The sequence below is a fragment of the Oncorhynchus clarkii genome, chromosome 18 (genome assembly GCF_045791955.1).
Source record: "Oncorhynchus clarkii lewisi isolate Uvic-CL-2024 chromosome 18, UVic_Ocla_1.0, whole genome shotgun sequence".
In the NCBI taxonomy this organism is placed as follows: domain Eukaryota; kingdom Metazoa; phylum Chordata; class Actinopteri; order Salmoniformes; family Salmonidae; genus Oncorhynchus; species Oncorhynchus clarkii.
The window spans coordinates 64,483,514-64,769,549 of NC_092164.1; the positions used below are offsets into that span (position 1 = coordinate 64,483,514).

The following is a 286,036-nucleotide window of genomic DNA, read 5'->3' on the forward strand; positions in this document are numbered from 1 at the left end:
GACCACAACCACACAACCACTGACCACAACCACACAACTACTGACCACAACCACACAATTACAGACCACAACTGCTGACCACAACTACTGACTACAACTACTAACCACTACAACTACAGACCATAATTACGTACCAAAACTAGTAACCACAACCACACAACTACTGAACACAGCTACTGACCACAACCACACAACTACTGAACACAGCTACTGACCACAACCACACAACTGCTGGTCAGAATTACTGAACCACACACCTAATTAGCAAAAATACTGACTACTACTTACAACAACTACTGACCACAACTACTGAACCCAAAACCACTGAACTACACAATGAAGGACCACAACCACAAACCTACTGACCACAACTACTGACCATTACAGACCACAACTACTGACCATTACAGACCAAAACTACTGACCATTACAGACCACAACTACTGACCACAACTACTAATCTACGATTTTGTGACTATGCTATATTATATCAAATTGTTAGAGCGTTGGACTAGTAACCGGAAGGTTGCAAGTTCAAATCCCCGAGCTGACAAGGTACAAATCTGTCTGAACAGGCAGTTAACCCACTGTTCCTAGGCCGTCATTGAAAATAAGAATTTGTTCTTAACTGACTTGCCTAGTTAAATAAAGGTTAAAATAAAAATTACAAAATATTACAACTGTGTAAAATAAAATGTCCGTTTGGGATATTAAATAACAATCGTATGTGTTGTTTAGCATCAGAGCATTCAGAAAGGTAGTTTCAGTTGGTGAAAGGCAAAGCATGTCCAACTGCAGGGGGTTGATTTCACCTGTCTGGAACGCAGCACTGCTCAGCTTCAACCTTTGGTCAAATCCCATTTATTTTGGGACGCCATCAGTGTTACTAAATGGTTTGTCAGAAATCTGTGCTGACTGTCAAGACAAGTATAATCTGTAGTCTCTGGTCTAAAAATAGCTCACAGAGAGAGGAAGGAAAGAGAGAAAGGAAGAACACAGAGACGAAAGAAACAGAGAGAGGAAGGAAACAGACTGAGGAAGGAAACAGATAGAGGAAGGAAACAGAGAGAGGGCGGAAACAGATATAGGAAGGAAACAGACTGGGGAAGGAAACATATAGAGGAAGGACACATATAGAGGAAGGAAACAGATTGAGGAAGGAAACAGATAGAGGAAGGAAACAGACTGAGGACGGAAACAGAAAGAGGACGGAAACAGAGGTGGGAAGGAAACAGAAAGGGGGCGGAAACAGATAGAGGACGGAAACAGATAGAGGAAGGAAACAGAAAGAGGACGGAAACAGATAGAGGAAGGAAACAGAAAGAGGACGGAAACAGATAGAGGAAGGAAACAGATAGGGGAAGGAAACAGACTGAGGACGGAAACAGACTGAGGACGGAAACAGAAAAAGGACGGAAACAGATAGGGGAAGGAAACAGACTGAGGACAGAAACAGAAATAGGACGGAAACAGACTGAGGAAGGAAACAGAAAAAGGAAGGAAACAGAAAGAGGGCGGAAACAGATAGAGGAAGGAACCAGATAGGGGAAGGAAACAGACTGAGGACGGAAACAGAAAGAGGACGGAAACAGACTGAGGAAGGAAACAGAAAAAGTAAGGAAACAGAAAGAGGAAGGAAACAGATAGAGGAAGGAAACAGATAGAGGAAGGACACAGATAGAGGAAGGAAACAGAGGTGGGACGGAAACAGAAAGAGGGCGGAAACAGATAGAGGACGGAAACAGGTAGAGGAAGGAAACAGATAGAGGAAGGATACGGAAAAACGAAGGAAACAGAAAGAGGAAGGGAACAGATAGAGGAAGGAAGGAAACAGACAGAGGAAGGATACAGAGAGAGGAATGAAACAGAGAGAGGAATGAAACTGAGAGAGGAAGGAAACAGAGGGAGGAAGGAAAAAGAGAGAGGAATGAAATAGAGGGTGGAAGGAAACAGAGAGGGGAGGGAAATAGAGGGAGGAAGGAAACAGAGAGAGGAAGGAAACAGAGGGAGTAAGGAAAAAGAGAGAGGAAGGAAATAGAGGGGAGTGGAATAGAGGGGAGGGAAATAGAGGGGAGGGAAACAGAGCGAGGAAGGAAACAGAGGGAGGAAGGAAGCAGAAGGAGGAAGGAAAAAGAGAGAGGAAGGAAGCAGAAGGAGGAAGGAAAAAGAGAGAGGAAGGAAGCAGAAGGAGGAAGGAAAAAGAGAGAGGAAGGAAATAGAGGGGAGGGAAACAGAGGCAGCAGCAGCCAGGACAGACCAGACGTCTCACAGTCTGCCAAGAGTTCCAAAAGGGTTCTTCAGCTGTCCCCAAAGGAGACCCTGATTGGTTCCAGGGAGAACCCTGTTTGGTTCCACATAGAACCCTTTTCAGTTCCATGTAGAACCCTCTGTGGAAAGGCTCCTACATGGAACCCAAAAGGGTTCTACCTGGAACCAAAAATGGTTCTTCAAATGGTTCTCCTATGGGAACCTTTTAGGTTCTAGATAGCACCTATTTTTTTCTAAAAGTGTGGGACAGACCAGACAAGAGAGCCTCTCAGTCTGCCAATAGTTAGGGATCTGGGACCTGGTCCACCCACGGTGGCTGGAGCAGAGAGTTGTTTTGAGTACTTAGTGCTGGTAGAGGTCACCGTGTCCCCATGGGTTTTAACTGATGCCACTCAGAGAAAATACAACTGGGAAGGAGAGAAGACAGGCTGATCTTGACTCGGGGGAGGGCTTCCATTGAGCTGATCAGATGCACCACTACAACAAGAGAAGCGAGAGTGGGAGGGGGATTCAGTCTTCTCTGAATGCGTTCACATATCCAGGCTGTGTCCCAAATGGCACCCTATTCCCTACATGGTACACTTATTATGACCAGAGCCCTATGGGGCCCTAGTGCACGCTATAAGGAATAGGGGGCCATTTGGGATGCATCCCAGACAGGAGAGGCCCTCGAAGGTCTTCCAGCTTCAACATTTGGCCCGTCTGGAAGGAATTAAGAGAGGAAAAAGGTGGATGAGGTGGTTGGACCAATTTTCCCAGTCAAGGAGACACCCAAAATACTGCACCATATTACCCAGAGTTCTCTCTCTTCTCTCCCTGCCGCAATCCCTTAGTGACACCGTTCCCTGTCGTCGTCCCCCCCCCCTCCTCTCTGCCTGTCCCCCTGAAACAACACGCCATCTCCCCTTCTCGTCCTCACGCAGAAGAAATGTAATTGCTATTGGAGATGTTGTACTGGACATGTTGTCCAATCCTCAAGAAGTAGCCCCAGATAATATCATCAGGTACTGTGAGTTGAATCAGTTGTGTTTGTCCGGTTCTGTGTGTCATTGTTGGAGGACCATAGGACTGGAGTTGGGAACCACTGCTCTAGCCTGTCCAGAACCTCTTTACTCAGAACTCCTTACTCTCCACAGTCCACAGAGACATCTTCTCATTCAGAATGCATGGGTCTGTTGCTTGGTCAGACTCAGAGGCTTGCATTACAAATGGCACCCTATTCCCTCCATGGTGTAGTGCACTACTTTTGACCAGAGCCCATAGGGACCTGACTCAAAAGTAGTGTACTACATAGGGAATAGCGTGCCCTTTGGGACATAGTGCTGAGACCAAGTGGCTGTGGCTGCCGCTCCATTACCGTAAATCTTGCTCAGTCTCTAGGGCTGGTAGAGTAAGAATATCACAGAGAGAGAGAGGGGGAGGCCAGCTGGACCCGGATCACAGAGAGAGAGAGAGAGAGAGGCCAGCTGGACCAGGATCAATCAGACACTGCCAGATAAGATCAACAACATTTTATGTATGCATTTCAGCAAGGACTTTTTCCCCTCTTTCTCCCTCTCTCTCTCTCTCTCTCTCTTTCTCCTGGTCTCTCTCTCACATACCCCTTTAACTCATTCTCTCTCTCCCTCTCTCTCTTCCTCTCTTTTTCCTCCACAATTAATCACCTCTTTTTTTTGCAGAGCTCTTGTGCTTCTTGGCAGGGACCGGGAGAAGTGGAGGCTTTGAAAAGGACTGCCGTGCCATCCTGTGGCGGTAATATCTGGGCGAGGCCACCACACCAGCTGTGAGTTGAGATGTTGAAGGGTTAGCGTTTTGGTTAATGACTACTTCCTGACATGAGTCCCGTTACCTGTTATACCCGTTACCGTACGATAAGTGAACACTGCCATTGTTTGAAAAGAGAAAGTGGTTTTTTTCAGTCCTATCGAGCTAAAGGCCCAGCGAGCCCACGTAAAGTCCAGTAGTCTGATACAAGGTAAGGGGGCAGAGGCACATGGCTTAGGGGAAATAAGGTGACAAGGCCTTAGAATTCACAGAGTGGAGGACTGACCTGTAATATGTACAGAGGCTACCTCCCCAAATGGCACCCTACTCCCTATGGGCCCTGGTCCAAAAGTGATGTACTATATAACGAATAGGGTGCAATAGAGAGGATTAATTTTACTGCTGACAACAGCATATTACTGCATTATAGATTCTGAGCACACTCAGGGAGAGATACTGTATACAGAGGAGAAGCACTGTAGTTAAAACTCTGCCAGAGAGCATGGCTGTGTCCCAAATAGCACTTTACTTTCTATGGGTCTTGGTCAATAGTGATGCTTTTTTAATATATATATATAGGGAATAGGGTGCTATTTGGCCTACAGCCCTTTTCGTTAGCATAGCATGTCAGTATTACAGCAGCTTCCGCCCACTGGAAATGTATCAGAAGAAGAATGGAGAACTGTAGTGTGTATTAATGTCTGTCACCATGAAATGTGTACATCATATTACTAGTATATATCACAAAGACTAGCTTTACAAAAAAGTCCTACAGGAATCCTGCAGGAATCCAACATTTTGTGTTAGGAATTGTGCAGGTGTCCTGCAGGAATTCAACCTTTTGTGAAGGATTGATGTAGGACTTTGTAAGGGTAGCTTTACCTCAAACATATTACAACAACTTAGTTTCCAAAAATAAGGAATGATAAATAACCCGAAGACAAGGACAGGTGACTGACAATGGAGGAAGGTTTGAGTGCAGTGAAAACAACTTCTACATCCTTCAAGATTAATAATATAAAGGAGTATTTAAGAAGAGGAATGAGGAGGGGCTAAACCTCTGAGAGTGATGCATCTGTCAGCACAGAGAAAAGCAGCCCGCTTAGCTGTCTATCTATTTCGACCGGGGGGGGGGGGCTGCTTTTGGGAATTCTTATTTTTTTGGGTCTGCCTTCTCCTGTGGAAAGTTTCTGCCTTCTTGAGATTCCTAGATACACAAGGGCTAAAAGAAAGCCCTTATTGCTAGAGGGAGACGAGAGGGAGACGAGACGGAGACCTTGGGGGTCACAGGAGGGAGGAAGAGACAGATAGGGAGACGAGAAGGAGACGAGAGGGAGACCTTGGGGGTCACAGGAGGGAGGAAGAAACAGATCGGAAGAATCTGAAACACGTCATCATGTAACAATGTACAAATGTGCATTGAGGATAACAGTATATATCGCGTTGTAGTGACAACAAGTACCACAACATACCAAGGCAGTAGTTTTCCTCACTCATAGTAACCTCGCTTTCTAAACTGCTCTCCTGAACGTGATGAATGATATACATGGAACTGGAGAACGGGTAGTTTCGCTCTGTTGTATGTAACATAGAGCTGTTTTCTAATATAAATGTGTTTTTTTTGTCTGGAGGAAAGTCTGTTTGTCCTGTTTTTTAGTCATATTTTAACATGACTGTTCCCTTTATTTTCCCTGTAGGCCAAGAGTGATGGATGAAGGCCAGTCCTGAGTTTACAATAGTGCGTCTGAGAGACATGGTGTGCGTCTGAGAGACATGGTGTGCGTCTGAGAGACACGGTGTGCGTCTGAGAGACACGGTGTGCGTCTGAGAGACACGATGTGCGTCTGAGAGACATGGTGTGCGTCTGAGAGACATGGTGTGCGTCTGAGAGACATGGTGTGCGTCTGAGAGACATGGTGTGCGTCTGAGAGACACGGTGTGCGTCTGAGAGACACGGTGTGCGTCTGAGAGACACAGTGTGCGTCTGAGAGACATGGTGTGCGTCTGAGAGACATGGTGTGCGTCTGAGAGACACGGTGTGCGTCGGAGAGACACGGTGTGCGTCTGAGAGACACGGTGTGCGTCTGAGAGACACGGTGTGCGTCTGAGAGACATGGTGTGCGTCTGAGAGACACGGTGTGCGTCTGAGAGACACGGTGTGCGTCTGAGAGACATGGTGTGCGTCTGAGAGACACGGTGTGCGTCTGAGAGACACGGTGTGCGTCTGAGAGACATGGTGTGCGTCTGAGACACTATAAACACTATAAACACTATAAACACTATAAACCCTGTAAACCTGGTAAACACTATAAACCCTATAAACACTATAAACCCTGTAAACACTGTAAACACTATAAACACTATAAACACTATAAACACTATGCACCCTAAACACTATAAACACTATAAACACTGTAAACACTATAAACACTATAAACCCTGTAAACACTGTAAACACTATAAACCCTGTAAACACTGTAAACCCTAATAAACCCTATAAACCCTACAAACACTATAAACACTATGCACCCTAAACACTATGCACCCTAAACACTATGCACCCTAAGAAAAAGCTTTTCCAACATGAATAGTGTGGATGATATAGACTCACAGAGTCTGTGCTGGGCCCACGAAGAACCACAGAGAAGTTATTATTACGTGTGTTCCAGCCGGCTGCACAAAAACAACAACTCTCACTCCATCTCGTTCGGCTTGGGTGACACAAATGATTTAGCAGGTCGAGAAAACACACTGGTGTTACGGGATGCCCTCGTGTGCGTGTTTTCCCAGAAAACAAGTACAGTATAACAACAGAAGGGACAGTTAAAGACACGTGGGTGGGAGACGGGTCAGAGGTCACACAAAGATGTTGTAAGAGATTACATAACGCCGCCGGGTTTCATTCATATAGTGGGGAGGAGGTGGAGGAGGAGGAGGAGGAGGAGGGGGAGGGGGAGGGGGAGGTGGAGGAGGAGGAGGAGGAGGAGGAGGGGGAGGGGGAGGGGGAGGAGGTGGAGGAGGTGGAGAGGGAGGAGGAGGAGGTGGAGGAGGAGGAGGAGGGGGAGGGGGGTGGAGGAGGAGGAGGAGGGGGAGGAGGTGGAGGTGGAGGTGGAGGAGGAGGAGGAGGGGGAGGGGGAGGAGGGGGAGGGGGAGGAGGTGGAGGAGGTGGAGAGGGAGGAGGAGGAGGAGGAGGGGGAGGGGGAGGAGGTGGAGGGGGAGGAGGAGGAGAGGGATGAGGAGGGGAGGAGGTGGAGGAGGAGGAGGAGGAGGGGGAGGGGGAGGGGGAGGAGGTGGAGGAGGTGGAGAGGGAGGAGGAGGAGGTGGAGGAGGAGGAGGAGGGGGAGGGGGGTGGAGGAGGAGGAGGAGGGGGAGGAGGTGGAGGTGGAGGTGGAGGAGGAGGAGGAGGGGGAGGGGGAGGAGGGGGAGGGGGAGGAGGTGGAGGAGGTGGAGAGGGAGGAGGAGGAGGAGGAGGGGGAGGGGGAGGAGGTGGAGGGGGAGGAGGAGGAGAGGGATGAGGAGGGGAGGAGGTGGAGGGGGAGGAGGTGGAGGAGGTGGAGAGGGAGGAGGAGGAGGAGGTTGAGGAGGAGGAGGAGGGGGAGGAGGAGGTGGAGGAGGAGGGGGAGGAGGTGGAGGTGGAGGAGGGGGAGGGGGAGGAGGTGGAGAGGGAGGAGGAGGAGGAGGTGGAGGAGGTGGACGAGGAGGGGGAGTAGGAAGAGGGGGAGGAGGTGGAGGGGGAGGGGGAGGAGGTGGAGGAGGGGGAGGGGGAGGAGGTGGAGGAGGAGGAGGAGGAGGGAGAGGAGGTGGAGGGGGAGGAGGTGGAGGAGGTGGAGGAGGAGGTGGAGAGGGAGGAGGAGGAGGAGGTGGAGGAGGAGGAGGGGGAGGAGGTGGAGGGGGAGGAGGGGGAGGAGGTGGAGGAGGTGGAGGAGGAGAGGGAGGAGGAGGAGGAGGGAGAGGAGGTGGAGGGGGAGGAGGGGGAGGGGGAGGAGGAGGAGGTGGAGGGGGAGGGGGAGGAGGGGGAGGAGGTGGAGGGGGAGGGGGAGGTGGAGGAGGAGAGGGATGAGGAGGAGGAGGGAGAGGAGGTGGAGGGGGAGGAGGTGGAGGAGGTGGAGGAGGAGGTGGAGAGGGAGGAGGAGGAGGAGGTGGAGGAGGAGGAGGGGGAGGAGGTGGAGGAGGGGGAGGTGGAGTAGGAGGAGGGGGAGGAGGTGGAGGGGGAGGGGGAGGAGGTGGAGGAGGGGGAGGGGGAGGAGGTGGAGGAGGTGGAGGAGGAGAGGGAGGAGGAGGAGGAGGGAGAGGAGGTGGAGGGGGAGGAGGTGGAGGAGGTGGAGGAGGAGGTGGAGAGGGAGGAGGAGGAGGAGGTGGAGGAGGTGGAGGGGGAGGAGGGGGAGGAGGAGGTGGAGGGGGAGGAGGAGGAGGGGGAGGAGGTGGAGGGGGAGGAGGAGGAGAGGGAGGAGGAGGGGAGGAGGTGGAGGGGGAGGAGGTGGAGGAGGTGGAGCGGGAGGAGGAGGAGGGGGAGGAGGTGGAGGTGGGGGGGAGGAGGGGGAGGTGGAGGTGAGGAGGAGTTGGAGGTGGAAGAGGTGGAGGAGAGGAGGAGATGGAGGAGGTGGAGGTGGAGAAGGAGGGGGAGGAGGAGAAGGTGGTGGAGGTGGAGGAGGTGGAGAAGGAGGGGGAGGAGGAGGTGGGGGGGGAGAGGAGGAGGTGGGGTAGGAGGTGGGGAGGGGGAGGAGGTGGAGGGGGAGGAGGTGGAGGAGGAGGAGGAGGGGAGGAGGGGGAGGAGGTGGAGGAGGAGGAGGAGGAGGAGAGGGAGGAGGAGGAGGGGGAGGAGGTGGAGAGGGAGGAGGTGGAGGAGGTGGAGGGGGAGGAGGAGGAGGGGGAGGAGGTGGGGGGGAGGAGGTGGAGGTGGAGGTGAGGAGGAGTTGGAGGTGGAAGAGGTGGAGGAGAGGAGGAGATGGACGAGGTGGAGGTGGAGAAGGAGGGGGAGGAGGAGGAGAAGGAGGTGGAGGAGGAGGTGAGGGGGAGGAGGTGGAGGAGAGGAGGAGATGGAGGAGGTGGAGGTGGAGAAGCAGGGGGAGGAGGAGAAGGTGGTGGAGGTGGAGGAGGTGGAGAAGGAGGGGGAGGATGAGGTGGGGGGAGAGGAGGAGGTGGGGTAGGAGGTGGGGAGGAGAGGAGGAGGTGGAGGAGGTGGGGTAGGAGGTGGGGAGGAGAGGAGGAGGTGGAGTAGGTGGTGGAGGTGGAGGAGGAGGAGGTGGAGAAGGAGGAGGTGGAGAAGGAGGAGGTGGTGGAGGTGGAGAAGGAGGTGGAGGAGGTGGAGAAGGAGGAGGTGGAGAAGGAGGTGGAGGAGGAGGAGGTGGGGGGAGGAGGTGGGGAGAGGAGGTGGAGAAGGTGGAGAAGAGGGGGAGGAGAAGGTGGAGAAGATGACTGGAGGTACCTGATTGGTACAGGTACCTCCACCACACTCACCCCCCTCTCTGTTCACCGTCTGCCCTGGCCTGTCTCCCCTTGTCTGGTACAGGTACCTCCACCACACCCACCCCTCTCCCCCTGGCCTGTCTCCCCCTGTCTGGTACAGGTACCTCCACGACACTCACCCCTCTCTGTTCACCGTCTGCCCTGGCCTGTCTCCCCCTGTCTGGTACAGGTACCACCACCACACTCCCCCCTCTCTCCCTGTCCTGTCTCTCCCTGTCTGGTACAGGTACCCCCACCACACTCACCCTCTCTGTTCACCATCTGCCCTGGCCTGTCTCTCCCTGTCTGGTACAGGTACCCCCACCACACTCACCCCTCACTCCCGAGCTTTCGCTCCCCTCTGGCACGCACTCACTGTTGGGGCGAGTGACTCTGAACTTACAATGGCTAGCCCCTAGTCGTTATATATATATATATACATTATTTTTTTTATTGTGCATTTTGCTATTTGTCTCATGACTCCTGCATACTTGATTGACTACAAACTTTCTTTACCCAACCGTGGGACAGACTATGTGTCACACCCTGACCTGTGTCACGCCCTGACCTGTGTCACGCCTTGACCTATTTTCAGTTTGGTCAGGGTGTGATTTGGTTGGGCATTCCTTGTTCTATTTTCTATGTTTTTGTATTGCTTTGTTTTGGCCGGGTATGGTTCTCAATCAGGGACAGCTGTCTATCGTTGTCTCTGATTGGGAACCATACTTAGGTAGCCCTTTTCCCTCCTTTCTTTGTGGGAAGTTAACTTTGTTTGTGGCACATAGCCCTTAAGCTTCACGGTTGTTTTGTATTGTTTATTGTTTTGTTGGCGTAATTTTAAATAAAGGAAAAATGTACGCTCACCACGCTGCGCTTTGGTCCAGTTCTTTCGACGGCCGTGACGCTATGTTTGTTCCCACACTCAGGACTCTGACTCTCTATTGGTTACACAGACTTTTGGCCTCCCATCCTATTCTAACCACCTCTCACCAGCTTGGTATTCATGTTACTTAAAGCCTGGGTTTTCTGCATGTTAACAATTAGAAGCTTATTACCTAAAATGGATCAATTGAATGTGTGGGTTCACAGCTCCAATCCAGATGTGTTGGTCTTTTACTGAGACGTGGTTAAGGAAGAGTGTTTTGAATACTGATGTTAACCTTTCTGGTTATGACCTTTTTAGGCAAGACAGATCTTCCAAAGGTGGTGGAGTGGCAATCTTTACCAAGGATCACCTTCAGTGCTCGGTTGTCTCCACCAAGTCTGTCCCCAAACAATTTGATTTGCTGGTTTTAAGCATTAAACTTTTAAATAGGTCTTTGTTGACTGTTGCTGGGTGCTATCGTCCTCAATCAGCACCGGCCTGTACTCTACCTGCCCTAAGCTCTCTCCTGGCCCCTTACGCTAAGTCTGAATTTGTCCTGTTAGGTGACGTAAACCGGGACATGCTTATACCACCTGACCAAGTCCTAAAGCAATGAGACTCGCTAAATATTTCTCAGATTATTACCAATCCCACAAGGTATGACTCCAAACACCTAGAAAAGGCTACTCTCCTCGATGTTATCCTCACAAATAATCCTGATAGGTATCAGCCGGTGTTTTCTGTAATGACCTTAGTGATCACTGTTTTACAGCCTGTGTTTGTAATGGCTGCTCAGTGAAACGACCCGTCCTGATTTGTCATAGATGCTTGCTGAACATTAATGAGCAAGCCTTCCTTCATGACCTGGCCTCTGTAAAATGGTATAGAATCAGCTTGATCCTCTCTGTCAAAGACTTTCTTTTTTTCTATTTTCAGTGGTATTGTTAACAAACACGCCCCCATAAAGAAAATGAGAATTAAAAACAGGTTCAGCCGTGATCTGGCAGAGTTACTCCACCTCAGGAATTGCATTTGGCAAAAGGCTCGGCAAACGTACACTCAGGCTGACTGGCTCTCGTTCAGGCAAATGAGAAATAAGTGCACTCAGGCTATCTGGAAGGCTAAAGTTAGTTACTTTAAGGAGCAGTTCTCTCTCTGTGGGTCTAACCCCAAGAAGTTCTGGAAAACGGTTAAAGACCTGGAGAATAAACCCTCCTCCTCACAGCTGCCCATGTCCCTTAATGTTGATGATGTGGTTGTTACTGACAAGAAGGACATGGCTGAGCTTCTTAATCACCACCTCATTAAGTCAGGATTCCTATTTGACTCAGCCATGCCTCCTTGCCCGTCCAACATTTCCTCATCTCCCACCCCTTCTAATGCGACTATCCCTGATGGTTCTCCCTGCAGGCGGTCACTGAGTCCGAGGTGCTAGAGAAGCTCCTTAAACATGACCCCAAAAAAACATATGGGTCAGATGGTTTAGACTCTTTCTTCTTTAAGGTTGCTGCCCCCATCATCGCAAAGCCTATCTCCAACCTTTTTAACCTGTCTCTCCTCTCTGGGGAGGTTCCCAGTGCTTGGAAGGCAGCCACAGTTCGTCCTTTATTTAAAGGGGGAGATCAAGCTGATCCTAACTGTTATAGGCCTTTTTCTACTTTGCCCTGTTTATCAAACGTGTTGGAAAATCTTGTCAATAATCAACTGACTGGCTTTTTTGATGTCTATAGTACTCTCTCTGGTATGCAATCTGGTTTCTGCTCAGGTTATGGACTTATCACTGCAACCTCAATGACGTCACCATTGCCTTTGACTCTAAGCAATGTTGTGCTGCTATTTTTATTGACTTGGCCAAAGTTTTTGATACGGCAGACCATTCCATTCTCATGGGCCGGCTAAGGAGTATTGGTGTCTCTGAGGGGTCTTGTCACACCCTGGTCAAAGTATTTTGTGTTTATCTTTATTTATTTGGTCAGGCCAGGGTGTGGCATGGGTTTTTGTATGTGGTGTGTATGTATGGGGATTGTAGCTAGTGGGGTGTTCTAGTTAAGTCTATGGCTGTCTGAAGTGGTTCTCAATCAGAGGCAGGTGTTTATCGTTGTCTCTGATTGGGAACCATATTTAGGCAGCCATATTCTTTGAGTTTGTCGTGGGTGATTGTTCCTGTCTATGTGCTTTTCACCAGATAGGCTGTTTTAGGTTTTCGTTACGGTCATCACGTTCTTTATTTTGTAGTGTTTGCATTGATTCGTGTTTTACGTTTGTTCATTAAAACATGGATCGCAATCTACACGCTGCATTTTGGTCCGACTCTCCTTCACATCAAGAAAACCGTTACAGAATCACCCACCACAAAGGGACCAAGCAGCGTGTCAACAGGCAAGAACAGCCCAAAGTGGAGTACAGTATGGACTATACTTCTTGGGAGGAGATAGACAGGTGGGCGGTCGACCCAGGGAGAGTGCCGGAGCCCGCCTGGGATTCGATGGAGCAGTGCGCGGAAGGATATAGGAGAATGGAGTTTGCGAAGCAAGCAAGGCGGCGCGGACGGAGGCCCCATAGTCAGCCCCAAAAATTTCTTGGGGGGGGGCTCAGGGAGAGTGTGGCAGAGTCAGGAGCCAGACCTGAGCCAACTCTCCCTGTTTATCGTGAGGAGCCAAGGAGGAGACCAGAGCCGGTGTTGGAGGTGAGCGAAACAGAGACTGTGAAGGAGTTAATGGGGAAATTGGAGGTGAGCGAAACAGAGACTGTGAAGGAGTTAATGGGGAAATTGGAGGAGAGAGAAATGAGGGAGTTGCTGTGTTGGTGTTTTAAACATGGAATTCGCCCGACGGAGCGTGTCGGGGATTTGATGGCACCTGGGTCAGCGCTCCATACTCGTCCTGAGGTGCGTGTTAGTCGGCTGGTGAAGATGGTGCCAGTCTCACGTACCAGGCCTCCTGTGCACCTCCCTAGCCTTGCACGTCCTGTGCCAGCACCGCTCTCAAGATCTCCAGTACGCCTTCACGGTCTAACCCATCCTGTGCCACCTCCACACCCCAGCCCTCCGGTAGCAGCTCCCCGCACCAGGCTTCCTGTGCGTGTCCTCGGCCCAGTACCACCAGTGCCAGCACCACGCATCAGGCCTACAGTGCGCCTCGCCTGTCCAGCGCTGTCGGAGCCCTCCTCCTCTCCAGCGCTGTCGGAGGCCAGAGCAGCCAGTCAGCATGGAGCAGCCAGAGCTGCCAGTCAGCATGGAGCAGCCAGTCAGCATGGAGCAGCCAGAGCTGCCAGTCAGCATGGAGCATCCAGTCAGCATGGAGCAGCCAGAGCTGCCAGTCAGCATGGAGCTGCCAGAGCTGTCAGTCAGCATGGAGCAGCCAGTCAGCATGGAGCAGCCAGAGCTGCCAGTCGACCAGACTCTTCCAGATCTGCCAGTCGACCAGACTCTTCCAGATCTGCCAGTCGACCAGACTCTTCCAGATCTGCCAGTCGACCAGACTCTTCCAGATCTGCCAGTCGACCAGACTCTTCCAGATCTGCCAGTCGACCAGACTCTTCCAGATCTGCCAGTCGACCAGACTGATCTGCCAGTCGACCAGGATCTTCCAGATCTGCCAGTCGACCAGGATCTTCCAGATCTGCCAGTCGACCAGGATCTGCCAGTCAGCCAGGATCTGCCGAAACCACCAGCCAGCCAGGATCTGGTAGATTCATCAACCTGCCTGAGCTTCCTCTCACTCCTGAGCTTCCTCTCACTCCTGAGCTTCCTCTCACTCCTGAGCTTCCCCTCAGTCCCGAGCTGCCTCAGTCCCGAGCTCCAGTGGGGTTCTGGGTGAGGACTACTAGGCCAACTATCCAGGGACGCGAGGAGAAGGGGCTAAGACATTGATTGAGTGGGGTCCACGTCCCGCGCCGGAGCCGCCACCATGGACAGACGCCCACCCGGACCCTCCCTATTGTTTTGAGGTGCGTTCGGGAGTCCGCACCTTAGGGGGGGGGTTCTGTCACACCCTGGTCAAAGTATTTTGTGTTTATCTTTATTTATTTGGTCAGGCCAGGGTGTGGCATGGGTTTTTGTATGTGGTGTGTATGTATGGGGATTGTAGCTAGTGGGGTGTTCTAGTTAAGTCTATGGCTGTCTGAAGTGGTTCTCAATCAGAGGCAGGTGTTTATCGTTGTCTCTGATTGGGAACCATATTTAGGCAGCCATATTCTTTGAGTTTGTCGTGGGTGATTGTTCCTGTCTATGTGCTTTTCACCAGATAGGCTGTTTTAGGTTTTCGTTACGGTCATCACGTTCTTTATTTTGTAGTGTTTGCATTGATTCGTGTTTTACGTTTGTTCATTAAAACATGGATCGCAATCTACACGCTGCATTTTGGTCCGACTCTCCTTCACATCAAGAAAACCGTTACAGGTCTTTGGCCTGGTTTGCTAACTACCTCTCTCAAAGAGTGCAGTGTATAAAGTCATAAAATCTGCTGTCTCAGCCACTGCCTGTCACTAAGGGAATACCCCAAGGCTCAATCCTAGACCCCACACTCTTCTTAATTTACATCAACAACATAGCTCAGGAAGTAGGACGCTCTCTCAACCATTAATATGCAGATAATACAGTCTTATACTCAGCTGGCCCTTCCCCGGATTTTGTGTTGTAATGTTGTTGTCTTAGGTCTCTCTTTATGTAGTCTCTCTTGTTGTGATGTGTGTTTTGTCCTGTATTTATATTGTATTTATTTTTTTAATCCCAGGCCCCCATCCCCGCAGGAGGCCTTTTCCCTTTTGGGCAGGGTAGCCTAGTGGTTAGAGCGTTGGACTAGTAACCGGCAGGTTGCAAGTTCAAACCCCCGAGCTGACAAGGTACAAATCTGTCGTTCTGCCCCTGAACAAGGCAGTTAACCCACTGTTCCTAGACCGTCATTGTAAATAATAATTAGTTCTTAACTGACTTGCCTAGTTAAATAAAGGTAAAATAAAAAAAATATTTAAAAAAATAACCAATAAGACATGAGGCTGTAATCGCTGCCAAAGGTGCTTCAACAAAGTACTGAGTATAGAGTCTGAATACTTATGTAAATGTGATATTTGTCATTATGAGGTATTGTGTGTAGATTGATGAATAGATGTTTTTTAAATCTATTTTAAAATAAGGCTGTAACGTAAGAAAATGTGGAAAAAGTCAAAGGGTCTGAATACTTTCCAAATGTATTGTCAATTTATTAGATTTCGGTATGGGAATATCAACTTGTGATAAGTTATTTCACCACGTTTACAGTTTAAACGTCCTACTTCATAGTTGGAGGAGTTAAGTATTGATGTTGTAATTGTATGAGATTTACAGATCTGCTGATATGATGAAAAGCCAAAAAGCTGCATTGAGAAGTGACAAAGTGCTAGCTATTACAACAGTAAGGGAGTTGAGGGAAACGAAGGGGACAAGTCTAACCCACTCTGGGTACGTCCCCAATGACACACTATAACCTTATAGGCCCTGGACAAAAACAGTCCACTAAACAGGGAATAGGGAGTCATTTGGAACACGGATGATATTTATCCAGCTGTGTCAAATTTCTCCTGAGACCCTGGGTGGAGCTGATGACAGAATTTCTAGCTGAACGTAAAATGAAAAATGTATCCCTTATTCCCACACAACTAAAAAATAAATCCATACTTGTTGTCATGTGGAACGTAGCCAGAGAGACTGGAGACGTATACAGCACCACCTAGGGATGGTGTTGACTGGATTATATCAGCAGTGAAGTAAAGAAAAGGAGGAGGATGTTGAGTTTAGAGTTGAGTTTTTTTTTTAAAGGCTTGATCTGTGTCCCAAATGGCACCCTATTCCCTGTGTAGTGCATTACTTTTATAATACAGAGCCTTATGCGCTCTGGTCAGAAGTAGTGCGCTATATATGGAATAGGGTGCAATTTAGGACACACACTTGATCTGAGATTCCAGGCGTGAACAAGAGATAGCAGAGCCAGAGTGCAGTTAACTAATGGAGCCAGCCAGGGCGTTGTCCCATTCACAGGTCTGTGTCCTCAATGGCACCCTATTCTCTATGTAGTGCACAACCCACCCTATTCCCTATGTAGTGTACAACTCTGTTAAGGGGTTTGAAGACAAGCCTGTACTGAGACTCTTAGCCCTGACATGGGGCACCCAGACTGAGCCAGGTTCTTAGCCCTGACATGGGACACCCAGATTGGGCCAGGCTATTAGCCCTGACATGGGGCACCCAGACTGAGCCAGGCTGTTAGCCCTGACACGGGGCACCCAGACTGAGCCAGGCTCTTAGCCCTGACATGGGGCACCCAGACTGAGCCAGGCTCTTAGCCCTGACACGGGGCACCCAGACTGAGCCAGGCTCTTAGCCCTGACATGGGGCACCCAGACTGAGCCAGGCTCTTAGCCCTGACATGGGGCACCCAGACTGAGCCAGGTTCTTAGCCCTGACATGGGGCACCCAGACTGAGCCAGGCTCTTAGCGCGGACATGGGGCACCCAGACTGAGCCAGGCTCTTAGCCCTGACATGGGGCACCCAGACTGAGCCAGGCTCTTAGCCCTGACATAGGGCACCCAGACTGAGCCAGGCTCTTAGCCCTGACACGGGGCACCCAGACTGAACCAGGCTCTTAGCCCTGACATGGGGCACCCAGACTGAGCCAGGCTCTTAGCCCTGACATAGGGCACCCAGACTGAGCCAGGCTCTTTGCCCTGACATGGGGCACCCAGACTGAGCCAGGCTCTTAGCCCTGACATGGGGCACCCAGACTGAGCCAGGCTCTTAGCCCTAACATGGGACACCCAGAGGCCCTAGCCAGTCTGTATGTGCCAATGCTCCTCTCCGCTCGATCATCACCAACCGTGACCGACATCTGCAACCCATTACACCCCTTTATTATCCGCAGGTGAACCTCATGGAAAATGTGACACAAGTCATTGGAATATAAATACATAACACAATGGAACGCCCATTGGTGTTCATTATTTTATATATATGCCGTAGAGGCATTAGAAGCTGTTCTGGCTCATGTTGGCCCAATGACATATTAAGACACTTTATGTTGATGTTTCCTTTATTTTGGCAGTTACCTCTAGGTCTTTTATGTTGGTGTTTCCTTTATTTTGGCAGTTACCTGTAGGTCTTTTCAGTTGGCATGTCTCCCTGTTATTAGACATGCTTTAGGTTGACATTTTAGTCATGTAGTAAACGCTGTAATCCCAGAGAGACTTACAGTAACTGCGTCCATCTTAACACATCTAGGTGGGACAACCACATGTCACTGTCATAGTAAATACATTTTTCCTCAATAAAGTTGCGATCAGCAAGGTCAGAGATAGGGGTGCGTGGGGGGGGTTTCATACTTTTTTTTCATACTGGTCCCCCATGTGAATCAACGCGGTATTGCAAGTGCCATGCTCTACCAACTGAGCCACACGGGACTACAGGTGTCGCCACCTGGGTGTCATCCACATAGCAATGATAGGAGACCATGAGAGGATATCACGGGCCGAGTGACTTGGTGTATAGAGAGAAGAGGAGAGGGCCTAGAACCGAGCCCTGGGGGACACCAGTAGTGCGAGTACGTGGTGCAGACACAGATCCTCTCCACGTCACCTGGAGCGACCTGCCAGATAGGAAGCGATCCCAAGAGTGTGCAGAGCCTGAGACGCCCAGCCCTGAGAGGGTGGAGAGAAGGAGCTAATGGTTCACAGTGTTCGAAGGCAGCAGATAGATCTAGGAGGATGAGAACAGAGGAGAGAGAGTCAGCTTTGGCAGGAAGAGCAGTCTCGGTTGAGTGACCCGTCTTGAAGCCTGAGTGGTTAGGGTCAAGAAGATCGTTCTGAGAGAGATAGCGAGAGAGTCGGTCAGAGACAGCACACTCAATTGTTTTGGAAAGAAAAGAAAGAAGGGATACCAGTCTGTAGTTTTTCACGTCAAAGGAGTGGACTGTTGGTTTCTTGAGGAGTGGACTGTTGGTTTCTTGAGGAGTGGACTGTTGGTTTCTTGAGGAGTGGACTGTTGGTTTCTTGAGGAGTGGACTGTTGGTTTCTTGAGGAGGGGACTGTTGGTTTCTTGAGGAGGGGACTGTTGGTTTCTTGAGGAGGGGACTGTTGGTTTCTTGAGGAGTGGACTGTTGGTTTCTTGAGGAGTGGACTGTTGGTTTCTTGAGGAGTGGACTGTTGGTTTCTTGAGTGGACTGTTGGTTTCTTGAGGAGTGGACTGTTGGTTTCTTGATGAGTGGACTGTTGGTTTCTTGAGGAGGGGAGCGACTCGGGACATCTTGAAGTCAGAGGGGTTGAGATTCGGTTTCTTGAGGAGTGGACTGTTGGTTTCTTGAGGAGGGGAGCGACTCGCAACATCTTGAAGTCAGAAGGGTTGAGATTCGGTTTCTTGAGGAGTGGACTGTTGGTTTCTTGAAGAGGGGAGCGACTCGGGACATCTTGAAGTCAGAGGGGTTGAGATTCGGTTTCTTGAGGAGTGGACTGTTGGTTTCTTGAGGAGGGGAGCGACTCGGGACATCTTGAAGTCAGAGGGGTTGACATTCGGTTTCTTGAGGAGTGGACTGTTGATTTCTTGAGGAGGGGAGCGACTCGGGACATCTTGAAGTCAGAGGGGTTGAGATTCGGTTTCTTGAGGAGTGGACTGTTGGTTTCTTGAGGAGTGGACTGTTGGTTTCTTGAGGAGTGGACTGTTGGTTTCTTGAGGAGGGGAGCGACTAAGGACATCTTGAAGTCAGAGGGGTTGAGATTCGGTTTCTTGAGGAGTGGACTGTTGGTTTCTTGAGGAGTGGAGTGACTGGTCATTTTGAAGTCAGCTTGATTTTGCAAGCGCCACATTTCGGTGTGTGTGTGTAGGTGGTTCCCCTCGTGAAGCTTGCAGTGTCTGGCGCTGCCTTGTCATGCAAAACAGACATATGGCCTGTGTGTGGTACACCGACTGCAAAACAATAAGGCAACCACAAAAGCAAACACGTGCATGTGCACACATGGGTACAATAGCAAATTCCACCAAACCTGCAGTACAGCTGTACTGGTCTGTGTTCCAAATGGCACCCTATTCTCTGCTCAGAAGCAAAGCACTTGGTCTAAAGTAGTGCACTAAATAGGGAATAGGATGCATTTGGAAGTATCCCTGGTTATGTTGGAAATGTGTCTTCCCCATTGCAAAAAAGCTACTGATTTCCAAACCACTGCCAGAATCTTCCTGGCATCCAAAAACAAGCCATTCCACTGCCAGAATCTTCCTGGCATCCAAAAACAAGCCATTCCACTGCCATAATCTTCCTGGCATGCAAAAACAAGCCATTCCACTGCCAGAATCTTTCTGGCATCCAAAAACAAGCCATTCTAGAGGAATGTGCACAACACAACAATTCCAAATGCTGAAGCAATTATGGTGAGTCATCAGAGCCTGCCTGTATACCCAGGCCAGTGATAAAACCTGCTCATGCGTTCAGACAGACAGGGAGGAGAGTGTACAGTACAGTACAGTGGTGGGCCTCTGTTACACATACCAGGCACACCAAACACAACATGTGCAAAGAGTCTGGTTAAAGACTGAAGTACAGGAGGTGAACAAGTCCTAGTAAGGGCTTCCCATGATTATGGTGTAGATCTAATGTGTAAGAGCAGAAGGCCAACCAGGGAGGGGTCTAATGTGTAAGAGCAGAAGGCCAACCAGGTAGGGGTCTAATGTGTAAGAGCAGAAGGCCAACCAGGTACTGTAGGTACTGGCACATTTATATACACTACCAGTCAAAGGTTTTAGAAGTTTGAACACGCCTACTCATTCAAGGGTTTTTCTTTATTTTTACTATATTCTACATTGTAGAATAATAATGAAGACATCAAAACTATGAAATAACACGTGATAACCAAAAAAGTGTTGAACAAATCAAAATTATTTTAGATTTGAGATTCCATATGTATTATTTCATAGTTTTGACGTCTTCACTATTATTCTACAATGTGGAAAATAGTGAAAATAAATAAAAACCCTTGAATGACTAGGTGTGTCCAAACTTTTAACTGATACTGTATATGTGCTCTGTTTTCACTGTCAACAGTAGACTATATCCATGGGCTCTGTTGTCATTGGCCCAGGTGATGTACTAGGCCGTATGCAGTACCTCTGTAGTGCCTTGCGGTCGGAGGCCGAGCAGTTGCCATACCAGGCAGTGATGCAACCCGTCAGGTTGCTCTCAATTTTCACAACTGTCTTGGTGTGCTTGGACAATGTTAGTTTGTTGTTGATGTGGACACCAAGGAACTTGAAGCTCTCAACCTGTCCACTATAGTCCCGTCGATGAGAATGATGAGAATGGGGACGTGCTCGGTCCTCCTTTTCCTGTAGTCCACAATCATCTCCTTAGTCTTGATCACGTTGAGGGAGAGGTTGTTGTCCTTGCACCACACTGTCTTGTCTCTGACCTCCTCCCCCTATAGGCTGTCTCATCGTTGAGGGGATCAGGCCTGTTGTGTCATCAGCAAACTTAATGATGGTGTTGGAGTCGTGCTTGGCCGTGCAGTCATGAGTGAACAGGGAGTAAAAGAGGGGACTGAGCACGCACCCCTGAGGGGCCCCCGTGTTGAAGATCAGCGTGGCGGATATGTTGTTACCTAACCTTACCACCTGGGGCGGCCCATCAGGAAGTCCAGGGTCCAGTTGCAGAGGGAGGTGTTTAGTCCCAGTGTCCTTAGTGTTTAACGCTGAGCTGTAGTCAATGAATAGCATTCTCACATAGATGTTACTTTTGTCCAGGTGTGAAAGGGCAGTGTGGAGTGCAATAGAGATTGCATCTCCTATGGATCTGTTGGTGCGGTATGCAAATTGGAGTGGGTCTAGGGTTTCTGGGATAATGGTGTTGATGTGAGCCATGACCAGCTTTTCAAAGCATTTCATGGCTACAGATGTGAGTGCTACGGGTCGGTAATTTAGGCAGGTTACCTTAGTGTTCTTGGGCACAAGGACTATGGTGGTCTGCTTGAAACGTGTTGGCATTACAGACTCAGAGGTTGAAAATGTCAGTGAAGGCACTTGCCAGTTGGTCAGCGCATGCTCGGAGTACACCTCCTGGTAGTCCGTCTGGCCCTGCGGCCTTGTGAATGTTGAAGTGTTTAAAGATCAGCGTGCCAGAGGTGATGTTGCGTACCCTCACCACTTGGGTTCGGCCCATCAGGAAGTCAAGGATCTAGTCCTAAACTTGGTGACCAGCTTGGAGGAGACTATGGTGTTGAACGCTGATCTGTAGTCAATTAACAGCATTCTCACACAGGTATTCTTCTTATCTAGGTGGGTGTGGAATGCAAATCAAATTGCATCATCTATGGATGTGTTGGAGCGGTATGCAAATTGGAATGGCTCTAGACACAGCAAGAACGGTAGAGATACTCTGAATGATCGGCTATGAAAAGCCAACTGACATTTACTTCTGAGGTGCTGACCTGTTGCACCCTCGACAACCACTGTGATTATTATTTGACCCTGCTGGTCATTCATGAACATTTGTACATCTTGGCCATGTTCTGTTATAATCTCTACCCGGCACAGCCAGAAGAGGACTGGCCACCCCACATAGCCTGGTTCCTCTCTAGGTTTCTTCCTAGGTTCTGGCCTTTCTCGGGTGTTTTTCCTAGCCACCTTGCTTCTACACCTGCATTGCTTGCTGTTTGGGGTTTTAGTCTGGGTTTCTGTACAGCACTTTGAGATATCAGCTGATGTAAAAAGGCCTTTATAAATACATTTGATTGATTGGATGATGGAGTTAATGTGTTTCATTGCCAGCCTTTCAAAGCACTTTACATTTTTTTTTTAACCTTTTATTTAACTTGGCAAGTCAGTTAAGAAGAAATTCTTATTTACAACGACGGCCTACCCAGATGACGCCGCACTGCTTTATGGGACTCCCAATTACAGCCGACTGTGATGCAGCCTAGATTTGAACCAGGGACTGCAGTGACACCTCTTGCACTGAGATGCAGTGCCTTAGACCGCTGCACCACTCGGGAGCCCTTCATGATTACAGATGTGAGTGATACAAGGCAGTAGTCATTGTGGCATGAAGCCTTAAGAGTTCATAGGAACAGGAATGATGGTGGCAAATGAAAAGACATGAGGATTATAGACTGGGACAAGGAGAGGTTGAAAATGACAGTGCTCTGCGCCTGCTCTGAGAACGCGCCCTGGAATTTAGTCCGCCTTGCGAGTGTTTACCTGATTAAAGATCATACTCACATCGGCCTCGCATAGCGAGATCACCCAGACCTCTGGTTCGATGGGGGCCCTCACGCACGGCACGGTGTTGTTATTGTCGAAGCGTATATAAAATGCATTGAGTTCGACTGGAAGAGAGGCATAGCTGGGCACGGTTGGGTCTTCCTTTGTAATCCGTAATGGACTATAGCTCCTTGTCACCATTAAGGGAAATGGCTTCTATAACCGATTCAAGTATCTTTTTGTGCCAGATCCTAATTGGGATGTCAAATGTTATGTTCCTTTTGATGGCACAGAAGGCCCTTCTTGCCTTGTCTCTCAGATCGTTCACAGCTTCGTGGAAGTTACCTGTGGCGCTTAAGTCACCCTCAGAGTTTAGTTTAGGAACCCGTGACAATGGAGGGCCCTCTGAGTGAGTTGGTAGAGGCGAAGGGGTGGTTTGGAATTCACTGCCTGTCTGCTGTTCTGTCTGGAGTGTTGTATGCAAAGGGTCTGTATGTATGGCAGTGACTCAGCTGGAGGTTTCAGAGCCAGTAGAAGCCGATGTGAGAATCAATTACTTGGGCCATGTTCATCGTCTGTTTTAATGAAACACGCAAAAGCCAGGGAATCGTCCCACTCTGAAAGGACGGGATCTAACAGAACATACTTGTGACACTGTATAGACAGACTGTGAAGACTGCTTCTGCTGATACAAATGGGTGTCTTTACCTACTTATGAACTAAATGTGCATGTGTATCCACGCGTAAGCTATAAACCACGGCATACATTTAAACTTGTTTCATTGGTAATGAAATAATTAAACTCTACTCTACATTCTTATTGCCGTTCAGTGTGAATCTACGTAGATGCAGTGCATCTGAACCAGATGGTTGAAATCAGCAGTTTGCAGCTCTTCCATGAACATGACATCTTCACCCTCAGCCAATATTCAGAGCTGCACTGACACCTGCTGGCCACCATATTCTACCATATCCCCACCTCCGACAGGACAGTGTGTTTTGGATTTTACAAAGGTGACACACACACACACACACACACACTGACATGTTTGTGTTAATCTTTCATCCCCAGTAAAAATGTAAAAAAAGGAACTTCTGTGCAAACCACTACATTTTTTTGTGGACATTCAAAAGTACACAAATATAAACACTTTAGAATTAAGAATTTATTTATACATACCGATAGAAGTAAAATAAATCCATTTAAAAAAAACAGCTAGCTTTAAAACTGTGGTTGCATTTAAGATTTTTATTTTTTTTTGTACCTGGAAAAAAATTCAGAATGATTTATAGTCCAAGATTTTGTAATATATATATATATACACACAGTTGAAATCGGAAGTTTACATACACTTAGGTTGGAGTCATTAAAACTTGTTTTTCAACCACTCCACACATTTCTTGTTAACAAACTATAGTTTTGGCAAGTCGGTTAGGATATCTACTTTGTGCATGACAAAAGTCATTTGTCCAACAAATGTTTACAGATTATTTCACATATAATTCACTGTATCACAATTCCAGTGGGTCAGAAGTTTACATATACTAAGTTGACCATGCCCTTGCTCTGCGTGGAGCGATGGGTAACGATGCTTCGTGGGTGACTGTTGTTGATGTGTGCAGAGGGTCCCTGGTTCGGGCGAGGGGACGGTCTAAAGTTATACTGTTACACCTTTAAACAGCTTGGAAAACAGCTTCCAGAAAATGTCATGGCTTTAGAAGCTTCTGGTGGGCTAATTGACATCAGTTGAGTCAATTGGAGGTGTACTTGTGGTTGTATTTCAAGGTCTACCTTTAAACTCAGCGCCTCCTTGCTTGACATCATGGGAAAATCAAAAGAAATCAGAAAATAATTGTAGGCCTCCAAAAGTCTGGTTCATCTTTGGGAGCAATTTTCAAACGTCTGAAGGTACCACGTTCATCTGTACAAACAATAGTACTCAAGTATAAACACCATGGGACCACGCAGCCGTCATACCCCTCAGGAAGGAGACGCGTTCTGTCTCCTAGAGATGAACGTACTTTGGTGTGAAAAGTGCAAATCAATCCCTGAACAACAGCAAAGGCCCTTGTGAAGATGCTGGAGGAAACAGGTACAAAAGTATCTATATCCACAAAAGTATCTATATCCACAGTAAAACGAGTCCTATAATCGACAGAACCTGAAAGGCCGCTCAGCAATGAAGAAGACACTGCTCCAAAACTGCGGTTTGCAACTGCACATGGGGACAAAGATCGTACTTTTTGGAGAAATGTCTGATGAAACAAAAATAGAACTGTTTGGCCATAATGACCATCGTTATGTTTGAAGGAAAACGGGGGAGGCTTGCAAGCCGAAGAACACCATCCCAACCATGAAGCACGGGGGTGGCAGCATCATGTTGTGGGGTTGCTTTGCTGCAGGAGGGACTGGTGCACTTCACAAAATAGATGGCATCACGAGGAAAGAAAATTATGTGGATATATTGAAGCAACATCTCAAGACATCAGTCAGAAAGTTAAAGCTTGGTCGCAAATGGGTCTTCCAAATGGACAATGACCCCAAGCATACTTCCAAAGTTATGGATTAAGGACAACAAAGTCAAGGTATTGGAGTGGCCATCACAAAGCCCTGACCTCAATCCTATAGAAAATTTGTGGGCAGAACTGAAAAAGCTTGTGCGAGCAAGGAGGCCTACAAACCTGACTCAGTTACACCAGCTCTGCCAGGAGGAATGGGCCAAAATTCACCCAACTTATTGAGGGAAGCTTGTGGAAGGCTACCTGAAACACTTCACCCAAGTTAAACAATTTAAAGGCAATGCTACCAAATACTAATTGAGTGTATGTAAACTTCTCACCCACTGGGAATGTGATGAAAGGAATAAAAGCTGAAACATTTCACACTCTTAAAATAAAGTGATGATCCTAACTGGCCTAAGACAGGGAATTTTCACTGGGATTAAATGTCAGGAATTGTGAAAAAGTGAGTTTAAATGTATTTGGCTGAAGGTGTATGTAAAATTAAGACTTCAACTGTACACACACACACAGAGTTGCATCATAATGAGAATATCAGTAATAAAAACAGTTTAACAGCACATATACAACTATGATCGTATCCTGTTCGTCCCCCCTATAAAGTCCCCGTTCGTCACCCCTAATAAAGTCCCCGTTCGTCACCCCTAATAAAAGTCCCCGTTCCTCACCCTTAATAAAGTCCCCGTTCCTCACCCCTAATAAAGTCCCCGTTCCTCACCCCTAATAAAGTCCCCGTTCCTCACCCCTTAATAAAGTCCCCGTTCCTCACCCCTAATAAAGTCCCCGTTCCTCACCCCTAATAAAGTCCCCGTTCCTCACCCCTAATAAAGTCCCCGTTCCTCACCCCTAATAAAGTCCCCGTTCCTCACCCCTAATAAAGTCCCCGTTCCTCACCCCTTAATAAAGTCCCCGTTCCTCACCCCTTAATAAAGTCCCCGTTCCTCACCCCTAATAAAGTCCCCGTTCCTCACCCCTAATAAAGTCCCCGTTCCTCACCCCTAATAAAGTCCCCGTTCCTCACCCCTTAATAAAGTCCCCGTTCCTCACCCCTTAATAAAGTCCCCGTTCCTCACCCCTTAATAAAGTCCCCGTTCCTGACCCCTTAATAAAGTCCCCGTTCCTCACCCCTTAATAAAGTCCCCGTTCCTCACCCCTAATAAAGTCCCCGTTCCTCACCCCTAATAAAGTCCCCGTTCCTCACCCCTAATAAAGTCCCCGTTCCTCACCCCTTAATAAAGTCCCCGTTCCTCACCCCTTAATAAAGTCCCCGTTCCTCACCCCTTAATAAAGTCCCCGTTCCTCACCCCTTAATAAAGTCCCCGTTCCTCACCCCTTAATAAAGTCCCCGTTCCTCACCCCTAATAAAGTCCCCGTTCCTCACCCCTAATAAAGTCCCTGTTCCTCTAACATGCTCTTAAAGCAGGGAGGAACCATAAAGAATATAAAGTTACATTACAGAATACTACTGCAAGGGCTTGTTTCCCTGACAACGATTATACCTAGTCCTACACAACAACAAAAAAATAAACATTCCGGCAACTGGTTGGCTCATGCAACGTTGTTATTACATGTATTTATTACAACCATAGTTTGTTATTATCATGTATAAAGTTCGATAAAACAAAGTTGCTATCAGAACTTCATCTCACCTAAGCAATATAAAGACTACGAGGTGGTTTCCTCAACACAGATTAAGGCTAGTCCTGGACGACAACAAAACAAGCTCAATGGAGAATCTCCATCGAAAAATGTATTAGTCGAGGTTTAATGTGTGTTGGGGGAAACCTCTCCTATAACTTGAACGGAGTGGGACACTAAACTGCTTACACACAAAAAAGGTGTCAGAAATGTACAGGTTACAAAAATCATTGACACCCTTACAATAATAACAATTATTCTGCTTTTGTAAATACAATGAATGTTTGTGTTAGTGCAGTAATATCACAAACAGATAAGAGTCTCTTTTTATTAATCCACGCTCTCCAATACTCTCCTTCATTTGAATAGAAATACTACCGCCTTGTCTCAGAGAGGAGGTTAGCAGGAGGCCTTGAGCTCAGGAGGGGCGGGGGTCAGGTAACAGGTAAGGTTACATCTCAGACCCATCCCTTTGCCCCTAATGCCACTCCCCTGACCCCAGAGAGGAGGTTAGCTGGAGGCCTTGAGCTCAGGAGAGGGAGAGGGGGTCAGGTAACAGGTAAGGTTACACCTCAGACCCATCCCTTTGCCCCTAATGCCACTCCCCTGACCTCTGACCCCTGCCAGCAGTGAGCTAGCCGGGAATCCCTTTCTCAAACCGCTCCAGGGGCTAGTGTTTCAGGTTGGGGGTCAAAACGAATAAAGAAGAAGGTTGGGTGTAGTCTCTTCTCATTGGGTGGCTTGCCAGATGATGATGCCTAGTATGGTCAGTACTATGGACAGGACCACGGCCAAGATGCACATCTTCTTACGGGACTTTTGCTGAGGGGAGAGACAGAGGGATGGGTGGGTTGGTGGTTTGGTGACAGTTGAGATGCAGAAACAGAACCGTTGCTACCAGACTCTTATTATACTGCTTATTATACACTTTCAACACCTAGCAGAGTCCATGCCCTGATGAACTCAGGCTGTTCGGAGAGCAAAAGGATCAACAGCCAATCCAGTAGTGCAAAAGCTACAGTGAGCCTAAATTGATCAATCGTTCCATGATTTCACTGAGAATATGCAGAATATACAACTTAAATGTTCCCCTCGCTCTCCCCTGGCTCAGTTCCCCTCGCTCTCCCCTGGCTCAGTTCCCCTCGCTCTCCCCTGGCTCAGTTCCCCTCGCTCTCCCCTGGCTCAGTTCCCCTCGCTCTCCCCTGGATCAGTTCCCCTCGCTCTCCCCTGGATCAGTTCCCCTCGCTCTCCCCTGGCTCAGTTCCCCTCGCTCTCCCCTGGCTCAGTTCCCCTCGCTCTCCCCTGGCTCAGTTCCCCTCGCTCTCCCCTGGCTCAGTTCCCCTCGCTCTCCCCTGGCTCAGTTCCCCTCGCTCTCCCCTGGCTCAGTTCCCCTCGCTCTCCCCTGGCTCAGTTCCCCTCGCTCTCCCTTGGCTCAGTTCCCCTCGCTCTCCCTTGGCTCAGTTCCCCTCGCTCTCCCTTGGCTCAGTTCCCCTCGCTCTCCCTTGGCTCAGTTCCCCTCGCTCTCCCTTGGCTCAGTTCCCCTCGCTCTCCCTTGGCTCAGTTCCCCTCGCTCTCCCTTGGCTCAGTTCCCCTCGCTCTCCCTTGGCTCAGTTCCCCTCGCTCTCCCTTGGCTCAGTTCCCCTCGCTCTCCCTTGGCTCAGTTCCCCTCGCTCTCCCTTGGCTCAGTTCCCCTCGCTCTCCCTTGGCTCAGTTCCCCTCGCTCTCCCTTGGCTCAGTTCCCCTCGCTCTCCCTTGGCTCAGTTCCCCTCGCTCTCCCTTGGCTCAGTTCCCCTCGCTCTCCCTTGGCTCAGTTCCCCTCGCTCTCCCTTGGCTCAGTTCCCCTCGCTCTCCCTTGGCTCAGTTCCCCTCGCTCTCCCTTGGCTCAGTTCCCCTCGCTCTCCCTTGGCTCAGTTCCCCTCGGTCTCCCTTGGCTCAGTTCGGCACGAGACAATCCTCCTGAAAATGAATGGGATCCCTCATTTTAAAATTGGCAGCCATCGCTAGCATGCATGTTTATTTAACATGTATTTAAACTAGGCAAGTCAGTTATGAACAAATTCTTATTTACAATGACGGCCTACACCGGGCCAAACCAAGCCGCCACTGGGACAATTGTGCGCCGCCCTATGGGACTCCCAATCACGGCCGGTGGCGATACAGCCTGGAATCGAACTAGGGTCTGTAGTGACACCTCTAGCACTGAGATGCAGTGCCTTAGACCGCTGCACCACTCGGGAGTAGAGTCTTACTCTGCAACAGTGATAAATCCTCTTACCTGGAAGTAGGCGCCTCTCTGAAGCTGTTCTGTCCCTCGGTCTACGTGGACCTCGGCACTCTCCACGTTGGCCTCTATGCTGTCTGTCATGTAAACACACACACACACAGAGAGAAGGGTGACACACCCTGGCTCAGCTTTGCCTTATGGCGGGTCAGCTTTTCTTTAAAAACACATACACTACCGGTCAAAAGTATTAGAACACCTACTCATTCACATATAGCATTTCAAACAAAGACCATCAGCAGAGTTGTTCCAATAACACACGTGTTGGTGGGTCAGCTGTTCTACCTGGAAGCATGTGCATCGAGGGAAATGCAATCATAACGAGACTTCAAATCACGTTTTAGAGTGGTGGGTGTTTATGAAGGAAGTGACAGATTGGGGTTCTGTAATGCAGTACGCCAACAGCGACGGGACTCACCAATCATCTCTCCCTGATCATGGATCATCACTGCCAGGTCCTTGAAGATCTGGTTCACATCCAAGATGTCCGACTGAAATAACAAAATAACTCAATGAGAAAGGTAATGCTGAACATAACTCGATGAGAAAGGTAATGCTGAATTAACATCATAACTCAATGAGAAAGGTAATGCGGAAATAACAACATAACTCAATGAGAAAGGTAATGCGGAACATAACTCAATGAGAAAGGTAATGCTGAATTAACATCATAACTCAATGAGAAAGGTAATGCGGAAATAACAACATAACTCAATGAGAAAGGTAATGCGGAACATAACTCAATGAGAAAGGTAATGCGGAAATAACAACATAACTCAATGAGAAAGGTAATGCTGAAATAACTCAACTCAAGTGAGAAAGATAATTATCCTGTTTATGCCAGGTGATGAACATAAGGCATTGGTCTGGTCCCCAGGCGCTGCCTGAATCCTAAAATAAGGATTTCTTTCTGGGTCAAAATGGAGCTTAGGTGGTGGATGTGGCAGGGGCGTGGCCAATGGTGTGGCCCCTTGCTGAACATTGTAGAGGCCCGCCCGTTGACCGCAGGGACACAGAACGATACACTGAATGTACAAAATATTAGGAACACCTGCTATTTCCATGACAGACTGACCAGGTGAAAGCTATGATCCCTTATTGATGTTACTTGTTAAAGCCACATCAAAATCAGTGTAGATTAAGGGGAGGTGACGGGTTAAAGAAGGATTTTTAAGCCTTGAGACATGGATTGTGTGTGTGTGCCATTCAGAGGGTCAATGGGAAAGACAAAAGATTGAAGTGCCTTTAAACGCGGTATGGTAGTAGGTGCCAGGTGCACCGGTTTGTCTCAAGAACTACAACACTGCTGGGTTTTTCCACACTCAACAGTTTCCCCGTGTGTATCAAGAATGGTCCACCACCCAAAAGACATCCAGCCAACTTGACACAACTGTGGGAAGCATTGGAGTCAACAAGGGCCAGCATCCCTGTAGAACGCTTTCAACACCTTGTAGAGTCCATGACCTGATGAATTGAGGCTGTTCTGAGGGCAAAAGGGGAGGTGCAACTCCATATGAGGAAGGTGTTCCTAATGTATTGAAATACAGAGATGGAGGGAGCGTGTGAGAGAGTTTTACCTCTAGCTGTCTGATGTTAGTCTCTCTCTCCTTGATAAGCGCCAAGTCCTCTTCTGTTATGGCCTCCTCTGTCTGTGTGATTGTCGGAGCCCAATCATCTTGGCTGTAGAAAAGGACAGTGAGAAAACACATTTTGGAGAGAAGGAGTGTTATGAGATTGATGAATAATGACTAAATGAGGTATACATTATATAGCTTAAAACTACAACTAAACAGAATACTACTATGTTACTGTATGGATGTATGAATCTTATTATAATCATGTTACTGAATATAATGTGTGTAATTATAATCAATAATTAGTACAAGGACTGTCTGTTCCTTATTAGAAACTAATGGAGCTATCGTCAGACTGGCTGGAATGCTGTGTTCCTTACAGGACATCCTGTCTCTACACAGGGAGAGGAGAGACCTTGGGCTAGTAGTAGATTATTTAACAGGTGGTGGACAATGTGGGAAGGCTTGTGAACTATACTGACATTGTATCGGAGTGGAGGAGGGACAGTTTAAAACCTATGATGTCATTTTTAGTATATAACCCGTTGTAAATTGTACCATGGTCAGTACTCTCGAGAATAAACGCTATTGATTGATTTTGAGACTGGTCTCTGTCCATTTGATGCAAATAAGTATCTTACAAATTCTTAGAAAATGGGCAGAGTGTTTTAATTGAATTGGTTGATAAAGGAATTGTATTCCTATATGTTTAACAAGGAGATATTTAAGAGACCAGGAACCATATCCTGAAGTAGAGGAGTATTAAAACATCAGAGAGAGAGACAGAGACAGAGAGAGAGAGAGACAGAGAGACAGAGAGACAGAGAGACAGAGAGACAGAGAGACAGAGAGACAGAGAGACAGAGAGACAGAGAGACAGAGAGAGAGAGAGAGAGAGAGAGAGAAGAAGCTTGAACGTACTTATCAAAAGACACAAGCTGTTCCTCAGAGACACCATCTTCAGCCTGACAAGAGAGGAGCCAGGCATTACAAACAAAATATCCACTTGAAAGTTTGAAAATAGAAAACCTAGCCAACGGTATGACATTGGCCTTACTGAGAGACGGGAACCAGCTCGGGCTCTGGCCACAGACTCCTTCTCCTTCTGTGCTGCCTGGCGCTGTACGGCCTGGAAGTTGTTGAGGGCAGCGGAGAAATCATTCATCAGTCGGTCCTTCTGGATCTTCTGTTGCCTCTGTGGGTTGAGAAGAAGAACAAAATGAGTCATTCAAAACATATGGTCATGGTCAGTGAGTTGTCACAGTCATTGTCAAGGAGTGGTGTAGGGTGAAGACGCCCCTAGACATTGATCTTGGGTCAGTTTTGCATTTCCCCCCAGTAATGGTTGAAGTTAGGATTGCGGGGGAGGGGAATCTGATGCTAGATCAGTACCTATGGGAAACGTCAACCTGGAGTCATTCAAAACACGAAGGTTACCAGTTGTCGTTGTTGAGGAGTCAGTCACAGACACAATCTCATTGGAACAGACACTGACCTGCTCTGAAGGTGCTGAAGATGGTGAGACGAAGCCCAGGTCTTTCAGGTGCTTGTTGGTCTCCTTGGCCAGCTGGTTTGTAAAGTGCTGTATCTGCTGCCTGAATGAACAGATGTCCAAAGGACAGTAAGGGAGATAGCAGACTCTCAGGGAGTAACAGAACACACACATTTATGGTCTGTTCTGTGTTCGGCGCATTAATACGTTTGTCAGTGTATGTACAAGCAAAACAACAAGGATTTACTTACAGACCGTCCCTCAGTTCGCTGGTGTCTTGTTCCGTCCCCAGCTGATTCACCATGCTCTTTATCTTGGCAGCTGGGAAGTGCGAAAACATACATCCTCTAAACTGTAGGCTTTAGGATACATCTAGCATAGACTATTACAAAGTCTTGACTTGCATGAATGACTCTTAAAATTACTTTAAAAAAAACTTATACCCCTTGGTTTGCCCACTCTCTGCAGCAATACGTACTGTTCTGTGTGATCTTCTGGATGTTGGCGCTGCAAGTCTGGGTGAGGGTATTGGAGTCTCGTGGCTGGGTGAGATAGCGGTCTGCTTTACCTGAAGACATTGCGGCCTGTCCGGTGTGCTCTTTTTCCTGGGTGAAGACTGCTGGGGGCTGGGTGGCAGGTATATTGGGAACGTATGTATACTACCGTTCAAAAGGTTTGGGGGGGGGGGTCACTTAAAAATGTTCTAATTTTCCATGAAAACATACATGAAATGAGTTGCAAAATGAATAGGAAATATAGTCAAGACTAGGGTTGCAAAGGGTCAGGAACTTTTCGGTCAATTTCCATGGGAAGTTTAGCCCTGGAATTTTGCTTAAATTCATTTAAAAATTAAAAATAAAGTTAGCTTATAACAGTGAACCTTTTTTGTGGGATACATACACACACATATACATATATATCCAAGGCAGTTCTTGTGGCATATTTTGGTTCAACTATCCCTAGTTCAATGGAATTGCAACACTGCATGCACAGTGCATTCTTCCAGCACATGTACAGCTGATTCTCAAGATCTTGCACACACTAATGAGATGCTATTGAGCCCACACTACTACATTGTCTGAACCAAGGACAACATGCTTTCTGGTAAGTTTAGATTACAATACCAGGTGGGGTGAATATATTTTATATGACAGACATGATTTTTTGTTAACTAGTAAATAGTTGCCTACAGCAAAGTGTGTATCAATTATATCTAACTTGTTAACAATTTCTGCTAGCTAGTTTTAGCTTGCTTGAGCCTGCTAACTGAGGAGTGTTAATACACCTGTTTCCATACATGTTTCATTTTAAAACATTTATCTTACAAAGGAGTTGTTTAATCTAACTGCTTAACTATTTATCTGTACATGGAATTGTATTTGGTGCTTGTTTTTTTTTCGCTCGTTTTTTTCTCATCTTTACAGGAAAATGCCACGGGCACTATCCGGTGTGGAGACATTTCACTGCAGCTAATGTAGAAGGAAAAGCTGTGTACATTTGTAAATACTGCAAATACTGTGCTAAATCATATGTTAAGAATGCAACAAAGATGCAGAATAATCTGGCCAAGTGCATAAAGTTCCCTCAGCGCTCACAACAAGCAACCTCTGACAAAAGTCCCTCTGTCCCTCTACTTCTATTGGAAGTGAAAATGATGAATTAGACACCTTATCGATAGCAACAGCTCATGGTCCTTCTGGAATCAGAAGTTTGTTTGACTCAATGGAGGAACATAGACGCCGATGAATGTCTTGCTCAAGCTGTGTATGCAACTGGTTCACCTCTGATGCTCACAGGCAATGTGTATTGGAAGAGATGTCTGAATGTTCTTCGCCCAGCATACACCCCTCCAATCAAACATGCTTTATTTACTCATTTGTTGGTTGCAGAGTTCAACAGAGTTCAAGGGAAGGTCAAGCAAATCATAGAGACCGTATTGCAATCATCTCTGATAGGTTGTTGAATATTCGTGGGCAAGGAATAATTACCTACATCTCTACCCCTCAACCAGTATTCTACAAGAGCACAGACACGAGGGACAACAGACACACCGGTCTCTACATTGCAGATGAGCTGAAGGCAAACATCAATGACCTTGGACCACAGAAGGTATTTGCACTGGGGACAGACAATGCTGCAAACACGAAGGCTGCTTGGTCTAAAGTGGAGAAATCCTACCCTCACTTCACACCCAGCTAAGCAAATGGTTAGGTATGTGAAGGGTCATCAAGTTATAGCAGGAATCTACCTCACCAAGCAAAGGGAGAAGAATAAGAGCACCACATTGAAGCTGCCCAGCAACACCCGTTGGGGTGGTGTTGCCATCATGTTTGACAGTCTCCTGGAGGGGAAGGAGTCTCTCCAAGAAATGACCATATCACAGTCTTCCGATATGGACAGCCCCATCAAGAGGATCCTCCTGGATGATGTATTATGGGAGAGAGTGGTAAGCAGCCCGAAACTCCTGAATGCCATCCTGTCTGATGTTCAGACTCTGCTTGCAGATGTAAGAGAAGAAATCCGTACTGCCCTGCCCACTTCACTGTTGCTCCAAGCAGAGGAAACTGCAGTTCTGAAATACATCAAACAGCGTGTAGACTTCTGCCTGAAGCCCATACACGCCGCAGCATACATGTGGGACCCCAAGTACGCTGGCAAGAACATCCTGTCTGGTGCAGATATCAACAAGGCCTATGGTGTCATCACTACTGTCTCATCACCTTCGCATGTATGAGGGCAAGGATCTTGGCAGTCTGGCAAAGTACACTTCCAAGCAAGGGCTTTGGGATGGAGATGCAATATGGCAGTCGTGCCAACATATCTCATCAGCCACCTGGTGGAAGGTACTTTGTGGATCTGAGGCTCTTTCCCCTGTTGCCTCCATCATCCTCCAAATCCAACCAACATCAGCCACCTCAGATCGCAACTGGTCCTTGTTTGGGAACACACACACACACACCAAATCACGCAACAGACTGACCAATACATGGGTTGAAAAATTGGTGGCCATCTTGGCAAATTTGAGGCTTTTTGAGCCTGACAACGAGCCATCCTCAACAAGGTTGGAAAGTGACAGTGAAGATGAGGCCTCAGAGTCTGATGTCCAAGAGGTGGACATTGAGGAGGTCCAGGGAGAAGACGTGGAAGCCTGAGAGGAAGACAACCAAAGCTTTAGTTTCTAGACTGTCATCTTACAAATGTGTTGAAAACATTTTTGGGAGATGTGATGGATCATTCCAATATTACCTTTGTTGTTGTTAAGCGAAAACATGCCATGTGAAGAGTCAACTCATTTAATGAATGCTCAATTCGTAACAAATTATTATATACAAATATTTTTTTCTCTATTGGAAGGATTTAATAAATGTGTAATTATGTCTACTTATGATAAAAGGTTTATGTTTATCTCCATATGATATAATAAATATCCAATACAAATAACATCTACATTTAAACAGTATTAATATTAATTTGCATATATTTCCATTAATTCCCACGTAAAGTTTCCATCTCTGAATATTCCCCAAACTGTGCAATCCTAGTGAAGACGTTGACAAGGTTATGAATAATGATTTTTAAATTAAATAAGTGTGTCCTTCAAACTTTGCTTTCGTCAAAGAATCCTCCATTTGCAGCAATTACAGCCATGCAGACCTTTGGCATTCTAGTTGTCAATTTGTTGAGGTAATCTGAAGAGATTTCACCCCATGCTTCCTGAAGCACCTCCCACAAGTTGGATTGGCTTGATGGGCACTTCTTACGTACCATACGGTCAAGCTGCTCCCACAACAGCTCCATAGGATTGAAATCCGATGAATGTTCTGGCCACTCCATTATAGACAGAATACCAGCTGACTGATTCTTTCCTAAATAGTCCTTGCATAGTTTGGAGCTATGCTTTGGGTCATTGTCTTGTTGTAGGAGGAAATTAGCTCCAATTAAACTCTGTCCACAGGGTATGGCATGGTGTTGCAAAATGGATTGATAGCCTTCCTTCTTCATGATCCCTTTTACCCTGTACAAATCTCCCACTTTACCACCACCAAAGCACCCCCAGACCATCACATTGCCTCCACCATGCTTGACAGATGGCGTCAAGCACTCCTCCAGCATCTTTTCATTTTTTCTGCGTCTCACGAATGTTGTTTGTGATCCGAACACCTCAAATTTAGATTTGTCTGTCCATAACACTTTTTTCCAATCTTCCTCTGTCCAGTGTCTGTGCTCTTTTGCCCATCTTAATCTTTTCTTTTTATTGGCCAGTCTGAGACATGTATTTTTCTTTACAACTCTGCCTAGAAGGCCAGCATCCCGGAGTCGCCTCTTCACTGTTGATGTTGAGACTGGTGTTTTAAGGGTACTATTTAATGAAGCTGCCAGTTGAGGACCTGTGAGCCGTCTGTTTCTCAAACTAGACACTCTAATGTACTTGTCCTCTTGCTCAGTTGTGCACCGGGGCCTCCCACTCCTGTTTCTGTTCTGGTTTGAGCCAGTTTGCGCTGTTCTGTGAACGGAGTAGTACACAGCGTTGTACGAGATCTTCAGTTTCTTGGCAATTTCTCGCATGGAATAGCCTTCATTTCTCAGAACAAGAATAGACTGACGAGTTTCAGAAGAAAGTTCTTTGTTTCTGGCCATTTTGGGCCTGTAATCAAACCCACAAATGCTGATGCTCCAGATACTCAACTAGTCTAAAGAAGGCCAGTTTTATTGCTTCTTTAAAATCACCACAGTTTTCAGCTGTGCTAACATAATTTCTAAAGGTTTTTTTAAATGATAAATTAGCCTTTTAAAATGATAAACTTGGATTAGCTAGCACAACGTGCCATTGGAACACAGGAGTGATGGTTGCTGATAATGGGCCTCTGTACGCCCATGTAGATATTCCATTAAAAATCAGTCGTGTCCAGCTACAATAGTCATTCACAACATTAACAATGTCTACACTGATCAATTTTATGTTATTTTAATGGACAAAAAATAAATAAAGTGCTTTTCTTAAAAAAACATTTCTAAGTGACCCCAAACGTTTGAACGGTAGTGTAGGTAGGTGGGTGAAAACTCTGGGGGAGGAGAAAGTAGAAACTCGTTTTTTTGTTTTGCTATCAATACTGTGAGAACAGAGATAATGTTATCAAACAAGTTTGTCCTAAGATGGGACACATTTATTAGGCCTAAGTTACATAACAGCTAAATGCCTAGTCCTAACTGGAGAAAAGTGCTGTCATAGATTCATAATGAAGTGTGATTTGACTTTTTTTATTTTACCTTTATTTACAATAGTATCTGTTAAAAGTAATGACTACACACTTTTGCAAACCGTCTGAGTCAGTTCAACAATAGCTTTTCTTAGTAAAGGGTATCTAGGATAACCATTAGCTAATCGACGTTATGTTCATCACATCCCATTAGGCAGGAGGGGTCCAAGAAACACAGACAGTGGCAGTGAAGAGCAGACATTCACTCCCAAAATATCATCAGACTGCCACATGCCTCCTCAATCTCTGGCTAGCATGCTCAAAGTGGGACACAAACAAGAGTTAGCCCTAGTTTTTGGGTAGTTCCTTCATAATGTAGCTAGTTAACGTTAAGTAAATCAAATTATTTACAGCTAGCCTTAACGTTAGATAGCTCACTAGATTGAACTAACGTAGCAAGCTACTTAACTCAAGTTATCCATAAAACTAGATAACTTATGTTTATTAGCACGTAACTTGACATCTAATGATGAGTGCTCTAACTTATATAAATGAAATGACTATTTTTGCCGACAGGTATCCGAGTCTGAAGCTGCTGTAAATATCCGTTAGCTAGCATCGTTAGTTAGCACAGAGACATCAGGTGAGGAAGATAAACCGCCCCAGATAACGAATTGGAGAACCGTGTCAACAAAATGTGCCTTTTTAATTCCACCATGAGCTTATACATTAACGTAGTTCCCTTGAAACGGAAAATAATACATTCTTACTTGTTTAGCTGGCTGTAGCAAACATCCGTTTTGCACCTTCGTCAAAAAGACACCGTCCCTACACCAACGATGTGTATAAACCCTGGAAAACAGACAGCAAGATGTTGGATCCACTGACAAGATAAATGACTCTCCGCCCCTAACAACGGCTGTCTAGCTCCCGCCTTTCCTTTCTTCTGATTGGTGGATACGTCTCACCCATTTTTTTATTTTTATATTTTGATCATTGTTGACGTCACCCGCCTGTATTCAATATATTTCTAGCCTCATGTCTCATGAATATGCATAGCCATCTTGAGACAACGCCCATGTGCTTTTTCAAAAAAATTGCCGGATGTGTCACGTATCATACTAAGTATGATGTACGCGTTACTAAATTTATAATCGAGCAAATAAACCTCACGTAGGAAATAAGCAAATATTTTGTTTACCAAATAGGTGAGACGGAAGAAAAAAAATAGCCACCTGCTAGAGGGAGACAGATTTCCTCCGAGTTGAATCCTCTCTCTTCTTCTCTGCTGACAGGGAACGCTTCGTTAAAGACACCGCGTAGCCATCTTTTTATTTATTTAACTAGGCAAGTCAGTTAAGAACAAACTCTTATTCACAATGACCCCGGCCATTCCCGGAGGACGCTGGGCCAATTGTGCACCGCCCTATAGGACTCCCAATCACGGCCGGTTGTGATACAGCCTGGAATCGAACCACAAATGCAGTGCCTTAGACCGCTGCGCCGCTAGGGAGACCCAAAATATGTTTGGTACTCCATTGTAAAACATTTTGTAAGCTATAGAAATGCCTTTGTCTACATTTGTTTTTGACATGTGTATTCTATTACAGACGCCATCATTTTATTTATTTAACTAGTCTTTTTTTTAATCCTTCAAATATTTTTGTTGTTGAGAATACTAAATGTTAATGTCCCCACTACAAAAAAAGTTCAAATACATTTAATTTTGTCCTTGAAACATTTAATTGAAATACAGTAGAATTCCATTAATGCCTATGGAGGACTTCTTCCACTGGGGAGTGCCAATATGGCCGACCTGTGTCGTCAACGCCTCTCAACTGCCAATACATAGCTTCAACAATCCAGTGTTTAATGCCGAATTCAAGTGCCGGTCAGTACTAGGAAATGTACGACTTGCTATCTGGTTGTAGTTCTACACATCCACCCAGTTACCAAGGTAGATATTTCCTAGTTTCCTAGTTCTGACTAGCACATGAACACTGCATTATATACATCATTGTCCAAAACTGTCATCTGTCATTGCATACAGGCCTTGGTTGTGAGTAAAGCGTATGGTAATGAAGTGGATAGTCAATCAAATCAGTTTATAAAAAGGGCTTTAAAAAGGTATCGCAATATGTACATAGATAAGTCAAATAAAAGGAGGAAGAAGTCTCACAACTGCAGAAGATGATTACAAAAAGGAATTCAAACTAAAAAAAAAAACAAACACACAAACTCAGAGTATACCTAGTCATGCAAAATAATCTAAAATCCTGTCCACCATGGGATTCATTCAATGGAGGTCCCTCTGGCTATGGCAGCCCGTGCCTCCCCCTTCAGTCACTGGGAAACCTTGCGACTGTCATGTGGTGTTCTGTTGATTGAACCGGCCATGCGGAGCCCTCTCATTAGAGGCCGGGGCACATTAAGCAGTGTACAATGTTTTTGGAACGTTGAGATAGAAACAAAATATAGAACAATCACCTCAGTCAGCTCTGTGACACGTAGAAGGAAATCACCTCAGTCAGCTCTGTGACACGTAGAAGGAAATCACCTCAGCTCTGTGACATGTAGAAGGAAATCACCTCAGCTCTGTGACATGTAGAAGGAAATCACCTCAGCTCTGTGACATGTAGAAGGAAATCACCTCAGCTCTGTGACATGTAGAAGGAAATCACCTCAGCTCTGTGACATGTAGAAGGAAATCACCTCAGCTCTGTGACATGTAGAAGGAAATCACCTCAGCTCTGTGACATGTCATTTCTATCTGCAGCCGTTCCACAACATTGTATTTTTGCTAAACTCTATGTGACTGGAAACAACTGTCATTTTGGTTGGGACAATTCTATAGGACATTTCTACCTGGCATCATGATACATATGTTTATTCTTACTTTACAAACACATATGGAAACAGACGGAAGGCAGTGTAACACTGCAGATTACTCAATCACTTACTCCTCAATTGAGAAGGGAAAAGACATTAATAAAACAAACAATTAAAACACTGAAATGGCCCTCTAATTCCCTATACAGTGCACTACTTTTGACCAGTGACCTTCGGGCCCTGGGAAAAAAAAGCTATGCTGCACTTAAGTGAACAGAGGGCCATTTAGGATACAGACATCATCGTTGCGGTTTAGCAAAGCATAAGACATGAAAATGGGAAGCTATTCTTCGGTACAGGATGAGCCACGTGTCCAGTTTATTTGTTGTAATAAAAAAAAAAGATGTCAATAGATGCACAAAATAAATCATTTTTTGTTGATTAACAAACAACGTTTGTAAGCAAATGGCAGTTATTGTCAAGGACTGGGGATGTCTTTAGCCTACAGAAAATAATATGAGAGGCCAAATAACATAGCAAGAGGATATTGCCTCAACAGTAGACAGGTTCTAGAAGGGTACTCGTGGTTCCAAAGGTTTGTTCCGAGGATTCCAAGGGTTGCCAGTGGCACTGGATAAGGGCATCATACAGTTCCTCACTGTGTTCCATAAACTTCCTGTTGGCTTCCACCACATCCAGCTCTGGGTTAGGATCTACAATAGAGGGAAAGGTTGCCAGTGATTATTTGATCCCTGCTGCTGTCACAGGTGGGATCTGAACCCCAGTCTCTCTAACGGGGAAACCAATGGCTTTAACCATTAGATCTAGGAGGAAATTCCCCCTTGGGCCGAGGGAGACAAATTATTCTGAAGTTGCAGGCAGGTCTACATCATCACAAAAGCACGAGTCCGCTAAATTACATTTACTGTTAAATCCTCTGAACATGCAGGATATCAATCCATCTTCATTATGAACCACCTAAAATTCCTCAAGAATCTTTTAGCTCATCGTCCACACTAGTCTGGTGAAAAACAAGTAGGGGAAAAAAACAACAACAAAAAACACCAACCTTCCAGACCATCATCTTCAAAAGCTTCATTTTCCTGAAATGTTAAATGACGGTGTATATTGAAAAGTCATAACTACATGAAGGAAACAACAAGGCATGAAGGTGTTGATGTTGCATTTCTAACAACAAAGTGACGTTGAGCTACGTAAACACATCACCAGTAAAGGGGATGCCAGGCAGCAAATCTTACCTGTGCAGGATTCTGTGTGTAATCATACTGGTTGTAGTTGTAGCCGCCATAGTCGCCCCCATTCTGGTCGTAGCCCCAAGAGCCCCATCCACTACCGTACGGCTGTTGATTGTGCTGATTGTATTGGTTCTGGTTGTGTCTGTAGCCTCCTCCGTGGGACCCCCACCCCCTGTTGTCTGATTGATTATGCCGAGTTCTAAAAAGGAGAGGGAGAGAGCGACACAGCAGCACGATTTGTGACCTGTTGCCACAAGAAAAGGGCAACCAGTGAAGAACAAACACCACTGTAAATACAACCCATATTTATGGTTATTTATTTTCCCTTTTGTACTTTAACTTTTTACACATGATGACATTTGTAATGTCTTTATACTTTTGTGAGTGTAAGGTTTACTGTTCATTTTTATTGTTTATTATCTACTTCACTTGCTTTGGCAATGTTAACATATGTTTCCCATGACAATAAAGCCCTTAAATTGAATTGCGAGAGCACATTATGGGTAACCCGAGGAATTGGACAATGATGAAACCCACATCTTTGAGTTAAAAAAAACAAGATATTCTACTCAGGTCTTCTTGAGAGCTTTGCAAAAGACTGACGAGGGGAATAGTCAAACAATACGTTGGATATAGAGACACAGCTTAGCGGCAGGGTCGCCTAGTGGTTAGAGCGTTGGACTAGTAACCGGAAGGTTGTAAGTTCAAACCCCCGAGCTGACAAGGTACAAATCTGTCGTTCTGCCCATGAACAGGCAGCCACTGTTCCTAGGCCGTAATTGAAAATAAGAATTTGTTCTTAACTGACTTGCCTAGTTAAATAAAGGTAAAATAAAAATACACAAGTATGTGGACACCCCTTCAAATGAGTGGATAAAGCTATTTCAGCCACACCCGTTGTTGACAGGTGTATAAAATCTCCATAGACGAACATTGGTAGTAAAATGACCTTACTGAAGAGCTCAGTGACTTTCAACGTGGCACCTTTCCAACAAGTCAGTTTGTTAGATTTCTGCCATGCTAGAGCTGCCCCAGTCAACTGTAAGTGCTGTTTTTGTGAAGTGGAAATGTCTAGGAGCAACAAAGGCTCAGCATCGAAGTGTTGCAAAACTCACTCCCAAGTTCCAAACTGCCTCTGGATCAACTTTAGCACAGTAACGGTTTGTTGGGAACTTCATGAAAATGGGTTTCCATGGCAGAGCAGCCACACACAAAACTAAGATCACCATGTGCAAATGCCAAGCGTTGGCTGGAGTTGTGTAAAGCTCGCCACCATTGGACTCTGGAGCAGTGGAAACGCCTTTTCTGGAGTGATGAATCACCCTTCACCACCTGGCAGTCCCAACAGACGAATCTGGGTTTGGCGGATGCCAGGAGAACACTACCTGCCCCGATGCATAGTGCCAAAAGTAAAGTTCTGTAGAGGAGGAATAATGGTCTGGGTCTGTTTATCAAGCTAGGACCCTTAGTTCCAGTGAAGGGACAATCTTAACGCTACAGCATACAATGACATTCTAGATGATTCTGTGCTTCCAACTTTGTGTTAACAGTTTGGGGAAGACCCTTTCCTGTTCCAACATGACAATGACCCAGTGCACAAAGCGAGGTCCATACAGAAATGGTTTGTCAAGATCAGTGTGGAAGAACTTGATTGGTCTGCACAGAGCCCTGACCTCAACCCCATCGAGCACCTTTTGAGATGTAATTGGAACGCCGACTGCGGGCCAGGCCTAATCGCCCCAACATCAGTGCCTGACCTCCACTAATGCTCTTGTGGCTGAAGGGAAGCAAGTCCCCGCAGCAATGTTCCAACATCTAGTGGAAAGCCTTTTCCATTAAGAGTTGAGGCTGTTATAGCAGCAAAGGGACCAACTCCATATTAATGCTCATGATTTTGGAATGAGATGTTTTGACGAGAAGGTGTCTTATGGTCATGTAAAGGTGGTTTGGAAAACGAATGGGTTATGCTACAACCCTGGTTTTACAAATGAAGAAGGCAAGTTCTTACTACGCTACGGAATATAAACCATGTCTGGAGACAACTTATAGGATTTTAACACAGTAAGAACTGAAGTATAACTCACTTGTTAGCAGCTAGGCTCAGTCGTAGGGGCTTGCTCCCGAGCCCCACCACTCCCTGACACTCCTCCAGCGCCAGCTTCTGAAGCCTCTGGTCTGGGAACTGGACAAACCCACAACCCCTGGAAACAAGAGAAACATTCAAACAAAGTAAGTAAATAACTAGAGAGCTTCAGCTGTGAATACTTTTTTTTTTTGTTGGTACATGTAGTGGAAGAAGTTTAGACATTTAAAAAATAAAATCACATAAATCCGGATGTATGGAAACCCAGCATAATGACTATAACATCCTGCTGGACTCACTTGGAGTTCCCCGTGCCATCCAGCACCACCTTCCCCCCACGACAGGAAGGGTAGCGGTTGTAAAAGAACTCGTAGAGCATCCCGTCATCCACTTCAGGTGTGAGATCCCCAACAAACAGGGAATAGAGTGGACTGTAGCAGAGAGAAAGGGGGAGGGGGGGGGGGGGGGAGAGTTCGGCCGTTAATTTACAATGCTTCTATAAGGCATCTCATGACATACAGTTTGACTTACAATCGAGCTTGTTGATATACCCGCTTTCTCCTTGCTTCCCAAAAGTGGCCCGGTTTAACTTGAATCTTCGAGGCTGTTAAGTACAAAAAAGGCTTCCTTTAAAAATGATAATTTACAATATGATGACAATATGTATTAACCTATACAAATGCCACAATGTGGCTAATGGCATAGAGATCTTCTGTTTGGCTCAAGTCACCAAAAGGGAGCATTTATAAACTGCTAAAATTTAGGTCTGCATCACATAGGGCTCTGGTCAAAAGTAGTGAACTATATAGGGGATAGGGTGCCATAGGGCTCTGGTTAAAAGTAGTGAACTATATAGGGGATAGGGTGCCATTCAGCATGCTTCCTAGAATCCATAACATCCAAGTAGTTATGGATATATGGTATATTGGTATATTTACCGGTGTGGCTCCTGGCAGTGCTTTTCCATTGACTTTACGAAGACACCGCTCAGCTGTGGCTTCATCCGTCAGCTCCACGAAGCAGTAGCCTGCTGCGCCCCTACTGAAGAACAACACAGAGAAGGCATAACGGTCCAATGTTGCATTCAAAAGGATGGCTTCTTTTAGCTGTGTATTGGGTGTAGCTATAGCCTGGGTACCAGTCGGGTTTGTGCCATCATGCCACTCCTTGTAGGGAGGTCAAACCTTCGGCCTGCTGCAGAGACCCGATGGACGCTCTAGTCTAGAGTGCCTGGTTAAATTATGGTTAGGAGCATTTTTTTTAAACTCTTAAAGTACGAAGAATTAGATGTAATTGTTGTAAAAATGTGTGAGTCTGTTAATTTAAATGACGTTATAGTACGCTAATTTCCCTACGGCGGACAGTAACTACATCACACAGACTAGCGTTTTCACTACACAAGAATTACAGGATATACAAATCCTTTTTACCTCAGATCGGTGATGTTAGCATAAAAGTTCATAGTGATCACAATCTCACAAAATTGATTGGTACTAAAGCAAAGATATTGATCTGTTTATTTTGATCAGTGTTTTTTTTGTTTTTTTCCATACTCAATCCAGTCCGTAGTGGAACTTAAGCCTTGTTCATATTACCCATAAACACTCAGTTACACACAAATGGCATTACCATCACAAAGTAAAACAGGAATGGTACTCACTTAAAAGGAATGAGTCATTGTTTACAAATTACTAGAAATCCCATAAACCCATTGTCAAAAACCACATCTTCTCATCTACTTCTGTAGTTTGGTAACTTCCTGTTCTTTGACAGACAGACCAGTCTGAAGAAGTATGCCACGGCAGTCTCGCAACGGAGCCTTCAAACGCAACGGGAGCCTCCAAACGCAACGGGAGCCTCCAAACGCAACGGGAGCCTCCAAACGCAACGGGAGCCTCCAAACGCAACGGGAGCCTCCAAACGCAACGGGAGCCTCCAAACGCAACGGGAGCCTCCAAACGCAACGGGAGCCTCCAAACGCAACGGGAGCCTCCAAACGCAACGGGAGCCTCCAAACGCAACGGGAGCCTCCAAACGCAACGGGAGCCTTCAATCGCAACGGAGCACTTATGGTAAGTGTAAGTGATGCTTTAGACATTTTTTAGGGGGGGCTGCTCCTATAAAAAAAGTCTCTGGTCTCACATGAATTAATGGGAGTTAAACTATCATTCAAAAGAAACCCAACCCCTGCCTCTATTTAGAGACCGATGTGAGGTGGTTATTCGTTTAAATTATCCAGTCAAAACAAATGTTGCGTTTCCTTCTCCGTATTGGCCATCTACCTAAAATAATCTTCCCAGATATAGAACTTGATAAATGGCTATTACAGGTTGTCATCTATAAACAGATAGATGTAGTATACCCAAGTACATTACATTTAGGTCATTTAGCAGAAGCTCCTATCCAGAACGTCTTACAGCCGACAATAAATCAGGGTTAAGTGCCTTGCTCAAGGGCACAGAAAGATTTTTAACCTAGTCGGCTCTGGGATTTGAACCAGAGACCTTTCCGGTTACTGGGCCAATGCTCTTAACTGCTAGAAGAGCACAAACAGTACATGATGCTGCTGTTATTGTCCCGGTTCCATTGACTGTAAGGTAATATCGTTGTGAGTGAATCATTTGCAGGCGCTATTGATCACAGTAGAACAAGCTAATCAATTCCGGTCTTGAGTGACCACTTCGTAAATACTGGTGGGTGTGCAGTTTAGAAGGTACTAGAGTTTAGCAAAATACAAGTAATCTGAACAAAAGTGTGACGTCTGTAGGGAGGAATTTATGTATTGGTCTTCAAAATATCACAATTTATTTCAGCATACTGATTATGAACTTGTACAGCTAAACCGGTGTTTTGACAGTCCGCCATAAATCAAAAAGCCATGACAACAGGAAGCATCTAAATTATAATTGTCAATCTATATTTAGCAATATAAACTGTACTTTAAACATTTTTCAACAGGAATCTACTTTATCAGGGAAAAAAATTACTGAATGAGCCCAAAACGTGCTATCGACTATATCAGTGAAAATGTTTAAATAGGTTAGTCCTGGCTAATTACGCCTTGTCATGTCAACAGATGTGTGGCTATTTATTGTAGCTAACGTTACTAGATCTACACTTTCAGGTTAAACGGCCTAACGTTACCGGATCTACACTTTCAGGTTAAACGGCCTAACATTACTAGATCTACACTTTCAGGTCAAACGCCCCAACGTTACTAGATCTACACTTTCAGGTCAAACGCCCCAACGTTACCGGATCTACACTTTCAGGTTAAACGACCTAACGTTACTAGATCTACACTTTCAGGTCAAACGCCCCAACGTTACCGGATCTACAGTTTCAGGTCAAACGCACAAACGTTACCGTATCTACACTTTCAGGTCAAACGCACTAACGTTAGGCTGAAAAACCACTCACCCAGTCATCTTGTTGCGTATAATCCGTACACTCACCACCAACTCCCCCATGGTGCCGAAGGCTCGGGTTATGAACTTCTCGTCCATGTAGGGCTCCAACTACCAAAACAAACACAGTAAGACGTTATCATAACATGTTAACGTAGATATAAGTTAACTACCACACGTCACCTGCAACTATTATAACGACTGCGTTTCGCTACTTAATTAGGTGTCAATGCAGTACCATCTGCAGCAAGGTAGCACTAATAAACCAAGTCAGTTAGCTAAAGTTCTGCATGTAGCCGCCTAACGTTCTGTATGTAGCCGCCTAACGTTCTGCACGTAGCCGCCTAACGTTCTGCACGTAGCCGCCTAACGTTCTGTACGTAGCCGCCTAACGTTCTGCATGTAGCCGCCTAACGTTCTGTATGTAGCCGCCTAACGTTCTGTATGTAGCCGCCTAACGTTCTGTATGTAGCCGCCTAACGTTCTGTATGTAGCCGCCTAACGTTCTGTATGTAGCCGCCTAACGTTCTGTATGTAGCCGCCTAACGTTATGTACGTAGCAGCCTAACGTTCTGCATGTAGCCGCCTAACGTTCTGCATGTAGCCGCCTAACGTTCTGCATGTAGCCGCCTAACGTTCTGCATGTAGCCGCCTAACGTTCTGCATGTAGCCGCTAACGTTAGCTAGCTAACCAACTAACGTCAGTATGCTGGCAAATACGCAGAAAGCATAAAAAATATATATCGACTGAAATGGTTCGATACTCACGTTTCCCATCCATAGGGTGCTCATGATTTGGACCTGAATTTGTAAAACAAAATAATAATAAATGTAGCCGCCTAACGTTCTGCATTTACATACAAAACTGTAAGCTGTGAACCCTTTAAATGACAACAAGCCTCTTTGTACGTGTCGGAAGTGTTTCTGCGCATGCGCAAAACTCCTCTCTAGCCTGGTCCCAGATCTGTTAAAGTTTATTTATAAAATCCTCCATAAACCTCTTACGTGGACTCAAATAAGTAGGGAATAATGTGTCAGTTGACAGTTTAATTTACAGCAAGGTCATTACCTAGTTCTAGGACATTGGGGGAAAAATGTGCCCTTAAATCGTGACTCAGTTCAATTACACATAAGGTTTATTGGGCAAAGGAGTTGTGTGTGTGTGTGTCTGTGGTGGGGTGGGTTGTTAAGAACCGCGACGCCCGGTCTGAACATTAACATGGATCGCATGCAATATGATTTTGGAAGCTTAAGGACCTTATCTTTCATATCAGCGAGAAATAACTGTCAAAAACTAAAGGTTGAATTGATACCTTTACACGATTAGGGTTCTTACTGGCCGTGTTACAGATGGAAGACAGAGTGGACTACCTGTGCTAATTAGCTATCTGCGTCTCCGAACACCTGTGTGTAAACGGAAGACAGACGCCAAAAACTTGTAACTGCAACTGTGTTACAACCGGTTAAAAACAGTCTATAGTACGTGTGTATTTCGCATTTGTTGAAATTATTTTGATGTGATATGAAAGTCAAGGGATTTGTTTCTAGAACCGTACCGCAATTGTGAATCGAATCAGGTTTAGAGGGAGTATTTGGCTGTTTTGGCACCATAGCCAATTCGCCCTTTAAACAGAACATGTAAGGTGCTTGAACTAAGCCTAAGGAGTAATGTTAAGCTCATGTAGTCCAGTATTGGGCTAGGGATAGGTAGGATGGCCTATTCGAGTATATGGCCATTCATGATGAAATAGCACAGTTAGATCTTACATCGTTCACTATAGTGTTGTTTGCTTTATTCCACCTGATGGGATATAAGTATAATCATTAGTCAAATTTGACCATCAAATTACTGTAGCAAGCTACTGATCCTGTCATACCCCTGAACCACTCTAACATGTCCTTGCCAGTGGCAGTACTTGGATATTTTTATTCAATAGTCGTCTATGATCTTTTAGCGCACCTACTGGGAACATGGCCTTTCTGGTAAACCAATCAAGATCGAGTTTCATAGTGAACAGCCCACCACTTACAAAATGTAAAAAAAAAAAAAAAGTATACAACTAACCTCAGTCAGTTGATATACTGGCCAGGGTTTTCGTGGCTATCCTGGGTTCCAGTCTCTTTGTGCTATCATGCCAACTCCATGTCATTCATTGATTTGGCATGATGGCACAAACACATCTGGGACCAGGTTACATCACAGCCCAGTTACATGTGTTAAGGTCATATGGGAACGTTCAGGGTTTTGAATACCAACAAAATAAATGGTGATGAGGGAAGAGAAAATCATCCACTATTAATGCATTCACAAACACAACCATATTCCAAAATGCATTAATATTCTGAGAACAGCAGAGGCTGCTGAGGGGGGGAGGTTAGGCTCATCATAATGGCTTGGAACACAGCAAATGGAACAGCATCAAGTACCATTACCCTCATTACAACAAGCCCGTCCTCCCGAATTAAAAAGGTGCTACCAACCTCCAGTGTCTGAGATAAATATTCAAAACATAAGCCCAAGATTCTTTCCAATCCCCGTGTAAGCAAAAATAGTCACCGTGCAAATCATACACATTTAAAAATGTGGTTGTTGACTCACAAAAGATCATTCAATTCTCATCCAGATAAAAAAAAAAAATACATCACTGCGTGATCTTTACATTTAGTATAGACTCTGCAAATAAGTGCTCAGCATTCAATCTCATTGTAAAATATACAGTATATATATATAATTACAAGGATATGTTCATGGAAACACAACAGTAGACAAGCTTGAGTTGGTCCTCCCTCCTTAGTAGTTCACTGCCTAGCTAGAAGAAATATTAGTTCTAGTATATTAACTAATACATTCTAATTTAGCTTTAAAATGTTGTAGTAAATCACTGGCAGATTGTATTAATGTATTCTAAAAGGAACAATGGAATTGTACTGATGTTGTAAAATATTTTACGCCCCGTGACCTCTACGTCTGTATTTAGAATAAGTGCTCAACACTGCATATGCAAGATGGAAATAATCGGAACAGGAAAGTAGACACACATAGGCATTGCAACAAACTGTCCACAAAACAAATCTATTGAAGAGAGGAAAATCCTGAAACCCATTAAAGAGGAGAAATCATATTCACGATAACAAGGAATGGTTATGTCCACTCCCTCAAATCATGGAGGGGGCCAAGCTTGTAAGGCAGGTCTAAAGTGTGGTTTTAAATTCAATTAAATGTAAATGTAAATTCTTTATCTGGAGTATAACAATCCCTAAATACTGTGAGAAGTAAACTAGAAAACAATGACAAGTCAAGGTTATGACAGAACTATGGTATAGTGACTACCCTAATTACCAACAATGAATGAACAACATCTCCCACCGCTCAGATCACATACCATGTGCAACTTATTTCATGTTTACCCAGAATGCAACAAAAATAAGATGGTAAGCTAAGCAAGAATCCTTTTACTTAAAAATAGAATTCATAAATATTTAGCATGATTCATGTTCATAGTAGGAATACATTCTCCCCCCCCCCCCCACATCATTCATCTCTAGGAGAACTAGCTAGTTTAGATATATATATATACACACGCGTTCTTTAAACTAGTAGTATAGCAAGGCGTATTACATTCAAGAGAACAACCAAAACATGTTATCTTTCCAAACAAAGTACCCCCAGTCATTATAGTGCATGTTATAGTGCCAACCGTTTCTCTGTAGTTTAAAAAATACATTGCATTTGAATTACAGTAAACAGAAAAGTTAAACCAAAGAAACCATTCATTAAATGTATAACAAGAATATTGAATATCGTCTTGTTATCGAAAGTTGCTTTCATGAAAAATGAAGAATTACGCTGCAATTCACTAAAGTGCCATCAAAACGTTTTCTGAGAGACCTCTGTAATAGCCATCACCGTGTGGGTGCCTTCAAAAGGGGTTAAACCGTCACCGAGGTTGACCAGCCTTGTCCAACAGAGAAATTAAACATCATAAAAAAAATAAAAAAAAGGTCAGTACACACCATGATCTAAGGAATGTGGGATAGGAAGGAAGTGAAGGAGGACAGACTGATGGGAGACTGTAGAGTTCAGAGCGGCTTCAGTAGGTATGCTGCCTGATAAACAGGAGTTCTGGGTCAGAGTAGAAACCCATATAGAAACCATAGGGCGATGGGCCAAATGGTACCCTATTCCAGTGCACTATATAGGGAATAGGGTGCCATTTGGGACGCATCCTAGGAGGATAGTGTGGCGAGCGGGTCAGTACAGTGTCCTAGCCTCAAGCAGCCAGGAAGAATAAGAGTTGGATGAAGATGAAGAGGTATTAGGAGTCCGCTGGGCCGAGCGGTTTTCCACACACACGCGTTCAGTCCATCTTCTCTTTCTGCACCAGTTTGGGGGCGTCCACAAAGTCACGGCCGTTGAAGACGATGACAGCAGCGGTGACGGCGGCAGCAGTGCCCCAGAACAACACATAGGCCAGGGTCTCAGTCCACGTGTCACCTGGGAAAGAGAGAGGGACACCACTCGTCAGAGACTATAAATAAATACATTTGTGTGACCGGAAATCACAGCAAATTGTTAAGGACACAAAACAGAACTAGTATGCCCCCTGTGTCCTGAGGTTAACAGAGCTAAAAGTTAAAAGGCTAGGATGTTCCTTTAGACAAGTAGTTGTCAGATGGGGTTCTCTTACCAGCCATGAGGAGGCAGATGATACACATGGAGAATGCTACCACCATGATGATGGGCAGCTGCAAGACAAAATACAACAAACATACATTACTCATAGTTTGGGGTGGAAAGCAGAACTCAATATTTAAAAAAAATGATACAAATAAATGGAGGAGAGAGGACCAGAGACGTTGTCATGTAAAGTGAATCACAAAACATGACGCTCAGTCTGGACATTCTGAGTGGTGCCAGGACATCCCAAAAAGGCCTCTCTCTCCTCACTTCTGACCATGACACATCCCCATTACTACTGTGAGTTGGAGAGAGGCAACTGACCGTGAGGAACTTCCAGTCCTTTTGGATGCGGAGTGGAGTTGGGCCGTCTGTTTCATACACAGCGTAGTTTCCAAGGAACAAATCAATGGAATCCTGGAGACACACAGTCCTTTTTAAGCAATAAAGGGGTGACAACAAAAACACAGCGAAATAACTCCACGTCTCGCTAAAACACATGGATGAACAATTATGTTTTTCTAAAATTATGATTTTGGAGGAAAACAATATTGGTCTTACGCAGGAAATTGGTCTAACTACACAGCAAATATCTGACAGTAATACATTATTCCTACCTTATGTAGGTCAAAATGTATAATTTTTCTAGGCCTTTTAAAATTGAAAAAACCCAGACGTACCTGTCTGAAGCCGTCAGAGAAGTTATTCTTGTAGTAACGGATGGCAGAGTTCACGCCGTCCATCACCAGACCCATCTGGGTCCTCTTCCCTGTCCTGACGAAGGACAAGAAATAACACACTGTCAACTCTCCCAACAAGGACAGGAACTAACAACCATCAATAACAGACACTGTCAAGTCACCAACAAGCAAGTAGTCAGGCGGCTGTCTACCATAATGTCCACGTAGCAATACTAATGACAGGTGAAGGAGAAATAACCACCATCCACATCTCATGGTCATACAGACATGATCTACCAACCAGATAGTACCTAGCCAGTTTGCATAGAAATGAAAGAAAAAGGTGACCTCAAATTGAAGCCACACAACCAACAGTTGACCTCCAAACTAAACAAGCATAGGCTCTGTAGACATCCAGGCCTGTGTATATACAGTGCCTTGCGAAAGTATTCGGCCCCCTTGAACTTTGCGACCTTTTGCCACATTTCAGGCTTCAAACATTAAGATATAAAACTGTATTGTTTTGTGAAGAATCAACAACAAGTGGGACACAATCATGAAGTGGAACGACATTTATTGGATATTTCAAACTTTTTTAACAAATCAAAAACTGAAAAATTGGGCGTGCAAAATTATTGTTAAGCACATTTTTACTCCTGAACTTATTTAGGCTTGCCATTACAAATACTTGACATTTCAAATGTTTTTTATTTTTATTAATTTGTAAAAATGTCAAAAAACGGCCTCCCGGGTGGCGCAGTGGTTAAGGGCGCTGTACTGCAGCGCCAGCTGTGCCATCAGAGTCCCTGGGTTCGCGCCCAGGCTCTGTCGTAACCGGCCGCGGCCGGGAGGTCCGTTGGGCGACGCACAATTGGCCTAGCGTCGTCCGGGTTAGGGAGGGCTTGGTCGGTAGGGGTGTCCTTGTCTCATCGCGCACCAGCGACTCCTGTGGCGGGCTGGGCGCAGTGTACGCTAACCAAGGTTGCCAGGTGCACAGTGTTTCCTCCGACACATTGGTGTGGCTGGCTTCCGGGTTGGATGCACGCTGTGTTAAAGAAGCAGTGCGGCTTGGTTGGGTTGTGTATCGGAGGACGCATGACTTTCAACCTTCGTCTCTCCCGAGCTCGTACGGGAGTTGTAGCGATGAGACAAGATAGTAGCTACTACAACAATTGGATACCATGAAATTGGGGAGAAAAAGGGGGTACAATTAAAAAAAATAATAATAATAAATGTCAAAAAACATAATTCCACCTAGACATTATGGGTTATTGTGTGTAGGCTAACATGAAATTCAGGCTGTAACACAACAACATGTTGAAAAAGTCCAAGGGGTTATAGAAAATATCTCAAGGCACTGTATAGTTCAAAGGTCAGCAGCACACCCACACGCATTTCTATACCTGGTGAAGTCAGTCTTCAAGGCTCCCGTACCAGCGTACTGTTTGGCGCATGCATTGGCATTGTCAGCCCAAGCTATCGCAGAAAACAGACAAGACATTGTTAGTGAGCAGAGCAGTGTGACAGACTAGACAGATCAACCTCATATGACACTTAAAAGCTGAGTTCACACACTGACAGCCTCCTTAGCCCTGGGCTGAGTTTAACCCAGGGTTAGCGGTAGCCCTGGGATAAAATGATGCAGTGTGATGGGTTGTAGAGGGGCGGGACCCACTTACCATTCTTGTAGATCTTCTCAAAATCGGCCTGTTCCTCAATCCGCTGGGCCACATGCAGGACACCCATCCTCTGTGGACAACCACCAAACAAACATACATAAAGCAATTTAGAAGGGGATAGGGTAGGGAACAAGGGTCAGGGCTCAGTCATTCATCTTTTTCTCTAAAAAGAAAAAAAAACTGTCAATAGTAAGTTATTCAACTGTGGGAAACAGTAGCTAGTTGTCTTTGTTCAACCCTTGGTTCAACTCTCTAACTTTCTTAAGTTGCTTCTCTTCTTCTCTTCTTCTTCTGTCAGAATGATAACTCCCACAGTGTGTGAAACAAAGGGGTTTGAGGTACTCTGCCTGGTCGCGGAGTATCGGTCAAGTGATGTGTTGTGAAAACTACTGCAGAGCGGTGGGCAGGTTTTTATTTTCTTCAAGTGATAATGAGTGCAACCCTCCTAGCTCCTACCTGTAGCTGGGACTGTACAAGTTACAGTCGGCAGTAAAGGATCCCTCTGAGTTTAAGTGTAACACCCACACACCAGTAGCTGGGACTGTATTGCGGCAGAATGGGGTACTCTGTCTGCGCCATCGGAGAGTACCGCCTAGCAAAAAGAAGCGCGTACCATCCACACACCTGTAGCCTGGACTGTATGGAGTGGCAGGCCAGCTCGGGAGGACTTCCTACCTGTAGCCTGGACTGTATGGAGTGGCGGGCCAGCTCGGGAGGACGTCCTACCTGTAGCTGGGACTGTATGGAGTGGCAGGCCAGCTCGGGAGGACGTCCTACCGGTAGCTGGGACTGTATGGAGTGGCGGGCCAGCTCGGGAGGACTTCCTACCTGTAGCTGGGACTGTATGGAACGGCGGGCCAGCATGCTCTGGATGACGTTGGTGCGGTCCAGACAGTCCATGCAGTTACTGCGGAACGTCCCCTTCTGCTGGGACAACACCTTCCCCTCCGTGTCGACCATGAAGTAGCTGCACAGACAGACAACAGAGGAGTCAGGAGAACACATATCCAGAGAGCCAGTAACAGCACTGTAATGTTGGGACACCAACTACCCCTCCGCTGCAGGGAGACAGAGGGTTTATAAATCACAAGACAAGGTTAGGGGTGAATCCCAAAATGTACTACACCGGCTCCGACGCTCGTCGAATGTGGCAGGGCTTGCAAACTATTACACACAGCCGCGAGCTGCCCAGTGACACGAGCTAAATTATTTCTATGCTCGCTTCGAGGCAAGTAACACTGAAACATGCAGGAGAGCACCAGCTGTTCCGGATGACTGTGTGATCACACTCCCCGTAGCCAATGTGAGTAAGACCTTTAAACAGGTCAACATTCACAGGGCCCGCGGGGCCAGATGGATTACCAGGATGTGCACCCCAGAGCATGCGCTGCCCAACTGGCAAGTGTCTTCACTGACATTTTCAACCTGTCCCTGACTGAGTCTGTAATACCAACATGTTTCAAGCAGACCACCATAGTCCCTGTGCCCAAGAACACTAAGGTAACCTGCCTAAATGACTACCGACCCATTGCACTCACTTCTGTAGCCATGAAATGCTTTGAAAGGTTGGTCATGGCTCACAACACCTAAACCCACTCCAATTTGCATACCGCCCCAACAGATCCACAGATGATGTGATCTCAATTGCCCTCCACACTGCCCTTTCCAACCTGAACAAAATGTGGGTAGTGGGTATTCTCACCTACGTGAGAATACCCACTACCCTCTGTACGTGAGAATTCTATGCATTGACTACAGCTCAGCGTTCCAACACCCTAGTGACCTCAAAGCTCATCACTGAGCTAAGGACCCTGGGAGTAAACAACTCCCTCTGCAACTGGATCCTGGACTTCCTGACAGCCGCCCCCAGGTGGTAAGGGTAGGTAACAACACATCCGCCACGCTGATCCTCAACACAGGGGCCCCTCAGGGGTGCGTGCTCAGTCCCCTCCTGTACTCCCTGTTCACTCATGACTGCACAGCCAGGCATGACTCCAACACCATCATTAAGTTTGATGATGACACAGTGGAGACCTGGCCGTGAGGTGCAAGGACAACAACCGCTTCCTCAACGTGATCTAGAAAAAGGAGATGATTGTGGACTACAGGAAGACTGAGCACACCCCCATTCTCATCGACGGGGCTGTAGTGGAGCAGGTTGAGAGCTTCAAGGTCCTTGGTGTCCGCATAAACAACAAACTAACATGGTCCAAGCACACCAAGACAGTCGTGAAGAGGGCACGACAAAACCTATTCCCCCTCAGGAGACTGAAAATATATGGCATGGGTCCTCAGATCCTCAAAAGGTTCAACATCTGCACCATCGTGACTGGTTGCATCACTGCCTGGTATGGCAACTGCTCGGCCTCCAACCACAAGGCACTACAGAGGGTAGCGTGTACGGCCTAGTACATCACTGGTGCCAAGCTTCCTGCCATCCAGAACCTCAGTACCAGGCGGTGTCAGAGGAAGGCCCTAAAAATGGTCAAAGACTCCAGCCACCCTTGTCATAGACGGTTCTCTCTGCTACTGCACGGAAAGCAGTACCAATGCGCAAAGTCTAGGTCCAAGAGGCTTCTAAACAGCTTCTACCCCCAAGCCATAAGACTCCTGAACATCTAATCAAATGGCTACCCAGACTATTTGCATTGCACCCCCCCCCCCCCCCTTTTACACTGCTGCTACTCTGTTATTATCTATGCATAGTCACTTTAATAACTCTACATGTACAGATTACCTCAATACCGGTGTACCGGTATCCCCTTGTATATAGCCATTTTACTACTGCTCTTTCATTATTTGTTACTTTTATTTTTTTAAACTGCATTGTTGGTTAAGGGCTTGTAAGTAAGCATTTCACTGTAAGGTGAACCTGTTGTATTCGGCGCAGGTGACAAATGCAATTTGATTTGAAATGACTTCCTATTCCCTATATAGTGCACTGTCGACTTGGGCCCCTGGTCAAAAGTAGTGCACTATGTAGGGAATAGTGTGCCATTTGGGATGCAAACGGGAACACATTTGCCCAGAGGTTAATCCAGAAGTCACTGACCGACTACTGTAATGTACTCACTGGTATTTTACCCTGAAGACCAGACCAGAGATAAATGGGTAGAAAGGAAGCCAACTAGCCTCTCGTATGTTCGTATGCCCATCCTCTCGCTAAGTGTTAGATTCTGCGTTAAACTTTGAACATTTGTTGTACTCAGAAGTATAGTATGTGGGGTGAAAGAGACTGTTTTTAAAAAAAAATTTTACATCAGAAGGTAATGGTTATCTGTAGGAGCCAGATGGCTTTGGAATGTGCTGGGTAGGTGGGAGGAAGTCACAGGGTTGATATAAGGGGAAACGGATGGACATCTGTGGATTAGGCGAATGAGGGGATTGAGGTCAGGTCAGATCCCCTGAAGGGAGAAATTATGGTTTATTACCCCATTACCCTCTTCCTGTCGAACCATAAGAGATGTAAGGATTGGAGAGAAGGAGGACCTTTTGGGAAGAATTAAACTTGGTTAAGCTTATCGGGGCGGCAGGGTAGCCTAGTGGTTAGAGCGTTGGACTAGTAACCGGAAGGTTGCAAGTTCAAATCCCCCGAGCTGACAAGGTACAAATCTGTCGTTCTGCCCCTGAACAGGCAGTTAACCCACTGTTCCTAGGCCGTCATTGAAAATAAGAATTTGTTCTTAACAGACTTAAATAAAAGGTAAAATTGAGTTATTTGGTCTGAGAATTAGAACCTAACATAAGGAACTTAACTTGAGCCTTGTATGGTTGTGGGAGCAGCTATTCATAAAGGAGTCTATACGGAGGGTAATACCTGTATTCATCTTGTGTCTCAGCCACATTGTCCACCAGGATATTCAGACGATCCCATCTCATCCTGCTGCACTCCTTGTGGAAGTCAAATGCTACGTACCTGAAGAAACAACATGGCTGTGTGAGTGGATGTGCTAGATCTAAAAACAGGCCTGGGTTTATTTAACCAGGTAGGCCAGTTGGGAACAAGTTCTCATTTACAACTGCGACACAAACACGGAGTTACACATGGAATAAATGTACAGTCAATAACACAATAGAAAAATCTATATACAATGTGTGCAAATGTAGTAAGATCGGGGAGGTAAGGCAATAAATAGTGGCGAAATAATTACAATTAAACACTGGAGTGATAGATGTGCAGAAGATGATGTGCAAGTAGAGATACTGGGGTACAAAAGAGCAAAAAATAACAATATGGGGTGTCACAATTTCCCATCATCCCGAGCAAACACAGCTGATTAATCACATTGCGTTCTAAACTGAATATCATGACTGGGTGATTATTAGAGTCAGGTGTGTTAGCTGAGGCTGGGGCAAAACTGTGACACCAATCAGGACCTTGAGGACTGAAGTTCCTCAGGCCTGATCTAAAAAAAATAATAAAAAAATAATAAAAAAAAAAAAAGGTATAAATCACTGAAATAAGCCAGATGGGTGTTCAGGAGAGGTGCGTTTAGTTCTCACTTGATCATGCCGTTCTCCATGCCAGACACCATCTTGGCAAAGGCTTGTTCCAGTGGCTTCTCTGAACCCTTCTGGTTGACCTAGAAGAAGAACACCATCTTATTATATCCATCTCTCGAATGCTTCTCTCTCACACAATGCTGTGACGTTTTAGCCATCGTGAGGCTTAAATAATGGAGGGTCCTACCAGGTTCAGAATGGTTTGCTTTCCATAGATGAGGACCTGGGAGTCAAAATGCCTCTGAATACCATCCATCTAGGAAGACAGTTGAGAGAAATGTTTTTAAATTTATTTTATTTAACTAGGCAATTGGTGATTTGGTAGACAAAAGATCCACAGAGTGGGTTTACCTGACCTTTGACTTGTTGTACTGACAATGGAATAGAAAGATGAAAACGGACACAAAGATTTAAAAGCCCCTTACGTGATTGGTGTTCTTGCTGATCAGTGGCTTGGGCTTGTATTTCAGGTTGGGCCTCTGAGACCAGAAGAAGGGCATGGAGCCTCGTGTCTGTGGAGGGAAACAGACATTTTCAGAAAATAAATTAAAATAAAAAAAGGCATGCGCCTAATCAATAACTACTTCTACCCTGTCCACCGTCTCCTACTTTTCAAACTCACCTGTACGAATGAAGCCCTCCCTCCATTGTACAGGACTATTTGCTCCGTCTCCACAAAGTTAGCAGCGTGGCCCTCAGAATCGATACCTGAGGAAAAACAAAATGATGATGAGAGAATGACTACGCATGTCCACCGGGCCATTAATGATTCAACATGCCATTAATGCTGCGCAGTACAGTACTAGGTCCGCATCCCAAATGGCACCCTATTCCCGATAGAGTGCACTACATAGGGAATAGGGTGCCTGTATATAGTTCCCCACATAGGGAATAGGGTTCGCCACATAGGGAATAGGGTTCGCCACATAGGGAATAGGGTTCGCCACATAGGGAATAGGGTTCGCCACATAGGGAATAGGGTTCGCCACATAGGGAATAGGGTTCGCCACATAGGGAATAGGGTTCGCCACATAGGGAATAGGGTTCACTACATAGGGAATAGGGTTCACTACATAGGGAATAGGGTTCACTACATAGGGAATAGGGTTCACTACATAGGGAATAGGGTTCACTACATAGGGAATAGGGTTCACTACATAGGGAATAGGGTGCCGTTTGGGACGCAGCCTGTGTCTCACCTCTGACGTAGTACCTGACCCCAGCCCTGAAGCAGCTCCTCCTGGAGATGAGGATCCATTCAAAGATCTTCCCGTTGATGCGGCACGGCTTCATCACGATGACTGGATCAGGGACGTCAAGGACCTCACAGAACACACTGCTACAGCACCGGGCCAAGTTGTACCTAACACAGTGTCCCAAATGGCACCCTAGTCCCTATTTAGAGCACTACTTTAGACTAGGACACATAGGGCTCTGGTCAAAAGTAGCGCACTATATGAAGGACAGGGTGCCATTTGAGACGTACTCTAAGTGGAGGATGTTGTTGTACTTGTACTCTAAGTAGAGGATGTTGCGATTTCTCTCCTGGTAATGACTTTTTAAAGTGTCCCCGAGGGAATGATTACAGTTGCATCGAGTTGAAATTGGTTCTTCAGAACACTCAGAGACACCATTCAAACTCTATGTAGTGATGTGGGCCCACTGATTATTGCTACACTCGGATCAGTGGGAGCAAAGCAAGACCGTGAAAAGGATACATCCATGGACGACAGGGATCGCAAACTTGTGGAGCTGAAAAGGAATACAATCATTACATTTAAAACGGGATACATTAGAACAACAAAGAAATAAATAACGGTGGTCATCTATAGCTACTGTTCAAACACAGTTCCTTTTTTGAGGGGTAAGGTTCATGGTATATTGTCCATATTCTAAATACGCTTACCTCTGGTATATTACAATAAGATACAAAGAAAAAAGACTGGACTAGTGTAATGTGTTGTAAGGCAAGGGGGCGGGGTTGTGATGTCATCTTCATATCACTCACCTCTGGCTGTGCAAGGAACTCTCTCAGGAGGCTTCCATTCCACACAAACCTCTGATCTGCCTAGAAACAGGAGAACCAACCAATAAAAATCAAACCCTCAATCTATAGTGCCTTCGGAAGGTATTCACAACCCTTCTGTTGTGTTACAAAGTGGGATTAAAATTTCATTTTGTCAACGATCTACAAAACAAACGAAGTAAAATTTTATTTTTATACAAAAAATAACATTGTGTAATTAATGGGGGGGGGGGGGGGGATTACTAATCTCTTGATTAGATAAGTATTCAACTGCATGAGTCAATACATGTTAGAATCACCTTTGGCAGCGATTACAGCTGTGAGTCATTCTGGGTAAGCCTCTAAGAGCTTTTACACACCTGGATTGTGCAATATTTGCCCATTATTCTTTATATATATATATATATATATATATATATATATATATATATATTCAAGCTCTGTCAAGTTGATTGTTGATCATTGCTAGACAGCCATTTCCAAGTTTTGCCATAGATTTTCAAGATGATTTATGTCAAAACTAACTAGGCCGCTCAGAAACATTCAATGTCGTCTTGGTAAGTAATTTGTATAGAACTGGCCTTGAGTTTTCGGTTATTGTCCTGCTGGAAGGTGAAATTGTCTCCCAGTGTCTGATGGAAAGCAGACAACCAGGGTATCCTCTACGATTTTGCCTGTGCTTAGTTATATTCCGTTCCTGTTATCCTAAAAAAATGTTTTGTCCTTGCCGATGACAAGCATACCCATAACATGATGCAGCCACCACCATGCTTGAAAATATGAAGACTGGTACTCAGTGATGTGCTGTGTTTACCCCAAACATAATGATTTGTATTCAGGAAATACAATTAATTTCTTTGCCACATTATCTGCTGTATTACTTTAGTGCCTTATTGCAAACAGGATGCATGTTTTGGAATATTTCTTAATTTGTGCAGGCTTCTTTCTTATATTGTAAATAAGAATTAGTTCTTAACTGACTTGCATAAATAAAAAATAAAAACTTTTTTTGTAAATCAGCCTGCAGTAAAGAATCTCCATCAGTTTGTGCAGTGGCACCTTGTTCCCTATACAAAACAATACTTTGGACCAGGGCCAATAGGGTGAGAGTATGGACAGAGCACTACTTTGGACCAGGGCCAATGAAATGACAGTATGGACAGACAGTAATGCCTGTTCCATTTCAAAACTATGTCACACATTCTTCTCACCATTAAAACCAGTCAGAAAAGGTTTCAGTATAGGAGACAGTGAAGATATACTGTACACCATGGTACTACACACATTCAGCACTACAGAGTAATGCCCCAGCTGAAACAGTGGGCGAAAAGGTCAATCTGTTTGTGTATGTTTACATGAGTAAATGCATGCGTGTTTACGAGGGCAAGGTGACTAGTGTGGTTTACATGAATGGCAGGAGCCCAAACACCACAGTGACACTCCTCCAATATAGATGAAGGATATCGTCATCATCATCTAAATGGGATGATACTCTCTGAGCCGAGTCTTTATGGTTGACTAGCTCGGTGCGCAATAGGAGAAAATTATGGCCTTGTCCAAAAACAACCGTTATGCTCCTAAAATACTCACTTCAAGAATCGGTTAGTTATAAGCAATATGGTGGTAGCTCCACCTTACCCTCTGATAGATAGTTTGCCATACGGCTCAGATCCAATCTTTCCAGGTCTACACAAGAGCCTAGAGGGTTAGGTAGAGTCTAGGATTGGTCTTTATTACAAAGAACAATAGTAATTTCTCACCCTCTCTCCCCTCCCCTATTACCACACCCCCTCTCCTCTCCACCTCCCCAACAACTCCCCCCCCCCCTCACCCTCTCCAGCAGGCTCATCTCCTGGAAGTCGTGGCTGACGTCGGCCAATCTCTGGAGGGTGTGGGTCAGGTCATAGTCAGTGCAGAAGTAGAATCCATCTGTAGTCAGCACGTTGTTAATCATGGACAGGAATGTCTTGTTGTCTTGCGTCTGGAGAGAGGAAGGGGAGAACATTGATTTTAGCTGGATGGGCACCAATCATGACAGTGCAGTTAGCAGTTTTGTAGTAGGAGCTGTGTGTGAAATGTGAGAAGAGAGGCTGTTAAAACCAGGGACTTTTCATATGAAATTCAACAGAAAATCTTACTAGGTGACCAATAAACACATTTTTACATTTTTTATTTAACCAGGTAAGTCGGTTAAGAACAAACTCTAATTTCTATGGGACTCTCAATCACGGCCGGTTGCGATACAGCCTGGAATCGAACCAGGGTCTATAGTGACGCCACCAGCACTGAGATGCAGTGCCTTAGACCGCTAGCCCAAAATAAAATACATCTGAATCAGATTGACAGCAACAGATGTTCTGAAGTAGTATTTCAGCCTCAAGTGACTCCAGTGGTTTAAAAAAAAAAAAATGGATGAAATCATCTCTTACATATCACAATAGCCCTCTGAGTCGATGTGTTTCATTCTAAACCTTGTCCACTGCACCTCCCTCCCAGAGTTCACTGCACATAGAGGTCGGGGTGCACAACTGCCAATGATCCCTGCATCTCAAACGGCAGCATCCCCTTATGATGCATTTTGAGAGAGTGAGACATGCAGGGCAGGGCAGAATTAGGCCAATATCCACTAATAATAAAAACTCAAAAAATAACAATTACGTTTTGGAAACATCTAAAATACAGTGACCTCTCATATTATTACCAAGCCCTGCAATGCCAAGAGCGGAGCAAAGAAATGAGTCCCCTCATCCAGCTGGTCCTGGGGCTGAGTTCACAAACCTGTTCTACTAACACACTGAAGCCTCAGGACCAGAACATCCAATCAATCAGAATAAACTAAATTACAACACAGTCAAAACAAAAACTACATTGCTTATTGGGAAACACAAACACAAAGCAGTGCTATCTGGCCCTAAATCGACAGTACATCGTGGCTAACTATTTGACCAGGGTTACTGATCAAAACCTTAGAAAAACCTTGACAAAGTACAGGCTCAGTGAGCACAGCCTTGCCATTGAGAAGGGTAGACACAGGAAAACCTGGCTCCCTGTAGAGGAAAGGCTGTGCAACCACTGCATAACAGCAGAACCTGAGACGGAGCTGCATTTTCTGACAAAATGTCAAATATATAATACAATTAGAGAGTGTCATTTCCCCAAATTTGAAACCCTTATTCAAGGTTTCAAAGACCTCTCTGATGAGAATAGGCTACCCGTCCTGTTGGGGGAGGACGCAGAGAGCTGTGGGTTGGCAGCACTACATTGCTCTCTGCCATAAGTTGAGGGACAGTGTCTGACAGACCAATCAACCTGCACATGTCCTCTACTGTATGCTTATTGTTATTGTTGAATGTATGGTTATTTTGACCCTTGGTTATTGTTACTGTTGTCCCGTTGACAATTTTCATTCTTATTATTTTCATATTGTAAATATCCAACGTAAGCTTTGGCAATATGTACATTGATGCGTCATGCCAATAAAGCAAATTGAATGAGCGCGAAAGAGCGAGAAACGCTGCATTTCAAACACTTACCCTCGCCTTACGCCCTTGGGGGAATCCCAGTCACCATCTTGGACGTAGGTCCAAACAAGGGAACTTTGAAACGCCCCTCAAGACCTCGTTTTTGATCGAGTTCGCTAGTGTACAATTATGTTCACTCCGAGGCCTGAAATTACCCATAATTCAATTCTAAGTCAGCCGAAACGTAAAATCTCAACATGGAGAAGTCAACATACAAGTGTAAATAAAAAGGAATGCAAATAAGTTAGAAATGTTACTATGTAAAAAAAAGTAAATATATGTTTTTGTTTGATTATCTTTTGGAAATTGTAGAAATAAAACATTGTCCTTCAGAAGTTCCAGCTAGGCAGGCTAACATTAGCTAGCTAATTCATTTTCTACCTATCATACAGTAGGCATATACAGTAGTAATAATTATATAGTTAACATAAGTAGACATGCAGAGTAGACTGAAGCGCATTTAAAGCCACCACAAGCTACCGGTGTCTGAAAACACAATCATCACGGGATGAACGCGTGACGAATTTCCTGCCAAGGGTGATCCACATAAAAATCATCCCTTCCTCCCTTGCCCTGAAAGTGTATACTCGTCAGACGTCATCAGAAGTGTCCACTTAATTTGAGGGCTGAGGGGATAGGGTGTGTCTTTTAAGTGTTTGGAATACAGCCAGAGAGACAAGACAGACATGAATGACTCTACGGCTATGTCCACAATCTCTCTTTTCTCCTGAAGTGCGCAATTCTCCATGTGTCCGTATTTTATCTAATGGATGGCATCCCTAAGTCTAAATATTCTTGTTACATTGCACAACATTCAATGTGTCATAATTATGTAAAATTCTGGCAAATTAGTTCGCAATGAGCCAGGCTGCCCAAACTGTTGCATATACCCTGACTCTGCGTGCAATGAACGCAAGAGAAGTGACACAATTTCACCTGGTTAATATTGCCTGCTAACCTGGATTTCTTTTAGCTAAATATGCAGGTTTAAAAATATATACTTCTGGGTATTGATTTTAAGAAAGGCATGGGTGTTTATGGTTAGGTACAGTCGTCCAATGATTGTGCTTTTTTCGCAAATACGCTTCGTTAAATCATCCCCCAGCGTTGCATCGATTATATGCAACGCAGGACACACTAGATAAACTAGTAATATCAACCATGTGTAGTTGATTGATTTTGTAAGATAAGTTTAAAATGCTAGCTAGCAACTTACCTTGGCTTCCACTGCATTCGCGTAACAGGCAGGCTCCTCATGGAGTGCAATGAGAGGCTGGTGGTTGGAGCGTTGGACTAGTTAACTGTAAGGTTGCAAGATTGGGTCCCCCGAGCTGACAAGGTGAAAATCTGTCGTTCTGCCCCTGAACGAGGCAGTTAACCCACCGTTTCTAGGCCGTCATTGAGAATAAGAATGTCTTCTGACTTGCCTAGTTAAATAAAGGTATAAAAATAAATCTGCACTCCAAAAATACAGATTTCCGATTGTTATGAAAACTTGAAATCGGCCCCAATTAAATCGGCCATTCCGATTAATTGGTCGACCTCTACTTCCTAGAGCTGGCCGCCCAGCTAAACTGAGCAATCGGGGGAGAAGGGCCTTGGTCAGAGAGATGACCAAGAACCTGATGGCCAATCAGCTGGGATGGGAAACCTTCCAGAAGGACAACCATCTCTGTAGCACTCCATCAATCAGGCCTTTATGGTCGAGTGGCCAGACAAAAGCCCCTCTGTAAAAGGCACATGACAACCCGCTTGGAGCTTGACAAAAGGTACCTAAAGGACTCTCAATGAGAAACAAGATAATCTGGTCTGATGAAACCAAGATTGAACTATTTGGCCTGAATGCCAAGCATCATATCTGGAGGAAACATGGCACTATCCCTACGGTGAAGCATGGTGGTGGCAGCATCATCATTCTGTGGGGATCTTTTTAAGCAGCAGGGACTGGGAGACTAGCCAGGATCGAGAGAAAGATGAACAGAACAAAGTACAGACAGATCCTTGATGAAAACCTGCTCCAGAGTGCTCAGGACCTCAGACTGGGGAGAAGGTTCACCTTCCAACAGGACAACGACCCTAAGCACACAGCCAAGACAATGCAGTGTCTGAATGTCCTTGAGTGGCACAGCCAGAGGTCGGACTTGAACCCAATTGAGCATCTCTGGAGAGACCAGAAAATAGCTGTGCAGCGACGCTCCCCATCCAACTTAACAGAGCTTGAGCGGATCTCCCAGAGAAGACTGGGAGAAACTCCCTAAATACAAGTGTGCCAAGCTTGTAGCGTCTTACCAAAGAAGACTCAAGGCTGTAATCACTGTCTCAACAAAGTAGAGGGTCTGAAAGTAAATGTCATTTAAAACAATTATAAATAAAAATGTTGCTTTGTCATTATCGGCCATTGTGTGTACATTGAGGAAAACAAGAGAAATCATTTTTAGAATAAGGCTGTAACGTAAAATGTAGAATAAGTCAAGGGGTCTGAATACTTTCCGAAAGCACTGCATCTACCTCCATCACGCCAGTATCCCTGTCCCCTTCCCCCTATACATATCTACCTCCATCACTCCAGTATCCCTGTCTCCTATACATATCTACCTCCATCACTCCAGTATCCCTGTCTCCTTCCCCCTATACATATCTACCTCCATCACTCCAGTATCCCTGTCTCCTTCCCCCTATACATATCTACCTCCATCACTCCAGTATCCCTGTCTCCTTCCCCCTATACATATCTACCTCCATCACTCCAGTATCCCTGTCCCCTTCCCCCTATACATATCTACCTCCATCACTCCAGTATCCCTGTCCCCTTCCCTCTATACATATCTACCTCCATCACTCCAGTATCCCTGTCCCCCTATACACATCTACCTCCATCACTCCAGTATCCCTGTCCCCCTATACATATCTACCTCAATACTCCAGTATCCCCGTCTCCTTCCCCCTACCTCCATCACTCCAGTTTCCCTGCATATGCAAATATGGTATTGGAACTGACTTTAAATATGTCCTATAATCAATCAATCAATCAATCAATATATATATAAGTATGCTTTCTTACTTTGTAGAGTTCATATTTCTTATTCCTCGTGTAATTTTTTTTCTAGTAATACATTGTTATTAATTATTGCATTATTGTGTTTTGAGTTTGCGATGAAGGCCTTTCACTGTACTCGCGACATTACACCTTGAAACTCATGTCTTCTCCAATATGTTCTGAAGACAAGGAGAGAGAGAGAGGATGCAAGGAATTAAAGGGGGGGGGGAACAAACGAGAACGACCCTTGACCTCCTCGCCCCCCCTCCCTACGAGGCGGCAGCTGCTTCCCTGCATTTTGTCAGCACTTTATTCCCATGTTTTTGCCAATGAAAGTTGTCTCTCCCTCTCTGGGTGACTGACGACCCAATACATTCAATTCAAGCCTCGTGTCCCAAACGGTTCCCTATTCCCTTTGCAGTGCACTACCTTTGTGCTGGTCACTGTAGAAAATAGGGAGCCATTTAAAATGATACACGGTTTCTAACACCAAGTGAATTTCCACTGAACAGTATTAAACACTTGAAGCATTTAGACCAACCCCAAAAAACATCACCGCTAATTCTAATAAAGAAAATGTCTTTATTTTTTTACGTATCAAATAAAGAGTGTGTCAACTTCGGTTTTCCACAATAAAAAGGCAATTCACTGTGACCTTTAGTCAGCCGGGCTGTAAGCCAGCGTTGTTCTGACTGTGGTGCATCTCTAAACTCCCTGGGGTCAGTTACAATGAGTTTGGTTTGAGTCCCAAATGGCACCCTAATCCCTTTATAGTGCACTACTTTTGCACATTTCCCAGTTACAGTAAAGCACTTAGTATCAAACATTGACTAGAGGATTTGTTTTTAAATAATTTTAACAATTGGTGTATTTCCAGTTTAGCCAGGCTGTCTGAAGACTGAACGCCTGAAGGAATTGAATTAAAATTGGAATCTTTGGGGATAATATCAAATTGGGAATTGAATTCTTGGAATTTACCTAACATTGGATTTGACACTACTGTAGCTAGGTCCCCTCTAGTTCAACACTACTGTCTATTAGCTGTACCATAGTTACTGTAGCTAGGAAGAGGTTGAACCAGAACCAGCAGACTGGGTTGAGTATTAGAATAGGGAGTGTAAAACTTCTAAGAATACCCCACCCAGTAGCTAACCCGTTGTCGAGTGGCAACGCTCCCGGCTGGTCACATTCCACGCCAGAGACTGGGTTCAAACCCCACATCCACTCTTCCTACTGTTCTCTCATCACATTCCCCACCAGAGACTGGGTGTAATCCCCACATCCACTCTTCCTACTGTTCTCTCATCACATTCCCCACCAGAGACTGGGTGTAATCCCCACATCCACTCTTCCTACTGTTCTCTCATCACATTCCCCACCAGAGACTGGGTTCAAACCCCACATCCACTCTTCCTACTGTTCTCTCATCACATTCCCCACATCCACTCTTCCTACTGTTCTCACAATTGCCTGTCTCCACCTCTGTTTCCAACTGTAGTCTTTAGTGTAAAACACATTTTTGTTTTTTATATATATATCCCAAAAGTGCATGAGTGTTTGTTACCTGGTCCTCAGTGAGGTGAAGCACAGTCTTTTTGTAGGAAATGACGTCAAAATCCACTGCCTTCCACACAGCGTGACCCAGCAAGCTGCCCACATTCCTCTTCTTGGTAATGACAATCAGGTACATCCCTGTGAAAAAGGGGAAACCACAGTCAGTCAGCACAACATACAAAAACAGTAACGTGTGTTAGTTACAGGGGTACATCCTGAAGGACAAGATAGGCGTATTGTCCAAATAATCTATCCTTTCTCCCCAAGTGTGACCTTGTTCAATTCCCTTCACGGATCTGAAAGTCACTCGGGCTCTAGTACTGTTGGTCTTTGATGCTCCCTGACTGTCTATCTTTCATGTCTTGTGATTATTAGCGAGAGAGATAATGAAGTCAATGTAGGTTTGTTATCATTTATACACCTTTTATCTTTTACTCAAACCTCCCACAGACTGTATGTTTGACACCCCTTCTCTAGCCCATGCATAAACCAATCCCAATGCTTTTAGATTTGCGGGAATCAGTGAACGATTCCACACTTCAGGAGAAAGGAGATATTGTTGGGACGCACCGAGTGGTAGGCCTACATCCTGTGACAAGGACCAGTCCAGTGTTGGGTCAGGCTGTGGACCTACCTGCCACCAAGCGGACGGTCCCCATGATGCCACAGATGGGTCTGGTGTTGGCTGACGGAGGAACATCTTTCTTCCCTAAAGAAACAAGATGGAGGACAAACACTCTATAAATCACAATGGTTAACACACAGCCAGCTGCTCCTGCACCGACCCACACACAGCCAGCTCCTGCACCGACCCACACACAGCCAGCGCCTGCACCGACCCACACACAGCCAGCGCCTGCACCGACCCACACACAGCCAGCGCCTGCACCGACCCACACACAGCCAGCGCCTGCACCGACCCACACACAGCCAGCTCATGTACCGACCCACACACAGCCAGCTCATGTACCGACCCACACACAGCCAGCTCATGTACCGACCCACACACAGCCAGCTCATGTACCGACCCACACACAGCCAGCTCATGTACCGACCCACACACAGTCAGTTGACCTAGACCTAGATATTTTTCCAGTGGTGGGCAGAAACTTTGCCAGCATTTTATGCAGATGTAGGTTTTAAAACCACATTAATTATTTACAACTTACTTCAGTTCCTCCATCAGGAAGCTATAAAGCCTCTCTGGGAACCTACCCGAATTCATCCAATAACAAATGCTTGTTTTTGTTTCCCCCGTTACAAAACATTTCGCAACGGTGTGCACAGAGTCTTACCAGTCAGGGTCATCTCATTGGACACCCTGTCAATGGCCAGGACTGCGTCGGCCCCATCATCACAGGCCTCAATGTAGAACTTCTCTGGGCTGGTGTGCCTGTGTGTGGGGGTGGGGGGGGAGAAACATAATGGAGAGGTTCAGGTATGTTGTGGAGTAGGGTGAAGTTTCCCTCAGATGCTGATCTTGTGTCACCCCGGAGCCATGTCACAGAGAACGTCCAGTGACATGAAAAGCAAGACAGGGAAAAGGCCATCTGAGATGCAGCACATCACAGCGATGAGACAATAATCCTGAGGTTTATTACAGGCAGACAATAAAAATGTAGATAATGACAACTGTGCCGTTGTGGACTTGAGCCATGCACTTAACCCACCCACAACGTAAGATCAACTGCACTGATAGGCTACGGTATAAAAACACATGTGTTCCGTCAGCACCTGGAGAGCTACTGGGCCTGCAGGCTTTTGATCCACAGTCAGTTTATCAAGGTCCTGTTGAGCAGCTGATTTCTTTTTTTTACAATGTGGTGTGTTAGAGCAGGGCTGGAGTAAAAGCCTGTACCTCTCCTGGACTCTCCAGGAGGAGGGTTGGCCACCCTTCAACACTGCAATTACCACCAAATACTTTTAATGTCTTTATAAGATAAATTCCCCCTACTCTATGAACCAGGGATTAAATGCGTAAAGTGGGCGAGTTCGATCCCTTAGATGGTGATCTATTTGTAAGGTTAAAATAGTCCGTGCTCAAGTCAGGGATATATTGACAGCATATTAGTTAGGCTACTTGTCAAATTAGGCTATTCTAATTAGGCTATTCTAATTAGGCTATTCTAATTAGGCTATTCTAATTAGGCTATTCTAATTAGGCTATTCTGTTGTTGTCAGAATTTCATGGCCAGTATAGAATAGAGGAGAGTCCTAGTCAATTAGGAGCGCTTGAGACGTTTTTTCCCCTGGAGTATTCATTATTCATTATCAACTGTGTGCCAGCCAATCAAATCACATTCTATTGGTTGCATACACATTAAAAAATCTGACGTTATTGAGGTCGTAGCGAAATGCGATTATGGCCTACACAAGAGGGGGCGGAAAAGTATTTTAGGACATGAGATTAATACATGCTAATAACTGAATACTGTAGTTAACTAGCGAGTTAGCCAATTCAATACATATTGTGTAGGTTGGATGGTTATTTAGTTAGTCTTGTAGACTATATCAGTACTTTACCTGTTGAGCAAAATGTCTCTTTCTCTTTCACTTCTCTCCCCTCTCAATTCAATTGACATATCAAGTTAAAATGACTTACATTGTCAAAGTATACATATAACGAACATGGTGGGACCAACAGCAAGTAATTATACTCCCAATGGGCTGTGAGATCTGTCAATGCAGGCCAACAATAATTATACTCCCAATGGGTTGTGAGATCTGTCAATGCTGGCCAACAATAATTATACTCCCAATGGGTTGTGAGATCTGTCAATGCTGGCCAACAATAATTCCACTCCCAATGGGCTGTGAGATCTGTCAAAGCTGGCCAACAATAATTCCATTCCCAATGGGCTGTGAGATCTGTCAAAGCTGGCCAACAATAAATATACCCCAATGGGCTGTGAGATCTGTCAAAGCAGGTCAACAATAAATATACCCCAATGGGCTGTGAGATCTGTCAAAGCAGGTCAACAATAAATATACCCCAATGGGCTGTGAGATCTGTCAAAGCAGGTCAACAATAAATATACCCCAATGGGCTGTGAGATCTGTCAAAGCAGGCCAACAATAATTATACTCCCAATGGGCTGTGAGATCTGTCAAAGCTGGCCAACAATAATTCCACTCCCAATGGGCTGTGAGATCTGTCAAAGCAGGCCAACAATAATTATACTCCCAATGGGTTGTGAGATCTGTCAATGCTGGCCAACAATAATTCCACTCCCAATGGGCTGTGAGATCTGTCAAAGCTGGCCAACAATAATTCCACTCCCAATGGGCTGTGAGATCTGTCAAAGCTGGCCAACAATAAATATACCCCAATGGGCTGTGAGATCTGTCAAAGCAGGTCAACAATAAATATACCCCAATGGGCTGTGAGATCTGTCAAAGCAGGTCAACAATAAATATACCCCAATGGGCTGTGAGATCTGTCAAAGCAGGTCAACAATAAATATACCCCAATGGGCTGTGAGATCTGTCAAAGCAGGCCAACAATAATTATACTCCCAATGGGCTCTGCAGAGACTGGGAGATAAGTGCATAACACATCACATCCTTAGAAAAACAGGTACAATTCTGATGGGAATAGCGTAATTCTTTGACAGTGTGATTTTTGGTATTGTTTTTGTCCATTGGGACAACTTAATCTATAATCTGCTTGTCTGGCAATACGTTTGATTTGCCCCGGGCAAGTGGACAAGCTTTACTACGGAGCCCGAGAGTGCCATTATACACTACTCTGGCCGAGCAGCTTCAGGTGAAGACAAAACGTCTGCCTGACTAAATCCTTATTGTGAGACGCCTATGGTCGTCACAACATGTCTAAAAAAATTATCATGCCACAGGAAAGTCAGGGGACAACAGGACATACTGCTGGCATAACAACAACAACGCCATATTGTGTGTTTTTCATTTGAATTAGACCTACCGACTCTGGGTTGTTGTTCACCAATGGGTGACCCAAGAGGAGGATACGCATGCAGAGGTGGGAGTGGGCTAGCTGTTTTATTGTTAAGGAGGATCCTTCTGAAGTAAGGATTGGGCTGTAATAGGTGGGGAGCTGAAACTTCACCCCAATACACACACATATATATTTTAACCTTTATTTAACTAGGCAAACCCGTTAGGAACAAATTCTTATTTACCATGACGTCCTACCCCGGCCGACACAGGGCCAATTGTGCTGTTAAATCATGTGGTTTAATCAGCTTCTTGATATGACACAGCTCAGGTGGATGGATTATCTTGGCAAAGGAGAAACGCTCACTAACAGGGGTGTAAACAAGTTTGTGACCAACATTTGAGAGGAAAAATAAGCTTTTTGTCTGCATAAAACATTACTATTTACTATTATTTCATCTCATTAAACATAGGACCAACACTTTACATGTTGCGTTTAGATTTTTGTTCAGTGTATAAACCCTCCAAACCCAGACGTGATCTAGAAGCCCTCCAAACCCAGACGTGATCTAGAAGCCCTCCAAACCCAGACGTGATCTAGAAGCCCTCCAAACCCAGACGTGATCTAGAAGCCCTCCAAACCCAGACGTGATCTAGAAGCCCTCCAAACCCAGACGTGATCTAGAAGCCCTCCAAACCCAGACGTGATCTAGAAGCCCTCCAAACCCAGACGTGATCTAGAAGCCCTCCAAACCCAGACGTGATCTAGAAGCCCTCCAAACCCAGACGTGATCTAGAAGCCCTCCAAACCCAGACGTGATCTAGAAGCCCTCCAAACCCAGACGTGATCTAGAAGCCCTCCAAACCCAGACGTGATCTAGAAGCCCTCCAAACCCAGACGTGATCTAGAAGCCCTCCAAACCCAGACGTGATCTAGAAGCCCTCCAAACCCAGACGTGATCTAGAAGCCCTCCAAACCCAGACGTGATCTAGAAGCCCTCCAAACCCAGACGTGATCTAGAAGCCCTCCAAACCCAGACGTGATCTAGAAGCCCTCCAAACCCAGACGTGATCTAGAAGCCCTCCAAACCCAGACGTGATCTAGATGATGCAGCCTATATCTCTTTTTAAAATGACTGCTTGTTTATTTTGCTTAACAAGCACTTTGAGATTCTGTCTAATGAAAAGTGTTATAAAAAAGTTTAATTATAATATATTGACTGCTTGCAGGACTCGATGTGAAGTTGTGACTAAAGTCAACAACCAAAAAAAAAAATAATAATTGGTTCATGGCTCATGGGGTATTGTATTGGCACATAGGCTTGCTTATTGTCAACGAGCTACCGGCGCCATCTCTGATTCATCAGCAGTACTTTATGAGCGCCATTGTTTTGTTAATACAGCAACTACGGACTTGCCCCTTCTACATGGTTTGAGAACATGACAACTCGGTCAGGTCGTCACAGTTGCCCAATAGTTTGTGCAAAGCATCACACTCAGCTACAGCGGAGACGGAGTATAAACATTGAGCTTACAGGAGAAAATGTCAAGAAAGAAAATGCAGAACTTGGGGCTGATAAAACCATAGACTACAGGGTAGGCATACAGACCTATGTACTGTACATCATGCAAGGATCTCTGATCAAATCGTTATAGTCTTCTGCTGATCCATAGGACTTAGTTGTCTGGTTGGCTTGTTTGCTGCTAAAGGTTTTTGCAACGAGACGAGCTAATTAGCTGCCTACTAAAAACTGAAATTGTCATGCGATTCAACATTAAAATCGTGATGTTTTATTTGTTTTATCCGTTATTTTACCAGGTAAGTTGACTGAGAACACGTTCTCATTTGCAACAACGACCTGGGGAATAGTTACAGGGGAGAGGAGGGGGATGAATGAGCCAATTGTAAAGGCAAAGTAATTTCAAGGGAGGGGTTCACTATGAAATAAACTTGGCAAAGGTCTTGGTAAGTGGAGCGTGCCAATATATTTTTGCATGAGGGTTCCTTGACTAGACTACTGATGCTACAGAAAATTCAAAAGGCTTTAAGGCACATTAGCAATGTTTTCTGCTTACCGTTTCATACAAAGAACAAAAACATTTGAGGATGATACATTTATAAATCATAGCTATAAATCAATCGTAAAAAAGAAATAGATGACAATGGTGGTCATCTCAACATGTGTTTTCCCCCAAACCGCTATGACTGATTAGTGGCGTTGTCCGCTAAAAACAGTTGCCTCAGTTTAATGGTTGCCAATTCTCATCCCACATCGGACAGCAGCCTGGTCTCATAGACTAGACGTAACTGCCACGCCTGGTTCACCAACTACTTCTCAGATAGAGTTCAGTGTGTCAAATCGGAGAGCCTGTTGTCTGGACCTCTGGCAGTCTCTATGGGAGTGCCACAGGGTTCAATTCTCGGGCCGACTCTTTTCTCTGTATACATCAATGATATCGCTCTTGCTGCTGGTGATTCTCTGATCCACCTCTAGGCAGACGACACCATTGTGTATACTTCTGGCCCTTCTTTGGACACTGTTAACTAACCTCCAGACGAGCTTCAATGCCATACATTGTAATAATGACAATTACAACAATACTGAACACTTATTTTAACTTAATATAATACATCAATAAAATCAATTTAGCCTCAAATAAATAATGAAACATGTTCATTTTGGTTTAAATAATGCAAAAACAAAGTGTCGGAGAAGTAAAAGTGCAATATGTGCCATGTAAAAAAAGCTAACGTTCGAGTTCCTTGCTCAGAACATGAGAACATATGAAAGTTGGTGGTTCCTTTTAACATGAGACTTAAACATTCCAAGGTAAGAGGTTTTAGGTTGTAGTTAATATAGTATTTATAGGACTATTTCTCTATATACCATTTGTATTTCATTAACCTTTGACTATTGGATGTTCTTATAGGCACTAGAGTATTGCCAGTGTAACAGTATAGCTTCCGTCCCTCTCCTCGCTCCTCCCTGGGCTCGACCCAGAAACACAACGACAACAACCACCATCGAAGCAGCATTACCCATGCAGAGCAAGGGGAACAACTACTAGAAGGCTCAGAGCGAGTGACATTTGAAACGCTATTAGCGCGCGCTAACTAGCTAGCCATTTCACTTCGGTTACACCAGCCTCATCTCGGGAGTTGATAGGCTTGAAGTTATAAACAGCGCAGGTGTCTCCCTCACTAACTTTAAGCATCAGCTGTCAGAGTAGCTAACTGATCATTGCACCTGTACACAGCCCATCTGTAAATAGTCCACCCAACTACCTCATCCAAATACTGTATTTATTTACCTTGCTCCTTTGCACCCCAGTGTCTCAACTTGCACATTCATCTTCTGCACACCAATCACTCCAGTGTTTAATTGCTAAATTGTAATTACTTTGCTACTATGGCCTATTTATTACCTTACCTCTTTACTCCATTTGCACACACTGTATTATACTTTTCTATTGTGTTATTGACTGTACATTTGTCTATCCCATGTGTAACCCTGTGTTGCACTACTTTGCTCTCTTGGCCAGGTCGCAGTTGTAAATGAGAACTTGTTCTCAACTGGTCTACCTGGTTAAATAAAGGTGAAAATAAATAAATAGGAAACGTAAATCCAGGCCACTCAAATTAGTATGATGTGTTACATTTGGTATAATAAGAAATGCTCTGAGAACAGGTTGGGGCAGATAAATAAAGGTTAAAAAAAAAAAAGTATAATATTCACTTCTAATTCTGAAAATTGAAAGCATACCTGGTGAGAAGGGTCACCCTGATAGTAGTTGTAGGTTTTTATACAGTACCCAAGAAGAATCTGACTTAATTTGACCATTGAAAAAAGTGCTATTGGGAAAATACTGCAATGCGGGTTGGATTGAGTCCCTAATCTTCATTTCCAAGGTGATGATTGCACTTTTCTCCCCAACAGAATTACGCAATAAATTGCGAGTCCACATTTCAAAGATTTGTTTTGCGCCCAAACTTACACCGCAAATGGCAATATATGTCAAGAACTTGGTGCCTTACCACTGGGAGCCATCTGTCCTGCGCATTAACGTTTACTTCTGGTAGTGTGTTTTTGTAAGAAAGTGTTGGGATCAGTAACCACCCCCAAACATTTATATTTATGAGTAACTCTCCCACAACTTCTCACTTGAATTGTTTTTAACATTTGGAGGGATTGGGAAAGGGCTGAAAATGGGTTTGAGAGTTACCCTTAAGCAAGCTAAGCGAGTTCTAGTTACTAGACTGCATTGCCCAACTAACGTTAGCTGTTGACTTAGCTAACATTCAGCCAGCTAGTTAGCTAATGACTACCCGACTTTTGACAATCATGACAAATGTCCATTGTACATCTCTGCAGCTGAAAACGTCGACTTGATATTGCTTATACTTGATTGGTGTCGTTTAAATACATTTAAAAGTAAAGAACAATACTTACAAATTGAACCTCTCGTAGGCTATCGTCATCTTCACTTCTTATAGCGATCTGAGCTGCTGCTGCTGCTGCTGCTGCTTCTTCTTCTTCTTCTTCTTCTGCTGCTTCATAATGGCGGTCCGGAAACAAACGTTTAAGAAGCATGCCGCCACCTATTGTGCTGGAGTGTGTGGTCAATCATGGTTTTTCAACATGAGCTCCACGTTTCTAAATCCTTCTTCTTCGGTGAGGTTTAACGGCGGTTGGCATCCAATAAATGTTGCATTACCGCCACCTACTAGACTGGGGTGTAACTCAAATCACAATTTTATTTGTCACATGCGCCGAATACAACACCTTACAGTGAAATTCTTACTTACAAGCCCTTAACCAACGATGTAGTTTTTAGGGGGGGGGGGGGGGGGGTAATAAAAGTATTTACCCCACTCCTCTCAGGATCACTCCCTCTGTTCTGGTACAGATCTACTACTCACTCCACTCCTCTCAGGATCCCTCCCTCTGTTCTGGTACAGATCTACTACTCACTCCACTCCTCTCAGGATCCCTCCCTCTGTTCTGGTACAGATCTACTACTCACTTCACTCCTCTCAGGATCCCTCCCTCTGTTCTGGTACAGATCTACTACTCACTCCACTCCTCTCAGGATCCCTCCCTCTGTTCTGGTACAGATCTACTACTCACTCCACTCCTCTCAGGATCCCTCCCTCTGTTCTGGTACAGATCTACTAGCCACACCCCTCCTCTCAGGATACCTCCCCCTTCACCCATCTTCCTCTACTTTCTTCACTGCCTCAGCATATGACAATTTCTGCACGACTCTAACCCTGGAAACCTCAACCTGCCTCTCTTGCACGGGACATTTCTGATTCCCAGCCCCATGGGGAAATAGTGGTATGTGTTAATTGTAGGGATACCCAATGCTACACATTCCTTTGTCTCATGACCTTCTGCACACATCTTACACGTAGGAACCTCCCTCCTACACACTGCTTCCACCTGCCCATAAGCTTGACACATGTAACAACAACGTATTCGTCACAAAAGCTCGTACAGGATAACTTATATATCCTAACATCACTTTGTCGGGCAAAGACTCAACATCAAAACTCAAAAGAACTGTTTCTCCACTCACGTCACCCTGTTTGCGTCCCACCAAAACGATGAGTATTACAAACACCGGGAATCTTCCCCTTCAGTTGGTCAGCTTTCCACATTTACAGTTACCCCAGTTATCACTCCGTTCAATGGCACCCTTTTCTTGAGAGCAAAACAATTCCCATCTCTTGCCCCCATTTGTTTAACACGGAGCGCCTGCTCCCTCTGACCAGCAGAAACGCAAACAGTTATGACAAGACCACTTACGGTAACCCTCACCTATTCCACAGCACCCAACTCTGTTTTCACCCACCCTGAAACCACAAATGGATCAGCCAAAAGGAAAGGGTTAACTTTTTCCAAAAACTTCACTCCTACTGTCACAGAAACATCTTTAATCCTGACCCTCGGTGCAAGCCTCGGGCTCTGAGAACTTCATCACTGATACTTCACCCTCATTCACTTCCATTTCTCTTCCTGTCTTCAGCTCACTCTGCTTACACTTTTTACCATTCTTCTTTAACAAACCATCTCCCCTTTTTCCGCCATTTTTAACCGACTCTAGCTCACCCTCTTCCTCTCTCTCTCTCTCTCTTAGACCTCCTCTGCCTCTCTTTTTCTCTCCATTCATCCTCTGTATTCCAAGTATACGTCTCCTTATTCAAATGCTGCACTTCTCCTGACATACATCTTGTCTTGTCAAGGGACGCCATTTTAACCCTGCTGTCACAATCTCAGTCCAATCAGCAGGAACGCCTGGGGATGTAGCTGTCAACAGGTCCATCCCACTTATAAAGCAGCCGCTTCGTCTGGATGTTCTTCTTTATCAATATCTACCGTGGTGCTTTTCCATTTCAAACAAGCGCCGCTCTCTTTGTCCTGGATTCCTCCTGGCACACCAGCTACCTAGCTAGCATGTCTCATTTCTAAATCCTCTTACCTAACTCAGTAGAACCCTACTAACTTCTAAAAGACCCTCCCCAAAAATCACTTCCAAACCTCACTAACCCCATCCAACCTCAATGGCCCTAAACTTCAATCGTTCCCTCTCTTACAACAATATCATTTCCGTACTTACAACAACATAACAACACATGCTTCACCGTTTCATCGATCATACATACACCCCAGACACAATCCATTCCCTCTGCTTGCAAAACCAGATGTAATGACGAGTTCCATGTACAATGTCCTAGGCACAATCGAACAATCTGATCTTTGAATGTTGGTCCACTGACCTTTCTTTGGAGGGCATATGACGGCCCTTGTGCCCTTCTGCTCAGAGTACCATCTCTTCTGCCCCACATATATCAAAATAGCTCTGATCTTACATTTGGCCTCACCTTTATCCAGTGGAACATGAATATCAATTATGTCTCGTTTTAAAGCACTTTCTGCTCTCTGGTCTACAATTGAATTCCCTCCCACACCCGAACGGGCAGGATCTAGGCCTGTGGCATTCATGACATTTTGTCAGCCGGTGATTGTCAAGCAAATAACTGTCGGTCTCACGGTAATTGACTGTTAATTAACATAAACACATTCAGCATCTCCTGATTTCCACACACAGCCTACAAGCCACTGATGCAGCCCTTTGGAACATCTACATTTTAAAAAAGTCTAATAAATCCACGTAGTATAGTCTGCACCGTCACAATGAATCCACGTAGTATAGTCTGCACCGTCACAATAAATCCATGTAGTATAGTCTGCACCGTCACAATAAATCCACGTAGTATAGTCTGCAGCGTCACAATAAATCCACGTAATATAGTCTGCACCGTCACAATAAATCCACGTAGTATAGTCTGCACCGTCACAATAAATCCACGTAGTATAGTCTGCACCGTCACAATAAATCCACGTAGTATAGTCTGCAGCGTCACAATAAATCCACGTAATATAGTCTGCACCGTCACAATAAATCCACGTAGTATAGTCTGCACCGTCACAATAAATCCACGTAGTATAGTCTGCACCGTCACAATAAATCCATTATTTATTTTAGACAGGTCTAAAGAAACATGATATGAAGAAAATGTTGTCTATTTCAGAAGAATAGAATAGCACACTCTGAGTTGTCCTTATGTTAGGTCCTTGATGTGGCTATGCCATGTGGCTGTGTGCTACACTAGTTCGTTTAGCAGACAAGATTTGAGTAGAATTCCGTGGCATTATTTCATAGTCTGAAGAATCCAGTTGAACAAAGCTGAATAAAATAGAAAGGATATTTTCTCCAAACGATTTGAGGGAGTGAACACATGCGGCTGGCTATTCGGTGTTGAGGGGTTAACAAATCAACTGGTTCTCCTATATGCTTCATTTAGAGCTTGTTTGTGTAACTTTAATTGTGAAACTAATGTTGCGGCTATTTGTTTTCATTTTTAATACATTCTAAGGCTGCATGATGCCAAAACCAAGCCATGAGGTCGAAGGAATTGTCCGTAGAGCTCTGAGAGAGGATTGTGTCGAGGCACAGATCTGGGGAAAGGTACCAAAAAATGTCTGCAGAATTGAAGGTCCCCAAGAACACGGTTGTCCTCCATCATTCTTAAATGGAAGAAGTTTGAAACCAGATAGACTCTTACTAGAGCCTGCCGCACAGCCAAACTGAGCAATCGGGGGAGAAGGGCCTTGGTCAGGGAGGTGACCACTCTGACAGAGCTCCAGAGTTCCTATGTTGAGATGGGAGAACCTTCCAGAAGGACAACCATCTCTGCAGCACTCCACCAATCAGACCTTTATGGTAGAGTGGCTAGACGCAAGCCACTCCTCAGTAAAAGGCACATGACAGCCGGCTTGGAGTTTGCCAAAAGGCACCTAAAGGACTCAGACCATGACAAACAAGATTCTCTGGTCTGATGAAACCAAGATGGCCTGAATGCCAAGCGTCACGTCTAGAGGAAACCTGACAACATCTGTACGGTGAGGCATGCTGGTGGCAGCATCATGCTGTGGGGGTGTTTTTCAGTGGCAGGGGCTGGGAGACTAGTCAGGATCGAGGGAAAGATGAACGGAGCAAAGTACAGAGAGATAGTTGATGAAAACCTGCTCCAGAGCACTCAGGACAACGACCCTAAGCACACAGCCAAGACAACGCAGGAGTGGCTTCGGAACAAGTCTTTGAATGTCCTTGAGAAATGTGATGGTTTAAGTCTACAATGGTTAAACCACATCAATATGATTGGGTGGGCCTGTCAGGGCCTGGCTCCCCAGTGGGTGGGCCTGTCAGGGCCTGGCTCCCCATTGGGTGGGCCTCTGTCCACCCAGGCCCATCCATGTCTACGTCCCTGATGCAAACTGAGCATGATGACAATTGCTGCATCACAAATAGCCTACTAATCAACACTTCGGACTAAACTTTTTCAATACCAAGTTTGCATTTACTGGTATATCATAAATTGAAAAGTCTTCCCTACCCTACAGGCTACCGATGTCTTTCTTCTGTGAGCTGCTCCGTGCCAAAACCAGTTGAACCACTGAAGAGTCTATAGGTTCACCACTGAAGAGTCTATAGGTTCACCACTGAAGAGTCTATAGGTTCACCATTGAAGAGTCTATAGGTTCACACACTGAAGACTTATAGGTTCACCATTGAAGACTTATAGGTTTGTCATTGAAGGCCTATAGGTTCACCACTGAAGCCCTACAGGTTTGTCACTGCGCAAACATGTCTACAATAGATATAAAGGCTGTTAAGATATTCATGTTTCCAGAAAGGAGTGTATATATATGTGGCCTGGCAAAGGGGTTTTATGCGTTGACTGACTGGAAGCTGATAATTAAGATCATTTATTTTACACTGCTGGTTTTGGGAATAAATTACTAGTCGTCACTGTCCAAGACCGAGTATTCGAAACTCTATACTGTGGTCTCGAGACCGAGTACTACAACACTGACTGATACACAATGTATTCTGCCGATTGGTTGACAATAGATCCTCCCACAATGCAGGGGATGATTGGATTGACAATAGAACCTCCCACAATGCAGGGGATGATTGGATTGACAATAGAACCTCCCACAATGCAGGGGATGATTGGTTGACAATAGAACCTCCCACAATGCAGGGGATGATTGGTTGACAATAGAACCTCCCACAATGCAGGGGATTGGCTGCAGTATTAAGGTTTTGAAGAGCAACTGTAGAAACTTTGTAGTTGACTCAAAACTTCATGACCTTTGATGACATTATTTTTGAAAAGTACATGTAAATCGACATGTAGGTACAAATTAGGACCATTTTTTTTTATCCCCCATAATGCAACACACTTTGAAAGGCGTGAATGATAGCTTGGGAAAAATCCAAACACTTATTAAAAGACACACCCTATCCCCTCAGCCCTCATTTTAAGTGGACACTTCTGATGACGTCTGACGAGTATACACTTACAGGGCAAGGGAGGAAGGAATGATTTTTACGTGGAAAATTCAGGAAATTCGTCACTCGTTCATCCCGTGATGATTGTGTTTTCAGACTCCGGTAGCTTTATATGCGCTACAGTCAATTATGAGTGCATGTCTACTTATATGAAATGTATAAATTATTAATATACGCTTACTGTATGATAGCTAGCAAATTAACGGTAGCCTGCCTAGCTGGAACTTCTGAAAGAAAATGTTATATTTCCTAAAGATAACCAAACAAAAGCATATTTCTTTTTTTCCAATAGATGTGTTTGTGTCGTCCTGTGCGTTAGTAGCACAATTTCTAACCTATTTGTATTCGTTTTCACTTGTCCATTAATGTTGTTTTTATGTTTTCGGCGATTTTTCTTAGTGGACGTAAAATCGCCGCTTATTGAATTATGGGGAGTTTCAGGCCTCGGAGTGAACATAATTGTACACTCGCAAAGCTGACTTAAAAACGAGGGCTGAAGGGCTTACGTTGCAAATTTCCCGAGTTAGGCTAATAATTTGGACCGCCCGCCAAGATGGCCCCAAGGGCATAAGGCGAGGGAGGGTAAGTGGATGAGGGTGTCTTTTTAAGTGTTTGGACCGAAAGTAAATATGTTTTTGTTTGATTATCTTTTGGAAATTGTAGAAATAAAACATTTTCCTTGTACAGAAGTTCCAGCTAGGCAGGCCAACATTAGTTAGCTAATTAATTTACTAGCTATCAAACAGTAGGCATGAATCATGTTATATATTTAATATAAGTAGACATGCAATCATAATTGACTGAAGCGCATTTAAAACCACCACAAGCTAACGGTGGCTGAAAACACAATCATCTCGGGATGAACGAGTGGCCAATTTCCGGCCCAGCGGCGGTCCACTTAAAAATCATTCCTTCCTTGCCCTTCAAGTTTATACTCGTCAGACATATGATACTTCATCAGAAGTGTCCACTTAATTTGAGGGCGGAGGGTATAGGGTGTGTCTTTGTAGTGTTTGGACTGTAAACTAGTGCCCATAATGAGTATTTGGTCGGAGGTTGAGAAATCTCAGAAAAATTGTCTATATTTTCCCGTTTCTTTCTGTCACGTTGTAAATATTTACCCCAAAACAAACCTGGAAATATAGACAATACAATATTGTGTATATAAACATCAGTATGGGATATGCATGAAAATATAAAAACAGGCATTATATATGCTAGCCATAAAGTTGTAAGGACCCAGCCTTATAAATTGAACGCACCCTCGTTCCTGAGGCCTTTCTCCCGTCAAGACGCTCGCGTGAGCAGGTGAAAAAGATGAGCGCAAAATGAAGAACGGCATTAAATGTTTTTTATGTCAGTAAAAGTACAACCAAGATAGGCTGGCAATACGTGTTGTAAAGTCAGCGAATGCGGTTGAGAGGTTGCCCAAGTCACAAGAAGTTTGCAAGGTAAGTTTAGCAACTACTTAGCTACCTAGCAGAAACGCCATGTGCGCATGCGGTGCCGACTTGTCAACATATATATATATATTAGCTTGCATAAATCATACCAGAGTAATGCAGTGTATAAGATGCACATTGCTGCATGTATGGTGCTGGTACACATTAAACTGATTTGGAATTACATTCATATAACCCCCCCCCCCCCCCCTCTCTCTTCCAGACTGCTCTCAGCCAACATTGAAATGCGTATCGCAAGCAGTCTAGGATCGGTATTCAAGGTGAGGTTGTTGGCTAGCACTGAAATAATGACGTGCTTGGAGAATGGAGACGGGAGTGTTGATGATGATTCACTAGACTAGAGTCTCTGATTTACAGTGATGTTCTTTCACAGTGCACTGACACACACTGCCCCCAATAATGTTTAATTAACGTTACCCATTCCTTTCATTTTTATAGAAAACGAAACTAATGTAACCCGTTGGGGGGCTCTCTTTTTCAGGAAAATGGAGGGCAGTTCCAAACAGGCTCTAGCACTTGGTGAGTTCTTGTGGCATCAAGAGGGAGACAAAAAATGGGGTCTTGGGAAGTTGGCTCCATTAGGTCAGTGGTTCCCAACCAGGGATACTAGACCCATCCACGGGCTGTACTTCAGGACTCATGAGACCATAGACTTAGTGGTAAAATGCACATGGGGGGGGGGGGGGGGGGGTTAGACTCTGGTTAGAGCAGAGTTCAGTTGGGACAGTGACTAGACGTTTGACCCTCTGCATTAGGTGGTCATCAGTATGACTAACAATCAACTGTTGTATTGGTTAAACATGATGATTCTGAGAATGGTTTCGCAAACTATGCTGACATTTGTGATGTCATGTTTCTCTTGGCTATCTGATTTAACCGCTGTTCACACTAGACACCATTTTAAGTTGGACTGTTACATTGTTATACAAAAGGTAATGTTAACTCTTTTATCCATCTCAAACACAGCATGCTCCAGAAGAGGCTTGCTTCCCACGTTCTGCCCTGTGTGAAGAAGAGATGGCAAACTCCTGTAAGTATTCAGATAATTGAGGGTAGAAGGGTAATACAAAGCCGTCATCATGGAAGTTAGTTCCATCAGTGTGCATTAATGATGATTTCCTAGACTAGAGTCTCTGAATACAACATGAAGTTAACTTCACAGTGCACTGAAAATGCATGCTGGGTATTCTACCATTTAGAAAGTTGGAAGTTCCTATTGATTCTAATGCTTTTCATTACTTTGCAGACTGAGAATGATGGATGGACGATGGGTGCATTCTGTTACAAGACTAACTCTTTGATGTCAAATGATACTTGGTAAGCTTAAGTAATTTTCAAAAATGTATGACTGAATGCATCAGCGTACCTATGGCTATGAAGCAGCAATGTGATTAGTATCTTCAGTGTCTATGATGATTGCGATTTCGGTTCCTGAATTAACCTGATGCTTTCTCGCAGCGCACTGAGACAATGACATGAGATGTGACGAGTTAGCGAGTCAAGTCAATTTTATGTTTTTATTCCAGTTCTCATATTGAGAACATCACTAATTTAAAAAGGGTGGGTTTTGGTCTCTTTCAGGGTAATGGACAAAATGGCGTCCAAGTGGTGTGTATCTAAAACGGCATCCGTTGATGGTGAGTTCTGACATCTCTGGATGGGAGAAGAGTTCCCAGCCATTTACTTCATTAGCCAGCTGGTTACTTGTGTTAAACTAGATTTGTACATTGCGGCATTATGTCAATATGGTGCTGAGCGATTAACTGTAATGTCAGTTGTTTTTTTAACCTAGTTGATTGATGTCTTGTTTAATTCCACTTGTTTTTTCTGTGCTCAATGCTTACATAACACTGCAGTTTCTCTAGAGATGCATCAGATCAATCCGTACTGTGCGATGTAGCTGGCCAATGTTCTACATAGTTTAGTGCAGAGAACATTTCTAATAACCACAATGATCATAATCCATTGCAGTTATTTGTCTGGTCTGTTACTTACATTTTTTTTTTTTTTACACCTAAAAAGAGACAGAAGAATGTGTGATCAGAGGGGGGGGGGACATAGTGAGAGATTGGTGTTCTGCAGTCAAGTATGCTTTTACTTTGAAACAACAACTATTAAAATAGGACGTACCCGACCGCATGGACAACCGCTCTGTAGAGATGAGATGACTTGGACTCTAAATAGTCCTCAAATAATAGACATGTAATATACAACAGCTGAAAAAATTGTTATTAAAGTGATGTGAATAACTGATGGTTAGTACATGATAGGCAGTCATTACCATCATTGGGCTTTGGTTTTTATTCTGGTTACACCATTCGGCCCAGATGACGTGTAGTTCGTTTAATGATTTGAAAAGGACATCCTGAAGAAGCACTTAACCGCTCGGCACTAGGGATGGATGGCGTTTCCATGTCTGGCTGACGCCCAGCTCGGTTGCATTCTAGGTGGTTGTCGGTATGACTTAATGATCAACTGTTGCATTGGTTGAACATGATGATTCTGAGAATGGTTTCGCAAACTACGCTGACATTTTGTGATGTCATGTTTCTCTTGGCTATCTGATTTAACCGCTGTTCACCCTAGACACATTTTAAGTTGGACTGTTACATTGTTATACAAAAGGTAATGTTAACTCTTTTATCCATCTCAAACACAGCATGCTCCAGAAGAGGCTTGCTTCCCACGTTCTGCCCTGTGTGAAGAAGAGATGGCAAACTCCTGTAAGTATTCAGATAATTGAGGGTAGAAGAGTACTACAAAGCCGTCATCATGGAAGTTAGTTCCATCAGTGTGCATTAATGATGATTTCCTAGACTAGAGTCTCTGAATACAACATGAAGTTAACTTCACAGTGCACTGAAAATGCATGCTGGATATTCTACCATTTAGGAAGTTGGAAGTTCCTATTGATTCTAATGCTTTTCATAACTTTTGCAGACTGAGAATGATGGATACATTCTGTCGCAGGACTCCAACCCATTGATGACCAAAGTTATACTTGGTAAGAATTACAGTGTTATTCATGACAATATGCGTCAGATTACAAGTGGCTGTGATGCGATAATGCCATTAGTATCGTCAGTGTCTATGATGATTGCGATTTCGGTTCCTGAATTAAACTGATGCTTTCTCGCAGCGCACTGAGACAATGACATGAGAAATGCGGAGAGTAAATTAATTGAGTAGTCTTGAAGATATATTCCTGTTCTCACATTCAAGATGTCAATTGGTTCGTCTTTCAGGATAATGGACAAGATGACGTCCCAATGGTGTGCATCTGAAACTGCATCCGCTGATGGTGAGTTCGGACATCTCTGGACGGGAGAATAGTTCCCAGGCACTTGCTTTATGGTTGCTAGCTGGTTATTTGTGTTTAGAAATTCAGTTTGTCAAACATAGCAATTTGTCAGGACGGTATTGGATGACATTTCCATGACTAGATGACTCCTAACTCAGTTGCATTCCAGGTGGTCATCAGTATGACTAACGATCAACAGAGTTATTGGTTAAACATGATGATTCTGAGAATGGTTTCGCAATCTACGCTGACATTTGTGATGTCATGTTTCTCTTGGCTATCTGATTTAACCGCTGTTCACCCTAGACATTCAAGTTAGCTTGTTACATTGTTATACATATTGTCATGTGTTAACTCTTTCCGTCTCTTAACACAGCGTGCTCAGTCTCCCAGAGAGACTTGCCTCCAGTGTCCTGCCCTGAGGGAAGAAGATATGGCTGGATCCCAATGAGATGGCAAACTCCTGTAAGTATTCAGATAATTGATGGGGGAAGACTAATACAAATCCATCATGGAAGTTAGTTCCATCAGTGTGCATTAATGATGATTTCCTAGACTAGAGTCTCTGAATACAACATGAAGTTAACTTCACAGTGCACTGAAAATGCATGCTGCGTTGTCCTAACATGCATGAATTCAAAGTTTCTATTGATTCTAATGATTTTCATTACTTTGTAGACCGAAAGTGGGATGGAAGATGGATACATTCTGTTGCAAGGCTCCAACACCCTTGATATTTGGTGAGTATTAAAGTAATCGCCTTTGAGGTTTAGTGGCTCCTTGCCTCGGGAGTACCATTAGCTGTGAAGCAATAATTCCCTAAGCTGTAGATAAATGCATTTATCAAAGTACTTAAAAAAAAAAAATGAAAATTAAAAAAATTGTTTGCTTGTCAGTGATGTTTACCACAGTAACGTATTTGAGTTTAACGACCATGAGAATACTTTACATGCACTACCATCTGAGACATAAAGCAACCTCCTTGAGTCATCTGAACCCCGGCTTGTGGCAGTTGTCTTGACTTGGATACGTTTCTTACCTTCCAGGTCCAGCTGCCTGATGGCAATCTACTTGGCGGTCTTGCTGCCGTTGTGGCAATGCAAGTTCGACTGGGTGAGTGAAGGCCTATTTATTTTTGAATCCATGAATACCAATCTTGACTGATCAAGGAGTACCTAATCACTTGAGGCCTTAGATTTTTAATAGGGCTGTTGAATGATTTTCTTAAAGGTTTTTTAAAAGTTTAAAAAAAAACTTAACTGGGCTAGTCAGTTAAGAACAAATTCTTATTTTCAATGGCGGCCTAGGAACAGTGGGTTAACTGCCTGTTCAGGGGCAGAACGACAGATTTGTACCTTGTCAGCTCGGGGATTTGAACTTGCAACCTTCCGGTTAGTCCAATGCTCTAACCACTAGGCTACCCTGCCGCCCCAACAATCAAAGTATAGTATGCCTTTATGGGACAAACGCAAAATAATCGATCAGAAACCAAATGCTACTCATGGTTTAAGCAGGCCTACTCTTATAAATGTTCTTAAATCTATTCTGATTTTTAGATAATGTTGCACAAACATGCTAATCTAGGCCAGGATTTGTACCAGGTTGGATTAGCTAGCTACGTTTGCTTTGACCAAACCAGCTAACCAGGGATTGGCATTAGCGGCTAACGATATTTATTTTAGCCACAACTTCCTAAGAGAAAACAAACTAGCTGTTTGCAAGCAGATATAAGCTAATAGTGTAATTGTAAGGGGGGGGGTACTGGGAATAAGTGTTGCTGAGAAGCACCCTAATTGTCTAATTTAGCCCATTGTAGGGCATGGGAATTGTTCTGATCAGCTATTGTGAAAGATTAAACCACTAACTAAATCTGAATACAAGATGACAGCCTAAACCTGCCCTGCTTTACACAACCCAAAATATTGCCCCCCCCCAACAGAATCCATTACACATTTGGTTTCATAATGTGTTTGATGCAGTTACCAAAAATCATGCCGAATGCTGCCTTAGTTTTCAATGCGTGAGACATAATCTGTGGTGTGAAATGCGAGTTGTGTCACTCGGTATCTTAAGACAGGCAGTGTTGCTGCGTGAGGTGGGCTAGCGATAACGCTAGATTCATATTTGTGCAAAACAAGATATGAAACAAAATGGCTGAAACACTGCTGCATTTAAACTATAAATCACAACTCTCATGGCCCACTTGACTTCTGACAATTTTTATGAAATGCTCTCACTATAGCGTGCAGTGAACACCTGCCAACGTGGCTGGTGAATTAGATATTCTTACCTGACAGTCTGCCTGTTTTTGGTGTTTTTTTTTTGTCCCTATCTGGATAGGTTAACTATTTAGCAGTCTTATGGCTTGGCGGTAGAAGCTGTTCAGAGCGTTGTCTATGGCTGCGATTTCGGTTCCTTAATTAATTACTAATTTTTGTGGTACTGACATGTTAATTAAGCTTATCCAGTAGTCTTACCTCAAAGATTACAGTTGTCATTGATAACCTCTTAATGATTTGCAGTGTTTCAGGCAACTGTTTCTTAAGGGAGATGTGGAATTATTCCATATGCACTTTGTAATGGTACTAATTGCTGCAATTTTACTTGCAGGTTTGCAATGTTGAGGTGCCGAGACAACAGATGACAACAGATGACACCAGGATTACTTGAGGACATTGACAGGTCAGTCAGTGCAAAAGATAGACGGTTCTGTCTTGTAGCTATGCTGTGGCTTTTATGTGATGAATATACTAGAGTCCCTGATTTCCTATGAATCTCTTTCACAGTGCACTGACACGGATTGTAATTTGTCATAAATTGTTTGTGTGCTACGTGATTGTAACGTTGTGATAATGTTTCTTAGGACTTGAGGATGATGCCGACGCTTGTTGAAGAGCTTCCGTCGTGAAAAGAGCTGCTCGCGAGGAGGCATTTCATTGTGTGGACTGTGTATCCATGGCTGTATTTTGTGCCAATGGCAAATTAACTTTGATTTGATCTCCTAAAGGCGCCAAGAGTCAAGTCATGTAGGTGGTATTCCTCTTGACGTTGTCCTTGGACTCCCTTCTACTACAGCCCCCCCCCCCCCCCCCCCCAAGTAAAGTACTTTGACAACTGCTGATGTAAAAACAAAATGTTTCTGATAATAAACTTTTAAATTGCCACCAATAAAAAGTAATTTGATTGCAGCATTGGAATAAAGAATGAATGGTCATCCTTGCACTATTTTGTGAGGGCATATATTTTACCGGGGGGGACAACGACATGTACAAAGGAATGCATACAGAGATTTCCACCCTCAGTTCCCATCTGCCTACATCCCGTTTCCTTCATATGTGGGAGCTGCAGTTAAGTGTCTGGGGTGAAGTTACTAAACTTGTTTTGGCGTGCATGGAATTACATGCTTTGCGTATCTTAGTGATCGTTGCTTGAATCTCATGATTAGTGCTGGCAGGCAGCAATGCTGTGATTCATTTTTGTTGTAGCAACCACCTACGTTTAAACGAGTCGATACAGTTCATATTAGACGTTATAACGGTCTTATCAACAGCGAGAATGGACGGTACTAGTCAAGTAACAAATGTGCCCGACTGGTGGTCTCGAAAGTGACCTTATCAATATGCAACCCGTTTTATATTTTAATTCAACGGTTGCTTTCTAAGTGGTTTTGAGGTCAACGTCTGTTTGAGCGTTTCACATAAAGACTGCAGCTATATGGAACATGTGTATTAGCTTCCTACCAGCTTTAAGGAATAGGCCTTACTATAGACTGGTTTTCACACAAGATATTTAAGGAATAGCCCTTACTATAGACTGGTTTTCACACAAGATATTTAAGGAATAGGCCTTACTATAGACTGGTTTTCACACAAGATATTTAAGGAATAGCCCTTACTATAGACTGGTTTTCACACAAGGTACAGTAGACACCATTATTTAAGCGGAGGATATAATGTGCTCGGACTAAACCATATTGAAACAGATGAGCAATCAACTTGGCCCGTGTCTTTTGTTCCTGTCATCTCGGAAGTACGTAAACTGTTTCCGGTTGCGACTTTTCCCCGTTTCGACGTTAAAGGTTTCCTAGACACTTAGCTAATCTCATATGAACACCTGTAAACTGTCCCAGTCGATTTGTTGGATGATTCCACGACGTTAAGATACACATTTGAATTGTCAAGCGAACGAAAAGCCTTTTATACGTGGTCTTTGCTAACTAGCCTAGCCTCAAACTGTCTAAAAGAGACCAAGGTGAGTGTCGCTTTTTCAATTCACGACTTGATTTAACAAGACTAGTTGTCAAACTTTTGCCATAATTTATTTTTGTGTGTGTGCAAACATAACTATACCAGGCTAATGTCAGAAAAAATAGCAAGTTATAGTAGTTAGTTGGTTAGCGGTGAATTTGTGAACTAATTTAGCTAACTAATTATCTTAGGAAGAGCTATAACTTATAATTTATCGACTCATATTGTAATGTTTCCCCTCCCCAGACCAAGAAGTGGAAAAGAGACTACACACAGTTAAATTTGAAGATGAAATATTTGTTCTGCTTTTCGTTAGGCTGAGGAACTCCAGAAAAACATTCGTTGTCAAGAGTTGGAAGATTTGCTTGTTGCATTCCTCGACTAAACAATAGTCTTTACCCTGCAATGTTAGCTGGCCATGTACTTTTAGAAAGAACCGTAACAAATTTTACATACTTGGCTAAGTATATTTCTGTAGACTAGGCCTACTAAACTAGCCACTAGCTAATGTCCGTAATTCGTCCGGATATTAGGGATTCTAAACTATTTCTATCACTTCAAAACCAAAGGTAATCTTTTGGTATGGTTTATTTGTTTGACGTTAGTGTTATAAGAGTAAAAGTAGGTGAAGAAAGGTGAAAGTCTTGGGGACGACATGTAGCTAGTGAGTACCCTCATTGGAATTTTCCCTTGGGCGTTGGTGGTTGGTTTCGATTTAACACTATTAGGTGTGTCATGTGACTCGTCCTGTGGTACACACTTTCACTCTTATCATTCCCAGTGATCTCACGGCAAGGAGAGTTAATTTGACTTATCTAATGTACTATAGCTAGGCTATAGTCTAACAAAACCTCCTACAAAATCTTAAAACGGAAATAAATAATATAAAGTTAAACCCATTATTGCGTTCTCAATAACACATTGCAGTCTCTTAAGTCCTTTAGTCCTTCTAAAATCCAGACAGAATTAAGGGCGCTAAACTAAGGGAACTGACATGACAGCTGTAGTAGGAAGAGTTTGGGGGTGGGTGCGTCCAGCTATCTCCTACCGGCCCTGGAGCAGCAAAGCAGGACCTGACAAAACCATGAGGGACAAGCCAGTGGCTGAAGAGCAGCAGACGAGAGGCAGCTGGGGCTTCTTGGGGGGGTTAACAACCTGGGTTTGGGGAGCCGGACAGAAAAGACAAACAAGTGAACAAACAACATTGATCGAAGAGTACTGGGAAGCAAGTGAGGAGAAAATCCAGTCCAGGGAAGTTGAAGAGCTGGGTACGGGAAAGCAGGAGGCTGAGGGGAAAGCAGAACATGGTGACTCCAGATGGTGGAATAAGGTTCTGCCACCCTCGCACTTATTCTGGCCGAGAAGAGCTGAACCTGGTGGGCTAAGTCAGAGGAAATGTGTCGGTGCAGGATGGGACTCTGACAAAGATGGGGAGTATTCTGACTACGGAACCCCTCCACCGTCTCCCACACCTAGCTCCTCATTAGCCTTCCGGTTCTTTGCACTCGCCTGGAATGGGGTGATAGTTCCGGAACACTATGAGATCTGCTTCAACCTCCTTCGCCACCTGTTTGACCTGCTCGTGGTGGGCTTCCTGTGGATTGTGTCCCCCCCTACCAAGTTGGTCCTGGAGGTTCTAGGGGTCCAAGGAGGACTGAAGTTGTGGCTCCATGGAATGGCCATGTTTTCTGTCTCCACTGTTGGAATGGCGGGACTGCTTTGGTTGGTCCAAGAGTATCTTCTACAGTTTGCTCTGTTGTATGGCATCGTGCAAGCACTGGTCATCTCTGTCAGCATCCAGCAGAGTGTGATCCTAGGAGAGGGGGACGAGGAGTATGAAAAGGAGGTGGAGGACGTGGAAGTGAGAGACGATGAGGAAGTTACAGAGATGTACTTGACTACAAAGGAAAGATGATCCTTGAATGAAAGTTTGTTTTGGTAAGTTCTGTCAGTCTCTTTCTCCCTCTTTCCCTCTGTTGGATTTTCTGGTCTCTCTCACTGTCCTGATGTACACGGTTTTCCTGACTGTACTACAGCCTAAATGTACCTAGCATGTACAAGGACTCCACTCCTAACCTCCATGATTGTATTTGTTTTTTGTTGTTCATCACTCATTATATACCTGTTTGTTGTAGTTCATATTAAGCAAGGGAGAAAAAAGCTCACGCTTATACACTGAACTAAAATATAAACACAACATGTAAAGTGTTGGTCCCATGTTTCATGAGCTGAAATAAAAGATCCCAGAAATGTTGCATATGCACAAAATGCTTATTTCTCATATTTTGTGTACAGATTTTTGTTTACATCCCTGTTAGTGAGCCTTTCTCTTTTGCCAAGATAATCCATCCACCTGACAGACAAGAAGCTGATTAAACAGCATGGTCATTACACAGGTCCACCTTGTGCTGGGGACAAGAAAAGGCCACTCTAAAATGTGCTGTTTTGTCGCACAGCATAATGCCACGGATGTCAAGTTTTCGGGGAGCATGCAATTGGCATACTGACTGGAGGAATGTCCATCAGAGCTGTTGCCACAGAATTTAATGTTAATTTCTCTACCATAAGCTGCCTCCAACGTCGTTTTAGAGAATTTGGTAGTATGTCCAACCAGCCTCACAACTGCAGACCAGGACCTCTACATCTGGCTTCTTCACCTGTAGGATTGGCAGGTGGATTTCTGTCTTTATTAAAGCCCTTTTGTGGGGAAAAACTCATTGTGATTGGCTGGCCACGCCCCTTCCCAGTCATGTGAAATCCATAGATTTGGGCTTCATACATTTATTTCAATTGACTGGTTTCCTTATATCAGCTGTAATTCAGCAAAATCTTTGAAATTGTTGCATTTATATTTTTGTTCAGTATAGAACAGTGATGTAGTTTCATGAGGTTATATTATTGTGGTTTCCATGGTTATTCAACTGTACAGACTATGCAGACTGTTCTTGTCTAGGTTGGCAATGTTCCCACTGCCACAAACACCTCTGCTTGGAGCTATTTTAATTCTCCAAGTGGTGTGAAACCAGCTTGAAATAATGAGAAATCAATTTTTTGGGGGGAATGCATATCATTACAGTTTACATAGAGAGAGCAGTATGAAGAAAGGATGGGATTTTATTTGCCTGAAGGGGTGCTGCAATAACAGCCACAAGCAGCAACAGCAGGCCAAAATAACAGTAGCAACAGCAGGCCAAAATAACATCAGCAACAGCAGGGACAAAATAACAGCAGCAACAGCAGGCCAAAATAACAGCAGCAACAGCAGGCCAAAATAACAGCAGCAACAGCAGGCCAAAATAAAAGCAGCAACAGCAGGCCAAAATAACAGCAGGCCAAAATAACAGCAGCAACAGCAGGGACAAAATAACAGCAGCAACAGCAGGCCAAAATAACAGCAGGCCAAAATAACAGCAGCAACAGCAGGGACAAAATAACAGCAGCAACAGCAGGCCAAAATAACAGCAGGCCAAAATAACAGCAGCAACAGCAGGCCAAAATAACAGCAGCAACAGCAGGCCAAAATAACAGCAACAACAGCAGGGACAAAATAACAGCAGCAACAGCAGGCCAAAATAACAGCAGCAACAGCAGGCCAAAATAACAGCAGCAGGCCAAAATAACAGCAGCAACAGGCCCACTGGTTTTTGTCCTGCTGTTGTCGTCCTGACTTTCCCGTGTGATTTTTGTCATGGTTAACTTGAGGCTATTTAAAGCATTTGAACCACAAACTGTTTACTGATTCGCTTTTGTTTTTCCACAGACAATCATCTGACATGGAGGGAAGAGGGATGTTTTGAAAGCCTTACATGCAGGGATTGAGGGAAGTTGTTTCGAGAGCCTATAAATGCAAAGACGAAGACGCATGAAAAGAGCTGAGCCCAGCTGACACTGCAATGAGGAACGGCAGAGGCTGGAGGACTTTAGGCTAACACTTCACTACTGTGATATTCAGTGGCGCTGAAGCAAAGCACATCCACTACAATCTTGGTCGTCTAGGGCCCAGTGATACCACTGTTGTCGTCTAGGGCCCAGTGATACCACTGTTGTCGTCTAGGGCCCAGTGATACCACTGTTGTCGTCTAGGGCCCAGTGATACCACTGTTGTCGTCTAGGGCCCAGTGATACCACTGTTGTCGTCTAGGGCCCAGTGATACCACCGTTGTCGTCTAGGGCCCAGTGATACCACCGTTGTCGTCTAGGGCCCAGTGATACCACTGTTGCCGTCTAGGGCCCAGTGATACCACTGTTGCCGTCTAGGGCCCAGTGATACCACTGTTGTCGTCTAGGGCCCAGTGATACCACTGTTGTCGTCTAGGGCCCAGTGATACCACCGTTGTCGTCTAGGGCCCAGTGATGCCACCGTTGTCGTCTAGGGCCCAGTGATACCACTGTTGTCGTCTAGGGCCCAGTGATACCACCGTTGTCGTCTAGGGCCCAGTGATACCACTTGTCGTCTTAGCACAGTTCTATTGTTACAGAATCCTGTTTCCCTCTAGTTAGACTTATTTTACATTCATTTTGTTTTGTTCAGACAAACCTTTGAATATCTACTTGACAGATACCAGCACCTTTTCAGGTTTCTTTCTAATCGTATTCCAAGCAGATTGTTGTTGTTGTTAGTTTTGGGACATAAGGTTTATTTGCCTTGTATTTCATTTCCTGTGCCTTTAATATTTAATAGTATGCCTTTATTATATTATCCTTGTCTTTCTCCATCATAACCAGTGTTAATTGCATTGTAAGTAAACTACACATTGAATATATATTTATCTATTTTGTCACATGTATGTTCCTGTTTGAAAGGTACGCTACAGTCTTAGAAACACAACCGTTTAAAAAATATATATTTATCTTACAATTGACCTTACAATTGTCCAGTAGTAAGTTTTGCACAATCACATAGAAACCAACAGTGATGCTCAGGAACACTAATTCTACCTGCAAGATTTTTGTCTCAGCATGTCACAATCTGTAGTAGGCGTGTGTAAGAAGAGGATTCTAACCAGTGGAGTCTGGTGGGAGGAGCTGTAAGAGGGCGGGCTCATTGAAACAGAAATAAATGGAACGTATAGAAACCACGTTTGACTCCATTCCACAATTCCATTTCAGCCATTACAATGAGCCCGTTCTCCTAGAGCTCCTCCCACCGGTTCTCACCCACAATGCCCCTGTATTCTAAAAAGCTTTGAAGAACATTTCTAGTTTCTACAATGGCCTTTCCCAGATATTTTTGTATTTGTAGCATTACATACAGCGATCACAACTTCACAGTGATGCAGAAAGTTATATGATATATATATATATATATATATATACTCATTGTGTGCTGATAATGGGACCTGTAAACAGTGATACCACATCGGTGATTCCTCTTTGCCTTTTATCTCTCGTGTTTAAATGTCATGTTTGGACTTGTTACTCCACATGTTGTTTACAAAGAAAGATGTCTTGTAATGAGAATGTGCAATGTCTCTCCCCCTCCCTCCAAAGACAAGTGCTGGATCACTGTGAAAATGACAAGGCAGCAACACTTCAACATGAAAACCCCACCAGGGCCACGTTCAGTTGATCAAACGTTGCAGATAGAAATGTGACGAATAGAGCCGCCAAGGACTCCTTGTTCTACGTTTTCAGAGAGGCGTGTTTGTTCTACATGTATTTCTATCGTAAGGTTCCACGACGGGTCATTCTGAACGCATCCCATGTCAACGTTGTGTTTTGTAAAGGGAACGGATGTGTAATGTAAACAACGTGTTGAGAAAATAAACTTTGGACCTGATACTGTCCTAGATGTCTATACCCATTACTGTACTGTATACTGACTCAGCCTGAAATATTTCCACTGGGTAAATAAATAAAGAAGTGGCATTTTTTTTTTAAAAGGTTGCATTGCTGAATCTCAGAATTTATTTCATTGGCTTTGCCATGTGTGTGCTAATTTAGCTTTTAATACGCATGGTACTCATTCCATAACACATTTGTAACTATAGGGATCTCCTATCTAATAACAAGGTGTACGTCCCAAAATACACCCTATTATCTATAGTTTATCCCAAATAGCACCATTTTCCCTATAGTCTATCCCAAATAGCACCGTTTTCCCTATAGTCTATCCCAAATTGCACCCTATTATCTATAGTGTATTCCAAATAGCACCATATGCCCTATAGTGTATCCCAAATAGCACCGTATTCCCTATTGTGCACTACTTTTGACCAGGTCTCTGGTACACTATATAGATAATAGGGTGCTATTTGGGATAAACTATAGATACAGTAATAGGGTGCTATTTGGGATAAACTATAGATAATAGGGTGCTATTTGGGATAAACTATAGGGTATACGGTGCTATTTGGGATGCATCCAAGGCCATGTGTCAGGTATTGGGAGCGCTGTGTCAATAGGATTCATACTTTTAGCAGCAGGACAGAAACACCAGAATAACCTCACTGATGCCACCAGAACAGGTCCCTAAATGTGACCTGATTACATTACTTATTTTTACTGCCCGTCTCCATGGCCACCAACCACTAATTCAGTCTTCCTCTGTGTTGACCTACTCTGTGAACTACAGTGAGATGAAGTAACTAAGGTACAGAACTGGAAAGCTGAACTATCTTGTAGGTGGGGTTGATGGGAGATTTATTCATTAGTGCTCACTGTAGCAAAACATTTTGCAATGAAAGTGAGCGTTTCTTACTGAACATGTTCTGGTAGTCTCTCCTTCTTTCGGCCTGTTTGCTCCCATTTGGTTCCTAATGAATATACCCCTGGCCTGAAATATCTCAGGTGGGGTTGTTGGGAGATGGTCCACAACTAATAGAATAATAAACCCATGTTGACATTTCCATGCAGTCTTGAAGAATCAATAACATGCACATACATCTCGTGTTCATCTCATGTAAGACACTTGGACAAAGTGATTTCAACACAGTTCAAACCTTTTTTTTAATTCACATTAAATCTGCTCTCATATGATTTATTTTATGTACAGAAAGGTGCTTCACCAATACAGTAACATTGTACGTGTGTATCTGTTATAGAAAATGGTGGCTGTGGTGGGATAGTGTGTAATGCTTTATACATAGAGGTTATGTTGTCACAGATCAAGCACAGTAGTAGTAGTATCGTGTTTGGAACAACGGAGGATGAAGCCCCTACACAGTGAAATGTCAGTGGAGACATGAACACAGCCCGAGTGAGCAATTCATCATGCACCTTCTCCCTATTCATTAACATACTATCATCTCTCCCATGCCTTACTGTCTGATCCGGACTACTGTATACACGGTTCTCCAATATGTTATCGTTTAAGGGCATGTTTTGTTCTTGATTGCAGGAAATGGCAGTTACAGGTGTTCAAAGAAAAGGTACTCAGCAACACCACCACTTTGTTAAAAATGATCCCGGGGAGAACTTTCACTGTATAACATGTTGTCCGACTTACTATATTCTCAGTGTAATACTGAATGTACGCAGCAACACCACTTTGTTAAAAATGATCCCGGGGAGAACTTTCACTGTATAACATGTGTTGTCCGACTTACTATATTCTCAGTGTAGTACTGAATGTACGCAGCAACACCACTTAGTTAAAAATGATCCCGGGAAGAACTTTCACTGTATACCATGTTGTCCGACTTACTATATTCTCAGTGTAGTACTGAATGTACGCAGCAACACCACTTTGTTAAAAATGATCCCGGGGAGAACTTTCACTGTATAACATGTGTTGTCCGACTTACTATATTCTCAGTGTAGTACTGAATGTACGCAGCAGCACCAAATAAATGTAATTTCTCAGTGTAGTACTGAATGTACAAAGCAGCACCGAATAAATTTAATTTCTCAGTGTAGTACGGAATGTACGCAGCAGCACCAAATAAATGTAATTTCTCTCATCTCGTTGAAAAAAATTATAATTTTCTTCTGCTGATCACAGCAGATAAAGGGCCAATAGGTATGATGCAAAAGCCTAGAATTTCCAAAGGCAACTTTCTTTCCATAAACCAATCAGCATGCAGCTTTAGTTAGTGCCAACGTTGCCCTAGTGCATTCCTTCTCAGAGGGGGATAATTCATTAAACGACTAAAAAAAGGATGTGTGATTTGTGAGCTTTTTTTTCTGATTCTTACAATCTCTCATCTCAAACCTCATAAATACAAAAAAAAATGTTTTATCCTTTCAATATCTTCTCTTGAAACATTATTAGAAAGAATGTTTGACATCTCAGAATTTAAAGGCAATTTGCCACCAATTCTGTTCTTATTTGAAGTGCTGAGACTGATGTACTCAACACTCCTGAGGATTGTCTGTAAAGGATGGACAGAGTAGACTGCATCAACACATTTTCACTGCACTCAACTAAAAGATGATACGTAATGACTACAGCAATTTTTCACGTGAAAATAAGAATAACAAGACCAGCTTCTCTCAAAACTTCTCCTTAAAAACAGCGTCCCACAAAAAACATGTACAAAAATTAAAACGAGTCCTAAATACTCCCCTAAACATCTTTAATGTTTACTGATAGTTTATGTAAAACAATGGGTCCATAAAACAAGAAGTGTTTGCTGTTTAAGTATTAATGGAGGTTTTTAAAACCATTACTTTGAAACAGAGATAAAAAAAAAGTTAAAAGCTTGTGAAAGTATTCATCCCCCTTGGGTTTTTCCTATTTTGTTGCCTTACAACCTGGAATTAAATGGATTTTGGGGGGGTTGTATCATTTGATTTACACAACATGTCTACCACTTTAAAGATGCAAAATATTTTTTGGGGTGAAACAAACAAGAAATAAGACCAAAAAAACCCTGAAAACTTGAGCGTGCATAACTATTCACCCCCTCAAAGTCAATACTTTGTAGAGACACCATTTGCAGCAACTACAGCTGCAAGTCTCTTGGGGTATGTCTCTATGAGCTTGGCACATCTAGCCACTGGGATTTTTTCCCATTCTTCCCAGGCAAAACTGCTCCAGCTCCTTCAAGTTGGTTGGGTTCCGCTGGTGTACAACAATCTTTAAGTCATACCACAGATTCTCAACTGGATTGAGGTCTGGGCTTTGACTAGGCCATTCAAAGACATTTAAATGTTTCCCCTTAAACCACTCGAGTGTTGCTTTAGCAGTACGCTTAGGGTCATTGTCCTCCTGGATGGTGAACCTCCGTCCCAGTCTCAAATCTCTGGAAGACTGAAACAGGTTTCCCTCAAGAATTTCCCTGTATTTAGCGCCATCCATCATTCCTTCAATTCTGGCCAGTTTCCCAGTCCCTGCTGATTTAAAAAAGATACCCACAGCATGATGCTGCCACCACGCTTCACTGTGGGGATGTTGTTCTCGGGGTGATGAGAGGTGTTGGGTTTGCGCAAGACATAGCGTTTTCTTTGATGGCCAAAAAGCTAAATTTTTGTCTCATCTAACCAGAGTACCTTCTTCCATATGTTTGGGGAGTCTCCCACATGACTTTTGGCGAACACCAAACGTGTTTGCTTATTTTTTCTTTGAGCAATGGCTTTTTTTCTGGCCACTCTTCCATAAAGCCAAACTCTGTGGAGTGTACGGTTTAAAGTGGTCCTATGGACAGATACTCCAATCTCCGCTGTGGAGCTTTGCAGCTCCTTCGGGGTTATCTTTGGTCTCTTTGTTGCCTCTCTGAATAATGCCCTCCTTGCCTGGTCTGAGTTTTGGTGCGCAGCCCTCTCTTGGCAGGTTTGCTGTAGTGCCATATTCTTTCCATTTTTTAAATGATTTTTAATGGTGCTTCGTGGGATGTTCAAAGTTTCTGATATTAAAAAAAAAAAAAAACTTTGTACTTCTCCACAACTTTGTCCCTGACCTGTTTGGATCGCTCCTTGGTCTTCATGGTGCCGCTTGTTTGGTGATGTTGCAGACCTTTTAGAACAGATGTATGATCTCAGTAGATATATGACAGATCATGTGACAGATCATGTGACAGATCATGTGACAGATCATGTGACACTTAGATTGCACACAGGTGGACTTTATTTAACTAATTATGTGACTTCTGAAGGTAATTGGTTGCACCAGATCTTATTTAGGGGCTTCATAGCAAAGGGGGTGAATACATATGCACCAATTTCACGTTTTTTGTTGTTAAAACAAGTACGTTTTTTTCATTTCACTTCATCAATTGGGACCATTTTGTGTCTGTCCATTACATGAAATCCAAATAAAAATACGTTTAAAATGTCAGGTTGTAATGGAACAACATAGGAAAAATGCCAAGAGGGGTGAATACTTCTGACCAGGGCCGTATATAGGGAACAGGGTGCCATAGGGCTCTGGTCTAAAGTATTGCACTATAATAGGGAATAGGGTTCTATAGGGCTCTGGTCTAAAGTAGTGCACTATATATAGGGAACAGGGTGCCATTTGGGACCCAGACCTAGTGGTAGCCTGGGTACTAGACTATTTATGCACTCTACAATGTTACATAATCATATTTCCAAATCCTTGTTTGACAAGAAGGAACACTGTCTGGCACTCAGGCTAAGATACTGACACATAATTAAGTAAAATCAAGTATTACGACAAATCAATAAATAAGGATAATTATTATTTATAAAAATAAGGAAAATGATTGTACCCCTTTTTCTTATCAAACAGGCAGAAATATAGGCTCTCTCCCTCCCTCAGTTTTATCTGTCTCGTCCTTTTCCTCTCAGTACTGCAGTGACTGAACTAAATGAGAGCGTGTGTGTAGCAGTATAATGTGTCATTGTCATCGACTGAAGAATCCCTATGCTCCATTCCTCCCTCAGCACCATTCCTAATCATTAGTGGGCATGTGATCCCCCAGAGCTTGGAGGAACCGTACTCCCCCCACCCCCTCCTCTGTGTCCATGCCTGCCGTCTTTCCCATGTCCCAGAATGCAGTGTGCACTTCCACAGCCCTCGTCGCCGTCATCTCCCTCACTTTCAGAGGAGGACTCCCCAAACTGTTTGGGCTTCTCGTAGACGCAGCAACCTGGGGGAGGGGGGGGGGGTCAAGAATACTCAGTCATCAGCCACCAATAATATCTAGAACTGCAGCATGCACAGGCCTGTGTAAATAACATCACCCCCAAGTATCTATCGCAGAGAGCCAGCTGGGACGATGACAGAACAGGTGACTGCATCTGAACAGTCAGGAAACAGGTGGGAAATGGACACTCACACTTGGAAGACCTCCTTCCCAGATGCTCGTTGTCCACTGTGTCGCTGGACCACTCCACCTTCTTGTCAGTCTTTCTCTTCCTCAGCTTGATGGTCAGGCTACGTCCCTCCTGAGAGACACACAGAGAGGAGCCTGTTTTTGAGATTCACCTTCATACACATAACAGGCATTGGGTGTTTCTCTTGTCAACAGCGCCATGTAGCCAGTCAACATCATATTTACGTGTACTACTGGCAATGTACTAAACTTGACAGCTAGGCTAGATCAAGTGAAGTAAGATCAAATCATTTCGTCATGATTATGAGCTAGCTAACGGTTATTATGGCTGTGGTGCTAATGGTAACTAGCTAACGTTAGCTCCAATCGTTGGTGCGGCCACATGATGCATATCTACCTAGTTATTATCCTTCTTCATCATATTATTCGCTAATTATAGCAGTTTCTATAGCTAGCTTACCTGCTGGGGCGGTGGCGGTGTGTCAACTTGAACGGTCTCCGTTATCGTCTCGCTAGAAGTACCTGGCGCCTCCGCCATCCTGATATTAACCTGTCGGTTTTGAGCTCGCACCAGCTGTCAACAAGCGAAATGTCAACTGACGTTATTTTATGAACAACAATCACTCTGTTTCTTCAATCCGACACGTTGAGTCGAATTAATCGTGATCAATCCTGTCGAGATACTCTGACTTCTCTTTGGACGTTCGACGAGAAGATTTTTTGGGGGAAGGAATTCCCAGACGGACCACTTCCGGTTGCTCCCCGCACAAACGAGTCCGGTGGGGAACATTGAGCTTGATGCACTTTTGCTATGGTTGGGACACGAAAGACATAGCTAGTCAATAAGAAACTGTAAAATCTGTTTAGGCTATTAGTTCTACATAATTCATAAAGTGTTTGATAAAGTGTCAAACAAATTACAATTAAGATATAGTGAACAAATGAGTATATTCTCCGTTAGGTCGTAGTTGAAAGGTCGCAGCTAGTTTAACATGTCTGCGCCCACGAGCACATCATCTTGAAGGTAGAGCACATATTATTTATCATTCATTGGAATAATGTAGTCAACAGCGCTCAATCAATATATATTATTATGAGTATGACTATAAAACAGCAACGTAGCAAAGTGACAGAAGTCTCTGAAGAGATGCATTTAAAATATTATTCTCTTGAGTCTGTTTTACCCCAATGTATCACCTAGCTTCAATTATCATTCATGCACTTATCCAGGCAGCGTAATTAGCAAACAGAAAGCAAATGCCTAGACCCATGGCATGTTTGAAATGGATGATTGGAATGGATTTGAAAATGTCTTTAAAATGTTTCCAATGAAGGGACTCCTAGACTCATGTAGTCTATGGGAAATCACTGCCTTATTTGCTTTGCTTTCAGTTTCTCTTGATTTGTTTTACAGGAGATGTTGAGGTCCGCCTGTGGCCTCTCTGTGAGGGCAGCAGAGAGGGCAATTCACAGACAATGTTCACGTAGGCTCTACTCTCACAATGCGGAAAAACCTCCTCCTCAATCTACTCCCCGGACCCAGGCGGAGAAAGAGAGGCGGAGGAGAGATAAGGAGGAGGCCATACTGAGCAGTCAACACAACGTAGGTGACCTCACTCCTAGTTAGTGGACTCTTACACTTAACAAACAAAGACATAGACTTGTTTTGTTTTACATGAAAGTTAAATCCATTTTCAGAATGTTGAAGATCAAGGAATGAAATGGAGTGAGAAAGAGAGGATAGCGTACAGTGTTTCAACACCTCCTGGGGAGAAGAAAGGTAATGAATGTCCCAAAGACTTTGGTGATGGAGGAAAAAATGGATACAGTTACATATCGGCATATTATTTTTGAAGATATATATTGTATCGTTTTGACAATATCGCAATAATATTTTTTACGCTAGTTGGCAATTACTCCAGTATTTTTCCTTCGTAGCTTGTTTTCCGTCTTCTTTTTAAAAAGGGAGCCCATGTGTTTTCAGCACTTTTATTTCCATGACTGATCAACACTCGTTATCATGTCTCTGTCTTGTCCCTCTGCAGCAGACATGTGGTGAGCGATGTGTTTTTAACATCAAATCTCAATAAAAATCACAGTATCCAATTGCAATACATATAGAATCAGGAGAATCGCAATACATATCGTTTCGGCACCAAAGTATCGTGATAATATCGTATCGTGAGGTCCCTAAAAGACTTACACCCACCCTTACGTCCTGACGCAGAGATCAGGCTGGTTTCACTGGGATAATACAACAAGTGGTCTATTGACGCACTCGCCTTGCTCCCGTGTGGCAACACTCTCTCGCTAAATGAATTCCTCTCTTGTTATTCACCATCCCTTGTTTAGACACCACCCTGCCCTTCCCTTCGTCCTACAGCCCGGAGTATGTGGAGACCAGTTGGTACCCGTGGTGGGAGAAGGAAGGCTTCTTCACCCCAGAGATCAATGTAAGAGAATAGAGCATTATAATAAGCCATATTTCAAACTGCCTGATGATGCTCCCATGTTAGGAACAATCTATTCACATAACACAGCTCTAATAACAATGTATGTGATAGTGCTCTAATAGTTGGATTTAATCTAATGCCCATGTTGTTGTTATTGTTATTTTTGTTGTTGTATCAACGTTTAGGATAGACTGCCACATGCTGTGAATCGCTCCTTCTCAATGTGTATCCCTCCGCCTAATGTGACTGGCACGCTGCACCTCGGCCATGCACTCACAGTGGCCATAGAGGATGCATTGGTCCGCTGGTAACTATTTCTCACGGACAATAATAGAATCAGTTGGTTAGAGATGTTTCCTTTTTTGGCTGAAATGAAATGGCACCACATCAAATTCCTATCCGTCTCAGAGCTGAAATGTGTTACTTTTTGAATGGCTAATGTATTTGACATGTTTTAGGAGATGTGATGAAGTGTATTGTTGTACTGATTGAATGTGTGGTTGTATCAGGAGGAGGATGCAGGGCTACAAAGTTGTCTGGGTACCAGGCTGTGACCATGCAGGCATCGCTACGCAGGTACGTCTCCCTGACCTGGCTATCCTTATTATCTTTCACATTTGCTTCTCTTTCAAGCTAAATGTAAAACCTGTGTCCAACCTTCTGGTCTTAATCTCAGACGGTGGTGGAGAGGAGGTTGTTTAGGGAACGAGGGAAGAGAAGACAGGACCTCAGCAGGGAGGAGTTTCTAAAGGAGGTGTGGACGTGGAAGAAAGAGTGAGTATGAGGTCCCTTTCTGTCCTTTTATTATGTCTCTGTCCCTTTTTCTCTCTCTCCTCTGCCTGCTGTTCTCTGACACTGCTTTCCACTGTCATTAGCAGACTCCTACGACTATCCATCTTCTTAATGAGATAAAGCAAGATGATTCTATTTTCATATTTGGTTCTGTCTCTCTGTGTGTTCCAGTAAGGATTCTGTCTGTCTGTGTGTTCTAGTAAGGGTTCTGTCTGTGTGTTCCAGTGCGGATTCTGTCTCTCTCTGTCTGTCTGTCTGTCTGTCTGTCTGTCTGTCTGTCTGTCTGTCTGTCTGTCTGTGTGTTCCAGTACAGGTTCTGTCTGTCTGTCTGTGTGTTCTAGTAAGGGTTCTGTCTGTGTGTGTGTTCCAGGAAGGGAGAGGAGATCTATCACCAGCTGAGGGAACTTGGTGCGTCTCTGGACTGGAGCAGAGCCTGCTTCACCATGGATCCAGTAAGACAGTACTATTACACTACATCATCACAGACTCACTGGCCTTGTGGTTAGAATGTCCGCCCTGAGATTGGATGGTTGGGAGTTCGATCTCCGGCCACGTCCTACCAGAGACTGTAAAAATGGGACCCTATGAGTCTCTGCTCAGCACTCAGCATTAAGGAAATAGATTGGAGATACGGCGCTGCGATACACTAGTGTCCTGTCCAGGGGGTGTTCATCAGAAACAGGAGATAGACTAGTGTCCTGTCCAGGGGTGTTCATCAGAAACAGGAGATAGACTAGTGTCCTGTCCAGGGGGTGTTCATCAGAAACAGGAGATAGACTAGTGTCCTGTCCAGGGGGTGTTTATCAGAAACAGGAGATAGACTAGTGTCCTGTCCAGGGGTGTTCATCAGAAACAGGAGATAGACTAGTGTCCTGTCCAGGGGGTGTTCATCAGTAACAGGAGATAGACTAGTGTCCTGTCCAGGGGGTGTTCATCAGTAACAGGAGATAGACTAGTGTCCTGTCCAGGGGGTGTTCATCAGTAACAGGAGATAGACTAGTGTCCTGTCCAGGACGTGTTCATCAGTAACAGGAGATAGACTAGTGTCCTGTCCAGGGGGTGTTCATCAGTAACAGGAGATAGACTAGTGTCCTGTCCAGGGGGTGTTGATCAGTAACAGGAGATAGACTAGTGTCCTGTCCAGGGGGTGTTGATCAGTAACAGGAGATAGACTAGTGTCCTGTCCAGGGGGTGTTCATCAGTAACAGGAGATAGACTAGTGTCCTGTCCAGGGGGTGTTCATCAGTAACAGGAGATATACTCGTGTCCTGTCCAGGGGGTGTTCATCAGTAACAGGAGATATACTCGTGTCCTGTCCAGGGGGTGTCCATCAGTAACTGAAACAGAAAGCAAGTCTTGTCTACTTATATACCACACTGTTATAGTATTGTTATTGTAGTATGTTATGTTATTGATGTCGTTATCACATACAGGTTATGTTATTGTCCGTTCTTCTGCTCAGCTTTTTCTTCCTGTGTGTGTACCTTTTGTGTGTGGGTGTTTTCAGGGCTTCAGCAGTGCTGTGACCGAGGCCTTTGTAAGGCTGTGTGACTCTGGTCTGATCTATCGCTCAGAGGGGCTGGTCAACTGGAGCTGTGCTTTGGAGTCGGCCATCTCTGATATAGAGGTTAGTCTATCATCTCTGATATAGTCTATCATCTCTGATATAGTCTATCATCTCTGATATAGTCTATCATCTCTGATATAGTCTATCATCTCTGATATAGTCTATCATCTCTGATATAGTCGGCCATCTCTGACGTAGAGGTTAGTCGGCCATCTCTGACGTAGAGGTTAGTCGGCCATCTCTGACGTAGAGGTTAGTCTTAACTATTAGACGAGACCCTCTACTCTCATAGTGTTAGCATGTCACTTTAGCAACAACATCATCTTTGCTATGTGCTACAGAACATGATGTACAGCTTCAGTTTGTACAATTTATTGTCTGCAGTTAAATAAGATTTTATTTTCAAATTGTAAACTTGAGATGATGAATCATCGTGGTGTTTTAAATGAGAGATGTGTTGACCCTTCCTGCAGGTTGACTCCAAGCAGCTGTCTGGCAGAACCCTGTTGTCTGTCCCTGGATACCAGAACAGGGTGGAGTTTGGGACCATGGTCACCTTTAGCTACCCTATAGACGGCCAGGGTGAGTGGTTGGTTGAGTCCCAAATGGCACCCTATTTAGGGCTCTGGACAAAAGTAGTGCACTGTGTAGGGAATAGGGTGCCATTTGAGATGTAATCTCAGTATCTGAGTTGTGATCTTCCTGTATGTCTGCTGTTCTCTGGGATTTTTCCCATCTTTCCTGTTTATACTCTCTCTCTCTCTCTCTTTATTAGATGGAGAGGTGGCAGTGTCGACCACTCGTCCTGAGACCATGTTGGGTGATGTGGCCATCGCTGTGCATCCTGAGGACCCTCGATATCAGGCTAGTATACTTCAGATTAAATCCTGAGGACCCTTGATATCAGGCTAGTATACTTCAGATTACATCAGGCTAGAATACTTCAGATTACATCAGGCTAGAATACTTCAGATTACATCAGGCTAGAATACTTCAGATTACATCAAGCTAGAATACTTCAGATTAAATCCTGAGGACCCTCGATATCAGGCTAGTATACTTCAGATTACATCAGGCTAGAATACTTCAGATTAAATCCTGAGGACCCTCGATATCAGGCTAGAATACTTCAGATTACATCAGGCTAGAATACTTCAGATTAAATCCTGAGGACCCTCGATATCAGGCTAGTATACTTCAGATTACATCAGGCTAGAATACTTCAGATTACATCAGGCTAGAATACTTCAGATTACATCAGGCTAGAATACTTCAGATTACATCCTGAGGACCCTCGACATCTTTATTGTACCACTGTGTATGATTACTAGTTGTCTTTTAGCTGAGACTTCTAAATGGTTCACTACTATTTGTCTTGCAGGCAGTTCATGGTAAACAGTGCAGACACCCATTCGCTGACCGACTCTTACCCATCATCACTGACACTATGGTGGACATGGAGCTGGGTACAGGTACAGGAACGGTCTTGATGATCTGATGGAATTTGAACAGCAATGCGTCAGGAACAAGAACAAGCTAGTTATGCTAAAGGCTGTTATGCTACACAACAACGATTATTCTGAAAACCATTCCTTATTTATTGTTCTGTCTGTCTTGTCTGTCCTGTCTGTCCTGTCTGTCCTGTCTGTCTGTCTGTCTGTCTGTCTGTCTGTCTGTCTGTCTGTCTGTCTGTCTGTCTGTCTGTCTGTCATTCTCTGTCTGTCCTGTCTGTCTGTCTCTCTCTCTGTCTGTGTCTCTGTCTCTCTCTCTGTCTTTCTCTGTCTGTCCTATCCGCCTGTCTGTCTCTCTGTCTGTCTCTGTCCTGTCTGTCTGTCTCTCTCGCTCTCTCTCTCTGTCGTTCTCTCACTGTCCTGTCCGTCTCTCTCTCTCTGTCTCTCTCTCTCTCTCTCTCTGTCTCTGTCTCTCTCTCTCTGTCCTGTCTATCTGTCTCTTTCGCTCTCTTTCTCTGTCGGTCTCTCTCTCTGTCCTGTCCATCTGTCTCTCTCTCTCTCTCTCTCTCTGTCTCTCTCTCTGTCCTGTCTATCTGTCTCTCTCGCTCTCTTTCTCTGTCCATCTGTGTCTGTCTCTGTCTGTCCCTGTCTGTCCGTCTGTTTCTGTCTGTGTTTCTCAGGTGCTGTAAAAGTTACTCCAGCTCACGACCACACTGACTTCCTGCTTTCCCAGCGGCACTCTCTTCCTCGCCTCACTGTGATTGGAGGAGACGGCACAATGACCCCTCTCTGTGGCCAATGGCTGGAGGTACACTATCTCATCCAGAGATTGTTGCTGTCGGTTACTGTGATCTGTCTGGCAGTTCCGTAACATCTGAGAGATATCTAATCTTTCCCTCCCATCACAGGGAGTGAAGCGTTTTGATGCCAGAGAACAAGTGATCGATGCACTGACAGAGAAGATGCTGTTCAGAGGGAAAAGGGATCATGCCATGTCTTTACCTGTCTGCAGGTAGAGGGAGACATTCACTGTCTGTTCCCTCTCTCTTGAGACGGAAAGGGTGTTCGAATCACATGTAGTGCCCTGATAATGTAGTGCCCTGATAATGTAGTGCCCTGATAATGTAGTGCCCTAATAATGTAGGGCCCTGATAATGTAGTGCCCTGATAATGTAGTGCCCTGATAATGTAGGGCCCTAATAATGTAGGGCCCTGATAATGTAGTGCCCTAATAATGTAGTGCCCTAATAATGTAGTACCCTAATAATGTAGTGCCCTGATAATGTAGGGCCCTGATAATGTAGGGCCCTGATAATGTAGTGCCCCGATAATGTAGTGCCCCGATAATGTAGTGCCCCGATAATGTAGTGCCCCGATAAATCAAACCCAGATTATGGGATAAATTAAAAACAGGATTACTTTTTGCAGTGAAAGACAGTATGTTTACAAGTGACATACAGGACAGGGGTTTTTTTCACAGAGGAAAGTGAATGAATCACCACATTCAGAATTGCTGGCTAAAATGAATAATTATGTCAGTTATCCCAGAAGCTGTTTTGATTTAGTCAGTAATCTAATATGTGTACAGAAGAGATATGGGTTAGATGTGGGTTAGATGTGGGTTAGATGTGGGTTAGATGTGGTTACCTGCTGTTCATCCAGAATGCCCATCTCCTGCAATTTCACATAGAAATCCAATCAGTTACCCAAAATGAACTGAATAACAGAACAGATAACACGTCAGGGTAACACGTCAGGGTAACACGTCAGGGTAACGCTTAACACTTCAGGGTAACAGGTCAGGATAACAGGTCAGGGTAGCACGTCAGGGTAACAGGTCAGGGTAACAGGTCAGGGTAACAGGTCAGAGTAACAGGTCAGGGTAACGCATCAGGGTAACACTTAACACGTCAGGGTAACGCGTCAGGGTAACACGTCAGGGTAACACTTAACACGTCAGGGTAACGCGTCAGGGTAACACGTCAGGGTAACGCTTAACACGTCAGGGTAACACGTCAGGGTAACAGGTCAGGGTAACAGGTCAGGGTAACGCGTCAGGGTAACACGTCAGGGTAACACTTAACACGTCAGGGTAACACTTAACACGTCAGGGTAACACGCCAGGGTAACACGTCAGGGTAACAGGTCAGGGTAACACGTAACACGTCAGGGTAACACGTCAGGGTAACACGTAACACGTCAGGGTAACACGTCAGGGTAACACGTCAGGGTAACACGTAACACGTCAGGGTAACACGTCAGGGTAACACGTCAGGGTAACATGTAACACGTCAGGGTAACACGTCAGGGTAACGCGTCAGGGTAACACGTCAGGGTAACACGTCAGGGTAACAGGTCAGGGTAACACGTAACACGTCAGGGTAACACGTCAGGGTAACACGTAACACGTCAGGGTAACACGTAACACGTCAGGGTAACACGTCAGGGTAACACGTCAGGGTAACACGTAACACGTCAGGGTAACATGTAACACGTCAGGGTAACACGTCAGGGTAACGCGTCAGGGTAACACGTCAGGGTAACGCGCCAGGGTAACACGTAACGCGCCAGGGTAACGCGTCAGGGTAACGCGTCAGGGTAACGCGTCAGGGTAACACGTCAGGGTAACGCGTCAGGATCGTCAGCATCTTGTTTACTATCCTACTGACCTCATCATAGAGTGAAGGCCACACCCAGTTGCTATGGTAAAGCTATTTTGTCTTATTCTGCTAATTATTTCTCTTGTCCTCTTTCCCCCTCCTGTGTGTCAGTCGTTCTGGGGATGTCATTGAACCTTTGTTGAAGAAGCAGTGGTTTGTGCGTTGTGGAGAGATGGCCCAGAGAGCCATACAGGTGATTGGACTGTCTTTGTGTTGTAGTATTTGCTGTTACCTCAGCCTGTCTGCTTCAGTGGCACCCTATTCCCTACACAGTGCACTGCTTTTAACCACTGCCCTGTGTTGGTGAGAAGGTCTGTGTTGGTGAGAAGGTCTGTGTTGGTGAGAAGGTCTGTGTTGGTGAGAAGGTCTGTGTAGTAATGTAATGTAATGGCACTGACTCTCTCCACCTCTTTCTCCCTCTCTCTCCACCCTCTTTCTCTCTCTCCCCCTCTTTCTCTGCTCTTCTCTTTCTCTCTCCTCTCTCCACCCTCTTTCTCTCCCCCTCTTTCTCTCCTCTTCTCTTTCTCTCTCTTTCTCTCTCTCTCCACCCTCTTTCTCTCTCCCCCTCTTTCTCTCTCTCCTCTCTCTCCCTCTCTCCCTCTGTCTCTCTCTCCCTCTCTCTGTCTCTGTGTGTCTCGCTCTCTCTCCTCTCTCTCCCTCTCTGTGTGTCTCGCTCTCTCTACTATCTCTCCCTCTCCCTCTCTGTGTGTCTCGCTCTCTCTCCTCTCTCTCCCTCTCTGTGTGTCTCGCTCTCTCTCCTCTCTCTCCCTCTCCCTCTCTGTGTGTCTCGCTCTCTCTCCTCTCTCTCCCTCTCCCTCTCTGTGTGTCTCTCTCTCTCCTCTTTCTCCCTCTGTGTCTCTCTCTCTCTCTCTCTCTGTGTGTCTCTCTCTCTCTCTCCTCTCTCTCCCTCTCTGTGTGTCTCTCTCTCTCTCTCCTCTCCCTCAGGCAGTAGATGAGGGACAGTTAGAGATCATTCCTCACTTTTACACCAAAACATGGAGTAGCTGGCTCTCCAACATCAGGTCAGTAGAGTGGAGAAAGTATTACTTTTCTAAATATCAAAAGGTCCCCCCCCCCCCTGGACCTAGCTGCAAGATTCTCAGAAGGAGAGAGAAATAAGCAGGACATCTGGAATCTTCCAACTAGGATGTCAGTCACATTTATATTCCGAACTGAACTGAACAATAATAGTGTGCCGTGTGAGAGAATCAACAACCAGTCTGTTTGTTTGTCTTCCTGCTGGACTAGCAACACCGGGCCCCGACATCTTCATTGTTTTATTGTTGCTCTTTGACCCCTTGGTTTTATTAAAATAGTCCTTGTTATGACTTATGTGGTTTTAACAATGTGATGCCTGTTTGTGTTTTCCACGTCAGTGATTGGTGCATATCCAGGCAGCTTTGGTGGGGTCATCAGATTCCAGCCTATCGAGTGACTCTCTCAGATTCCACTGACACTCAGGAGGTGCACTGCATGTTTCAAGCTGGATTTCACACTCTCACAGTCACACTTATCAACGAATTGCAGTCATATTTTTGTATTGTAAACAACGTTATTTATTGTGTGTGTTATTTCCCTCAGGAGCTCTGGGTCTGGGGCAGGAGTGAGGAGGAGGCCAGAGAGAGGGCTGCTGGAAAATATGGAGTGACTGCTGACGCCATTACACTGACTCAGGGTGACTGCTGACACCATTACACTGACTCAGGGTGACTGCTGACACCATTACACTGACTCAGGGTGACTGCTGACACCATTACACTGACTCAGGGTGACTGCTGACACCATTACATACATAAGGGAACATTTTGGCATTTCGTGTATGATCGGTGAAAAAGTCCATATCGCAAATGTACGGTCCCTTACTAGACGTCCGAAAACATTTGTAAAATTCGCGGTCGGCGTCGGGCCGTGCGGTAGGGCCAGACCTACCGGGAAGTCATCAAATGAACTTTGTCGGACATTCGGTTTCCGTTTTATAAAATAAACAAGTTTTGGACCATTTTTCCGCTATCCCGGAAATTCCCACAAGAGGGCATACGGAATCATATGGCAATTTGGCAAAACATCACGAATCACGACGGGGCCTTATCTCGAAAACGGAAAATATTTCGAAGCCGAAACTTGGTGAGCGTAGGTTTGGCATAATGGGCAGTTGGCCCCGAACAAGATGGCGTCTAGGCCTCGACGGTTTTTGAGTTATGGCCGTTTTTCTGGGATTAAAGGTCCAAAATGGAAATAGAGAAATTATTTTTCCACTTCAGGTCAAAGTCAAGGAGCCTCCGGTGTCAATAAAAAAAGAACCAGCCATTTATCTATCGTCATTTAAGAGAAACGGAACAATGACAACTTGGCGATGGTCACAAATAGGCGTTTTTTTTTTTCAACGTTTACAGATCCAGTTGCAGGGTGTTCATACGAATCTTTTTAAAGTGTGCTGCGGAGCTCTGCGAGATTTCTGTGATTTTCTATGATTTTCTGAAATAACACACACATACTAAACCCTCCGTAAATAACTCAGTTCTTAACGTAAAGACTTAAAACTCAGGATTATGTAAAAGCATACCCCAATGAGGATATGTGGCGACTTATAGCTTCCTGTGCCAACCGGAAGTGCCATAATTGGTGTCTCAGGGGCTGTTTCGAAGGGTTAAAAAAGTCTGATCTGTCCAAAACTTCATATATGTGATTAGGCAACCCCCATGAACTGTAAATCAGTCATTTTTCCCAACAGATGTCAAAGAAAACCTCCCTCACACACACACAGGAAGGATGGAGTGATAAAGTGCGGTGCTTAAAGACACAGAGAGCAGGAAATGGCATTACCATAATCCCTAAGCCGTGCCGAGTTCAACGAGATATCCCTCTTGACCGTAGCTCGCTCGGTCTAGGCGCAGCGACCATTAGAATAGTAGGCCCAAAATGTAGCCTGCCCCGCAATGTCATTTGATTTTGGGTGAGAGTGAGAGAACCGTTAGGGTGAGAAGACAAATTCCACCACAGGAATGTTCCTAAGGTCCTCCCGATCCGTGCAAGCCTAACCTTGACCGTGTGGCATTAACCCTTAACAGTAAAACAGTGTTTTTTGATCTCACAGATTACAGTGTCATCTCTCCCCATAGGAATACATTGCCTGCACCCCTAATTTCAACCTGAAGTCTATATGGGTTATGAATGCCGTATGAACATGTCTTTGGTACCAGTCCATCAGGCCACTATGAGGTCTACCTGTGTTGATTCTAAGCTTCCTGGACCAACCGGAAGTGGTTAAAATCACCCTAAAAGTGTTTACCCATACCCTGCCTGCAGTTTGATAGACATAGTGCATTCAACCCTGTGTAAATCAGTCAATTCTTAACGTAAGGACTTAAAACTCAGGATTCTGTAACAGCATACCCCAATGAGGATATGTGTTGATTTATAGCTTCCTGTGCCAACCGGAAGTGCCATAATTGGTGTCTCAGGGGCTGTTTCGAAGGGTTAAAAAAGTCAGATCTGTCCAAAACTTCATATATGTGATTAGGCAACCCCCATGAACTGTAAATCAGTCATTTTTCCCCAAAAAATTCAAAGGAAAAAAAAATCATACTAAAACACAACTTGGAAGGAGGGACGTATTGGGGTGCGTAGAGACAGACAGTGGCTGCAATAGTTAGCTTTGTTCGAGCTAAAAAAGAACCGTCAGACCTAGAGTTCCGAAACTTTAGAAACCTGTTCTAGACCTCCGGTCGATGGTGCGTGGTGAGTTACGTGGCTCTAGACGGTTCTCGGACCGAGAAACAGCCTCGTACATTTGCAATACCTTCAATTCATTTTGACCATCACGAAAATGACGACGTTTAGAAAAGTCTCAGAGACGCAAGGCTAGGTGCATTGAAACCGGCTCGGCCCATAGAGACGGACCCCAACGTTTCTGTCCGATAGCTCGTTCAAGGACCCCGTAGCAAGTCATGGAAAATAGTGGCTTTTCAGCACCAATTAGGGTTTTTCTCGGACACCAAATGACCTATCGAGCCGAAACTTGGGATTCGGGGTCGCCTCAGCTAGGCCAACACATAACATAAGAAATGGACCCGCAGCTAGAACGTAACTACGTGTTTTATGTTTTTTTATGGTTTGAACCGAAGGCGTTGTGAATTTTGGGCCAGCTCTGAAGTATGTAATAGTTGGCTACTAAACGAGTTGGAAAAAGTGGGTTTGGTGTCACTTTGTATCAGTTTGGTGTCAGAATGATATCTAATTGACTGATGGACTCTTGTCCACTTGACTCTTGTACATTTGCAATATGTTTAAACAGTGAGGTACCATCACCAAAAGCGACATTCTGAAATCTACCCTAACGAGTGATTGAGATGAACCAGAATCACTGCAAAGCCATCCCGAGTTCATCGGGCCAGTCAATTTCACATTCCTGCAGGATTTTTAAAGCATGACAAATTTGTGATGGTACCTGCCCATTGAAACATATTGCAAATGCACAGTGACTTTGAAAAAGTAAGGAAACATAAACAAAAAAAATCAAAACATTTTTTTTTTGGGTGACCAGTTGCACGTGCATTTGCAATATGATTCTATAGTGAAAAAACATCACCAAAAGCGACATTCTGAAATCAACCCAAACGAGCGATTGAGATGACCCAGAATCACTGCAAAGCCATCCCGAGTTCATCAGGCCAGTCAATTTCACATTCCTGCAGGATTTTTATAGCATGACCAATTCGTGATGGTACCTGCCCATTGAAACATATTGCAAATGCACAGTGACTTTGAAAAAGTAAGGAAACATAAACAAAAAAAATCAAAACATTTTTTTTTTGGGTGACCAGTTGCACGTGCATTTGCAATATGATTCTATAGTGAAAAAACATCACCAAAAGCGACATTCTGAAATCAACCCAAACGAGCGATTGAGATGACCCAGAATCACTGCAAAGCCATCCCGAGTTCATCAGGCCAGTCAATTTCACATTCCTGCAGGATTTTTATAGCATGACCAATTCGTGATGGTACCTGCCCATTGAAACATATTGCAAATGCACAGTGACTTTGAAAAAGTAAGGAAACATAAACAAAAAAAATCTAAACATTTTTTTTTGGGGTGACCAGTTGCACGTGCATTTGCAATATGATTCTATAGTGAAAAAACATCACCAAAAGCGACATTCTGAAATCAACCCAAACGAGCCATTGAGATGACCCAGAATCACTGCAAAGCCATCCCGAGTTCATCGGGGTAGTCAATTTCACATTCCTGCAGGATTTTTATAGCATGACCAATTCGTGATGGTACCTGCCCATTAAAACATATTGCAAATGCACAGTGACTTTGAAAAAGTAAGGAAACATAAACAAAAAATTTTTATTTTTGGGTGACCAGTTGCACGTGCATTTGCAATATGATTCTATAGTGAAAAAACATCACCAAAAGCGACATTCTGAAATCAACCCAAACGAGCGATTGAGATGACCCAGAATCACTGCAAAGCCATCCCGAGTTCATCAGGCCAGTCAATTTCACATTCCTGCAGGATTTTTATAGCATGACCAATTCGTGATGGTACCTGCCCATTGAAACATATTGCAAATGCACAGTGACTTTGAAAAAGTAAGGAAACATAAACAAAAAAAATCTAAACATTTTTTTTTGGGGTGACCAGTTGCACGTGCATTTGCAATATGATTCTATAGTGAAAAAACATCACCAAAAGCGACATTCTGAAATCAACCCAAACGAGCCATTGAGATGACCCAGAATCACTGCAAAGCCATCCCGAGTTCATCGGGGTAGTCAATTTCACATTCCTGCAGGATTTTTATAGCATGACCAATTCGTGATGGTACCTGCCCATTAAAACATATTGCAAATGCACAGTGACTTTGAAAAAGTAAGGAAACATAAACAAAAAAAAAATATTTTTGGGTGACCAGTTGCACGTGCATTTGCAATATGATTCTATAGTGAAAAAACATCACCAAAAGCGACATTCTGAAATCTACCCAAACGAGCCATTGAGATGACCCAGAATCACTGCAAAGCCATCCCGAGTTCATCGGGCCAGTCAATTTCACATTCCTGCAGGATTTTTATAGCATGACCAATTCGTGATGGTACCTGCCCATTGAAACATATTGCAAATGCACAGTGACTTTGAAAAAGTAGGGAAACATAAACAAAAAAAATCAAACATTTTTTTTTTTGGGTGACCAGTTGCACGTGCATTTGCAATATGATTCTATAGTAAAAAAACATCACCAAAAGCGACATTCTGAAATCAACCCAAACGAGCGATTGAGATGACCCAGAATCACTGCAAAGCCATCCCGAGTTCATCGGGCCAGTCAATTTCACATTCCTGCAGGATTTTTATAGCATGACAAATTCGTGATGGTACCTGCCCATTGAAACATATTGCAAATGCACAGTGACTTTGAAAAAGTAAGGAAACATAAACAAAACATTTTTTTTTTGGGGTTACCAGTTGCACATTTCAGATCACCAGTTGCACATTTCAGATCACCAGTTGCACGGAGGAAAATCGTTACTTTTGACTTTGACTTTTGACTTCCTATGACATCATATTGCAAATGGACAAAACATATGCCTTATGCACAAGTAAAACAAAAAAAAATTATGATAATACAAGTTGACAAAGGTATAGTTTGAGCAAAGTATAGTTTGAATTTTGAGCATGACAAATTCGTGATGGTAAAACATATTGCAAATGCACAGTGACTTTGAAAAAGTAAGGAAACATAAACAAATGGACATAATGAAATCATCATTTTTTTTTTCGGTTACCAGTTGCACGCGCATTTGCAATATGATTCTATAGTGAAAAAACATCACCAAATGGACATGATGAAATCAACACAACGAGTGATGGAAATGAACAACTATCACTGCCCGGCCGTCCCGAGTTCATCAGTTCAGTCAATTTTGGCCCCCAAAAAAATTGACTTTGGACTTTGACTGTTGACTTCCTATGAAATCATATTGCAAATGGACAAATCATATTCCTTATGCACAAGTAAAAAAAAAAAATTATGATAATAACATTTTACAAAAGTATATTCATACACTTCTTACACATGATTAATTGTCTTAAAATCGAAACAATTTCGAAAAACGGTCCAGAAAGCACTTTTTTTAGTTTTTAAAGTTTTTAAAGTTTTTAAAAAAAATCAAATTTTCGACTTTTGACATCCTATTAAATCATATTACAAATGGACAAAACATATGCCTTATGCACAAGTAAAAAAAAAAAAAAATTATGATAATAAAATACGAATAAAGTATGTTGATACAGTTCTTATACGTGTGTAATTGACACAAAATTCGAAAGAATTTTGAAAAACGGTCCAGAAAGCACTTTTTTAAGGGTGTGTGAAGTTTTTTATAAAATTGACATTTCTGACTTTTGACTTTTGACTTCCTATGAAATCATATTCCAAATGGAGAAAACATATGCCTTATGCACAAGTAAAAAAAAAAAAAAAAAATGATAATAAAGTATGACTAAAGTATGTTGATAAAGTTCTTATACATGTGTAATTGACACAAAAATTGAAAGAATTTTGAAAAACGGTCCAGAAAGCACTTTTTTAAGGATGTGTGAAGTTTTTTACCAAATTTTGACATTTTTGACTTCCTATGAAATCGTATTGCAAATGGACAAAACATATGCCTTATGCGCATGTAATTAAAAAAAAAAAAAAATTGATAAAAAAATTGGACAAAAGTATATTCATACAGCTCTTACACATTACACAATTGACAAAAAAATCGAAAGAATTTCAAAAAAGGCCCAGAAAGCACTTTTTTAAGGGGTGAAAAGTTTTTGAAAAAAATATCCTTTTTTCAAAATTTTTCTTTTGGATGTTGACTTGGGTTGCATTTCCAATATGAAAAACCCCGGTGGAGCGCACTCGCCCCCTGTTGGATTTTTGAGGTGTTACAATTGGCAATTGCCATATGGCATTTGCCATATACTTTGCACGAATCAACGCCGCTTTGGGTGGTATTGGACATCGTGTATATGGTTTGTCCAATGCCAATATCTTGCCATTCATTTTTGTCCAATTCAGGGGGGTATTCCCTTACACTGACTCAGGGTGACTGTTGACACCATTACACTGACTCAGGGTGACTGCTGACACCATTACACTGACTCAGGGTGACTGCTGACACCATTACACTGACTCAGGGTGGATGCTGACACCATTACACTGACTCGGGGTGACTGCTGACACCATTACACTGACTCGGGGTGACTGCTGACACCATTACACTGACTCAGGGTGACTGCTGACACCATTACACTGACTCAGGTTGACTGCTGACACCATTACACTGACTCAGGGTGACTGCTGACCCCATTACACTGACACCATTACACTGACTCAGGGTGACTGCTGACACCATTACACTGACTCAGGTTGACTGCTGACACCATTACACTGACTCAGGGTGACTGCTGACACCATTACACTGACTCAGGTTGACTGCTGACACCATTACACTGACTCAGGTTGACTGCTGACACCATTACATTGCCTCAGGGTGACTGCTGACACCATTACACTGACTCGGGGACTGCTGACACCATTACACTGACTCAGGGTGACTGCTGACACCATTACACTGACTCAGGGTGACTGCTGACGCCATTACACTGACTCGGGGTGACTGCTGACCCCATTACACTGACTCAGGGGGACTGCTGACCCCATTCCACTGACTCAGGGTGACTGCTGACGCCATTCCACTGACTCAGGGTGACTGCTGACCCCATTCCACTGACTCAGGGTGACTGCTGACACCATTACACTGACTCAGGGGGACTGCTGACACCATTACACTGACTCGGGGTGACTGCTGACACCATTACACTGACTCAGGGGGACTGCTGACACCATTACACTGACTCGGGGTGACTCACCTTAATAAGTCTGTCTGTCAGGAGATCTGCTTTACTGCCGTCACATGAACCCATTGAATTGTTTGTAGCACAACAATGACTCAGAGTTCCTGTGGTGCCACACTATCACAAGCCTGTTGTGTTGTTTGTTTGTTTTCGATTGACTCGTTTACACCCTCTCTCTCTCTTTCTCTCTCCATGTCAGACCCTGATGTATTGGACACCTGGTTCTCCTCAGGGCTCTTCCCATTTGCCATGTTGGGCTGGCCACAGCAGGTACTTCACTTGCATTTCCTCCCCATATGTTTCACTTTTCACAAAGAAAGAAATCTGTGACCCAAATGGCACCTTTTCCCCATAGGGCTATGGTCTAAAGTAGTGCACTATGTAGGGAATAGGGTGCCTTTTCAGGCATCCAATGTATTGACTAGGACTCATGACATCAATCACTAAAATATGCCCCATATAGTGCCCACACTTCCTCATGCTTACTTGACGTGTTGTGTCCCCTACAAATATGCCCCCACAGACAAGTGACCTGAGGCAATTCTACCCCAACACTATCCTGGAAACAGGAAGTGACCTTATCTTCTTCTGGGTGGCCAGGATGGTGATGCTTGGCACAGAACTGACTGGGCAGCTGCCCTTCAAACAGGTAGCGATACTAACGACAACGGGGTCTGACATTAACGACAACGGGGTCCGATACTAACGACAAAGGGGTCTGACATTAACGACAACGGTGTCTGACATTAACGACAACGGTGTCTGACATTAACGACAACGTGGTCTGACATTAACGACAACGGGGTCTGATATTAACGACAACGGGGTCTGACATTAACGACAACGGGGTCCGATACTAACGACAAAGGGGTCTGACATTAACGACAACGGTGTCTGACATTAACGACAACGGTGTCTGACATTAACGACAACGTGGTCTGACATTAACGACAACGGGGTCTGATATTAACGACAACGGGGTCTGACATTAACGACAACGTGGTCCGACATTAACGACAACGGGGTCTGACATTAACGACAACGGGGTCTGACATTAACGACAACCGGGTCTGACATTAACGACAACGGGGTCTGACAATAACGACAGCGGGGTCTGACATTAACGACAGCGGGGTCTGACATTAACAACAGCGGGGTCTGACATTAACAACAGCGGGGTCTGACATTAACGACAACGGGGTCTGACATTAACGACAACGGGGTTCGACATTAACGACAACAGGGATCGACATTAACGACAACGGGGTCTGACATTAACGAAAACGGGGTCTGACATTAACGACAACGGGGTCTGATACTAACGACAGCGGGGTCTGACATTAACGACAACGGGGTCCAACATTAACGACAACGGGGTCTGATACTAACGACAACGGGGCCTGATACTAACGACAACGGGGTCTGACATTAACGACAACGGGGTCCGACATTAACGACAACGGGGTCTGACATTAACGACAACGGGGTCTGATATTAACGACAACGGGGTCCGATATTAATAGTGTTTGATAACAACAACAGAGTCTGATAAAGTATAAATTAGAGCCCCTATTCTTTCTCTCTCTGTCTCCCTCCCCATCTCTCTATTTCTCTCACCCTCCCTCTTTCTCTCTCTCTCTCTCCCAGGTGCTCCTCCACTCTCTGGTGAGGGATAAGCATGGCAGGAAGATGAGTAAATCTCTGGGAAATGTCATCGACCCTTTAGATGTTATCTCTGGCATCTCTCTGGAGGTACACACACGGTCAGACCTGTCCAGCCTGGCCGGGATACAGAGGACTTGTTAGGAGTAACGACAGGGGACTTGTTAGGCGTAACGACAGAGGACTTGTTAGGAGTAACGACAGAGGACTTGTTAGGAGTAACGACAGAGGACTTGTTAGGAGTAACGACAGAGGACTTGTTAGGAGTAACGACAGAGGACTTGTTAGGAGTAACGACAGAGGACTTGTTAGGAGTAACGACAGAGGACTTGTTAGGAGTAACGACAGAGGACTTGTTAGGAGTAACGACAGAGGACTTGTTAGGAGTAACGACAGAGGACTTGTTAGGAGTAACGACAGAGGACTTGTTAGGAGTAACGACAGAGGACTTGTTAGGAGTAACGACACAGGACTTGTTAGGAGTAACGACACAGGACTTGTTAGGAGTAACGACACAGGACTTGTTAGGAGTAACGACACAGGACTTGTTAGGAGTAACGACAGATGACTTGTTAGGAGTAACGACAGAGGACTTGTTAGGAGTAACGACAGAGGACTTGTTAGGAGTAACGACAGAGGACTTGTTAGGAGTAACGACACAGGACTTGTTAGGAGTAACGACACAGGACTTGTTAGGAGTAACGACAGAGGACTTGTTAGGAGTAACGACACAGGACTTGTTAGGAGTAACGACAGAGGACTTGTTAGGAGTAACGACATCTATTAGAACACTAAATCATGGTGGTGGAAGGACATTACTGCCACAGAATTGATCATCTTGTTCTGGGCTGTAAAAACAACAGAGAGAGAGGAGGGTGAGGAGAGTGGAGGATGTCTTGCTGCAGTGGAAATATGCTCTTGGCAATCTGCCCTGTAGTGGAGCTCTCCCACTCTAATATTTTAGAGTGTAAAAAAAAGTAATGACGTATTACAAAAGCTCACTGTCTCTCCCACTATTTGTCTTCTCTCTCTCTCTCTCTCTCCCACTATTTGTCTTCTCTCTCTCTCTCTCTCTCTCCCACTATTTGTCTTCTCTCTCTCTCTCCCACTATTTGTCTTCTCTCTCTCTCTCTCTCCCACTATTTGTCTTCTCTCTCTCTCTCTCTCCCACTATTTGTCTTTCTCTCTCTCTCCCACTATTTGTCGTCTCTCTCTCTCTCCCACTATTTGTCTTCTCTCGCTCTCCCACTATTTGTCTTCTCTCTCTCTCTCTCTCTCACTATTTGTCTTCTCTCTCTCTCTCTCTCTCCCACTATTTGTCTTCTCTCTCTCTCTCTCTCCCACTATTTGTCTTCTCTCTCTCTCTCTCTCTCTCTCTCCCACTATTTGTCTTCTCTTGCTCTCTCTCCCACTATTTGTCTTCTCTCTCTCCCACTATGTGTCCTCTCTTGCTCTCTCTCTCTCCCACTATTTGTCTTCTCTCTCTCCCACTATGTGTCCTCTCTTGCTCTCTCTCTCTCCCACTATTTATGTCTTCTCTTGCTCTCTCTCTCTCCCACTATTTGTCTTCTCTTGCTCTCTCTCTCTCCCACTATTTATGTCTTCTCTCTCTCTCAAATTCATTCAAGGGGGTTTATTGGCATGGGAAACATGTTTACATTGCCAAAGCAAGTTGAGTAAATAATAAACAAAAGTGAAATAAACAAAACATGAACAGCAAACATTACACTTCAAAAGAATCAAGACATTTCAAATGTCATATTATGTATATATACAGTGTTGTAAGGATGTGCAAATAGTTATTAAAGTACAAAAGGGAAAATAAATAAGCATAAATATGTACAATGGTGTTTGTTCTTCACTGGTTGCCCTTTTCTTGTGGTAACAGGTCACATATCTTGCTGCTGTGATGGCACACTGTGGAATTTCACCCAGTAGATATGGGAGTTTATCAAAATTGGATTTGTTTTTAATTCTTTGTGGATCTGTGTAATCTGAGGGAAATATGTGTCTCTAATATGGTCATACATTTGGCAGGAGGTTAGGAAGTGCAGCTCAGTTTCCACCTCATTTTGTGGGCAGTGAGCACATAGCCTGTCTTCTCTTGAGAGCCATGTCTGCCTACGGCGGCCTTTCTCAATAGCAAGGCTATGCTCACTGAGTCTGTACATAGTCAAAGCTTTCCTTAATTTTGGGTCAGTCACATTGGTCAGGTATTCTGCCACTGTGTACTCTCTGTTTAGAGACAAATAGCATTCTAGTTTGCTCTGTTTTTTTGTTGATTCTTTCCAATGTGTCAAGTAATTATAATTTTGTTTTCTCATGATTTGATTGGGTCTAATTGTGCTGCTGTCCTGGGGCTCTGTGGGGTCTGTTTGTGTTTGTGAACAGAGTCCCAGGACCAGCTTGCTTAGGGGACTCTTCTCCAGGTTCATCTCTCTGTAGGTGATGGCTTTGTTATGGAAGGTTTGGGAATCGCTTCCTTTTAGGTGGTTGTAGAATTTAATGGCTCTGTTCTTGGTTTTTATAATTAGCGGGTATCGACCTAATTCTGCTCATTATTTGGTGTTTTACGTTGTACACTGAGGATATTTTGGCAGAATTTTGGTGTTTGTCCCATTTTGTGAATTCTTGGTTGGTGAGCGGACCCCAGACCTCACAGCCATAAAGGGCAATGGGTTCTATAACTGATTCAAGTATTTTTAGCCAGATCCTAATTGGTATGACGAATTATATGTTCATATTGAGGCCACAGAATGCCTTTCTTGCCTTGTCTCTCAGATCGTTCACAGCTTTGTGGAAGTTACCTGTGGTGCTGATGTTTAGGCTGAGGTATGTGTCGTTTTTTTGTGTGCTCTAGGGCAACGGTGTCTAGATGGAATTTGTGCAGAAGATCTAGGTGCTGCTGTAGGCCCTCCTTGGTTGGTGACAGAAGCACCAGATCGTCAGCAAACAGTAGATATTTGACTTCAGATTCTAGTAGGGTGAGGCCGGGTGCTGCAGACTGTTCTAGTGCCCTCGCCAATTCGTTGATATATATGTTGAAGAGGGTGGGGCTCAAGCTGCATCCCTGTTTCACCCCACGACCCTGTGTTTGTGTTTTCTTTTTTGCCAAGTTAAACCACACATTTGTTCTCCCCCCTCCTCAGAGGCTCCAAGAGAAAGTAGAGGAGGGCAACCTTGACCCCCGTGAGAGCATGGTCGCCATGGAAGCGCAGGTCAGTCAGTAGGCCCACCGCCGTCCCTCGTCTCCCTCCTCTCAGTCATTTGTTCCGTCTGAGTGGGGCATGTTCATTTACTTTCCTCTGTGCTCTCTCCCTGACTGTGTCCCGAATGGCACCCTATTCCACATGACCAAAGCCCTAAAGTAGTGTGCTGAATAGGGACTTAAGGGTGCCATGTTGGGATACAGCCCCCTGACTCCTGTCTCTCTGTCCCCTATGGCGTCCAGAGGAAAGACTTCCCCAAGGGGATCCCAGAGTGTGGTACTGATGCGCTCCGCTTCGCACTCTGCTCTTACAAGGCCCAGGGTGAGTGACTGCTCTTACAAGGCCCAGGGTGAGTGACTGCTCTTACAAGGCCCAGGGTGAGTGACTGCTCTTACAAGGCCCAGGGTGAGTGACTGCTCTTACAAGGCCCAGGGTGAGTGACTGCTCTTACAAGGCCCAGGGTGAGTGACTGCTCTTACAAGGCCCAGGGTGAGTGACTCTGCTCTTACAAGGCCCAGGGTGAATGACTCTGCTCTTACAAGGCCCAGGGTGAGTGACTCTGCTCTTACAAGGCCCAGGGTGAGTGACTCTGCTCTTACAAGGCCCAGGGTGAGTGACTCTGCTCTTACAAGGCCCAGGGTGAGTGACTCTGCTCTTACAAGGCCCAGGGTGAGTGACTCTGCTCTTACAAGGCCCAGGGTGAGTGACTCTGCTCTTACAAGGCCCAGGGTGAGTGACTCTGCTCTTACAAGGCCCAGGGTGAGTGACTCTGCTCTTACAAGGCCCAGGGTGAGTGACTCTGCTCTTACAAAGCCCAGGGTGAGTGACTCTGCTCTTACAAGGCCCAGGGTGAGTGACTCTGCTCTTACAAGGCCCGGGGTGAGTGACTCTGCTCTTACAAGGCCCAGGGTAAGTGACTCTGCTCTTACAAGGCCCAGGGTGAGTGACTCCCTGAGTCTCCCTCACGTCAGGTGTTTTATCTGATGAAAGAGGTCTATTTGTCAAACTCCAGGTCTCTTTGTAGTTTTTCTCTTGAGAATAGCCGAGGTCGTCTTCCAAAGTTCTGACAACAACAAAAAACAACAGTTTGTTTCCATAGCAACAATATCACTGTCTCTCTCTCTCTCTCTGTCCGTCCATCAGGTGAGGACATCAGTCTGTCCGTGTCCCAGGTGCTGAGCTGTAGACACTTCTGTAACAAGATGTGGCAGACAGTGAGATTCACGCTGGGTGTCCTGGAGGACCGAGGGGCTGAACTGGGAACAGTGGAACAGGTAACGGATTAGATTTATACCGTAGCGGAACACCAACAGACATGACAATATTATATCGCTGTTGTTATCACATTAATGTCACTGGGAGACTAAAGTGAAAATGTGACTGTGGAAGTTAAGATTCTCTCTTTAATAATCGCTGATTTTTCCAGTCATTTAAATTCCTTAATTCCTGTTTGTTATAAACTAGGTTTCCATCCTGAGGTTGAGGGGCACAAAGATGGCGGCCAACGTGCACTTTACACAAATTCCTCGTTCCGCTCGTTCATTTCTCTCCGTTACTCTTCTTTTTTTGGCGGGTCATTAACATGATCCCTATTTTTAGCTTCCAGATGCCAGGCAATTAGAAAAAAAAAAAAAAAATGTAGATTGTGCAGATTTTTTTGATTGGCACATTGAACCATGTCGCATGCCGTAGTTTAAACAGTCCATGGGTAGTGATTTTAAACAATTACGTCATATCTTTTAATTCTGACATTTGTATGCACTTCAGCCATTGGCCGACGGATTTTCATGCATATATATTCTAAAATCCGCATAAAAACAGTGCATATCTTCCCAGCAGAGATGTTTCCATTTTTTATTTTTTATTTTATTTTACCTTTATTTAACCAGGCAAGTCAGTTAAGAACAAATTCTTATTTACAATGACGGCCTAGGAACTGAGGGTTAACTGCCTGTTCAGGGGCAGAACGACAGATTTGTACCTTGTCAGCTCGGGGGATTTGAAATTGCAACCTTACGGTTACTAGTCCAACGCTCTAACCACTAGGCTACCCTGCCGCCTCTACGCTCTAACCACTAGGCTACCCTGCCGCCCCTACACTCTAACCACTAGGCTACCCTGCCGCCCCTCCAACCTAACCACTAGGCTACCCTGCCGCCCCTCCACTCTAACCACTAGGCTACTCTGCTGCCCCTACACTCTAACCACTAGGCTACCCTGCCGCCCCTACACTCTAACCACTAAGCTACCCTGCCGCCCCTACACTCCAACCACTAGGCTACCCTGCTGCCCCTACACTCTAACCACTAGGCTACCCTGCTGCCCCTACACTCCAACCACTAGGCTACCCTGCTGCCCCTACACTCCAACCACTAGGCTACCCTGCTGCCCCTACACTCTAACCACTAGGCTACCCTGCCGCCCCTACACTCCAACCACTAGGCTACCCTGCTGCCCCTACACTCTAACCACTAGGCCACCCTGCCGCCTCTACACTCCAACCACTAGGCTACCCTGCCGCCTCTACACTCTAACCACTAGGCTACCCTGCCGCCCCTACACTCTAACCACTAGGCTACCCTGCCGCCCCTACACTCTAACCACTAGGCTACCCTGCCGCCCCTACACTCTAACCACTAGGCAACCCTGCCGCCCCTCCACTCTAATCACTAGGCTACCCTGCCGCCCCTACACTCTAACCACTAGGCTACCCTGCCGCCCCTCCACTCTAACCACTAGGCTACCCTGCCACCCCTACACTCTAACCACTAGGCTACCCTGCCGCCCCTACACTCCAACCACTAGGCTACCCTGCCGCCCCTACACTCTAACCACTAGGCTACCCTGCTGCCCCTACACTCCAACCACTAGGCTACCCTGCTGCCCCTACACTCCAACCACTAGGCTACCCTGCTGCCCCTACACTCTAACCACTAGGCTACCCTGCCGCCCCTACACTCCAACCACTAGGCTACCCTGCTGCCCCTACACTCTAACCACTAGGCTACCCTGCCGCCTCTACACTCCAACCACTAGGCTACCCTGCCGCCTCTACACTCTAACCACTAGGCTACCCTGCCGCCCCTACACTCTAACCACTAGGCTACCCTGCCGCCCCTCCACTCTAACCACTAGGCTACCCTGCCGCCTCCACACTCTAACCACTAGGCTACCCTGCCGCCTCTACACTCTAACCACTAGGCTACCCTGCCGCCCCTCCACTCTAACCACTAGGCTACCCTGCCGCCCCTCCACTCTAACCACTAGGCTACCCTGCCGCCCCTACACTCTAACCACTAGGCTACCCTGCCGCCCCTCCACTCTAACCACTAGGCTACCCTGCCACCCCTACACTCTAACCACTAGGCTACCCTGCCGCCCCTACACTCCAACCACTAGGCTACCATGCTGCCCCTACACTCTAACCACTAGGCTACCCTGCTGCCCCTACACTCCAACCACTAGGCTACCCTGCTGCCCCTACACTCCAACCACTAGGCTACCCTGCTGCCCCTACACTCTAACCACTAGGCTACCCTGCCGCCCCTACACTCCAACCACTAGGCTACCCTGCTGCCCCTACACTCTAACCACTAGGCTACCCTGCCGCCTCTACACTCCAACCACTAGGCTACCCTGCCGCCTCTACACTCTAACCACTAGGCTACCCTGCCGCCCCTACACTCTAACCACTAGGCTACCCTGCAGCCCGTACACTCTAACAACTAGGCTACCCTGCCGCCCCTCCACTCTAACCACTAGGCTACCCTGCCGCCCCTACACTCTAACCACTAGGCTACCCTGCCGCCCCTACACTCTAACCACTAGGCTACCCTGCCGCCCCTACACTCCAACCACTAGGCTACCCTGCTGCCCCTACACTCTAACCACTAGGCTACCCTGCCGCCCCTACACTCCAACCACTAGGCTACCCTGCTGCCCCTACACTCTAACCACTAGGCTACCCTGCTGCCCCTACACTCCAACCACTAGGCTACCCTGCTGCCCCTACACTCTAACCACTAGGCTACCCTGCCGCCCCTACACTCCAACCACTAGGCTACCCTGCCACCCCTACACTCTAACCACTAGGCTACCCTGCTGCCCCTACACTCCAACCACTAGGCTACCCTGCTGCCCCTACACTCCAACCACTAGGCTACCCTGCTGCCCCTACACTCTAACCACTAGGCTACCCTGCCGCCCCTACACTCCAACCACTAGGCTACCCTGCTGCCCCTACACTCTAACCACTAGGCTACCCTGCCGCCTCTACACTCCAACCACTAGGCTACCCTGCCGCCTCTACACTCTAACCACTAGGCTACCCTGCCGCCCCTACACTCTAACCACTAGGCTACCCTGCCGCCCCTCCACTCTAACCACTAGGCTGCCCTGCCGCCTCCACACTCTAACCACTAGGCTACCCTGCCGCCTCTACACTCTAACCACTAGGCTACCCTGCCGCCCCTCCACTCTAACCACTAGGCTACCCTGCCGCCCCTCCACTCTAACCACTAGGCTACCCTGCCGCCCCTCCACTCTAACCACTAGGCTACCCTGCCGCCCCTACACTCTAACCACTAGGCTACCCTGCCGCCCCTACACTCTAACCACTAGGCTACCCTGCCGCCCCTCCACTCTAACCACTAGGCTACCCTGCCGCCCCTACACTCTAACCACTAGGCTACCCTGCCGCCCCTCCACTCTAACCACTAGGCTATCCTGCCACCCCTACACTCTAACCACTAGGCTACCCTGCCGCCCCTACACTCCAACCACTAGGCTACCATGCTGCCCCTACACTCTAACCACTAGGCTACCCTGCTGCCCCTACACTCCAACCACTAGGCTACCCTGCTGCCCCTACACTCCAACCACTAGGCTACCCTGCTGCCCCTACACTCTAACCACTAGGCTACCCTGCCGCCCCTACACTCCAACCACTAGGCTACCCTGCTGCCCCTACACTCTAACCACTAGGCTACCCTGCCGCCTCTACACTCCAACCACTAGGCTACCCTGCCGCCTCTACACTCTAACCACTAGGCTACCCTGCCGCCCCTACACTCTAACCACTAGGCTACCCTGCCGCCCCTCCACTCTAACCACTAGGCTACCCTGCCGCCCCTACACTCTAACCACTAGGCTACCCTGCCGCCCCTACACTCTAACCACTAGGCTACCCTGCCGCCCCTACACTCTAACCACTAGGCTACCCTGCCGCCCCTACACTCCAACCACTAGGCTACCCTGCTGCCCCTACACTCTAACCACTAGGCTACCCTGCTGCCCCTACACTCCAACCACTAGGCTACCCTGCTGCCCCTACACTCTAACCACTAGGCTACCCTGCCGCCCCTACACTCCAACCACTAGGCTACCCTGCCGCCCCTACACTCTAACCACTAGGCTACCCTGCTGCCCCTACACTCCAACCACTAGGCTACCCTGCTGCCCCTACACTCCAACCACTAGGCTACCCTGCTGCCCCTACACTCTAACCACTAGGCTACCCTGCCGCCCCTACACTCCAACCACTAGGCTACCCTGCTGCCCCTACACTCTAACCACTAGGCTACCCTGCCGCCTCTACACTCCAACCACTAGGCTACCCTGCCGCCTCTACACTCTAACCACTAGGCTACCCTGCCGCCCCTACACTCTAACCACTAGGCTACCCTGCCGCCCCTCCACTCTAACCACTAGGCTGCCCTGCCGCCTCCACACTCTAACCACTAGGCTACCCTGCCGCCTCTACACTCTAACCACTAGGCTACCCTGCCGCCCCTACACTCTAACCACTAGGCTACCCTGCCGCCCCTACACTCTAACCACTAGGCTACCCTGCCGCCCCTACACTCCAACCACTAGGCTACCCTGCTGCCCCTACACTCTAACCACTAGGCTACCATGCTGCCCCTACACTCTAACCACTAGGCTACCCTGCTGCCCCTACACTCCAACCACTAGGCTACCCTGCTGCCCCTACACTCCAACCACTAGGCTACCCTGCTGCCCCTACACTCTAACCACTAGGCTACCATGCTGCCCCTACACTCTAACCACTAGGCTACCCTGCTGCCCCTACACTCCAACCACTAGGCTACCCTGCTGCCCCTACACTCCAACCACTAGGCTACCCTGCTGCCCCTACACTCTAACCACTAGGCTACCCTGCCGCCCCTACACTCCAACCACTAGGCTACCCTGCTGCCCCTACACTCTAACCACTAGGCTACCCTGCCGCCTCTACACTCCAACCACTAGGCTACCCTGCCGCCTCTACACTCTAACCACTAGGCTACCCTGCCGCCCCTACACTCTAACCACTAGGCTACCCTGCCGCCCCTCCACTCTAACCACTAGGCTACCCTGCCGCCCCACACTCTAACCACTGGGCTACCCTGCCGCCTCTACACTCTAACCACTGGGCTACCCTGCCGCCCCTACACTCTAACCACTAGGCTACCCTGCCGCCCCTACACTCTAACCACTAGGCTACCCTGCCGCCCCTACACTCCAACCACTAGGCTACCCTGCTGCCCCTACACTCTAACCACTAGGCTACCATGCTGCCCCTACACTCTAACCACTAGGCTACCCTGCTGCCCCTACACTCCAACCACTAGGCTACCCTGCTGCCCCTACACTCCAACCACTAGGCTACCCTGCTGCCCCTACACTCTAACCACTAGGCTACCCTGCCGCCCCTACACTCCAACCACTAGGCTACCCTGCTGCCCCTACACTCTAACCACTAGGCTACCCTGCCGCCTCTACACTCCAACCACTAGGCTACCCTGCCGCCTCTACACTCTAACCACTAGGCTACCCTGCCGCCCCTACACTCTAACCACTAGGCTACCCTGCCGCCCCTCCACTCTAACCACTAGGCTACCCTGCCGCCCCACACTCTAACCACTGGGCTACCCTGCCGCCTCTACACTCTAACCACTGGGCTACCCTGCCGCCCCTACACTCTAACCACTTGGCTACCCTGCCGCCCCTCCACTCTAACCACTAGGCTACCCTGCCCCCCCTCCACTCTAACCACTAGGCTACCCTGCCGCCCCTCCACTCTAACCACTAGGCTACCCTGCCGCCCCTACACTCTAACCACTAGGCTACCCTGCCGCCCCTACACTCTAACCACTAGGCTACCCTGCCGCCCCTACACTCTAACCACTAGGCTACCCTGCCGCCCCTACACTCTAACCACTAGGCTACCCTGCCGCCTCTCCACTCTAACCACTAGGCTACCCTGCCGCCCCTCCACTCTAACCACTAGGCTACCCTGCCGCCCCTACACTCTAACCACTAGGCTACCCTGCCGCCCCTCCACTCTAACCACTAGGCTACCCTGCCGCCCCTCCACTCTAACCACTAGGCTACCCTGCCGCCCCTACACTCTAACCACTAGGCTACCCTGCCGCCCCTACACTCTAACCACTAGGCTACCCTGCCGCCCCTACACTCTAACCACTAGGCTACCCTGCCGCCCCTACACTCCAACAACTAGGCTACCCTGCTGCCCCTACACTCTAACCACTAGGCTACCCTGCCGCCTCTACACTCCAACCACTAGGCTACCCTGCCGCCTCTACACTCTAACCACTAGGCTACCCTGCCGCCCCTACACTCTAACCACTAGGCTACTCTGCCGCCCCTACACTCTAACCACTAGGCTACCCTGCCGCCCCTACACTCTAACCACTAGGCTACCCTGCCGCCTCCACACTCTAACCACTAGGCTACCCTGCCGCCTCCACACTCTAACCACTAGGCTACCCTGCCGCCTCTACACTCTAACCACTAGGCTACCCTGCCGCCCCTCCACTCTAACCACTAGGCTACCCTGCCGCCCCTCCACTCTAACCACTAGGCTACCCTGCCGCCCCTCCACTCTAACCACTAGGCTACCCTGCCGCCCCTACACTCTAACCACTAGGCTACCCTGCCGCCCCTACACTCCAACCACTAGGCTACCCTGCCGCCCCTACACTCTAACCACTAGGCTACCCTGCCGCCTCTACACTCCAACCACTAGGCTACCCTGCCGCCTCTACACTCTAACCACTAGGCTACCCTGCCGCCCCTACACTCTAACCACTAGGCTACCCTGCCGCCCCTACACTCTAACCACTAGGCTACCCTGCCGCCCCTACACTCTAACCACTAGGCTACCCTGCCGCCTCCACACTCTAACCACTAGGCTACCCTGCCGCCTCCACACTCTAACCACTAGGCTACCCTGCCGCCTCTACACTCTAACCACTAGGCTACCCTGCCGCCCCTCCACTCTAACCACTAGGCTACCCTGCCGCCCCTCCACTCTAACCACTAGGCTCCCCTGCCGCCCCTCCACTCTAACCACTAGGCTACCCTGCCGCCCCTCCACTCTAACCACTAGGCTACCCTGCCGCCCCTCCACTCTAACCACTAGGCTACCCTGCCGCCCCTCCACTCTAACCAATAGGCTACCCTGCCGCCCCTCCACTCTAACCACTAGGCTACCCTGCTGCCCCTACACTCCAACCACTAGGCTACCCTGCTGCCCCTACACTCTAACCACTAGGCTACCCTGCCGCCCCTACACTCCAACCACTAGGCTACCCTGCTGCCCCTACACTCTAACCACTAGGCTACCCTGCCGCCTCTACACTCCAACCACTAGGCTACCCTGCCGCCTCTACACTCTAACCACTAGGCTACCCTGCCGCCCCTACACTCTAACCACTAGGCTACCCTGCCGCCCCTCCACTCTAACCACTAGGCTACCCTGCCGCCCCACACTCTAACCACTGGGCTACCCTGCCGCCTCTACACTCTAACCACTGGGCTACCCTGCCGCCCCTACACTCTAACCACTTGGCTACCCTGCCGCCCCTCCACTCTAACCACTAGGCTACCCTGCCCCCCCTCCACTCTAACCACTAGGCTACCCTGCCGCCCCTCCACTCTAACCACTAGGCTACCCTGCCGCCCCTACACTCTAACCACTAGGCTACCCTGCCGCCCCTACACTCTAACCACTAGGCTACCCTGCCGCCCCTACACTCTAACCACTAGGCTACCCTGCCGCCCCTACACTCTAACCACTAGGCTACCCTGCCGCCCCTCCACTCTAACCACTAGGCTACCCTGCCGCCCCTCCACTCTAACCACTAGGCTACCCTGCCGCCCCTACACTCTAACCACTAGGCTACCCTGCCGCCCCTCCACTCTAACCACTAGGCTACCCTGCCGCCCCTCCACTCTAACCACTAGGCTACCCTGCCGCCCCTACACTCTAACCACTAGGCTACCCTGCCGCCCCTACACTCTAACCACTAGGCTACCCTGCCGCCCCTACACTCTAACCACTAGGCTACCCTGCCGCCCCTACACTCCAACAACTAGGCTACCCTGCTGCCCCTACACTCTAACCACTAGGCTACCCTGCCGCCTCTACACTCCAACCACTAGGCTACCCTGCCGCCTCTACACTCTAACCACTAGGCTACCCTGCCGCCCCTACACTCTAACCACTAGGCTACTCTGCCGCCCCTACACTCTAACCACTAGGCTACCCTGCCGCCCCTACACTCTAACCACTAGGCTACCCTGCCGCCTCCACACTCTAACCACTAGGCTACCCTGCCGCCTCCACACTCTAACCACTAGGCTACCCTGCCGCCTCTACACTCTAACCACTAGGCTACCCTGCCGCCCCTCCACTCTAACCACTAGGCTACCCTGCCGCCCCTCCACTCTAACCACTAGGCTACCCTGCCGCCCCTCCACTCTAACCACTAGGCTACCCTGCCGCCCCTACACTCTAACCACTAGGCTACCCTGCCGCCCCTACACTCCAACCACTAGGCTACCCTGCCGCCCCTACACTCTAACCACTAGGCTACCCTGCCGCCTCTACACTCCAACCACTAGGCTACCCTGCCGCCTCTACACTCTAACCACTAGGCTACCCTGCCGCCCCTACACTCTAACCACTAGGCTACCCTGCCGCCCCTACACTCTAACCACTAGGCTACCCTGCCGCCCCTACACTCTAACCACTAGGCTACCCTGCCGCCTCCACACTCTAACCACTAGGCTACCCTGCCGCCTCCACACTCTAACCACTAGGCTACCCTGCCGCCTCTACACTCTAACCACTAGGCTACCCTGCCACCCCTCCACTCTAACCACTAGGCTACCCTGCCGCCCCTCCACTCTAACCACTAGGCTACCCTGCCGCCCCTCCACTCTAACCACTAGGCTACCCTGCCGCCCCTCCACTCTAACCACTAGGCTACCCTGCCGCCCCTCCACTCTAACCACTAGGCTACCCTGCCGCCCCTCCACTCTAACCAATAGGCTACCCTGCCGCCCCTCCACTCTAACCACTAGGCTACCCTGCCGCCCCTCCACTCTAACCACTAGGCTACCCTGCCGCCCCTACACTCTAACCACTAGGCTACCCTGCCGCCCCTACACTCTAACCACTAGGCTACCCTGCCGCCCCTACACTCTAACCACTAGGCTACCCTGCTGCCCCTACACTCTAACCACTAGGCTACCCTGCCGCCCCTACACTCTAACCACTAGGCTACCCTGCCGCCCCTACACTCCAACCACTAGGCTACCCTGCTGCCCCTACACTCTAACCACTAGGCTACCCTGCTGCCCCTACACTCCAACCACTAGGCTACCTGCCGCCCCTACACTCCAACCACTAGGCTACCCTGCCTCCCCTACACTCTAACCACTAGGCTACCCTGCCGCCCCTACACTCCAACCACTAGGCTACCCTGCCGCCCCTACACTCCTAACCACTAGGCTACCCTGCCGCCTCTACACTCCCAACCACTAGGCTACCCTGCCGCCTCTACACTCTAACCACTAGGCTACCCTGCCGCCCCTACACTCTAACCACTAGGCTACCCTGCCGCCCCTACACTCTAACCACTAGGCTACCCTGCCGCCCCTCCACTCTAACCACTAGGCTACCCTGCCGCCTCCACACTCTAACCACTAGGCTACCCTGCCGCCCCTCCACTCTAACCACTAGGCTACCCTGCCGCCTCTACACTCTAACCACTAGGCTACCCTGCCGCCTCTACACTCTAACCACTAGGCTACCCTGCCGCCTCTACACTCTAACCACTAGGCTTCCCTGCCGCCTCTACACTCTAACCACTAGGCTACCCTGCCGCCTCTACACTCTAACCACTAGGCTACCTTGCCGCCCCATTAAATGAACTGGTTGCAGATAACAGGCTGTGATGACGTAGAGCACATACAAATACCTTACATTCCCATGTAACGAAATTAAAAAATATACAAGTTAAATAGCTTCTCATTTATAACCCTTCTGATAATTTTGTTCCAAAACAAATGGCCCACTCTGGTCTCGGTACGTGTTCTCTAGACAACAGCTCACAGATACAGCCTACCTACACGAAGACATTATTACGGACAAAAGAGAAAGATGACTTCTATTGTCAAAAGGCAGGCGAGCATCGACTCATCGTAACTTATTTCATCTGTAGCCTAGTCAACTGCATGGTTTCCCGAGTCGTAGTGGGAGGACAACACAACATATCGTTGTGTGACTACAAGTTTACTGTGATGTGATGGTTATGATATCAATATTTGCGCATAAAGACATTTCCATCGCCATTTCCTTCATTTTATAGATGCAAAAAAAGATCCCACGGTGTTTAGCGTATTTTGTTTTGAAGACATTTGGAAAGTTTACTGACAAATGTTCTGTTTCCATCAGGCCTGATGTGACATTTTATATCAGACATTTTTACTGGCATAAAAAGGTGGGATGGAAACCTGGTAATAGCTGGAAATATATATTGTAAATATGACTCTCTCTCCCTCCCTCTGTCTCTCTCCCACTCTCTCCTTCCCTCTCTTTCTCTACCTCTGTCTCTCTCCCTCTGTCTCCCTCCCTCTGTCTCTCTCCCACTCTCTCTCTCCCTCCCTCTGTCTCTCTCCCTCTCTCTCCTTCTCTCTCTCTCCCTCCCTCTCTCTCTCTCTCTCTCTCTGTCTCTCTCTCTCTCTCCCTCTCTCTCTGTCTCTCTCTCCTTCTCTCTCTCTCTCTCTCTCTCTCCCTCCCTCTGTCTCTCTCCCTCTCTCTCCATCCCTCTCTCTCCCTCCCTCTGTCTCTCTCCCTCTCTCTCCCTCCCTCTGTCTCTCTCCCTTTCTCTCCCTCCCTCTGTCTCTCTCCCTCTCTCTCCCTCCCTCTGTCTCTCTCCCTCTCTCTCTCTCTCTCTCTCTCCCTCTCTCTCTCTCTCTCTGTCTCTCTCTCTCTCTGTCTCTCTCTCTCTCCCTCCCTCCCTCTCTCTCTCCCACTCTCTCCTTCCCTCTCTTTCTCTACCTCCCTCCGTCTCTCTCCCTCTCTCTCCCTCCCACTCTCTCTCTCCCTCCCACTCTCTCTCTCCCTCCCTCTGTCTCTCTCCCTCTCTCTCTCTCTCTCCCTCTCTCTCTCTCTCTCTCCCTCTCTCTCTCTCTCTCTCTGTCTCTCTCTCTCTCTCTGTCTCTCTCCCTCTCTCTCCTTCTCTCTCTCTCTCTCCCTCCCTCCCTCTCTCTCTCCCACTCTCTCCTTCCCTCTCTTTCTCTACCTCCCTCCGTCTCTCTCCCTCTCTCTCCCTCCCACTCTCTCTCTCCTTCTCTCTCTCTCTCTGTCTCTCTCTCTCTCCCTCCCTCTCTCTCTCTCTGTCTCTCTCCCTCTCTCTCCTTCTCTCTCTCTCTCTCCCTCCCTCCCTCTGTCTCTCTCCCACTCTCTCTCTCTCTCTCTCCCTCCCTCTGTCTCTCTCCCTCTCTCCCTCCCTCTGTCTCCCTCCCTCTGTCTCTCTCCCTATGTCTCTCTCCCTCTCTCTCCCTCCCTCTGTCTCCCTCCCTCTGTCTCTCTCTCTCCCTCCCTCTGTCTCTTTCCCTCTCTCTCCTTCCCTCTGTCTCTCTCCCTCCCTCTGTCTCTTTCCCTCTTTCTCCTTCCCTCTGTCTCTCTCCCTATGTCTCTCTCCCTCTCTCTCCCTCCCTCTGTCTCTTTCCCTCTCTCTCCTTCCCTCTGTCTCTCTCCCTCCCTCTGTCTCTTTCCCTCTTTCTCCTTCCCTCTGTCTCTCTCCCTCCCTCTGTCTCTCTCCTTCTCTCTCTCTCTCCCACTCTCTCTCTCTCTCTCTCCCTCCCTCTGTCTCTCTCCCTCTCTCCCTCCCTCTGTCTCCCTCCCTCTGTCTCTCTCCCTATGTCTCTCTCCCTCTCTCTCCCTCCCTCTGTCTCTTTCCCTCTCTCTCCTTCCCTCTGTCTCTCTCCCTCCCTCTGTCTCTTTCCCTCTTTCTCCTTCCCTCTGTCTCTCTCCCTCCCTCTGTCTCTCTCCTTCTCTCTCTCTCTCCCTCTCTCTCCCTCCCTCTGTCTCTCTCCTTCCCTCTCTTTCTCTACCTTCCTCTATCTCTCTTTCTGTCCAGACCTCTCCTCTGAACAGTATGGACCAGTGGGTTTGTTCTCGGCTCTATAGCACTGTGCTCCAGTGTGAGCAGGGCTTTGAGAGATATGAACTCCACTCTGTTACCACTGCCCTGCACTCCTTCTGGCTGCACAGCCTCTGTGACATCTACCTGGTGAGGAGAATCTGTCATGGACTGTAGTTTAGTAACGGACATCAAGGACTGAGGAGAAACTCTGTCTTCTCTCTAACTGTGTCTTCCCCTGATCTCTACAACTCTTTCTATCTAACTTCCTCTCTCTCTCTCTAACTTCCTCTCTCTCTCTCTGTGTGTGGTGTAGGAGTGCATCAAGCCAGTGCTGAGCCAGGACTCTGGCGCCGGGGCGTTGGGTCTGATCGACACAGTGCACACTGGGAGAGAGAAGCAGGTGGTCAGGGCTGTTCTCTACCACTGTGTGTCTGTCTCTCTGGCCCTCCTCTCTCCCTTCATGCCCTTCCTCACTGAGGAGCTGTGGCAGAGGCTCTACCTTCTCAGGGGAGAGGGTGGTGATAGCGCCGGGGCTAGCTTGTGTCTACAGCCATACCCACAGTCTTCACAACTGGTAAGAGAGTAGTAGGGGGGAAAGAGGGGTCCTAGTCAGTTGCACAACTGAAATGTAAACTCAGCAAAAAAAGAAACGTCCTCACTGTCAACTGGGTTTTATTTTCAGCAAACTTAACATGTGTAAATATTTGTATGAACATAAGATTCAACAACTGAGACGTAAACTGAGACATCCACAGACATGTGACTAACATACATGGAATAATGTGTCCCTGAACAAAGGGGGGGGGGGGTCAAAATCAAAAGTAACAGTCAGGTATCTGGTGTGGCCACCAGCTGCATTAAGTACTGCAGTGCATCTCCTCCTCATAGACTGCTCCAGATTTGACAGTTCTTGCTGTGAGATGTTACCCCAGTCTTCCACCAAGGCACCTGCAAGTTCCCGGACATTTCTGGGGGGGAATGGCCCTAGCCCTCACCCTCCAATCCAACAGGTCCCAGACATGCTCAATGGGATTGAGATCCGGACTCTTCGTTGGCCATGGCAGAACACTGACATTCCTGTCTTGCAGGAAATCACGCACAGAACGGGCAGCATGGCTGGTGTCATTGTCATGCTGGAGGGTGATGTCAGGATGAGCCTGCAGGAAGGGAACCACATGAGGGAGGAAGATGTCTTCCCTGTAACGCACAGCGTTGAGATTGCCTGCAATGACAACAAGCTCAGTCCGATGATGCTGTGACACACCGCCCCAGACCATGACGGACCCTCCACCTCCAAATCGATCCCGCTCCAGAGTACAGGCCTCAGTGTAGCGCTCATTCCTTCGACGATAAACCCGAATCCGAACATCACCCCTGGTGAGACAAAACCGCGACCCGTCAGTGAAGAGCACTTTTTGCCAGTCCTGTCTGGTCCAGCGACGGTGGGTTTGTGCCCATAGGCGACGTTGTTGCCGGTGATGTCTGGTAAGGACCTGCCTTACAACAGGCCTACAAGCCCTCAGTCCAGCCTCTCGCAGCCTATTGCAGACAGTCTGAGCACTGATGGAGGGATTGTGCGTTCCTGGTGTAACTCGGGCAGTTGTTGTTTCCATCCTGTACCTGTCCCGCAGGTGTTATGTTCGGATGTACCGATCCTGTGCAGGTGTTATTACACGTGGTCTGCCACTGCGAGGACGATCAGCTGTCCGTCCTCTCTCCCTGTAGCGCTGTCTTAGGCGTCTCACAGTACGGACATTGCAATTTATTGCCCTGGCCACATCTGCAGTCCTCATGCCTCCTTGCAGCATACCTAAGGCATGTTAACGCAGATGAGCGGGGACCCTGGGCATCTTTCTTTTGGTGTTTTTCAGAGTCAGTAGAAAGGCCTCTTTAGTGTCCTAAGTTGTCATAACTTTGATCTTAATTGCCTACCGTCTGTAAGCTGTTAGTTAGTGTCTTAACGACCGTTCCACAGGTGCATGTTCATTAATTGTTTATGGTTCAATTGAACAAGCATGGGAAACAGTGTTCACACCCTTTAACAATGAAGATCTGTGAAGTTATTTGGATTTTTACGAATTATCTTAGAAAGACAGGGTCCTGAAAAAGGGACGTTTCTTTTTTTGCTGAGTTTATGTAGATACTAATACATACACATGCGCACACACACACACTCACTTTATACCCATTTATGTCCATACTGGTGTGGGGTTTATAGCACTTGTATAGCTATAAAACTACTGACTAGAAAGCTATAGACTTAATGAATTCCTATTGGCTATAGAGCTGTGAGGATCATTAAACTTATGAGGCTTGGACACTTAGGTTCTAAATAGCACATTTGTTTCTAAGATGGTTCTTCGGCTGTCCCCATAGGAGAACCTTTTGAAGAACCCAATTTTGTTTACAGGTAGAACCGTTTTGGATTCCATGTAGAACCCTCTGTGTAAAGGGTTCTACCTGGAACAAAAAAGGGTTCTCTTATGGGAACAGCCGGAGAAACCTTTTTTCTAAGAGTGTACTATGGTAATGTCATTGGTGCTGAGAAACGAATGGTCACATCTGTGGTTTGGGTTTCTCTTCTTCCTTGGTTTTGTTTTTTACCTCTATCTCTCTCTCCCATCTATCTCGCTCCTTCTTGTTATTTCTGCTCAACTTCCTGCCAGGCACACTGGCACTTCCCCCAGGAGGAAGCAGACTTCACTCTGGTCCAGGAAGTGGTGAGAGTAGCCAGGTCCCTCAGGGCCCAGTGTGGCATGACCAAGGAGAAGCCTCACAGTACGTCACTGTCACAACTTAACTCAACTGGATAGAGAAATGTTATGTCTATTGGCCTGGCATTGGATAAGTTGTTGTCTCACAGATTTAGTAGTCGACCACACAGAGATTTGACAGATGAACTATAACGATGCTTCAATGTGACCATTGCATGTTCTACGTGGTTATATAAGCCGAGTTGTAAACTGGAGAGATCCTGATCTAAATCTGATCTATGATATCTAGCATCCCTCTGAAAAACTCATTCTGCCTTGTGAACGTTATAATCATCATGTAAACTGTGTTCTCTCTCTGTCTCCGTCTGAGCATTACAGTAGACTGTATGTGTTAGTTCCAGTGTATTCACCCTGGCAGGGCCATTTCATTCCAACTGTACGTCATAACAGTGTCATCAACATGACAAAGCCTTCTACATATAAGGATTATGTTTCCTATCTGTTCTAGCGTAGGCTGGACAAAAAAACTGATCTAAATATGTTTACGATATGGACCATCTTTCTGTCAGGCTATTTCATGGCATGATTCTCTTTTAAAATGTATATGAATAATATGATCGTAATGATTATTATTAATCATAATCATATATACTCATTAATCATGTATACTAATAAATCGCATTTCCAGTGTGGGCCGTGTGTTCGCCCAGCCAAGCCCAGATCCTGGTCCACTTTGGCCCTGCTGTACGGACCCTGGGCCGAATCACCAAGCTCCACCTCCACTGTCCTCAGGGGGCCGGCTCCCTGTCCTTCCCGTCGGCTCCCCCTCCCCCTAAAGGTAGTGCTGTGGGTGTGGTCGACCACTCCTGTCAGTTACACCTCAATGTTCAGGTAATCATCCGGGCTTCAGTGTAATCTCACAGATTTCTAGAAATGGTGGATTGTAATATGGTACTGAGTTGTTTGCCTTCTTCCAGGGTGGTGTGAATGTGAGCAAACTTAGTCTCCAGCTCTCCCAACGCAGAGAGAAGCTCCTCTCTAAACTGGAACAGTCCCTCTCTCGAACCCGCGTGCCAAACTACTTACAGAAGGTTCCAGAGCGAGTGAGGATAGAGACAGAGAACAAAGTAAGATATAAAAACTGGGAAGTGGGTGCATGAAATGTGGCAAGGGTGTGTGTTTTGTGAGATAAAACGGGCCGATGACAGAATGCCTCACACACTCACTTGCCACAGTCCCCTGTGACCAACACAACAGAATGAGCTATATGGCATGTTGGGAGATCTCCCTGGACGATGGGACTTTTAACTCTCATAGTTTGCTCGTGTTATTGATCCTTGTCTTTTGTAATCATTGCTGATGTTTGTGACGATAAAGTACTACTTGACTCTAGTTTATTTTTTAGTTATTTCACCTTTATTTAACCAGGTAGGAAAGTTGAGAACAAGTTCTCATTTACAAATTGCGACCTGGCCAAGATAAAGCAAAGCAGTTCGACACAGACAACGACACAGAGTTACACATGGAGTAAAACAAACATACAGTCAATAATACAGTATAAACAAGTCTATATACAATGTGAGCAAATGAGGTGAGATAATGGAGGTAAAGGCAAAAAAAGGCCATGGTGGCAAAGTAAATACAATATAGCAAGTAAAACACTGGAATGGTTGATTTGCACTGGAAGAATGTGCAAAGTAGAAATAGAAATGATGAGGTGACGGACCTCTCAATATTAAATAGATTTACCATTTTAATTCAGGCATGGAAATCACGAGTTCGGTAGCTGAGCAACACATTTTTAGTATGCGTAGTATTGGGACATTAGATAGTCCAGTATTTGCATACCATAGAAAAAAAAACACGTGCACGATCTCACAATAACAACCTTTGTATTTGTCACGTGAGCAAACTTGCTTTCATCCTGTGATCAAATGTTGTTGATGTAAGCTGGAGCAAAATGGCCGACATACCAGCACGTCTACTGTTTACATCCAAAATGGCATCCTATTACCTCATAAGGCTCTGGTCAAAAGTAGTGCACTATATAGGAAATAGGGTGCCATTTGGGACATAAAACCATTGATGAAGATGTTCTTGAAAGAGACTTTGCTTTTGTATTTCTGTTAAATGATCTGCCTTCATTCCCTCCTCCACAATGGAATGTATCTGTTTAGATCTCAGCCTTGGAGCAGGAGCTGAGGAACATTGAGGAGCAGCTGTCAGCACTACAGGGACCTCCAAAACACAACTCTGGTCAAAAGTAGTGTACTATGTAGGGTTTTTCACTAGTTCCCACAGTCAAAGTTAAATAAATAAAAAAATGCACATTTTTGTTTTCATTCATTTTTTAAGTTGGGGTTAGCCAATTTATTTTAAATTGGGGTTAGGAATAAGGTTAGCAGTGTGATTAGGTTTAAAATCAGATTTTAAGAAGAGACATTTTAGAACTAGGCGGGGTTAACTAGTGATGACCACTGTCAGGAATAGGACCCTGGTCTAAAGTAGTGCACAACGTAGGGAATAGGGTGCCATTTGAAACACAATCACAGTGAGAGGGGACCTCCCTCTACATGGACAACTTGACTGTCTACAGTGTCTGTCTGCAGGGATTCAACTCTGGATCGGACATTGATTATATCAAACGTGGACTACCAGGTTTTCTGCCATTGAACACCAAGAACTGCACCGTACCCCTAACTACAGTGGTCACCCTACCCCTAACTACAGTGGTCACCCTACCCCTAACTACAGTGGTCACCCTACCCCTAACTACAGTGGTGACCCTACCCCTAACTACAGTGGTGACCCTTGCTTGGAGTCAAGCCATATAGGCATGAATGTAAAATAATACATTATTCAGATAATACCACTTGTCTGTCATCATAAAACAGCATACTCTATCCCAGGGTTCCCCAGCCGAATTTGGCCCGCTGGTGATTTTTTTGGGCCCCCCAGGTTCCAAGCAAAAGTGTTTTAAATGTTTGTTTTTTTTTTGTTTTTTTTTACATAAAAGGCTATAAAACACCAGAAAATCAGCTGCAAGTTATTTTAATTTTGGAAATGTTATCGTATACAAATGTAAGCAAAGGTTTGACATGATTGTTTTAGTCAAATATTACACAGAACAAAAAAAAATTATGCAACATGTAAAGTGTTGGTTTCATGAGCTGAAATAAAATATCCCTGAAATGTTCCATATGTACAGAAAGCTTATTTCTCTAGAATTTTGTGCACAAACTTGTTTACATCCCTGTTAGTGAGCATTTCTCCTTTGCCAAGATAATCCATCCATCTGACAGCTGTGGAATATCAAGAAGCTGATGAAACATTATGATCATTACACAGGTGCACCTTGTGCTGGGGACAATAACAGGCCACTCTAAAATGTGCAGTTTTGTCACAACACAATGCCACAGATGTCTCACATTTTGAGGGATCGTACAATTGGCATGCTGACTGCAGGAATGTCCACCAGAGCTGTTTCCAGAGAATGTAATGTTCCTTTCTCTACCAGAAGCCCCATCCAAAATCGTTTTAAAGAATTTGGCAGTACGTCCAACCAGCCTCACAACCACAGACCACGTGTAACCACGCCAGCCCAGGACCTCCACATCCGGCTTCTTGCAGGATCGTCTGAGACCAGCCACCCGGACAGCTGATGAAACTGTGGGTTTGCGCAACTGAACTTCCTAGTTCCGACTAGCATGTGAACGCGGGATCGCATGGCGTGGACGCGATTGGTCGACAGTCTGCTGGGAGGAGCGTTGTACGTTACTCCATACATTTTCCACTGGGATTCTTATCTCCTTTTCTAAAATCTCTGTCAAAGCTCCTTTGAATTCAATTAAATGCAAAGTGCTTTATTGACATGTGAAACATATGTTTACATTGCCAAAGCTGTATCTGTCTGTTTCCCGATTTCCACTAGTTGCACAGTCAAAATTTGACGTATAGTAAACATTCATGAAAACAAAAATGTGCCTTTTGGTCTTCATTTAAGGTTAGGGTAAGGCATAAGCTAGCAGTGTGGTGGAGGTTAGGTTATACTCCCCTTGTCTTAAGGGTAAACAATCCACCTTCACTAAACCCCTAAAATAAAGCAGCTTAAAATCACATATTAAGAAGATCAATAGTCGAAATGGGTGGGGTTTATGACTAGCAACTTAAAATATATATATATATATATACTATGGACAATTAAGCTAGGGGGTACAATAGCATATTACACAAGGACCTTAAGGGACATACATACACTTATAATTCTATTCTGTGGGCAGTTGTTGGCAACTCCGCTGAGTTTCTAAACTCAGAGGCACAACATCGCGAGACTTCCGGAAATGTTTGCGAAACAGGGTTTGAGAAGAGAACAATTCTTCCTTAGTTAATTTTCTCGAAATCTAAAAGGCATAACCTATAGATTCAAGCCAATGTCTTAAGTATTTTAACATGTTATTACTCCAACTTCGTTAAAGTGTCACACGTTTTAATTTTCGTCAAAAACAACTATCTCGAATGCGTGGCTTTGATTTGACGGCATGCACAGTTTCGGCCTGAGACGACCTTCAGACCCTGCTGTGTTTGTACGCATGAGCTCAGCTAGACAATTTCGCTATGGAATCCCAAAGTGTGATAGGCAGAAACTGCTTCTCCAATAGAAATCCCTCATCTTCGAACTGTACTGTCAAGAATTTGTATAACTAAACCAAGATGGATCACAGCTTGTCGTTTCCAAAGGGAACAGATGAGTCATAGTGGGCAGATCAAGCAAGGAGGTGGGCAGAGCTAGCGAGATCCAATTGTCCCGTTCTAGAAAATATCTGCATATTGCCATTAGGAAACACTTACTCCTGAAATTCGCGTGTGCAATATTTCAATTCGACTTTGAACTCCTAAACAACGCGCTTTTAAAAAACTTTGACAAAGGCGGAAGTTTACAAATCTTAGTCCACTATATGCATAACAAACTCTAGTTTGGGAAACAGAACTGTATTGAGATCAAATGTTTCATCGAAAAATTTGCAGAATGTAGGACAGAATCCAACTTCTCCGACTGGGCGCCAGTTGGCTTCCTCTCATTACCATATTTGGCAGTGAGTGGAAACGCCAAACGGATGCTTCATATTTATACATCCAGTGAAATCTGTCTCATTGTTCTGTGGTACTGTCTTTGGCCTACTTGCTTGCTGACCACAGTCACAACAGGGGGTGTATTCATTACGCCAATGACGTTACAAAACGTTCCGTCTGTTGCAAAATGTTCAAAGTGAAAACATTTTCCAACTATAAAAAGGTAGGTCTCTCCCCGTTTTACTTTCTTGCTGTTTGGTTCTTAAACGGTAAACGGTTTCCTTTGCAAGACGTAATGAATACACCCCAGATAGCAGAAAAATGGCCAATTTCGCCGGAGCGCCACCGCCCTTATGACGGTTGTCATGGCACTTTGTTGCTAGGGAAAATTGTACAGGGGACGAGGATGAAAGCGGAAGTTAGAAAGGATACAGCTTTTGTCAGATTAACGTCAAATTTGACTTTTCGCAGCAGGTTAGAATTTACGCGGCAGGTAAAGATAATTAAGGTAAGGAAAAGGGTTAGGGTTATGTAAAATTAAAAACAATAAGACACTTTTTCCGTTCATTTGACAAAAGCTGGATCCCTTCTAGCCATGACCAGGGGGCGTGGCCTTGCTTAACGAGTCAATCCGGAAGTAGTATGGAGCGTGTAAAATTCGGTGGTGTCAAATGAAAAATACCGTCAAGAGCCAGTGAAACACACAAACTGGCTTGGACGGATTGGTAGGAGAACAGTGGTGAAAAGGACGATGCATATCGCAAGTCTCGGTGAATTCCTATGTTGATAAATAAATCAATTGAACACATCTAGCTAAATGTCGGATCCAAGAAAGAGGGGAGGAAATGTGGACTGGACATGCAGTGAGGCACTGACACCGGTGGGCAAAACGGAGAGGAATTAAAGTGAGAGTGAAGCCGATCAACTGAAACCATTCTTCGACATCCAAACTGGCTTTCCAGATAGCAAGCAACACGTCCTACCGGGGCAAATTACAAAAGGTGAGGTGGAAATTGTACTCTTGCTTGGCTAACGTTAGCTGTCTGAAGCTAGCTCGATCAAGTTGACTTGATTTACCTAGCCGCGAGCTAGGTCGTTATGGAACAAGCTCGCTAACATTTGATTTATGAAAAGGTCAATTGCTTGCTTGGCTAGCTAGGATGTAAGCTAACTAACGTCATTGATATGGAGATCTTCAAGTATTGCAATTTCCAAACATTTAACTCAACTTGTGGTTGAAATGATGTGCAGACATTCAGTCTTGGTCATGCAACAAAATTATAAAATAGTTGTAAGTTGTTCACAACGTTTGTTATTCAAACTATTGTAGGCATTTTCTAATATTAATTGTTAATTTTGAAATTACGTTTGCCAAGTTTTTGCTGTGTAGTTGTCTCAAATGGCTCTTACAGGCAAACGATAGTCGAACTACAATGTAGCTAGCTGTCAAAACAATAGTAGTTAAGCGACACGGATACAGTTCAGTTGTCTTGACTGGCTTCAACTTGCTTTTCTTAAATACCGATGACCAGTTTTGTTTAGTAGATAACTCTTCTCCAAGACACATTTACTTTAATAACAAACCTGATTCCAGTAAGGCTAGTCTTTCTTTAGTTGAACTTCGACCTTCTTATTTTATAGTTTTAACCTACCAGGTACTTACACGTTTCAGTGAGGGAGGGAAGGGAGGTTGGCGTTTCAAATGGCTCTGTTCGTGACGGTGAGCAACAATCCCCCCCCCCCCCCCCCATTCCTCATTTTCTCCCACCCCCTTCGTTGTCCTTTAAAAACTGTCTGATGTGTTGAAAGAGATACTGGGAGAACTAGACAGCTCTGCTTCAGGTACCGTAGAACAATACTTTTCACACCCTTTGGCACCTCCTTTCAAACCTGACTTTCTCGTTTGGCTTTTGTGTAACTTGTCTCTTACAATGCTACCATAGATTGTCAAGTTATTACCCTCTCTCCCTCTTAACTGTCTAACCCACAAGTCTATGCTGTCTACTCATCTGTCCCCGAACCCCAAAACCTCTAGTGCAGTACCTCCTTTTTTCTCTTTTCGTTTTTCCCTAAACTGCTTAATTCCGTAGTTCACTCACCCTATAACTGTCTACGTGTTTAAAGCCATGTGTTTCTGATGTAATGTTAACATTGTGTGTGTGTGTTCTAGTGAGGATCAACTGGATTAGATTTACTGTAGCTCTTGGTGTCCCAGGGTGAGATGGGTAGATTAGCCTCTCCAACTCTGTTGAATTTGTTGTTTTTGAGCACCCAGGAAATGAGGCTCACCAATTACCTCAACGATATACATTTCCTGAAAGTCAAAAGTAAATATAGTCCTTTTTAGCCTAGCTTTTCAACCATGAACATATGGAGTACAGATTTTAAAGTTGGTGTAGGATTCAGTATCACATTACTCAACCAGACCAGGACATCTACTCTAAATTAGTTTGTACTTAGTCCGATTGCAATGCTTACAAGATTATTGTTATCACCTGTAACTGGTTTAGACACCTTGAAAGTCTCTTGTTAGGATATACAGTGTACTGTAGGGTAGCCCCCCACCCTACCCTGGACTCAATCGATCCCCTTATCCAAATCGATACCTTCTTCCCTATGTCTATCCGTCTGCTTAGATGCAATGTTTTCGGTAACTGTTGCGCGTCATTTCTACCCATGTCAAAACTTGGCGTAAAACCACGCCCACGGGTAACCTAGCAACAGTCAAAGCCGCGCTGATTGGTCAGAGTTCGGGACGTTCGCTGTGAGCGAGGGAACAACGCTCGAGATAAATTCCCCACGAACCGAGCGGTTTGTTATACCGGCCGCGGTTACCTGTTTCTTGGCCTCGTTTTGAATTAAGTTCAACTAAAAAGGTAACGTACCTCTCAAAACACTTTAGATAACTTAGTGTGGTTAGGTTGGCTGAAATTAATTTGGTATTTTATTTAACCTTTATTTAATCAGTCACTAAAATGCTACATAGTTTAATGCAACTTCATAACCAAATTCGGTAAAATGGCGAAGTATGGATGGCAATTTTTTTTCTGTTTTTGGTGGGGATTCCCTCTCTGGCGTTCTTCCTCCTTTACTTCTCACTCTGACCAATCAGCACGGATTTGAATGTTGCTAGGTTACCCGTGGGCGTGGTTTAGCACCAAGTTTGACGTGAATAGAAAAGGACAGCACCTGTTCCCTCATGTCTCTCTGTCTGCTATGGCGGCCTAGAAACAGTGGGTTAACTGCCTGTTCAAGGGCAGAACGACAGATGTATACCTTGTCAGCTTGGGGATTTGAACTTACAACCTTTAAGTTACTAGTCCAACGCTCTAACCACTAGGCTACCCTGCACGGGGGCTGAAAGGGGGGTGCCTAGTCAGTTGTACAACTGAAATGTGTCTTCCGCATTTAACCCAACCCCTCAATCAGAGTGGTGTAGGGGGCTGCCTTAATCGACATCCATGTCTTCGGCACCCGGGGAACAGTGCGTTAACTGCCTTGCTCAGGAGCAGAATGACAGATTATTACCTTGTCGGGGATTCGATCCAGCAACCTTTCAGTTACTGGCCCAATGCTCTAACCACTAGGGTCTTCCCCAAACTGTTGCCACAAAGTTTGAAGCTCAGAATCATCTAGAATCATTGTATGCTGTCGTGTTATTATTTCCCTTTGCTGGAACTAAGGGGCCCGAACCATGAAAAACCACCCCAGACCATTATTCTTCCTCCACTTAACTTTACAGTTGGTGTTCTGCATTCGGGCAGGTAGAGTTCTCCTGGCATCCGCCAAACCCAGATTAGTTTGTCGGACTGCTAGATCGTGATTCATCACTCCAGAGAACGCGTTTCCACTGCTCCAGTCCAATGGTGGCGAGCTTTACACCAATCCAGCTGACGCTTGGCATTGCGCATGCTTATCTTAGGCTTGTGTGTGTGGCTGGTTGGCCATGGGAAACCCATTTCATGACGCTCCCGACTGCTGACTTTTCTTCCAGAGGCAGTTTGGAATTCAGTAGTGAGTGTTGCTTCAGCAATCGGCAATCGGCATTCCCGTTCGGTTAGCTTGTGTGGCCTACCACTTCACAGCTGAGCCGTTGTTGCTCCTTCCTCTTCACAATAACAGCACTTACAGTTGACCGGTGCAGCTCTAGCAGGACAGCAATATGACAACTGTCCTGTTGGAAAGGTGGCATCCTATGACAGTGCCACATTGGCCTTACTGAATAGCTCAGTGACTTTCATTCTTCTGCCAGTGTTTGTCTATGGAGATTGCATGGCGGTGTGCTTGATTTTTATACACCTTCAGCCACACCCGTTTCTGAATCCACTTATTTGAGGGGTGTCCACATACTTGCGTGTGTATATGTCCATCCTATATATGAATTAGTGTGTGTGTTATCCCATGTTAAATTATTTGAAAAGGGATCCTCTGGTTACTGTTAATTAACAGGCTTTTCAAATCTCAATTGAATAGAAAAGGATGGTTTTAGCCTAGGTTTCTGGACATTAGGCTAACAGTTGGGTTCAACACCAAACGCCACGACGACAGTCTGCAGAAGTACTTCAGCTTGAATTTGTGCCGACAGGATGTCCTGTTCCCCTGTGATACTCGGCCCGACGGGATGTCCTGTCCCCCTGTGATACTCGGCCCGACGGGATGTCCTGTCCCCCTGTGATACTCGGCCCGACGGGATGTCCTGTCCCCCTGTGATACTCGGCCCGACGGGATGTCCTGTCCCCCTGTGATACTCGGCCCGACGGGATGTCCTGTCCCCCTGTGATACTCGGCCCGACGGGATGTCCTGTCCCCCTGTGATACTCGGGCCGACAGGATGTCCTGTCCCCCGACGGGTGCATAACATGGTTGATACGTTCAGCTGTACAGTGATCTTAAGAAGGGTAGTGAAAATGAAGCTGTTGCCGTACTCAACCTCACAGCGTGATTCATTAGCACAGCTTGATTACAGCTTGATTCATAGGCTCAACACACAAAATAGTTTTATGGTGACACCGGTGAGCGATGAGGCAACAGCCGCAAGATTCGTGGTTGGACCATCTCCTAATGAACAGTTTGGGTCTTGTTCTGATTCTGCTCAATGACAGTCAGCGATTTCTAGATGATAGAACTCCAGTAATAACCTAATCTGTCCAGAAATACACTCGTTTTAGTCTAGGAGGCACTAATGTCTTGGATCATATCGTGCTTGTTTGTTTCAGAAATGTACTGAATTGATGCTAACAGTTTCTCTGTCCTCTGTTTCAGGATGATGGCTGAGGGATAACGTCAAGGACTGTCAGCCCCTCCACCCCAACGTGACCCTGGTTCTCTTATCCAAACACCCCTTTCCCCCTGTTTTTCTCAATTTCCTCTTGCCCCAACTCACTCTCCTGTCCCACTGTTTCATGGAGGAGAGCCAAACCGATACAACAACACACTGGGTTAATACTCACGTCTCTGCAATAGAGGTTCTGGATCATTCTCCTGTCATGTTATCGATCAGACTCAATGATTGGATGAGCAGTAAGGATCACGTGATCAGACCACTGTTCTCTCCACCTCTATTGGACGTCTTCTCTTTCTCATCTTTGTGATTGATTTGGACCCTATTGGCTGTTGTCATTTCAACTCTGTCCCCCCTCCGCTGTTTTCTTTTCCTCACTGCAGTCTATCCTCTGATGTCATTGGGCCATGGTTCGCAAGAGAGGTTCCCTTATCTTGTGTGGAGCTTTCCTATTCGTCGCCTGCAATGGCTTGCTTCTCCTTTTCCTTTGGGGACGGCCTCCCATTGGTCGACTCGGGGAGGGGGGAGGGGCTGAGCCAGGGGGTAGGGAAGAGTGGGGAGTGGCCAAAAGAAAAGGGGGTGGGACTAATCTGGCTGGTGAGGTGATCCGATTGGCCGAGGAGGTAGAATCGGAACTCGAGACCCAGAAGGAACTTCTGAAGCAGATTCAGAGTCACAGGTCACTGTGGGAAAAGAGGAGAGGGATGGGAAGAAGACAGACGGATGGAGGGAAGGTAGAAAATAAGGAGGAACACAAACCGCCGCCACAGTTGCCTCCAGTACCTCCAAAGGACGATTCAGAGAACAAGGACTCAAGTCAAGAAAAAAATAAACAGGAATTTATTGTTGCAGCAGTCCCAGACCTTAAAGTAGACACACAACCGGACAATGACATAAAAGAACTGAACTACACCAAATTGGAAGTAACTGTCACCAGCCCACAAGTTGTCATTCCCATATTGGTTATTGCTTGTGACAGGGTGACCGTGAAAAGGAGTCTTGACAAATTGATCCAATACCGCCCCTCTGCAGAGCTCTATCCAATCATAGTTAGCCAGGACTGCGGCCATGCTGAGACGGCCCGTGTGATTGGCTCATATGGCAGTCAGGTGACCCACATTAGCCAACCAGACCACTCGGACATCCGGGTACGGCCGGAGCACAGGAAGTTCCAGGGTTACTATAAGATTGCCAGACACTACCGCTGGGCCCTCAACCAGGTGTTCGACACACTCTCTCACTCCACCGTGGTGATCGTGGAAGATGACTTGGAGGTAAGTGAACAGTAACTGAAATCTATACACCACTTGTCTGCATGCACTGTAATTGAGGAATGGATTTAAAGTGCAGCTAGCTAGTAATAGAAGTATCTAGTAGCCTTGCATGAGCTTGTCTTTCTCCTGTTTTCTGGAGCATGAAACACCTTGATGTACAGTACACCCCCTGGACAGAACACTAGTGTATCGCAGGGCATTGGGTCCCATTTTTACAACAGAACACTAGTGTATCGCAGGGCATTGGGTCCCTTTTTTACAACAGAACACTAGTGTATCGCAGGGCATTGGGTCCCTTTTTTACAACAGAACACTAGTGTATCGCAGGGCATTGGGTCCCTTTTTTACAACAGAACACTAGTGTATCGCAGGGCATTGGGTCCCATTTTTACAACAGAACACTAGTGTATCGCAGGGCATTGGGTCCCTTTTTTACAACAGAACACTAGTGTATCGCAGGGCATTGGGTCCCATTTTTACAACAGAACACTAGTGTATCGCAGGGCATTGGGTCCCATTTTTACAACAGAACACTAGTGTATCGCAGGGCATTGGGTCCCATTTTTACAACAGAACACTAGTGTATCGCAGGGCATTGGGTCCCTTTTTTACAACAGAACACTAGTGTATCGCAGGGCATTGGGTCCCATTTTTACAACAGAACACTAGTGTATCGCAGGGCATTGGGTCCCATTTTTACAACAGAACACTAGTGTATCGCAGGGCATTGGGTCCCATTTTTACAACAGAACACTAGTGTATCGCAGGGCATTGGGTCCCATTTTTACAACAGAACACTAGTGTATCGCAGGGCATTGGGTCCCATTTTTACAACAGAACACTAGTGTATCGCAGGGCATTGGGTCCCATTTTTACAACAGAACACTAGTGTATCGCAGGGCATTGGGTCCCATTTTTACAACAGAACACTAGTGTATCGCAGGGCATTGGGTCCCATTTTTACAACAGAACACTAGTGTATCGCAGGGCATTGGGTCCCATTTTTACAACAGAACACTAGTGTATCGCAGGGCATTGGGTCCCATTTTTACAACAGAACACTAGTGTATCGCAGGGCATTGGGTCCCATTTTTTTTTTTTTTTTTACAACCTTTTGGTATGACTCGGCTGGGAATCGAACTCCCAACCTCCGGTGCGGACACTCTAACCACAAAGCCTGTTGGTCAGTTTAGTATTCGTATAAAGCAGCACTAGATTCATCAACGAGGCCTAAGTGATGAACCCACTGCTGTATTTTAGTTGCACTGCCAACATCCAGCCCTGGTGTTATTCCCAGAACCGTCATTTCTTTAGGGGAACGACGACCCTGTGGCCTACAACCAAAACACGAAGTGCTCCGTTTGCAGCACTGAGCTTTAACACCCCCCCCACCCCGCCCGCAACGGGCAGAATATGCCTTCTATCTGCCTGCGCAGCACATTCCATAGGGTTATATGGGAAAGTATTTAATTCCATCTGGCTCACATTGACATTTGGGATAATAATAATAATGATGATAAAAGTTGATCCTAATATGTCCCTCATTTGCACAGCACTTTCATTGGGATAACCTAAAACATAGCTTTTGCATTAAACATTTCGTAACATTTCTTTTTATGGCCTCTCACCACTAGTTTATTGGTCTAGGGCAATGCCATCGTGGGTATGCCAAATAAAAATGTGATTAAAATATTTAAAAAAAATAAATACAAACAGTACATTTTATATTTTCCCACGGGGGCTATACATCTTTGAGGTTTTTTTCCCTCTCCTGAGTAGCCTCGTTTCACTGCCAAAAATAAAATTCAACCATCTAGTGTTGAGCGAAATAACAACACAATGTCAAATACAGGTAGACTAGTCAAATAATGAACATCCAATCACATTAACCGTTTCTCATCCAATCACATTAACCGTTTCTCATCCAATCACATTGACCGTTTCTCATCCAATCACATTGACCGTTTCTCATCCAATCACATTGACCGTTTCTCATCCAATCACATTGACCGTTACTCATCCAATCACACTGACCGTTACTCATCCAATCACACTGACCGTTACTCATCCAATCACACTAACCGTTACTCTCTCACAGGAAACCTTCAGTCTTATCACGTTTTGTTCCTAAAATGTCTGCACATTTTGAAAAATAAGCCACAGGAGTTTTTTGAGCGAGAATAAAGACAACTTTCGAGTAGCAAGACATGTATAAAAGCAACAGATGCCATTAATAAGAAGGGGCTAGAAGCGTATTATATCGTGAGCTACCGAGTGGCTAGGACAGGCAAGCCCCATACTATTGTGGAGGACTTAATCCTTCCTGCTGTCACGGATATGGCTGGGACAATGCTGGGGGAAAAGGCCCCCCAAAAACTATACAATGACTTCATCAAACAACACTGTTTCACAACATATCAGTGACATGGCAGGAGATGTGTGCGAAGCAGTAATTCTTTCAAAACAAGTCAGTGAATTATATGAGTTCCAGCTGGATGAGTCAACATGCGTGGCGGGCCTGGCACAGCTCCTGGTATATGTCTGTTACAGCTGGATGAGACAACAGACGTGGTGGGCCTGGCACAGCTCCTGGTATATGTCTGTTACAGCTGGATGAGACAACAGACGTGGCGGGCCTGGCACAGCTCCTGGTATATGTCTGTTACAGCTGGATGAGACAACAGACGTGGTGGGCCTGGCACAGCTCCTGGTATATGTCTGTTACAGCTGGATGAGTCAACAGACGTGGTGGGCCTGGCACAGCTCCTGGTATATGTCTGTTACAGCTGGATGAGTCAACAGACGTGGCGGGCCTGGCACAGCTCCTGGTATATGTCTGTTACAGCTGGATGAGACAACAGACGTGGCGGGCCTGGCACAGCTCCTGGTATATGTCTGTTACAGCTGGATGAGTCAACAGACGTGGTGGGCCTGGCACAGCTCCTGGTATATGTCTGTTACAGCTGGATGAGACAACAGACGTGGTGGGCCTGGCACAGCTCCTGGTTTATGTCTGTTACAGCTGGATGAGTCAACATGCGTGGCGGGCCTGGCACAGCTCCTGGTATATGTCTGTTACAGCTGGATGAGTCAACATGCGTGGCGGGCCTGGCACAGCTCCTGGTATATGTCTGTTACAGCTGGATGAGTCAACAGACATGGTGGGCCTGGCACAGCTCCTGGTATATGTCTGTTACAGCTGGATGAGTCAACAGACGTGGTGGGCCTGGCACAGCTCCTGGTATATGTCTGTTACAGCTGGATGAGTCAACAGACGTGGCGGGCCTGGCACAGCTCCTGGTATATGTCTGTTACAGCTGGATGAGTCAACAGACGTGGCGGGCCTGGCACAGCTCCTGGTATATGTCTGTTACAGCTGGATGAGTCAACAGACGTGGTGGGCCTGGCACAGCTCCTGGTATATGTCTGTTACAGCTGGATGAGTCAACAGACGTGGTGGGCCTGGCACAGCTCCTGGTATATGTCTGTTACAGCTGGATGAGTCAACATGCGTGGCGGGCCTGGCACAGCTCCTGGTATATGTCTGTTATAGCTGGATGAGTCAACATGCGTGGCGGGCCTGGCACAGCTCCTGGTATATGTCCGTTACGTTTATGGGTGGTCAATTTAAGGAAGACATTTCTCTTCTGGAAACCAGGACAGGATATTTTAAAGTACTAGACAGCTTTGTGACATCAAATGGACTTTGGTGGTCAAGATGTGTCGGTATCTGTACTGATGGCGCAAAAGCCATGACAGAGAGACATGGTGGAGTGGTAACGCGCATGCCAGCAGTTGCTCCCGACTCCACTTGGGAGTCGGGAGCAGCATCCACCGAGAGGCTCTTGCTGCCAAAGGAAAACCTGACCGCTTGAAAGATGTTTTGGACACTACAGTGAAAACAAATTAACTCGTGTGTATTCTGCACTATGCAATGATTTTTAATTTATTTTACCTTTATTTAACTAGGCAAGTCAGTTAAGAAAAATTTCTTATTTTCAATGACGGCCTAGGAACAGTGGGTTAACTGCCTGTTCAGGGGCAGAACGACAGATTTGTACCTTGTCAGCTCGGGGGTTTGAACATGCAACCTATGCAACCAATGCAAAGTATTGACTTTTATTGGGGGGGGTGAATAGTTTTGCACGCTCAAGTTCTGTGTTTTGTCTTTTTTCTTGTCTGTTTCACAATGAAAAATATGCTCCATCTTCAAAGTGCAAGTTGTGTAAATCAAATGATACAAACCCCCCAAAAATCTATTTTAATTCCAGGTTGTAAGGCAACAAAATAGGAAAAATGCCAAGGGGGGTGAATCCTTTCGCAAGTCACTGTAAGAGCTCTTTGTCACTTCCAACGAGCCGGGTTGTGACAAACTCACTCATTCTTATGTTTCTTACACTAAATGTGTCATAGTGTTTGGCAGGCTTACAATGATGGCAAAAAAACAACATTTGAGAGTGCGCTGACCCTGGTGCTAGAGGGGGTACGCAGCTGGAGGTTGAATGTTTGAAGGGGTACGGGACTATAAAAAGTTTGGGAACCACTGGTCTAGGGTAAGGACTAGTCTATTGGTCTAGGGTAAGGACTGGTCTAGGGTAAGGACTGGTCTATTGGTCTAGGGTAAGGACTGGTCTATTGGTCTAGGGTAAGGATTGGTCTAGGGTAAGGACTGGTCTAGGGTAAGGACTGGTCTAGGGTAAGGACTGGTCTAGGGTAAGGACTAGTCTAGGGTAAGGACTAGTCTAGGGTAAGGACTAGGGTAAGGACTAGTCTATTGGTCTAGGGTAAGGACTGGTCTAGGGTAAGGACTGGTCTATTGGTCTAGGGTAAGGACTGGTCTATTGGTCTAGGGTAAGGACTGGTCTATTGGTCTAGGGTAAGGACTGGTCTATTGGTCTAGGGTAAGGATTGGTCTAGGGTAAGGACTGGTCTATTGGTCTAGGGTAAGGACTGGTCTATTGGTCTAGGGTAAGGACTAGTCTATTGGTCTAGGGTAAGGACTGGTCTATTGGTCTAGGGTAAGGATTGGTCTAGGGTAAGGACTGGTCTATTGGTCTAGGGTAAGGACTGGTCTATTGGTCTAGGGTAAGGACTAGTCTATTGGTCTAGGGTAAGGACTGGTCTAGGGTAAGGACTGGGTTAGGGTAAGGACTGGTCTAGGGTAAGGACTGGTCTAGGGTAAGGACTGGTCTAGGGTAAGGACTGGTCTAGGGTAAGGACTGGTCTAGGGTAAGGACTGGTCTAGGGTAAGGACTAGTCTAGGGTAAGGACTAGTCTAGGGTAAGGACTAGTCTAGGGTAAGGACTAGTCTAGGGTAAGGACTAGTCTAGGGTAAGGACTAGTCTAGGGTAAGGACTGGTCTAGGGTAAGGACTGGTCTAGGGTAAGGACTGGTCTAGGGTAAGGACTGGTCTAGGGTAAGGACTGGTCTAGGGTAAGGACTGGTCTATTGGTCTAGGGTAAGGACTGGTCTATGGTAAGGACTGGTCTATTGGTCTAGGGCAGGGGTGTCAAAGTCAAATGGACGGAGGGCCAAATAAAAAAATCAGCTACAAGACGAGGGCCGGACTGTTCGAATGTTCATTGAAAAATTTTTAAATGACGCATATAGTCTAGTGAACCTAATTGAACCTACTGAAAACCTAACAAATATATTACAATATGATCAGATAAATAAAGCAATATTTTCTTATGGCTCTGTCAGTAATCTTTAATTTTCAACAGACACAAAAGACAAATTTCCTTTATATAAATATCCCCATAACATGAACATTAAATGAAAGAAACCGGTATTCAAGGCACCATCAGTAGACTATATTTTCTATTTTAGCAAAAGTGGGCTAAATTTACTTCAAAGAAAAAACAATAATAGCAATTTTCTATCATCCACTCAACTGAAATATTTTTAAAATATAATTGGATTGAAATACAAAAAAATAAAGTGCAAAAATCTATTAATCAAAAACAACACTTTGTTTAAGGAGAAGTAACATGCAGTGAAAACAAATATTAAATTTTAACTTTTAAACTTGAACTGAGTAAAAACTCTAAATATGTGATTGCACAGTAATGTTCACTTGTTTGAGGTTGAGGGTGATACTTGGTGGTGTCCCATCTTTTCCACAAGTTCATCAATGTTCGGGGTAAGGCTCTGAGCTGAAGAAATCCTCAGAATTGAGTGGAGGTGTTCAGCAGTAAGTCGACTTCTGTGTGATGTTTTGTTCAGGTTCATCAAAGAAAACAGTTGTTCACACAGGTATGTGCTGCCAAACATAGACAACGTTTGAGCAGCCTGGATGCGCAGCTGGGGCATTGTGCCGGGGAGGAAACGGGCGAACTCCGCAGCACCCACTGCCGCATATTTTGCCCTCAGTGCATCATTGCATTGGAGGTCAATCAACTCCATTTGGAGGTTTGGTGGTGAGCTTTCCACGTCAACAGCAAATGGGTTACCGAGCAGTTCCAACCTGCTTTTTTGTGCTTCAAAGTCAGCAAATCGGCGTCGAAAGTCAGCGGCAAGCATACCTATTTTATCAGCCAACTGTGTGCTCGGGAACGCACTGGTAGAGAGCTTCTCTTTCATGGTCTGGCAGCTGGGAAAGTGGCTCAAATTTTCTTTCCGCATCTGCGTCTCCCACAGAGTCAGTTTGGTTTTAAATGCCTTCACTGTACTGTACATATCAGAGATGACACGATCCCGACCCTGCAGCTGCAAGTTTATTGCATTCAGATGACTCGTAATGTCACACAGAATAGCCATTTCACACAGAAACATTTCGTCTCGGAGTTGTGTTGTGTCTTTCCCTTTGCTGTCCAAGAACAGACAAATCTCCTCACGAAGCTCGAAACATCTTTGAAGCACCTTTCCCTGGCTTAGCCATCGCACCTCTGTGTGATAAGGCAAATCACCATGCTCCGTTTCTAACTCCGTCAGAAATGCCTTGAACTGGCGGTGATTCAAACCTTTGGCTCTGATAAAGTTAACTGTGCGCGTGATGATGCTCATTACATGCTCCATTTTCAAGGCTTTACCGCACAACGCTTCCTGGTGTATGATACAATGATAAGCTGTCAGCTCACCTGTCGCGTTTTCCTCTTGCATCTTTTCCCGTATCTTCGCCACCAGTCCGCTCCTGTGTCCACACATCGCAGGTGCTCCGTCGGTTGTCAAACCCACGAGTTTTTCCCAAGGCAGCTCCATCTCATTTACACATCTTGACACCTCTTCATACAAATCATGCCCCGTAGTTGTGCCATGCATAGGACGTAAAGCCAAAAACTCCTCTGTCACGCTTAGGTTGGAGTCCACTCCGCGGATGAAAATTGACAACTGGGCAATGTCAGAAATGTCGGTGCTCTCATCCACAGCCAAGGAATATGCAATAAAATCTTTTCCCTTTTTCACAAGCTGCTCTTTTAGATTGATGGACAACTGGTCTACTCTCTCGGCAATGGTGTTTCTGCTCAGACTCACATTTAAAAAGAGTTGCCTTTTTTCTGGGCAAACTTCGTCACAAACTTTAATCATGCAGTTTTTGATGAAATCCCCCTCCGTAAATGGCCGGGCTGATTTAGCGATCTCTTCTGCCAAAATAAAACTGGCCTTGACAGCAGCCTGGCCTTGTGATTTGGCTTTTTTGAACAGAGCCTGTCGAGATTTGAGGCCTCGTTTTAATTCCTCTGCCTTTTGTAGCCTTTGTTCCATGTCCATATTCTTGTTTTTGTCCGCGTGTTTCGTTTCATAATGTCGTCTCAGATTATACTCTTTCAGTACCGCCACACTTTCTCCACACAGAAGACACACAGGTTTTCCAGCTACCTTCGTGAACATATACTCCGACTCCCACCTTGTTTGAAACCCCCGGTTCTCAGTATCCACCTTCCGTTTTGCCATTTTTGATGGGTATCTGAAAGTTAATTTTACTGTGATGCTGACGACTGCTGTGCCAATAAATATTGAAATGAAGCAGCCTACTGCTCGGTGCGTCACCTTTGCATTGTGGGAAATGTAGTATTGGTGCGTGTAAAAGATCTGCGGGCTGCCGGCTTGCTGCGGGCCGGTTCTAATAATAAATCAAGATCATCCCAGGGGCCGTAAAAAACCTTCTTGCGGGCCGGATGTGGCCCGCGGGCCTTGACTCTGACATATGTGGTCTAGGGTAAGGACTAGTCTAGGGTAAGGACTAGTCTAGGGTAAGGACTAGTCTAGGGTAAGGACTAGTCTAGGGTAAGGACTAGTCTAGGGTAAGGACTAGTCTAGGGTAAGGACTAGTCTAGGGTAAGGACTAGTCTAGGGTAAGGACTAGTCTAGGGTAAGGACTAGTCTAGGGTAAGGACTAGTCTAGGGTAAGGACTAGTCTAGGGTAAGGACTAGTCTAGGGTAAGGACTAGTCTAGGGTAAGGACTAGTCTAGGGTAAGGACTAGTCTAGGGTAAGGACTAGTCTAGGGTAAGGACTAGTCTAGGGTAAGGACTAGTCTAGGGTATGGACTAGTCTAGGGTATGGACTAGTCTATTGGTCTAGGGTAAGGACTAGTCTATTGGTCTAGGGTAAGGACTAGTCTATTGGTCTAGGGTAAGGACTAGGGTAAGTACTAGGGTAATTACTAGTCTAGTGTGACCAGTGGTTAGCCACAGTAGGCTCTGTTCTGTTTCGGCCCAGTAAAGCCCATCATTAAGGGCCCTCTATAAACATCTGTGGATCATTTTAGCTGGCGCTTTTATCCAAAACTACTTAGTCAAGCATGAATACATTGTTTGTATGGCTGGCCTTAGTGGGAATCGAACCCACAATCCTGGCCGTTTAGATCACTGAACTGACCTCAAGCCAATAGATGAATCATGATGAACCAAGATGGGCAGAGAGGACAGAGAAGGGTGCACAGTAGGGACGGAGCGAGTGGACATTTGTAATCCTGGTTTGCGTTCCCTGACGAGCAGATTTTTGAACTGATTTAGTGGATTAACCACGTTGACACCCGGCAGAGTGGGGTGTGAAGACAGACCCCTCCATCCTGCCCCACTCATCCCCCATTTAATTCAGACCAGGGTTGTGTTCCCAAATGGCATCCTATATACTGCAGCCCTATCTTTTAAACAGGACCCATAGGGCTCTAGTCAAAAATAGTGCACTATATAGTGGGATAATGTTCTATTTGAGACGCTAGTCAAATGAAACTGCCAGCTGGCTGAACAAATGGTCTGGAAACGAACCGCATCGGCAGAATTCGTCACGAGAGATACAGGAAATGACCAAATCAACAGAGTTGTTACCATAAAAGGGGGGGATACCTAGTCAGTTGTACAACTGAAATGTCTTCTTTTAATCCAACCCCTCTGACTCAGAGAGGTGCGGGGGGGGGGGGGGGGGGCTGCCTTAATCAACATCCACGTCTTCAGCGCTAGGGGACACGAGTCACCAGTTAAAAGCTTCTAGGCTAAACTTTGCTCCCTTAAATCAAACATTGAGAAACCGAGGGGGGAAAATGTACTGGGAACTGTGTCCACTTATGTAACTGTTCCCTGCAGTTGCTTTTCTACATATTGTGACCACCAACCCGAACACACATTTATCATGTTTGCTTCGGTTAGTCATTTCATGTTGACATACTATTGGCATTGTATTAATTGAACTTTGAACTTCTCATTCATTGAAGCTCCTATTGGTTGTTTATCAAGTTCCTGTCCTTTTGGTTGTCATTAGGCTTGTATTGCATGGATTCATACCGCAGATGCCGTTTTCACAGCCAGTCGATTGTTGACGAGCAGAAACCAACGTGTTTGGTAGTGTTGGTTATCGTTTGGCATTACAATGAGTGACGCATAGTTGACACGATAGCACGAAACAGATCTGGGATCAGATTAGAGCTTTCATAATTACGAATAGTGGTGCAGGATATTTACTGAGTAATTCCTTTTTTATAACTGGAAGGAAAAACGTACTAAGACAAGTTATCCTGCTGTAAAACAGATGACTTATCCAAAGCTTCTCTGTCCCGTCCAGGTGGCCCCGGACTTCTTTGAGTACTTCCGCGCCCTGCACCCCATCTTGACCTCTGACCCCACCCTGTGGTGTGTGTCTGCCTGGAACGACAACGGCCGGGAGGGACTGGTGGACCCTGGGAAGGCTGACCTCCTCTACAGGACCGACTTCTTCCCGGGGCTGGGCTGGATGCTGCTGAAGGACGTCTGGGCAGAACTAGAACCCAAGTGGCCCACGGCCTTCTGGGACGACTGGATGCGTCACCCCGAGCAGCGTAAAGAGCGCTCCTGCATCCGCCCGGAGATCTCCAGAACTATGACCTTCGGACGCAAGGGTGTCAGCTTGGGTCAGTTCTTTGACCAGTATCTGCGTTATATTAAACTCAACACTGACTTTGTGCCTTTCACCAAACATGATCTGTCTTACTTGATGAAGGAGAACTTTGACGTGAACTTTGTGAAGGAGGTTTACAGCGCCCCTCTAGTTAAAATAGAAGAGCTACAACAAGGGGGAGGTTTGAAGGAAATGGGTCCATACCGGGTGCAATATTCCAGCCGGGAGAGTTTTAAAGTCATGGCTCGTAACTTAGGGGTTATGGATGACTTGAAATCGGGGGTTCCCCGTGCAGGGTACAGGGGCGTGGTCAGCTTCCTGTCCCGTGGACGACGGGTCTTCTTGACCCCACCTGAAGGATGGACAAAGTACGACGTCAGTTGGAGCTGAGCGGTTCGGACAGAACGTAGTGTGAATGGTATCGAAGACCGACTTGAGAAACGACCTCTCAAACCAAAGAAAAACAAGGTCACATGAAGAAACGGGAGCTAAACCAAACAGACAGGCTTGGCGGGTGAAGGGATTTGACATGTGGTAGAAGTAGTTTGGGTAATGGACAGGAGGAGTAAGGCACTCCTTGTTTTATGAGTGAACCTGAATGCAGTGTAACACAGGGCACAGCCAAGGAGTGAAACCACAAAGTCTCTCACAGAAAGTAAGAAATAATTTAGTGCTTGGTTGTTCTCCTGCTAGAGCTTATCTAGGAAAGGTTTACTGTTCAACACAATGTCTTAAACTGACTCTAAAGTTCTGGACAACCACAAGTTTGATTACATTGATTGATTGGGAGGGCTCAGAGATTAGCTTTTTGTCTTGTTCCCCGTGTCACCAGGTCTTTAAAGGAGAGGCCAAACCCCTCTCTGGTCACATCCCAAATCGCACCCTTTCCCCTATTTAGTGCACTACTGTTGACCAGGGCCCATAGGGAATAGGGTGCAATTTGGTACAGTCTACATTCTACTTTAAAATAACTTGCAGTATTCTACTCACTCAAAGTGAATGAATGAGGTCAAAATATTAGCTAGACTGGTATTAATTGAGTATTATAAATATGATTGTCAAATTTGGTTTATTCATTTAATGTTTTTTTTGTGGGGAGGGGAAAGGCTATTTTGGGAAATTTTATTTAGCTATCTCGTAAATGGTTTATAAAGAGATTCTTCAGATAGTCAGAGGTTCATACATTTGCCATGCAGCGCACCAATTTAACACATTGTATGTGACATTCTGTTGATGTTGGGTTTATCCCAAACGGTACCTCATTCCCTACAAAGGGAAGAGGGCCATTTGGGACGCAGATGCTGACTATACTTGAGCCCTTTCCAAACGGTGGTATTCTACAGTTAGGTTTGTTGAAAAACCAATGATTATGATTGTTTTTCTTCATTTACATGATGGGTGATACATTTATGTACTGTATTTAGTTCTGGGGTGATTGATTCATATGTCCTTATGGTGGAGAAAAAAAAAACACTGCCTGATGTGTTAATAACTTTAATACGTTGCAAATAAAACTGACTATTTTGATATTTGTCAGCAGTTTTCCAGACTAGTGACCGAACGGATCTTGTGTCTTATTGTTCTTGGTCCTTTTTTTTTCTTCCCCACAATCTTTTCCCACTTGTGCCTGTAACCTCTGTGTCCCAAATGGCACCCTATTCCCTATATAGGGCACTACTTTAGACCGGAACCCTATTCCCTATATAGTGCACTACTTTAGACCAGAGCCCTATGGAACCATATTCCCTATATATAGTGCACTACTTTAGACCAGAGCCCTATGGAACCCTATTCCCTATATATAGTGCACTACCTTAGACCAGAGCCCTATGGAACCCTATTCCCTATATATAGTGCACTACCTTAGACCAGAGCCCTATGGAACCCTATTCCCTATATAGGGCACTACTTTAGACCAGAACCCTATTCCCTATATAGTGCACTACTTTAGACCAGAGCCCTATGGAACCCTATTCCCTATATAGAGCACTACTTTAGACCAGAGCCCTATGGAACCCTATTCCCTATATATAGTGCACTACCTTAGACCAGAGCCCTATGGAACCCTATTCCCTATATATAGTGCACTACTTTAGACCAGAGCCCTATGGAACCCTATTCCCTATATATAGTGCACTACTTTAGACCAGAACCATATTCCCTATATAATGCACTACTTTAGACCAGAGCCCTATGGAACCCGATTCCCTATATATAGTGCACTACCTTAGACCAGAGCCCTATGGGCTATATAGGGTGTCATTTGGAACGTAACCCAGGCACGGTTATCCCTCCCCACTTCCTTTTCCAGTACACTCTTTATCCTGTTGACTTCCTGCCCTATCTTGCTTCCTGTTTCATAAACAGTCTGGTCTGATCACTTTTACAATCCAGATTAGAAGAGCCTAGAGATCAATTGAGGTGCCTCAGCAAGCAGATTTAGACACGGGCCATGGAGGACAGTATTTTATGACTATTGGCCAACCAACTGTTGATAACCTGAGAAATATTTATCTGAACTCAAGGATTATGGCCGTCATTTCAAATCAAGATAGAGGCTAATATGCACAATACCTTAAGTACATTTATGAAATTATTTTTGCTTTATTTATCCGTTACTTATAGGTTGGCAATGGACAGAACGGTAGAATTTTGAGCGTCTGCTGGCCTAAAGTGCTTTAACACCACTGAGCAGAGTACCTGCCGTGAATTGCAAACCAATTTTACATCTAGAAACGATGAGGGTGATTCTTGTAACACACTGCGCTGAAAGCAAGTGTACGAACTGCCCGGCACTGCACCAACAATCTGTCTGGTGAGGTTTCTGCTTTAGGCTATAGGAGCTACTGTACTTTACCTTGTATCAGTCTCCATGACAGTCTGATCTAATGTGTAGCAGTCTCCGTGACAGCCTGATCTAATGTGTAGCAGTCTCCGTGACAGTCTGATCTAATGTGTAGCAGTCTCTGTGACAGTCTGATCTAATGTGTAGCAGTCTCCGTATCAGTCTCCATGACAGTCTGATCTAATGTGTAGCAGTCTCCGTGACAGTCTGATCTAATGTGTAGCAGTCTCCGTGACAGTCTGATCTAATGTGTAGCAGTCTGTATCAGTCTCCGTGACAGCCTGATCTAATGTGTAGCAGTCTCTGTGACAGTCTGATCTAATGTGTAGCAGTCTCCGTGACAGTCTGATCTAATGTGTAGCAGTCTCTGTATCAGTCTCCGTGACAGCCTGATCTAATGTGTAGCAGTCTCCATGACAGTCTGATCTAATGTGTAGCAGTCTCTGTATCAGTCTCCGTGACAGCCTGATCTAATGTGTATCAGTCTCCATGACAGCCTGATCTAATGTGTATAAGTCTCCGTGACAGCCTGATCTAATGTGTATCAGTCTCTGTATCAGTCTCGTGACAGCCTGATCTAATGTGTAGCAGTCTCCGTGACAGCCTGATCTAATGTGTAGCAGTCTCCATGACAGCCTGATCTAATGTGTATCAGTCTCCGTGACAGCCTGATCTAATGTGTATCAGTCTCCATGACAGCCTGATCTAATGTGTATAAGTCTCCGTGACAGCCTGATCTAATGTGTATCAGTCTCTGTATCAGTCTCGTGACAGCCTGATCTAATGTGTAGCAGTCTCCGTGACAGCCTGATCTAATGTGTAGCAGTCTCCGTGACAGCCTGATCTAATGTGTAGCAGTCAGTGATCTGTCATGCCCGGCAGAGGAGGCTGTTTCTACATTCAGGCAGTGTAAGCCTTGGCAGGTAGTTGTTTGTCCATCTGTATATTTTCCCGACTGTGGAATACACCTCAAGACAGAGCAATGACAGGACAAGATTAGCTGTTGAGACAAGAAGAAGCAGCAAGTCCGTATAGAGTCAAACATATTTATGAATCCACATTTGAGCGCAGAACAGCGCTTGTTTAAGAGTCTCTCTTCAAGTCCTTCCATGTAACGTCCTTCAACACTAGAAACTACCGCTTGGTAACTGGTTGACTATTTTCACAGGCTATAAAAATGCAGCATTCACAATCCAAATGACAAGGTAAATAAAAATGCTAAAAATAAATAAATAACTCAAGTATTCAGTGACAGCTACCTAGTCTAGATAAATACAACCAAACAATATTAAACATCATTAAACAAATGGCAAGTGGGAAAAGGCCTGAAAATGTAACCAAACTTTTCTATCCACAGAAGGCGCTATTCCACAGTAGTCCTAATTTATTCATTCTAAAGGGGGGGGGGCGAATGAATGCCAGCAGATTTAAAATAAATCATTCTTACTGTATTGTACTGTTTGATTGGCTAATAGTTGATTTGACCTTTAGTTATCAGTGTTAGAAAGGTCAAGTATAAGGTCGCAATGTCTGCTGGATAATAGATCTGGTCTTCTTTACCGGGTTGGTTCAACTGAGAAGACAGGAAGTAAAACAGGACAAGTTAAAGCAACAAAAAAAAACACGTCACTTGATCATCTTCTATAATCCACTGATAAAATACAGATGTTTCCAACACAATCCATTTCCTAATAAGCAACATTAACTGCGGCAGGTAGCCTAGTGATTAGAGCGTTGGGTCAGTAACCCGAAAGGTTGCTGGATCGAATCCCCGAGCGGACAAGGTAAAAAAACAATCTGACTTGCTGAGTATAATACTCTTAAATTCACTGATAACCAAGGCTAATTGGAACTAAGTAAGATAACCAAGGCTAATTGGAACTAAGTAAGATAACCAAGGCTAATTGGAACTAAGTAAGATAACCAAGGCTAATTGGAACTAAGCAGCGCTTACTGTAAGATGAGATGTCGATCTCGTCGGGCAGCTCGCTGATGTTCACCTCGAATCGGTCCTGGACGTCGTTAAGAGTACGGGCATCCGTCTCATCAGACACAAATGTGATGGCCAGGCCTTTGGTGCCAAACCTGCCCGCCCTGGCAACCTGATGAGTAAGACGCACACAAACAACTTTAAAAAAGGGCTTTATAACCAAGTAACCTTACGATGATGCTGCTACCGATAAGACAAATGAGAGGCCTTTAACAAAACAACCTGTATCAGCGTGTTTGAAGGGGTACAGCTGAGCAAGGCGAGGCTCAGAATTACTCATCTACATCACGTCATGAATAGTAGACAGTCTACTAGTCTGTCTAATAGTCTACAGGACAGTTTACTAGTCTACGGGACAGTTTACTAGTCTACGGGACAGTCTAATAGTCTACGGGACAGTTTACTAGTCTACGGGACAGTCTAATAGTCTACGGACAATTTACTAGTCTACGGGACAGTCTAATAGTCTACGGGACAGTCTAATAGTCCACGGGACAGTTTACTAGTCTACGGGACAGTCTAATAGTCTACGGGACAGTCTAATAGTCCACGGGACAGTCTAATAGTCCACGGGACAGTTTACTAGTCTACGGGACAGTCTAATAGTCTACGGGACAGTCTAATAGTCTACGGGACAGTCTAATAGTCTACGGGACAGTCTAATAGTCTACGGGACAGTCTTTAATAGTCTACGGGACAGTCTAATAGTCTACGGGGCAGTCTAATAGTCTACGGGACAGTCTAATAGTCTACGGGACAGTCTAATAGTCTACGGGACAGTCTTTAATAGTCTACGGGACAGTCTAATAGTCTACGGGACAGTCTAATAGTCTACGGGACAGTCTAATAGTCTACGGGACAGTCTAATAGTCTAGGGGACAGTCTAATAGTCTAGGGGACAGTCTAATAGTCTAGGGGACAGTCTAATAGTCTAGGGGACAGTCTAATAGTCTAGGGGACAGTCTAATAGTCTACGGGACAGTCTAATAGTCTACGGGACAGTCTAATAGTCTACGGGACAGTCTAATAGTCTACGGGACAGTCTTTAATAGTCTACGGGACAGTCTATTAGTCTACGGGACAGTCTAATAGTCTACGGGACAGTCTAATAGTCTACGGGACAGTCTAATAGTCTACGGGACAGTCTAATAGTCTACGGGACAGTCTTTAATAGTCTACGGGACAGTCTAATAGTCTACGGGACAGTCTAATAGTCTACGGAACAGTCTAATAGTCTACGGGACAGTCTAATAGTCTACGGGACAGTCTAATAGTCTACGGGACAGTCTAATAGTCTACGGGACTTACCCTGTGCAGGTACGTGTCAGAGTCCTCCGGCATGTCGTAGTTGAAGGCGATGTTGACCCTCTCGATGTCCATCCCTCTGCCAAACAGGTTGGTGGCCACCAGGATACGTCTCTGAAAATCTTTAAACTGTTGGTAACGAGAGAGACTGGGGAGAAAGTTTAGAAAAAAGATGGGTAAATGACCAAGCCAGATCAATCACTTACTAGTATTCATGTTCAATATAATACAGACAAAAAACAGAACCACACACACACCAACTATCTACGTACCGTTCCTCCTGAGGCATCCCGCGGTGGATGGCAATAGCTGGGAAGTTCTGCTCAACCAATAGCTGGGCCAGGGCCACACAGCGCTGCACGGACTTCACAAAGATCACCACCTATAATACCACATAATATCACTACACACACACACTGGGCCAGAGCCACACAGTACCTGGTTGAACTAAGACATTGACTACACACACTATTTGAATACAAACACTTGCCCAGCTAGCAATGACTTTGTTCCTGTTTCTTGTGCCATGTGCCTCTGTGGAATATCATAATTAATTCCAGTACCTGGTTGAACATCATAATTAATTCCTGTACCTGGTTGAACATCATAATTAATTCCAGTACCTGGTTGAACATCATAATTAATTCCAGTACCTGGTTGAACATCATAATTAATTCCAGTACCTGGTTGAACATCATAATTAATTCCAGTACCTGGTTGAACATCATAATTAATTCCTGTACCCGGTTGAACATCATAATTAATTCCAGTACCTGGTTGAACATCATAATTAATTCCAGTACCTGGTTGAACATCATAATTAATTCCAGTACTTGGTTGAATATCATAATTAATTCCAGTACCTGGTTGAACATCATAATTAATTCCAGTACTTGGTTGAACATCATAATTAATTCCTGTACCTGGTTGAACATCATAATTAATTCCAGTACCTGGTTGAACATCATAATTAATTCCAGTACCTGGTTGAACATCATAATTAATTCCAGTACTTGGTTGAACATCATAATTAATTCCAGTACTTGGTTGAACATCATAATTAATTCCAGTACCTGGTTGAACATCATAATTAATTCCAGTACTTGGTTGAACATCATAATTAATTCCAGTACCCGGTTGAACATCATAATTAATTCCAGTACCCGGTTAAACATCATAATTCATTCCTGTACCCGGTTAAACATCATAATTAATTCCTGTACCCGGTTAAACATCATAATTAATTCCAGTACCCGGTTGAACATCATAATTAATTCCAGTACCTGGTTGAACATCATAATTAATTCCTGTACCTGGTTGAACATCATAATTAATTCCTGTACCCGGTTGAACATCATAATTAATTCCTGTACCCGGTTGAACATCATAATTAATTCCAGTACCTGGTTGAACATCATAATTAATTCCAGTACCCGGTTAAACATCATAATTCATTCCTGTACCTGGTTGAACATCATAATTAATTCCAGTACTTGGTTGAACATCATAATTAATTCCAGTACCTGGTTGAACATCATAATTAATTCCAGTACCTGGTTGAACATCATAATTAATTCCAGTACCTGGTTGAACATCATAATTAATTCCTGTACCCGGTTGAACATCATAATTAATTCCAGTACCCGGTTGAACATCATAATTAATTCCAGTACCTGGTTGAACATCATAATTAATTCCTGTACCTGGTTGAACATCATAATTAATTCCAGTACCCGGTTGAACATCATAATTAATTCCTGTACCTGGTTGAACATCATAATTAATTCCTGTACCTGGTTGAACATCATAATTAATTCCAGTACCCGGTTGAACATCATAATTAATTCCAGTACCTGGTTGAACATCATAATTAATTCCAGTACCTGGTTGAACATCATAATTAATTCCAGTACCTGGTTGAATTCCAGCACGTCGAGGAGATCAAAGAGCTTCCTGTTCTTCTCGTTGTCCTTCAGTTTGACGTAGTACTGCTGCAGCCCGTGGAGAGTCAGCTTGGTCTCATCATCAACAAAGATTTCCATCGGCTGGTTGGAGCAAGCAAGGGGTGGGACAGGGTTAGGGAAGGAGGGTTGGGGTGGGACAGGGTTAGGGAAGGAGGGTTGGGGTGGGACAGGGTTAGGGAAGGAGGGTTGGGGTGGGACAGGGTTAGGGAAGGAGGGTTGGGGTGGGGTGAGGGGTGTGGAGGGAAGGTTGGGGAATCAGGAAGAAGCGTGAGGAGAGTTAACGGGGGGGGCGGGGTTGGGTTGGTAGGAGGAAAGGGTGATGTTTGAGGAGAGTTAACGGGGGGGGGGGGGGGGGGGGGTTGGGTTGGTAGGAGGAAAGGGTGATGTTTGAGGAGAGTTAACAGGGGGGGGGGGGGTTGGTAGGAGGAAAGGGTGATGTTTGAGGAGAGTTAACGGGGGGGGGGGGGGGGTTGACAGAGTATTTCACGTGTTGTGAAGGGTTTTGAATGGTTGGTCCAGGTTTGTGAGGGACAGGTTTGTGAGGAGGGACAGGTTTGTGAGGAGGGACAGGTTTGTGAGGAGGGACAGGTTTGTGAGGAGGGACAGGTTTGTGAGGAGGGACAGGTTTGTGAGGGACAAGTTTGTGAGGAGGGGCAGGTTTGTGAGGGACAGGTTTGTGAGGAGGGACAGGTTTGTGAGGAGGGACAGGTTTGTGAGGAGGGACAAGTTTGTGAGGGACAAGTTTGTGAGGAGGGGCAGGTTTGTGAGGAGGGACAGGTTTGTGAGGAGGGACAGGTTTGTGAGGAGGGACAGGTTTGTGAGGAGGGACAGGTTTGTGAGGAGGGACAGGTTTGTGAGGAGGGACAGGTTTGTGAGTAGGGACAGGTTTGTGAGGAGGGACAGGTTTGTGAGGAGGGACAGGTTTGTGAGGGACAGGTTTGTGAGGGACAGGTTTGTGAGGAGGGACAGGTTTGTGAGGGACAGGTTTGTGAGGGACAGGTTTGTGAGGGACAGGTTTGTGAGGGACAGAGGAGTTGTATGTACATATATGGTAGATTGATACACGTTCAGGAGAGGGACGGGAAAGTAAACAGGAAGTGAAAGGTTCCCAGAGAGCAGTGGTTAAAGTGACCAGGAAGAGGTGAATCAGAGAGACATGATGAAATCCAGGGAAATAGAGAGAGAGGGGATGGGGAGTTAGAGGGACACCAAAGGTTTGAAGTTCACACACACACACCCCCAGACACACCTCCAGACAAACAGCCAGCCAGACAGACAGGCGAGCGCACGCACACACACAGGACACCAATTCCCATACTGATGCAACAGACAGACAGACATCGCTCACCCTCACTAGTCACTACTATCCAACAACAATTGCAAGTTATTGTAAACCATAACCACAAGTAATACATTAATGCTGTAACGTCCATTAAAACAAAAAGCCTGGCCCTCGTTGGAATAACTATGGCTGCTCCGCTGGACGTGAGATTGATTCATCTTCACAACACACTCGTCTTCACACCACTTTGACTCAGTCTCCCTGGCAGCAGCTGTGTCTCACTAAACAATGAGGAAACAGCCTGTCAATTAGATGATCCACACGATCAAATCAGGGACATCAGTGACTGTGAGGCTGTACATCACACAGATGACTAACTCATCAATCCAATTATATCAATGACATCTAATATAAATGATCCTCAAGTTTATTATGGCTGTCATCTTAACATTCACTCAGTGTGTCATCTCAATCACTGTCATCTTAACATTCACTCAGTGTGTCCTCTCAATCACTGTCATCTTAACATTCACTCAGTGTGTCCTCTCAATCACTGTCATCTTAACATTCACCCAGTGTGTCCTCTCAATCACTGTCATCTTAACATTCACCCAGTGTGTCCTCTCAATCACTGTCATCTTAACATTCACCCAGTGTGTCCTCTCAATCACTGTCATCTTAACATTCACTCAGTGTGTCCTCTCAATCACTGTCATCTTAACATTCACCCAGTGTGTCATCTCAATCACTGTCATCTAACATTCACTCAGTCTGTCATCTCAATCACTGTCATCTTAACATTCACCCAGTGTGTCCTCTCAATCACTGTCATCTTAACATTCACTCAGTCTGTCATCTAACATTCACTCAGTCTGTCATCTAACATTCACTCAGTCTGTCATCTAACATTCACTCAGTCTGTCATCTCACATTCACTCAGTGTGTCATCTCAATCACTGTCATCTAACATTCACTCAGTGTGTCCTCTCAATCACTGTCATCTTAACATTCACTCAGTGTGTCATCTCAATCACTGTCATCTAACATTCACTCAGTGTGTCCTCTCAATCACTGTCATCTTAACATTCACCCAGTGTGTCATCTCAATCACTGTCATCTAACATTCACTCAGTGTGTCCTCTCAATCACTGTCATCTTAACATTCACTCAGTGTGTCCTCTCAATCACTGTCATCTAACATTCACTCAGTGTGTCATCTCAATCACTGTCATCTAACATTCACTCAGTGTGTCCTCTCAATCACTGTCATCTAACATTCACTCAGTGTGTCCTCTCAATCACTGTCATCTAACATTCACTCAGTCTGTCATCTCAATCACTGTCATCTAACATTCACTCAGTGTGTCATCTCAATCACTGTCATCTAACATTCACTCAGTGTGTCCTCTCAATCACTGTCATCTAACATTCACTCAGTCTGTCATCTCAATCACTGTCATCTAACATTCACTCAGTGTGTCCTCTCAATCACTGTCATCTTAACATTCACCCAGTGTGTCCTCTCAATCACTGTCATCTAACATTCACTCAGTGTGTCCTCTCAATCACTGTCATCTTAACATTCACCCAGTGTGTCATCTCAATCACTGTCATCTAACATTCACTCAGTGTGTCCTCTCAATCACTGTCATCTTAACATTCACCCAGTGTGTCATCTCAATCACTGTCATCTTAACATTCACCCAGTGTGTCATCTCAATCACTGTCATCTAACATTCACTCAGTGTGTCCTCTCAATCACTGTCATCTAACATTCACTCAGTGTGTCCTCTCAATCACTGTCATCTTAACATTCACCCAGTGTGTCATCTCAATCACTGTCATCTAACATTCACTCAGTGTGTCCTCTCAATCACTATCATCTAACATTCACTCAGTGTGTCATCTCAATCCCAGTCTCCCTGTTACCAGGCGAAGGGTTTTAGGGAGCTGGATTTTCTTCTCTCTTCTGTTCATAGTCTATTATTTCATATGACCACAGGGCTCTTCTACCCTTAGCTACCTCTTCAAGTATTTCAGAGTTACCTGTAACCGGAGACAGATCTGTGTACCGTCTAGATTCATGGTAACAGGAGACAGATCTGTGTACCGTCTAGATTCATGGTAACAGGAGACAGATCTGTGTATCGTCTAGATTCATGGTAACAGGAGACAGATCTGTGTACCGTCTAGATTCATGGTAACAGGAGACAGATCTGTGTACCGTCTAGATTCATGGTAACAACAAGACAGATCTGTGTACCGTCTAGATTCATGGTAACAACGAGACAGATCTGTGTATCGTCACATCTCCCTCCTCTTGTCTCTCTTCCATCCACACTACCTCCCTACCATTCCTCTCTCTCTCCTTTCTTCACATCAGGGTGTTCTGTCTTGTCACTCCCTCTGTCTGGACAGTGGGTTAGACAAGGTTCATGTCTGTGATTTATTACCAAGGCGTCCTGATGCTTGGGTGGCAGCTTATGGACGAAATAGCGGCCATTTTCCCTTGTGAGACGGGCGTCATGTTCCTACAGGGTAAATAGTTCATCTCCAGCCAGTTACTTCAATTCCATTTCAAAGCAGACTGGCTGATAGAGAGGTAATGGGGACATTTTGGCTCGGCTCAGCGGACCTAGGCAATTTCACTGCGCTTTCTTTACGCTTTGTTGAGAAACTAATGAACTACAGCGACCCAGAGAGCCAGGCAGGGTCCACATTATGAACGACAGCGACCCAGAGAGCCAGGCAGCGTCCACATAATGAACGACAGCGACCCAGAGAGCCAGGCAGCGTCCACATAATGAACGACAGCGACCCAGAGAGCCAGGCAGCGTCCACATAATGAACGACAGCGACCCAGAGAGCCAGGCAGGGCCCACATTATGAACGACAGAGACCCAGAGAGCCAGGCAGCGTCCACATAATGAACGACAGCGACCCAGAGAGCCAGGCAGGGTCCACATTATGAACGACAGCGACCCAGAGAGCCAGGCAGGGTCCACATTATGAACGACAGCGACCCAGAGAGCCAGGCAGGGTCCACATTATGAACTACAGCGACCCAGAGAGCCAGGCAGGGTCCACATTATGAACGACAGCGACCCAGAGAGCCAGGCAGGGTCCACATTATGAACGACAGCGACCCAGAGAGCCGGGCAGGGTCCACATTATGAACTACAGCGACCCAGAGAGCCAGGCAGGGTCCCCTTCTTTCACTCTCCAGAGCTTGGCTCGTCAGTCTTCCTTCTCATTTCTCTACGCTTGTGTTATTTGTTTGACTGAGGTTCTTTGGGATACTTAGTTCTCACTCACTCACTCACTCTCACCGGGGGGTTTACGAGCGGCTTAGAGCAGAGCGTACACACTCATGCAAACCTGGGAAAACAGTTTCCTTAATAAATAAAAGGTTAATCGAGACAAATTGGTTTTGCTTGGCTAGGTGTGACATCAGGGAGGTCAGCATAGTGACATCAGGGAGGTCAGCATAGTGACATCAGGGAGGTCAGCATAGTGACATCAGGGAGGTCAGCATAGTGACATCAGGGAGGTCAGCATAGTGACATCAGGGAAGTCAGCAGTGTGACATCAGGGAGGTCAGCAGTGTGACATCAGGCTGGTCAGCATAGTGACATCAGGCTGGTCAGCATAGTGACATCAGGGAGGTCAGCATAGTGACATCAGGGAGGTCAGCATAGTGACATCAGGGAGGTCAGCATAGTGACATCAGGGAGGTCAGCATAGTGACATCAGGGAGGTCAGCATAGTGACATCAGGGAGGTCAGCATAGTGACATCAGGGAGGTCAGCATAGTGACATCAGGGAGGTCAGCAGTGTGACATCAGGGAGGTCAGCAGTGTGACATCAGGGAGGTCAGCAGTGTGACATCAGGGAGGTCAGCAGTGTGACATCAGGGAGGTCAGCAGTGTGACATCAGGGAGGTCAGCAGTGTGACATCAGGGAGGTCAGCAGTGTGACATCAGGGAGGTCAGCAGTGTGACATCAGGGAGGTCAGCATAGTGACATCAGGGAGGTCAGCATAGTGACATCAGGGAGGTCAGCATTGTGATGTCACAGCATCCCTGATGTCACTATGCTGACCTCCCTGATGTCACTATGCTGACCTCCCTAATGTCACTATGCTGACCTCCCTAATGTCACTATGCTGACCTCCCTAATGTCACTATGCTGACCTCCCTAATGTCACTATGCTGACCTCCCTAATGTCACTATGCTGACCTCCCTAATGTCACTATGCTGACCTCCCTAATGTCACTATGCTGACCTCCCTAATGTCACTATGCTGACCTCCCTAATGTCACTATGCTGACCTCCCTAATGTCACTATGCTCAGGGAGGTCAGATTCGTAACGTACAGACTTAAAACTGGACCTATTTCTACCTGGATGACCGTGTTAAACTCCAAGAAGAAGAAAGACTTCATACATTTCAGTTGAACAGCACAAGCTAGTCTATAAAGGAGACTCCATTAACACATGACATTCTGGTGTAAGGTGAGGCAGTACACTACTAGTGTAAGGTGTTAGTGTACTGAGTTAGTGACCTAGCATAGGCCCTCCGCATAGAACTAAGGCCTTCCTATGTCAGTGGGGCTGTCACTTCCCTTATAGGAGGTGAGACTGTTTGGCATATAGAAAGACAGCGTGGTCTCTCTCATATCAGACTCGGGGGGGGGGGGTAACTCCTCCACCCCCATTTACCCCCATTACCCGCCAGGCAAGGCAGAGCAGGGGGGATAGGTGGAGGGTGTGGAGGAAGGAGAGGCGTGGTGGACGCAAGAGGAGAGGAGGTGTAATTACATCTTGCATAAACTTTCGGCAGACGGGGCGAATCTCTTTGCTCAGGGTGGCGCTGAACATCATGACCTGTTTCTCATGGGGGGTCAGACGGAGTATCTCCTGGACGTCTCTGCGCATGTCTGAGGGAGAAAGGGAGGGGTTTTGTTTTGGGGTGGGGGGGGTTGTAAATTATGTTAGATCTCCTAGAATGTAAATACGAGTAGATGATTCATCTATAGTGGTGTGCTGTCCAATCTTCAACGATTCAGACTCACCGAGTTGTTCCAACATTTTGTCACACTCGTCCAGGATGAAGTGTTTGATGTGTCGCAGGTTGAGGGTCTTGTTGCGGATCAGGGCCAGGGTTCGCCCCGGCGTCCCCACCACCACATGGGGACACTCCTTCTTCAACACCTCTTCGTCCTTCTTTATAGACAGGCCACCGAAGAACACTGCCACCTGGTGGGAGAGATGGGGAGAAAACCAGCGGTGGAAGAACTGAACTGTGTAGTTATTATCCAGACTGGAGGTTAAGAGGGTCCGGGTGGTAATTTGTGTACCTTGATAGTCGGCATGTATTTGGAGAATCTCTCATACTCTTTGCTGATCTGAAACGCCAGCTCTCGGGTGTGACACATCACCAGCACGGACACCTAAACAGAGAGAGAAGGGTGGTCAGGGTGGGTAGTTTAATGCATTAGAAAGCTCAGTACTTCACAGACTGATGGACCAAGACCACGACAACAACGCTAGCTCTATAAACAGTCCAGAGTGACAACGGAGTGACAGACAGGCGGAGGAGGAGAGAGAGAGAGGAGAAAGGGAGAGTGAGAGAGAGCGGGAGGGAGGGTGAGACAGAGAGTGAGATTACTTGTCCAGTGACAGGCTCCAGCTGCTGTAGGGTGGCCAGGACAAACACAGCCGTCTTGCCCATACCGGACTTAGCCTGGCACAGCACATCCATACCCAGGATGGCCTGAGGGATGCATTCATGTTGAACTGAAAGGAAAATAGTCATTCAAAATTAGAAATGAATATTAAAATGGTAATAAATTGTACATAGTAATTACTTCAGAACCAACTAAATCAAAAACACAATGTACCAAATCATGATGCTATTACTTCCTGTTTATAGTTTGAAAGTTGATACAGTACTTTGACATGATTAATCGTGGCACTTTGTCTTGAAGATGTTCACTAGGAACCAAACAGGCCGAAACAGAAAGGGACCTACCTACCTGAACTACATGATCAATAAGAAACCCTCAGTTTCGTGTGAAGCGTTTTCCGTTGCAAACCATTTTGCTACAGTGTGCACTAGAGATTGACCGATTAATCGGAATGGGCAATTATTTAGGATCGATTTCAAGTTTTCATAACAATCGGAAATCGGTATTTATGGACGCCGATATATATTTTTACACCTTTATTTAACTAGACAAGTCAATTAAGAACACATTATTTTCAATGACGGCCTAGTAACGGTGGGTTAACTGCTTTGTTCAGGGGCAGAACGACAGATTTGTACCTTGTCAGCTCGGGGGATCCAATCTTGCAACCTAACGGTTAACTAGTCCAACGCTCCAACCACCAGCCTCTCATTGCACTCCGTGAGGAGCCTGCCTGTTACGCGAATGCAGTAGAAGCCAAGGTAAGTTGCTAGCTAGCATTAAACTTATCTTATAAAAAACAATCAATCATAATCACTAGTTATAACTAACTACACATGGTTGATATTACTAGTTTATCTAGCGTGTCCTGCGTTGCATATAATCGATGCAACGCTGGGGGATGATTTAACAAAGCGTATTTGCGAAAAAAGCACAATCGTTGGACGACTGTACCTAACCATAAACACCAATGCCTTTCTTAAAATCAATACCCAGAAGTATATATTTTTAAACCTGCATATTTAGCTAAACTAAATCCAGTTTAGCAGGCAATATTAACCAGGTGAAATTGTGTCACTTCTCTTGCGTTCATTGCACGCAGAGTCAGGGTATATGCAACAGTTTGGGCAGCCTGGCTCATTGCGAACTAATTTGCCAGAATTTTACATAATTATAACATAACATTGAAGGTTGTGCAATGTAACAAGAATATTTAAACTTAGGGATGCCACCCGTTAGATAAAATACAGAACGGTTCCGTATTTCACTGAAATAATAAACCTTTTGTTTTCTAAATTATAGTTTCCGGATTCGACCATATAAATGACCTAAGGCTCGTATTTCTGTGTGTTATTATGTTATAATTAAGTCTATAATTTGATAGAGCAGTCTGACTGAGCGATGGTAGGCACCAGCAGGCTCGTAAGCATTCATTCAAACAGCACTTTCGTGCGTTTTGCCAGCAGCTCTTCGCAAGCACAGCGCTGTTTATGACTTCAAGCCTATCAGCCTAATGGCTGGTGTAACCGATGTGAAATGGCTAGCTAGTTAGCTGGGTGTGCGCTAATAGCGTTTCAAACGTCACTCGCTCTGAGGCTTGGAGTAGTTTTTCCCCTTGCTCTGCAAGGGCCGCGGCTTTTGTGGCGCGATGGGTAACGCTGCTTCGAGTGTGGCTGTTGTCGATGTGTTCCTGGTTCGAGCCCAGGGAGGGGCGAGGAGAGGGACGGAAGCTATACTGTTACACTGGCAATACACAGGCAATACTAAAGTGCCTATAAGAACATCCAATAGTCAAAGGTTAATGAAATACAAATGGTATAGAGGGAAATAGTCCTATAATTCCTATAATAACTACAACCTAAAACCTCTTACCGTGGAATATTGAAGTCTCAGGTTAAAAGGAACCACCAACTTTCATATGTTCTGAGCAAGGAACTCAAACGTTAGCTTTTTTACATGGCACATATTGCACTTTTACTTCTCAAAACACTTTGTTTTTACATTATTTAAACCAAATTGAACATGTTTCATTATTTATTTGAAGCCAAATAGATTTTTATTTATGTATTATATTAAGTTAAAATAAGTGTTCATTCAGTATTGTTGTAATTGTCATTATTACAAATACATAAAAAAATTCAAATTAAAAAAATTGGCCGATTAATCGGTATCGGACTTTTTTGGTCCTCCAATAATCGGTATCGGCGTTGAAAATTTCATGATTGGTCGACCTCTAGTGTGCACTAATGAATACGACCTGTGACCTCTGTGGTGTGGTAATAACCTAACTTGTACAACTCACCCTCAGAGGGATGCTCAAAGCCACAGTCCACTATAGCCCTCAGCAGCTCAGGCTTCAACAGGAAGTCTCTAAACCCAGACGAATGGATGGACACATAGGAGCCCTTCACACGCTCCTTTTTAATGGACAGAATATCCCCTCCTGATAGATCTCCCACCACATCATCCTCTTCGTAGTCCAAGAGCTCATTCTCCACATCCTGCTCAGTCATCCTGGTAGGTAGGTGGGTGGGAAACGGACAGGACAGGACAGACAAGACAGACAAGACAGACAGACAGTCAAAAGCACATCCCATCAACCTGTCAGTACATAACAAGGAGACACTTTCAACCTACAGTGCATTCGGAAAGTATTCAGAACCCTTGTCTTGTTCCACATTTTGTTGCGTTACAGCCTTATACTGAAATTGATTAAATTGTTTTTTTCCCCCTCATCAATCTACACACAATACCCCATATAATGACAAGGCAAAAACAGGTTTAAGAAATTAAAAATAAACTGAAATATCACATTTACATAAGTATTCAGACCCTTTACTCAGTACTTTATTGAAGCACCATCTTGGGTATGAGGCTACAAGCTTGGCACACCTGTATTTGGAGAGTTTCTCCCATTATTTTCTGCAGATCCTCTCAAGCTCTGTCAGGTTGGATGGGGAGCGTTGCTGCACAGCAACATTCAGGTCTCTCCAGAGATGTTCGATCGGGTTCAAGTCCGGGCTCTGGCTGGGCCACTCAAGGACATTCTGAGACTTGTCACAAAGCCACTCCCGCATTGTCTTGGCTGTGTGCTTAGGATTGTTGTCCTGTTGGAAGGTGAACCTTCACCCCGGTCTGAGGTCCTGAGCGCTCTGGAGCAGGTTTTCATCAAGGATCTCTCTGTACTTTTCTCCGTTCATCTTTCCCTCGATCCTGACTCGTCTCCCAGTCCCTGCCACTGAAAAACATCCCTGCCACCTCCATGCTTCACCGTAGGGATGGTGCCAGGTTTCTTCCAGACATGACGCTTGGCATTCACACCAAAGAGTTCAATGTTGGTTTCATCCGACCAGAGAATCTTTTTTCTCATGGTCTGAGAGTCCTTTAGGGGCCTTTTGGCAAACTCCATGTGGGCTGTCATGTGCTTTTTACTGAGGAGTGGCCACTCTACCATAATGGCCTGATTGGTGGAGTGCTGCAGAGGTCGTTGTCCTTCTGGAAGGTTCTCTCATCTCCACAGAGGAACTCTGGAGCTCTGTCAGAATGACCATTGGGTTCTTGGTCACATCCCTGACCATGGCCCTTCACCACCGATTGCTCAGTTAGGCCGGGCGGCCAGCTCGGTGTCTTGGTGGATCTAAACTTCTTCCATTTAAGAAATTGAGGCCACTGTGTTCTTAGGGACCTTCAAATGCTGAAAAAAAAATGGTACCCTTCCCCCAATCTGTGCCTTGACACGATCCGGTCTCGGAGCTCTACGGACAATTCCTTCAACCTCATGGCTTGGTTTTTGATCTGACAGGCACTGTCAATTGTGTGACCTTATATAGACAGGTGTGTGGCTTTCCAAAATCATGTCCAATCAATTGAATTTACCACAGGTGGACTGCAATAAAGTTGTAGAAACATCTCAAGGATGATCAATGGTATTTTATTTAACCTTTATTTAACTGGGCAAGTCAGTTAAAGAACAAATTATTATTTACAATGACGGCCTACACCGACCAAACCCGGACACCGGCCAAACCTGGACACCGGCCAAACCCGGACGACGCTGGGCCAATTCTCCACCGCCCTATGGGACTCCCAATCACAGCCGGTTGTGATACAGCCTGGAATCGAACCAAGGTCTGTAGTGAAGCTTCTAGCACTGAGATGCAGACCACTGCGCTTGAGCTCAATTTCCAGTCTCATAGCAAAGGGTCTGAATATTTATGTAAATACGATATTTCTGATTTATATACATTTGCAAAAATCATCCCCCACCATAATTTGCAAATAAATTCATAAAAAATCCTACAATGTGATTTTCTGGATTTTTTCTTCTTCTAATTTTGTCTGTCATAGTTGAAGTGTACCCATGATGAAAATGACATGGTATGAGGGCCCGACGTCCACAGGTGGGGGTTGTGCTTACAGCCCAACACCGTGCAGGACGTTTGGCATTTGCCAGAGAACACCAAGATTGGCAAATTTGCCACTGGCGCCATTAGGTACCGAGATGAGATCCTCAGACCCCTTGTGAGACAATTTGCTGGTGCGGTTGGCCCTGGGTTCCTCCTAATGCAAGACAATGCTAGACCTTATGTGGCTGGAGTGTGTCAGCAGTTACTGCGAGAGGAAGGCATTGATGCTATGGACTGGCCCGCCCGTTCCCCAGACCTGAATCCAATTGAGCACATCTGGGACATTATGTCTCGCTCCATCCACCAACCAACCATCCACGTTGCCCCACAGACTGTCCAGGAGTTGGCGGATGCTTTAGTCCAGGTCTGGGAGGATATCCCTCAGGAGACCATCCGCCACCTCATCAGGAGCATGCCCAGGCGTTGTAGGGAGGTCATACAGGCACGTGGAGGCCACACACACTACTGAGCCTCATTTTGACTTGTTTTAAGGACGTTACATCAAAGTTGGATCAGCCTGTAGTGTGGTTTTCCACTTAAATTTTGAGTGTGATTCCAAATCCAGACCTCCATGGGTTGATAAATTTGATTTCCATTGATCATTTTTGTGTGATTTTGTTGTCAGCACATTCAACTATGTAAATAAAAAAGGTTTTAATAAGAATATTTCATTCATTCAGATCTAGGATGTGTTATTTTAGTGTTCCCTTTATTTTTTTGAGCAGTATATATATATATATATATATATATGAGAGAGAGAGTTTTATTTAACCAGGCAAGCCAGTTAACAAATTCCTATTTACAATGACGGCCTACCCTGGCCAAACACGGACAACGCTGGGCCAATTGTGCGCCGCCCTATGGGACTCCCAACCACGGCCGGAACCAGGTACTGTAGTGACGCCTCTTGCACTGAGATGCAGTGCCTTTAGACCACTGCGCCACTCGGGAGCCCCTATATGTGTGTGTGTGTGTGTGTATGTATATCTATATATATAAACACATCATATATTTTTTTTATATATGTATGTATGTATATATATATATATATATATAAACACATCTATTTTTATATATGTATATCTATATATAGATATATAAACTCATATCTATTTTTATATATGTATATCTATATATAGATATATAAACACATCTATTTTTATATATGTATATCTATATATAGATATATAAACAGATATCTATTTTTATATATGTATATCTATATATAGATATATAAACACATATATTTATTATTTATATACATATATATTTGTTTATTTGTAATATATGGGATATATTAATAATAAAAATATATATATATATTACACACATCATATCTATTTTCCGGACTCTGATATTGCTCGTTCTGATATTTTTTGGGATGATGTATTTGTTTTTTTATTGCGCTGTTGGAGCTAGAAACAAACATTTCGCTGCACCTGCAAATCTGTGTAGCTAACGTTACGCGGCCATATCTTTCATTTGATGCTAAACTGTGTGGTGATGATGCTGATAATGATGAGAGGGTTACAAAAACAAGTTTCATTTCATGCCATCTTCACTTCTATTTATGACAAGTTGTGGAATGAAAATGTACTCGTAACTAACGCTATTCATTTGGGCTGTTAGCTTATCACGTGTGTCAACATGAGTAACGTTAGCTAGCTAGCCGTTAGCAAACACGACTCATGAGTTGGCTGGTCTAGCTAGCTAGCTTCTTAAGCTTGACAAGATTTCTACCCAGCTATTCTACACGATGTGCAACATATGGAAAATGTATTGTACAGACAATAAATACATATTAAATACATATTCCTAGTGAGCATTGTTTACCTTATTCGTTGTGAAGAAATGTAGCTGGAGCGTTTGCAAATGAGAGCTAAACTATCGTTTCGGTAAAACGCAATCAACGTGCGACTGTGCGCATGCGTTGAATGTCCGCGACCTGAGACATTTGGCTTGGAAACACTTCGGAAACTTTCTCTAACATCGAGGTTTACAAAGAAGGTGAGATTGGGAACTGCGCTGAAACTGGTATCGGGAAACATTTATGTTTGACAGCTAGCGATGTGTACACATTTTATTGTTTTAAATAAGTATAGTATTAGTTAAACACGTGTTGACTGGCTAACTATAGCTAAATAATGGCCAGCTAGCAAGCAACGTGACTAACTAACCTAGCTGTATCTTATGGCCAAACCCACAAAAGGTTGCTGACAATGTTCGCTGAAATACTTTTCCCTCCCCATAGCCAGTGATGTCGTGTTTCAGTGGAGATCCCAACTTCTGTCCTGAGTGTGGGAACGTACTGCCTCTACCTGGGCTGCAGAACACAGTCTCCTGTCCCCGCTGTGCATTCAGTTTACCTGTCAGCGGTGAGGATGGCCTGTTTGTTGTCAAATGTCCCTGTTATAAATCATGTTGTAGCCTACTAACAGACAGAATCGTTATCCAAAGGGGGCTACCAGTCTGTTTGTGCTTTCATGCCAATTGCTTGTCACATCGGGGACTCCCGAGTGGCGCAGCAGTCTAAGGCACTGCATCTCAGTGCTCGAGGCGTCACAACAGACCCCAGTTTGATTCCAGGCTGTATCACAACCGGCCGTGATTGGGAGTCCCATAGGGCGGCGCACAATTGGCCCAGCGTCGTCCGGGTTTGGCCGGTGTAGACGTCCTTGTACATTTTTATTTATTTATTTATTTTCACCTTAATTTATCCAGGTAAGCTAGTTGAGAACAAGTTCTCATTTACAACGGCGACCTGGCCAAGATAAAGCAAAGTAGTGTGACACAAACAACAACACAGAGTTACACATGGAATTAACAAGCGTACAGTTAATAACACAATATAAAAAAATAAAGTCTATATATATATATAGCGTGTGCAAATGGCGTGAGGAGGTAAGGCAATAAATAGGCCATAGTAGCGAAGTAATTACAATTTAGTAAATTAACACTGGAGTGATAGATGAGCAGATGGTGATGTGCAAGTCGAAATACTGGTGCAACTAAGACTTTGTTCTTAATTGACCTGCCTAGTTAAATAAAATCAAAATCATCATGCCAAGCATGTTTGGCTTGACCAGGACGAGCAATGGAGGTGGCAAGAGCACACACAGATCTGACACCAGATAGTTTTCTTTATCAATCTTATATTTTCATAAGTATGTGACCCACGATGTAACTATGTTTTTGTGTCGTCGTTTTCAGAATTTTCAGGTCAAGAGATCAGGTCTTCTGTTGTCTTTAATCCTCTCGAAGGGTCCTCTGTTGCTGTGGAAGAGGAGGACGCGGAACTCAAGGGGGCTGTGGTAGGAATTCATTGCAATGAAGTTCCAAATCATAAAATGATCAATGGCATTTTTAAAACTAGGGAAATCAAATTGAAACTTTATCAATACTCGAGAAACTCCATTTAGGCTATGTTCTGTTTTTAACCTCTAGAAATCTACACAACGTAACCATGTAATAATACTACGGTTATATTTTTTTATTTTATTTTACCTTTATTTAACTAGGCAAGTCAGTTAAGAACAAATTCTTATTTTCAATGACGGCCTAGTGGCTGTTCAGAGGCAGAACGACAGCTCTCGCCTTGTCAGGTCGGGGATTTGAACTTGCAACCTTCCGGTTACTAGTCCAAAGCTCTAACCACTAGGCTACCCTGCCGCCGCCATATATCAATGTATGTTCTGTCTATAACCTCCTCAAACTCTTGCGCTCTAGATTGACAGACGCTGCTCTCGCTGCAATAAAGAAGGGATGGTTTATCACACCAGACAAATGAGATCTGCAGATGAAGGACAGACGGTCTTCTTCACCTGTATACACTGCAGGTACATCTCACTAACCCTAACCAATTCACCAAGGCTATTCTTCACCTGTATACACTGCAGGTACATCTCACTAACCCTAATCCTAACCAATTCACCAAGGCTTTCTTCACCTGTATAGACTGCAGGTACATCTCACTAACCCTAACCAATTCACCAAGGCTATTCTTCACCTGTATACACTGCAGGTACATCTCACTAACCCTAATCCTAACCCTAATCCTAACCCTAACCAATTCACCAAGGCTATTCTTCACCTGTATACACTGCAGGTACATCTCACTAACCCTAACCCTAACCCTAATCCTAATCCTAACCAATTCACCAAGGCTATTCTGAGTCTGTTCTCACCACCAGATTCATCAATCTATTCCATTTATGTTGTTCTGCACCACACTATGACAAGCACTTTACCCCACAAACTTTATGTAGTCCACATGTTCATTTATGACTGGATATGTTGTGATTTAATTTATGCATTCAGATATCAGGAGAAAGAGGACTCCTGAGAAGAGATTGAGATGCTTCACCCATTCCCCTGGACCTCCATCAATATTCTCCTCCTCTCCTCTCTTTTGTCTGTAAACAAGAATGTGTTTGATCTATGTAATGCAAACTTGAGTTCTTATTGGAGAAAGCACAATTGGTATGCTATTCCTTGCTCTTCGTTACTTGTAATGATGCTTAGGATAGTCGCTCCGGAGTGCCAAGCATTTCAATGGTTTGCCTTTACTGCATCAGTTAGATTGCAGCTGCAGCATTTTGAATGAGGATTGAATACTGATGTCTGATGTTTGTCTGCAGAGATTTTCAAGTGTGATTTGTGTGATTAAAATATTTGTCTTTAGAACATGTTTGGTTGCTTTTCTCCTTTCTACCTTTTGTCAACAATGTCAGGTAATGACAGTGAATTTGCCTCAACATACATAATGTTTACAACTGTGTATATTAACAAAATAATTGTGTTCGTCTCTATTTAAGTAAAAAATACATTTATATTTCACTGTGATGTTGAGTGCGTCAAGTAGTTGCTCCAATCTGAAGGCTCCCCTTGTGGAGGTCTGAATCACGTGGCCATCCAACATGGCGTCAATGACCTTTTTGTAAACTTGGAAGATGCTGAATTTGTTGGGACTTTGTAGATTTCTAGGAATTATTTCGGCCATTTCTGATAACCCTCAGGTAAAACATTCTCCTTGATAGTTAAATTAAATGCTTGTTTAAACCACAAAATCCTGTGAAAACACTTTCAACCTTGTATTAGCTAGCTAATGTTCTATACATCAGACCTACGTCATGAGTGTCGCTATGCTAAAGGAGGAGCAACTACCAATCATCTCCCGCTTCTTCTTGTCCTTAGCAGAAGATGAAGCTGTGCGTGCAGTTACAATGTAAGAACCTCCATGAGTATTTGAATGGAGTCGAGCCCTGAGATCATGGACCGGTTGTACAACCATCTGGCCACATGTCTAGCTTTCTACATGTGCAGGATCAGTCCATTTAACAATCCTACTAAAGTATTTTTACCTTGTCAACTCGAGGATTCAATCCAGCGACCTTTCGGTTACTGGCCCAACGCTCTAACCACTAGGCTACTTACAAATGAATCTGTAATGCACATATTACCATACATTATTACTTCTAACACGTCTGGAGCAGAACACAGACTGTCTACACATTTAGCGCGATGATCTGCATTTTGGGTTGTACAGGTGTTGTGCCGAAAATCTCCCCACTGCCAGAACCCCCCTTCTAATTTCCTTAATTTTGTGGCTAGAGTCAAATACTTTCTATAGAACAAACTTCAAGTCAGGATAGGTAACCGAAATTAATAAATGTGTTATATTAAACATAGAGGAGGGAGTAAAATGTTGGCACGCAATAAACATTTCAGAACAGCTATAGCTGAATTATCCTTACACTTAAAAAAAAAAAAATACTAGTCAAATAAGACATGGGAGAGATGACGAATCTCAAATCACAAATATATTTAGATTTGTTTAACACTTTTTTTGGCTACTACATGATTCCATGTGTTATTTTGTAGTTCTGATGTCTTCACTATTATTCTACAATGTAGAAAATAGTAAAACTGAAGAAAAACCCTTGAATGAGTGTTCTAACTTTTGATCGGTAGTGTATACTAACACATACGCTCTTCATTTCTTGCCATTTGTATTTTACTATGACTATTTTACCTGTGTTGTTGTTGTGTTAAAGTTAAATTTGTGAATATAATTTCTCTGTTTCAAAGTGTTTTCATAATGAAAGTCTACCAAATATTATTTCAAATGTCTATATTCCTCTCTAAATACTTCTGTTCTTCTCATTTTCATCCTCATGTATCCTACATCTCTTACCCTGGAGATGCTCCCTGTATCACCTTAGCTGGTTTCCAGTTCCTGCTCCTGGACACTGCCTCTCAGCTCTGGTACCTCACGCTACAGTACCTCAACACTGCACAGGTATGTCCTTAAAACATAGGTATTGTCACGCCCTGATCTGTTACACCTGTGCTTGTGCTTGTCTCCACCCCCTCCAGGTGTCGCCCATTATCCCCTGGGTACTTATACCTGTGTTTTCTGTCTGTCTGTTGCCAGTTCGTCTTGTTTGTTCAAGCCTACAAGCGGGTTGTCTCAGCGCCTGGTTGTCCCTAGTCTCGCGTTTTCTTGTCCTCCTAGGTTTTGACTGTTCTTCGCCTGACCTGGAGTCTGCCTGCCGTCCTGTACCTTTGCTCCACCTGTGGATATTCGACCCCTGCCTGCCTTGACCTGTAGTTTGCTTGCCCCTGTGGTTACAATAAACATTGTTACCTCAACACTGTCTGCACTTGGGTCTTACCTTGATTTGGCTTGTCAACCTGTCGGGCTGTATCACCGCCTGTACGGCAACTGCTCTGCCCACGACCGTAAGGCTCTCCAGAGGGTAGTGAGGTCTGCACAACGCATCACCAGGGGCAAACTACCTGACCTCCTGGACACCTACACCACCCGATGTCACAGGAAGGCCATAAAGATCATCAAGGACAACAACCACCCGAGCCACTGCCTGTTCACCCCGCTATCATCCAGAAGGCGAGGTCAGTACAGATGCATCAAAGCAGGGACCGAGAGACTGAAAAACAGCTTCTCTCAAGGCCATCAAAACTGTCAAACAGCCATCACTAGCATTGAGTGGCTGCTGCCAATATACTGACTCAAATCTCTAGCCACTTTAATAATTAAAAATGGGATGTAATACATGTGACTAGTGATACTTTCAACAATGCCACTTTATATAATCTTTATATACCCTACATTACTCATCTCATATGTATATACTGTACTCTATACCATCTACTGCCTCTTGCCTATGCCTTTCGGCCAGCGCTCATCCATATATTTATATGTATATATTCTTATTCATTCCTTTACACTTGTGTGCAAAAGGTAGTTGTGAAATTGATTAGATTACTTGTTAGATATTACTGCATGGTCGGAACTAGAAGCACAAGCATTTCGCTACACTGGCACTAATATCTGCTAACCATGTGTATGTGACCAATAAAATTTGATTGGATTCTTGATAGGTAATATGCCAGGGTTAACTTTAGCCGTTAATAACCGGCTTTTGTCCAATGCATTTTTTTGGGGAAAAGCAGATAAATAAAATTGATGCCAGACAATTGTCCAGTAGAAGAAGAAACAATCCCAGTGTGAAATAATGCATTTTACCCTCATTGATGGAAATACATTTCACTGGTCATGCTTATTGGCCTGTAGGTTAATTTGCATAATTTAATGTAATTAATTTAAGCTGGTGCATGTGTACACTATATTCGTTATGTATCTTATCACACGCGTACAGCATACAGATACAGAGCCTTTGTGTAGAAAATCTACCAGACAGGCAAGAGCTGCCGCTACAGCATCTTGTGGTGCGTTCAAGAAAACTGGGAACTCTGGAAAAATACGAGGTCAAATCATGACGTCAGTGATTGTCAGGTCGGAAAGTTGGAGCTCTAGAAAGAGTCCCGAGTTGGAATTCCGATCAAAAATTATTTTTACCAGTCGGAGCTCGTTTTTTCACAGTTCCCAGTGGTTTTGAACGCGGAATCAAACGGCAACGGAAGACAGGCTCTATCAGCGCGTCCCACATCACTTTGCAATGAGCTGGAGGCAGTATGCATTATGAAAACATATACGTAATTGTCTGAAACCTGAACGTTTTAATACATATTATGAGGCATGTCTTGCTTTGCTTCAAAGTAGCCTATTATATCTCCTCTCGACATCTTTCTAACTGATATTTTCATCGCTATCACATGAAACCGCTCGCATGTTCTTTGCGGTTTTGACAACGGTGTTTTCCGCTAATTGCATTATGGAACAAGCGTAGCATACTGCTTGGTGTGCGTTGCTATGCTTATAATGTGCATAAATAATAGTTTATCACCATTTTAAGCTAAACGTTATCTGTTGCATTAGACACATTGCTTTTTAATGTAGCCTTGGCCTACTGGTTGTATGAAATTGGAATCTATTGTCTCACAACTGTCCCAGAGTCAGTTTGGAATAGGCTATTTCTTTCTTGACAAGCTGACCAATAGAATAGGTAGGCTAAACGTTTCTACTATAGTAGGTTGACATAGGCTAGTGATTTTGCTGTTCGTTAGTCGTCTTGTTGGCCGAGGAAGAGTCAATTTGGACAGTTATTCTGACAAGTTCAACGTGCACATCAGAATTCGGTAAGAAGGAGCGCACATCGTTGCATCCTCGAATTGCCATAATCTAAATGGGTGGACGTCCTAATCAGGTTACGCACCCGAAGCATATGGATCAGGTTCACACCACACACACACACACTGCTTCGCTTCCTGTAATGTGCTTGACCTTCGTAGTATATTATCTTCTTTCAGACTCGGCGAAATCCTATCGTTCTTATTCTAACTCTGTTTCTCCCCACTTGGCAGGGTGTTAACACTGACATAGCAGCGGATTTACATGCATTAATGCATTAACATTCAACTTTTACAATTGATTGATGCAGTTTAGATTTTGTTTTATTACATTTTTATTTAACTAGGCAAGTCAGTTAAGATCAAACCCTCCCTTAACCCGGACGACGCTGGGCCAATTGTGCGCTCTATGGTTCTCCCGATCACGTCTGGTTGTGAAATCCCAGGATCGAACCAGGGTCTGTAGTGACACCTCTAGCACTGAGATGCAGTGACTTAGACCACTGCACCACTCGGGAGCCTCAACATGCTGTGTTATGCAAAGAGTAACATCTCCTAATCATGGTCTGGATTAGTTGACTACTTGAATATTCTGCTCACAGTCTAACTAACCACTAGCTTTAAGTCACTGCTGTAGCACAGGGCTACTCAGTAAATGGGATGAGGGAATCTCTGCTCACCTTCCTACAGCACCTGGGAGAGTTTGGCCTCGTCTTCCAGAGGAAGGTGAGATATGGTGGAGGAGCCAGTTTAGACCTAAAGAAAAAGCAGAGTTCAGATTGAATAGCACACTATCTACTGTCCCTGTCCTTATCACCTCTGCTCCTGTACCCCGTCCCTCTCTCTGTCGTCTCTTCAGAGGAAGTCTAGAAGGTACTACCCCACCAGGCTGCTGGCGTCAGCTGGCGTCTCCGCCAACTCTTCTTCCACCGCTATGGATGCGGCCCCAGGGGACTGGAGATTCAGGTTTCATCTTAGTGGAAATTAACTATCACCTCTATCCGTATACGAGTATGAGCAAACTACACTACATGACCAAATGTATGTGGACACTTGCTCATCGAACATCTCTTTCCAAAATGATGAGCATTAATATAGAGTTGGTCCCCCCCTTTTGCTGCTATAACAGCCTCCACTCATCTGGGAAGGCTTTCCACTAGATGTTGGAACATTTCTTCAGGGGCTTGCTTCCATTCAGCCACAAGAAGATTAGTGAGGACGGGCACAGATGTTGGGCAATTAGGCCTGGCTCACAGTCGGTTGTTCCAATTACATCTCAAAGGTGTTCGATGGGGTTGAGGTCAGGGCTATGTGTACATATGTAACAGTATAACTTTACACCGTCCCCTCGCGCGAACCAGGGACCCTCTGCACACATCAACAACAGTCACCCACGAAGCATCGTTACCCATCGCTCCACAAAAGCCGCGGCCCTTGCAGAGCAAGGGGAACCACTACTTCAAGGTCTCAGAGCAAGTGACGTCACCGATTGAAATGCTATTTAGCGCGCACCGCTAACTAAGCTAGCCGTTTCACATCCGTTACACCAGTCAAGTTCTTCCACACTGATCTCGACAAACTGTTTCCACAAAATTGTAAGCACAGAATGTAGAATTTCATTGTATGCTGTAGCGTTAAGATTTCCCTTCACTGAAACTAAGCGGTCTAGCCCGTACCATGAAAAACAGCCCCATTATTCCTCATCCACCAAACTTTACAGTTGGCATTATGCATTGGGGCAGGTAGCGGTCTCCTGGCATCCGCCAAACCCAGATTTGTCCGTCAGACTGCCAGATGGTGAAGCGTGATTCATCACTCCAGTGAACACATTTATACTACTCGAGAGTTAAATTGTGGCAAGCTTTACACCACTACCGCCGAGGCTTGGCATAGCATATGGTGATCTTAGGCTTGTGTGCGGCTGCTCGGCCATGGAAACCCATTTCATTGTGCTCCCGACAAACAGTTCTTGTGCTTCCAGAGGCAGTTTGAAATGCTATAGTGTGCGTTGCAACAAAAGGACAGACAATATTTACACGCTGCGTTCTGTGAGCTCGTGTGGCCTACCACTTCGCGGCTGAGCCGTTGTTGCTCCTAGACATTTCCACTTCACAATAACAGCACTTACAGTTGCCCCAGGGACGGCTCTAGCAGGGCAGAACCTTGTTGCAAAAGATGGCATCCTATGATGGTGCCATGTTGAAAGTCAATGAGCTCTTCGGGGGTGTCCACATACTTTTGTATATACAGTGCCTTCGGAAAGTATGACCCTTGACCTTTTCCACATTTTGGTTACAGCCTTGTTATACAATTTATTAAATTGTCCCACCCCCCCCCCCCCCCCATCAACCTACACACATAATGACAAAGCAAAAACAGGATTTTATTAATTTTTGGCAATTTATTAAAAATATAAAACTGAAATATCACGTTTCCATCAGTATTCAGACCTTTTCCTCAGTACTTTGTTGAAGCATCTTTGGCAGCGATTACAGCCTCGTGTCTTCTTGGGTATGATGCTACAAGGTTGGCACACCTGTATTTGGGGAGTTTCTCCCATTCGTCTCTGCAGTTCCTCTCAAGCTCTGTCAGGTTGGATGGGGAGTGTTGCTGCACAACTATTTTCAGGTCTCTCCAGAGATGTTCAAGTCTGGGCTCTGGCTGGGCCACTCAAGGACATTCAGAGACTTGTCCCAAAGCCACTCCTGCGTTGTCTTCTCTGTGTGCTTAGGGTTGTTGTCCTGTTGGAAGATGAACCTTCACTCCAGTCTGAGGTCCTGAGCGCTCTGGAACAGGTTTTCATCAAGGATCTCTCTGTACTTTGCTCCGTTCATCTTTGTCTCGATCCTGACTTGTCTCCCAGTTCCTGCCGCTGAAAAACATCCCCACAGCATGATGCTTCCACCACCATGCTTCACCGTAGAGATGGTGCCAGGTTTCCTCCAGAAGTGATGCTTGGCGTTCAGGCCAAATAGTTCAATCTTGGTTTCATCAGACCAGATAATCTTTTTTCTCATGGTCTGAGAGTCTTTAGGTGCCTTTTGGCAACTCCAAGCGGGCTGTCATGTGCCTTTTACTGAGGAGTTGCTGCCATCTGGCCACTCTACCTAAATGGCCTGATTGGTAGAGTGCTGCAGAGATGGTTGTCCTTCTGGAAGGTTCTCCAGTCTCCACAGAGGAACTCTAGAGCTCTGTCAGAGTGACTCTCGGGTTCTTGGTCTCCTCAGTCTTCAGTTTATTTGTGTTTTGTTTTCACTGTTATACATGGCTGTTCTGTGTGGGAAAGAATTCATGTTTGTGTCTGTCTCTTCATGCTGTGTGTTTTAGTTGATTGTGATACTGCACACGAATTGGTGGTCTGTTGTTTCTAATATTGTCCCCCCTTCCATCTCTCTTTCTCCTCACCTCTCTCTCTCTCGTCCCCCCTTTCACCCTCTCTTTCTCCTCACCTCTCTCTCTCTCGTCCCCCCTTTCACCCTCTCTTTCTACACACCTCTCTCTCTTGTTCCCCCTTTCCACCCTCTTTCTACACACCTCTCTCTCTTGTTCCCCCTTTCCACCTCTCTTTCTACACACCTCTCTCTCTTGTTCCCCCTTTCCACCCTCTCTTTCTACACACCTCTCTCTCTTGTCCCATCTTCCACCCTCTCTTTCTACACACCTCTCTCTCTTGTCCCATCTTCCACCCTCTCTTTCTACACACCTCTCTCTCTCTTGTCCCACCCTCTCTTTCTACACACCTCTCTCTCTCTTGTCCCCCCCTTCCTCCTCTGTCCTCACCTCTCTCTCTTGTCCCCCCCTTCCTCCTCTGTCCTCACCTCTCTCTCTTGTCCCCCCCTTCCTCCTCTGTCCTCACCTCTCTCTCTTGTCCCCCCCTTCCTCCTCTGTCCTCACCTCTCTCTCTTGTCCCCCCCTTCATCCTCTGTCCTCACCTCTCTCTCTTGTCCCCCCCTTCCTCCTCTGTCCTCACCTCTCTCTCGTCCCCCCGTCCACCATCTCTTTGTGTTTTTACTTGTCTCTTCCTCCTCTGTCCTCAGCCCTCTTTACCATTTTGATTACATTAATAGCTGACCTACCAGTCTGGGGCTACTCCCACACTAGAGGCTCATCCTTACATTACCATGCTAGACTAATGTGTTCCAAATGGCATCCTATTACTTATATAGTGCAGTAATTTACACCAGAGCCCTATGGTCCCTGGTCAAAAGTAGTGCACTACATAGGGAATAGGGTGCCATTTGGGACAAGGCTTAACTTCTACCTACTCTCTTTGTGTCTCTCAGAACCCAGTGCTGCCCCCCCCCCACAATCACAGACCAGATCAGACTATGGGCGCTGGAGAGAGATTGACAACAGTTCACTGAGGGTGAGGCCGTGTGTGTGTGTGTGTGTGTGTGTGTGTTTTAATACAAGCTTTCACAAGTAGATTTCTCTTTTTTTGTTTTTGTGATGAATATTGTCCGTCCCAACTAATGGTTGGTGAGATCATGCTCTCTCACCCAGGGGAAACCAGTGTCTCTTATCTCTGGTAATAACCATATGAGACGTGCCGTTAATAGGAATTCAGAATCAGTTGCTGGGAAAAACAGGCCGTAAGGCTTCAGTGCTTTGAAATGTAACCAGTTTGAGTAGGAGTGCTGATCTGGGATCAGGTCCCCTCTATCCATGTTAATACTAGTCATTGTTATCTAAAATATTATTTTTTTCTTCTTTTGTGTAGAAAAGTCTTGGCGGCCTTAGTGTTTTTTCGGATCACCTAGGGTGTAAATGTAAATTATTTATTGATGAAAATAATTCAAATGTTTTCATTTTCATTGTAAACTTAAGACTAAAACCAGACATAAAGTAGAAAATATAATGGACCTATATATATATTTTAATAAGATAATCGTTGAGAATTTACAATCACCAGAAAGAAAAGAGAAACCCGTACACTGCTCTTGCTCGTGCCATTGGCCACGCCCACCACCTATGTCCTACTTTGACCCATAAAAAAATCCTGACTCCCTACTCTGAGGCACTTTCTAAATACAGGCCCCAGGCCTGTATTTTTTCCCCTGCATTGTCCAATGGATCTCTAGCTACTCCCCGAGGACTTATAAAGTTGATTGATCTCTTTTGGCTTCATTTTCTTCCCCCAGTAGGTTATGACTGACATAAGGTGGCCTGTCCCTGTAGGATAGCACTCAGTCAATACAGGCTGTGTTGTTGTGAGCTGTAACCCCCTGCTCTCAGATGTGCTGTAAACTGGAATAGAGTGAAAGAGTATTGATGTCATCTGCCAGCTACCTGCGTCTGATTCATTCTTTCTGTGTCTCTCGCTCCTCTCTACTGTACCTCCCCGTCCTTTCTACCACTCTAACAATCTGTCCATCTCGGGAGTGCTGTATAACAAGTTCCTCTCCCAGGCTGACTTTGAGGTGTTAAGAGACAGGGCTCAGGTCAGATATCTTGTTGTTTTATTTTCTCTCACTCACTCTCTCTGGCTGTCAATGAACGTTATTGTAATGAAACAAGGGAGGAACTTGAGGTCTGAGGCGTAATTCCAACCTATGACGTTAGCTCCGGCTCCAGCTCAAGAGACATTACCGCTGATTTCTTGTGGGGAGCAGTGATTAACCGTGCATAATAAAATATACTCTTAAATGAATTACCCTGGCTACCGTCTTCTATCCATCCTCTGACGTTTTGAACCAATAAAACGGGTTGTAGATCAACAAATGTTACAATTCCATTACCATCATTAGCCTGACATGTAGCAATATTGTCTGACCTTCCTGGTCAAAAGTAGTGCACTACATAGGGAATAGGGTGCTATTTTGGGGCGCAGGCTCGTGTCTTATCACTTTTAACACATAATTCTCTCTGTCTGTATCTGTTCTCCAGGGGCTGCCTGGTGTGGCAGAACGTGGCTCACAGAGTGATTGTGGTTTCCCCCGCAGGGACACGGCGAAGTCAAGAGGTTCTGGAAATGACAGAAGAGTCACACTTGCCCCTTCTGTGTTATCATGAGAAAGGGATTACGAGAGGAAAACAGAAGGGGCATGAGAGAGGGATCAAGAGAGGAAAAGGAATAAGGAGATATATATATATTTACATTAAATTATATTTGTCCATAATGAGTTGGCTAGGAAAGACTGGTACCCAGGCTACAGTGACTGGTATTGGGAAAGACAAAATGGAGTAAGCAACTGCAACGACTTTATTTTTGTTGTTGATATTGTCTCCTTTTGGGTTGGTGGGACAAATGATATGAAGAAGTGTAGGACAGCCTGCAATGCTTGTAACTTTATGCATTACCAGAACTTTTCAGACATGAGTTGTATGCATTTCCTGAGTGGGCTCCTGAGTGGCGCAGTGGTCTAAGGAACTGCATCTCAGTACTATGAGGCTTAACTACAGACACTCTGGTTCGATTCCAGGCTGTATCACAACTGGCAGTGAGTTCCATATGGAATTGTATGGGTTTGGCTGGTGTAGGCCTTCATTGTAAATAAGAATTTGTTCTTAACTGACTTGCCTAGTTAAATAAAGATTCGGTAAATGTAATTGCAGAAGAGCCATGCATAAACATGTGGGGATTTAACATGCAAGTCTGCTATTAATGTAAAAAAAAAATACTATGATATGATTAAATCAAACATATCAATGAAACTATTTTAAACAAATGTTCACAGCTGATACATTCGACACCAAGCGCTATCAACACAGGGCAGTCGGAGTGATACAAAGCTTGTTTGACAGCCATATACATGTTTAATGCCTTCAAACGTATGTGTTTTTTGCTGATTTTTATCGTAAAAGTCATTATGACAAGAAGTCAGAAGGACCGGTTTGTCTACAGTAATTGTACTGGTTCAAGCTACGGGACAGATCATGTAATGACGTAATCTGGTGTAAGTGGAGCTACATTTTGAGTTGGTCACCTACCTGCAAATTCAGCGCGATACCAGCTAATAGCTAGCTAACCTTAGCTAGTTATCCAGCCAATTAACGCAATGCCTTGATGACAGCAGTTAGCTAGCTGACAACAGAGACCTAGCTGCTAGTTTAGCTAGGAATAGTTGCTCATTGCAAACGTGAATTTCCGACATGTGGTGCACGTAGCACGTATTTGTACATTTATACGACTTGCATAAATTGATGCTTCACCTCTGGGCGAGCAAACCCCCGAAACACAGTCGGCCACGAATGGAACCAGGGAGCTCGCGTGAAAGTCCATTCGGTTCCGGGGGTCCCGATCCGTCGGACATACGCGAGGAGACCCCCGGCGAAGAGGCTGAGGATGGGGACAACAGCATCCTGAGAGAAGGGGGAGGGAACGAAAACACTCTGGACAACATGAAAACAGAGTGTGAGGATGATGATGACACTGGGAAAAATGTTGATGCTGCTAATGAAGAAGGCAAATATGAAGAGGAATTGGACCCTAGAATTCAGGCAAGTTTAGAATTTTATTAAACGTGTCTGTAGTACAGAAGCCGGTACAGTATCTGACTTCTTTCATGTTTCTCATTGCAAACCCATGCTCCATACTGCTTATATTCCGCTGTCAATATAGCGACATTAGCTGTAAATAACCATAGACAAAACTAAATGTCAGTATGGCAGACTCTTGCATCATTTAGCTTAAATGCAATTTAAATCCCACATCCCACGCATTGCAAATGGCTTCCACAATTTCACAGGGATTTATTTCATACTTATTGTAATGAAGTTTATGGCCAGGCCAAACCCAATATGAAACATTCTTTCTTATTATGATGAAGGCCAGTCCCAATACTAAATCTTTACCCTTTTTTTTTCTCTCTCTCTCTCTCTTTCTTTCTCTCTCTCTCTCTCAGGAGGAGCTAGAGCACCTCAATCAGGCCAGTGATGAAATCAACAAGCTGGAACTGAAACTGGATGTGAGTGAGCTTTTTGTCAGCTAGCCTCATAACCCAGAATCACATCTAACATGTCTGGGGAGTCTAGGTCTATTTGTCCCAGAACAGACTATCAGCCACACAACCCAACACGGTACGGTGTCTGTATGACTGATAGTCAGTTTATAAAACATTAAAAACACCTGCTCTTTCCATGACCGACTGACCAGGTGACTCCAGCTGAAAGCTATGATCCCTTATTGATGTTATCGACACTTCAATCGGTGTAGATAAAGGGAAGGAGAAAGGTTAAAGAAGGATTTTTAAGCCTTGAGATAATAGAGACATGGGTTGTGTTTTGTTGCCATTCAGAAGGCCACACATACAAGAACTGCAACACTTGCTGGGTTTTTCCACGCAACAATTTCCCGTGTGTATCAAGAATGGTCCACCACCCAAAGGACATCCAGTCAACTTGACACAACTGTGGGGAGCGTTGGAGTCAACATGGGCCAGCACGCGTTCGACATGCCCCAACAGGGAAAAAGGGAAGGTGTTCCTAATGTTTGGTATACCCAGTGTATGCTAGTGCTATACTTTATAAGCTGTCTTTCTTGGGGCGTAGCCTACTCACTCTTTCTCTTGGTGTTGACATAGACAATGTCATGTGATTCATGTCTCACTAAGCCGCAAGGTCCTCGTCAACACACTCTTAATTCACTGCACACAGTAATGTAAAGGCTTACCTTTACACATGTTGTTATTGAGCAGAGGTCAGAGAAGCAGTGTGAAGGAGATGACTTACTTCCCTTGCCTCAAGGTCTATTGTGAAGACCTCTTGAGGATTGTTATTGAAGTGATATAATTTGATGGTAGCCTATCAATTACAGTACTGCGCTATGAGGTTATCTGGGGAATCAAATCAAATCTAATTTATTTATATAGCCCTTCGTACATCAGCTGATATCTCAAAGTGCTGTACAGAAACCCTGCCTAAAACCCCAAACAGCAAGCAATGCAGGTGTAGAAGCACGGTGGCTAGGAAAAACTCCCTAGAAAGGCCAAAACCTAGGAAGAAACCTATAGAGGAACCAGGCTATGTGGGGTGGCCAGTCCTCTTCTGGCTGTGCCGGGTGGAGATTATAACAGAACATGGCCAAGATGTTCAAATGTTCATAAATGACCAGCATGGTCGTATAATAATAAGGCAGAACAGTTGAAACTGGAGCAGCAGCACGGCCAGGTGGACTGGGGACAGCAAGGAGTCATGTCAGGTAGTCCTGGGGCATAGTCCTAGGGCTCAGGTCCTCCGAGAGAGAGAAAGAAAGAGAGAAGGAGAGAATTAGAGAACGCACACTTAGATTCACACAGGACACCGAATAGGACAGGAGAAGTACTCCAGATATAACAAACTGACCCCAGAATGAATGGGAATGTCTCTCTCCCCTTCAGGATGCTAGGTCCAGCTACAGGAGGATCCTCACTGACTCAGCCAGGAAGCTCAATGCTCAGGGCTCCCAGCTAGGGACCTGCATTGAGAAGGCCAGGCCCTACTACGAAGCCCGCAGACTAGCCAAAGAGGTTGGTGTTTGTGTGGGGTTGTGTGTCGGACTGGATGTGTGTTTTGAGTGGTGTTTGGGGGCTCATCGAAAGGTTTTTAATATTATCTCTGGTGTGGCAAAATATCCATTTAGTTACCCAGCCTCTGTCAACCTACAGTGCCTTCGGAAAAGTATTCAGACCCCTTGACTTCAATCTACACAGAGTACCACATAATGACAAAGCAAAAACAGTTTTTTGGAAAAATGGTGCCGAAGAACATGGCTGACATTTTACATTCTCCACCAATTGTGCTATTTTATGTTTTTTTGCGTTTTGTGTAACTTTATTTTTTTTAGCTTATTGTGTACGTAATGTTGCTGCTACCGTCTCTTATGACCAAAAAACTGGAAGAAAAATGTTCCTTTAACGAGTCTGACGAGAAGGATATCCTGCTTTCACTGGAACAGGCCCAGATCCATGCCTTTTGCGTGAAGAAAAGGGGACGCAGAGCGGGGATCCTTCTGAGAATCCGGAGGCGAGCGAGGACTCCCAGTGCCTTCCGTTCTTGCTAACGTGCAATCATTGGAAAATAAAATTGATTACCTGCTATGGAGATTATCCTACCAACGGGACATTAAAAACTGTAACATCTTATGTTTCACAGAGAAGTGGCTGAACGAAAATACGGACAATGTAGAGCTAGCGGGATTTTCCATGCGCCGGCAGAACAGAGACGCTACCTCTGGTAAGATGATGAGTGAGGGTGTGTGTCTTTTTGTCAATAACAGCTGGTGCGCGATGTCTAATATTTAAAAAAGTCTCGGTATTGCTCGCCTGAGGTAGAGTACCGTATGATAAGCTGCAGACCACACTATCTACCAAGAGAGTCCTCATTTGTATTATTCGTAGCCGTCTATTTACCACCTCAAAACGATGCTGGCACTAAGACCGCTCTCAACCAACTCTATAAGGCCATAAGCAAAGAAGAAAATGCTCACCCAGAAGCGGCGCTCCTAGTGGCCGGGGACTTTAATGCAGACAAACTTAAATCAGTTTTGCCAAATTTTTACCAGCAAGTTACATATCCAACCAGGGGAGGGGGAAAAAATCCTAGACCACTTTTACTCCACACACAGAGATGCATACAAAGCTCTCCCCCGCCCTCCATTTGGCAAATCTGACACATTTTATCCAGAGAATCTTGTTTCTCATGATCTGAGAGTCTTTAGGTGCCTTTTGGCAAATTCCAAGCGAGCAAACTCCAAGTGTGCCTTTTACTGAGGAGTGGTTGCCGTCTGGCCACTCTACCATAAAGCCCTAATTGGTGGAGTGCCGCAGAGATGGGAGAACCCTCCAAAAGGACAACCATCTCCGGAGGAACTCTGGAGCTCTGTCAGAGCGACCATCATATTCTTGGTCACCTCCCTGACCAAGGCTCTTCTCCCCCGATTGCTCAGTTTGGCTGGGCGTCCAGCTCTAGGAAGAGTCTTGGTGGTTCCAAACTTCTTCCATTTAAGAATGATGGAGGCCACTGTGTTCTTGGGGACCTTCAAGGCTGCAGACATTTTTTGGTACCCTTCCCCACATCTGTGCTTCGACAAAATCCTGTCTTGGAGCTCTACGGACAATTCCTTTGACCTTATGGCTTGGTTTTCGCTCTGACATGCACTGTCAACTGAGGGACCTTATATTGACAGGTGTATACCTTTCCAAAATCATGTCCAATCAATTGAATTAACCACAGGTGAACTCCAATCAAGTTGTAGAAACATCCCAAGGATGATCAATGGAAACAGAATGCACCTGAGCTCAATTTCAAGTCTCATAGCAAAGGGTTTGAATAGTTATGTAAAATATGGTATTTCTGATTTTAATACATTTTCTAACATTTTCAAAAAACAGTTTTCGCTTTGTCATGATGGGATATTTTTTGTGTGTGTGTGTGTGTGTGTGTGTATATTGCTGAGGACTTTTTTAAAAGGTATTTAATCAATAAAATAAGTGTGTAACATAACAAAATGTCGAAGGGTTTGAATACGATCCGAAGGCACTGTATATTTGCATAACTTAATCCACACACACGAATGTGTAAAAAAAAAAAACAACATTTCATTAAGATTCTTATATGAATTTAACCTTCCAAGTTGTTGTTATAGACGTAGTACATGAAGCCGTCTAATGAGTCATCCTTATTGATTACGTAAAAACAATTTAACCTTTGGAAGGTGAACTTTTCACCCCAGTCTTGAGGTCCCTTGGTGAAACGGGGCACGAGTGCCAGTCCATGTTTAATCAGCGTTGCGAAGGGTATTTCCAAACTGTAATTAGAACTAATGGAAATATTTCGTGTAACCCTCAGGGATCTAATTGAAACCAATTAAGTAAATCATGGATTGGAAATGTGATCTGGTTAGCAGCAACCAACCTCACGGCCAATGCTATGAAAATGCAGCAGAGGAAAGGAGAAGACACTGGGATCAGCATTTCTTCTAGACATTTAGCTTTGTCTGTGTCTGTGTCTATGTCTGTGTCTATGTCTGTGTCTGTGTCTGTGTCTGTGTCTGTGTCTGTGTCTGTGTCTGTGTCTATGTCTGTGTCTATGTTTGTGTCGTCTGTGTCTATGTCTGTCTATGTCTGTGTCTATGTCTGTCTATGTCTGTGTCTGTGTCTATGTCTGTCTATGTCTGTGTCTATGTCTGTCTATGTCTGTGTCTATGTCTGTCTATGTCTGTGTCTATGTCTGTCTATGTCTGTGTCTATGTCTGTCTATGTCTGTGTCTGTGCTTAAGGAAACTGGCACCGTGTGACCAATGTTATGAAAATCTACATTTGCCTTTTTGGAATGTATTCACACCCGTTGACTTATTCCACATTTTGTTGTGTTACAGCTTCATTTTAAAATGGATTAAATTGAGATGTATTTTCACTGACTTATACACAAACCCCTTAATGTCAACGTGGAATTACAGCGCCTTCAGAATGTATTCACGCCTCTTGACTTAGTCCACATGTTGTTGTGTTACAGCCTGAATTTATAATTAATATAATAGTTGTGTTTATCTATTTTGAATTCAGGCTATATCTTTTTTTTCTTTTTTTCTCTCACTGTCTTCTTGGTAAGCAACTCCAGATTGCAGATTTGGCCTTGTGTTTTAGGTTATTGTCCTGCTGAAAGGTGACTTCGTCTCCCAGTGTCTGGTGGAAAGCAGACTAAACCAGGTTTTCCTCAAGGATTTTGCCTGTGCTTAGCTCATTTACGTAGATCCTGAAACTCTCCAGGGCTTAACGATTACAAGCATACCCATAACATGATGCAGCCACCACTATGCTTGCAAGTATGGAGAGTGGTACTCAGTGTTGTATTGGATTTACCCCAAACATAACGCTTTATATTCATGACATAAAGTTAATTTCCTTCCCACATATTTTGCATTATTACTTTAGTTTCTTGTTGCAAACAGGATGAATGTTTTGGAATATTTATATTCTGTACAGGTTTCCTTCTTTTCACTCTGTCAGTTAGGTTAGTATTATAGAGTAACTACAATGTTGTTGATCCGTCTGTGGTTTTCTCCTATCACAGCCATTAAACTGTTTTAAAAGTCACCATTGTCCTCATGTTGACATCCCTGAGCGGTTTCCTTCCTCTCCTGCAACTGAGTTAGGAAGGACTCCTGTATCTTTGTAGTGACTGGGTGTATTGATACACCAACCAACGTGTAGTTAATAACTTCACCACGCTCAAAGGGAAATTCAGCGTCTTCTTTTTTATTTAATCTACCAATAGGTGCCCTTCTTTGCGAGGCATTGAAAAAAACTCCCTGGTCTTTGTGGTTGAATGTGTTTTTTGAAATTCACTTCTCGATTGAGGGACCTTACAGATAATTGTATGTGCGAGGTACAGAGTTGAGGTACTCATTCAAAAATCATGTTAAACGCTATTGTACACAGGGTAAGTCCATGCAAATTTATGTGACTTGTTAAGCACATTTTTCGTCCTCCAACCTATTTCTGTTTGCCATAACAAAGGGGTTGAATACTTCTTAACTCAAGACATTGCAGCTTTTCATTTTTCAATCCATTTTGAATTCAGGCTGTAACACAACAAAATGTGGAATAAGAATAAGTCAAGGGAGTGCGAATTCTTTCTGAAGGCCCTGTAGAGGAGAAAAGTAGAAAGAATCTGGGCGGTATAATTTCCCAGGCATTTAGATGTTAACTACGTAGACGTCTATTCAGGAGACAAGACAACCAAGCACTTTTTTTTTTTTAAACATTTTTATTATTCTGTCCACAAAACAGTTGCTTGGTTCGACCTGGCACACGTCTGACTGCTATTGAGCGAGAGAGACAGTCAAGGGAACCGTGTCACAAAAATTATTAGAACTGGTGTTCAAGAGTGAAGCAGTCATCAATCTTTGCCTGACGACCCTAAACTTTGGGCAACCTTGTGCGTCTATCCGGCCCCGCCCCCTCCTGCTGATGCGGCCTCTTTCCGGCCCCGCCCCCTCCTGGGATTCTGAGGCACCTTGGGCGTGTTCCAAATGGCACCCTATTCCCTTTATAGTGCACTACTTTTGACCAGGGCCTATAAGGGTAGTAGTGCACTATATATAGGGAATAGTGTGCCACTTGGGACCTACACCTCGTCTCGAAGTGCCCCTCTCCTTCTCCCTAAACCAACATGGACAAATCTTCCCCCTCTCTGGCTTTGACATAATTTACCAACTAGAATGACTAGAATACGATGAGGATCAGTCATTTTCATGGTTCACTTCTCTATGATTTGTAGCTGTTGCTGCTGTCTTCTTGTTTTATAGCTGGTGATGGGGAGACTTCCTGTTTTCCTGTCACCACCACCATCATTCTCCTGATTTTAGAGGCTAATCCTAACTTCCATTTAAATCAGATTTTAATTTAGTCATGGATTGATGTCAATGGGAATTACATTTGAACTTTACTGTAAGTAAGGATTTGCCCCTTAGTAATTGGTTTGTCGTCTGGTTGGTTGTGGTGTCTCTCTTACTATGATTCATTGTAGTGTCCTTAGCTGAACTATGATTGGTTGTTGTTTTCATAGGCCCAGCAGGAGACGCAGAAGGCAGCGTTGCGGTACGAGAGAGCCGTCTCCATGCATACGGCTGCCAGGGAGATGGTGTACGTGGCAGAGCAGGGGCTCCTGGCAGACAGAAACACTCTGGACCCCACCTGGCAGGAGATGCTCAACCACGCCACCTCCAAGGTACAGGGAGGGAGGAGGGGGACCTCCAAGGTACAGGGAGAGAGGAGGGGGACCTCCAAGGCACAGGGAGAGAGGAGGGGGACCTCCAAGGCACAGGGAGGGAGGAGGGGGACCTCCAAGGCACAGGGAGGGAGGAGGGGGTCCTCCAAAGCACAGGGAGAGAGGAGGGGGACCTCCAAGGCACAGGGAGGGAGGAGGGGGTCCTCCAAGACACAGGGAGAGAGGAGGGGGACCTCCAAGGCACAGGGAGGGAGGAGGGGGTCCTCCAAGGCACAGGGAGAGAGGAGGGGGACCTCCAAGGCACAGGGAGGGAGGAGGGGGACCTCCAAGGCACATGGAGGGAGGAGGGGGACCTCCAAGGCACAGAGAGAGAGGGGGACCTCCAAGGCACAGGGAGAGAGGAGGGGGACCTCCAAGGCACAGGGAGAGAGGAGGGGGACCTCCAAGGCACATGGAGGGAGGAGGGGGACCTCCAAGGCACATGGAGGGAGGAGGGGGACCTCCAAGGCACAGAGAGAGAGGAGGGGGACCTCCAAGGCACAGAGAGAGAGGAGGGGGGCCTCCAAGGCACAGGGAGAGAGGAGGGGTGCCTCCAAGGCACAGGGAGAGAGGAGGGGTGCCTCCAAGGCACAGGGAGAGAGGAGGGGTGCCTCCAAGGCACAGGGAGAGAGGAGGGGTGCCTCCAAGGCACAGGGAGAGAGGAGGGGGGCCTCCAAGGCACAGGGAGAGAGGAGGGGGACCTCCAAGGCACAGGGAGAGGACAGGTCGTAGCTGTGGCTGACCAGGAGTGCTGCTTTGTGAATACAGGACCAGGGCTATTCAACTCTGGTTCTGGTGGGCCGAAACAACACTTCTGGTTTCATTTTCTCCTTCTAATCCGCGACTGATTCAGACGTGGTATGGCAGGTGAGGGGTTAACTACCAGGTAGAAAGAAAAACCCATTAGTACTTCAACCCAAAGTCCAGGAGTTGGTTTGTACTAGATAGTGAAAACTTGTGGCTGATAGTGCTGAGAGATTAGTGAGAGATTAGTGAGAGATTAGTGAGAGATTAGTGAGAGATTAGTGTGAGATTAGTGTGAGATTAGTGAGAGATTAGTGAGAGATTAGTGAGAGATTAGTGAGAGATTAGTGAGAGATTAGTGAGAGATTAGTGAGAGATTAGTGAGAGATTAGTGAGAGATTAGTGAGAGATTAGTGAGAGATTAGTGAGAGATTAGTGAGAGATTCGTGAGAGATTAGTGCTTTTTGAGGTCCGTTTGTTTGATTATTATTTTTAAATATCAAGGTTTTCAATTTCAGTTTCGCCAACAAAAAAAAATTACACATGTATTATGAAAAATTGACATTTATTTTACCTTTATTTAGCTAGACAAGTCAGTTAAGAACAAATTCTTATTTTCAATGACGGCCTAGGAACAGTGGGTTAACTGCCTGTTCAGGGGCAGAACGACAGATTTGTACTTTGTCAGCTCGGGGATTCGAACTTGCAACCTTCCGATTACTAGTCCAACGCTCTAACCACTAGGCTACCCTGCCTTTGGAAATGCCAAAGGCCAAAATAGTGGACATTCAATTGCCAAAACGTTGAAAATATCCCCTTGTCTCTGTCAGGTCCACGTGGGGTAGACCTTATTATTTTTAATGTCATACTCGACTCTGCTCAGCCAGCCAGCCAGTGTTATCTCTGTGTTCCCCATACTGTACTGTCTTTAGTCATCTTATTTAGCTAGCCTGTCTAACGATGCTGCAGAGCTGTCTGACAAAATCATTTTACTACTTCTTCAAAGTAGATAAGGTATACTTTCACGAACTGTCTCTATCCCTCTCTCTCATCTTTGTGTTGTTTACAGTCCTCTCTCGTACATTAAGGTAGCAGGCGTTAAAGTGTATCCATCTCTGTCCGAGACGGAAATAACAGGCGCAATGGATTATGGTCATGTAGTTAATTACCACGTTTGTTTAGTTTGTTGTTGAACTAGGTTGATTATTTGCCTAACTCCCTTCAGCGTACCACATAGTTATTGACTTCTCTCTAGAGAAACAGCGCGTCGGGCTGAAAAACCCCTAAATGGAATTCAAATAATTTAACTGACATCGGTCAACTAGTTTAATAACCACAAAAAAACTGAAATTTCAGTTAATCGCTCAGCACTAGTGGCTAAAGCTATATCTATGGCAGACCGATAAGACCGAGGACAGGTCTATAGAAGACCGATAAGAAGACCGAGGACAGGTCTATAGAAGACCGATAAGAAGACTGAGGACAGGTCTATAGAAGACCGAGGGCAGGTCTGTAGAAGACCGAGGGCAGGTCTGTAGAAGACCGAGGGCAGGTCTGTAGAAGACCGAGGGCAGGTCTGTAGAAGACCGAGGGCAGGTCTGTAGAAGACCGAGGGCAGGTCTGTAGAAGACCGAGGGCAGGTCTGTAGAAGACCGAGGACAGGTCTGTAGAAGACAGAGGACAGGTCTGTAGAAGACAGAGGACAGGTCTGTAGAAGACAGAGGACAGGTCTGTGGCAGACAGAGGACAGGTCTGTGGCAGACAGAGGACAGGTCTGTGGCAGACAGAGGACAGGTCTGTGGCAGACAGAGGACAGGTCTGTGGCAGACAGAGGACAGGTCTGTGGCAGACAGAGGACAGGTCTGTGGCAGACAGAGGACAGGTCTGTGGCAGACAGAGGACAGGTCTGTGGCAGACAGAGGACAGGTCTGTGGCAGACAGAGGACAGGTCTGTGGCAGACCGAGGACAGGTCTGTGGCAGACGGAGGACAGGTCTATGGCTGACCGATAAGAAGACATAGAGGGCTGAAACACTTCTATTTTTATTTTTAATTCTCTCTTTCTCACCACGGACGGATTGAGACACAGACGGACTAGACAATGACAGAGGGTAGTGCGTACGGCCCAGTACATCACCGGGAACAAGCTTCCAGCCATGCAGGACCTCTATACCAGGCAGTGTCAGAGGAAGGTCCTAAAAATGGTCAAAGACTCCAGTCACCCTAGTTATAGACTGTTCTCTCTACGACCGCACGGCAAGCGGTACCGGAGCGCCAAGTCTAGGTCCAAGAGGCTCCATAACAGCTTCTACCTCCAAGCAATAAGACTCCTGAACATCTAATGAAATGGCCACCCGGACTATTTACATTGACACCCCCCCCCCCCCCATGTACAAATTCCCTCGACTAACCTGTGTCCTCACACATTGACTTGGTTCCTGTACCCCTTATATATATATAGCCTCGTTATTTTAAATGTTTTTAACTTTAGTTTATTTAGTAAATATTTTCTTAACCAACAATGCAGTTCAAGAAATCGAGTTAAGGGCTTGTAAAGTAATCATTTCACAGTAAAGTGTTGTATTGGGTGCATGTGACAAAATTTGATTTGATGACCCAGTCCTGGAGTTGATTATCTCAGTACTAGATAACCACTAGCTTACTAGTGGCTAAAGCTTATCTATCACTAGCTTACTAGTGGCTAAAGCTTATCTATCACTAGCTTACTAGTGGCTAAAGCTTATCTATCACTAGCTTACTAGTGGCTAAAGCTTATCTATCACTAGCTTACTAGTGGCTAAAGCTTATCTATGGTAGACGGTGAATGATGGTGGAGGGGAAAGGGTGTGAGAACTATCAATCTCTTCATCCTACAAGTAGTGTAGTTGAATCAGGTGTGAAACGTTAAGCCTCTTCGTCGGGAGTGGATGTTTTAAGGAGGTCTGTTTACTATGTCTCCCAGCATGGTGCAGGGGGACAGACACTCTCTGTGCTTAATTCATGTGGACCAGTACTCTTTATAAAGATCAAGGTCGGACGTCCTCGTTCTCATGTAATGGAGTGCCGCTATTCTGTTCTGCTATGAAAGTGATTTTCAGGGCACTTAACGTGTGTGTATGTATATATATCTATTCTGTGTGTGTGTGTGTGTGTGTATGTATATATATATATACATATATATACATACATACATACATACATACATACATACATACATACATACATACATACATACATACATACATACATACATACATACATACATACATACATACATACATACATACATACATACATACATACATACATACATACATACATACATACATACATACATACATACATACATACATACATACATACATACATACATACATACATACATACATACATACATACATACATACATACATACATACATACATACATACATACATACATACATACATACATACATACATACATACATACATACATACATACATACATACATACATACATACATACATACATACATACATACATACATACATACATACATACATACATACATACATACATACATACATACATACATACATACATACATACATACATACATACATACATACATACATACATACATACATACATACATACATACATACATACATACATACATACATACATACATACATACATACATACATACATACATACATACATACATACATACATACATACATACATACATACATACATACATACATACATACATACATACATACATACATACATACATACATACATACATACATACATACATACATACATACATACATACATACATAGACCTGTCCTCAGTCTTTATATGTATATGTGTATATATACCGTTTAAGAATATATATATGTGTGAGACTCTTTTTTTTTTTGTAGTTTTTTTTTTTTATGTTTAAATTTATTTCTCCCCATTTTCGTGGTGTCCAATTGTTTAGTAGCTACTATCTTTGTCTCATCGCTACAACTCCCGTACGGGCTCAGTAGAGACGAAGGTTGAAAGTCATGCGTCCTCCGATACACAACCCAGCCAAGCCGCACTGCTTCTTAACACAGCGAGCATCCAACCCTGAAGCCATTCACACCAATGTGTCGGAGGAAACAGTGGGTTGATGCTGATGATTGATGGGGACAGAGGCACCTAGAGAGTGACGGCAGGTTGATGCTGATGATTGATGGGGACAGAGGCACCTAGAGAGAGTGACGGCAGGTTGATGCTGATGATTGATGGGGAAAGAGACACCTAGAGAGAGTGACGGCAGGTTGATGCTGATGATTGATGGGGAAAGAGACACCTAGAGAGAGTGACGGCAGGTTGATGCTGATGATGATGATGTCCAAAGGCATGACCGACGGCTGCTGATGGTGTGTGTGTGTGTGTGTGTGTGTGTGTGTGTCTTCCCCAGGTTAACGAGGCAGAGGAGGAGCGGCTGCGGAGTGAGAGGGAGCACCAGCGGGTCACTCAGCTGTGCCAGGAGGCAGAACAACGTGTCCAGACCCTCCAGAAATCCCTCAAGAGGTTCATCATCAAGTCCAAACCTTATTTCGAGCTCAAGGCTCAGTTCAACCACCTACTAGAGGTGAGTAGCCTCGTCTCAGACAGAATGACCCATAGGGCAGAAGCTTATCTCTCTAAATGAGTTCACGATCGTACTCGCTGTAGGATAGTCAGTACATTCTAACTGTATCAATCTGCCAGTGTGATGTTACAGCAACACTTCAACTGCTTGTGTTGAGTCCACAACTGCTTGAGTCCACTATAAAGCTGCGGTGTCCCTCATGGTTTGGTGCTACGACCATTCTCTTTCTGATCGGCCATGTTTTAAGCAACACGTGACCCACTAGTTTGAGAACCCCGACCACAGCTGTATGTAATGTAACAGTATAAGTTTAAACCGTCCCCTCGCCCATACCCGGGCGCGAACCAGGGACCCTCTGCACACATCAACAGTCACCCTCGAAGCATCGTTACCCATCGCTCCACAAAAACTCCCGTTTTTAATTTCAACGAAACCAGACCGGCTGCGCGAGATGCTCGCGCTGCTCAGCATTAAAAATAACACTGTTCTATTTTCAAGATTTCGACAAGCGGGCTCGCCCAAGAACACTTACTTAAAAAAAAAAATTACAGTGAAACATTTTTGGGGTTCAAATCCTGTTACTTCAACTTCCTTTTTTTTGACAGGAGCACAAGGCAAAGGTGGTGCAGCTGGAAGAACGCGTTGCAAGAGTAAAAATGCGCTACTCCGTCGCCCTGCGCAACCTGGAGCAAATCAGCGAGCAGATCCATGCCCAGAGGGGGCGTGTCCGAGCCACCAGGGCCCGCCCCGTAGCTTGCGGTGGGCGGAGCTCCCCAGTGGGGGCGGAGGCTGAGGTCAAAGCTGCGGTCGGGGTTCAGGTTGGAGGAGCATGTGGCGGAGGAGGAGGGTTGGAGGAGAAGGACTGGGCTGATGGAGAGAAGACCAGGCAGTGGGTGGAGAGACACAGAGAGCAGGGCTGGGGTCACAGGGAGAGGGGGGAGGCAGGGTCAGACTCCATGTCTGTCATCAGCCTCCAGACCATCGCCTCGGACCTGGAGAAGTGCGACTCGGTGGGGCACCTGGGGGACCTGAGTGACGTGAGCAGCCTGATGGGAGAGGACTGGGAGAGGCACCGGTCCCTGATGGCTGAGAACAGAGATAGTAACCCAAGGGCAGAGGAGAGAGTTGTGAGGGAGGTGGACATCCCTGCTCCAAGGCAGGATAGATTGGAGGTGGTGAGGGGGACGAGAGGGAGACAGGAGAGCTTTGTCAAGCAGCACCACAGAAGTGTGAGTTTGTGAGACCAGAATAGAAGGCACTGTGTGATGAATGATCAGATAAAGGAATGAAATCAAGAGAGAGCAAAGAATACAGACGGCGATTGTGGAAATTCTGTTTGAGGGATTGAAATGTAGAACACTGACAATGAGTCCCAAATAGAACCCTATTCCCTACATAGTGCACCACTTTTGACCGGGGCCTATAGGGAATAGGTTGCAATTTGGCACACAACCCTGCATCATTGTGACACTGCAGAGGGAGGGTGGCTGGTACGTCATGCACACAGAGAGAGAAGAAGTGGTGTCAGGCGATTCACTAGGTCCTTGTGGGACTTGTAGTTCCTACACTCTAATCCGTCTATTGTTCAACACCAGTAAGATATCAGTGACCTGAGGTAAAGCTAGTCTTGTGCGTGTAAATACAGAGACATAATAGATAACATACTCAGAACTTTACTAGCAGTTTCACACACAGCTGAACGTTTTAAGCAACAACGTTTATTTCCATATTTAATGCCTAGTGGTTAGAGAGTTGGACTAGTAACCGGAAGGTTGCCAGTTCAAATCCCCCAAGCTGACAAAGGTACAAATCTGTCGTTCTGCCCCTGAACAGGCAGTTAACCCACTGTTCCATCATTGAAAATAAGAAGTTGTTCTTAACTGACTTGCCAAGTTAAATAAAGGTAAATAAAAAAATAAAAGATTATCAATGCTATTTCGATATTGGTCCCTTAAAAAAGCCCTTTGTGCTTTTTTTCCCAAATTGATTGAATTACCACAGAATTCGGTTTCCGCTCGTCCTTGGAATGAACCAAAGGTGTTCTCTCTCTCTCCCTCTTGAGTAAAAATAGATTTTAAAACATTTTAATTTAGTTATTAGACCTGTTTTGTGTTTTTACCCCCAGTAGAATGTTCTGGAAATGCTCCCAGCACCTCGAGGGTCAACAACTCCCTCAGACACCAGACTGTAGAGAATGTCTCTGTCACTCACATTGACCTAACACTTCTCTGACCTTTCACAATCCCTGCTTTCTGTCGGGAAAAAAAAATGCGTCTGCTATCCTGATCTGACACAAGAACGTGTGTCCAAAATGGGACCCTATTCCATATGTAGTGCACTACTTTTGACAAGGGCACATTTTTGAGTTCTGGTGAAAAATAGTGCACTATATAGGGAATAGGGGGACATTTAGGACTCATACAAGATGTTACACTGCATGGTGGGAAATGGTTCTAATTAACACATTTTTAGTATTGCGTAAACCATAAAGTACTTTTTTTTTTTTGAGGAACATCAAAAATAAGATTTTAATTTTACTCAAATGTATTTTAAGTGCCTGTGAACCACCCTAATTTTTATTTTTTTTACATATTCTGAGTGTAATGCCCCATTAATGTCTTTGATGACATTTTTTGTAATCAGGGAATCCCAATTCTAACCATTAATTATTTAATTTCTTAACTGTCTTCCTTTTTAATAGTGAGACAATTTTTAGTGAAGTTTTCATTGTTTTAGATTTAAATACTTTACCAGTGTTTTACCATAGTTAACATTGTTGACAAATGTACCTGCATTTCACCTACTCATAACGCCACTAAATTGTGTTGTAGTGCAACGCCTGGGTGTAGTAGATGGCTACGTTGCTTTTGTATCGGGGTTTTCACTTCCTGGGGTTATTTTTGAACCAGTTTCTTCTCTTGTTCATTTTGTACCTGTTGACGGGTACCTTACCTTGATTTTATTGATCTCACCAGACACGGACACTAAATCACTACACTAGAGAGACACAGAGAAGGAGGTAGAGAGGGAGGTAGAGAGGGAGGTAGAGAGGGAGGTAGAGAGGGAGGTAGAGAGGGAGGTAGAGAGGGAGGTAGAGAGGGAGGTAGAGAGGGAGGTAGAGAGGGAGGTAGAGAGGGAGGTAGAGAGGGAGGTAGAGAGGGAGGTAGAGAGGGAGGTAGAGAGGGAGGTAGAGAGGGAGGTAGAGAGGGAGAGAGGGAGGGAGAGGGAGAGAGGGAGGGAGAGAGGGAGGGAGAGGTAGAGAGGGAGGGAGAGGGGTAGAGAGGGAGGGAGAGGGGTAGAGAGGGAGGGAGAGGGGTAGAGAGGGAGGGAGAGAGGGAGGGAGAGAGGTAGAGAGGTAGAGAGGGAGGGAGAGAGGTAGAGAGGGAGGGAGAGGGGTAGAGAGGGAGGGAGAGGGGTAGAGAGGGAGGGAGAGGGGTAGAGAGGGAGGGAGAGGGGTAGAGAGGGAGGGAGAGGGGTAGAGAGGGAGGGAGAGGGGTAGAGAGGGAGGGAGAGAGGGAGGGAGAGAGGTAGAGAGGGAGGGAGAGAGGTAGAGAGGGAGGGAGAGAGGTAGAGAGGGAGGGAGAGAGGTAGAGAGGGAGGTAGGTAGAGAGAGAGAGAGGGAGGGAGGGAGGTAGGTAGGTAGAGGGAGAGGGAGGGAGGTAGGTAGAGGGAGAGAGGTAGAGAGGGAGGGAGGGAGGGAGGGAGGTAGAGAGGGAGGGAGGGAGGTAGAGAGTGAAGGAAGATATGGTATTTACTGTTAATGTACTTTAATGTTTTGTTCATGTTAAACCAGTGCCATTGATTTGACTGTTTTAAAGTGGATTTGCACATGATTACTTGTGGAGTTTTGTTTTTCCCTTTTTACACTTCTTACCCCTTCGCCATCCGTCGTTCACCCTCGTTACCTGGGTCAATATCACATCCGTCGTTCACCCTCGTTACCTGGGTCAATATCACATCCGTCGTTCACCCTCGTTACCTGGGTCAATATCACATCCGTCGTTCACCCTCGTTACCTGGCTGTTCCCTCCTCTTAACCTGGTCAATATCACATCCGTCGTTCACCCTCGTTACCTGGGTCAATATCACATCCGTCGTTCACCCTCGTTTACCTGGCTGTTCCCTCCTCTTAACCTGGTCAATATCACATCCGTCGTTCACCCTCGTTACCTGGGTCAATATCACATCCGTCGTTCACCCTCGTTACCTGGGTCAATATCACATCCGTCGTTCACCCTCGTTACCTGGCTGTTCCCTCCTCTTAACCTGGTCAATATCACATCCGTCGTTCACCCTCGTTACCTGGGTCAATATCACATCCGTCGTTCACCCTCGTTTACCTGGCTGTTCCCTCCTCTTAACCTGGTCAATATCACATCCGTCGTTCACCCTCGTTTACCTGGCTGTTCCCTCCTCTTAACCTGGTCAATATCACATCCGTCGTTCACCCTCGTTACCTGGCTGTTCCCTCCTCTTAACCTGGTCAATATCACATCCGTCGTTCACCCTCGTTACCTGGCTGTTCCCTCCTCTTAACCTGGTCAATATCACATCCGTCGTTCACCCTCGTTACCTGGCTGTTCCCTCCTCTTAACCTGGTCAATATCACATTTGCTGACTTGGGATCAGTTGTCAGTTTGTGGGTCACACCCGAATGGCACCCTATTCCCTATATAGTGCACTAGGGCCCATAGGACCCTGGTCTAAAGTAGTGCACTATGTAGGGAATAGGGTGTGTGAAGTATTAGTGGAAGATCTTCTCATTTGCCTGCTCCACTTGACACCGTGATTTATTTGTTCACGTAAATGGATTTGCATCCCAAATACAGCAGTAGTATATTCCCTACGTAGTGCACTACTTATGCGCCCTCGTCAAAAGAAGTGCACTATATAGGGGAATATGATTGCATTTTTAAAATGTAGTGGATGTTTTAATAATACTGATGATATGAATGTTAACTTTATTAATCATGTATATGTTAATTTATGGAATGATGCTGTTGCAACTATTAAACTTTGATTTAACACAATGTTTCATCTTTTTCATCTCTAGAAAGATTCTGTGGAATGGGGGGGGGGGGGGTTCATCTGGGTAAAGTCATTTAGCCTTCTGTGGAATGGGGGGGGGTTCATCTGGGTAAAGTCATTTAGCCTTCTGTGGAATGGGGGGGGTTCATCTGGGTAAAGTCATTTAGCCTTCTGTGGAATGGGGGGGTTCATCTGGGTAAAGTCATTTAGCCTTCTGTGGAATGGGGGGGTTCATCTGGGTAAAGTCATTTAGCCTTCTGTGGAATGGGGGGGGGGGTTCATCTGGGTAAAGTCATTTAGCCTTCTGTGGAATTGGGGGGGGGGGGGGTTCATCTGGGTAAAGTCATATAGCCTTCTGTAGAATGGGGGGGGGGGGGGGGGGTTAATCTGGGTAAAGTCATATAGCCTTCTGTAGAATGGGGGGGGGGTTCATCTGGGTAAAGACATATAGCCTTCTGTGGAATGGGGGGGGGGGGGGGGTTCATCTGGGTAAAGTCATTTAGCCTTCTGTGGAATGGGGGGGGTTCATCTGGGTAAAGTCATTTAGCCTTCTGTGGAATGGGGGGGGTTCATCTGGGTAAAGTCATTTAGCCTTCTGTGGAATGGGGGGGGTTCATCTGGGTAAAGTCATATAGCCTTCTGTAGAATGGGGGGGGGGGGGGGTTCATCTGGGTAAAGTCATTTAGCCTTCTGTGGAATGGGGGGGGGTTCATCTGGGTAAAGTCATTTAGCCTTCTGTGGAATGGGGGGGGTTCATCTGGGTAAAGTCATTTAGCCTTCTGTGGAATGGGGGGGGGGGGGGGGGGGGGGGGGGGTTAATCTGGGTAAAGTCATATAGCCTTCTGTAGAATGGGGGGGGGTTCATCTGGGTAAAGTCATTTAGCCTTCTGTGGAATGGGGGGGGGGGGGGGGGTTAATCTGGGTAAAGTCATATAGCCTTCTGTAGAATGGGGGGGGGTTCATCTGGGTAAAGTCATTTAGCCTTCTGTTGAATGGGGGGGGTTCATCTGGGTAAAGTCATTTAGCCTTCTGTGGAATGGGGGGGGTTCATCTGGGTAAAGTCATTTAGCCTTCTGTGGAATGGGGGGGGTTCATCTGGGTAAAGTCATTTAGCCTTCTGTGGAATGGGGGGGGGGGGGGGTTCATCTGGGTAAAGTCATTTAGCCTTCTGTGGAATGGGGGGGGGTTCATCTGGGTAAAGTCATTTAGCCTTCTGTGGAATGGGGGGGGGGTTCATCTGGGTAAAGTCATTTAGCCTTCTGTGGAATGGGGGGGGGGGGGTTCATCTGGGTAAAGTCATATAGCCTTCTGTAGAATGGGGGGGGGGGGGTTCATCTGGGTAAAGTCATTTAGCCTTCTGTGGAATGGGGGGGGTTCATCTGGGTAAAGTCATTTAGCCTTCTGTGGAATGGGGGGGGGGGGGGGTTCATCTGGGTAAAGTCATTTAGCCTTCTGTGGAATGGGGGGGGGGGGGGGGGGGGGGGGGGTTAATCTGGGTAAAGTCATATAGCCTTCTGTAGAATGGGGGGGGGTTCATCTGGGTAAAGTCATTTAGCCTTCTGTGGAATGGGGGGGGGGGGGGGGGGTTAATCTGGGTAAAGTCATATAGCCTTCTGTAGAATGGGGGGGGGTTCATCTGGGTAAAGTCATTTAGCCTTCTGTTGAATGGGGGGGGTTCATCTGGGTAAAGTCATTTAGCCTTCTGTGGAATGGGGGGGGTTCATCTGGGTAAAGTCATTTAGCCTTCTGTGGAATGGGGGGGGTTCATCTGGGTAAAGTCATTTAGCCTTCTGTGGAATGGGGGGGGGGGGGGGTTCATCTGGGTAAAGTCATTTAGCCTTCTGTGGAATGGGGGGGGGTTCATCTGGGTAAAGTCATTTAGCCTTCTGTGGAATGGGGGGGGGGTTCATCTGGGTAAAGTCATTTAGCCTTCTGTGGAATGGGGGGGGGGGGGTTCATCTGGGTAAAGTCATATAGCCTTCTGTAGAATGGGGGGGGGGGGGGGTTCATCTGGGTAAAGTCATTTAGCCTTCTGTGGAATGGGGGGGGTTCATCTGGGTAAAGTCATTTAGCCTTCTGTGGAATGGGGGGGGGGGGGGGGGTTCATCTGGGTAAAGTCATTTAGCCTTCTGTGGAATGGGGGGGGGGGGGGTTCATCTGGGTTAAGTCATTTAGCCTTCTGTGGAATGGGGGGGGGGGGGGGGGTTCATCTGGGTAAAGTCATTTAGCCTTCTGTGGAATGGGGGGGGGGGGGGGTTCATCTGGGTTAAGTCATTTAGCCTTCTGTGGAATGGGGGGGGTTCATCTGGGTAAAGTCATATAGCCTTCTGTGGAATGGGGGGGGTTCATCTGGGTAAAGTCATTTAGCCTTCTGTGGAATGGGGGTGGGGGGGGGGTTTCATCTGGGTAAAGTCATATAGCCTTCTGTGGAATGGGGGGGGGTTCATCTGGGTAAAGTCATTTAGCCTTCTGTAGAATGGGGGGGGGGGGGGGTTAATCTGGGTAAAGTCATATAGCCTTCTGTGGAATGGGGGGGGGGGGGGGTTAATCTGGGTAAAGTCATATAGCCTTCTTTGGAATGGGGGGGGGGGGGGGTTACTCTGGGTAAAGTCATATAGCCTTCTGTGGAATGGGGGGGGGGGGGGGGGGGTTAATCTGGGTAAAGTCATATAGCCTTCTGTGGAAGGGGGGGGGGGGGTTACTCTGGGTAAAGTCATATAGCCTTCTGTGGAATGGGGGGGGGGGGGGGGTTACTCTGGGTAAAGTCATATAGCCTTCTGTAGAATGGGGGGGGGTTCATCTGGGTAAAGTCATATAGCCTTCTGTGGAATGGGGGGGGGGTTCATCTGGGTAAAGTCATATAGCCTTCTGTGGAATGGGGGGGGGTTCATCTGGGTAAAGTCATATAGCCTTCTGTGGAATGGGGGGGGGGGGGGGTTCATCTGGGTAAAGTCATATAGCCTTCTGTGGAATTGGGGGGGGTTCATCTGGGTAAAGTCATATAGCCTTCTGTAGAATAGGGGGGGGGTTCATCTGGGTAAAGTCATATAGCCTTCTGTGGAATGGGGGGGGGGGGGGGTTCATCTGGGTAAAGTCATATAGCCTTCTGTGGAATTGGGGGGGGTTCATCTGGGTAAAGTCATTTAGCCTTCTGTGGAATGGGGGGGGGGGGGTTCATCTGGGTAAAGTCATTTAGCCTTCTGTGGAATGGGGGGGGGGGGGTTCATCTGGGTAAAGTCATATAGCCCCATATAGAACAGCTGATGGTCTCTCCCAAAAAGACTGGCCACATTGAAAACTTGTTTCAGTCTCGTTTTTTGCATCTATTATTTGTTTTGATTTAGAATAATTTCAGACTACCAACTATGACTTCAGCTCTTCTTCTTTGCTTGTGCCGATTTCAGACTACCAACTATGACTTCATCTCTTCTTTGCTTGTGCCGATTTCAGACTACCAACTATGACTTCATCTCTTCTTTGCTTGTGCCGATTTCAGACTACCAACTATGACTTCAGCTCTTCTTTGCTTGTGCCGATTTCAGACTACCAACTATGACTTCATCTCTTCTTTGCTTGTGCCGATTTCAGACTACCAACTATGACTTCATCTCTTCTTTGCTTGTGCCGATTTCAGACTACCAACTATGACTTCAGCTCTTCTTCTTTGCTTGTGCCGAACCGTTGACGCACAACGTGTATTTTGTCATGCCATTGAAATAGGACACATTCATTTGCAGATCCTTGTACCCATTGTCATAAGCAGTTGCCACTCTTGTATTGCATAAGAGTCTTATCAATTTTAGTTTTCCACACGCCAGTACACTTTCTGTAGAATTGTTACAACCATCCCTGGAGGCAGAGTTACTGTAGCGTGATATTATGTGGGCCTCTATTGTGATCTGCAGTCGGAGAGAAACACAGGGTTGAAATATCACAACAGTCATGGGAACAGCATCCTGCTGCGGTATGTCTGTCTACTCTGTGAAACTGAATAACAATGACACATACGCAGTTCCAAATGGCACCCTATTCCCTATACAGTCGTGGCCAAAAGTTTGGAGAATGACACAAATATTATTTTTCACAAAGTCTGCTGCCTCAGTTTGTAAGATGGCAATTTGTATATACTCCAGAATGTTATGAAGAGTGATAAGATGAATTGCAAAGTTCCTCTTTGCCATGCATATTAACTGAATCTCAAAAAAACATTTCCACTGGATTTCAACCCTGCCACAAAAGGACCAGCTGACATAATGTCAGTGATTCTCTCATTAACACAGGTGTGATTGTTGACAAGGACAAGGCTGGAGATCACTCTGTCATGCTGATTGAGTTCGAATAACAGACTGGAAGCTTCAAAAGGAGGGTGGTGCTTGGGAATCATTGTTCTTCCTCTGCCAACCATGGTTACCTGCAAGGAAACACGTGCCGTCATCATTGCTTTGCACAAAAAGGGCTTCACAGGCAAGAATATTGCTGCCAATAAGATTGCACCTAAATCAACCATTTATCGGATCATCAAGAACTTCAAGGAGAGCGGTTAAATTGTTGTGAAGGCTTCAGGGCGCCCAAGAAAGTCCAGCAAGCACCAGGACCGTCTCCTAAAGTTGATTCAGCTGCAGGATCGGGGCACCACCAGTACAGAGCTCAGGAATGGCAGCAGGCAGGTGTAGACTTCTGGAGGATGACCTGGTGTCAAGAATGGCAGCAAAAAAGCCACTTCTCTCCAGGAAAAACATCAGGGACAGACTGATATTCTGCAAAAGGTACAGGGATTGGACTGCTGAGGACTGGGGTGAAGACATTTTCTCTGATGATTCACCTCTCCGATTGTTTGGGGCATCCGGAAAAAAGCTTGTCCGGAGAAGACAAGGTGAGCGCTACCATCAGTCCTGTGTCATGCCAACAGTAAAGCATCCTGAGCCCCTTCATGTGGGGTTGCTTCTCAGCCAAGGGAGTGGGCTCACTCACAATTTTGCCTAAGAACACAGCCATGAATAAAGAATGGTACCAACACATCCTCCAAGAGCAACTTCTCCCAACCATCCAGGAACAGTTTGGTGACAAACAATGCATTTTCCAGCATGACTGAGCACCTTGCCATAAGGCAAAAGTGATAACTAAGGGGCTCGGGGAACAAAACATCAATATTTTGGGTCCATGGCCAGGAAACTCCCCAGACCTTAATCCCATTTAGAACTTGTGTTCAACCCTCAATTGGCAGGTGGACAAACAGAAACCCACAAATTCTGACAAACTCCAAGCATTGATTATGCAAGAATGGGCTGCCATCAGTCAGGATGTGGCCCAGAAGTTAATTGGACAGCATGCCAGGGCGGATTGCAGAGGTCTTGAAAAAGAAGGGTCAACACTGCAAATATTGACTCTTTGCATCAACTTCATGTAATTGTCAATAAAAGCCTTTGACACTTATGAAATGCTTGTAATTATACTTCAGTATTCCATAGTAACATCTGACAAAAATATCTAAAGACACTGAAGCAGCAAACTTTGTGAAAGTTAATATTTGTGTCATTCTCAAAACTTTTGGCCACGACTGTATAGTGCCCCTATGGGCTCTGGTCAAAGGTAGCAAACTATATTTAATCTTTATTTAACGAGGCAAGTCAGTTAAGAACAAATTCTTATTTACAATGACGGCCTAGAAACAGTGGGTTAACTGCCTTACTCTGAGTCAGAACGACAGATTTTTACCTTGTCAGCTCGGAGATTCAACCTAGCAACCTTTCGGTTACTGTCCCAACGCTCTAACCACTAGGTTACCTGCTAACTATATAGGGAATAGGGTGCCATTTGGGGGGAAAAAACGAGAGAAAACGGAAAGATCGTCGTCCGTTTCTCAGAGTTTTTCAAATATTCAACGATGATATAAATATAGATATATATACAGTGCCTTGCGAAAGTATTCGGCCCCCTTGAACTTTGCGACCTTTTGCCACATTTCAGGCTTCAAACATAAAGATATAAAACTGTATTTTTTTGTGAAGAATCAACAACAAGTGGGACACAATCATGAAGTGGAACGACATTTATTGGATATTTCAAACTTTTTTAACAAATCAAAAACTGAAAAATTGGCCGTGCAAAATTATTCAGCCCCCTTAAGTTAATACTTTGTAGCGCCACCTTTTGCTGCGATTACAGCTGTAAGTCGCTTGGGGTATGTCTCTATCAGTTTTGCACATCGAGAGACTGACATTTTTTCCCATTCCTCCTTGCAAAACAGCTCGAGCTCAGTGAGGTTGGATGGAGAGCATTTGTGAACAGCAGTTTTCAGTTCTTTCCACAGATTCTCGATTGGATTCAGGTCTGGACTTTGACTTGGCCATTCTAACACCTGGATATGTTTATTTTTGAACCATTCCATTGTAGATTTTGCTTTATGTTTTGGATCATTGTCTTGTTGGAAGACAAATCTCCGTCCCAGTCTCAGTTCCAAACACACTTCACTCGCGCTAAAGAGGGAGGCTCTCGGCTGGTGCTAAAGACGGAGGCTCTCGGCTTGTGCTAAAGACGGAGGCTCTCGGCTGGTGCTAAAGACGGAGGCTCTCGGCTGGTGCTAAAGACGGAGGCTCTCGGCTGGTGCTAAAGAGGGAGGCTCTCGGCTGGTGCTAAAGACGGAGGCTCTCGGCTGGTGCTAAAGAGGGAGGCTCTCGGCTGGTGCTTGCACATGTGCAGATCAAATCTTCCGCTGGAACACCGATTATTAAGAAGTACAGGCCAAATGTCCCAATAATTAGAAAGATAGCTAAGAAAACCAGATGCTTTAATCTGCGTATGTTTACTTTGATTTTCACCTTACACCGATTAAGATAGTCATGTAAACATCTTACTCTGCTTATCTCATAATCTCCCTACTGCCATGATCAGTTTAATATGAAATTATTACTGTGCATGTGAACGTACTCATTGAGTATTTGAGAGGCAAAAAGGAGAGACTTTATCTCTTTTCATGTTCTGATAAACGTACCTTTCAGCATCACATTCTAGAACTATCCTTTCAGCACCACATTCTAGAACTGTCCTTTCAGCAACACATTCTAGAACTGTCCTTTCAGCACCATATTCTAGAACTGTCCTTTCAGCTCCACATTCTAGAACTGTACTTTCAGCACCACATTCTAGAACTATCCTTTCAGCACCACATTCTAGAACTGTCCTTTCAGCACCACATTCTAGAACTGTCCTTTCAGCACCACATTCTAGAACTGTCCTTTCAGCACCACATTCTAGAACTATCCTTTCAGCACCACATTCTAGAACTGTCCTTTCACCACCACATTCTACAACTGTCCTTTCACCACCACATTCTACAACTGTCCTTTCACCACCACATTCTAGAACTGTCCTTTCAGCACCACATTCTAAAACTGTCCTTTCACCACCACATTCTACAACTGTCCTTTCACCACCACATTCTACAACTGTCCTTTCAGCGCCACATTCTAGAACTGTCCTTTCACCACCACATTCTACAACTGTCCTTTCACCACCACATTCTACAACTGTCCTTTCACCACCACATTCTACAACTGTCCTTTCACCACCACATTCTAGAACTGTCATTTCACCACCACATTCTACAACTGTCCTTTCACCACCACATTCTACAACTGTCCTTTCACCACCACATTCTAGAACTGTCCTTTCACCACCACATTCTACAACTGTCCTTTCACCACCACATTCTACAACTGTCCTTTCACCACCACATTCTACAGCTGTCCTTTCAACATTATAGAACTGTCCTTTCAACATTATAGAACTGTCCTTTCAGCACCACATTCTAGAACTGTCCTTCAGCACCACATTCTAGAACTGTCCTTTCAGCACCACATTCTACAACTGTCCTTTCAGCACCACATTCTACAACTGTCCTTTCACCACCACATTCTAGAACTGTAATTTCACCACCACATTCTACAACTGTCCTTTCACCACCACATTCTAGAACTGTCCTTCAGCACCACATTCTAGAACTGTCCTTTCACCACCACATTCTACAACTATCCTTTCAGCACCACATTCTAGAGCTGTCTTTTCAACATTCTAGAGCTGTCTTTTCAACATTCTAGAGCTGTCCTTTCAACATTATAGAGCTGTCTTTTCAACATTCTAGAGCTGTTCTTTCAGCAGCACATTCTACAACTGTCCTTTCAGCACCACATTCTAGAGCTGTCCTTTCAACATTCTAGAGCTGTCCTTTCAACTTTCTAGAGCTGTCTTTTCAACATTCTAGAGCTGTCTTTTCAACATTCTAGAGCTGTCCTTTCAACTTTCTAGAGCTGTCTTTTCAACATTCTAGAGCTGTCTTTTCAACATTCTAGAGCTGTCCTTTCAACATTATAGAGCTGTCTTTTCAACATTCTAGAGCTGTTCTTTCAGCAGCACATTCCAAAGCTGTTCTCAGATATATTCAACATGTCATGTGTCCTCCCCAGCCTGCCTCCCCTGCCTTCCCAGCCTACCCTGATTCCCCAACCTCCCCAGCCTACCTACCCAGCCTCCACTGCCCCTCTCCCACCTACCCACCCTAACCCTGCCAACACAGAGCCAGAAGTCCTCTTAACCGATTTTGCTATCTAAACTGAAGAAACAATGAATGATAAACCTGATCATCCCTGCAATGACAATAGGGGGCCAGAGCTGCTGATGCTTGTCCTCCTCTGCAATACAATAACCAGATGTATGTCCCAAATGGCACCCTATTCCCTATGTAGTGCACTACCGTTGAGGCCTCTGGTCAAAAGTAATGCACTACATAGGGAATAGGGTTGCATTTGAGACTCATCCTGTGAAGCTGCAGCTAGCCAGCCAGCCCCAAACCTGCCAGCCGCAGAATAAGTTTATAATACTCATAGAATGACTACATACATCAAACTGACACTCGACAAGAGGGGAGAAAAGAGGATGAGACAGACGAGGGAGTTGATTGGTCAGTTGCTGTTAGGCATCAACTCGGCATAGGCAGAGGTCTGGCGCTATTTATCTGGGATGTGTGCACCCCATCTGTCTTCCCGTCAGCCAATAAGCGCTCTAATTTCTCCCACCACTATCTCTAGTGAATAACGGGGCCCATCGTCATGTAGTGGGGCTGTAGGGGTACACGGAACTCTACTGCAGATAAGGGAGGAAGAGTTAGCGTTGAGTCTCGCCCAGTGACGTCGTGAGTGAGGGACATTGTGGAGAGCGAAGAGAAGAGAAGGAAAACGCAGGGATGTGCACAGTGCAACGCCACCCAAAGATGTGTGTGCGTGTGCGTGTGCGTGTGTGTGTAGGCTATCGTGCTATTCCCGAGTGAACATTTTACACCCGTCAGAAATACAGCGAGGTTTTTTTTCAATTTGGGTCAGAGAATAGACGTATTGCAGTCTTGGTTTTAGGGTTTTGGGGAAAATGTGTTTGCACAAAAGCACACTTTTGCACACACTGCTGTCGTCATTTGCTGTTTAATTTCTCCCTAAGAGTCTAATTCGACGGAAACATGGCAATTGAACGGGCGTCTAGTACTTGTAAGTATGAGTATAGTGACCAATAGGCTACAGTAATCGCACCTAAACTTGGTAATGATTGTATGCTTGCGTTTTTTTACTTTGATGGACTATTGATACATTTTCTTGCATTCAAATCGACGTTTTGTCAACGATCTAAATACCAAGCAATATGAATTTATGACAACAGTAGGCTACTTAATCAACATTCGGCTATCTACAGCTTTGATTTCTAAGCGAGACTGTTAATGTATGCATGGAGACAATTATAGGCTAAACGCGGCATTTGACAACAGCGCCATTAACAGATTTATATATTTTTTTCAATAGCGTCTCAGTAGCCTACTGGTTTAGATTCGGACAGATTGAATATTTAGGCTACAGTTATTGGTTGTGGTGGCCATTCGCTCTTGCGGGCACGTGCATACACATTGATCCTCACACACGCAAACACACACCTTTTCACACACGCCTCAGCACGGACGCTGGATGTACATCAACCAAGACTCTTTTTTTTTTGGTGATCATCTTCCTCGTCAACTGTCATCCCGAGCCAGCAGCTGAACAGTGCGGCAGTAAGTTTGGACATTTCAGTTCTCTCATCCTAGTCCCGCAGTGCTCCATCATTTCATATCCCCCCCCCCCCCCTTTATCTATCTTCCTTTCATTGTCATCGTTTAATTCTTCCTCATCATGATGAAATACATGTGTGTTGTATTGGCCTGTTATCGCCTCTTTTTGGATTGTGACTGTCAAAAGGGGCTATTATATTGCTGTGACAACAGACACCCGTTCAACATAGAATGAAATGCTCGCTGTGTTTATCTGTTAGTGTCCCCCAACAGCCATGGATAAGCCTGGCTCTGGTCTCCCTAGACTGTCAGAGGGGCTAATGTATTGCTGTGACAACAGACCAGTTCTTGGTATTACCCTTCATAGTTTTTGATCAAAATGATGTGACAATAACAATACGGTCCACATGTCGGGTGTTGCCTTGACAACACTCACTGACCTCTTCAACTTGTGTTTTTTGCTCTCCGCAATTAGGCCTGTAAAACAGGACCATGTTACATGTATCCTGCCGTGGGCTTCACATGTTGGTGGTTGATTGATGGCTATCACATTAGAATACAGTTAGAATATTTCATGGCAGACCTGTACCACTGGCTGCAATGTAGTCCAACTCTGCATTGATCCGTTCATGTTACTACTGAATTCCAGCCCGCGCGGCGCGACGTACTGCTGGTTTACATCCCCGGTAGTAATTCGATCAATTCATGTAATTGTTTGGCCAGAGAGTTCTCACACCTGGTGCCCCAGGTGTGACTCAATCAGCACCTGCTGTAAGGAATGAAAACCAGCAGGCAGTTTCATCCAACGTCTGTCTCCATTGTCCTGAAATGCCCGTAAATGACAAGTTGCTGTCCGTTGTGCTGAAATTCGTGTAAAACAACAGCTTTGTCAGTCATGACTTCCAGTATCTCTTCTGAATGTCGAAAAAAAATTGGCACAGCTTGTTATTGAATTAATCACAATGGACCACTATTGTTTTGGTGCTTATGTAGCCATAGTGAGAGAGAGGGGGGAGAGAGACGAGAGAGAGGAGGGGGAGAGATGAGAGAGAGGAGGGGGAGAGATGAGAGAGAGGAGGGGGAGAGATGAGAGAGAGGAGGGGGAGAGATGAGAGAGAGGAGGGGGAGAGATGAGAGAGAGGAGGGGGAGAGATGAGAGAGAGGAGGGGGAGAGATGGAGAGTTTGTGATAGAGGGGGTTAAATGTAAACAATGTTGTGTGTCTGATTCGAGACAGTGTGTGTTTGATTTGAGACAGTGTGTGTCTGATTTGAGACAGTGTGTGTCTGATTTGAGACAGTGTGTGTCTGATTTGAGACGGTGTGTCTGATTTGAGACAGTGTGTCTGATTTGAGACAGTGTGTGTCTGATTTGAGACAGTGTTTGTCTGATTTGAGACAGTGTGTCTCTGATTTGAGACAGCGTGTGTCTGATTTGAGACAGTGTGTCTGATCTGAGACATTGTTTGTCTGATTTGAGACAGTATGTGTTTGTATAAGTGTGAGTGTATGTGTTCCAGACAGTGTGTGTCTGATTTGAGACAGTGTGTCTGATTTGAGACAGTGTGTGTCTGATTTGAGACATTGTGTGTCTGATTTGAGACAGTGTGTGTCTGATTTGAGACATTGTGTGTCTGATTTGAGACATTGTGTGTCTGATTTGAGACATTATGTGTCTGATTTGAGACAGTGTGTGTCTGATTTGAGACATTGTGTGTCTGATTTGAGACAGTATGTGTCTGATTTGAGACATTATGTGTCTGATTTGAGACAGTGTGTGTCTGATTTGAGACATTGTGTGTCTGATTTGAGACATTGTGTGTCTGATTTGAGACAGTATGTGTTTGTATAAGTAGCAGAGCGTGTGAGTGTATGTGTTCCAGACAGCAGACAGCTATCTACTACCTGTTTTCTTCTCCCTCTCTAATTGAGATTAGATCAGGCTTGCATCCTCAGGCCCTGTTTGTAGATGTGAAGCCCCATCCACATCTTGTCATGTATCTCTGCGTAGGACTTATTAGTGCCTACGAATTCCATTGTGTACCACTGCTATTCTGACTGAGCACTCTGGATTGTATGCGATTGTTTGATTCGGCCAGATACCCGTTGCGTTGTCTATTTTGTCCATGCTGTGTAAAGTACCTGAGAGATTGTCTTGCAGATTCACTGTGTTAAGATACCTGAGTCACCGTTCTGTTGCGCCTTTTTTAGGATAATGTGTTAGTTACTACAGACCATGGTCAAAAGTAGTGCACTATACAGGGAGTAGGATGCCATTTGGGACGCTGGCTGTGTGTATGCTGGCTGTGGGAATGATGGCTGTGTGTATGCTGGCTGTGTGTATGCAGAGTGTGTGTATGCTGGCTGTGTGTATGCTGGCTGTGTGTATGCTGGCTGTGTGTATGCTGGCTGTGTTTATGCTGGCTGTGTGTGTGCTGGCTGTGTGTGTGCTGGCTGTGTGTGTGCTGGCTGTGTGTATGCTGGCTGTGTGTATGCTGGCTGTGTGTATGCAGGATGTGTGTGTGCATGCTGTGTATATGCTGACTGTGTGTATGCAGGCTGTGTGTGTGCTGGCTGTGTGTATGTAGATAGTGTTAATTTGCGTTACCGTGGCAAAGTAAGGTGTTTATTCATCAGCGCTATAGCAACCCCCCGGGGAGAATGTGCAAGATAACGAACTCTCTTAATTAGGGCACTAATGAAGCATAGAGGGGTTCACCACAGTGTCTGTGTGTGTTTGCTGACAGAACAATATGTATTATATTAGGATGATGACAGAAACTTTTGTTTAACTGTACATTTCTGCAAAATATACGGTAACATACTGTACTGTTTTTTGTGTTTTTTTTTTTTTTTACAGTAACTTACAGGTAACTAACTGGATGCCAGTAAGTTACCGTAAAAACAACAGGATTTTCCAGTGTAGGCTTGCGTCCTAAATGGCACTCTATTCCCTACATATTGCAATACTTTTAACTCCCTATATGGGCCCTGGTCAAAATAAGGGCACTATATAGGGAATAGGGTGCCATTTGAGATGCTTCCCTATAGGACGCGAAGTTCCAGAATGTATACACGCTGAGTTGGATGTAAAACACAGAGAGACTTCTTCAGTCCACTACCTGTCTGTGTGTTTCCACTCACGGTCTGTCACTAGACATTCATGAAATAGTAGACCACCACCAATGACCAGGCAATGTGTCCAGGCAGGATCTCTCTCTCTCTCTCTCTCTCTCTCGCTGTCTCTCTCTCTCTCGCTGTCTCTCTCTCTCTCGCTGTCTCTCTCTCTCGCTGTTTCTCTCTCTCTCTCTCTCTCTCTCTCTCTCTCTCTCTCTCTCTCTCTCTCTCTCTGTCTCTCTCTCTCTCTCTCTCTGTCTATCTCTCTCTCTCTCTCTCTTCTCTCCCTCTGTCTCTCTCTCTCTCTTCTCTCCCTCTGTCTCTCTCTCTCTCTCTCTCTCTCTCTCTCTCTCTCTCTCTCTCTCTCTCTCTCCCCTCCCTCTGTCTCTCTCTCTCTCTCTCTCCCTCTCCCTCTCTCTCTCTCTCTCGCTCTCTCTCTCTCTTGCTCTCTCTCTTTAAATATATTTCTATACATATTTCCTTTTTTTCCAAACACCTGAGTGGCTCTGGGATATTTCTAATGAAAATCCTTCACTTTTATTTGAATGGGAGTGGCTTCTTCCAAGAGACTTAACTCTTGCTTTAAGATGAAAGGTCTAAGAGGATAAGATATATAATATATAATATAATACCGTTGATAAGGACTGGCTCGTGTGGGTAGAGTTGATTGGATTTCATTGACAGGCATATATGCATGATGAGACTATGGTCGTGTCCCCAAATGGAACACTGTTCCCTATATAGTGCATTACTTTTTGACAAATCCCATGTTAACAAATCCCATGTTAACGGATGGAGTGAAAAAAAGATGACAAGAAGAAGAAGAAGCTGAAGAAGAAGCTGAAGAAAGAGAAGAAGGAGATGAAGAAGCTGAAGAAGAAGAAGCTGAAGAAGAAGGAGAAGAAGGAGATGAAGAAGCTGAAGAAGAAAAAGGAGATGAAGAAGCTGAAGAAGAAGAAGAAGAAGGAGAAGAGGGAGATGAAGAAGAAGCTGAAGAAGAAGAAGGAGATTAAGAAGCTGAAGAAGAGGGAGAAGAAGAAGAAGCTGGAGAAGAAGAAGAAGCTGAAGAAGGAGAAGAAGAAGGAGAAGAAGCAGGAGAAGAAGAAGCTAAAGAAGCTGAAGGAGAAGAAGAAGAGTAAGGAGAAGAAGAAGAAGCTGAAGAAGCTGAAGAATGAGAAGAAGAAGCTGAAGAAGAAGAAGAAGAAGCAGGAGAAGAAGAAGAAGATGCAGGAGAAGAAGAAGCTGAAGAAGAAGAAGAAGCTGAAGAAGAAGAAGAAGAAGAAGCAGGAGAAGAAGCTGAAGAAGAAGAAGTAGGAGAAGAAGCAGGAGAAGAAGAAGCTGAAGAAGAAGAAGAAGCTGAAGAAGAAGAAGAAGATGCAGGAGAAGAAGAAGATGCAGGAGAAGAAGAAGCTGAAGAAGAAGAAGAAGCTGAAGAAGAAGAAGAAGCAGGAGAAGAAGAAGCTGAAGAAGAAGAAGTAGGAGAAGAAGCAGGAGAAGAAGAAGCTGAAGAAGAAGAAGAAGCTGAAGAAGAAGAAGAAGAAGCAGGAGAAGAAGAAGATGAAGAAGAAGCTGAAGAAGAAGAAGAAGCTGAAGAAGAAGAAGAAGAAGCAGGAGAAGAAGAAGCTGAAGAAGAAGAAGTAGGAGAAGAAGCAGGAGAAGAAGAAGCTGAAGAAGAAGCTGAAGAAGAAGAAGAAGAAGCAGGAGAAGAAGAAGCTGAAGAAGAAGAAGAAGCTGAAGAAGAAGAAGAAGAAGCAGGAGAAGAAGAAGCTGAAGAAGAAGAAGTAGGAGAAGAAGCAGGAGAAGAAGAAGCTGAAGAAGAAGAAGCTGAAGAAGAAGAAGCTAAGTCAGCATTTGCATCTCAAATGGTACACTATGTCCTTCTATAGTGCACTACTTTGGACCAAAAAGCCCTAAATAAGGAATAGGGTTCTCTTGTAGACGTGGTCAGTGAGTCAGGGAGTGAATGAACAAGTGACTCCTCATTGAAGCTGTATTGAGTATGATTGACTGACTGAATAGAGCCTAACAAACCCCTCCTTTTGCTAAAAGCTGCCAATCATTCCCTCCCCTTGCTTTGCTTCCCCTCTAGGGTACCAAATGTCATATTCCCTATGTAGATGTAGTGCACTACTACCCTATGGGTCCTGGTCAAAAGTAGTGCACTACATAGGGAATAGGGTGCTATTTAGGATGCAAAACCCTGCTCTCTCTCAGGAGGGCCCCTAATGAAGTGGAGCATGTTAAACACAGATCACACACACACACACACACACACACACACACACACATAGAGAAAAAGACACACACACACACACACACACACACACACACACACACACACACACACACACACACACACACACACACACACACACACACACACACACACACACAGAGAGAGAAAGATACACACCCACACCCACAAACACAGGGAAAGATACACACACACAGAGAGAAAGATACACACACACACACACACAGACCAAGTGTGTCTGTGGCCAAGTGACCAAGACTGTAAATGGGCTATTTATCTTTTTGTAGGACATGAAGCGTACACTCTCGTCTAAAGTAGTGTACTATATAGGGAATAAGGCTCTGGTCTAAAGTAGTGTACTATATAGGGAATAGGGCTCTGGTCTAAAGTAGTGTACTATATAGGGAATAGGGCTCTGGTCTAAAGTAGTGCCCTATATAGGGAATAGGGCTCTGGTCTAAAGTAGTGTACTATATAGGGAATAGGGCTCTGGTCTAAAGTAGTGCCCTATATAGGGAATAGGGCTCTGGTCTAAAGTAGTGTACTATATAGGGAATAGGGCTCTGGTCTAAAGTAGTGCCCTATATAGGGAATAGGGCTCTGGTCTAAAGTAGTGTACTATATAGGGAATAGGGCTCTGGTCTAAAGTAGTGTACTATATAGGGAATAGGGCTCTGGTCTAAAGTAGTGCCCTATATAGGGAATAGGGCTCTGGTCTAAAGTAGTGTACTATATAGGGAATAGGGCTCTGGTCTAAAGTAGTGCCCTATATAGGGAATAGGGCTCTGGTCTAAAGTAGTGTACTATATAGGGAATAGGGCTCTGGTCTATAGTAGTGTACTATATAGGGAATAAGGCCCTGGTCTAAAGTAGTGCACTATATAGGGAATAGGTCTCTGGTCTAAAGTAGTGCACTATATAGGGAATAGGGTCCTGGTCTAAAGTAGTGCACTATATAGGGAATAGGGCTCTGGTCTAAAGTAGTGTACTATATAGGGAATAGGGCTCTGGTCTAAAGTAGTGTACTATATAGGGAATAGGGCTCTGGTCTAAAGTAGTGCTCTATATAGGGAATAGGGCTCTGGTCTAAAGTAGTGCCCTATATAGGGAATAGGGCTCTGGTCTAAAGTAGTGCACTATATAGGGAATAGGGCTCTGGTCTAAAGTAGTGCACTATATAGGGAATAGGGCTCTGGTCTAAAGTAGTGTACTATATAGGGAATAGGGCTCTGGTCTAAAGTAGTGCACTATATAGGGAATAGGGCTCTGGTCTAAAGTAGTGCACTATATAGGGAATAGGGCTCTGGTCTAAAGTAGTGCACTATATAGGGAATAGGGCTCTGGTCTAAAGTAGTGCTCTATATAGGGAATAGGGCTCTGGTCTAAAGTAGTGCACTATATAGGGAATAGGGTCCTGGTCTAAAGTAGTGCACTATATAGGGAATAGGGCTCTGGTCTAAAGTAGTGCACTATATAGGGAATAGGGTTCTGGTCTAAAGTAGTGCTCTATATAGGGAATAGGGCTCTGGTCTAAAGTAGTGCACTATATAGGGAATAGGGTCCTGGTCTAAAGTAGTGCCCTATATAGGGAATAGGGCTCTGGTCTAAACTAGTGTACTATATAGGGAATAGGGTGCCATTTGGGATGTACACCTTGGCTTTAGCGATGAATTATGTTTTCTTTTTTCCTCATTGTAGCTTCTAGAACTCTCTCTCACACACACACACACACACACACACACACACACACACACACACACACACACACACAGCTCTCTTACTCTTCAGGGAACCAGACCAGAGGTGTTATATGATTCAGGAAGTGTTTCTGAATGCTGAATGACTCCCTCATCCAACTCAGAACCAGTAGAATTCTAATTCATCTGTCTCGGCAGACAGACAGCGTTTCTCGTTTCCACAGCGTAACACTGCTACACCCGCAATAACATCTGTTAAACATGTGTATGTGACAAATAAAATGTGATTTGATTTAAGCCTCTTAAGTTGAGTCTTGTGACTCAGATATAAGGCCCAGGGGGCTAGTACTCAGTGTAGAAGATAGATAAATAGAAAGTTGGCTGGGTTTTTCCCCCAAAGGATTATGGGAATGTTCAAGTGACACCGGTAGTCAGTTTTCTGCTCTTATCTAAAGCTCTTGTTTTATGGGCTCAAGCAGAGCTGGACTGGTGGTTTGTCCAACCAAAGTGCTCACTCAAGTGTGGCTGGAGAGGGGTTACTTCCCAAATGGCATCCCGTTCCCTATTTAGTGCACTACTTTTCACCAGTGCCTTATTGAACCGGGTCAAAAGTAGTGCACTTAAATAAGAAATAGGGTGCCATTTGGGACGCTTCCCTTGATGATGAGCGATGGGCTGGAGAGAGAATTGGAAGACTGTCTAGTCCTTATCACTTCTCAACTTCACCGAGCATCCCTTTTCTGTCTGGTTTACTCTCTTTCTCTCCCCCCTCTCTCTCTCTCTCTCTCTCTCTCTCTCTCTCTCTCTCTCTCTCTCTCTCTCTCTCTCTCTCTCTCTCTATCTCTCTCTCTCTCTCTCTCTCTCCATCTCCCTCTCCCCCCCCCCCCTCTCTCTCTCTCTCCCTCTGTTCTCCCTCTGTTCCCTCTCTGTTCTCCCTCTGTTCTCATTCTCTGTTCTCCATCTGTTCCCTCTGATCCCTCTCTGTTCTCCCTCTGTTCTCCCTCTCTGTTCTCCCTGTGTTCTCCCTCTGTTTCCTCTGTTCTACCTCTGTTCCCTCTCTGTTCTCTCTATGTTCTCCCTCTCTGTTCTCCCTCTGTTCTCCCTCTGTTCCCTCTCTGTTCTCCCTCTGTTCCCTCTCTGTTCTCCCTCTGTTCTCCCTCTGTTCTACCTCTGTTCTCCCTCTGTTCCCTCTCTGTTCTCCCTCTGTTCTCCCTCTGTTCTCCCTCTGTTCTTCCTCTGTTCCCCCTCTGTTCCCCCTTTGTTCTCCCTCTGTTCTCCCTCTGTTTTCCCTCTGTTCCCTTGTTCCCCCTCTGTTTCCCTCTGTTTTCCCTCTGTTCCCTCTCTGTTCTCCCTCTGTTCTCCCTCTGTTCCCTCGGTTCCCTCTGTTTTCCCTCTGTTCCCTCTGTTCTCCCTCTGTTTTCCCTCTGTTTTCCCTCTGTTTTCTCTCTGTTCTCCCTCTGTTCCCTCTCTGTTCCCTCTCTGTTCTCCCTCTGTTCCCTCTGTTCTCCCTCTGTTCCCTCTCTGTTCTCCCTCTGTTCTCCCTCTATTTTCCCTCTATTTTCCCTCTGTTCTCTCTCTGTTCCCTCTGTTTTCCCTCTGTTCTCCCTCTGTTCTCCCTCTCTGTTCCCTCTGTTCTCCCTCTGTTTTCCCTCTGTTCTCCCTCTGTTCCCCCTGTTCCCTCTGTTCTCTCTGTTCCCTCTGTTCTCCCTCTGTTCTCTCTGTTCCCTTTGTTCTCTCTCTGTTCCCTCTGTTCCCTCTGTTCTCCCTCTGTTCTCCCTCTGTTCCCTCTGTTCTCCCTCTGTTCTCCCTCTGTTCCCTCGGTTCCCTCGGTTCCCTCTGTTTTCCCTCTGTTCTCCCTTTGTTCTCCCTCTGTTCCCTCCCTGTTCCCTCTGTTCCCTCTGTTCTCTCCCTGTTCCCTCTGTTCTCCCTCTGTTCCCTCTGTTCTCCCTCTGTTCCCTCTGTTCCCTCTGTTCCCTCTGTTCTCCCTCTGTTCTCCCTCTGTTCCCTCTGTTCCCTCCCTGTTCCCTCTGTTCTCTCTGTTCCCTCTGTTCTCTCCCTGTTCCCTCTGTTCTCCCTCTGTTCTCCCTCTGTTCTCCCTCTGTTCCCACTGTTCCCTCTGTTCTCTCTCTGTTCCCTCTGTTCCTTCTGTTTTCCCTCTGTTCCTTCTGTTTTCCCTCTGTTCCCTCTGTTTTCCCTCTGTTCCCTCTGTTCTCTCTCTGTTCCCTCTGTTCCCTCTGTTCTCTCTCTGTTCCCTCTGTTCTCCCTCTGTTCTCTCTCTGTTCCCTCTGTTTTCCCTCTGTTTTCCCTCTGTTCTCCCTCTGTTCTCCCTCTGTTCTCCCTCTGTGTTCCCTCTGTTCCCTCTGTTCTCCCTCTGTTCTCCCTCTCTGTTCCCTCTGTTCCCTCTGTTCTCCCTCTGTTTTCCCTCTGTTCCCTCTCTGTTCTCCCTCTGTTCTCCCTCTGTTCCCTCGGTTCCCTCTGTTTTCCCTCTGTTCCCTCTGTTCTCCCTCTGTTTTCCCTCTGTTTTCCCTCTGTTCTCCCTCTGTTCCCTCTCTGTTCCCTCTCTGTTCCCTCTCTGTTCTCCCTCTGTTCCCTCTCTGTTCTCCCTCTGTTCCCTCTGTTCTCCCTCTGTTCCCTCTCTGTTCTCCCTCTGTTCTCTCTCTGTTCCCTCTGTTCCCTCTGTTTTCCCTCTGTTTTCCCTCTGTTCTCCCTCTGTTCCCTCTCTGTTCTCCCTCTGTTCTCCCTCTGTTCTCCCTCTGTTCCCTCTGTTCCCTCTGTTTTCCCTCTGTTCCCTCTGTTCCCTCTCTGTTCCCTCTCTGTTCCCTCTCTGTTCTCCCTCTGTGTTCCCTCTGTTCTCCCTCTGTTCTCTCTCTGTTCCCTCTGTTTTCCCTCTGTTCCCTCTGTTTTCCCTCTGTTCCCTCTGTTCCCTCTGTTCTCTCTCTGTTCCCTCTGTTCCCTCTGTTCTCTCTCTGTTCCCTCTGTTTTCCCTCTGTTCTCCCTCTGTTCTCCCTCTGTTCTCCCTCTGTTCCCCCTGTTCCCTCTGTTCTCTCTGTTCCCTCTGTTCTCCCTCTGTTCTCTCTGTTCCCTTTGTTCTCTCTCTGTTCCCTCTGTTCCCTCTGTTCTCCCTCTGTTCTCCCTCTGTTTCCTCTGTTCTCCCTCTGTTCTCCCTCTGCTCCCTCGGTTCCCTCTGTTTTCCCTCTGTTCTCCCTTTGTTCTCCCTCTGTTCCCTCCCTGTTCCCTCTGTTCCCTCTGTTCCCTCTGTTCTCTCCCTGTTCCCTCTGTTCTCCCTCTGTTCCCTCGGTTCCCTCTGTTTTCCCTCTGTTCTCCCATTGTTCTCCCTCTGTTCCCTCCCTGTTCCCTCTGTTCCCTCTGTTCCCTCTGTTCTCCCTCTGTTCTCCCTCTGTTCCCTCTGTTCCCTCTGTTCTCCCTCTGTTCCCTCTGTTCCCTCCCTGTTCCCTCTGTTCTCTCTGTTCCCTCTGTTCTCTCCCTGTTCCCTCTGTTCTCCCTCTGTTCTCCCTCTGTTCTCCCTCTGTTCCCACTGTTCCCTCTGTTCTCTCTCTGTTCCCTCTGTTCCCTCTGTTTTCCCTCTGTTCCCTCTGTTTTCCCTCTGTTTTCCCTCTGTTCTCCCTCTGTTCTCCCTCTGTTCTCCCTCTCTGTTCCCTCTGTTCCCTCTGTTCTCCCTCTGTTCTCCCTCTCTGTTCCCTCTGTTCCCTCTGTTCTCCCTCTGTTCTCCCTCTGTTCTCCCTCTGTTTTCCCTCTGTTCTCCCTCTGTTCCCTCTGTTCCCTCCCTGTTCCCTCTGTTCCCTCCCTGTTCCCTCTGTTCTCTCTGTTCCCTCTGTTCTCACCCTGTTCCCTCTGTTCCCTCTGTTCCCTCTGTTCCCTCTGTTCTCCCTCTGTTCTCCCTCTGTTCCCTCTGTTCCCTCTGTTCTCTCTGTTCCCTCTATTCTCTCCCTGTTCCCTCTGTTCCCTCTGTTCTCCCTCTGTTCTCCCTCTGTTTTCCCTCTGTTCTCCCTCTGTTCCCTCCCTGTTCCCTCTGTTCCCTCTGTTCTCTGCCTGTTCCCTCTGTTCTCCCTCTGTTCCCTCTGTTCTCCCTCTGTTCTCCCTCTGTTCCCTCTGTTCCCTCTGCTCTCCCTCTGTTCTCCCTCTGTTCCCTCCCTGTTCCCTCTGTTCTCTCCCTGTTCCCCCTGTTCTCCCTCTGTTCCCCCTCTGTTCTCCCTTTGTTCTCCCTCTGTTCTCCCTCTGTTCCCTCTGTTCTCTCTCTGTTCCCTCTGTACCCTCTGTTTTCCCTCTGTTCCCTCTGTTCCCTCTCTGTTCTCCCTCTGTTTTCCCTCTGTTCTCCCTCTGTTCTCTCTCTGTTCCCTCTGTTTTCCCTCTGTTTTCCCTCTGTTTTCCCTCTGTTCCCTCTGTTCTCTCTCTGTTCCCTCTGTTCTCCCTCTGTTCTCGCTGTTCCCTTTGTTCTCTCTCTGTTCCCTCTGTTCTCCCTCTGTTCTCCCTCTGTTCCCTCTGTTCTCCCTCTGTTCTCCCTCTGTTCCCTCGGTTCCCTCTGTTTTCCCTCTGTTTTCCCTCTGTTCTCCCTCTGTTCTCCCTCTGTTCCCTCTGTTCCCTCTGTTCCCTCTTTTCTCTCCCTGTTCCCCCTCTGTTCCCTCTGTTCCCTCTGTTCCCTCCCTGTTCCCTCTGTTCTCTCTGTTCCCTCTGTTCTCTCCCTGTTCCCTCTGTTCTCCCTCTGTTCTCCCTCTGTCCCCTCTGTTCTCCCTCTGTTCTCCCTCTGTTCCCTCTGTTCCCTCTGTTCTCCCTCTGTTCTCCCTCTGTCCCCTCTGTTCTCCCTCTGTTCTCTCTCTGTTCCCTCTGTTCCCTCTGTTTTCCCTCTGTTCCCTCTTTTTTCCCTCTGTTCCCTCTGTTCTCTCTCTGTTCCCTCTGTTCCCTCTGTTCTCTCTCTGTTTTCCCTCTGTTTTCCCTCTGTTTTCCCTCTGTTATCCCTCTGTTCTCCCTCTCTGTTCCCTCTGTTTTCCCTCTGTTTTCCCTCTGTTCTCCCTCTGTTCTCCCTCTGTTTTCCCTCTGTTCTCCCTCTGTTCCCTCCCTGTTCCCTCTGTTCCCTCTGTTCCCTCTGTTCTCTGCCTGTTCCCTCTGTTCCCTCTGTTCTCTGCCTGTTCCCTCTGTTCTCCCTCTGTTCCCTCTGTTCTCCCTCAGTTCTCCCTCTGTTCCCTCTGTTCCCTCTGCTCTCCCTCTGTTCCCCCTCTGTTCCCCCCCGTTCCCACTGTTCTCTCCCTGTTCCCTCTGTTCCCCCTCTGTTCCCCCTCTGTTCTCCCTTTGTTCTCCCTTTGTTCTCCCTCTGTTCTCCCTCTGTTCCCTCTGTTCCCTCTGTTCTCTCCCTGTTCCCTCTGTTCTCCCTCTGTTCCCTCTCTTCCCTCTGTTCTCCCTCTGTTCCCTCTGTTCCCTCCCTGTTCCCTCTGTTCTCTCTGTTCCCTCTGTTCTCTCCCTGTTCCCTCTGTTCTCCCTCTGTTCTCCCTCTGTCCCCTCTGTTCTCCCTCTGTTCTCCCTCTGTTCCCTCTGTTCCCTCTGTTCTCTGCCTGTTCCCTCTGTTCTCCCTCTGTTCTCCCTCTGTTCCCACTGTTCCCTCTGTTCTCTCTCTGTTCCCTCTGTTCCCTCTGTTTTCCCTCTGTTCCCTCTGTTTTCCCTCTGTTCCCTCTGTTCTCTCTCTGTTCCCTCTGTTCCCTCTGTTCTCTCTCTGTTCCCTCTGTTCCCTCTGTTCTCTCTCTGTTCCCTCTGTTTTCCCTCTGTTTTCCCTCTGTTCTCCCTCTGTTCTCCCTCTCTGTTCCCTCTGTTCCCTCTGTTCTCCCTCTGTTCTCCCTCTCTGTTCCCTCTGTTCCCTCTGTTCTCCCTCTGTTCTCCCTCTGTTCTCCCTCTGTTTTCCCTCTGTTCTCCCTATGTTCCCTCTGTTCCCTCCCTGTTCCCTCTGTTCTCTCTGTTCCCTCTGTTCCCTCTGTTCTCTCCCTGTTCCCTCTGTTCCCTCTGTTCCCTCTGTTCCCTCTGTTCTCCCTCTGTTCTCCCTCTGTTCCCTCTGTTCCCTCTGTTCTCTCTGTTCCCTCTATTCTCTCCCTGTTCCCTCTGTTCCCTCTGTTCTCCCTCTGTTCTCCCTCTGTTTTCCCTCTGTTCTCCCTCTGTTCCCTCCCTGTTCCCTCTGTTCCCTCTGTTCTCTGCCTGTTCCCTCTGTTCTCCCTCTGTTCCCTCTGTTCTCCCTCTGTTCTCCCTCTGTTCCCTCTGTTCCCTCTGCTCTCCCTCTGTTCTCCCTCTGTTCCCTCCCTGTTCCCTCTGTTCTCTCCCTGTTCCCTCTGTTCCCCCTCTGTTCTCCCTTTGTTCTCCCTCTGTTCTCCCTCTGTTCCCTCTGTTCTCTCTCTGTTCCCTCTGTACCCTCTGTTTTCCCTCTGTTCCCTCTGTTCCCTCTCTGTTCCCTCTCTGTTCTCCCTCTGTTTTCCCTCTGTTCTCCCTCTGTTCTCTCTCTGTTCCCTCTGTTTTCCCTCTGTTTTCCCTCTGTTTTCCCTCTGTTCCCTCTGTTCTCTCTCTGTTCCCTCTGTTCTCCCTCTGTTCTCTCTGTTCCCTTTGTTCTCTCTCTGTTCCCTCTGTTCTCCCTCTGTTCTCCCTCTGTTCCCTCTGTTCTCCCTCTGTTCTCCCTCTGTTCCCTCGGTTCCCTCTGTTTTCCCTCTGTTTTCCCTCTGTTTTCCCTCTGTTCTCCCTCTGTTCTCCCTCTGTTCTCCCTCTGTTCCCTCTGTTCCCTCTGTTCCCTCTTTTCTCTCCCTGTTCCCCCTCTGTTCCCTCTGTTCCCTCTGTTCTCCCTCTGTTCCCTCCCTGTTCCCTCTGTTCTCTCTGTTCCCTCTGTTCTCTCCCTGTTCCCTCTGTTCTCCCTCTGTTCTCCCTCTGTTCTCCCTCTGTCCCCTCTGTTCTCCCTCTGTTCTCCCTCTGTTCCCTCTGTTCCCTCTGTTCTCTCTCTGTTCCCCCTGTTCCCTCTGTTTTCCCTCTGTTCCCTCTTTTTTCCCTCTGTTCCCTCTGTTCTCTCTCTGTTCCCTCTGTTCTCTCTCTGTTTTCCCTCTGTTTTCCCTCTGTTATCCCTCTGTTATCCCTCTGTTCTCCCTCTCTGTTCCCTCTGTTCCCTCTGTTCTCCCTCTGTTCTCCCTCTGTTCTCCCTCTGTTTTCCCTCTGTTCTCCCTCTGTTCCCTCTGTTCCCTCCCTGTTCCCTCTGTTCTCTCTCTTTTCCCTCTGTTCTCTCTCTGTTCCCTCTGTTTTCCCTCTGTTTTCCCTCTGTTCTCCCTCTGTTCTCCCTCTGTTTTCCCTCTGTTCTCCCTCTGTTCCCTCCCTGTTCCCTCTGTTCCCTCTGTTCCCTCTGTTCCCTCTGTTCTCTGCCTGTTCCCTCTGTTCTCCCTCTGTTCCCTCTGTTCTCCCTCTGTTCCCTCTGTTCCCTCTGCTCTCCCTCTGTTCCCCCTCTGTTCCCCCCCTGTTCCCACTGTTCTCTCCCTGTTCCCTCTGTTCCCCCTCTGTTCCCCCTCTGTTCTCCCTTTGTTCTCCCTCTGTTCTCCCTCTGTTCTCCCTCTGTTCCCTCTGTTCCCTCTGTTCTCTCCCTGTTCCCTCTGTTCCCTCTCTTCCCTCTGTTCTCCCTCTGTTCCCTCTGTTCCCTCCCTGTTCCCTCTGTTCTCTCTGTTCCCTCTGTTCTCTCCCTGTTCCCTCTGTTCTCCCTCTGTTCTCCCTCTGTCCCCTCTGTTCTCCCTCTGTTTTCCCTCTGTTCCCTCTGTTTTCCCTCTGTTCCCTCTGTTTTCCCTCTGTTCCCTCTGTTCTCTCTCTGTTCCCTCTGTTCCCTCTGTTCTCTCTCTGTTCCCTCTGTTCTCCCTCTGTTCTCTCTCTGTTCCCTCTGTTTTCCCTCTGTTTTCCCTCTGTTCTCCCTCTGTTCTCCCTCTGTTCTCCCTCTGTGTTCCCTCTGTTCCCTCTGTTCTCCCTCTGTTCTCCCTCTCTGTTCCCTCTGTTCCCTCTGTTCTCCCTCTGTTTTCCCTCTGTTCCCTCTCTGTTCTCCCTCTGTTCTCCCTCTGTTCCCTCTGTTCCCTCGGTTCCCTCTGTTTTCCCTCTGTTCTCCCTCTGTTTTCCCTCTGTTTTCCCTCTGTTCTCCCTCTGTTCCCTCTCTGTTCCCTCTCTGTTCCCTCTCTGTTCTCCCTCTGTTCCCTCTCTGTTCTCCCTCTGTTCCCTCTGTTCTCCCTCTGTTCCCTCTCTGTTCTCCCTCTGTTCTCTCTCTGTTCCCTCTGTTCCCTCTGTTTTCCCTCTGTTTTCCCTCTGTTCTCCCTCTGTTCCCTCTCTGTTCTCCCACTGTTCTCCCTCTGTTCTCCCTCTGTTCTCCCTCTGTTCTCCCTCTGTTCCCTCTGTTCCCTCTGTTTTCCCTCTGTTCCCTCTGTTCCCTCTCTGTTCCCTCTCTGTTCCCTCTCTGTTCTCCCTCTGTGTTCCCTCTGTTCTCCCTCTGTTCTCTCTCTGTTCCCTCTGTTTTCCCTCTGTTTCCTCTGTTTTCCCTCTGTTCCCTCTGTTCCCTCTGTTCTCTCTCTGTTCCCTCTGTTCCCTCTGTTCTCTCTCTGTTCCCTCTGTTTTCCCTCTGTTCTCCCTCTGTTCTCCCTCTGTTCTCCCTCTCTGTTCCCTCTGTTCCCTCTGTTCTCCCTCTGTTTTCCCTCTGTTCTCCCTCTGTTCCCCCTGTTCCCTCTGTTCTCTCTGTTCCCTCTGTTCTCCCTCTGTTCTCTCTGTTCCCTTTGTTCTCTCTCTGTTCCCTCTGTTCCCTCTGTTCTCCCTCTGTTCTCCCTCTGTTTCCTCTGTTCTCCCTCTGTTCTCCCTCTGCTCCCTCGGTTCCCTCTGTTTTCCCTCTGTTCTCCCTTTGTTCTCCCTCTGTTCCCTCCCTGTTCCCTCTGTTCCCTCTGTTCCCTCTGTTCTCTCCCTGTTCCCTCTGTTCTCCCTCTGTTCCCTCGGTTCCCTCTGTTTTCCCTCTGTTCTCCCTTTGTTCTCCCTCTGTTCCCTCCCTGTTCCCTCTGTTCCCTCTGTTCCCTCTGTTCTCCCTCTGTTCTCCCTCTGTTCCCTCTGTTCCCTCTGTTCTCCCTCTGTTCCCTCTGTTCCCTCCCTGTTCCCTCTGTTCTCTCTGTTCCCTCTGTTCTCTCCCTGTTCCCTCTGTTCTCCCTCTGTTCTCCCTCTGTTCTCCCTCTGTTCTCCCTCTGTTCCCACTGTTCCCTCTGTTCTCTCTCTGTTCCCTCTGTTCCCTCTGTTTTCCCTCTGTTCCCTCTGTTTTCCCTCTGTTTTCCCTCTGTTCTCCCTCTGTTCTCCCTCTGTTCTCCCTCTCTGTTCCCTCTGTTCCCTCTGTTCTCCCTCTGTTCTCCCTCTCTGTTCCCTCTGTTCCCTCTGTTCTCCCTCTGTTCTCCCTCTGTTCTCCCTCTGTTTTCCCTCTGTTCTCCCTCTGTTCCCTCTGTTCCCTCCCTGTTCCCTCTGTTCCCTCCCTGTTCCCTCTGTTCTCTCTGTTCCCTCTGTTCTCACCCTGTTCCCTCTGTTCCCTCTGTTCCCTCTGTTCCCTCTGTTCTCCCTCTGTTCTCCCTCTGTTCCCTCTGTTCCCTCTGTTCTCTCTGTTCCCTCTATTCTCTCCCTGTTCCCTCTGTTCCCTCTGTTCTCCCTCTGTTCTCCCTCTGTTTTCCCTCTGTTCTCCCTCTGTTCCCTCCCTGTTCCCTCTGTTCCCTCTGTTCTCTGCCTGTTCCCTCTGTTCTCCCTCTGTTCCCTCTGTTCTCCCTCTGTTCTCCCTCTGTTCCCTCTGTTCCCTCTGCTCTCCCTCTGTTCTCCCTCTGTTCCCTCCCTGTTCCCTCTGTTCTCTCCCTGTTCTCCCTCTGTTCCCCCTCTGTTCTCCCTTTGTTCTCCCTCTGTTCTCCCTCTGTTCCCTCTGTTCTCTCTCTGTTCCCTCTGTACCCTCTGTTTTCCCTCTGTTCCCTCTGTTCCCTCTCTGTTCTCCCTCTGTTTTCCCTCTGTTCTCCCTCTGTTCTCTCTCTGTTCCCTCTGTTTTCCCTCTGTTTTCCCTCTGTTTTCCCTCTGTTCCCTCTGTTCTCTCTCTGTTCCCTCTGTTCTCCCTCTGTTCTCTCTGTTCCCTTTGTTCTCTCTCTGTTCCCTCTGTTCTCCCTCTGTTCTCCCTCTGTTCCCTCTGTTCTCCCTCTGTTCTCCCTCTGTTCCCTCGGTTCCCTCTGTTTTCCCTCTGTTTTCCCTCTGTTCTCCCTCTGTTCTCCCTCTGTTCCCTCTGTTCCCTCTGTTCCCTCCCTGTTCCCTCTGTTCTCTCTGTTCCCTCTGTTCTCTCCCTGTTCCCTCTGTTCTCCCTCTGTTCTCCCTCTGTTCTCCCTCTGTCCCCTCTGTTCTCCCTCTGTTCTCCCTCTGTTCCCTCTGTTCCCTCTGTTCTCCCTCTGTTCTCCCTCTGTCCCCTCTGTTCTCCCTCTGTTCTCTCTCTGTTCCCTCTGTTCCCTCTGTTTTCCCTCTGTTCCCTCTTTTTTCCCTCTGTTCCCTCTGTTCTCTCTCTGTTCCCTCTGTTCCCTCTGTTCTCTCTCTGTTTTCCCTCTGTTTTCCCTCTGTTTTCCCTCTGTTATCCCTCTGTTCTCCCTCTCTGTTCCCTCTGTTTTCCCTCTGTTTTCCCTCTGTTCTCCCTCTGTTCTCCCTCTGTTTTCCCTCTGTTCTCCCTCTGTTCCCTCCCTGTTCCCTCTGTTCCCTCTGTTCCCTCTGTTCTCTGCCTGTTCCCTCTGTTCTCCCTCTGTTCCCTCTGTTCTCCCTCAGTTCTCCCTCTGTTCCCTCTGCTCTCCCTCTGTTCCCCCTCTGTTCCCCCCCGTTCCCACTGTTCTCTCCCTGTTCCCTCTGTTCCCCCTCTGTTCCCCCTCTGTTCTCCCTTTGTTCTCCCTTTGTTCTCCCTCTGTTCTCCCTCTGTTCCCTCTGTTCCCTCTGTTCTCTCCCTGTTCCCTCTGTTCTCCCTCTGTTCCCTCTCTTCCCTCTGTTCTCCCTCTGTTCCCTCTGTTCCCTCCCTGTTCCCTCTGTTCTCTCTGTTCCCTCTGTTCTCTCCCTGTTCCCTCTGTTCTCCCTCTGTTCTCCCTCTGTCCCCTCTGTTCTCCCTCTGTTCTCCCTCTGTTCCCTCTGTTCCCTCTGTTCTCTGCCTGTTCCCTCTGTTCTCCCTCTGTTCTCCCTCTGTTCCCACTGTTCCCTCTGTTCTCTCTCTGTTCCCTCTGTTCCCTCTGTTTTCCCTCTGTTCCCTCTGTTTTCCCTCTGTTCCCTCTGTTCTCTCTCTGTTCCCTCTGTTCCCTCTGTTCTCTCTCTGTTCCCTCTGTTCCCTCTGTTCTCTCTCTGTTCCCTCTGTTTTCCCTCTGTTTTCCCTCTGTTTTCCCTCTGTTCTCCCTCTGTTCTCCCTCTCTGTTCCCTCTGTTCCCTCTGTTCTCCCTCTGTTCTCCCTCTCTGTTCCCTCTGTTCCCTCTGTTCTCCCTCTGTTCTCCCTCTGTTCTCCCTCTGTTTTCCCTCTGTTCTCCCTATGTTCCCTCTGTTCCCTCCCTGTTCCCTCTGTTCTCTCTGTTCCCTCTGTTCCCTCTGTTCTCTCCCTGTTCCCTCTGTTCCCTCTGTTCCCTCTGTTCCCTCTGTTCTCCCTCTGTTCTCCCTCTGTTCCCTCTGTTCCCTCTGTTCTCTCTGTTCCCTCTATTCTCTCCCTGTTCCCTCTGTTCCCTCTGTTCTCCCTCTGTTCTCCCTCTGTTTTCCCTCTGTTCTCCCTCTGTTCCCTCCCTGTTCCCTCTGTTCCCTCTGTTCTCTGACTGTTCCCTCTGTTCTCCCTCTGTTCCCTCTGTTCTCCCTCTGTTCTCCCTCTGTTCCCTCTGTTCCCTCTGCTCTCCCTCTGTTCTCCCTCTGTTCCCTCCCTGTTCCCTCTGTTCTCTCCCTGTTCCCTCTGTTCCCCCTCTGTTCTCCCTTTGTTCTCCCTCTGTTCTCCCTCTGTTCCCTCTGTTCTCTCTCTGTTCCCTCTGTACCCTCTGTTTTCCCTCTGTTCCCTCTGTTCCCTCTCTGTTCCCTCTCTGTTCTCCCTCTGTTTTCCCTCTGTTCTCCCTCTGTTCTCTCTCTGTTCCCTCTGTTTTCCCTCTGTTTTCCCTCTGTTTTCCCTCTGTTCCCTCTGTTCTCTCTCTGTTCCCTCTGTTCTCCCTCTGTTCTCTCTGTTCCCTTTGTTCTCTCTCTGTTCCCTCTGTTCTCCCTCTGTTCTCCCTCTGTTCCCTCTGTTCTCCCTCTGTTCTCCCTCTGTTCCCTCGGTTCCCTCTGTTTTCCCTCTGTTTTCCCTCTGTTTTCCCTCTGTTCTCCCTCTGTTCTCCCTCTGTTCCCTCTGTTCCCTCTGTTCCCTCTTTTCTCTCCCTGTTCCCCCTCTGTTCCCTCTGTTCCCTCTGTTCTCCCTCTGTTCCCTCCCTGTTCCCTCTGTTCTCTCTGTTCCCTCTGTTCTCTCCCTGTTCCCTCTGTTCTCCCTCTGTTCTCCCTCTGTTCTCCCTCTGTCCCCTCTGTTCTCCCTCTGTTCTCCCTCTGTTCCCTCTGTTCCCTCTGTTCTCTCTCTGTTCCCCCTGTTCCCTCTGTTTTCCCTCTGTTCCCTCTTTTTTCCCTCTGTTCCCTCTGTTCTCTCTCTGTTCCCTCTGTTCTCTCTCTGTTTTCCCTCTGTTTTCCCTCTGTTATCCCTCTGTTATCCCTCTGTTCTCCCTCTCTGTTCCCTCTGTTCCCTCTGTTCTCCCTCTGTTCTCCCTCTGTTCTCCCTCTGTTCTCCCTCTGTTTTCCCTCTGTTCTCCCTCTGTTCCCTCTGTTCCCTCCCTGTTCCCTCTGTTCTCTCTCTTTTCCCTCTGTTCTCTCTCTGTTCCCTCTGGTTTCCCTCTGTTTTCCCTCTGTTCTCCCTCTGTTCTCCCTCTGTTTTCCCTCTGTTCTCCCTCTGTTCCCTCCCTGTTCCCTCTGTTCCCTCTGTTCCCTCTGTTCTCTGCCTGTTCCCTCTGTTCTCCCTCTGTTCCCTCTGTTCTCCCTCTGTTCTCCCTCTGTTCCCTCTGTTCCCTCTGCTCTCCCTCTGTTCCCCCTCTGTTCCCCCCCTGTTCCCACTGTTCTCTCCCTGTTCCCTCTGTTCCCCCTCTGTTCCCCCTCTGTTCTCCCTTTGTTCTCCCTCTGTTCTCCCTCTGTTCTCCCTCTGTTCCCTCTGTTCCCTCTGTTCTCTCCCTGTTCCCTCTGTTCCCTCTCTTCCCTCTGTTCTCCCTCTGTTCCCTCTGTTCCCTCCCTGTTCCCTCTGTTCTCTCTGTTCCCTCTGTTCTCTCCCTGTTCCCTCTGTTCTCCCTCTGTTCTCCCTCTGTTCTCCCTCTGTCCCCTCTGTTCTCCCTCTGTTCTCCCTCTGTTCCCTCTGTTCCCTCTGTTCTCTCTCTGTTCCCTCTGTTCTCTCTGTTTTCCCTCTGTTCCCTCTGTTTTCCCTCTGTTCCCTCTGTTCCCTCTGTTCCCTCTGTTCCCTCTGTTCTCTCTCTGTTTTCCCTCTGTTTTCCCTCTGTTTTCCCTCTGTTTTCCCTCTGTTATCCCTCTGTTCTCCCTCTCTGTTCCCTCTGTTCCCTCTGTTCCCTCTGTTCTCCCTCTGTTCTCCCTCTGTTCCCTCCCTGTTCCATCTGTTCTCTCTTTTCCCTCTGTTCTCTCTCTGTTCCCTCTGTTCTCTCTCTGTTCCCTCTGTTTTCCCTCTGTTTTCCCTCTGTTCTCCCTCTGTTCTCCCTCTGTTTTCCCTCTGTTCTCCCTCTGTTCCCTCCCTGTTCCCTCTGTTCCCTCTGTTCCCTCTGTTCTCTGCCTGTTCCCTCTGTTCTCCCTCTGTTCCCTCTGTTCTCCCTCTGTTCTCCCTCTGTTCCCTCTGTTCCCTCTGCTCTCCCTCTGTTCCCCCTCTGTTCCCCCCCTGTTCCCTCTGTTCTCTCCCTGTTCCCTCTGTTCCCCCTCTGTTCTCCCTTTGTTCTCCCTCTGTTTTCCCTCTGTTCCCTCTGTTCCCTCTCTGTTCCCTCTCTGTTCCCTCTCTGTTCCCTCTCTGTTCCCTCTCTGTTCTCCCTCTATTTTCCCTCTGTTTTCCCTCTGTTCTCCCTCTGTTCTCTCTCTGTTCCCTCTGTTTTCCCTCTGTTTTCCCTCTGTTTTCCCTCTGTTTTCCCTCTGTTTTCCCTCTGTTCCCTCTGTTCTCTCTCTGTTCCCTCTGTTCCCTCTGTTCTCTCTCTGTTCTCTCTGTTCCCTTTGTTCTCTCTCTGTTCCCTCTGTTCTCCCTCTGTTCTCCCTCTGTTCCCTCTGTTCTCCCTCTGTTCTCCCTCTGTTCCCTCGGTTCCCTCTGTTTTCCCTCTGTTTTCCCTCTGTTCTCCCTCTGTTCCCTCTGTTCCCTCTGTTTTCCCTCTGTTTTCCCTCTGTTCTCCCTCTGTTCTCCCTCTGTTCTCCCTCTGTTCCCTCTGTTCCCTCTGTTCCCTCTGTTCTCCCTCTGTTCTCCCTCTGTTCCCTCTGTTCCCTCTGTTCTCCCTCTGTTCTCCCTCTGTTCCCTCTGTTCCCTCCCTGTTCCCTCTGTTCTCTCTGTTCCCTCTGTTCTCTCTGTTCCCTCTGTTCTCTCCCTGTTCCCTCTGTTCTCCCTCTGTTCTCCCTCTGTTCTCCCTCTGTTCTCCCTCTGTTCCCTCTCTGTTCTCTCTCTGTTCCCTCTGTTCCCTCTGTTTTCCCTCTGTTTTCCCTCTGTTCCCTCTGTTTTCCCTCTGTTCCCTCTCTTCCCTCTGTTCTCTCTCTGTTTTCCCTCTGTTTTCCCTCTGTTATCCCTCTGTTCTCCCTCTCTGTTCCCTCTGTTCCCTCTGTTCTCCCTCTGTTCTCCCTCTGTTCTCCCTCTGTTCTCCCTCTGTTTTCCCTCTGTTCTCCCTCTGTTCCCCCTGTTCCCCCTGTTCTCTCTTTTCCCTCTGTTCTCTCTCTGTTCCCTCTGTTCTCTCTCTGTTCTCTCTCTGTTCCCTCTGTTTTCCCTCTGTTTTCCCTCTGTTCTCCCTCTGTTGTCCCTCTCTGTTCCCTCTGTTCTCCCTCTGTTCTCCCTCTGTTCTCCCTCTGTTCTCCCTGTTCCCTCTGTTATCTCTCTGTTCCCTCTGTTTTCCCTCTGTTCCCTCTGTTTTCCCTCTGTTGTCCTCTGTTCTCTCTCTGTTCCCTCTGTTCTATCTCTGTTCCCTCTGTTTTCCCTCTTTTTTCCCTCTGTTCTCCCTCTCTGTTCCCTCTGTTCCCTCTGTTCTCCCTCTGTTCCCTCTGTTCCCTCCCTGTTCCCTCTGTTCTCTCTGTTCCCTCTATTCTCTCCCTGTTCCCTCTGTTCCCTCTGTTCTCCCTCTGTTCTCCCTCTGTTTTCCCTCTGTTCCCTCTGTTCTCCCTCTGTTTTCCCTCTGTTCCCTCTGTTCTCCCTCTGTTCCCTCTGTTCCCTCTGTTCCCTCTGTTCTCCCTCTGTTCTCCCTCTGTTCCCTCTGTTCCCTCCCTGTTCCCTCTGTTCTCTCTGTTCCCTCTATTCTCTCCCTGTTCCCTCTGTTCCCTCTGTTCCCTCTGTTCTCCCTCTGTTCTCCCTCTGTTTTCCCTCTGTTTTCCCTCTGTTCTCCGTCTGTTCCCTCTGTTCCCTTCCTGTTCCCTCTGTTCTCTCTGTTCCCTATGTTCCCTTCCTGTTCCCTCTGTTCTCTCTGTTCCCTCTGTTCTCTCCCTGTTCCCTCTGTTCTCCCTCTGTTCCCTCTGTTCTCCCTCTGTTCCCTCTCTTCTCCCTCTGTTCTCCCTCTGTTCCCTCTGTTCCCTCTGTTCTCCCTCTGTTCCCTCTGTTCTCCCTCTGTTCCCTCCCTGTTCCCTCTGTTCTCTCTGTTCCCTCTGTTCTCTTCCTGTTCCCGCTGTTCTCCCTCTCTTCTCCCTCTGTTCTCCCTCTGTTCCCTCTGTTTTCCCTGTTTTCCCTCTGTTCCCTCTGTTTTCCCTCTGTTCACCCTCTGTTTCTGCATGCCTCCCTTCTTAGAATATATTTTTCTTTCAGTCTGCCTCTCTGTATTCAGCCCCTCACTCGCCCTCTCTCTCCCCTCATCCTATCCTTCTGACTTCCTCATCCTCTCCTTCTGTCTCCCCTCATCCTCTCATTCTCTCTCCCCTCATCCTCTCTACATGTCTCTCTCCTTATGTCTCTCCCCTCATCCTCTCTACATGTCTCTCTCCTTATGTCTCTCTCCTCATCCTCTCTCTCTCTCCCCTCATCCTCTCTACCTGTCTCTCTCCTTATGTCTCTCTCCTTATGTCTCTCTCCCTATGTCTCTCTGTCTCTCTCATCCTCTCTGTCTGTCTCTCTCCTTATGTCTCTCTGTCTCTCTCATCCTCTCTCTGTATTCGGTCTCTTTATCCCTCTATCCCTGCCCCCTTATCTTTCTCTCTGTCCCCCCCTTCTCTCTCTGATCTCTTCTAGAGTTTACCTCAGCAGGCCGCCGCAGTGGTGTCTGTTTGTCTCAGTGTGAGATCCCCTTTCTCCTTCAACATGCTCTCTCTCTCTCTCTCTCTCTCTCTCTCTCTCTCTCTCTCTCTCTCTCTCTCTCTCTCTCTCTCTCTCTCTCTCTCTCTCTCTCTCTCTCTGTCTGTCTGTCTGTCTGTCTGTCTGTCTGTCTGTCTGTCTGTCTGTCTCTCTCTCTCTCTCTCTCTCTCTCTCTGTCTCTCTCTGTCTCTCTCTCTCAATTCAATTCAATTCAAGGACTTTATTGGCATGGGAAACATGTGTTAACATTGCCAAAGCAAGTTAGGTAGATAATATATAAAGTGAATATATAAAGTGAAATAAACAATAAAAATTAACTGTAAACATTACACATACAGAAGTTTCGAAACAATAAAGACATTACAAATGTCATATTACATATATATACAGTGTTTTAACAATGTACAAATGGTAAAGGACACAAGATAAAATAAATAAGCATAAATATGGGTTGTATTTACAATGGTGTTTGTTCTTAACTGGTTGCCCTTTTCTCGTGGCAACAGGTCATAAATCTTGCTGCTGTGATGGCACACTGTGGAATTTCACCCAGTAGATAAATTGGATTTGTTTTCGAATTCTTTGCGGATCTGTGTAATCTGAGGGAAATATGTCTCTCTAATATGGTCATACATTGGGCAGGAGGTTAGGAAGTGCAGCTCAGTTTCCACCTCATTTTGTGGGCAGTGAGCACATAGCCTGTCTTCTCTTGAGAGCCATGTCTGCCTACGGCGGCCTTTCTCAATAGCAAGGCTATGCTCACTGAGTCTGTACATAGTCAAAGCTTTCCTTAATTTTGGGTCAGTCACAGTGGTCAGGTGTTCTGCCACTGTGTACTCTCTGTTTAGGGCCAAATAGCATTCTAGTTTGCTCTGTTTTTTTGTTAATTCTTTCCAATGTGTCAAGTAATTATCTTTTTGTTTTCTCATGATTTGGTTGGGTCTAATTGTGCTGCTGTCCTGGGGCTCTGTAGGGTGTGTTTGTGTTTGTGAACAGAGCCCCAGGACCAGCTTGCTTAGGGGACTCTTCTCCAGGTTCATCTCTCTGTAGGTGATGGCTTTGTTGTGGAAGGTTTGGGAATCGCTTCCTTTTAGGTGGTTATAGAATTTAACGGCTCTTTTCTGGATTTTGATAATTAGTGGGTATCGGCCTAATTCTGCTCTGCATGCATTATTTGGTGTTCTACGTTGTACACAGAGGATATTTTTGCAGAATTCTGCGTGCAGAGTCTCAATTTGGTGTTTGTCCCATTTTGTGAAGTCTTGGTTGGTGAGTGGACCCCAGACCTCACAACCATAAAGGGCAATGGGCTCTATGACTGATTCAAGTATTTTTAGCCAAATCCTAATTGGTATGTTGAAATTTATGTTCCTTTTGATGGCATAGAATGCCCTTCTTGCCTTGTCTCTCAGATCGTTCACAGCTTTGTGGAAGTTACCTGTGGTGCTGATGTTTAGGCCAAGGTATGTGTAGTTTTTTGTGTGCTCTAGGGCAACAGTGTCTAGATGGAATTTGTATTTGTGGTCCTGGTGACTGGACCTTTTTTGGAACACCATTATTTTGGTCTTACTGAGATTTACTGTCAGGGCCCAGGTCTGACAGAATCTGTGCATAAGATCTAGGTGTTGCTGTAGGCCCTCCTTGGTTGGTGACAGAAGCACCAGATCATCAGCAAACAGCAGACATTTGACTTCGGACTCTAGTAGGGTGAGGCCGGGTGCTGGAGACTTTTCTAGTGCCCGCGCCAATTCGTTGATATATATGTTGAAGAGGGTGGGGCTTAAGCTGCATCCCTGTCTAACCCCACGACCCTGTGTGAAGAAATGTGTGTGTTTTTTGCCAATTTTAACCGCACACTTGTTGTTTGTGTACATGGATTTTATAATGTCGTATGTTTTACCCCCAACACCACTTTCCATCAGTTTGTATAGCAGACCCTCATGCCAAATTGAGTCGAAGGCTTTTTTGAAATCAACAAAGCATGAGAAGACTTTGCCTTTGTTTTGGTTTGTTTGGTTGTCAGTTAGGGTGTGCAGGGTGAATACATGGTCTGTTGTACGGTAATTTGGTCAAAAGCCAATTTGACATTTGCTCAGTACATTGTTTTCATTGAGGAAGTGTACGAGTCTGCTGTTAATGATAATGCAGAGGATTTTCCCAAGGTTACTGTTGACGCATATTCCACGGTAGTTATTGGGGTCAAATTTGTCTCCACTTTTGTGAATTGGGGTGATCAGTCCTTGGTTCCAAATATTGGGGAAGATGCCAGAGCTAAGGATGATGTTAAAGAGTTTTAGTATAGCCAATTGGAATTTGTTGTCTGTATATTTGATCATTTCATTGAGGATACCATCAACACCACAGGCCTTTTTGGGTTGGAGGGTTTTTATTTTGTCCTGTAACTCATTCAATGTAATTGGATAATCCAGTGGGTTCTGGTAGTCTTTAATAGTTGATTCTAAGATCTGTATTTGATCATGTATATGTTTTTGCTCTTTATTCTTTATTATAGAGCCAAAAAGATTGGAGAAGTGGTTTACCCATACATCTCCATTTTGGATAGATAATTCTTTGTGTTGTTGTTTGTTTAGTGTTTTCCAATTTTCCCAGAAGTGGTTAGAGTCTATGGATTCTTCAATTACATTGAGCTGATTTCTGACATGCTGTTCCTTCTTTTTCCGTAGTGTATTTCTGTATTGTTTTAGTGATTCACCATAGTGAAGGCGTAGACTCAGGTTTTCCGGGTCTCTATGTTTTTGGTTGGACAGGTTTCTCAATTTCTTTCTTAGATTTTTGCATTCTTCATCAAACCATTTGTCATTGTTGTTAATTTTAGTGTGATGGTGTACTGTAGTGTGGTAGTGTACTGTAGTATGTTATTATACTGTAGTTTGGTAGTGTACTGTAGTATGGTAATACTGTATTGTGATAGTGTACTGTAGTGTGGTAATACTGTATTGTGATAGTGTACTGTAGTGTGGTAATACTGTAGTGTGGTAGTGTACTATAGTGTGGTAATACTGTATTGTGATAGTGTATTGTAATAGTGTACTGTAGTATGGTAATACTGTAGTGTGATAGTGTACTGTAGTGTGGAAATACTGTAGTGTGTTAGTGTACTATAGTGTGGTAATACTGTATTGTGATAGTGTATTGTAATAGTGTACTGTAGTATGGTAATACTGTAGTGTGTTAGTGTACTGTAGTGTGGTAATACTGTATTGTGTTAGTGTACTGTAGTATGGTAATACTGTTGTGTGGTAGTGTACTGTAGTGTGGTAATACTGTATTGTGTTAGTGTACTGTAGTGTGGTAATACTGTAGTGTGGTAGTGTACTGTAGTGTGGTAATACTGTATTGTGATAGTGTATTGTAATAGTGTACTGTAGTATGGTAATACTGTAGTGTGATAGTGTACTGTAGTGTGGTAATACTGTAGTGTGTTAGTGTACTATAGTGTGGTAATACTGTATTGTGATAGTGTATTGTAATAGTGTACTGTAGTATGGTAATACTGTAGTGTGTTAGTGTACTGTAGTATGGTAATACTGTCGTGTGGTAGTGTACTGTAGTGTGGTAATACTGTAGTGTGGTAGTGTACTGTAGTGTGGTAATACTGTATTGTGTTAGTGTACTGTAGTATGGTAATACTGTCGTGTGGTAGTGTACTGTAGTATGGTAATACTGTATTGTGGTAGTGTACTGTAGTGTGATAGTGTACTGTAGTGTGGTAGTGTACTGTAGGGTGGTAGTGTACTGTAGTGTGGTAATACTATAGTGTGGTAGTGTACTGTAGTGTGATAGTGTACTGTAGTGTGGTAGTGTACTGTAGTATGGTAATACTGTATTGTGGTAGTGTACTGTAGTGTGATAGTGTACTGTAGTGTGTTATTATACTGTAGTGTGATAGTGTACTGTAGTGTGGTAATACTGTAGTGTGATAGTGTACTGTAGTGTGGTAATACTGTAGTGTGATAGTGTACTGTAGTGTGGTAATACTGTATTGTGATAGTGTATTGTAATAGTGTACTGTAGTGTGGTAATACTGTAGTGTGATAGTGTACTGTAGTGTGGTAATACTGTATTGTGATAGTGTATTGTAATAGTGTACTGTAGTGTGGTAATACTGTAGTGTGATAGTGTACTGTAGTGTGGTAATACTGTAGTGTGGAAATACTGTATTGTGATAGTGTACTATAGTGTGTTATTACACTGTAGTGTGATAGTGTACTATAGTGTGTTATTATACTGTAGTTTGGTAGTGTACTGTAGTATGGTAATACTGTATTGTGATAGTGTACTGTAGTGTGGTAATACTGTATTGTGATAGTGTACTGTAGTATGGTAATACTGTATTGTGATAGTGTACTGTAGTGTGGTAGTGTACTATAGTGTGTTATTATACTGTAGTGTGGTAGTGTACTGTAGTGTGGTAGTGTACTGTAGTATGTTATTATACTGTAGTTTGGTAATACTGTAGTGTGGTAGTGTACTATAGTGTGGTAATACTGTATTGTGATAGTGTATTGTAATAGTGTACTGTAGTATGGTAATACTGTAGTGTGATAGTGTACTGTAGTGTGGAAATACTGTAGTGTGTTAGTGTACTATAGTGTGGTAATACTGTATTGTGATAGTGTATTGTAATAGTGTACTGTAGTATGGTAATACTGTAGTGTGTTAGTGTACTGTAGTGTGGTAATACTGTATTGTGTTAGTGTACTGTAGTGTGGTAATACTGTAGTGTGGTAGTGTACTGTAGTGTGGTAATACTGTATTGTGATAGTGTATTGTAATAGTGTACTGTAGTATGGTAATACTGTTGTGTGGTAGTGTACTGTAGTGTGGTAATACTGTATTGTGTTAGTGTACTGTAGTGTGGTAATACTGTAGTGTGGTAGTGTACTGTAGTGTGGTAATACTGTATTGTGATAGTGTATTGTAATAGTGTACTGTAGTATGGTAATACTGTAGTGTGATAGTGTACTGTAGTGTGGTAATACTGTAGTGTGTTAGTGTACTATAGTGTGGTAATACTGTATTGTGATAGTGTATTGTAATAGTGTACTGTAGTATGGTAATACTGTAGTGTGTTAGTGTACTGTAGTATGGTAATACTGTCGTGTGGTAGTGTACTGTAGTGTGGTAATACTGTAGTGTGGTAGTGTACTGTAGTGTGGTAATACTGTATTGTGGTAGTGTACTGTAGTGTGGTAGTGTACTGTAGTGTGGTAATACTGTAGTGTGTTAGTGTACTGTAGTATGGTAATACTGTCGTGTGGTAGTGTACTGTAGTATGGTAATACTGTATTGTGGTAGTGTACTGTAGTGTGATAGTGTACTGTAGTGTGGTAGTGTACTGTAGGGTGGTAGTGTACTGTAGTGTGGTAATACTGTAGTGTGGTAGTGTACTGTAGTGTGATAGTGTACTGTAGTGTGGTAGTGTACTGTAGTATGGTAATACTGTATTGTGGTAGTGTACTGTAGTGTGATAGTGTACTGTAGTGTGTTATTATTCTGTAGTGTGATAGTGTACTGTAGTGTGGTAATACTGTAGTGTGATAGTGTACTGTAGTGTGGTAATACTGTAGTGTGATAGTGTACTGTAGTGTTGTAATACTGTATTGTGATAGTGTATTGTAATAGTGTACTGTAGTGTGGTAATACTGTAGTGTGATAGTGTACTGTAGTGTGGTAATACTGTATTGTGATAATGTATTGTAATAGTGTACTGTAGTGTGGTAATACTGTAGTGTGATAGTGTACTGTAGTGTGGTAATACTGTAGTGTGGAAATACTGTATTGTGATAGTGTACTATAGTGTGTTATTACACTGTAGTGTGGTAGTGTACTGTAGTATGGTAATACTGTAGTGTGGAAATACTGTATTGTGATAGTGTACTATAGTGTGTTATTACACTGTAGTGTGGTAGTGTACTGTGGTATGGTAATACTGTAGTGTGGTAATACTGTAGGGTGATAGTGTACTGTAGTATGATAGTGTACTGTAGTGTGGTAGTGTACTGTAGTGTGGTAGTGTACTGCAGGATGGTAATACTGTATTGTGATAGTGTATTGTAGTATGGTATTATTGTAGTGTGGTGGTGTACTGCAGTGTAATACTGTAGTGTGATAGTGTACTGTAGTATGGTAATACTGTAGTGTGTTAGTGTACTATAGTGTGCTATTATACTGTAGTGTGGTAGTGTACTATAGTGTGTTATTGTACTGTAGTGTGGTAATACTGTAGTGTGGTAGTGTACTATAGTGTGTTATTGTACTGTAGTGTGGTAGTGTATCAAGTGTGTTATTATACTGTATAATGATAGTGTACTGTAGTGTGGTAATACTGTATTGTGATAGTGTACTGTAGTGTGGTAATACTGTATTGTAATAGTGTACTGTAGTATGGTACTACTGTATTGTGATAGTGTACTGTAGTGTGGTAATACTGTAGTGTGATAGTGTACTGTAGTATGGTAATACTGTAGTGTGATAGTGTACTGTAGTGTGGTAGTGTACTATAGTGTGTTATTATACTGTAGTGTGATAGTGTACTGTAGTGTGGTAATACTGTATTGTGATAGTGTACTGTGTGGTAATACTGTAGTGTGATAGTGTACTATGTGGTAATACTGTAGTGTGATAGTGTACTGTGTGGTAATACTGTAGTGTGATAGTGTACTGTAGTGTGGTAGTGTACTGTAGTGTGGTAGTGTACTGTAGTGTGGTAGTGTACTGTGGTAGTGTACTGTAGTGTGGTAGTGTACTGTAGTGTGGTAGTGTACTGTAGTGTGGTAGTGTACTGTAGTGTGGTAGTGTACTGTAGTGTGGTAGTGTACTGTAGGGTGGTTGTGTACTGTAGTGTGGTAGTGTACTGTAGTGTGGTAGTGTACTGTAGTGTGGTGGTGTACTGTAGTATGGTAGTGTACTGTAGTGTGGTAGTGTACTGTAGTGTGGTAGTGTACTGTAGTGTGGTGGTGTACTGTAGTGTGGTGGTGTACTGTAGTGTGGTGGTGTACTGTAGTGTGGTAGTGTACTGTAGTGTGGTAGTGTACTGTAGTATGGTAGTGTACTGTAGTGTGGTGGTGTACTGTAGTGTGGTAATACTGTAGTGTGGTAGTGTACTGTATTTTGATAGTGTACTGTAGTGTGGTAGTGTACTATAGTGTGTTATTATACTGTAGTGTGATAGTGTACTGTAGTGTGGTAATACTGTAGTGTGATAGTGTACTGTAGTGTGGTAATACTGTAGTGTGATAGTGTACTGTAGTGTGGTAATACTGTATTGTGATAGTGTATTGTAATAGTGTACTGTAGTGTGGTAATACTGTAGTGTGATAGTGTACTGTAGTGTGGTAATACTGTATTGTGATAGTGTATTGTAATAGTGTACTGTAGTGTGGTAATACTGTAATGTGGAAATACTGTATTGTGATAGTGTACTATAGTGTGTTATTACACTGTAGTGTGGTAGTGTACTGTAGTATGGTAATACTGTAGTGTGGAAATACTGTATTGTGATAGTGTACTATAGTGTGTTATTACACTGTAGTGTGGTAGTGTACTGTAGTGTGGTAGTGTACTGTAGGGTGGTAGTGTACTGTAGTGTGGTGGTGTACTGTAGTGTGGTGGTGTACTGTAGTGTGGTAGTGTACTGTAGTGTGGTGGTGTACTGTAGTGTGGTGGTGTACTGTAGTGTGGTGGTGTACTGTAGTGTGGTAGTGTACTGTAGTGTGGTAGTGTACTGTAGTATGGTAGTGTACTGTAGTGTGGTAGTGTACTGTAGTGTGGTAGTGTACTGTAGTATGGTAGTGTACTGTAGTGTGGTGGTGTACTGTAGTGTGGTGGTGTACTGTAGTGTGGTAGTGTACTGTAGTGTGGTAGTGTACTGTAGTGTGGTAGTGTACTGTAGTGTGGTGGTGTACTGTAGTGTGGTAGTGTACTGTAGTGTGGTGATGTACTGGAGTGTGGTGGTGTACTGTAGTGTGGTAGTGTACTGTAGTGTGGTAGTGTACTGTAGTGTGGTAGTGTACTGTAGTGTGGTAGTGTACTGTAGTGTGGTGGTGTACTGTAGTGTGGTGGTGTACTGTAGTGTGGTAGTGTACTGTAGTGTGTTCCTTCATCTGGGGGTGTGTGTATGCATGTCCGCTTGTCTCTGTGTGTCTGTGTTTCTGTTGTTGTTTGCACACATGCATATGCAATTGTGTGTGCGTCTCTCCCTCTGTCTGTCTGCGAAGGCATCGTGGGTGGACAAATCTAAAATGAGTCAGACCTAAAATGATTATTGACTGGGTAAAGTGTTTGGTCTTATTGGATCCGCTTTCTGACTGTTCCCCTTCCATCCTTTGACGTCTAGTCACCTTCTAAACTCTCTCTTCTTCCCTCAGCTCAGACCTCCCCTGTGAGTTGGTCCACTTTTGCTCCGAATCTCAGAGAATTGTCCGCAGTGAGAAGGAAATATGATGTTTCAGTCAGAAACCAGGGTCATAGGTAATATCCTGCTCAACGGTGTCACGGTCTGACCTTAGTTATTTTGTTCTGTCTTTTGTTTTCGTATGGTCAGGGCGTGAGTTGGGTGGGTTGTCTATGTTTGTTTTTCTATGAGTTGGGTGGGTTGTCTATGTTTGTTTTTCTATGAGTTGGGTGGGTTGTCTATGTTTGTTTTTCTATGAGTTGGGTGGGTTGTCTATGTTAGTTTTTCTATGAGTTGGGTGGGTTGTCTATGTTAGTTTTTCTATGAGTTGGGTGGGTTGTCTATGTTTGTTTTTTTATGAGTTGGGTGGGTTGTCTATGTTTGTTTTTCTATGAGTTGGGTGGGTTGTCTATGTTTGTTTTTCTATGAGTTGGGTGGGTTGTCTATGTTTGTTTTTCTATGAGTTGGTATTTCTGGACGGCAGCGAAAGCTGAGTGGCGGTGATATGAGGAGGCAGCACGGCAGCGCGACTGGGACGAGAGACAGACCCACAAATGTCTTGGGGTGAGGCACACAGGGAGTGTGGCACACGGGGAGTGTGGCTAAGTCAGGTAGGAGACCTGAGCCAACTCCCCGTGCTTGGAGAGAGGTGGACCGGGCAGGCACCGTGTTATGCCGTCAGGCGCACGGTGTCCCAGGTGCGCAGGCATAGCCCGGTGCGTTACAGCGCAGCGCCTCGTATCGGCCGGGCTAGAGTGGGCATCGAATCAGGTGCTATGAAGCCGACTCAGCGCATCTGGTCTCCAGTGCGTCTCCTCGGGCCGGGATACATGGCACCAGCCCTACGCATGGTGTCCCCGGTTCGCCAGTACAGCCCAGTGCAGTCTATTCCACCTCGCCGCACTGGCCTGGCTACGGGGAAGTATCCAGCCAGGTAGGGTTGTGCAGGCTCGGTGCTCGAGACCTCCAGTGCGCCTCCATGGTCCGGTCTATCCGGTGCCTCCTCCACACCCCAGCCCTCCGGTGGCAGCCCCCTGCACCAGGCTGTTTCTCCGTCTCCTCCCTACAAGTTTTCCTTCCTGTCCAGTGCTGCCAGAGTCGCCCGTCTTTCCTGAGCTGCCAGAGTCGCCCGTCTTTCCTGAGCTGCCAGAGTCGCCCGTCTTTCCTGAGCTGCCAGAGTCGCCCGTCTTTCCTGAGCTGCCAGAGTCGCCCGTCTTTCCTGAGCTGCCAGAGTCGCCCGTCTTTCCTGAGCTGCCAGAGTCGCCCGTCTTTCCTGAGCTGCCAGAGTCGCCCGTCTTTCCTGAGCTGCCAGAGTCGCCCGTCTTTCCTGAGCTGCCAGAGTCGCCCGTCTTTCCTGAGCTGCCAGAGTCGCCCGTCTTTCCTGAGCTGCCAGAGTCGCCCGTCTTTCCTGAGCTGCCAGAGTCGCCCGTCTTTCCTGAGCTGCCAGAGTCGCCCATCTTTCCTGAGCTGCCAGAGTCGTCAATCTGTCGTGAGCTGCCAGAGTCACCAATCTGTCGTGAGCTGCCAGAGTCGCACGTCTGTCCTGAGCTGCCAGAGTCTCCCGTCTGTTCTGAGCTGCCAGAGTCTCCCGTCTGTTCTGAGCTGCCAGAGTCTCCCGTCTGTCCTGAGCTGCCAGAGTCTCCCGTCTGTCCTGAGCTGCCAGAGTCTCCCGTCTGTCCTGAGCTGCCAGAGTCTCCCGTCTGTCCTGAGCTGCCAGAGTCTCCCGTCTGTTCTGAGCTGCCAGAGTCTCCCGTCTGTCCTGAGCTGCCAGAGTCTCTCGTCTGTCCTGAGCTGCCAGAGTCTCCCGTCTGTCCTGAGCTGCCAGAGTCTCCCGTCTGTCCTGAGCTGCCAGAGCCGTCCGTTACTCCGGTGCTGCCGGAATCGCCCTTCACTCCGGAGCTGCCGGAGTCTCCCACCTGTCCGGTGCTGCCGGAATCTCCCGTCCATTCGGGACCCGTTGCTAGGGTCCCCAGTCCGAGGTCAGCGGCTCTAAAGAAGCAACGGAGGCGGGTAAAGAGCCGCCACCGCGGACAGACACCCACCCAGACCCTCCCCTATAGGTTCAGGTTTTGCGGCCGGAGTCCGCACCTTTGGGGCGGAGGGTACTGTCACGTTCTGACCTTAGTTCTTTTGTTATGTCTCTGTTTTAGTATGGTCAGGGCGTGAGTTGGGGTGGGTTGTCTATGTTAGTTTTTCTATGAGTTGGTATTTCTGTGTTTGGCCTGGTATGGTTCTCAATCAGAGGCAGCTGTCAATCGTTGACCCTGATTGAGAACCATACTTAGGCAGCCTGGTTTCACCTTTGAGTTGTGGGTGATTATTTTCTGTGTCTGCGTGTTCCACACGGAACTGTTTCGGTTTTTGTTATTTCACGTTGTTATTTTTGTATTTTTCTGTGTTCTATTAAAAGTATCATGAACACTTACCACGCTGCGCATTGGTCCTCCGATCCTTCCTACTACTCCTCGTCAGAGGAGGAAGAAGACCATTACAAACGGGTAAGAATCCAGGGTCATAGATAATATCCCGCTCAACGGGTAAGAAACCAGGGTCATAGATAATATCCTGCTCAACAGGTAAGAAACCAGGGTCATAGATAATATCCTGCTCAAAGGGTAAGAAACCAGGGTCCTAGATAATATCCTGCTCAAAGGGTAAGAACCCAGGGTCATAGATAATATCTAGCAGACCTTATCTCTGTCTTTGCTCAAAGCCTCTTTGTTTTGAAGTTTTATGTCTTTGTTATAAGCAAGAGCATTCTCTTTCTCCTATGGTAACTCATTCTTTGAGCCATTTTCAATGCGTTGGTTTGGTTTATCAATGAAACAATGGCTCTATTTCTCCTTTGACAACATAAGTGTTCAGACACATGCCACAAAGACAGGTGCTTCAGTACAGTGCCTTGCGAAAGTATTCGGCCCCCTTGAACTTTGCGACCTTTTGCCACATTTCAGGCATCAAACATAAAGATATAAAACTGTATTTTTTTGTGAAGAATCAACAACAAGTGGGACACAATCATGAAGTGGAACGACATGTATTGGATATTTCAAACTTTTTTAACAAATCAAAAACTGAAAAATTGGGCGTGCAAAATTATTCAGCCCCTTTACTTTCAGTGCAGCAAACTCTCTCCAGAAGTTCAGTGAGGATCTCTGAATGATCCAATGTTGACCTAAATGACTAATGATGATAAATACAATCCACCTGTGTGTAATCAAGTCTCCGTATAAATGCACCTGCACTGTGATAGTCTCAGAGGTCCGTTAAAAGCGCAGAGAGCATCATGAAGAACAAGGAACACACCAGGCAGGTCCGAGATACTGTTGTGAAGAAGTTTAAAGCCGGATTTGGATACAAAAAGATTTCCCAAGCTTTAAACATCCCAAGGAGCACTGTGCAAGCGATAATATTGAAATGGAAGGAGTATCAGACCACTGCAAATCTACCAAGACCTGGCCGTCCCTCTAAACTTTCAGCTCATACAAGGAGAAGACTGATCAGAGATGCAGCCAAGAGGCCCATGATCACTCTGGATGAACTGCAGAGATCTACAGCCGAGGTGGGAGACTCTGTCCAAAGGACAACAATCAGTCGTATATTGCACAAAGCTGGCCTTTATGGAAGAGTGGCAAGAAGAAAGCCATTTCACATAAAAAGTGTCATTTAAAGTTTGCCACAAGCCACCTGGGAGACACACCAAACATGTGGAAGAAGGTGCTCTGGTCAGATGAAACCAAAATTGAACTTTTTGGCAACAATGCTAAATGTTATGTTTGGCGTAAAAGCAACACAGCTGAACACACCATCCCCACTGTCAAACATGGTGGTGGCAGCATCATGGTTTGGGCCTGCTTTTCTTCAGCAGGGACAGGGAAGATGGTTAAAATTGATGGGAAGATGGATGGAGCCAAATACAGGACCATTCTGGAAGAAAACCTGATGGAGTCTGCAAAAGACCTGAGACTGGGACGGAGATTTGTCTTCCAACAAGACAATGATCCAAAACATAAAGCAAAATCTACAATGGAATGGTTCAAAAATAAACATATCCAGGTGTTAGAATGGCCAAGTCAAAGTCCAGACCTGAATCCAATCGAGAATCTGTGGAAAGAACTGAAAACTGCTGTACACAAATGCTCTCCATCCAACCTCACTGAGCTCGAGCTGTTTTGCAAGGAGGAATGGGAAAAAATTTCAGTCTCTCGATGTGCAAAACTGATAGAGACATACCCCAAGCGACTTACAGCTGTAATCGCAGCAAAAGGTGGCGCTACAAAGTATTAACTTAAGGTGTGTGTGTGTGTGTGTGTGTGTGTGTGTGTGTGTGTGTGTGTGTGTGTGTACACGTGCATGTGCGTTTATGCATTCTGTCATTTAGGTTAGCATTGTGGAGTAACTACAATGTTGTTGATCCATCCTCAGTTTTTCGCCTATCACAATAATTACATTCTGTAACTGTTTTAAAGTCACCATTGGCTTCATCGTGAAACGCCTGAGCGGTTTCCTTCCTCTCCGGCAACTGAGTTAGGAAGGGCACCTGTATCTTCGTAGTGACTGGGTGTATTGATACACCTTCCAAAATGTAATTAATAACTTCAGTGTCTGTTTTTTTTTAACCCATCTACCAATAGAAGCCCTTCATTGGGAAAACCTCTCTGGTCTTTGTGGTTGTATCTGTGCTTGAAATTCACTGCTCGGCTGATGGACCTTACAGATAATTGTATGTGTGGGGCAAAGAGACGAGGTAGTAATTTAAAAAATCATGTTAAACACTATTATTACACACAAAGTGAGTCCCTGCAAAATATTATGTGACTTGTTAAAGACATTTTTACTCCAGAACTTATTTAGGGTCAAATACTTATTGACTCGAGACATTTCAGCTTTTCAGTAAAAAAAAAAAGTTTCTAAAAACATAATTCAACTTTGACATCGTGAGGTATTTTGTTTAGGCCAGTGACACAAAATCTGAACATAATCCATTTTAAATTCAGGCTGTAACAAAAAAAATTGGGAAAAAGTAAATGGGTGTGAATAGTTTCTGTTGGCCCTGTATATCAAACACCAACACTCGAGCGAAGAAAACCAATGTCTGATAGATGGTCCCTTTTTCCTCGTTGTTGTCCTCAGTGAAATGAAAAAATTACTTTTCACAGTAACTGAAGGAGACAAAATTGCCATGATGGGTTAAATGATGAGAAATGTGAAACCTGTCAGGGAGAAAAGGAGTGTACACGAATGGTTGCCAAGCAACTGAATTAGGCAGCTTTCAGCTTTGGTTCCACTGAACCGAAGGGGCGGCCGTGTGTCTGTTGTCCATGTTCTGACTGTCACCTGTCAGCGTGAAAATGTATGGAGGGGCGAAATTTGTCTGTGTGTCTGTGTCTGTGTGCGTGTGTCTGTGTCTGTGTGCGTGTATCTGTGTCTGTGTGCGTGTGTCTGTGTCTGTGTCTGTGTGCGTGTGTCTGTGTCTGTGTGCGTGTATCTGTGTCTGTGTGCGTGTGTCTGTGTCTGTGTGCGTGTGTCTGTGTCTGTGTGCGTGTATCTGTGTCTGTGTGCGTGTATCTGTGTCTGTGTGCGTGTGTCTGTGTGCGTGTGTCTGTGTCTGTGTGCGTGTGTCTGTGTCTGTGTCTGTGTTCGTGTATCTGTGTCTGTGTGTGTGTGTGTCTGTGTCTGTGTCTGTGTCTGTGTTCGTGTGTCTGTGTGCGTGTGACTGTGTCTGTGTCTGTGTCTGTGTGCGTATGTCTGTGTCTGTGTGTTAGGCCTGAGAATTGCCTGGGACCTCACAATATGATTTTATCACGACACTTAGGTGCCGATACAATATGTATCGCGATTCTTACAATTCTCAAGATTTTATATATGTATTGTTATTTGATACTGTGATTTTATTGCGATTCGGTGTTCCAGACATACACTACCTGCTCGTAGAACATATTATTCCAAAACCACCCAACAGTATATATGTTCTGGAGACCATCCAACAGTATATGTGTTCTGGAGACCACCCAACATTATATATGTTCTGGAGACCATCCAACAGACCATCCAACAGTATATATGTTCTGGAGACCACCCAACATTATATATGTTCTGGAGACCATCCAACAGACCATCCAACAGTATATGTGTTCTGGAGACCACCCAACATTATATATGTTCTGGAGACCATCCAACAGACCATCCAAAAGTATATATGTTCTGGAGACCATCCAACAGTATATATGTTCTGGAGACCATCCAACAGTATAAGTATTCTGGAGACCATCCAACAGTATATGTATTCTGGAGACCATCCAACAGACCATCCAACAGACCATCCAACAGTATATATGTTCTGGAGACCATCCAACAGTATATATGTTCTGGAGACCATCCAACAGTATATGTATTCTGGAGACCATCCAACAGTATATGTATTCTGGAGACCATCCAACAGACCATCCAACAGTATATATGTTCTGGAGACCATCCAACAGACCATCCAACAGTATATATGTTCTGGAGACCATCCAACAGTATATATGTTCTGGAGACCATCCAACAGACCATCCAACAGTATATATGTTCTGGAGACCACCCAACAGTATATATGTTCTGGAGACCATCCAACAGTATATATGTTCTGGAGACCATCCAACAGTATACAGTGCCTTGCGAAAGTATTCGGCCCCCTTGAACTTTGCGACCTTTTGCCACATTTCAGGCTTCAAACATAAAGATATAAAACTGTATTTTTTTGTGAAGAATCAACAACAAGTGGGACACAATCATGAAGTGGAACGACATTTATTGGATATTTAAAACTTTTTTAACAAATCAAAAACTGAAAAATTGAGCGTGCAAAATTATTCAGCCCCCTTAAGTTAATACTTTGTAGCGCCACCTTTTGCTGCGATTACAGCTGTAAGTCGCTTGGGGTATGTCTCTATCAGTTTTGCACATCGAGAGACTGACATTTTTTCCATTCCTCCTTGCAAAACAGCTCGAGCTCAGTGAGGTTGGATGGAGAGCATTTGTGAACAGCAGATTTCAGTTTTTTCCGCAGATTCTCGATTGGATTCAGGTCTGGACTTTGACTTGGCCATTCTAACACCTGGATATGTTTATTTTTGAACCATTCCATTGTAGATTTTGCTTTATGTTTTGGATCATTGTCTTGTTGGAAGACAAATCTCAGTCCCAGTCTCAGGTCTTTTGCATACTCCATCAGGTTTTCTTCCAGAATTGTCCTGTATTTGGCTCCATCCATCTTCCCATCAATTCTAACCATCTTCCCTGTCCCTGCTGAAGAAAAGCAGGCCCAAACCATGATGCTGCCACCACCATGTTTGACAGTGGGGATGGTGTGTTCAGCTGTGTTGCTTTTACGCCAAACATAACGTTTTGCATTGTTGCCAAAAAGTTCAATTTTGGTTTCATCTGACCAGAGCACCTTCTTCCACATGTTTGGTGTGTCTCCCAGGTGGCTTGTGGCAAACTTTAAACAACACTTTTTATGGATATCTTTAAGAAATGGCTTTCTTCTTGCCACTCTTCCATAAAGGCCAGATTTGTGCAATATACGACTGATTGTTGTCCTATGGACAGACTCCCACCTCAGCTGTAGATCTCTGCAGTTCATCCAGAGTGATCATGGGCCTCTTGGCTGCATCTCTGATCAGTCTTCTCCTTGTATGAGCTGAAAGTTTAGAGGGACGGCCAGGTCTTGGTAGATTTGCAGTGGTCTGATACTCCTTCCATTTCAATATTATCGCTTGCACAGTGCTCCTTGGGATGTTTAAAGCTTGGGAAATCTTTTTGTATCCAAATCCGGCTTTAAACTTCTTCACAACAGTATCTCGGACCTGCCTGGTGTGTTCCTTGTTCTTCATGATGCTCTCTGCGCTTTTAACGGACCTCTGAGACTATCACAGTGCAGGTGCATTTATACGGAGACTTGATTACACATAGGTGGATTGTATTTATCATCATTAGTCATTTAGGTCAACATTGGATCATTCAGAGATCCTCACCGAACTTCTGGAGAGAGTTTGCTGCACTGAAAGTAAAGGGGCTGAATAATTTTGCACGCCCAATTTTTCAGTTTTTGATTTGTTAAAAAAGTTTGAAATATCCAATAAATGTCGTTCCACTTCATGATTGTGTCCCACTTGTTGTTAATTCTTCACAAAAAAATACAGTTTTATATCTTTATGTTTGAAGCCTGAAATGTGGCAAAAGGTCGCAAAGTTCAAGGGGGCCGAATAATTTCGCAAGGCACTGTATGTATTCTGGAGACCATCCAACAGTATATATGTTCTGGAGACCACCCAACAGACCATCCAACAGTATATATGTTCTGGAGACCACCCAACAGACCATCCAACAGTATATATGTTCTGGAGACCATCCAACAGACCATCCAACAGTATATATGTTCTGGAGACCATCCAACAGACCATCCAACAGTATATATGTTCTGGAGACCATCCAACAGTATATATGTTCTGAAGACCATCCAACAGCATATATGTTCTGGAGACCATCCAACAGACCATCCAACAGTATATATGTTCTGGAGACCATCCAACAGACCATCCAACAGTATATATGTTCGGGAGACCATCCAACAGTATATATGTTCTGGAGACCATCCAACAGACCATCCAACAGTATATATGTTCCGGAGACCATCCAACAGACCATCCAACAGTATATATGTTCTGGAGACCATCCAACAGTATATATGTTCCGGAGACCATCCAACAGACCATCCAACAGACTATCCAGCAGTATATATGTTCTGGAGACCATCCAACAGACCATCCAACATTATATATGTTCTGGAGACCATCCAAAAGTATATATGTTCTGGAGACCATCCAACAGTATATATGTTCCAGAGACCATCCAACAGTATATATGTTTTGGAGACCATCCAACATTATATATGTTCTGGAGACCATCCAACAGTATATATGTTCCGGAGACCATCCAACAGACCATCCAACAGTATATATGTTCCGGAGACCATCCAACAGTATATATGTTCTGGAGACCATCCAACAGACCACCCAACAGTATATATGTTCTGGAGACCATCCAACAGACCATCCAACAGTATATATGTTCCGGAGACCACCCAACAGACCATCCTACAGTATATATGTTCCGGAGACCATCCAACAGACCACCCAACAGTATATATGTTCTGGAGACCATCCAGCAGTATATATGTTCTGGAGACCATCCAACAGTATATATGTTCCGGAGACCACCCAAACAGACCACCCAACAGACCACCCAACAGTATATGTTCTGGAGACCACCCAACAGACCATCCAACAGTATATATGTTCTGGAGACCATCCAGCAGTATATATGTTCTGGAGACCATCCACCAGACCACCCAAACGTGTATATATGTTCTGGAGACCATCCAACAGACCATCCAACAGTATATATGTTCTGGAGACCACACAACAGACCATCCAACAGTATATTTGTTCCGGAGACCATCCAACAGACCATCCAACACTATATATTGTCGAAAATCTCATCCCATAATCATGGGCGTTAATATGGAGTTGGTCCCCCCTTTGCTGCTGAAACAGCCTCCACTCTTCTGGGAAGGCTTTCAGGAGATGTTGGAACATTGCTGTGGGACTTGCTTCCATTCAGCCACAAGAGCATTAGTGAATTTGGGTACTGATGTTGGGCAGTTAGGCCTGGCTCACAGTCTACGTTCCTATTCATACCAAAGGTGTTCGATAGGGTTGATGTCAGGGCTCTGTGCAGGCCAGTCAAGTTCTTCCACACCGATCTCGACAAACCCTTTCTGTATGAAACTTGCTTTGTGCATGGGGGTATTGTCATTATGAAACAGGAAAGGGCCTTCCCCAAACTGTTACCACAAAGTTGGAAGCACAGAATCGTTTAGAATGTCATTGTATGCTGTAGTGTTAAGATTTCCCTTCACTGAAACTAAGGGGCGTAGCCCGAACCATGAAAAACATCTCCAGACCATTATTCCTCCTCCACCAAACCTTACAGTTGGAACTATGCATTGGGGCAGGAAGCGTTCTTCTGGCATCCGCCAAACCCAGATTTGTCCGTCGGACTGCCAGATGGTGAAGCATGACTCATCACTCCAGAGAAGTCTTAGGCTTGTGTGCGGCTGCTCGGCCACGGAAACCCATTTCATGACGCTCCCGAGTAACAGTCCTTGTGCTGACGAGAGAGAGAGAGAGGAGAGAGAGAGAGAGAAAGAAGGAGAGCGAGAGAGAGAGAGAGACAGTGAAAGAAGGAGAGAGAGAGAGAGAAAGAAGGAGAGAGAGAGAGAGAGAGAGAGAGAGGAGAGAGAGAGACAGAGAAAGAAGGAGAGAGAGACAGAGAAAGAAGGAGAGAGAGCGAGAGAGAGAAAGAAAGAAGGAGAGAGAGACAGAGAAAGAAGGAGAGAGAGCGAGAGAGAGGGGAGAGAGAAGGAGAGAGAGAGAGAGACAGAGAAAGAAGGAGAGAGAGAGAGACAGAGAAAGAAGGAGAGAGAGAGAGAGACAGAGAGAGCGAGAGAGAGGGGGAGAGAGAGACTGAGTCCGCTGCAGGTGGACTCTTAGCTGTCTTCTTGCCTTTATGCCCACTTGTATTCCTCTGTAACAGTAGTGTTTGTCTGGACTGGAGGAGTGTTACTGTTAACCCTGCACTGCAGCAGAGCAGCCCTCTAACACTACGCTAGCCCAGCTACCTTCAGACTTAGGGTGCGTCCCAAATGGGCCCCCTATTCCTTCTGCAATGCACTACTTTTAACCAGGGAACGTAGGGCCTCTGATCAAAAGTACTGCACTACATAAGGAATACGGTGCCATTTAGGATGCAACGCCACTTCTCCATACAAGGCCACCTCACCCTCTGACAGCCATTTGAAATTCCCCTCGATGCAGCAGGATTCTGTAAAGGCGTTGGCACGCTCTGTCATGGTTATATAGTTATAGTGTTAGTCCCAAATGGCACCCTATTCTATTTGTAGTGCACTACTTTTGACCAGGGAATCCCACAGGGCTCTGATCGAAGGTAGTGCACTATATAGGGAATAGGGTGCCATTTGGTATTTACACATGGGCTCTTAACTTTCACAGCTCTGTTCCAAAGGGTCCTTCACACATGCACAGATGTAGGATCTTAATTTGATCACCCTGTAGCAGGAGAACTTTTGCAGGAATTGTAAAACTTGTAGTGTATTTGAGGTTTAAAAAGGCTTCTGAATTGTGTTATTTATACTTTGAGATTTCGGACTTGATTTTCCCCTTACAAATTTTTTGTATCAACCCTTACAAATATGTCCGTTAATTATAGTCTACATAATAATTCACATTTCCTGTTGCTGCAGGATTATTTTCCTGCTGTAGCAAATCAATCAAATTGATTTATAAAGCCCTTCTTACATCAGCTGATGCCACAAAGTGCTGTACAGAAACCCAGACTAAAACCCCAAACAGCAGGCAATGCAGGCGTAGAAGCACGGTGGCTCGGAAAAACTCCCTAGAAAGAACTGGCTCAAATTGAACTGACTGGATCAAACTGGCAAAAAAAAAAGAACTGTCTCAAACTGGCTCAAATTAAGATCCTACATCTGAGGCGTGATGAGGACGAGGAGCGACTCCCACCTGTATGGTTTAAGATGATAATGTGTCCAGATCCATTCATTAGCATTTCACGACTGATTCATGTGCTTCTCCTGAAGTCAATAAAAAAAGCAATTGAATCAAAATTCCAATCTATGATTTCTCCATTAAACGTCCTGTGTACAGTAGCCGTTTAAAAAATAAGATCTCAATACCAAATAATTTCTGTGTAGCGGTTAAGTATCTTACTGTGATTTGTTTTCAATTAAAAAGGTCAAAAAGAAACAAAAATAGTTTTTTAGCAGAGAGCAATTTCTCAAACAATAATTTAGCTAAGACTGTCTGGGAGTGGTCTGAGTGGGGAGGGGAAAACTAGCTGTTATTGGCAGAGAGGTTTGGAACTCTCTTTCTTATTGGTCGATTAACTCATTTACTGCCTGGTGATGTCACCATGGGAGGCTGAAACTCCATCCCACCAAAACAGGCAGAAATTTCAGTTTTTTTTCTTCTTCCAAACAGCTCAATTCAAACAGCTCGATTTCACAGTATTATTCCAATCACATAGTGTGGAAATATACAGTCTATAAAACACAGTAAAAGCATTATTACACCCACACCACACATCCACACCACACCACACACCCACACCACACCACACACACACCACACCACACACACACACACACACACACACACACACACCACACCCACACCACACCCACACCACACACACACCACACCACACACACACACACACACACACACCACACCACACCACACCCACCCACACCACACCATCACACACACCACACCCACACCACACACCACACCACCCACACCACACACACACACCACACCCACACCACACCCACACACACACACACCCACACACACACCCACACCACACACACACATACACCACACCCACACCACACACACACATACACACACACACACCCACATAAACCCACACCACACACACCCACACCACACGCACCACACACCCACACACACACACCCACACCACACACACCCACACACCCACACCCACACACACACACACACACACACACACCCACACACCCACACCACACACACCCACACCCACACCACCCACACACCCACACCCACACACCCACACCACACACACCCACACACACACACACACACCCACACCACACACACCCACACCACACACACACACACTCACACTCACACCACCCACACACACACACCACACCATACCACACCCACACATCCACCCACACCACACCATACCACACCCACACACACCACACCTAAACCCACACCACACCACACACACACACCACACCACACCACCCACCCCACACCACACCACACCACCCACACCACACCACACCCACACACACATCCCTACACCACACACCCACCACACACACACTCACACTCACACACCCACACCCACACCCACACCCACACCACACCACACACACACCACACACACCACACCACACCACACCCACCCACACCACACCACACCCACACCACACCACACACCCACCACACCACCCACACACACACCACACCCACCCACACCACACCACCCACACCACACCACACACCACACCACACCCACACCACACCACACACCCACCCACCACACCACACCACCCACACACACACCACACCCACCCACACCACACCACACCCACACCACACCACACCCACCCACCCCACACCACACCACACCCACACCACACACCACACACCACACCACACCACACCACACACCACCCACACCCACACCACACCACAGGATTTGATCGGTGAGTGTTTGTAACGTTTTAATATGCTGCACATCTGGCACCCTACTTACTCTATAGTGCAGTACTTTTGACCAGGACTCAGGCCATAAGTAGTGCACTAAATAGAGGATAGGGTGTAACTTTTGACACAAGCAGCCACAGATTTACTGTAGCTGTTGATGGTGCCCTCACAGGTTTTGTCTCCCATCAGTTGGCTTCGGTGGTGTGTTTGAAGGTTGTCTTGTTTTACTACTGTTGTTGGGTTGGGCTTAAAGGCCCAATTAAGCTGTTTTTTATTTCGATATCAATTAATTAAGTGCCTTGCTGTAATAGTTTTCCATTAAAATGAACAAAAAAATATATATTTTTTTGCAGACAAAAATGGCTACAGCAATCATTTTTCTACGACTGTCTGGGAGGGGTCTGAGTAAGGTGGGAAAAACGAGCTGTTATTGGCAGAGAGGATTGGAACTCTCTTTCTTATTGGTCTATTAACCAATTTACTGCCTGGTGATGTCACCAGGCAAGCTGAGACTCTCCCCCAATGCAAATCTGCTGATTTATAATATTATTATTTTCATCCAGCAACTATCAGCAGATAATAACTTTTTTCACACTTTTACAATGTTCATTCCATCCATCTTTTCCACAATATGATACAAAACACAGGAAAACATCATTTTGATTTAATTAACCACTTTAGCACTCATTCTCTCATCCTCCCAACTTCTCTGCTGCTTTCATCGAAGATGCGTCCCAAATCACACATCTATTCCATGGGCAAAAGTAGGGCACTATATAGAGAATAGGGTGTCATTTGGAACGCAGTCGTCAAATCACTGCAGGAGGGCCATTCATTTGATTCAAAATCAGTCCATTCAATTATACTGCAATTATCTCCCGCTCAAAAGCACTGGATAAAGTGCACCTGAATATGCCTTTGCACACTCTCTGGCTGTCTAGCTGGCTGGCTGTCTTTCTGGCTGGCTCTCTGGCTGGCTGGTTCTCTGGATGGCTGGCTGGCTCAGTTTCTGGCTGGCTGGCTGGCTCTCTGGCTCTCTGGCTGGCTGGGTTTCTGGCTGGCTGGCTCTCTGGCTGGCTGGGTGGCTGGCTGGCTGGCTCTCTGGCTGGCTGGCTGGCTGGCTCTCTGGCTGGGTGGCTTTCTGGCTGGCTCTCTGGCTGGCTGGCTCTCTGGCTCTCTGGCTGGCTGGCTCTCTGGCTGGCTGGCTCTCTGGCTCTCTGGCTGGATTTCTGGCTGGCTCTCTGGCTCTCTGGCTGGCTGGCTCTCTGGCTCTCTGGCTGGCTGGATTTCTGGCTGGCTGGGTTTCCGGCTGGCTCTCTGGCTCTCTGGCTGGCTGGCTCTCTGGCTCTCTGGCTGGCTGGGTTTCTGGTTGGCTCTCTGGCTGGCTGGATTTCTGGCTGGCTCTCTGGCTCTCTGACTGGCTGGCTCTCTGGCTCTCTGGCTGGCTGGCTCTCTGGCTCTCTGGCTGGCTGGATTTCTGGCTGGCTGGGTTTCTGGCTGGCACCATACAAGGCAAAACAAGCAGGGTAGCAGTGCATTGATGTATTGCTAATTGAGCCCTCTTTCAGACTAGGCCTGTGTCCATGCCTTCATGTATAATGGGCTGATGGTGAATGATGGGCGGTAACCACTACCGCACCAGTAGTAGTGGAGGAACATAGTAGTGGGTTTTAGATTATGACCAGTATACTATTCAGACCATTAAAACAAATGAAATTACTGGCGTTGGTGTTGGGACTGGTGCTGGGACTGGGTCTGTGAATGGGGCTGGGGCTGGTGCTGGGACTGGTGCTGGGACTGGGTCTGTGAATGGGGCTGGTGCTGGAACTGAGTCTGTGAATGGGGCTGGGGCTGGTGCTGGGACTGGTGCTGGAACTGGGTCTGTGAATGGGGCTGGTGCTGGGACTGGGTCTGTGAATGGGGCTGGGGCTGGTGCTGGGACTGGTGCTGGAACTGGGTCTGTGAATGGGACTGGGACTTGGACTGGGTCTGTGAATGGGGCTGGGGCTGGTGCTGGGACTGGGTCTGGTACTGGGTCTGTGAATGGGACTGGGACTTGGATTTGCGCTGGGTCGATGCCTGCCTAGAAACTGGGTAATCTCAGTTAACCCAGAACTAAAATCTTGGTCAGATGCTCGTAGTCTGTCCAGAAGAGATTAGGTAAGTGGTGACTGGACAGTCACTAGGTGGTAGTGGTGGAGGAATAGGACTGGCACAGTACTACTGATGCCAGAGACAGAGACTGTCATTAAGACTGCTTCAGAAGGACATGTGCTCATTTACTCTGTAACATCTAGCATTCTTGTCTCTGTTCTTGTCTCTCCCTTTCTCTCTAACCCAATCTCTTCTCTACCCCTCCATTTTTCTCTTCCTCTCTCTTCTCTACCCCTCCCTTTTTCTCTTCCTCTCTCTTCTCTACCCCTCCATTTCTCTCTTCCTCTCTCTTCTCTACCCCTCCATTTCTCTCTTCCTCTCTCTTCTCTACCCCTCCCTTTCTCTCTACCTCACTCTCTTCTCTACCCCTCCCTTTCTCTCTACCTCTCTTGTCTCTACCCCTCCCTTTCTCTCTACCTCCCTCTTGTCTCTACCCTCCCTTTCTCTCTTCCTCTCTCTTCTCTACCCTCCCTTTTTCTCTACCTCTCTCTCTCTTCTCTACCCCTCCATTTCTCTATTCTTCTCTCTCTTCTCTACCCCTCCATTTCTCTATTCTTCTCTCTCTTCTCTACCCCTCCCTTTCTCTCTACCTCTCTCTCTTCTCTACCCCTCCCTTTCTCTCTCTGCCTTTCTCTTCTCTACCCCTCCCTTTCTCTCTCTACCTCTCTCTCTTCTCTACCCCCTCCCTTTCTCTCAACCCCTCTCTCTCTTCTCTATCCCCTCCCTTTTCTCTCAACCTCTCTCTCTCTTCTCTACCCCTCCCTTTCTCTCTCTACCTCTCTCTCTTCTCTACCCCCTCCCTTTCTCTCAACCTCTCTCTCTCTTCTCTACCCCTCCCTTTCTCTCTCTACCTCTCTCCTCTACCCCTTCCCTTTCTCTCAACCCCTCTTTCTCTTCTCTACCCCCTCCCTTTCTCTTTACCTCTGTCTGTCTCCCCTGAGGCCCTACTGCCCTATTATAAAGGACAACCTGAGGAGTGGGGTGGCAAAAGAGAATTCTACTTTTCTCATTACTTGTAGCTGGTAACGCGACATTCTTGGGTCTGCATGTAACGCCTACTCTTGCTCCCTCCCTCCTGCCCTCGACGTCGCTGGTCTACTAACCACCAAGACCTGGCAACCCACATTGTGCACACCTGCTCATCACTTTCTCCCTGATTACTCCCACCTTTTATTTAGTCCTTTAATTGTCTTCAGTTACTAATTGTTTTCTCTTACGTTATGGCGGTGACCTAATGTTTGTTAAAACTGTTTCGGTTCTTTATTCAACTCACCTTCTACACCAGCTGTCCGCCCAGGTCAGTGATACCCGACTATCCCTTCCGGAGAAATATGACGTCACTCCATCGAAATGCCGTGGCTTCCTACTCCAGTGCTCCCTCTATTTAGCATATCAGATGGGAATCTCCACCACCGAGAGGTCCAAGGTTGCCACGGTCCCCTGCTGACCAGACGGGTTGTTGGAGTGGTCAGCCTTCCCTTCTTCATCACCCTCCCGTGACTCCAACGTCACAATCCCACCATCACATGGTCGAGTATGAAAATGACCGCCTGGGGACCAGGATGTGGTAACATGCTGGTTGAGGTTACATGCTGGTTGACGTTACATGCCGGTTGAGGTTACATGCTGGTTGAAGTTACATGTCGGTTGAGGGCCCCGTGAATGCCCACCAGCCTATCAATCGGTCCAGCTGTATCGTTAGCCCTGTATGTTGGGACGTAGATGTGGATATATCCGGAGTGCATCTACGTTCCCACAGGGCTGAGAGATCGGCTGTTAACCTGGGCATACACATCCCTCGCTGCTGGACACCCAGGCATCACCCCCACCATCTAATCCCTCTCCGAAAAGTACTGGTGGCCCACTTTGGCTCAGGACTTCACCCACTATTCCAACACATGCTCCATATGTACTCAATCCGAATCTCCCAGGTCTCCAGCAGGGGAAACTACTGCCTCAGCGGCCCTGGTCATATTTGTCCATAGACTTTGTAACTGATCTCCCCTTTTCTGGTGGTTGTACCACTATTATGGTTGTTATTGACAGATTCTCTAATTCCTTCCGTTTTAGTCCTCTTTCTGGTCTCCCTACCGCTCTCCAGGTCGCTGAAGCACTATTCCAAATCAAATCAAATCAAATGTATTTATAAAGCCCTTCGTACATCAGCTGATATCTCAGAGTGCTGTACAGAAACCCGGTCTAAAAAACCCAAACAGCAAGCAATGGAAGGAAACCCCATTATCAGTCGTAGTTCCAAAGTCCCAATCAGAAATGTTCTACTCTGCAGCCTCCCGGGTGGCGCAGTGGTTAAGGGCGCTGTACTGCAGCGTCCGCTGTGCCATCAGAGACTCTGGGTTCGCACCCAGGCTCTGTCGTAACCGGCCACGACCGGGAGGCACAATTGGCATAGTGTCGTCCGGGTTAGGGAGGGCTCTCATCGTGCACCAGCGACTCCTGTGGTGTGCCGTGCGCAGTGCGTCCTAACCAAGGTTGCCTTGTGCACGGTGTTTCCTCTGACACATTGGTGCGGCTGGCTTCCAGGTTGGATGCGCATGTTAAGAAGCAGTTGGTTGGGTTGTGTATCGGAGGACGCATGACTTTCAACCTTTGTCTCTCCCGAGCCCGTACAGGAGTTGTAGCGACGAGACAAGATAGTAGCTACTAAAACAATTGGATACCACGAAATTGGGGAGGAAAAAAAAAGAAAAAATAAGTTCTACTCTGACACATTCAGGTCTTCTCTTTCATTGTGTTGCATCATCATTTGATCCATATGCTTCTTACACAATTTTCCCTCAGTCTGCACTAAGTAGGTTACAAGACCAAGTACCCTTTTCACAACCCCGGAGACCCATTTGTCTCTCTCTTCTCCTTTGGTAATCTCGGACGAGCACTGTTCGTTCCCGACTGAAAAAAAAAACCCAGAAAGACGCTTTCCCGACCCCCTTGTCCTGAATCTTCGACTGCATGTCATCTGAAAAAACTGGGGTTTAACCAGTTTTGCTCTAACTTGTCTTTTTAGGAACAACTCTTCTGGAGTTTTTCCAGTTGCGACATGTAGCGAATTCCTGTAGGCAAACAGAAAGTTGTCCAAACTATATGCTGTACAGACCGTCCTGATGTCCTTCTCTAGAGCCTGTTTTAGATTCTATACAAGTCGCTCTGCTGCGCTATTTGAAACTGCATGGTACGGATCCGACTGGCTGTCCTCCCCATTCAACTGGAAGAATATCTCCATCTCTTTTTGACACCATCTGTCTGAAACACACTCCTCAACTAACCCGTAGGCTGAGAACGCTGCCCAGAGTGTGTCTACCGTGGCTGTAGCCAGAGTATTACTCACACACTTTACTTCTGGCCAGCGTGACTATGCATCCGTAACTACTGACAACCGGGTCCTTTCCCTTTTGAGCAAAATCTATATGAATGCGTTTGCCAGGGCCCCCTCTCTCAGGCCGTTTCCAAGGATGCACTGGTGCAAGCTTCGGCATATTCCTATTAGACTGACACACCTGGCATCTCCTTACCGTGTCTTTTGTATCCGAGTCTAACCTGGGCCACCAAAAAGTGGCTCCTTGCGAGAACTTTCATTTTTTACCATGCCCCAGTGGGTTCCACGTATCTCCTTCAGTAGGTCCCTCTGTAGAGTAGCCCGGCACCACCGCTCTCTCACACCCCATAACCCACAATCACTTTCTCCAGGGAGCTCATCCCTTCTCACCCAATAAGGCTTTAGTTCAGGATCAGTAACATGGTTAGGTCACCCTGTCAGTGTAAAATGCTTCACTTTTTTTGCCAAACCCTTTTGTCTTTGGTAGTTTCCCTGGCTATGTCCTTCGCTAAAATGGGAAGTACATCTAAAAATGACACTTGATAGTTTGGATTTCTGGCATGCTGCTGAGAGAACTTGTATTGTATGTCATACTGATATGTGCATCTATCCTGGATGTAGCCCCTGTTCATCTATCCTGGATGTAGCCCCTGTTTGTCTATCCTGGATGTAGCCCCTGTTCCTCTATCCTGGATGTAGCCCCTGTTAGTCTATCCTGGATGTAGCCCCTGTTCGTCTATCCTGGATGTAGCCCCTGTTCATCTATCCTGGATGTAGCCCCTGTTTGTCTATCCTGGATGTAGCCCCTGTTTGTCTATCCTGGATGTAGCCCCTGTTCATCTATCCTGGATGTAGCCCCTGTTCGTCTAACCTGGATGTAGCCCCTGTTCCTCTATCCTGGATGTTGCCCCTGTTCCCTGTTCATCTATCCTGGATGTAGCCCCTGTTCCTCTATCCTGGCTGTAGCCCCTGTTCCTCTATCCTGGATGTAGCCCCTGTTCCTCTATCCTGGATGTAGCCCCTGTTCCTCTATCCTGGATGTAGCCCCTGTTAGTCTATTCTGGATGTAGCCCCTGTTAGTCTATTCTGGATGTAGCCCCTGTTCCTCTATCCTGGATGTAGCCCCTGTTAGTCTATTCTGGATGTAGCCCCTGTTCGTCTATCCTGGATGTAGCCCCTGTTCCTCTATCCTGGATGTAGCCCCTGTTAGTCTATCCTGGATGTAGCCCCTGTTCATCTATCCTGGATGTAGCCCCTGTTCGTCTATCCCAGATGTAGCCCCTGTTCGTCTAGCCTGGATGTAGCCCCTGTTAGTCTATCCTGGATGTAGCCCCTGTTCGTCTATCCTGGATGTAGCCCCTGTTAGTCTATCCTGGATGTAGCCCCTGTTAGTCTATCCCGGATGTAGCCCCTGTTTGTCTATCCTGGATGTAGCCCCTGTTCGTCTATCCTGGATGTAGCCCCTGTTCGTCTATCCTGGATGTAGCCCCTGTTCGTCTATCCTCATCCCTGTTTACTCTTAACCCACGCTCTTGCATCCTCTTTAACAAGGCTTCTACAGGGTTAGCCTGGGGCTGTGGACCACTTACAGGAAGTGGTCCTCGGACCGATTTCCCTGTGATAAGAATGTCATCCAGAAAGTACACAGACCCAGGTTAACCCTGTAAGACCTGGTCCATGATACGTTGGAATACAGCTGGAGAGCTTGATTCTTTCAAAGGCGGCAGTGTAGCCTAGTGGTTAGAGCGTTGGACTAGTAACCGGAAGGTTGCAAGTTCAAACCCCCGAGCTGACAAGGTACAAATCTGTCATTGAAAATAAGAATTTGTTCTTAACTGACTTGCCTAGTTAAATAAATAAATAAGGCCCTCTATTAATCTGGTATAAACCTATCAATGTGTTTATAGTCAATAAATACTTTGACTCTTGATCTACCTCCACAGTTTATGCGCCTTTAAATCTGCTGCTGTACAGCTTCTCTGAGATAATAGACACGGTAGCCCCAGTATCTACCTCCATCTTTATTATCCCCCCCCCCCCCCCGTTACATCACCATGACCATAAAAGGTTTCACATATTCACTATCACTACACACAGTAAAAAGTCCCAAGTCCTTTTCTGACTGGTGATTTCCGACTGTGCTGGAGCCTGCAGGCAACTTGATCTGTTGTCAAGTAGCGTGTCCCCTTCACTGGATTACAGTGTGCTGTTTGACAGCGTTGCTTAGAAAACGCTCTGTTCCCTGCAGATACTCTCCCCCTGCAAGCCCTTTTAAGATGTCCAGTCTTCAGGCACGCTCTGCGTTGTAACTCCTTGTAACGGCAGGTCTGCTGTGAATTTCTTGTCCCCAAACAGCGAAAACAGGGCTTTGACGTCTTCTTCCTCTGGCCTGACATCCACTGTTTCTCCCTGTCGGATCCAGGTCGATGCCCCTCCCGTTTTGTGGTCAACTGATCGGTTCTCAACTGAGTCGGTGTCTGATGGAATTTCTGCATACTCTGTGGCTGTGCGCTCCAAGTTGTTGACGATGTCCAATACTTTTGCCCAGGTTAAATTCTCCCCGTATGCCGCGCTTAACGTCTTGCCAGCGCAGCTCTTAACTGGCATCTCCATAAACTAGCTGGTCCCTGATCTGCTCCTCTAGTGCAGCCCCAAACTCACATCGCCAGTCCCTTTAGCGACGCTACATACTCAGCTAACGTCTCTCCCGCCGACTGTTTCCTATTCCGAAAAACATTCCTCTCGCTCAACACGTTCCGTTTCGGTGCATAAAAGTCTCTGAAATGAGCTCCTGGAAGCTAACCTCTCCCGGCTTCTTTGGCGCTAACAAATCTTTCAGCAGCGTAAATGTCTTTGAACCCACGGCTGATAGCTGACAACCGCAGAAGAGCGGAATTTCTATCTCGTTGGCCTCCAAAAAATGGCAAAAATCGCTCCTCATACAGTATGTGCTGAAGGTCTCGTTAGCCTACCTGAGGAACGTGTAACAGACCAGTGTCGTATTCTACCTGAGGAACGTGTAACAGACCAGTGTCGTATTCTACCTGAGTAACGTGTAACAGACCAGTGTCGTATTCTACCTGAGTAACGTGTAGCAGACCAGTGTCGTATTCTACCTGAGTAACGAGTAACAGACCAGTGTCGTATTCTACCTGAGGAACGTGTAGCAGACAGGTGTCGTACGTATTCTACCTGAGTAACGTGTGTAACAGACGAGTGTCGTATTCTACCTGAGTAACGTGTAACAGACCAGTGTCGTATTCTACCTGAGTAACGTGTAGCAGACCAGTGTCGTATTCTACCTGAGTAACGTGTAACAGACCAGTGTCGTATTCTACCTGAGTAACGTGTAACAGACCAGTGTCATATTCTACCTGAGGAACGTGTAACAGACCAGTGTCGTATTCTACCTGAGTAACGTGTAACAGACCAGTGTCGTATTCTACCTGAGTAACGTGTAGCAGACCAGTGTCGTATTCTACCTGAGTAACAGACCAGTGTCGTATTCTACCTGAGTAACGTGTAACAGACCAGTGTCGTATTCTACCTGAGTAACGTGTAACAGACAGGTCTCGTATTCTACCTGAGTAACGTGTAACAGACCCGTGTTGTATTCTACCTGAGTAACGTGTAACAGACCAGTGTCATATTCTACCTGAGTAACGTGTAACAGACCATTGTCATATTCTACCTGAGTAACGTGTAGCAGACGAGTGTCGTATTCTACCTGAGTAACGTGTAGCAGACAGGTGTCGTATTCTACCTGAGTAACGTGTAGCAGACAGGTGTCGTATTCTACCTGAGTAACGTGTAGCAGACCAGTGTCGTATTCTACCTGAGTAACGTGTAGCAGACCAGTGTCGTATTCTACCTGAGTAACGTGTAACAGACCAGTGTCGTATTCTACCTGAGTAACGTGTAACAGACCAGTGTCGTATTCTACCTGAGTAACGTGTAACAGACAGGTCTCGTATTCTACCTGAGTAACGTGTAACAGACCCGTGTCGTATTCTACCTGAGTAACGTGTAACAGACCAGTGTCGTATTCTACCTGAGTAATGTGTAGCAGACAAGTGTCGTATTCTACCTGAGTAACGTGTAGCAGACAGGTGTCGTATTCTACCTGAGTAACGTGTAGCAGACAGGTGTCATATTCTACCTGAGTAACGTGGAGCAGACCAGTGTCGTATTCTACCTGAGTAACGTGTAACAGACCAGTGTCGTATTCTACCTGAGTAACGTGTAGCAGACCAGTGACGTATTCTACCTGAGTAACGTGTAGCAGACCAGTGTCGTATTCTACCTGAGTAACGTGTAGCAGACCAGTGTCGTATTCTACCTGAGTAACAGACGAGTGTCGTATTCTACCTGAGTAACGTGTAGCAGACAGGTGTCGTATTCTACCTGAGTAACGTGTAGCAGACAGGTGTCGTATTCTACCTGAGTAACGTGTAGCAGACCAGTGTCGTATTCTACCTGAGTAACGTGTAGCAGACCAGTGTCGTATTCTACCTGAGTAACGTGTAACAGACCAGTGTCGTATTCTACCTGAGTAACGTGTAACAGACCAGTGTCATATTCTACCTGAGTAACGTGTAACAGACCAGTGTCATATTCTACCTGAGTAACAGACCAGTGTCGTATTCTACCTGAGTAACGTGTAGCAGACCAGTGTCGTATTCTACCTGAGTATCGTGGAGCAGACCAGTGTCGTATTCTACCTGAGTAACGTGTAGCAGACCAGTGTCGTATACTACCTGAGTAACGTGTAGCAGACCAGTGTCGTATTCTACCTGAGTAACAGACCAGTGTCGTATTCTACCTGAGGAACGTGTAACAGACCAGTGTCGTATTCTACCTGAGTAACGTGTAACAGACCAGTGTCGTATTCTACCTGAGTAACGTGTAACAGACAGGTCTCGTATTCTACCTGAGTAACGTGTAACAGACCCGTGTCGTATTCTACCTGAGTAACGTGTAACAGACCAGTGTCGTATTCTACCTGAGTAACGTGTAGCAGACGAGTGTCGTATTCTACCTGAGTAACGTGTAGCAGACAGGTGTCGTATTCTACCTGAGTAACGTGTAGCAGACAGGTGTCATATTCTACCTGAGTAACGTGGAGCAGACCAGTGTCGTATTCTACCTGAGTAACGTGTAACAGACCAGTGTCGTATTCTACCTGAGTAACGTGTAGCAGACCAGTGTCGTATTCTACCTGAGTAACGTGTAGCAGACCAGTGTCGTATTCTACCTGAGTAACGTGTAGCAGACCAGTGTCGTATTCTACCTGAGTAACGTGTAACAGACCAGTGTCGTATTCTACCTGAGTAACGTGTAACAGACCAGTGTCGTATTCTACCTGAGGAACGTGTAACAGACAATATTGTCACGAAACGTGTAGTAATTGTGAAGGGGTCTTAGTGTAGTAATTGTGAAGGGGTCTTAGTGTAGTAATTGTGAAGGGGTCTTAGTGTAGTAATTGTGAAGGGGTCTTAGTGTAGTAATTGTGAAGGGGTCTTAGTGTAGTAATTGTGAAGGGGTCTTACTATCTCTCTCCCTGCTTCCCTTCCTTTCTCTTACCCTCCTTTTTTGTCTCTGTCTCTTTGCACTATCCATCCTTCATGTAACTCTCTCTTTCCTCTCCCCAATCTGAATATCCCCCCCCCCCCCCCCCCCCCTCTTCTGTCCGCAGGTGGAGGGATGGCACTTCTCCTTTTAATTATCCTAGTGTTCCCCTCCCTCACACCGGCCAAACACAATACAACCACAGGTAATGGCTTTGTGCTTTCAGTTAAATGTGAGTCTTTGACGTGACAGATGGCACCAGATGGCACCATATTAGGACAGGGTTCTGATGAAAAGTAGCGCACTATGTATGGATTAAGGTGCTGTTTGGGACACAAACTAATACCAGAGACAGCCAGCCACCATTTCAAACCACCTTCAACAGCTAAGGTATGACAGACTAGACTAAACTCCAGAGAGCTGTGCAATGACACAAATGGCCATTTGCTGTAAACATCTGCTACTTATTATCAGCACCAAATGTCACAGTGGTGACACTAAAGATCTCAGGTATAATACCCTGTTATACACCCTGTTATACACCCTGTTATATAACTGTTATACACCCTGTTACACACCCTGTTATACACCCTGTTATACACCCTGTTACACACCCTGTTATACACCCTGTTATACACCCTGTTATACACCCTGTTATACACCCTGTTATACACCCTGTTACACACCCTGTTATACACCCTGTTATACACCCTGATATATAACTGTTATACACCCTGTTATATACCCTGTTATACACCCTGTTATACACCCTGTTATACACCCTGTTATACACCCTGTTACACACCCTGTTATACACCCTGTTATACACCCTGATATATAACTGTTATACACCCTGTTATATACCCTGTTATACACTCTGTTATATAACTGTTATACACCCTGTTATATACCCTGTTATACACCCTGTTATACACCCTGTTATATACCCTGGTATATACATGGTTATATACTCTACCTTGTTATACATTCCCTGTCACACAGAGACAGAGACAACCACTAACCTCACATTAGCCTGGCTGTCTTTTGCATCACATTACACAAAGTTTGCACCCTAGTCCCTAAATAGTGCAGTATTTGGTTTCCCTTTGTATTCTGCCTCTCCCTTTCACCCACTCTTTATATCCACGATCCGTCCTCTCTCTCTCTCTCTCTCTCTCTCTCTCTCTCTCTCTCTCTCTCTCTCTCTCTCTCTCTCTCTCTCTGTCTCTCTCTGTCTCTCTCTCTCACTCTCTCTTTTTCTCTGTCTGTTTCTCTCTCTGTGTCTCTCTCTCTCTCTCTCTCTCTCTCCCTCTCTCTCTCTCTCTCTGTCTCTCTCTCTCACTCTCTCTTTTTCTCTGTCTGTTTCTCTCTCTGTGTCTCTCTCTCTGTCTCGCTCTGGTAAATGAAACTATAACTAACTACCACCACCACCACCACCACTACCACCACCATCATCATTACTACTACCACCACCACCACCACCACCACCACCACCACCACCACTAAACTGCTATCACTACCATCATCATTACTACTACCACCACCATCACCACTATCATCATCATTACTACTACCACCACCACCACCACCACCATCACTAAACTGCTATCACTACCATCATCATTACTACCACCACCACCATCACCACCACCACCACTATTATCATCATTACTACCACCATCACCACCACCACTAAACTGCTATCACTACCATCATCATTACTACTACCACCACCACCACTACCATCATCATTACTACCACCACCACCACCACTATCATCATCATTACTACTACCACCACCACTACCACCACCACTATCACTACCATCATCATTACTACTACCACCACCACCACTACCATCATCATTACTACCACCACCACCACCACTATCATCATCATTACTACTACCACCATCACCACCACCACCACCACCACTATCATCATCATTACTACTACCACAACCACTACCACCACCACTAAACTGCTATCACTACCATCATCATTACTACTACCACCACCACCACCACCACCACCACCACTATCATCATCATTACTACCACCACCACCACCACTACCACCACCACCACTACCATCATCATTACTACCACCACCACCACCACTATCATCATCATTACTACTACCACCACCACCACCACCACCACTAAACTGCTATCACTACCATCATCATTACTACTACCACCACCACCACCACCACCACCACTATCATCATCATTACTACTACCACCACCACTATCATCATCATTACTACTACCACCACCACCACCACTATCATCATCATTACTACTACCACCACCACCACCACCACCATCACTAAACTGCTATCACTACCATCATCATTACTACCACCACCACCATCACCACCACCACCACCACTATCATCATCATTACTACCACCACCAACACCACCACCACTATTATCATCATTACTACCACCATCACCACCACCACTAAACTGCTATCACTACCATCATCATTACTACTACCACCACCACCACCACCACCACCACCACCACTATCATCATCATTACTACTACCACCACCACTAAACTGCTATCACTACCATCATCATTACTACTACCACCACCACCACCACCACCACCACTAAACTGCTATCACTACCATCATCATTACTACTACCACCACCACCACCACCACCACCACTAAACTGCTATCACTACCATCATCATTACTACTACCACCACCACCACCACCACCATCACTAAACTGCTATCATTACCATCATCCTACCACCCCCACCACTACTATTATAATAATACTAATAATAATAACAATAGTACTAATTATAACTAAGTTACTGTTTACTATGCAGATGTTATTATTCAGTGTCCCTCAGGCTATGGCAGGAAAATACATATTTGGCTGCAAGAGGAGCCATTGCTCCTTCAACCATTAGTCTTTTTTTGTTTTTTAGAATAAATTTGGAATAAATGTAGTCATTTCTGTGAATAATGAATCTCTTGGTGAGGAATATTTCTCACAGTAAAGG

The 286,036-nt window shown here is 45.6% G+C and overlaps 10 protein-coding genes, 1 long non-coding RNA gene, 4 other non-coding genes and 1 pseudogene across 22 annotated transcripts; 11 read left to right on the forward strand and 5 right to left on the reverse strand.

Moving 5' to 3' along the window:
- Positions 1-26,611: 26,611 nt before the first annotated feature.
- LOC139373846 (syntaxin-12-like) lies at positions 26,612-38,549 on the reverse strand. 4 transcript variants are annotated; one of them, XM_071114926.1, is made up of 11 exons: positions 38,487-38,549; positions 38,022-38,103; positions 32,532-32,712; positions 32,305-32,374; positions 32,057-32,156; positions 31,619-31,756; positions 31,483-31,526; positions 30,565-30,667; positions 29,406-29,478; positions 28,982-29,064; positions 26,612-27,528 (listed from the first exon to the last, which is right to left on the reverse strand). In XM_071114926.1, exons 3-11 carry the CDS (start codon positions 32,629-32,631, stop codon positions 27,436-27,438), a joined length of 804 nt encoding a protein of 267 aa, XP_070971027.1. In that variant the 5' UTR covers positions 32,632-32,712; positions 38,022-38,103; positions 38,487-38,549; the 3' UTR covers positions 26,612-27,435. The 4 variants fall into 4 exon arrangements, with proteins under 4 accessions (XP_070971027.1, XP_070971026.1, XP_070971029.1 ...); XM_071114925.1 differs by lacking the exon at positions 38,487-38,549 and having other exon boundaries at positions 32,532-37,116; positions 38,022-38,186; XM_071114928.1 differs by lacking the exon at positions 38,487-38,549 and having other exon boundaries at positions 38,022-38,082.
- Positions 38,550-38,970: 421 nt separating this feature from the next.
- LOC139373848 (tRNA selenocysteine 1-associated protein 1-like) lies at positions 38,971-47,774 on the reverse strand. 2 transcript variants are annotated; one of them, XM_071114930.1, is made up of 9 exons: positions 47,595-47,774; positions 46,840-46,937; positions 44,358-44,460; positions 43,971-44,023; positions 43,719-43,850; positions 43,421-43,537; positions 41,340-41,535; positions 41,150-41,183; positions 38,971-40,793 (listed from the first exon to the last, which is right to left on the reverse strand). In XM_071114930.1, exons 1-9 carry the CDS (start codon positions 47,616-47,618, stop codon positions 40,633-40,635), a joined length of 918 nt encoding a protein of 305 aa, XP_070971031.1. In that variant the 5' UTR covers positions 47,619-47,774; the 3' UTR covers positions 38,971-40,632. The 2 variants fall into 2 exon arrangements, with proteins under 2 accessions (XP_070971031.1, XP_070971030.1); XM_071114929.1 differs by having other exon boundaries at positions 44,358-44,457; positions 47,595-47,731.
- A 963-nt stretch (positions 47,775-48,737) lies between these two features.
- Positions 48,738-76,987, reverse strand: LOC139373849 (phosphatidylinositol-3-phosphatase SAC1-A). Its single transcript, XM_071114931.1, has 20 exons — positions 76,865-76,987; positions 69,800-69,897; positions 69,139-69,213; positions 68,515-68,642; positions 62,224-62,373; positions 60,375-60,434; positions 60,085-60,118; positions 59,566-59,667; positions 58,989-59,074; positions 58,792-58,878; positions 58,554-58,622; positions 58,367-58,446; positions 57,681-57,779; positions 54,692-54,830; positions 53,864-53,933; positions 53,588-53,660; positions 52,185-52,278; positions 51,829-51,921; positions 51,515-51,572; positions 48,738-51,321 (listed from the first exon to the last, which is right to left on the reverse strand). The coding sequence occupies exons 1-20, from the start codon at positions 76,891-76,893 to the stop codon at positions 51,185-51,187; spliced, it is 1,761 nt and encodes a 586-aa protein (XP_070971032.1). The 5' UTR covers positions 76,894-76,987; the 3' UTR covers positions 48,738-51,184.
- A 7,608-nt stretch (positions 76,988-84,595) lies between these two features.
- Positions 84,596-84,675, forward strand: LOC139373974 (small nucleolar RNA SNORD53/SNORD92). The gene has a single exon (XR_011627635.1). It is a non-coding gene; the product is annotated as a small nucleolar RNA SNORD53/SNORD92 (small nucleolar RNA).
- A 1,459-nt stretch (positions 84,676-86,134) lies between these two features.
- On the forward strand, positions 86,135-90,110 carry LOC139372766 (uncharacterized). Its single transcript, XR_011627477.1, has 6 exons — positions 86,135-86,523; positions 86,741-87,566; positions 87,780-87,841; positions 88,148-88,214; positions 89,712-89,783; positions 89,965-90,110. It is a non-coding gene; the product is annotated as an uncharacterized lncRNA (long non-coding RNA).
- Positions 86,289-86,369, forward strand: LOC139373973 (small nucleolar RNA SNORD53/SNORD92). Its single transcript, XR_011627634.1, has one exon. It is a non-coding gene; the product is annotated as a small nucleolar RNA SNORD53/SNORD92 (small nucleolar RNA).
- Positions 87,311-87,390, forward strand: LOC139373976 (small nucleolar RNA SNORD53/SNORD92). The gene has a single exon (XR_011627636.1). It is a non-coding gene; the product is annotated as a small nucleolar RNA SNORD53/SNORD92 (small nucleolar RNA).
- Positions 87,990-88,072, forward strand: LOC139373967 (small nucleolar RNA Z195/SNORD33/SNORD32 family). The gene has a single exon (XR_011627627.1). It is a non-coding gene; the product is annotated as a small nucleolar RNA Z195/SNORD33/SNORD32 family (small nucleolar RNA).
- A 1,031-nt stretch (positions 90,111-91,141) lies between the features above and the next one.
- LOC139373850 (uncharacterized protein C6orf47-like) lies at positions 91,142-97,230 on the forward strand. The gene is made up of 3 exons (XM_071114933.1): positions 91,142-91,352; positions 91,595-93,286; positions 95,109-97,230. The coding sequence occupies exon 2, from the start codon at positions 92,343-92,345 to the stop codon at positions 93,261-93,263; it is 921 nt and encodes a 306-aa protein (XP_070971034.1). The 5' UTR covers positions 91,142-91,352; positions 91,595-92,342; the 3' UTR covers positions 93,264-93,286; positions 95,109-97,230.
- A 1,041-nt stretch (positions 97,231-98,271) lies between these two features.
- LOC139373852 (protein phosphatase 1, regulatory (inhibitor) subunit 11) lies at positions 98,272-103,297 on the reverse strand. Its single transcript, XM_071114936.1, has 3 exons — positions 102,986-103,297; positions 102,529-102,637; positions 98,272-102,339 (listed from the first exon to the last, which is right to left on the reverse strand). The coding sequence occupies exons 1-3, from the start codon at positions 103,061-103,063 to the stop codon at positions 102,149-102,151; spliced, it is 378 nt and encodes a 125-aa protein (XP_070971037.1). The 5' UTR covers positions 103,064-103,297; the 3' UTR covers positions 98,272-102,148.
- LOC139373851 (valyl-tRNA synthetase 2, mitochondrial) lies at positions 103,273-144,614 on the forward strand. Of its 2 annotated transcripts, none has more exons than XM_071114935.1 (30): positions 103,273-103,549; positions 103,940-104,128; positions 104,224-104,305; positions 104,878-104,978; positions 105,164-105,285; positions 105,488-105,554; positions 105,655-105,752; positions 106,141-106,222; positions 107,278-107,397; positions 107,811-107,919; positions 108,113-108,205; positions 108,723-108,809; positions 109,469-109,596; positions 109,697-109,800; positions 111,560-111,641; positions 112,394-112,470; positions 112,825-112,912; positions 113,030-113,123; positions 120,569-120,639; positions 120,893-121,018; positions 122,017-122,121; positions 125,181-125,249; positions 125,483-125,561; positions 126,384-126,514; positions 138,698-138,850; positions 139,017-139,277; positions 141,370-141,481; positions 142,106-142,308; positions 142,395-142,544; positions 143,595-144,614. In XM_071114935.1, exons 2-30 carry the CDS (start codon positions 103,943-103,945, stop codon positions 143,682-143,684), a joined length of 3,270 nt encoding a protein of 1,089 aa, XP_070971036.1. In that variant the 5' UTR covers positions 103,273-103,549; positions 103,940-103,942; the 3' UTR covers positions 143,685-144,614. The 2 variants fall into 2 exon arrangements, with proteins under 2 accessions (XP_070971036.1, XP_070971035.1); XM_071114934.1 differs by having other exon boundaries at positions 108,113-108,201; positions 108,719-108,809.
- A 2,493-nt stretch (positions 144,615-147,107) lies between these two features.
- On the forward strand, positions 147,108-164,885 carry LOC139373853 (alpha-1,3-mannosyl-glycoprotein 2-beta-N-acetylglucosaminyltransferase b). Of its 3 annotated transcripts, none has more exons than XR_011627618.1 (4): positions 147,111-147,488; positions 151,750-153,042; positions 163,044-164,499; positions 164,552-164,885. XR_011627618.1 is itself a non-coding variant. In XM_071114938.1 (4 exons), the coding sequence occupies exons 3-4, from the start codon at positions 152,176-152,178 to the stop codon at positions 163,743-163,745; spliced, it is 1,569 nt and encodes a 522-aa protein (XP_070971039.1). In that variant the 5' UTR covers positions 147,157-147,493; positions 148,160-148,329; positions 151,750-152,175; the 3' UTR covers positions 163,746-164,885. The 3 variants fall into 3 exon arrangements, 2 of the variants coding, with proteins under 2 accessions (XP_070971038.1, XP_070971039.1); XM_071114938.1 differs by adding an exon at positions 148,160-148,329 and having other exon boundaries at positions 147,157-147,493; positions 163,044-164,885; XM_071114937.1 differs by having other exon boundaries at positions 147,108-147,488; positions 163,044-164,885.
- A 2,341-nt stretch (positions 164,886-167,226) lies between these two features.
- On the reverse strand, positions 167,227-184,749 carry LOC139373854 (spliceosome RNA helicase DDX39B). The gene is made up of 11 exons (XM_071114939.1): positions 184,670-184,749; positions 180,733-180,944; positions 178,412-178,539; positions 178,101-178,193; positions 177,816-177,999; positions 177,562-177,680; positions 171,409-171,540; positions 169,768-169,877; positions 169,499-169,643; positions 168,155-168,302; positions 167,227-167,773 (listed from the first exon to the last, which is right to left on the reverse strand). Exons 2-11 carry the CDS (start codon positions 180,941-180,943, stop codon positions 167,757-167,759), a joined length of 1,287 nt encoding a protein of 428 aa, XP_070971040.1. The 5' UTR covers position 180,944; positions 184,670-184,749; the 3' UTR covers positions 167,227-167,756.
- On the forward strand, positions 184,661-187,519 carry LOC139373855 (RNA polymerase I subunit H). Its single transcript, XM_071114940.1, has 5 exons — positions 184,661-184,843; positions 185,088-185,211; positions 186,047-186,147; positions 186,563-186,672; positions 187,154-187,519. The coding sequence occupies exons 2-5, from the start codon at positions 185,094-185,096 to the stop codon at positions 187,176-187,178; spliced, it is 354 nt and encodes a 117-aa protein (XP_070971041.1). The 5' UTR covers positions 184,661-184,843; positions 185,088-185,093; the 3' UTR covers positions 187,179-187,519.
- An 11,043-nt stretch (positions 187,520-198,562) lies between these two features.
- Positions 198,563-212,907, forward strand: LOC139372767 (SH3-binding domain protein 5-like, b). Its single transcript, XM_071112567.1, has 6 exons — positions 198,563-198,826; positions 199,231-199,293; positions 200,704-200,832; positions 205,874-206,035; positions 211,260-211,433; positions 212,039-212,907. The coding sequence occupies exons 1-6, from the start codon at positions 198,578-198,580 to the stop codon at positions 212,672-212,674; spliced, it is 1,413 nt and encodes a 470-aa protein (XP_070968668.1). The 5' UTR covers positions 198,563-198,577; the 3' UTR covers positions 212,675-212,907.
- Positions 212,908-226,225: 13,318 nt separating this feature from the next.
- LOC139372768 (gamma-aminobutyric acid type B receptor subunit 1-like) overlaps positions 226,226-286,036 on the forward strand; it is a 274,428-nt pseudogene continuing 214,617 nt past the window's right edge.

What these genes read in the sequence shown, in the direction of transcription:
- LOC139373846 (XM_071114926.1), bottom strand. Translation starts at nt 32,631, where the DNA reads ATGTCTTCAGGTAAAGCAGACCGCTATCTCACCCAGCCACGAGACTCC. An exon ending in CTAACATCAGACAGCTAGAG is followed by an intron (nt 29,479 to 30,564) that starts GTAAAACTCTCT and finishes TTGTTATTTCAG; the next exon opens with TCGGACATCTTGGATGTGAA. An exon ending in AGAGAGGCGCCTACTTCCAG is followed by an intron (nt 27,529 to 28,981) that starts GTAAGAGGATTT and finishes CTCTCCCCTCAG; the next exon opens with CAAAAGTCCCGTAAGAAGAT.
- LOC139373848 (XM_071114930.1), bottom strand. Translation starts at nt 47,618, where the DNA reads ATGAGCACCCTATGGATGGGAAAC. An exon ending in GGGAAGCAAGGAGAAAGCGG is followed by an intron (nt 43,851 to 43,970) that starts GTATATCAACAA and finishes TCTCTGCTACAG; the next exon opens with TCCACTCTATTCCCTGTTTG. An exon ending in CTGAGCCTAGCTGCTAACAA is followed by an intron (nt 41,536 to 43,420) that starts GTGAGTTATACT and finishes TCTCCTTTTTAG; the next exon opens with AACTCGGCATAATCAATCAG.
- LOC139373849 (XM_071114931.1), bottom strand. Translation starts at nt 76,893, where the DNA reads ATGACGATAGCCTACGAGAGGTTCAATTT. An exon ending in GGTCAGGTACTACGTCAGAG is followed by an intron (nt 59,075 to 59,565) that starts GTGAGACACAGG and finishes GTTTTTCCTCAG; the next exon opens with GTATCGATTCTGAGGGCCAC. An exon ending in AGGACTGGAAGTTCCTCACG is followed by an intron (nt 51,573 to 51,828) that starts GTCAGTTGCCTC and finishes TTTGTCTTGCAG; the next exon opens with CTGCCCATCATCATGGTGGT.
- LOC139373850 (XM_071114933.1), top strand. Translation starts at nt 92,343, where the DNA reads ATGACAGCTGTAGTAGGAAGAGTTTGGGGGTGGGTGCGTCCAGCTATC.
- LOC139373852 (XM_071114936.1), bottom strand. Translation starts at nt 103,063, where the DNA reads ATGGCGGAGGCGCCAGGTACTTCTAGCGAGACGATAACGGAGACCGTT. An exon ending in CACCGCCACCGCCCCAGCAG is followed by an intron (nt 102,638 to 102,985) that starts GTAAGCTAGCTA and finishes TGTGTCTCTCAG; the next exon opens with GAGGGACGTAGCCTGACCAT. An exon ending in GGGAAGGAGGTCTTCCAAGT is followed by an intron (nt 102,340 to 102,528) that starts GTGAGTGTCCAT and finishes CCCCTCCCCCAG; the next exon opens with GTTGCTGCGTCTACGAGAAG.
- LOC139373851 (XM_071114935.1), top strand. Translation starts at nt 103,943, where the DNA reads ATGTTGAGGTCCGCCTGTGGCCTCTCTGTGAGGGCAGCAGAGAGGGCA. An exon ending in AGCTGGCTCTCCAACATCAG is followed by an intron (nt 112,471 to 112,824) that starts GTCAGTAGAGTG and finishes TTTCCACGTCAG; the next exon opens with TGATTGGTGCATATCCAGGC. An exon ending in TGTTGGGCTGGCCACAGCAG is followed by an intron (nt 120,640 to 120,892) that starts GTACTTCACTTG and finishes ATGCCCCCACAG; the next exon opens with ACAAGTGACCTGAGGCAATT.
- LOC139373853 (XM_071114937.1), top strand. Translation starts at nt 152,176, where the DNA reads ATGGTTCGCAAGAGAGGTTCCCTTATCTTGTGTGGAGCTTTCCTATTC. An exon ending in TCGTGGAAGATGACTTGGAG is followed by an intron (nt 153,043 to 163,043) that starts GTAAGTGAACAG and finishes TGTCCCGTCCAG; the next exon opens with GTGGCCCCGGACTTCTTTGA.
- LOC139373854 (XM_071114939.1), bottom strand. Translation starts at nt 180,943, where the DNA reads ATGACTGAGCAGGATGTGGAGAATGAGCTCTTGGACTACGAAGAGGAT. An exon ending in CTTTGAGCATCCCTCTGAGG is followed by an intron (nt 178,540 to 180,732) that starts GTGAGTTGTACA and finishes TTTTCCTTTCAG; the next exon opens with TTCAACATGAATGCATCCCT. An exon ending in AATACATGCCGACTATCAAG is followed by an intron (nt 178,000 to 178,100) that starts GTACACAAATTA and finishes CTCTCCCACCAG; the next exon opens with GTGGCAGTGTTCTTCGGTGG.
- LOC139373855 (XM_071114940.1), top strand. Translation starts at nt 185,094, where the DNA reads ATGTCGTGTTTCAGTGGAGATCCCAACTTCTGTCCTGAGTGTGGGAAC. An exon ending in ATTCAGTTTACCTGTCAGCG is followed by an intron (nt 185,212 to 186,046) that starts GTGAGGATGGCC and finishes CGTCGTTTTCAG; the next exon opens with AATTTTCAGGTCAAGAGATC. An exon ending in TTCACCTGTATACACTGCAG is followed by an intron (nt 186,673 to 187,153) that starts GTACATCTCACT and finishes TTATGCATTCAG; the next exon opens with ATATCAGGAGAAAGAGGACT.
- LOC139372767 (XM_071112567.1), top strand. Translation starts at nt 198,578, where the DNA reads ATGGAACCAGGGAGCTCGCGTGAAAGTCCATTCGGTTCCGGGGGTCCC. An exon ending in AGCTGGAACTGAAACTGGAT is followed by an intron (nt 199,294 to 200,703) that starts GTGAGTGAGCTT and finishes TCTCCCCTTCAG; the next exon opens with GATGCTAGGTCCAGCTACAG. An exon ending in CCCGCAGACTAGCCAAAGAG is followed by an intron (nt 200,833 to 205,873) that starts GTTGGTGTTTGT and finishes TTGTTTTCATAG; the next exon opens with GCCCAGCAGGAGACGCAGAA.